This window comes from Triturus cristatus, chromosome 2_2, assembly GCF_964204655.1.
Source record: "Triturus cristatus chromosome 2_2, aTriCri1.1, whole genome shotgun sequence".
Classification (NCBI taxonomy): domain Eukaryota; kingdom Metazoa; phylum Chordata; class Amphibia; order Caudata; family Salamandridae; genus Triturus; species Triturus cristatus.
Window position 1 is genome coordinate 900,519,209 of NC_140582.1, and position 288,358 is coordinate 900,807,566.

Consider the following 288,358-nt stretch of genomic DNA (forward strand, 5'->3'; position numbering starts at 1 on the left):
CCAGGAGGGCGAGGAAGCTCTCATACAGATTGTGCAAGATTTGATCGCAGTAGGCGTAGTGGAAGAAGTTCCTTACAATATCTGTAACAGCCCGATTCTCCCTATTCTGAAAAAGGACACGGATGCAAAGGTTTATCGGTTCATAATTGATTTGAGGGAGGTGAACAAGATCGTGATACCTCAGTACCCGGTGGTTTCCGATATCACGACGTTGCTCACCCTGGTCCCGCCTACGGCGACCGTGTTCTCAGTGATTGATTTGAAAAATGCCTTCTTTTCTATTCCCATCCACCCTGATAGCCGATTTCTTTTTGGGTTCACATTAAACAATAGATCTTATCGCTTTTGTAGAATTCCCCAGGGCTACACAGAAAGCCCTAGTATTTACAGTCAGGCTTTGAAGCGACAGTTGGATTCCTTTGCTTTACTCGAGGGGGTCGCCCTCATTCAATATGTCGATGACATCTTGCTGGCGGCTGACACCCTGGAGTTGTGCGAGAAAAGCACACTATCCTTACTTTCCTTTTTAGCCTCCCATAATCATAAGGTCTCTAGGAAGAAATTGCAATTCTGTAGACCAAAGGTGACTTATCTAGGTCACCTTTTGTCTAAGGAGGGGCGTGCACTCACACCAGACCGTATCCAAGTGATCTTGGACACACCGAGACCATCCACGCAGAAGGATGTGCGTGCATTTTTGGGTCTCGTTTCTTTTTGTAGACAGTGGATATTGGGGTTTTCACATACGGCTAAGCCATTACTAGCTCTCCTGACAAAAGATACGCCCATCCCAATCCCTTGGTCAGATGAGTGTGAGGCTGCTTTTCAGCAATTGCGACAGGCCCTTTGTTCCGCACCAGTGTTAGGGACCCCTGATTATGCAAAACCCTTTTCATTATATGTGCATGAGAAAGATGGATGTGCATTATCAGTTTTAGTGCAAATGCATGGTGATAAGCAGCGCCCTTGTGCATACTTTTCGGCTGTACTTGATCCTGTCGCCCGCGCATTGCCGGGGTGTTTTCGCTCGGTTGCGGCGACAGCTGTGTCAATACGGCAGAGTGAAGGAATTGTGTTGTCCCATAAACTGTTGGTGTTAGTTCCCCATGCTGTTGATGCCCTGCTTAACCAAACAAAGACGCAGCATTTGACCAGTGCCCGTTTAACGGGATATGAGTTGACGCTTTTGGCTCCTCATATTACGTTGAAAAGGTGCGTGACATTAAACCCGGCCACATTGTTGCCATACCCCGAGACCCAGCCGGAGGCGCAGAAAGCGCATGATTGTATTCTTGTGACTGAGGAACAGACAAAGGGTCGTATCGATCTCCAGGATACGCCCTTTTCAGAGGTAGATGGAGAACTATGGGTAGATGGGTCATGTCTGAAGCTACCAGATGGTACGACTTCAGCAGCGTATGCAATTACCACGTTACAAACGATAGTGGAGACAGCACGCATACCACAGAAGTCAGCTCAAGCAGCAGAACTAATAGCGTTAACACGAGCGTGTGAGCTCAGTACAGGATTGTGTGTAAATGTGTACACAGACAGCCGCTATGCCTTCGGAGTAGCACATGACTTCGGTCTACTCTGGAAGGAGAGAGGGTTTCTAACGTCACATGGGGTACAGATAATGCATGGAGAGTTAGTTCACAATCTTTTAACTGCATTGACGTACCCGAAGAAAATTGCTATTGTTAAATGTAGCGCCCATAGGAAAGTAGTTGATAAAGTTGGAGAAGGGAATGCGTTAGCAGACCGAGTGGCACGGGAGACTGCGATGCAGCCTGGTGCTACTGCCATGTATGTAGTGAAATCACAGATGGAGAGATGGCGTGATGCAAAGGAAGAAGTGCGAGAAATACAAAGGACCGCTTCTGAAAAGGAGCGGGAGCAATGGGCTAGCGAGGGAGAGTTGGATGACGAGGGTTGTTGGAGAAATAAACAGATGGATAGATGGAAGTTACCCACGGCTTTCGTACAACCTATGGTTCAAATGGCACATGGGCTAGCACATGTTGGAGCTTCCGCAATTGTGAAATTGCTTACCCAAGTCTGGGAGCATCCAGAGATTGCTAGCACAGCAAAGAGGGTGGTACAGACCTGTATGATCTGTCTGCAGTATAACCCAGGGAAAGGCACGCGAACTCCAGCAGGAGGATTTGCGACGCCCATTGCACCCTTTGAGGTTCTGCAGATGGATTACATCCAGCTTGAGCGCTGTAATAATTTGAAGTATGTTCTAGTAGTGGTGTGCGCCTTTAGTAAATGGGTTGAGGCATACCCTGCGAAAGACAATACTGCAATGACTACAGCGAAGCTATTGCTGAAAGAGTTTTTCCCTCGATACGGCGTCTGTAGGCTTCTGTGGAGTGACAATGGCCCTCACTTTGTAGCGGATGTTATAAAGTATGTCTTGAAGGGCCTAGGCATCACCCAGAAGTTCCACACCGTGTTCCACCCCCAGTCTGCCGGACTAGTCGAGAAGTACAATGGTACACTGAAGCTTAAAATTGCCAAAATCCAAGCTTCGACATCTTTGACTTGGCCAGACGCCTTACCACTGGCATTATTGTCAATTAGGTCGGTGCCACACTCTCGAACCGGCCTTACGCCCTACGAGATTGTATTTGGACGACCAATGAACATTTGGGGTCCACCAAGGCCTAAGGCTGTGTATGATGTACCTTGTGTGATGATGAGTGATTATCTGGCACAGTTAACGGATAACTTGGTTTCTATTCATCAACAGGTCCGAGAGGCGCTCCCTGATCGGTCTACTGGCGAAGGGCATGGTCTCCGGCCCGGAGATCAGGTGATGATCAAGGTCTTCGACAGGTCGAACAGTCTGGAGCCCAGATGGACCGGACCTGAGCAAGTCCTTCTTGCGACGAGGACGGCAGTGCGAGTCTCGAACAGGAAGAACTGGATCCATTCCTTGCACTGTCGGAAGGTGCCGCCCGGGTTGGTGGAGTCTGCCGTGCTGACCGATCAGCGAGAAGTCCTGGCAGCAGAGACAGGCCGTGCTGCAAAGCCAAACGACACTGAGGAGCTCTTTTCGGACCACACGACTTCTGGAGGAAGGCGATATCATCTGCGACCAAGGAAGTGAGGTTTCCAGTACCGGGACATACTGTCAGAACGGCCCTTGGGTTAGTGAAACGGAGAGCCGCTGTGGCAAGGGGGGGGGATCAGCCCTGCATTAGTGTAGTGACACCCGTCTTGGCCCGTTGGTGAAGAAATCAACCGCTGCCCAAGGGGAAGAGTTCTGACAGACTTTTAGTTTCAGGAAGTTATTAGGGTATTGTTCCCTTTGACATGGAGAAGAAGAAAATACTTTGTGCGTTGGGGTTCATGCTAACAATAGCTGTTGTTGGCATAACAACATGGTTTGTGGAGGAGGCCACTCCAGCCCGAGAGACACTTGTGTTGACGACTCCAGTGCCTGCGGAGCACTACTTTTACACATTGCCATATCAGGAGTTGAAGCATCGACAATCTTATTTGAATAACACTTTTATCCAGATGCTGCATCATACCCACGTTGCTACAAATGCTACGAACTGTTGGATATGTGGGATGATGCCAGCTCATCAGAAGAAAGGAGGTACGCCATTCATACCACTTCCTTTCTCTCACAATGGCTCTTGTAGAGCATGGTACACTTTGTTGTTTGCTACTCGGAAACCAACAGTGGGACGATTGCTGTTCAGACTTAATAAAGAATGTCACCAGGACAGAAATGGATATCCACAAGCAAACGGAACAATTTGGGAATGGGAAGAGTACCGACCGGACAATGAATCCATTCCCTATATCTTTACGAACACTAGAGACACTATGGGGAAGGATAAGTTTGTGATCCAAGTGGCACAAGCCCAAGCGGATCTGTGTGTCCAGAGTGTGGGTTTTATCCCTGTTGGTGTCAGTGATTGTATAAAAGTATTAAATATTGACGGGCTGAACAACAGCACCTTCCTAGCATCCCATAATACCTACTTTGTGTGCGGGAATAAAGGTTATTACCGTTTGCCAGCTGGGTGGTCTGGGGTATGTTATGTATCATTCCTATTACCCCCTGTATTCCTAGCACCTGCATCGTATCACAAAGATCTGAAATTGCTGAATAATGTGACTGTAAATAGATATAAACGTACTTTATCGATTAATGAAGTAGATCAGACGGACACTAGCTTGCAACAGTATATTGATTTCAACTTGGGACTGTTTTTCTTTGTTGGAGCTGCTCTGAACAGTAGGATAATCCGAAGATTAACGAGAGTAGTAGAGGCTGTGACTAATCAGACTGCTGCTGCTCTTGGGAATCTTACGGAAGAACTGCAAATCACCAGAATAGTTGCATTACAGAATCGTATGGTATTGGATGTGATGTTAGCTGATCGAGGAGGAGCTTGTAAAATTATTGGAAGTAGCTGCTGTGTGTTTATCCCTGATCATACGCCATCTGTTTATAGTGCCATTAATAAGTTGCATAAAATAGCCGCCGAAATCCACACGGAAAACGGCACATGGTCCTTTTCTGGATGGTTTTGGGCGTTGGTTACTGCCTGGGGTTGGAAGGTTCTAACTGGCCTCTGTATTATCATAGCAATTCTGTTTTTTCTCTGTATGTGTATTCAATGTGGACCATTATGCTGTTCTGTATGCATTTCATTCTGCATTCCAGATAAGAAAGCTATTGCTGAAGTTGCTCGCCAGAAGGGTCTAGCTAAAGAGGTTAAAGGAATGATGATAATTGATATATACGATGATTATTCCTGGAAGCCGGATGTCTTCAGTAAATGCTGAAAGGGTCGTCTGTTGTAAATTAAGGCAGATCGTGATTAAGCATTCACTGAAAACATTAATGTTTCCCTTTATCGTGTTCTCTTCAGTATGTTGGCCGAAGTCTGGACTCCATTTTGTATTGACGTGCTGCCACGTGTTCGCCATGAGGAGAGTCCGACCTCTGTGTTAGTTGCTCTTGTAATCTGCCTAGCAACAGTTTATAAATAGTCTTCTTGTTCATTTGGCGCATGCCCAGAACTGACTACGTCTGTTATAATTAGTTCTGCTTGACCATGTGTTTTCGCGGGCTCAAGGAGTGTGTTAGCTCCGCCCATGTATTGATTTAGAATCGAGAATGACCCTAAATGGTAATGTTCTTCGACTTTATGTGCTATCCACCCACTCATGAGCCCCTCTGTTGTGTATATAAGGGGACTGTGTATGTAAGTTCTTTGTGCTACTCCTTGCAATACTGAAGAGTGTTGTGTGGATTGTAGGACCACCCTTAAGGGTTAATAAACGTTGTCTTTGTACTTTGCAGTTTCCGTGCCAACTTCCTTGTAGATTGCGTTACAGAAGAGCGAACCCTTGTCTCTTGCAGGCCTAGCTGGGGCTTGTATTCAACAGGGGGAAATCTGTAAAAGAAAAACACAAAATTACAGGCACACGCGGTATTACGTGTGCAAATACATTGTTTATAATATAGGTAATACTTGATGTGTTCCCAGGGGAATGCAACAGAAGCATACAAAACCAAGAGAGAAATCTTCGGTTATTCAGTAATAAAACCAATAGCCTCACTCGCTACTGGAAACCTGATCATAAAGTGATCATGAAAATTGCAAGTGCTTGTCAAAACGATAACGGAATGCAAAACGTTTGAGTTACATCACATGAATTAATTAACCCCTTCCATGCTGCGCAGATTCCGCCGCTGTGCTGACGGAATCTTTCGCGGGCGTGGTCATGACGGAACGGTTCCGTCATGAGCACAGCTCAACCGTGGCTCATGACGGAACCGTTCCGTCATGAGCACCGAAGGGGTTAAAACCAATGGAAAACTCAAAGCACCCAATCTTTCATTCATCGTTCGAAACAGGTAAATTAACCATCAAGCAAAATCATAAGTGCGTGCCTAGTTCAAAGCATGCAAGCTCTTAATGGTAGCGTTATGAAGTGTACATAGACACAGGGGGGGAATGTCAGACAAAGCTTACACTAAGACGCGTACTAGCGGGCCTCATGGAAGCCAGGGTCGTGGTGGCAGCTCAATCACACACAATCTGCAAAAAAGAAGTAACGCGGTAAAATAGAGTCAGAAAAACCTCATACATCAGGGAAAATTGGCGAAAGAATCTATGAGGTTCCAAAGTATGAAAAAGAGGTACGCTTACTCTGTGGAGCTAGACACCGGCAATTCCGCCTACCCTAACAACCCGAACCGACTCCCCGAGGAAAGCGTAGGTGCTTAGACTGGGTGATAGAAGTACTTCCTGGTGACGGTGCTTAGGGGGCGTGGTGACGTAGGTCACGTGATCGGCGTGCTTCGTGATCATCATTCGTTGCCATGGTGAAGTGTCAACAACAGTCGTATTTTATTGAGAGTTTAAACGTACAAGCACATAGCGTATAGAAAGGATAACCTAGAAACAGAGCTCTGAGAGCATAGTGACACCAGACAGATAATCGGCGTGCATAAAAGTAAAAGTCGATCGCCCTTTGTAAAGTGTCAGCTGAGATCGTGCATTATTGGAAGGCTAACGGGCACTAAATAAATATTGTGTGAAGAAAGGTGACGCCAGTGAGGTCTGGTCAGAGCGGTAGTGACCCAATTCTGTGAAAAAATGCGGAGCTTAAACGCACCAAAGGCACATTTATTACGGATGTGAAAAAGGTGCTTAACCATGTGATGGTCTTCTCACTAATCTGACGTCATCCATCAAGTGAAGAATATTGTTCAAAATGCAACCAAATAATTGGAGAAGATGGGTTTTTTCAACAGTTATTGTCATCCACATTCGTGTCTTTAAGCTTAGAACAACAATTTTTTTCAAACACACAAAAAAAGGGTACAGGACATCTTACTAACAAGTATTCATCAAGGCACTGAGAGCGACATCCATGAAATAAAGGATGAGAGAAATCCATTGTTCACATACAGCCAAATATTTGGAAAAGGTCATTCCCATCAAGGTGACACAGTCATCGTCAATCACAATAGTGTCTCAAAACTAATAACACAATTTAGGACACACAGCATACTAGACACCCTAGTGAAGAATATTGGCAAGACTATGGGAGGGACCGCCAGGTCAATGGGAAAGATAGATTTTGTCACCACACTCAATATTACTCGCAATGGTTTCTCCAAAACTTACAATATAAATCCTCCAAAGTATCAGATAAATACTGTAGCGGTTATCATAAAGAAGGAAGGAATAAACACAAATACAGTAAAATCATCTGGATAGGACACTGTTCCACGGGATGTTATCGTTCAGCCCATTTTTATGGGTGGATAATCTGTAGACCCATCTCTGTTCTTTCTCGAATAAACGTTCATGGATTTTTTCACCAGCTTGAATCTGTTCAATGACAGTCCATTTCATATCATTGGTGGTATGATTGAAATCAAGAAAATGCTCAGTTAGTTTTGTTGTGATTCTTTTGCACCTTATAGTACTGCGGTGTTCACATATTCGTTGCTTCACCTTTCTACTTGTCATCCCAATGTACTTCAGACTACACGGGCATTCTATAAGGTAGAACACGTTGGTGCTATTACAGTTTGTATGGGTCCTCTGGTGCCACGTTTTTCCTGATTCTAGAGCTAGAGTCTTTGTGTTTCAAGTCAGGTGGCATACACTGCAATTACCACATTGATAGTGGCCCACCACATTTGGTAGACCCCAGGCATTGGTTACCGTAGGGGTGTCTCCTTGAGGGCAGGTCTTAGGGCGTGTGTTCACTAGGGCATCCTTCAGGCTCCTTGCTTTCTTAAAGGAAAAAAGAGGTTTTTCCCAGTGTAAATAGCCAGTATTGATAATAGACCAATGCTTATTGATTGATTTTGTCATGAGGTTAGACGCTGTGTTATAAGTGGTTACGCAGGTTAGTGGTGTTTCGTCATTCCTCTGTATTTTGGCCTCAAGGAGGGCTTCCGTAGGTTGGTTGCGTGCTCTCTTTTTGCACTTTTCAAGTATATTTTTCGGGTAACCTCTGTCGGAAAGTTTTTCTGTCAGGGTCTTTGCTTGGGCACGATAGTCTGTAACTTTGCTGCAATTGCGGCGTAGTCTCAAATACTGGCCATAAGGGAGGTTTTCCTTCAGGGGTCTTGGGTGAAAGCTTTCAAACCTGAGGAGGTCGTTTTTCGCAGTAGGGTTTTGGTAAGTGCTGGTTTCCAGATGGTCATTTTCTTTGGTAATTACCAAATCCAAAAAAACAAGGGTGTTAGGATTAGTCGTATGGGTAAATCTCAAATTATGATCGCACGTGTTTATCCATACACAGAAGTCAATCAATGACTCAGGGGAGCCTTGCCAGATGACAAAGACGTCGTCGATGTATCTCCTTCAGAACCTGATGTTAGAAGAAAAAGGGTTCTGAGTGTCCAATATAAATCGTTTTTCAAAATTGAAGACATAGAGCCCTGCCACACTAGGCGCAAAGGTACTACCCATTGAAGTACCTCCAATTTGAAGAAAGAGGGTTCCCTCATACTCAAAATAGTTCCTCTTCAAAGCCAGTCTCGCACAATCCAGGATGAAAGATTTTGGTGTTCTATAGGTCCATGAGGTCTCATCCATCGCTGTTTTTAGTACCCTCAGAGTATCGTCCTGCGGGATGTTTGTATAGAGGCTTTCAATGTCTAGGGATACTAGAACGGTATTCTCATCCACTATGATGTCTTCTATTAGTTTGAGTAGATTTTTTGTGTCCTGCAGATAAGTGAAGGTTTCTTGAACCAGAGTTTTAAAAAAGAAATCACAGAACCGTGATAAAGGTTCTACCAGTGATGTGATGTGACGATGCTGAAATTAGGGGCTTTATTTCCAAACAAGAAGCTGCCTTCCTGTGCTCCAATGAGGGTAAGATCCCGTATTTTTATATCCTGCCTAAAATGCATAAGAACAAGACTCCACCACCTGGGAGACCCATTGTATCGGGTATAGGCTCTCTTTTGGAACATTTATCACGGTTCTGTGATTTCTTTTTTAAAACTCTGGTTCAAGAAACCTCCACTTATCTGCAGGACACAAAAAATCTACTCAAACTAATAGAAGACATCATAGTGGATGAGAATACCATTCTAGTATCCCTAGACATTGAAAGCCTCTATACAAACATCCCGCAGGACGATACTCTGAGGGTACTAAAAACAGTGATGGATGAGACCTCAAGGACCTATAGAACACCAAAATCTTTCATCCTGGATTGTGCAAGACTGGCTTTGAAAAGGAACTATTTTGAGTATGAGGGAACCCTCTTTCTTCAAATTGGAGGTACTTCAATTGGTAGTACCTTTGCGCCTAGTGTGGCAGGGCTCTATGTCTTCAATTTTGAAAAACGATTTATATTTTGACACTCAGAACCCTTTTTCTTCTAACATCAGGTTCTGGAGGAGATACATCGACGACGTCTTTGTCATCTGGCAAGGCTCCCCTGAGTCACTGATTGACTCCTGTGTATGGATAAACACGTGCGATCATAATTTGAGATTTACCCATACGACTAATCCTAACACCCTTGTTTTTTTGGATTTGGTAATTACCAAAGAAAATGACCATCTGGAAACCAGCACTTACCAAAAACCTACTGCGAAAAACGACCTCCTCAGGTTTGAAAGCTTTCACCCAAGACCCCTGAAGGAAAACCTCCCTTATGGCCAGTATTTGAGACTACGCCACAATTGCAGCAAAGTTACAGACTATCGTGCCCAAGCAAAGACCCTGACAGAAAAACTTTCCGACAGAGGTTACCCGAAAAATATACTTGAAAAGTGCAAAAAGAGAGCACGCAACCAACCTAGGGAAGCCCTCCTTGAGGCTAAAATACAGAGGAATGACGAAACACCACTAACCTGCGTAACCACTTATAACACAGGGTCTAACCTCATGACAAAATCAATCAATAAGCATTGGTCTATTATCACTACTGGCCATTTACACTGGGAAAAACCTCTTTTTTCCTTTAAGAAAGCAAGGAGCCTGAAGGATGCCCTAGTGAACACACGCCCTAAGACCTGCCCTCAAGGAGACAACCCTACGGTAACCAATGCCTGGGGTCTACCAAATGTGGTGGGCCACTATCAATGCGGTAATTGCAGTGTATGCCACCTGACTCGAAACACAAAGACTCTAGCTCTAGAATCAGGAAAAACGTGGCACCAGAGGACCCATACAAACTGTAATAGCACCAACGTGGTCTACCTTATAGAATGCCCGTGTAGTCTGAAGTACATTGGGATGACTAGTAGAAAGGTGAAGCAACGAATATGTGAACACCGCAGTACTATAAGGTGCAAAAGAATCACAACAAAACTAACTGAGCATTTTCTTGATTTCAATCATACCACCAATGATATGAAATGGACTGTCATTGAACAGATTCAAGCTGGTGAAAAAATCCATGAACGTTTATTCGAGAAAGAACAGAGATGGGTCTACAGATTATCCCCCCATAAAAATGGGCTGAACGATAACATCCCGTGGAACAGTGTCCTATCCAGATGATTTTACTGTATTTGTGTTTATTCCTTCCTTCTTTATGATAACCGCTACAGTATTTATCTGATACTTTGGAGGATTTATATTGTAAGTTTTGGAGAAACCATTGCGAGTAATATTGAGTGTGGTGACAAAATCTATCTTTCCCATTGACCTGGCGGTCCCTCCCATAGTCTTGCCAATATTCTTCACTAGGGTGTCTAGTATGCTGTGTGTCCTAAATTGTGTTATTAGTTTTGAGACACTATTGTGATTGACGATGACTGAGTCACCTTGATGGGAATGACCTTTTCCAAATATTTGGCTGTATGTGAACAATGGATTTCTCTCATCCTTTATTTCATGGATGTCGCTCTCAGTGCCTTGATGAATACTCGTTAGTAAGATGTCCTGTACCCTTTTTTTGTGTGTTTGAAAAAAATTGTTGTTCTAAGCTTAAAGACACGAATGTGGATGACAATAACTGTTGAAAAAAAACATCTTCTCCAATTATTTGGTTGCATTTTGAACAATATTCTTCACTTGATGGATGACGTCAGCTTAGTGAGAAGACCATCACGGGGTTAAGCACCTTTTTCACATCCGTAATAAATGTGCCTTTGGTGCGTTTAAGCTCCGCATTTTTTCACAGAATTGGGTCACTACCGCTCTGACCAGACCTCACTGGCGTCACCTTTCTTCACACAATATTTATTGAGTGCCCGTTAGCCTTCCAATAATGCACGATCTCAGCTGACACTTTACAAAGGGCGATCGACTTTTACTTTCATGCACGCCGATTATCTGTCTGGTATCACTATGCTCTCAGAGCTCTGTTTCTAGGTTATCCTTTCTACGCTATGTGATTGTATGTTTAAACTCTCAATAAAGTACGACTGTTGTTGACACTTCACCATAGCAACGAATGATGATCACAAAGCACGCCGATCACGTGACCTATGTCACCACGCCCCCTAAGCACCGTCACCAGGAAGTACTTCTATCACCCAGTCTAAGCACCTACGCTTTCCTCGGGGAGTCGGTTCGGGTTGTTTAGGGTAGGCGGAATTGCCGGTGTCTAGCTCCACAGAGTAAGCGTACCTCTTTTTCATACTTTGGAACCTCATAGATTCTTTCGGCAATTTTCCCTGATGTATGCGTTTTTTCTGACTCTATTTTACCGCGTTACTTCTTTTTTGCAGATTGTGTGTGATTGAGCTGCCACCACGACCCTGGCTTCCATGAGGCCCGCTAGTACGCGTCTTAGTGTAAGCTTTGTCTGACATTCCCCCCTTATGTCTATGTACACTTCATAACGCCACCATTAAGAGCTTGCATGCTTTGAACTAGGCACGCACTTATGATTTTGCTTGATGGTTAATTTACCTGTTTCGAACGATGAATGAAAGATTGGGTGCTTTGAGTTTTCCATTGGTTTTAATTAATTCATGTGATGTAACTCAAACGTTTTGCATTCCGTTATCGTTTTGACAAGCACTTGCAATTTTCATGATCACTTTATGATCAGGTTTCCAGTAGCGAGTGAGGCTATTGGTTTTATTACTGAATAACCGAAGATTTCTCTCTTGGTTTTGTATGCTTCTGTTGCATACCCCTGGGAACACATCAAGTATTACCTATATTATAAACAATGTATTTGCACACGTAATACCGCGTGTGCCTGTAATTTTGTGTTTTTCTTTTACAGATTTCCCCCTGTCAACGAATTGGATGACAGGCTACCTGACCGTGAGTACATGGTTAGGACCTGGTGATCAAGAGTAGGGTACATCTTAGCGTATGTACACCGCTCGGGTCACTACACTTGGTCCTGACGAAAACGTAAGTAATAACAACACATAGGTTGAAACATGTAGACCGTTTTTCTTACTTTTTTCACATTATTCCACCGTTAGATACCATTGGTCAATTTAACCAATACAGGTATCGCATTATTGCTTTTAATATGGATCAGTGACTCCAGAATAAAATTATTTTTTGGCGAGTACATTTGGCCCATTTTTAATCCACTATTCACTCACATTGCACTACGAAGAACTACCAGCTCCACTGTAATCAGGTGTCACAGCACACCTGGACGGCATTCGGCTGTTCAGGTGGGACCCCTATGATGAAGCATGTCACCAACTAGGTTGGTGAGTGAGGGGTCTTCTAAATAGAAACTATTTTTCTTCGTATGGTGTGAGTGTTCCCAGGCTCTTTTGGAAACTCTGACGAGTCTCCAGGATTTACTCCTTTTTTTGTTTGTTTCATACTCTTCAAGGGGACTAGGAGTATATCCTTCCTTTTCTAGGAATTTTCCCTTTTCTCTCCTAATTGTTTTGCACATGCTGTAAAGTACTCCCATTTCTCGACTTCGCTTGAGCTGACGTTTGGTTTGAAGTGCTGTCTTGTGTTTTCCATCATGCTAATGTCGGCTCCTGCTGCAAACTTCATTCTTTTAAAATTGTTGGTAAAATGTGATTCCTGAGGAGCCAACGATCGCTCAAATTTGGGCATGCTTATTTTAAGCACAATTTCTTGGGGCCGGTGATCACTGTCAGCTTTATCGCCCATCTGAAATGAAATGATGTGTTGAAATAGAGGTAGGGAGAGGAAGGTGCAATCTATTATTGCACTAACTTTTGTCGAATAATATGTTGTTGTGGGGGTGGTTATCTCCAGCAGATCGTAAATTTATTGCTCTGAGGTTTAAATGTTCAAATTCCTCCAGTATTTTCTTCCCAGTTTTGGTTTGTATAATTGTTCACGGTTTCCCTTGCAATGGGATGTTCCATATTGAATTTTGCAATAGAACTTCTTCATTTGATGAAGTACCCATTAGATTGAGGTTAAAGTCCCCGATAAGCATAAGATCTGTTGTTAAACTTTCTCCTATACACACCTCCAGAAAATCACATAATTCCGTGGCTGCCTTTATTTTCCGTTTTGGATGGACGTAAGCATTGATTAAATTAAGATCAATGCCCCCTTTATCTCATGTTGAGGGCAAAGTGAGAAGGTTTACTGCCATTGTTGCTGAAGACGTTGGTCCAATTTCCCTAGCTATAAGTATACTTGTGACTGAAACATAAGTTACTCTTCACACATTGGAGGTGCCCATATTTTGCCCTCTGAAGTGCACAGGTAAAGAAGCGCAAGAATCCCTGAAGGTGCGGAGGGTCTATTTGCCATGTTATCTGTAATGCTACAATGTCAAAGACCTTATGTAGATAACAAAATCTAGATCAGCCATTTTGTTAGCTAGACCGTTTTTATTCCATGAACATATTCGTAAATGTCCATAATTGCTGGTTCATCGTTGTGGACTGGTGTATTGTCAATTTGTTTGGTTCTTTATTGTTCTTGTGTTGCATCTTAGATCTGTTTGCCAGCTTGGTGACATTGTAGAGTCCTGGTCCCTTCTGATGTTCCCAGGAGGTGGCCTTTGCTCGTTCTGCAGTGCCCCACTGCTCCTCTCAGCAGCGATGTTCCAGATCTTTTCAAAGTAGCCTGAGCCCCCACCATTCTCCCCGGGTTTAGCAAACTAGGGTATCCTGGCTTACTGTAAGGTGTGATTGTTATCCCCCAGTTTTTAAAAGTGTGGACCTCTAGAAGTCTTTTTTGTACAATTGATGACGTTATCCATGTTGTTTTAGTTTTTTCTCCTTCCATGGCATCCTTACATTTGATAAATTCAATTGAAACCAAGTCCAAAGTTGTCACTTCTTTCAGAAAAGGAATGTGAGATAACAGCCGTGGAATATTTCCTCGAATCAGGATGTCGTGTCTGCCTTTACAGCTATAGTCTGGTCTGAACCATATAGCACTTGTTTCCTTACTTGATTTCTCTAAGTTGGTTGCTCCTTTGTTGTTTGGGAATTAGGGGGTGGGGGTATCTTAGAGCTTCTGATAGTGGCTGTTGTTTGGAGGACTCAGTTTTTTGTTCCGAACTTTGAGGCATTACATGTGTTCTTGGTCCAAGCGGTTATCCTCCACTTCCCTGCCAGGAGGGATCTAACGTAATTCCCGATTGTTCTGCAGGTGCCTGGATTCCCTGTCTCCAAGCGGCCCCTGTGTGTGTAATGGGGGCTGTGTGAATATTGAAGGCGGCTTGGATGTCATTTGCGTCTTTGTACTTGCTTCTCTTTATTCCACCTAGCTTCCTATTCTGTGAGCATTGGTCATACTGACCCCGGGCTTAGTACCACGCTTCGCCCACGTAGTGTACGTAGCACTGCCTGCTTCGCAGTTTTCGAAGTAGGCGTAGCAGGTAGCGCTACGCACACGCCAGGGCGAAGCGGAGCTGCCTGCTGCCCGCATCCCGCCCGCCCTCCTTTTAAAGTAATGTCGTGTATGATAAAAAAAAAATATATAAAGACTTACCTGCAGCGTGGCGTCTCTGAGGCTCCCTCTTCCTCGTTCACAACTTCTTGTCACAAATGCGCATGCGCGGCCACCCGCGCATGCGCATTTCTTGCGAGAAATGCACATGCGTGGGCGTCCGCGCATGCGCATTTGTGACAAGCAGTTGTGAACGAGGAAGATGGAACATTGCAAAGCCTTTTTAATATGTGTACACAAGTCACTCTGCATTAAAGGGAGGGGGGATAATTTGTTGATGATCTGGCCGCATCCACAATTTTGATTGATGTCTTGCAATTGATTGTGCATGTTTTGTAAAAACGTATTCAATGTGCCTAAATTTCCGTCGATAGACACCACAAAGACAGCCAGAGTGTTCACTAGCGTTAATCCATTTTATCAGATTGATATTGGAGAGCCTCTACCAGGAGCTGCGCTGGTTTTAACAGACTTGGCCAGGCACTTCCGTGATCTGTTTGTTTTGAAGCTCCCAATTGGCCTCCTAAGTGTGTTGTACGATTTTGCTCCCTGAAGAGGGGTTTCTAGTGCCACTGTGAGCTAGCTGATAGACAGGGAAACATACCCGGTGGGGGTGTCTGGAATCAGTGTAGACTACTACCCGCAGTCTGTGTTGTCTAAACGTGTAGATCCAATGTAGGTTTATAGATACTACACAACATTGCGCTGCCAACGTTTGTTTGGTACTTATTTAACAGTCAAATCTGAGTAGTTCAGTCGTGCTATTCTCAGAGACCCCTACTCACATTTCCCCAGAGACGTATGGAGAGGTAAGGGAACTATCCGGCACAGCTGAGTAGGCATATCCTATGTATTGGCTGTAGGTTTATCAAGCTTGAAGGACAAATAGTTCCTATTGTGCATAACACCTTATCTCAGTTTCCTTGAAACTTGTTTCCTTCTTCAAAATATTGGCTGACGAAGACGCCGCTGCGCCAGCACAATGTGCGGCTGCAGCAAGAGAGGAAGAACAAGAAGATGAAATAAACATTTCAAAAAATGTCAGAACTGCCCTTACTTTAAAACTAGCAGACTTTGGAGTCCCAGTTAAGGGTGGGACAGTAAAATTCGTGATTGAGGCACACGAATCATACGGAAGAGAGGTATTCTATTCATGGGTTAAATTCCCACAAGCAGATGCACAATCACCTACGTTTCATTCTTATACTGAAGATGAAAAACCAGACAAATACTGTCCGTATGAGGACATTGAAGTTCCACTCACCTACAAGGAGCACATAAACTGGTTTAAAGGGCGCCCTCCCACATTAAAAAGAAAAAGGTCCACTCGGAAGAGATGGAGTGACTTAGCCAGTCCAAACGGCTTACGCACCGCATTCAGACTTTGACACAATGCCAGTAGAAGACTTACGTCCACTTCATAAAGATATAATAAAACTTTACAGAAACCTGACACAGTTCATGATGAGAACATTCACACTTCAGCCTACAAAGGCCACACAAGCCTTTGCAGGCCAGGGATCTACAACTAAAAAACACCACAGCTGCTACACGCAGTTATGGGTAAAATGCCCACTAGACGTGAGCAAATGCCATTCTTGATAGCTCAGAAAATAACACAGCTAGAGGCAGTATTTCCACACACAAGCCCTCAAGAAAGAGGATTGTACCACATGGGGTACAGTTTTAGCTGCCAAATATACCAGAACTCATGTTATCCCTTCTTTAGCAGAAATACCAGATGTATTAAGACAAATACAGAATGAGTATGGAGCAGAGTCTGCTCTGAACCTAGGGATGAAATTATTAGGTAATGTTGCCCAGGTATCAGCTATTATTTTTGTTTTTGTAGATATCGGGTATCAGAGCGCTTTACAAAGCACCAGTTTCGTTACATGAGGACACATTTATTTTTGTTAGGCACAGGGAGATTAAGTGATTTGACCAGAATCATAGGATGTTGAGCGTCGTTGCAAAGACTCAAACCCGGTTCCCCTGCTTCGACGTCGACTGCTCTGACTGTAAGGCTACATCCTCTCCCCCAATTATATTAGCAAATATAAAAGGGAAGCCAGCAGCAGTGGCAATACGCCAATGCATGAGGGACTTCACTCCTTTACAACAGGAACGTGAGTTACCAAAATGATCGAAAACACCTATGCTGAATTGGGTAGAGATAGTTGGGGAGCTAGAGCAACAAAACGTCAACTCAGGGTGGTCCTGAAAAAGAGAACACCAAGCAAGCACGCGATTCTTCCAAGAAGAAATGGGATAATAACAATAAAAAACCAAAGAATAGAGAGAATAGATCACAATCCAGGGGTGGGTTTCCTCAACAGGAGCCCTCCGAAAGGAGGCACAACCTTAAGAATCGTGATAACATTAAAAAACCTGACAGGTATCAGTATACTGATACACGTTTCTGTCGTTCCTTTCAGGGTTCATCAAAAAGCTCAGGGAGGGAAGGTCAGTAAGAACACAGACAAGAAGAGCGTACAAAGTCCAGAGACATGCAATGCGCTTCAGACTATACGTCCAAAACAGCAAAAATGTAAACCTCAATTTAAAAAGAAGAAAGTAGCAGGTCTTAAAGTTAGACATGCCCAGAATTCTGAGGACTCAATTTCTGAATGGGGAATGGGCTCTGACGATGCTAGACAGCGCAGCAGAATTAACAATAGCTCGCCAGAACCTGATGGAATTTCTGTTGACAGCAGAGTTGAATGAGCATATCACAGTGGAAACACCTGATACGAGGGTAAGTGTCCCACATATGTTACATGAAATAACACTCCAAATGGAGGGGGACAAACCCAGAAAAATTAAAGGTCTCTTTTGGGAGAACCTGACTTATGACTATGACATCCTTTTAGCTGAAAAAGATTATCCGCCTGACAATTGTTATTGATTGCCCAAAAGTACAAACGGTCATTTTACAGACTTTTTCCGACCTCGTTCAAATATAGTTAAAACATACATATGCGCAGGAGTGGGTGGTAGCACTTTCTCCAACATTATATCACAACCATGTTGTGTGAGATGCTGAGTCACCTCACCATGTTTTTTTTTTGTGCAGATTTTTATATAGCACGAACTAGACCCGAATCCAATGAGGTATCAGAGTGCTTTACATAGCAAAAGTTACGGTACATGAGGACACACATTCATTTTTTTTTGTTAGGCACAGGGAGATTAAGTGATTTGCCCAGAATCACAGGATGTTCGGCGCCATTACCGAGACTTGAACCCAGTTCCCCAGGTCCAAGGTTGAGCGCCCTAGCCGTTAGGCCAACTCCTCTCCCCATGTAATCCCAGTAAAAACTACTCCAACTCCACAGAGACAATACCCAATAAAACAAGAAGCGAAAAAACAGGTCAGGGAAAACTTAGTTCAACGTGAATACCAGGGTGTAATTGAAACTTGCACCCCCTCCATAAATAATCCTGTGTTTCCTGTAATAAAACCCAATAATTCATCCCATCTAGTTTTAGACTAAAGACATCTGAACACATGCACTAAAACATTTGCAGTACAGAATGTACAGTGCCGCATTAATGAACAACATTTTGCGGAAAAAATACAAAATAACATTAGATACAACACAAACATTTCTGCAATATGAACAAGAATACCCTCTCCCGAATGAGATAATGCCTCTAGATCAGTATAAATACTTATTTACACTGACAGATCTACACATCCAGCTGTAGCAAGTAAACATCAATATAGCGCTGCGTCTGCGGCTGTGAAGGGTCGAATGCAGGAAGGCAAGTTCCATCTTAGCAGTACAAAGACACAGACCTTAGGAGACTGCATGGCACAGCTGGCAGAACTAAAGGCTCTGTTACTGGCACTAATAAATACAGATCGAGAATTCCCCACACTGATAGTGTGAAATTCTTTTTACTGTGTCCAGTCATACAATGAATATCTAAACTACTGTGGTTAGAATTGGTATAAAGACACAAAAGGTGGCACAATTAAGCATAAAATTCTATGGGAACAGGTAGCTGAAAAACAAACTACCGAGAGCTCACGCGATACACACTCAGTCATCAACGTGATGGCATTCACGTAGAAGGGAATTCATTGGCCAATGAAGCTGCAAAGGGGGCAGTACAAACTGCTACAGTAGCTGCAATCACTCGTTCAAAAAAGAGAAAAGACGGAAAGATAATGGTAGCTGTCCTGCTTCACTAAAAAACAGTACAGCCTTACAGAAAGGTTTTCGACTCAAGTACTCATACAAATAGGAGGCAAAACAAATTCTGTATGCTCAAAAATTCAGGATTGGGGGTAGAGTAACACGAAACATGGATCCCAGATTAGGCTGACTACTAGCTGCACACAACGGTCTAGGTTCTGCACATGTAGGAGTTACAGAACAGTTTCTTTATTAAAGCAACACTATTGGTGGCCAGGATTAACTGACCAGACAAACAATTTTGTCTTAAATTGTGACATCTGTCAGCAGATAAAGGGTTCCACTGTGGCACGTCTGGAGCAGACATCATTACTTATATCAGACACGTGTGTATATTCGGATCACTGTGGCCCCCTACAATCGGATGGGGCTTACAAGCACATTTTGGTGGCAGTGGATTTATGTTCTGGATACCTAGGGGAATGGCTTCAGTGCTCGGCTGACGCTCAAACTGTTATAAAAGATTTGTGAGTCTTAATAGGGACACACACAGTTGTCACAGTACATTCTGACGGCAGGCCATGGGAGGTTTGGGTGTTGCGTGTGGTACTCCTCTCTGTACCATCCCGAGGGAAATCTGGTTGTGGAGAGGAAAAACGTAGACATAAAGCAATCTTTAACAGCAAGAGTATTAGGTTTGGGTGGTAGTTGGGTCAATCAGCCAAGAAGTTCCCTAGGAGGTGTCACTCCTTATGAGGTCCTATTTGGGACTAGAATTTGGGTACCTGATTTCGATTGTGATAGCATAGTGGCAGATGAAAAACCATATGACATCAATAAACGTTTGGCTGTTTTACAGGATCTCAATGCATTCCGGGCAATATAAAGAAGCGTGCAAGTAAAACGTACCGCCACTGGGGAAGTCAAATCAGTCACCGCAAGACCTGCCTGTATCCCTAAAGTCAGGGATCTGATCAGAGAAAAGATCGTGGACAAGAAAGAGTGTGGGCCATCATACTGAAAGCCTGTATCGGTCCTGGTTGTCGAAGGAACAAGAACACTACTTCACCACCTCTTTTTGGCAAAAAAGAAAAGAGATTTGTCTCCATCGATCTGATCAAACCACTCTATGTGGCCGATACTGAATAGTAGCCCTGTGGGCTCCTGGGAAGCTCAGAATGACACTCTGCAAAAGACTTCCTGTCTTGGACTAGCCAAGAACAAGGACTTAAACATACCTTGGATTCCCACACCATCACACTTTGAGGGGTGGCAACATTTTACATCACATGGAGGGGATACAATAGATGACATCATGCAATACAATCATCAGACCCCAATTGGAAGGGATGGTTAGTTTGGCCCACAGACGCAAACAGATGTCAAGCAAGATTCAGGGGTACCACCAAAGGGTTTAGCATCCATAGGCTGGACCATCGCTATGTACAAAGATAACATCCAGGGTTGGTGACATCATACAGTGTTGGGAAGTTATGCCTCGATTGGCTAAAAACCTTGATACTTTTTTGTATAAGTATTGTTTGTTTTTTAATAGATATTCAATTTTTAGTAGAAATCTATTTTATTTTAATAACATTTTGCATTTTTAGTTCTGTACGGGTTGTTGGTTTATGAGGGAATAAGGTAGGAAGTAATTTAACTGTAATACATTGATGATTATGTTTTATTTATTAATATTTATTGAATTGAGATTTTTTTAGTGTTAAATGTGTGAAGTAATTTATTATTAATTAATTATTCATTGGTTGTTAATAAATATGAATTAATTAATTGATAATTAATTATGGTAATTGTGTAATTTCTTTTAGGTGCGTTTTTGGGTTTATAGGGGTAAAGGGTGGGGAGTAATTTATTTTTAGTTAATTCATAATTAGTTGTTAATTAACATTAATTAATTGAAAGTTAAATATGTAAACTGTGTAAATAATTTTAGGGGCAGGTTGTGGGGTTTATAGAGAAAAGGGTGGGGAGTAATTTATGTTTAATTAATTAATAATTAGTTCTTAAATAATAATGAATTAATTGAAAATTAAATATGGAAATTAATGTTAGGTGTGGGTTATGGGGTTTATAGGGGTAATTAGTTTATTAATAATATTAATTAATTGATAATTAATTAGGGTAATTTCTGTATGTTTTGTGTGGGTTTTGGATTTATAGGGGTAAAGGGTGGGGAGTAAATTAATGTTACTTACTTTATAATTAGTTCCCAAATACCATTCGTTTTTTTAATTGAAAATAGAATTAAATTGTGAAATTCATTTTTGTAAAGTTAAATTTTAGCTGTGGGTTGTGGGGATCACAAAGGTAAAGGGTGGGGAAGTTAATACATTTTTAAGTGTTTTAATTAGTTTTTTAATTAATAATATTTCTTTCATTGATAATTAATTATGGTAAATATGGAAGTACATTTAATTTAGATGTGTGTTGTGAATTGTGTGGTGTCTTAGGGTAAGAAATGATTTCTAATTAAAAATATTTATTTGTTTGACAGTTAGTTTTTTGTCTTTATTCAGTATAGATTGGTAGGTATTTGTCATATTTATTTAACATTAGAATATGGTTTTTTTTTAAATGTAATACTGAATATATTTGTATTTTAATTTTTAACATATTCATGTATGTTTTATTTATTTTGTTGTTGTTGATATTTTGTCTATCTGGAGTGGGAATACTGGTATTTACCCCTCTGCAATCCAACAATTTTCCCTAATGTTGCAAGGACTGGAGTGGGAATAGTATATTTTATGCATCCACTATTCAACATTTTCCCTACTGTTGAACTCTCTGGAGTGGAATAGTAATTTTTACCCCTCCACCATCAAACACTTTCCCTACTGTTGCACTCATTGGAGTGGCAGTAGTCATTTTTACCCCTCTGCTATCCAACACTTTCCCTACTGTTACACCCAATGGAGTGGGAATAGTAATTTGTAAGCCTTCGCTCTCCAACACTCTCCCAACTGTTGCACTGACTGGAGTGGGAATAGTAATTTTTACCACTCCCCTATCCAACACTTTCCTTACTGTTGCACTCACTGGAGTGTGAATTGTAATTTTTACCCCTCCGCTATCCAGCACTTTCCCTACTGTTGCACTGACTGGAGTGGGAATAGTAATTGTTACCCCTCCGCTATCCAACACTTTCCCTACTGTTGCACTCATTGGAGTGGGAATAGTTATTTTTACACCTCCACTATCCAACACTTTTCCTACTGTTGCACTCATTGGAGTGGGAATAGTAATTTTTCCCATCGCTATCCAACACTTTTCATACTATTGCACTTACTGAAATGAGAAAAGTAATTTTCACCCCTCCGCTATCCAACACTTTCCCTATTGTTGCATCAACTAGAGTGGGAATAGTACATTTTATCCATCCACTATCCAAAACTTTCCCTAGTTTTGCAATCACTGGAGTGGGAATAGTCATTGTTTTACCCCTCCGCTAACCAACACTTTCCCTACTGTTGCACTGACTGGAGTGGGAAATTTAAGTTTGAAGATTTTTAAATAGTTGAATGTTTTAATTCATAAAAGAATGTTTTAAAATAGATGTTATATTATTGATACATGTACACATAGAAGGGCAACCTCCATGAGGGACAAGTTGATGGAAACAAGTCCTGAAATTATTGAAAGCTGCGGCTGGCTAAAGTTTCACAAGGTATTTTATAGATGCAAGACATGCAAAGCATCAGTGAGGTCATCAGTGATGTCATTTGAGATGTCATCAGTGATGTTATCAGTGATGTCACAGACCATGTCATCAGTGATGTAATATGTTATGTCATCACCAGTGCATTGCGGGCGCGCGAGTTATAGTTAGCTCAACTAACTATAACGTGCAAATTTCTCTGGTTTTATATGAGTCAAATGTCCAACTAACTATAACGTCCCTGAAACCTATGGTGTTTTTTGTGAATTTCAAAGGTTTTTTAAATGCTAATTCCTAACTATAACATCTGTAAATCCTATGGTTTTTTCAGTGAATTTCGAAGGTTTTCTAAATGTTAATTTCATATTTTAATATTTATAAAACCTATATTTTTTCTATTTTTTTGTAATATTTTGAGACACTATTATCATTTTTTTTTAATTTAAAAAATGATGGAATATTTTATATCTTAAAAAAAAGTAAGTATATCTTTTTTTTTTTGTTGTTGAAAAAACTGGAGTCTCGTACCGGTAGTGTACCAAGTTCCATCAGTACGTGAATCCTATCTGCCATATTGCTAAACTCATAAATGATGCGCATTTTGTATCCGACGGGTTCGTGGCACCGCGTCCCGCTTAACATCATATACGTATGAGGTCGCGCCAGCTGGTACTTTGGTATGCGACGTGTACGCAGTACCAAACCACGTGTTAAGTCATGTACGTATGGGGTCACGCCCGCTGCGCGTTGCGTATGTGACGAGTGCACGCTGCCAGGCCCTGTGCTACGTCATAGACGTATGGTGTCACGCCGGGTATGACATTCCCTCATTTTTTTTCATGTCTCAAAACTATATCTAAATAAGTTTAAAGTGTATATGAAAGCAAGCGATAATCTAAAATATTTTAATCATTTATATGTAATAAAGTTATATTATGGTAAATATATTTCCTCAAAATCGCGCTCCTTGCGCGCTCGGTGCGCTATTGCCATGTGACCTAAAAAGCTTTTGATTGCTTCATAACATTTCCCATTGTAACAGTTGGAGGACCCCACCCATTTTAGTCATTCTCTCTACAGCATTTGATGAGGGACACCTCTTCTGCTTAGAGAGCTTTTTTGAAAAGTTTTTTGCTGTGTACACATATCTTATACTACACACAACATGCAATGATCATCTTGATCAATATTCATGGTCTATACCGTAGCCTTCCACCTGTGATAGCCATGCACCTAAAAGCTACATAACCAAAGTTTTACCCACTGCCAGAGGTAACATGGTTGCATACGCTGCCTACAGCACAATCTAATGTGGTACGGCCCAGGGGCAGTATCATGCATAGATAATGAACACACGGACACAGATAGATAGTGGAAGTGGGCACGCGCAAGTGCGCTCGACTCCTTTTTATTACCAGGGTCATATATCCAGTGACGTCTGTGCTGAATGCATGTGCGGTGAGTGTAAACCAGCCCTCAGGGAATGGTTGCTGCTAGCATCAACTACAACAGTAATCATTAGATCACACACAGAGATTCAATAATAAAAGGGTCAATAGTTTCTGCTGCGGTAAGGTAGGGACAGTAGATGTGAAATAATACACAAAAGATTCTATCGTAAAAGAACCATAACTTATGATATACTGAGATACAGGCAATAGATCGGAAATAATACACAAAAAGATTGTATCATGAAGGGTCCATCAGCTTTAGTGCACTCAGATAGCCACATCAAAAGCATTCAGCATGTGCACAGCCAGCGATTAACCGTGCTGTAGGCGGGCAGCACTAGGAGCAATGTCTGTTGCCTACAGGACTGCATCATCTGCAACAGCAACTCGATCTGAATTGTGAACACTGCTGTCTGCAGTGTAGGCCAGAGAGAGCGGTCAGCAAGGGCCCACAGCCTTGTGGCGTTGACTTGAGCTGTCCTGTTTGCAGTACACGAAGCAACGAAATGCGTGTGAGGAGCCTGCGATGATGCATATGCGTAGTGCGGACAGAGCGCACTGGAGCATTGTCTTTTGCCTACAGGACTGCGTCATCTACAATAGTGACTCGATCTGAATTGTGAACACTGCTGTCTGCAGTGTAAATTGAAGGCAGTAAGTCAGCACAGACATCCATGAAAACTTTTTCTCACATCCTCTTCACAAAATACAACAACATAATTTACAAAAACTCTGAAATAAATAAATCAAAACAATTCGAATTGTGATCTCTGCTGTCCACAGTGTAGACTGTTATTCAGTGTTCTTTACCACTACCAAGAAGAATTTGGTCATTGTACTAAACCTATAACTCATCTAAAAAAAGTTCTTCAAGCAAGTATACTAAAAGGAGATTGTGTATATTTCAATAGACGTTATAGTTAATTGCCTACTGGATTCCGTAATTTAACAATCACCACTCGATCTGAATTGTGAGCCCTGCAGACCGCAGTGTAGGCCAGAGGCAGTGGTCATTACCGCCTCACAGCCATGTGCCATTGAATTCGGGAGGACAGAGTTGGTTGCACCTGATTGGAGGGGGTACACAGAAATCATCACAGACTTTAACTTCTGACATCCTCAATCATAGAATCAAGACCCCGTTTCACTGTTCGGACCTACTGTACCGCAGTGTTCTCCAGCGACTGCAGTCAACCAAGCCCAATAATCATGTGCAGCAGTTAGCTACGGAAGCATAGAGTGTGATGTACCTCAACGGAGGGAGTTCTGTGAAAACCAAGCAGCAGGTAATATCGGACATCGTTCATTGTGGGATCAAGACACCATTCCACTGTTGGGACCTAGAGTTGGTTGCATCTGGTCGAAGGGAGTACCTTTATCTCCACTCTCAGATGCAGTTCTAACATCATCCATTGTGGGATCAAGATACCGTTTCACTGTTGGTACCTGTTGGACTACTGTGTTAGTAGTATACAGAGCACTCCACGGTGCTAGGCCTCAGGATGGGTGCTGTGTGCCTGTGTTGTGGCAGCCAGCGTTGATCTCAGAAGCCTTCCCAGCTTGCAGACCTCGGCCCAGGAGCTTCCACCGGCATGTGGTGGGCCCTCTTTCACATACTACGGTGTTGAAAGGTGAACTATGGGGCATATGTGCGTTGCAGCGGCCATGACGGTTTCTGGGTACCAGCAGGCTCAGAGCATCATTCACGCACCCACCTTCGCTCATGATGTCAGCCTTGTGGCGGTGTAAGCTGCACAGACCTGGCAGACATGTTCACCATTCCGGAAGACAACCACAACATGAGAAACGTGCCTTTTATTCATACCCCCTACTCTAGCCTTGCATATGCCGAGCCAGCCCACTATGCTAAAGATATGTGGGGGGGTTCGGCACGTACACGCTATGTTTTCATAATCTTCCCTACTGAGTGTACTATCATGGTTGCGTCTACTGTCCACTTCACTCAATAGTCCATCAGTGTATGTTGACATGTGCATGTCTGCGCTCTGCATACTCAAGTCTCTCTGGCACATCCCCTCAACACTTTGCATTGTATACTTTTATAATCGAGAATCACTTGCCACCTTCGCACACACTTTGCTCCTATCTCTCCCCGCATTCTGCATTCTGTGGCAGAGGTGCCATGCCATGTTTGGTTTGTGTACATGGCTAGCCACATTTCCAGCAGTACGTAGTGTTGTTGTGTCTGCTAGGTGTACATGTTGTTTGTCATGTTGTATGTGATTATATAAGGTAGTGTGTTTATTCATGAGCAGTGGTTTCTTCAATATACATATCGCTGTCTTAAAGAGGATACAGAAGTTTTTCTCACAGGTGGAAAGTATGACCACAATGGCAGTCATTCATTATGTCCAAATGCACAATGTTTCTAAGCTTACAGCCCCCAATCTTGCGTGCTTTCTTAAAAGCACGCCAACTCCCACAATCAGACCAAAATTCACACAGCTTTCTAACAGCAGTTATCTGGTTCTTAATAATATAGACTGCTACGGAATATGAGCTGGCATACCGTATGCCTTACTGTTTCAAACCGAGACACTTCCTGTGGCAATGTCTATTCCCACCCACACAAAGTAACTCCCACAGTTCAACTTGGCCTTCAATACCTACTTTGAAAACAGATTTCATTAAACTGAGCAAACTGAAAGCGCTTTTGTTTCAAACAGAAGTGTCCCTCACTTCTGCAAAAGAAATTTATCGACTGCAGATAGCACAAACTTCAAGTAAAATACAGTCCCTTTTAAATACAAACCTCCCAATACACTTTGTGAATTGTTACACAATTTTCAACACATCTGACACTCAAGGTCTGGTAAAATTTTTTAACACTGTCTCCATCCCGCCTTGTCACAGACTTTCAAACTGTTTTTGGTATAATACCAGACTTCGTTCATTCGATCATCTCTGGAATAACAGTGCCCATAATTCTCGCTCTGTTTGGGCCATCCTACTACTATTTTTGCTTGTAAAAAATGGCTGCGCTCCCTGTGGTAACAATCATGTCCGACAGAATACGCCTCTACGCGAAGCTACATCAATACCGTGAAAAAATTGAACAACTTTTCGGCTGCCTGCCTGTATCTATTATCGGAGTCAGCTACAACATGACATTTATTTACACATATGCAATCTGCATGCAGCCATCTTTTTATTGCAAAACTTGCCCATTCAACTGGCGAATGGATCTATGCCTTGCCAACATCCCGACAATCGCTCCCGATATCCAGCAGGTAATGGAGTATCTTGAAAACCATGAACTTGATTGTTCGGGCAGTGGAGCAATGGTGGATGCAACCCAAAAAGGTATCCTGGAGAAATGGGATTTCTGTGCAGCTGCGAAAGATCTCCTGCAACGTGCGACCTTTGACAACATCGCAGATTGCCTGCCAATTCAAATTGCCTCTCCAACATTCGAGGAACATTACTGTCCTTTCAAGGATATGAATTGGATCGCTTCACTTTTCTCACACGATGGCAACAATCGCCTCTTGGAACATTACGCATCTCAAGCCGCTGAAGAACTTCCGGACTGCAATCTCCAAGACTTGTAAGAAATTCACGTTATCCTTGGATTTATTTTTTCCAACTTTTTTGACTTTTTCCTATACATTTTTTTAATTCACTTCAATTGAACTATTTTCATATAATAACTTTCTAAGTATACTCAGGCCTTTGAACTCTGTTTTCATTATTGCCCCTTACGTCTCCAGCCTAACCAGGGGTGGGTGATGTATGGCCTATACAAACACGCTATTTATTTGCTAAATTAGCCTAAACCCGACATCCATTTTGAAACCATGTCTATTCTTTCTGCACACGTCTGTCTGCATGCCTGTTATCCACAAAGCCCTTTCACATAAATTAGCTCATTCTCAGCCTCTGCTCACAAGCTGGCGATCAAGATAAAAAAACACGACATTGTTTAGGAATTAGTTGGCACAGTCTGGTAATCGTATCCTACCTTTATTTTCATTATAGAATTTACTCATTCATGTCTAATAGCTATTGTTTATGTCACAAGTAACTGTAACATGTAATATGCAATTCACTGATGCAGCAGTTTAGGTTTGAATACAGCAGAAGCGATTGGAGTTTGCATCAGCTTGATGTCTTAGCTCTTGCACAAGAATGTTTTTTTGAAATGGCTGAAGACAATAATGTATGGTTTGATGAGAAGGGTACCGAATGTGCTTCTGAGAAGCGCAATGTTTGTGTTCCTCCTCAAAGTTCCAATGTGAGTAGAACTATTACCAATTCTGACACGCACCAGATTGAATCTACTGTAGAAGAGATTGCTGACTGTGCTGCTGTTGATAATTTTGTGTTACAAAAAAGGAGTACCAGGGTACCTGAGAAGTTTGATGATTACATTTTGAAATATATATTTTTTTTTCTTAAAGGATACATGTGGTTATCGTATCCTACCTTTATTTTCATTATAGAATTTAGAGTCATTCATGTCTAATAGGTATTGTTTATGTCACATGGAACTGTAACATGTAATTTGGAGTTAACTGATGCAGGAGCTTAGGTTTGAATACAGCAGAAGCGGTTGGAGTTTGCCTCAGCTGGATGCCTTAGCTCTTGCACCAGTGGGTACATTTATGGCACTTAAATAAAGACACTTTTTATATAACTTGCAGACTCCATCGCTTTATTACACACATCTGCTTTCTTAGACACACCTGATTTCACCATTTGTCTTCTGTGGCATTACAACATTCTACATTATATTCTTCATGATTATTTCTTTATTCATGCTTGCTAAAACACTGCATTTGAGTCTTCACACCGGTAGGGGTGAGTAGTTCACCTCCCACTCCCTGTATAGTATAAATGCATACTAACACTACTTACACAGATATGCTACAGCGGCCAGTATCTTATAGCGCTCACAGCACATCACTTTAAAGCAATCTGCTCACGGCTTAGGCTCACAGTTTGATCCCCGAGTCTTCAGACCAGTAGGAGTGAGTAGTTTGCTTCCCACTCTCACAATAGTCTAAACACATACTAATACCACTTGGTCAGCTATGCTACAGCGCCCAGAGCACATCAGTTTACAGTAATCAGCTCACGGTTTAGGCACACGGTTTCATCCCCGAGTGTACCGGCACCTCACCTCAGCGCCATCTCACTCTGGGCAAAACAGCACATTCACAATGGGAGGGGTGAATACTTCGCTTCGCACTCCCTGTATAGCACACCCTAACTATCCTCCAGAGCTCACAGCACTCCTACTCTCCTCTTTCCTACTTTTTTTGCTCGTTTTTCCTTTTACTCATTTCAACGGAATCACAAAATGGCTGCCAACACTTCCTAGTTGCAAGTGTTCACAGCCAATAACCAGCAAGCTTGTGCTCGTAATGCCTCAGCCAAACAGATGACAGAATTCCCAAATATCGATATCTGTAAATTTCTATATTTCTCCAAAACTACTGAACGGATTTACACCAAATAAACAAACGCGTGCTTTCTAGACCAAGACCCTTCTCCCTGCCAAATTTGAGGTAATTCTGTTCACCCGTTCAACCTGTAGCCTTGTCTAAAGTTTCCTATGGAGAAAACATGTTTTGGGACCCTCCTTTTTTCTCGGCCCCCCTTGACGAATCACCCCCAAACTTTCAACACAGGCGCTGATATGAACAAAGAATGAGTTTCTAAGCAAAACGAAAATGTTCCTCCTATGGAAACTTGGTCCTAACTATAACTACCTACTGGCAACAGTCAGTAGGTAATATATATATATATATATTCACTGAAAAAACCATAGGTTTCACACACGTTATAGTTAGCTGGACATTTCTCTCATAAAAAACATTGAAATTCCCCAGTTATAGTTAGTTCAGCTAACTATAACTCACGCACCCGCAATCCACTGCTGATGACGTCACATATTACATGCTTGTCTCAGTATCTGTATGAGTTCCTGAGTGTTTGTGTGGGAGAGGTGTGTGTGACTCTGTGCATAGAGGAGTGAGTGGGTGATTCTATGAGTGGATGTTTTTAAAAGTGCATCTGTGATGGACTGTATGGTTGAGTGAGTGTATGTATGGCTGTGTTATGGATTGAATGTATATCTCAGTGGTACATTTGTGACTAACTACATATGTGAAAGACAGTATATATGTGTGTAAGAGTATATAAGTGGCTAGATGTGAGATTGTGTGATTGTGACAGTTATTGTATGGATGACTGTGTGCTTGTGTCAATGATTCTAATAGAGCATAAGAATGTGATACTATTTTTGTGAGCAAGGGAACCTGAGTGTGTATAACTGCATAGGTGAGTAAATGGCAGTGTGATTATTTTTATGAATGACTAGATGAAGATAGTTTGATTGCACAGTTAATTAAAAGTTACAATTTCAGGTACACAACTTTTAAAAGAGATACATATCAAAGATAAAAAATTAATTATCAGGAGTTAAAATTGTGAGGTTCATATTAATAGTTTACATTTTTGAATTGTTCATTAGGGCGATGGCCCATAAGTTATAGTCAGAGGCGCTGTTTGGCTTTTACTCAATTTCCTCGTTTTGTTTCTGTTTAATTCTCTCCGCCACTACGTCGAAGTATTTTGTAAATCTGCAGTTTAATTGAGTCTCCTGCGGGTTAAAACATAATTTGACTGCATGCCTACAGGTTCTAATGCCCTTCTGGTTCCATATTGCGCGTAGCAGGGATCTCCTTTTGTCCATTAAGATTGGACAGATACATACTATGTTTACTAGGTCTTCAAGTCCTGTATTGCAGAGACGGCAAGTTTTGTCTTCCTGAATATGTTTCCATGGGGCCGGTGGGGGAGAATTGGTAGTATGCCGAGCCGCAGTTTTAAAAATGTCTCTTTGATCTTCTGTTTGAATCCTTGGTCCATATAAGCTTGAGTCTTTAATGATTTGTAGTCACTTAGGACTGTCCATCCGTGTGCCCTTTTTGCTAGAGTTTCTTTATCCTCTAATAGCGATGTTATTTTTGTCACCTTTGTTACTAGTTTTTTAAAACTTCTATGATCTACTGGGGTGTTCCAGAGGTCTGTCAGTTCAAGTACTTCTAATGATTCCATCAGATACTTCCTTGCGTTTGACCGTTCTCAACATTGCAGCTCAATCCAGAGATAGGCATTTAAGGTGCCTTGCTCGGCATTTCTAATCTTATGCCAGCATTTTATGAAGCTGCCCCTTCTTTCTACTGTCTGTTTTTGAACCCCGAACTCCAGTCGAATTTGGGCAGGAGATACATAGTTGGGTAACCGAAAGATGGACCTGTAAGTTTTACTGATCACTCTATCGAGGGTAAGAGCATCTTTTCCGAGTGTTGATTCGCTCCCGTATGTTAGCGTCGGTTGAAGGCGAGCTCTCAATACTTGTAAGAACGGGTCAAGCGTATAGTCTGGCAATATTTTCTTCAGGGGGATCATCGCGAGACGACTCATGGTGCCTTTCTGTTGTAGCATCCCTAATTGCGGTTCAAATGAGCCTCTGCTGTCTACTAGGACTCCCAGATATTTATAGCACGCTACATGGTCCAGTTTATGTCCGTCCAGGTACCAGCAGTTTTTTCTGGCCTTCTTATAGTTCACAGCCATTGTTTTTGTTTTCTTTAGATTGATTTTTAATCCGTTACGCTGAGAAAATGTGCTGGTAGTGTTTAGAAGGTGCTGAAGACCAATTGGAGTTCGACTTATTAAAACCAGGTCGTCAGCGTAAAGGAGGTTGGACAGAGTGATGTCCCCCAACCGTGGGGCGGGTGATTTGATGCTGTCCAATTCCCCTGGTAGGTCTGCCAGGAAAAGATTAAACAAAGTAGGGGCTAAGACGCACCCTTGCTTCAATCCTTTAGAGGTATTGATTCGCCTGGAGAGGTACGTCCCGTCTCCCAGTTTGATCTTAACCCTGGTGTTGGTGTGAAGTAAGATTAACTGCTTCAAGAGGGGTTGCGGTATCCCCCATTTGTCAAGCTTTTGCCAAAGTTTGCCCCGATCCACATGGTCGAAAGCTGAACTGTAATCAATGAAACATAGAAACAGCGAATTCTTTCCTACTTTGGCCGCGTCTATCAGCAGAGTTAGCGCCATGACATTGGTGGTAGTTCCTTGTCCTTTGCAGAACCCTGTGTGATTACCCGGAATTATGTGCTTTGATGCTGCCCAAGAAGTCAATTCGTCCAGTAGAATGCCAGCATAATACTTTGCTTCTATATCGAGTAGAGCGATCAACCGATAGTTGCAAGGATCGCTCCTGTCTCCTTGCTTATGAATTGGGCTTATTGTTGATACTTGCCAGGATTCCGGGCAGGTTTCTAGTTCTTGTATGCCCACAAAGAGTGGTACCAGTGTGTTGCTCCAGAATTCAATGTCCTGTTTAAATATCATCGGTGGTATCCCATTTGGGCCTGGAGCTCCTTCCATTTTTCCCTTTTTTATTTGAGATTTTATCTGATCCGCTGTTATGTTGATTTTATTCACTGTATTGCTTGGTAATGTGCTGTTGTTCTGTGCCCCGTCAATCTTCTTTTGGTCGTATTTTCCCGTTGTGATTTCTTTGGGGTTTCTAGGCCCTTTTTCATTCTTTCCTGTTTCATTGTCCTTGAGAGTATTGTCTGTTTCTAATGTTGTCAGGGATATGGGGATATCATCATCGGTTTCATTAAAATGATTGTGGAGATAGTCAGCCCAAGTTGCCTCTGAAATGTAGGAGTTTATTCCTTGGTGGCCTGGCCGTTGCAAGCTGTGAATTATTTGCCAAAATTTAGCACTGTTTTTTAGTTTTGAATCGTACTTTATTTTTGCCCAGAGGTCGTCGTTCGCCTGTCTTTTGATTTCCCAAGTTGTCTTTCTTAGGCTTGTTTTTAAACTGCGAAGAACATCTTGCAAGGGTCCTTTTTTAGGCTGTGCGCGGAGTTGGTTTAAAGTTTGCTTTATGTTCCGTTTAATTCTTTTTATTTCTAGCTTGTTTGCCTTGCTTAATCCGGTCTTAGGGATTTTGTTTTTCACTTGCCTTGGTTTTGTTGCATATTTGGTTCCCAGAGTCTTTGTGTACCACTCCCAGGCCTCTATTGGGTTTACACCCAAGTTGCCCTGATGAAAAAGCTCCTTCGCGTTTAAAGACAGTTCTTCGATGTTATTTTGTTTATATCTTATGCGTTTGAAATCTGATGTGTATTCAGATCTAGCGCATACCCTGACTTCCATTGGGTTTTCTCTGATTGTCCTTAGAACGATTTCTTGTGGTAAATGGTCACTTTGATCACTAACACCCAGCTTAAATGATTTAATTATGTCAAAAAGAGGGAGAGTTACAAATGCGTAGTCTAGGTAGGAAGAAGTTGCTGCCGAGTGGTAGGTTGGTGCTGGAGGAGTGTCTTATTTGTACCGGCCATTCAGGGCCCTTAGGTTTAATTGCTCTAATTCTTTTAGTAACTGGTTCGAGCAATTAGTTTGTTTAGTTGGAGGTGGTTGTACTTGAGTTGGTATTCCCCAGGCTCTGTTAAGATCATATAATAAGTCATCGTCTATTGCAGTTCCGAAAAGAAAGAGGTTAAAATCTCCTGCGAGGATTAAGTTTTCAACTTCTCCCTCATCCATAATTCTTGCTGTCTCATTGGCCAGCTCTCTTGCACCTTTCCGTCTGTGCTTCGGATGTATATAAGAGTTAACTTTTACCAGGCGGTAGTCCGGCCTTCTGGTGTTTATTGTTAGCTCAGTCGCTTGTATGACGTTATGAGCTATAGTTTTAATCTTTATTTCCTTAATTGATCGTACTGTGAGGATTGAGGCAAAGATCATTAGTCCGCCTGAGCTGTGGCCAAAGGGTGATGTCCTGGTAGCAGGGACGATTTGCGTCATGTAGCCTTCAAGGGCTATCTCAGCTTCTTCCCAGGTTTCTTGTAGTAATATCAAGTCAAATGTCCTTAGGTATTCTAGCGTTTCGTGATCGTCCAATTTGTCAGTCAAGCCATTGATATTCCAAATGCATACTCTGATGTTATTCGAAATTGTGTGTGATGAGAGCTGCACAGAGGGTCCTTGTCAATGCCCGCCTCTATTTGTTATTGTTCACTGTATTATACCCAAATTTGAAGCTGTAAATTGCGTATTTACCATTAAAATGTGTAAGGACCTTCCTTGGCGGCCTGGTGACTGGCTGAGGGCTCCTTTTAGGATTGATGTAGCTTTGAGCGAGTATTCTTTTCCACTCTCCTTTAAGAACGGTGTTGGGTAGGCTGGCCTTCTACCAGGTTCCAGCCTTATTCCCCATTGAGCGAATGTGTTGAGTTCTCCTAGGATCCGGTCGACCAGGTCGTTTGACGCCCATGTTGTCTTTGTCGTTTCTGGGTGGATCTGGTCGTGTGCAGGTTGGAATTCGATTTGAAGTAAGTCAGTTGTAGTAATGCCTTCCAGACCTTTGATTGATGTAATTAGTTTGATTATGTTTCCTCTATTCAAGGTGTCCATTCTGCCCCTGGATTTATACTCCGGTACGAATATCAGTATATCTGTCTTATTTGTTGAAGTGACTCTGGTTGCTCGAGCTGCAGTTTGTCCAGGGTGGCTAGCCCCGGTGAGGAGTTGGTCATTGATGTTGTCAATTATAGCTGAAGTTGCCCATGTGTTAGGTTGTTCTGATTCTTGTTCCAGGGCCGACTGTTTCGTATTTTGTAGCATGGTCCTTGGCCAGCTATCAATGTGGCTCCTTGCTATGCTGCATGGATCAGACATTATTTCAAGTCTATCCTGCTGATGTGAGCGTTGCTCCTTTAGGACGTCCTCATGTACAGGGTTTTCTGTTGCTGTCTCCAATGGTTCTATTGATCTCAGGATTATGGGTTTGGTGGGGGTCCTTGTAGTTAACAGTTTTTTGCCCAAGGGTGGTGTCTGCTTAGCCTGGTTTAATGGTCCCGCCGTCTCTTCTAGTTCCACTTGGCAGTGGGTTTCAACTGGTTGCCTCTCCTGTTCGTGGGCCATAGTTGTCGTATTCCTATTCCTGCCCTTCCTTTTTTGTTTCCGTCGAGTTCGTGAGTTTGTAGGCGCCTCTGTTGTGTCTGTTTCTTGATATGAGAGGTTTGGGAGTACGTTTTTTGGCAATTGACTGTCAATGGAGGAACAGGTCTTCGTGTTTTGGAGCAGCCCGTTCTCTGCTTTTTCTGGGGCTCCGTGCAATTGGAGGTCCCTTGCAACGATTCCCTCCTTGGCTGCATCTTTAAGGTCTAATGGTGTGATAGGCTTCAGATTGACCAGAAGATTTTCTAGCATGGTTGGTAGTGTCGATAGCTTGTTGATTATAGGGGAGCAGTCGCATTCTGTTCTTGCTATAGCAGAAATTTCTACTGCTGCCTGACCCCTTTTTATCAAGCCGTTTAGGTCGCCTAGTTTCTTCTCAATCCCTGAAGTAAATTCAGCTAGTGTTTGCAATACTGTTAGCTGCATGTCTAGTTTCTCTGATTGATATTGTAAAGCTGCTGCTGATAGCTGTATTGTGTTTAATAGGTTTTCCCAGAAGGTAATGAACGAGCTTTTGCTCTTACTCTCTGGGCTCTTGGTGCTTGAGGATATAGTAGGTTTTAGATTGTATGCCGTCACTAGGTCTTGCCATTCCTGTGTTGCAAGGAAAGACATGTCACTGTCTATAGTGTGTAGATTCTCCTTTTGCCAATTTATTTTTGGCGTACTGGGGCGACCCGTGTTGCTCTGCTCATTTGGGACCATGTGGAGGCCATCTTGTGCGCTCTTCAGCGTCGGTGAAAGGCTGCTATTTTGTCGTGATGTTGCTGTCTTAGCGTCCTGCACGCTACAAGGTTTTTGCCATAGCAGGCCTGTTTGTTGGTCTTCCCAGTCCTGTGGGTCATGTTGTTCTAAAATGTTGGAGGCATCTAATGCTCTATCAGTACTTGACCCATTGAATGTTGTGTCCTTGTCTGGGGAGCTTTCTTTTTTTATCCTCCTGAGCTGAGTCTGGGTTCCTTGAGGGTTTGTCAGTTCAGTGTATGGTTGGTTATTGAGCTCCACTGGTGGGTCTAATAATTCATTTTCTTCATTATTAATTGTTAAACTGCTTTCGGTTAATGACGTGAGGTATTTGGCGGTGTGTATATCCGCTACTGTGACTTTTGCCATTTTTTCTGAGTCCGGTATTTTTTGTTAATATGATGGTGGAAATTCTATCTTGCCAGGCTCCAGTGGAGTTGGTAAGCCTTCTAGGTTTCCATTATTTGTAAAAATTGCTGGTTCTGGATGTTTTAAGAACGCAAATTTTGTATAAATTTTTGGTTGGTAAAAGTGTGAGGTTTTCCTAGCTGGTTCTCCGTCAATGGTTATGAGATCTTCGGTTCTTTCCCTTTTCGCTCCTTTTGTTAGATTGCTTGGTTTTGTTGAATTGCGTGGGTCTGTTGCAGTTTCAGGATTTTTGTCTTTAATGACATCCGTGCCGGTGGACCAAGGGCAGCCCGTGTCGTCACCGATTTCGTTGGTGCAGTTGATGTCGTTTGAGTTGTCCTTCCCCTTAATGGACCTTATTTTGTAGAGGTCTCTATCTGTTGGTGACAGGGAGGCTCCTGCGTCGCTTGTAGCCCCTTTTTTCGTTTTGGTGCTGGTTTTGTGGTGGGCCTTCTCACTTTTCCAGACCTCATGCTGGCCCAGAAGCAGTTTTGGCTGGATAGTTAGGTGGTTAGTGGCTAATAGCTGGTTGCTGATAGTTGGTTTTGACTTGCAGAGCAACACATTTTGGGTAAGTGAGGGTAAGACGGGAGGCTGGGGCCGCTGGTAGCTGGCAGGATCAACGCCGGGTGAGGCGAGAAAAGTTAGCAGCTATCTCGCCCTGCCTCCCAGTCTGCAGTCCCTCTGCTTACTCTGCTTATTCCTCTCAACAAGGTCTCTGAGTCTGTAGTGGCTGGTACTGGGACTGGGACTGGGACTATACTGAGTCTGCGCCGGTCTGCAGCAGATGTGGACGCGGGCACTGCTCCACTCCTAGCTCCCTCGGCTCGCCTACACAAGCCTCGGGCAACAGGAGCTGCTGGGGCCGCGTCTTCTGCAAGTCCTTAGTCTCCGCTAGATATTTTTTTTTTTAAGGTTCCCCACCGGCAAAAAGCATTTTCTGATGGTAGTGTCTCTTTGCCGGTAACCTGGAGGGTGTTGGTCTCCCAGCGCTGAGTTCGGTGCTGAGTGCCAGGTGCTATGCTCTGTGCTAGGCTCAGTGCTCACACCACGCGCAGGTCACTGCCAGTCTCCTCAGACCTCCTCTGCCCCTCTGCCCTTCGCAAACAACTAATGACTAGGTGTGAGAGTACCTCTATGGATGATTGGTAGTGTGTGAGTGACTATATAGGTGTGTGTATAAATTCATATGATACATTTTTATGGAGTGACTGTAACTATGAGTGACTGTACAGGTGAGTGTGTGGAGGTGTATGAAGACCTAAAAGTTAATATGTGGGTATGCAGTTACTGGTATTGCATTATTTATGGATTTGAGAATGGAACTCTGTAATTTTGAGTTGGTATATCAAAGGTTTTATAAGGGTGTGAGAAGATGTCGTAATTTATCACATGGATGACGTCATGAGTGATGTCATCAGTGATGTCATTTGAGATGTCATCAGTGATGTCATGAGTGATGTCACTGACCATGTCATGAGTGATGTAATATGTGACATCATCAGCAGTGGATTGCGGGTCCGCGAGTTATAGTTAGCTGAACTAACTATAACGGGGGAATTTCAATGGTTTTTTATGAGAGAAATGTCCAGCTAACTATAACGTGTGTGAAACCTATGGTTTTTTCAGTGAATTTGCAAGGATTTTTAAATGCTAATTCCTAACTATAACGTGTGTGAAACCTATGGTTTTTTCAGTGAATTTGCAAGGTTTTTTAAATGCTAATTCCTAAATATAACGCGTGTGAAACCTATGGTTTTTTCTGTGAATTTGCATGGTTTCTTAAATCCTAATTCCTAACTATAATGTGTGTGAAACCTATGGTTTTTTCTTTGAATTTGCTTGGTTTTTTACATCTTTTTTTTTAGTTTTTATTTTTTCCTTTAAACACTATGCTAACTATGTATATATTCATGGATTTAATGCATTCTTCAATGTAGAAAGATTCACCTTTTTTAAATAAATGGTTACATATAGTTGTATAACATAGTTAATATCTTCAACAAACCTTTAATTTTTTTTTTTTTTTTTTTTTTACCGTGTGCATACGGTAAGCTTACCGTAAGCGCACGCTTCGCTTTATGTACGGTGAGCGTACGTAATATTTATACTCCATGTGCGCATGCTTACGCAATTTACGGACGCGTCCGTACTTCCTACGCGACGCTTAAGCGCATGCTTCATACGCGCACGCGCGCGCGCACGTTACGCGGAAGCGTACGAGCGTGCCTGTAATGCGCATGCGCGCGTGCGTGTATCTTTTGTACGCGCATGCGTACTTTTACCGTACGCGCTCGGTAAGCTTAACGTGCGCGTACGGTTGGTCATGTGATCTAGAAACAACACTTTTGATTGGTTTAAACTACTTTCAGTTCCAGAATCTTCCTACACCACACCCATTCCCCTAATTACTGCTTGTGACTTCCTAGGAGAAGGAGCTGAATTGTCTTTGGGATACAATGGCAGAGCAGCAGTCCTCTTCTGAGAGTGAGCAGGGCAGCAGCATCATCAGACAGAGAAGGAGGAAACAAAAGAATTCTTTTGTTTGGGAATATTTCACATTTCCAGAGGGGCAGAAAAAGGTGAATGCTCCATTAGTCACATGCACACTTTGTGACCGTGTGTTATCTAGAGGGAATCCAAGGAAGAAGTATTCCTTTGGAAATTTCTCTATGTTGAGACACATTAGGGATGTACATCCCAGGACTTTTGCTCGACATACTGGAGCAAACTCTCCAGTAAGTCACCCAAGCACATCCTCAGAAGCTCAGCCGAGTACATCATCGGCAGCTCAGCTCAGCCCTTCCTCTGTGGTGAGAGCATCACCCTCTTCTGCTCCTGTGGAAAGGAACCCTCGATTTCAGAGGGTACAAATGAGGTGCACCAGATGTTATGGTCTAATTGTTCATGGGGAGACCAGTATTTCCCTAATAAACAATAAGATAGACCAGCACATCTGTGGTCCTTGTTAATATTCCCATTCTTTCTTTCCTCTGTCCCTGTATTAACACAACGGCTCTTTTAAGAGCCAACCTTACCTCACAATTTTTGTAAACATTTTTTAATTTTATTTTTTTATTTTTTTGTTTTTACCGTAAGCGCATTTTTTTTTTATTTTTTTTATTTTTCACCCTACAAGGTCCTTGAGGGACTACAACGGAAATGAGAAAAGCACAGAGAGGAGATGTGAAAAAAAGGGAGCATGAAACTAAATGTGTGATAAATACAGAAATGTCACACTTACCTGACCAACAAAATAAATTATTTATCAATAAATGGTTTATTTAAATTGCTAGAAAAAAGGTTTATTTTTTCCTAAATTTTCTTTCTCAATCTGAAAAAAAAGAAAAAAGTATTAATATTTAATAATACATTTTAGAATACAGTACACATATTTTCATATTTAAAAAACTATTTTTTGCCCTTTTTTTGCTGTTTTCAGAATATATTGCATTTCACTGTAAATCGTGAAAGCAATTGCATTCATCACTTAACAGTGGGCAAAAAAAAATAACAATCTGAAAGATTGTTTAAAAAAAGCCCAGAATCTCTTCTCACTAAAACATACCTTTATAGAAATAACATATTCAATAAAAATATCATCTAAGAACAATAACTATTTCCAATAAATATCGTCTGAAAATTTTGTTGCATAAGCATAATCACCAAAATAATATGTGTCAAAGAAGTCCACAATACAAATTTTTACCTTTCCTTTAGGCCAAATGGTAATTTTTAAATTCTGTTTTGATGAAATTTCCAATGCTAATCCAATAAAATTTCAAAAATGATTTGTACAGATGTTGCATTGTAGTAATGTATGTAAAAGTACATGTGTGGCAAGGGTTAATTGGAGTTTTCTATATGTAGGACCAAGCTCACCCATTGCATGATTAGAAGCAAAATCTACTATATCAATGTCAAATGTGTTAGCATTTGCCTCCCATTTGGGTGTTACTGATTTATGCTGAATGGAAACCATCACATTTACAAAAAAAAAGCTGACCCTTTCCTACAAATGCCATTCTTCCAGAACCGGACCAACACTATTAAAATCTCTGACAACAATTCCTTTGTGCACACAGACTCATGGTTTGATTCTAGGCACAGAACATTATTCCTCAGTGATACCAGTACACCTTAACTTATGGTGAAAACATACTCCATAATATTTTACAAGTTCAAGACAGTTAAATATCTCCCAAACCACAAAATGTAAAACACAACTTTTAAAGAAGAATCACAATTCTATTTTTTATATCAAAATTCACCACATACATCCCCTCTCAAACTCATATCTCACCATTAAAATTAGTTAGTTGAGAAAGAAATGTGGCACTCAAACAGCAGATTATCAGAGTCAGAATCTCAGAGCTGTACACCTCTCTCCTCTCACCAGAACCAGTAAATGGCAATGTTTCCCTCTCTTTTTTCACACATATACATGTTAAGTACAAATCTCAGTGCTTCCCACATTTTTTCAAATGAAATCACACATTTCTATTGGTTGAAAACTTAAACCCTTTTCCAAACGAACCCTTCCCCCAACTTGACTTCTGCCTGCTACCATAGCAACAGCTCATGGAACACTGGTGTGAGCAGAGAGGTCAGAAGTTCAGCACACAATGTTTCTCTTCCAAAGAGCAAGAGTGCTTGACTTTTCAAACCTAACAGCATGTCCAAAGTAATCTTCTGTGGGAACACATTTTTCTGAACCAATGCAAAACATGCTTTTAAAAACTTAAACATACAGCCTAGTTTTTAGTGTAGAATGGTGTGAAACAGCCAATGAGTTCTTTTTATTAAAAAAAAAGTATGTAAGCCTCCATTTTTCAACTTTCTTTCTTTTCATATTGCCATTCTACTGAAAGACACCTCCGGAGTGCATCCAGATCTCCTTGGAAGATGTTCCCAGTGTGGATTGTAGGTCACAGCTATGTCTTCTGGAGTGAAAAGTATGCAGAAAAAAGAGGTATGGTGAGAGACCTTGCTTTGCCAAATGTAGACATTAAATGGATTGGTCAGAGAGGGTTAAAGTGGCACCAATTAATGCCTTTGGTGAAATCTTTTCTACACCTCCAACAGCCTAACCTTATTATTGTGCACTGTGGTGGAAATGACCTAGGCACTTTAACTGGGGTAGGTCTGGAAATGCTTGTTAAGGACACCTTTGTGCAATTGATGTCGCTTTTTCCACAATCTGCCTTTGTATATTCTAAGATATGCCAAAGGTAAAAGTGGAACTGGTCCAACCAATTTTGTCCACAGATTGACAAAGCAAGAAAGCACGTCAACAAATCTATTTCTGCTTTCCTCAGAGACTATGGTATGGGTTCTATATACCACAACAACTTGCGTTACAACATGCAAGGCATTTATAGAGGAGACGGTGTACATTTCACAGATGAAGGCAACAGAGTCTTCCTCTTGAACTTTAGACTCTGCATCGGTACTTACTTGTAGGTACCACAAAAAAACACTTCATAAACACAACGGCTCTTTTTAGAGCCCCCTAATATCTAAACACTTAAATTTGATTTTTAATTCTATTTTTTTTAAGGATTTTTTCTGCCGTGCGCGTACGGTAAGCTTACCGTACGCGCACCCCGCGATTTTTAAAAAAAAATATAAAATGTATTTTTCATACTTTTGGGTCCTTCTTGGACCCCCTGACAAACGCTAGGGGGTCTGCAACTCTCTTCGTTGCCCCCTTTTCACATTCTCCACCTATGTTTATCAGTGTGAGACACACAAAATGGCGGCCCACACTTCCTGATTTCGACCGATTCGAATGTTTACAGTCATGTAACCACCAATCAGAATTAAGCTTGCGCACGGCAGCGTGCGCGTACGGTAAGCTTACCGTACGCGCTCGGAGCGCGCCTATAGATATATATATTGATTTAAATGCTATTTTCTCAGGAAATACTGAACAGATTTACACCAGACCTGCAATAGGCACATCCCTGACCTGAGGACTACCTCTCTGCCAAATTTCAAGCAATTCTGTTCAGCCGTTCGGGCTGTAGCTTGGACTAAAGGTCCTATGGAAAAATGCATGGGGAAAACACGTTTTGGGACCCCCCCTTTTTCTCAGCCCCCGCTTGACGAATCCCCCCAAGACTTTCAGGGGCGGAGCGGAGCGGAGTGCACCACCTATTTTGAAACATTTTCGAGGATCCGTCAGTCGGCGCCAAAGTTATTCAAAATAGAATGTTGCGGATTTCCTCTGGAAACACGGTCCTAACTATAACTATCTACTGGCAACCGCCAGTAGATTATATATATATATATATATATATATATATATATATATATATATATATCCGACTCCAACTGCTCTTGTCGAGACCATGGACCCATGGAGGGTGGTGCATGCACCAAGAGAGCGCCCGGTAAACAAATTCTCAAGTCTGTTTTGCGCTGGGAAAGTAATGCACTTTCAGTAAACAACAGAAATATATTTTAGGAAGTTTATTCTGCTTCCATGCTATGCGTTTCAGCAGTTACTCCTTTCTTACACGATGGAAGTGAGATTTCAGTCAACAATACATACAAAATGACCACCACGTAAAATGTTACAATAGACAAAGGACTTGCAATATAAAGAACCATCAGAGTCATCATATTCAGCGGCCATGTTGGAAGTGGTTGTAATCCACTGATGGGATGCGTGTTACAGGTATTATACATGTGTCCGTTTTTCGTTTGGGTACCACGGTAATATAATACTGTATTCCATAGTTGATGCAAACAGATATGGGTTAAAAGTGAGTAAAAGATTTTGCATCACAAATTGTATGCATAAATTAATAATTGTACCACATTGTTAGTGTGCCCATATGCAGCGCATATATATCAGTGATAGATTCTTATTGTTGCAGTCAATTGGCAACCCGCACTCCCATGTGCTCAAAGTTCATCCATTAATTAGTCTTTTATAGGGTGCAATCCTGGTGTGTGCTCTGTCCCGTAGCACCAAAGAATATACATGAAGCTTTGTACCAGTCCCAGGATGCGACACCGTCATATTAGATGAAAGAATCAGCCTTTAACCATAATTTGTTCATTTTAAACGTTCTTTTTATTAAACTTAATCCACGTTTTTTTATTTCAATGTGTCGAACTGGTAATTTCAATATTCAAATGCATGTATTATGCACACAGGCCTTAATTCCAGCATGTCGAAAATGCCAATACGACAAACAATCATAAAGTTTCTTTGACCCAATGCATTTCGGGCTTGTCGCCCTTCTTCAGGGGTAACTGTGAAGAATGAAAAAACAGCGTATCAAGGACACTTTGAAGGTGCAATACGTGTTGGATAGCTTCTGAACCTATGGCAACGCAAGATATTTAATCACAGAAAACACAGTCATTATAATGTCATACCAAGACTCGAGTGAGAACCAATGCCATCTGTTAATAAACTAGTAATGTCCCCTCCATGATAAAAGTCAATACAATACATTAATAAATAACCAATAGCAGTGAATTCATACCGTGACTCAGATAAAGTCTCACAAAAAATTCAAAGAACCTACAAAATGCTACTTACAGTGTTGACCACCTTCGACTCTTTAACTGATCGTATAAAGCTGTTGCTTAATAAACTCTCCGTATTTAAACAACCAGTATCGTCAGCAGTGTTTAATACGGTGAACACCACACCCATTTAAACCACGTGTTCCTCCGTTCGATGTAAGTATAGAAATAGAAGAAATATCCTAAACGCAACTAAGTGATATAAAACAATGAAAAACAAACCAATACATGTTTTGACAAATATGTGCAAGTCCTATTTACATGTATTTAAATATGATAAAACAAGAATTTCTTATGTTGTCCGCTGATGCAAATATATCATAGGTTTAAGTTGACTTCCTTAAAGCGTCGTTCTAAATAGTCCCTTTCATTTATTCGTTTTCAACGAAGGTCTTTGGGTGCTGGGTGCCGGTGGGCAGAAAGGTAATTTAAATCGCAGTCAATTGGCAACCCGCACTCCCATGTGCTCAAAGTTCATCCATTAATTAGTCTTTTATAGTGTGCAATCCTGGTGTGTGCTCTGTCCCGTAGCACCAAAGAATATACATGATGCTGGTGCATAGCTTTGTACCAGTCCCAGTATGCGACACCGTCATATTAGATGAAAAAATCATCCTTTAACCATAATTTGTTCATTTTAAACGTTCTTTTTATTAAACTTAATCCACGTTTTTCACTTCAATGTGTCGAACTGGTAATTTCAATATTCAAATGCATGTATTATGCTCACAGGCCTTAATTCCAGCATGTCAAAAATGCCAATACGACAAACAATCATAAAGTTTCTTTGACCCAATGCATTTCGGGCTTGTCGCCCTTCTTCAGGGATAACCGTGAAGAATGAAAAAACAGCGTATCTAGGACACTTTGAAGGCACAATACTTGTTGGATAGCTTCTGAACCTATGGCAACGCAAGATATTTAATCACAGAAAACACAGTCATTATAATGTCATACCAAGACTCGAGTGAGAACCAATCCCATCTGTTAATAAACTAGTAATGTCCCCTCCATGATAAAAGTCAATACAATACATTAATAAATAACCAATAGCAGTGAATTCATACCGTGACTCAGATAAAGTCTCAAAAACAATTCAAAAGAACCTACAAAATGCTACTTACAGTGTTGACCACCTTCGACTCTTTAACTGATCGTATAAAGCTGTTGCTTAATAAACTCTCCGTATTTAAACAACCAGTATCGTCAGCAGTGTTTAATACGGTGAACACCACACCCATTTAAACCACGTGTTCCTCCGTTCGATGTAAGTATAGAAATATAAGAAATATCCTAAACGCAACTAAGTGATATAAAACAATGAAAAACAAACCAATACATGTTTTGACAAATATGTGCAAGTCCTATTTACATGTATTTAAATATGATAAAACAAGAATTTCTTATGTTGTCCGCTGATGCAAATATATCATAGGTTTAAGATGACTTCCTTAAAGCGTCGTTCTAAATAGTCCCTTTCATTTATTCGTTTTCAACGAAGGTCTTTGGGTGCTGGGTGCAGGTGGGGCAGAAAGGTAATTTAAATCGCAGTCAATTGGCAACCCGCACTCCCATGTGCTCAAAGTTCATCCATTAATTAGTCTTTTATAGGGTGCAATCCTGGTGTGTGCTCTGTCCCGTAGCACCAAAGAATATACATGATGCTGGTGCATGGCTTTGTACCAGTCCCAGGATGCGACACCGTCATATTAGATGAAAAAATCATCCTTTAACCATAATTTGTTCATTTCAAACGTTCTTTTTATTAAACTTAATCCACGTTTTTCATTTCAATGTGTCAAACTGGTAATTTCAATATTCAAATGCATGTATTATGCTCACAGGCCTCAATTCCAGCATGTCGAAAATGCTAATACGACAAACAATCATAAAGTTTCTTTGACCCAATGCATTTCGGGCTTGTCGCCCTTCTTCAGGGGTAACTGAGAAGAATGAAAAAACAGCGTATCAAGGACACTTTGAAGGTACAATACGTGTTGGATAGTTTCTGAACCTATGGCAACGCAAGATATTTAATCACAGAAAACACAGTCATTATAATGTCATACCAAGACTCGAGTGAGAACCAATGCCATCTGTTAATAAACTAGTAATGTCCCCTCCATGATAAAAGTCAATACAATACATTAATAAATAACCAATAGCAGTGAATTCATACCGTGACTCAGATAAAGTCTCACAAAAAATTCAAAGAACCTACAAAATGCTACTTACAGTGTTGACCACCTTCGACTCTTTAACTGATCGTATAAAGCTGTTGCTTAATAAACTCTCCGTATTTAAACAACCAGTATCGTCAGCAGTGTTTAATACGGTGAACACCACACCCATTTAAAACACGTGTTCCTCCGTTCGATGTAAGTATAGAAATAGAAGAAATATCCTAAACGCAACTAAGTGATATAAAACAATGAAAAACAAACCAATACATGTTTTGACAAATATGTGCAAGTCCTATTTACATGTATTTAAATGTGATAAAACAAGAATTTCTTATGTTGTCCGCTGATGCAATTATATCATAGGTTTAAGTTGACTTCCTTAAAGCGTCGTTCTAAATAGTCCCTTTCATTTATTCATTTTCAACGAAGGTCTTTGGGTGCTGGGTGCCGGTGGGGCAGAAAGGTAATTTAAATCGCAGTCAATTGGCAACCCGCACTCCCATGTGCTCAAAGTTCATCCATTAATTAGTCTTTTATAGGGTGCAATCCTGGTGCACCAGCATCATGTAGATTCTTATTGTTACCATGTGATGTAATACCATTACTAAGTCCCTACGTTTGAAACGTGTAGTTGCCATATTAGTCACTGGGAGCTGGTGGTCACGCGAAATGTGCAAAAGCCCGTGTATCAATAAAGCAAATTGAGAATTGTACAAACACTCCTTTGCCTTACATAAATATTAAGGCTGTACTGCCAAAAGACAACGAAAACAACATAAACCTATGTACTGAAGATTGCCATTGTGGTGATGTACAAACGACAGAGCGTTATGTCAAAGCCTAAATTGGCCCGGACTCTGTTGTCACGGAAGGAGGAAAACAAAGACAAGGAAAGTGTGGTGGAGTAAATACAAGTGATTACCCCGTATTCTATATTGTATAAATACCTGTAAACAATTGTGCGGAATAATATTTTCATAGCCTATGTACAGATTCTGGGCCAGTGCCCGAAAACATGCTTCTCTCATATGATACTATGAACCAGTATTTCATCAGTACCGGGCACGAGCCCTTACCTCTCAGCATAGTCTAAAAGCTAGTACAGCAATGTAAGAAAAGAAAAGAAAAGAAAAGAAAAAGATCAAACCACAGGTGACTAATCTTGACTGACGTGATACAGTGTTGCCATGTGCCTCTGAATAAAGGGTTAGGGAGCCCGTGAGTGTGGAACTACCGGAGAAGTGTGGGTCCCTTCCTTTCCTCCTGTAGTGAAAAGGGAGAACGAAAACAGAAAAAGAAGAAATTAATGAAAATACATGAACCTTGATAAACCTATAATACAAGTCTTGTGTAAGCAAAAACTTTTACGTGCTCCCAAAAGTAGCTCAGGAGGAAAACATGAGAGCTACGAGAAGTAATTATGTTTCATACAAGTGTATTCTCAGTTCTTCGTCAAGGTTCAACCCCCCCGGGGATTTGGTCTGGAGATCAATGATATACATGGATTCCCGTTGTCTGAGTTTTAATGCTCTATTGCTTCCCCTCGGGGTTTGCGGGATGTGTTCCATATCATAATAACTGAGCAGGGCACTGTTGGAAAAGTGGTATTGTTGGAAATGGCGGGTTATTGGATACTGTTGATCCTGGTTGGTGATTGCCTGCAGATGTTCCAACACACGTTTCTTCACTGGATGGACAGTGCTGCCTATGTATTTCAATTTACACGGACACACCAAACAGTAAATCACAAATGGGGTCCCATATGTGAGGAAATTTTGTTTAATGGCTTTCATTCTACCTCCCCCACCTGGGAATACTTTCTTCATGAAGCAGTTTTGCAGGCCTTGCAGTGCCCGGATGGGAAGAAATCTTTGAGTCCCTCATTTTTCATGGTGTTATAGATTGTTATATCACTGTGTACGATTCTGTCTCTGAAGCTGTATCCCTTTCTATATGTGATGCAGGGTTTTTCACCTATGATAGGACCTATGCTGGAGTGACTTTTGAGAATGGCCCAATGTTTGGTAAGGATGATCCTGATGTCTTTGGCATTCCGATTGTATGTCAGTATGATTCTAGTTTTGCTCTCCTGTTCTGTGGTTTCAGGTACATTCTCTGTTCTCGTCTGCTTAGTATCTATTCTCTGTATTTGTTCTACCTTTCGAAGGACTTTATTGAGCACCCAGGTTGGATACCCTCTGGCATTGAACCTTTCTGTCATAATAGCAGACTCTTCCTTAAAGCCTGCTTCTGTACTACAATTACGTTTCGCCCTCAGCAGTTCCCCAAACGGTATGCTCCATTTCAAGGGGTCCGGGTGACTGCTGAGGGCATAAAGTAAGGGGTTCCCTGCTGTGTCTTTTCCAAAACCGACTACCTCAACTCTTGTGTCCAAGAATTCTCCTGACGTTCTGTTCATGGTACTGGTAAGCGTGATGTTATAGTTGTTGTTGTTACATTTTTTGATGAATTCAATGGCTTCCAGTTCATCGCCCCTCCACACCATAAAAATATCATCGATATAGCGGAGCCAAAGTTCCACCTGCTCTACCTCTGGAAAGATGGATGGATCTCCTAGGGTCTCCTCCTCCCATTTACCTAAGAACAGGTTTGCAAAACTTGGGGCAAAACATGTCCCTATTGCGGTACCGGTCACCTGTTTGTATAATGTACAATCAAACATAAAGATGTTGTTTGTGAGGCAAAATTCCATCATATCAAGAACCATGGTGGTATGGGATTTAAATCTAATATGTCTGGTCTGTAAAAGCCGCTTACATGCCTCTACACCATGCTCATGTTTGATTATGGTGTAGAGTGAGCTGACATCTAGTGTGACAAGTAGGAACCCTTCCTCCCAGTGTATGCCCTCCACTTTGCCAAGGAAATCCTTCGTATCTTTGACATGGGACGGGAGTTTTCTGACATATTCCCTTAGAAAGAAATCTATGTACTTCGAGATATTTTCAGTGACACTCCCTTTTGAGGACACTATGGGTCTCCCCGTGGGATTTGTCTGGTCCTTGTGCACCTTCGGTAGGAGGTACAGTACTGGGAGAATGGGATAATCCCATTTGAGATAACAATATTCTTCCCATTCTAGTATCACTAGGTCTTTCCAGTTTTTTTCATTTCTCCCAGATACATTCGACACTGTCAGAGTATGTCTCCCTATTTACCTCTATATAGAATTTGTGGTCTTTCCAGTTGTCTAAGGGCTTCGCAATGTATTTCTCTCTATCCAGGATCACCACATTCCCAGCCTTGTATGCAGGTCGGATGATAATAACCTGATCCTCCGACAGGGAAAGCAAAGTCTTCTTTTTGGGATGGAGTGAGGTTGTGTGCTTGTTGTGTTTTAAACCATTTTCTATGTCTAAATTTCACCAGGTGTGTATTGACTACATCTTGAAACGTATCAATGTTGTCATGCCCCAACGGTGGATAGAATGTAGAGCGTGGTTTGAATTGTGTCATGGCAGTTTTGGTTGTGCATTATATCCAACTCATCTAATATATTATCAATTGCATTGTTATGCATAGTATCTACACCATCTATATTGGATCCAAGTTGGTGCAGCATAACAAGAGTATCAACATCACTTATATTCAAGTCCAAAGTATTTTCTTCATTTCCCCCTCCCGTATGGTCTCGGGATCTACTAGACTTGAGTAAATGCCATTTTTTTTATTTTAATTTCTGGATAAACTTGAATAAATCAAAGCGGGTTTCTGCATAGTTGAAGGTAGTGAGGGGCAGAATGACATAACCAGACAAAGTGTTCCTTTTCTCATTGTCATTGAAGTTTTGTTCACAGTGTCCATATCCATTATTCCGCTGGTGTGGAGCTTTTCGCCTGTTGTCCCATGTGCCCCCTTCCTCTGCCTCTTCTTCCACCTTTGTAGGATTTGTTTTTGTCTTTCCTTGATGCGCCTCTTCCTCTTCCGCGTACTCTTTGTGCCTTGGGCTTCGTTATGGGTGGTCCTCTTGGGGTTTTGCGGCCCCTCCGAAGGTTCCAATCATTTACTCGTCTAAAAAAGTGGCAGGACAGGTGCCCATTCCTCTTTCTACTGATACACTGCTTGATGCAGCAGAGTTGTCCGTCTCGTTGCCACTCATGGATGTTTCTTATGTTGTGGAGCTCTCAGAGATTCTCGTGGCTGTACTTGTGCCAGGCATTCGATTTTTGTAGATATGATCATACTTTCGACTGAATGTAAGAATATGGCCGTGCTCATAGTCCTCACTGTCTCTATGAAGTTTCCACGGTTTCCTGCTCTTTGATGTCTGCTTTGTGCTTTTTGATCCTGATCTTGATTTCATCAATTGCCTTGTTATATGCAGAAGAGTCCATGTTTGTAGCTAAGTCTTCTGTGTATATTTGATCTCCTCCAGTAATCTTTCCCTATCTGACCATGCATACTTTAATAGAATTTCTAAAAGACACACAATTGATGGACGGAATGCAGAACAAATCAAAACATTCACCCCCAGTCAGGAGATCTGGGATAAATCCATTATTCATTTGCTCACATTGCCACCCCAGTTAAGACCTGGCCATATGCAAATTAGTCTTGACCCTGTGACTCTTGGGAACAATCCAGCCCGAACTCTCAAGCCAGGTCCTGCCTGGACCAGAAACAAGCATCCTACGACAGATTTCGGGGTTTCACCCCACTTCAGCCAGGATAGCTTGATTACAGTGGCACAGTGAGCCCAGGACCCACGTCTGGGCATACCTGGCGCACTTAAGCAAGAAAGCAAAAGACACACAATTGATAGACGGAATGTAAAACAAATTAAAACATTCACCCCCATTCAAGAGATCTGGGTAAAATCCATCATTCTTTTGCTCACCATGCCACCCCAGATTAGACCTGGCGATATGAAAATCAGTCTTGACCCTGTGCCTCATGGGAACAGTTTAGCCCGAACTGCCAATACAGGTCATCCCTGGACCAGAAACAAGCATCCTAGGACCGGGTTAGGGGTTTCAAACCTCTTCAGCCAGGATAGCTTGATTACAGTGGCAAAATGGGTCCTGGACCCGTCGCTGGGCATATCTGGCGCACTTAGGGCGAGAAAGCAAAAGACACACAATTGATGGACTGAATGCAGAATAAATCAAAACATTCACCCCCAGTCAAGAGATCTGGGTTAAATCCATCATTCTTTTGCTCACCATGCCACCCCAGATTAGACCTGGCGATATGAAAATCAGTCTTGACCCTGTGCCTCATGGGAACAGTCCAGCCCGAACTGCCAAGCCAGGTCTTCCATTGACTGGAAACAAGCATCCTAGGAACTGTTTTGGGGTTTCACCCCTCTTCAGCCAAGAAAGCTTGATTCCAGTGACACAGTGAGCGCAGGACCCACATCTGGGCATACCTGGCGCACTTAGGGTGTGAAAGCAAAAGACACACAATTGATGGACGGAATACAGAATAAATCAAAACATTCACCCCCAGTCAGGAGATCTGGGTTAAATCAATCATTATTTTGCTCACCGTGCCACCCTGTTTAGACCTGGCCATATGCAAATCAGTCTTGACCCTCTGCCTCATGGGAACAGTCCAGCCCAAACTGCCAAGCCAGGTCCACCCTGGACCAGAAACAAGCATCCTAGCACCGGTTTCGGGGTTTCACCCCTCTTCAGCCAGAATAGCTTGATTCCAGTCGAACAGTGAGCCCAGGACCCACGTCTGGGCATACCTGGCGCACTTAGGGCGAGAAAGCAAAAGACACACAATTGATGGACGGAATGCAGAACAAATCAAAACATTCACCCCCAGTCAGGAGATCCGGGTTAAATCAATCATTCTTTTGCTCACCGTGCCAACCCGTTTGGATCAGGCCATATGCAAATCAGTCTTGACCCGGTGCCTCATGGGAATAGTCCAGCCCGAACTGCCAAGCCAGGCCCTCCCTGGACCAGAAACAAGCATCCTAGGACCGTTTTCGGGGTTTCACCCCTCTTCAGCCAGCATAGCTTGATTCCAGTCAAACAGTAAGCCCAGGACCCACGTCTGGGCATACCTGACGCACTTAGGGTGAGAAAGCAAAAGACACACAATTGATAGACGGAATGCAGAACAAATCAAAAACTTCACCCCCAGTCAAGAGATTTGGGTTAAATCCATCATTCTTTTGCTCACTATGCCACCCCAGTTAAAACCTGGCCATATGCAAATCAGTATTGCTCTGTGCCTAATTGGAACAGTCCAGCCCGAGTTGCCAAGCCAGGTGCTCCCTGGACGGGAAACAAACATCCTAGGACCGGTTTCGGGGTTTTACACCTCTTCAGCCAGGATAGCTTGATTCCAGTGGCACAGTGAGTCCAGGACCATGCCTGGGCATACATGTTGCACTTAGGGCGAGAAAGCAAAAGACACACAATTGATGGATGGAATGCAGAACAGATCAAAACATTCACCCCCAGTCAAGAGATCTGGGTTAAATCCATCATTCTTTTGCTCACCATACCACCCCAGTTTAGACCTGGCCATATGCAAATCAGTCTTGCCCCTGTGATACATGGGAACAGTCCAGCCCGGGCTGCCAATCCAGGTGCTCCCTGGACAAGAAACAAGCATCTTAGGACCAGTTTCGGGGTTTCACCCCTATTCAGCCAGGATAGCATGATTCCAGTAGCACAGTGAGCACAGGGCCCACCTCTGGGCATACCTGGCGCAATTAGGGCAAGAAAGCAAAAGACACACAATTGATGGACGGAATGGAGAAAAAATCAAAACATTCACCCCCACTCAAGAGATCTGGGTTAAATCCATCACTCATTTGGTCACCATGCCACCCCAGTTTAGACCTGGCCATATGCAAATCAGCCTTGACCCTGTGCCTCATGGGAGCAGTCCAGCCCGAGCTGCCAAGCTAGGTCCTCCCTGGACAGGAAACAAGCATCCTAGCACTGGTTTTGGGGTTTCACCCCTCTTGAGCCAGGAAAGCTTGATTCCAGAGGCACAGTGAGCACAGGACCCACGTCTGGGGATACCTGGCGCACTTAAGCGAGAAAGCAAAATACACACAATTGAAGGATGGAATGCAGAAAAAATCAAAACATTCACCCCCATTCAAGAGATCTGGGTTAAATCCATCATTCTTTTGCTCACCATGCCACCACAGTTTAGACATGGCCATATTAAAAACAGTCTTGACCCTGCACCTCATGGGAACAGTCCTGTCCGAACTGCCAAGCCAGTTCCTCCCTGGACCGGAAACAAGCATCCTAAGACCGTTTTTGGGGGTTTTACCCCTCTTCCGCCAGGATAACATGATTCCAGTGGCACAGTGAGCCCAGGACCCACGTCTGGGCATAACTGGCGCACTTAGGGTGAGAAAGCAAAAGACACACAATTGATGGATGGAATGCAGAACAAATCAAAATTCATGCCCAGTCAAGAGATCTGGGTTGAATCCATCATTATTTTGCTCACCATGCCACCCCAGTTTAGACCCAGCCATATGCAAACAGCCTTGACGCTGTGCCTCATGGGACCAGTCCAGCCCGAGCTGCCAAGCCAGGTCGTACCTGGACCAGAAACAAACATCCTAGGACCGGTTTCGGGGTTTCACCCCTCTTCAGCTAGGATAGCTTGATTCCAGTGGCACAGCGAGCCCAGGACCCACGTCTGGGCATACCTTGCGCACTTAGGGCGAGAAAGTAAAAGACACACAATTGATGGACGGAATGCAGAACAAATCAAACCATTCACCCCCAGTCAAGAAATCTGGATTAAATCCATCATTCTTTTGCTCACCATGCCACCCCAGATTAGACCGGGCGATATGAAAATCAGTCTTGACCCTGTGCCTCATGGGAACAGTTTAGCCTGAACTGCCAAGACAGGTCATCCCTGGACCAGAAACAAGCATCCTAGGACCGGGTTTGGGGTTTTACCCCTCTTCAGCCAGGATAGCTTGATTCCAGGGGCACATTGGGTCCAGGACCCGTCACTGGGCATACCTGGCGCACTTAGGGCGAGAAAGCAAAAGACACACAATTGATGGACGGAATGCAGAATAAATCAAAACATTCAGCCCCATTCAAGAGATCTGGGTTAAATCCATCATTCTTTTGCTCACTATACCACCCCAGTTTAGAACTGGCCATATGCAAACCAGTCTTGACCCTGTGCCTCATAGGAACAGTCCAGCTCGAACTGCCAAGCCAGGTCTTCCATTGACTGGAAACAAGCATCCTAGGAACGGTTTTGGGGATTCACCCCTCTTCAGCCAGGAAAGCTTGATTCCAGTGGCACAGTGAGACCAGGACCCACGTCTGGGCATACCTGACGCACTTAGGGTGAAAAAGTAAAAGACACACAATTGATGGATGGAATGCAGAACAAAACAAAACATTCACCCCCAGTCAAGAGATCTGGGTTAAATCCATCATTCTTTTGCTCACTATGCCACCCCAGTTTAGACCTGGCCATATGGAAACCAGTCTTGCCCCTGAGCCTCATGGGAACAATACAGCCCAATCTGCCAAGCCAGGTGCTCCCTGGACTGGAAACAAGCATCCTAGGACTGGTTTCGGAGTTTCACCCCTCTTCAGCCAGGATGGCTTGATTCCAATGGCACAGTGAGCCTAGGACCCACGTCGGGGCATACCTGGCACATTTAGGGCAAGAAAGCAATATACACACAATTGATGGACGGAATGGAGAACAGATCAAAACATTCACCCCCACTCAAGAGATCTGGGTTAAATCCATCATTCTTTTGGTCACCATGCCACCCCAGTTTAGACCTGTCCATATGCAAATCAGCCTTCACCCTGTGCCTCATGGGAATAATCCAACCCGAGCTGCCAAGCCTGGTCCTCCCTGGACCGGGAACAAGCATCCTAGGACCGGATTCAGGGTTACACCCCTCTTCAGCCAGGACAGCTTGACTCCAGTAGCACAGTGAGCCCAGGACCCACGTCTGGGCATACCTGGCGCACTGAAGCGAGAATGCAAAAGACACATAATTGATGGACGGAATGCAGAACAAATCAAAACATTCACCCCTAGTCAAGAGATTTGTGTTAAATCCATCATTCTATTGCTCAAAACACCACCCCAGTTTAGACCTGGCCATATGCAAATCAGTCTTGACACTGTGCCTCATGGGAACAGCCTGAACTGCCAAACCAGGTCCTCCTTGGACCGGAAACAAGCATCCTAGGACCGGTTTCGGGGTTTCACCCCTCTTCAGCCAGGATAGCTTGATTCCAGTGGAACAAGGAGCCGAGGACTTATGTCTGGGGATACCCGGCACACTTAGGGCGAGAAAACAAAAGAAACACAATTGATGGACGGAATGCAGAACAAATAAGTTTAGACCTGGCCATATGCAAATCAGTCTTGACCCTTTGCCTCATTGGAACAGTCCAGCCCGAACTACCAAGCCAGGTGCTCCCTGGAAGGGAAACAAGCATCCTAGGACCGGTTTCGGGGTTTCACCCCTCTTCAGCCAGTATAGCTTGATTCCAATGGCACATTGGGTCCAGGACCCATGGCTGGACATACCTGGCGCACTTAGGGTGAGAAAGCAAAAGACACACAATTGATGGACGGAATGCTGAACAAATCAAAACATTTACCCCCAGTCAAGAGATCTGGGTTAAATCCATCATTCTCTTTCTCACCATGCCACCCCAGTTTAGACCTGGCCATATGCAAATCAGCCTTGATCCTGTGCCTCATGGGAACAGTCCAGCATGGGCTGCCAAGACAGGTCCTCCCTGGACAGGAAACAAGCATCCTAAGACCGGTTTTGGGGTTTCACCCCTCTTCAGCCAGGTTAGCTTGATTCCAGAGGCACAGTGAGCCCAGGACCCACGTCTGTGCATACCTGGCGCACTTAAGTAAGAAAGCAAAAGACACACAATTGAAGGATGAAGTGCAGAACAAATCAAAGCATCACCCCCATTCAAAAGATCTGGGTTAAATCCATCATTTTTTTGCTCACCATGCCACCCCAGTTTAGACATGGCCATATGCAAATCAGTCTTGACCCTGCACCTCATGGGAACACTCCTGTCCGAACTGCCAAGCCAGGTCCTCCGTGGACCGGAAACAAGCATCCTAAGACCGTGTTGGGGGTTTTACCATTCTTCCGCCAGGATAACTTGATTCCAGTGGCACAGTGAGCCCAGGACCCACGTCTGGGAATACCTGGCGCACTTAGGGCGAGAAAGCAAAAGACACACAATTTATGGATGGAATGCAGAACAAATCAAAACATTCAACCCCACTCAAGAGATCTGGGTTAAATCCATTGTTCTTTTAGTCACCATGCCACCCCAGTTTAGACCCGGCCATATGCAAACAGCCTTGACCCTGTGCCTCATGGGAACAGTCCAGCCCGAGCTGCCAAGCCAGGTCCTTCCTGGACCGGAAACAAACATCCTAGGACCGGTTTCGGGGTTTCACCCCTCTTCAGCAAGGATAGCTTGATTCCAGTGGCACAGTGAGCCCAGGACCCACGTCTGGGCATTCCTGGCGCACTTAGGGTGAGAAAGCAAAAGACACACAATTGATGGATGGAATGCTGAACAAATCAAAACATTCACCCCCAGTAAAGAAATCTGGGTTAAATCCATCATTCTTTTGCTCACCATGCCACCTCAGTTTAGACATGGCCATATGCAAATCAGTATCAACCCTGTGCCTCATGGGAACAGACCAGCCTGGGGTGCCAAGCCAGGTGCTCCCTGGACAAGAAACAAGCATCTTAGGACCAGTTTCGGGGTTTCACCCCTATTCAGCCAGGATAGCATGATTCCCGTAGCACAGTGAGCACAGGGCCCACCTCTGGGCATACCTGGCGCAATTAGGGCAAGACAGCAAAAGACACTCAATTGATGGACGGAATGGAGAACAAATCAAAACATTCAACCCCACTCAAGAGATCTGGGTTAAATCCATCACTCTTTTGGTCACCATGCCACCCCAGTTTAGACCTGGCCATATGCAAATCAGCCTTGACCCTGTGCCTCATGGTTGCAGTCCAGCCCGAGCTGCCAAGCTAGGTCCTCCCTGGACAGGAAACAAGCATCCTAGCACTGTGTTTGGGGTTTCACCCCTCTTCAGCCAGGAAAGCTTGATTCCAGAGGCACAGTGAGCCCAGGACCCACATCTGGGGATACCTGGCGCACTTAAGCGAGAAAGCAAAATACACACAATTGAAGGGTGGAATGCAGAACAAAACAAAACATTCACCCCTATTCAAGAGATCTGGGTTAAATCCATCATTCTTTTGCTCACCATGCCACCCCAGTTTAGACATTGCCATGTTAAAATCAGTCTTGACCCTGCACCTCATGGGAACAGTCCTGTCCGAACTGCCAAGCCAGTTCCTCCCTGAACCGGAAACAAGCATCCTAAGACCGTTTTTGGGGGTCTTACCCCTCTTCCGCCAGGATAACATGATTCCAGTGGCACAGTGAGCCCAGGACCCACATCTGGGCATACCTGGCGCACTTAGGGTGAGAAAGCAAAAGACACACAATTGATGGATGGAATGCAGAACAAATCAAAACATTCATGCCCAGTCAAGAGATCTGGGTTAAATCCATCATTATTTTGCTCACCATGCCACCCCAGTTTAGACCCAGCCATATGCAAACAGCCTAGACGCTGTGCCTCATGGGAACAGTCTAGCCCGAGCTGCCAAGCCAGGTCATACCTGGACCAGAAACAAACATCCTAGGACCGGTTTCGGGGTTTCACCCCTCTTCAGCTAGGATAGCTTGATTCCAGTGGCACAGTGAGCCCAGGACCCACGTCTGGGCATACCTTGCGCACTTAGGGCGAGAAAGTAAAAGACACACAATTGATGGACGGAATGCAGAACAAATCAAAACATTCACCCCCAGTCAAGAAATCTAGATTAAATCCATCATTCTTATGCTCACCATGCCACCCCAGATTAGACCGGGCGATATGACAATCAGTCTTGACCCTGTGCCTCTTGGGAACAGTTTAGCCCGAACTGCCAAGACAGGTCATCCCTGGACCAGAAACAAGCATCCTAGGACCGGGTTTGGGGTTTCACCCCTCTTCAGCCAGGATAGCTTGATTCCAGGTGCACATTGGGTCCAGGACCCGTCACTGGGCATACCTGGCGCACTTAGGGCGAGAAAGCAAAAGACACACAATTGATGGACAGAATGCAGAATAAATCAAAACATTCAGCCCCATTCAAGAGATCTGGGTTAAATCCATCATTCTTTTACTCACTATACCACCCCAGTTTAGAACTGGCCATATGCAAACCAGTCTTGCCCCTGAGCCTCATGGGAACAATACAGCCCGATCTGCCAAGCCAGGTCCTCCATTGACTGGAAACAAGCATCCTAGGAACGGTTTTGGGGTTTCCCTCTCTTCAGCCAGGAAAGCTTGATACCAGTGGCATAGTGAGCCCAGGACCCACGTCTGGGCATACCTGACGCACTTAGGGTGAAAAAGTAAAAGACACACAATTGATGGATGGAATGTAGAACAAAACAAAACATTCACCCCCAGTCAAGAGATCTGGGTTAAATCCATCATTCTTTTGCTCACTCTGCCACCCCAGTTTAGACCTGGCCATATGGAAATCAGTCTTGCCCCTGAGCCTCATGGGAACAATACAGCCCGATCTGCCAAGCCAGGTGATCCCTGGACTGGAAACAAGCATCCTAGGACCGGCTTTGGAGTTTCACCCCTCTTCAGCCAGGATGGCTTGATTCCAATGGCACAGTGAGCCGAGGACCCACGTCTGGGCATACCTGGCACATTTAGGGCAAGAAAGCAAAAGACACACAACTGATGGACGGAATGGAGAACAAATCAAAACATTCACCCCCACTCAAGTGATCTGGGTTAAATCCATCATTCTTTTGGTCACCATGCCACCCCAGTTTAGACCTGTCCATATGCAAATCAGCCTTCACCCTATGCCTCATGGGAATAATCCAACCCGAGCTGCCAAGCCTGGTCCTCCCTGGACCGGGAACAAGCATCCTAGGACCGGTTTCAGGGTTACACCCCTCTTCAGCCAGGACAGCTTGACTCCAGTAGCACAGTGAGCCCATGACCAACGTGTGGGCATACCTGGCGCACTGAAGTGAGAATGCAAAAGACACATAATTGATGGACGGAATGAAGAACAAATCAAAACATTCACCCCTAGTCAAGAGATTTGTGTTAAATCCATCATTCTATTGCTCAACACGCCACCCCAGTTTAGACCTGGCCATGTGCAAATCAGTCTTGACACTGTGCCTCATGGGAACAGCCTGAACTGCCAAACCAGGTCCTCCTTGGACCGGAAACAAGCATCCTAGGACCGGTTTCGGGGTTTCACCCCTCTTCAGCCAGGATAGCTTGATTCCAGTGGAACAAGGAGCCGAGGACTTATGTCTGGGGATAGCCGGCGCACTTAGGGCGAGAAAACAAAAGAAACACAACTGATGGACGGAATGCAGAACAAATCAAAACATTCAACCCCAGTCAAGAGGTCTGGGATAAATCCATCATTCTTTTGCTCAACACGCCACCCCAGTTTAGACCTGGCCATATGCAAATCAGTCTTGACACTGTGCCTCATGGGAACAGCCTGAACTGCCAAACCAGGTCCTCCTTGGACCGGAAACAAGCATCCTAGGACCGGTTTTGGGGTTTCACCCCTCTTTAGCCAGGATAGCTTGATTCCAGTGGAACAAGGAGCCGAGGACTTATGTCTGGGGATACCCGGCGCACTTAGGGCGAGAAAACAAAAGAAACACAATTGATGGACGGAATGCAGAACAAATCAGTTTAGACCTGGCCATATGCAAATCAGTCTTGACCCTTTGCCTCATTGGAACAGTCCAGCCCGAACTGCCAAGCCAGGTGCTCCCTGGAAGGGAAACAAGCATCCTAGGACCGGTTTCGGGGTTTCACCCCTCTTCAGCCAGTATAGCTTGATTCCAATGGCACATTGGGTCCAGGACCCATGGCTGGGCATACCTGGCGCACTTAGTTTGAGAAAGCAAAAGACACACAATTGATGGACAGAATGCTGAACAAATCAAAACATTTACCCCCAGTCAAGAGATCTGGGTTAAATCCATCATTCTCTTTGTCACCATGCCACCCCAGTTTAGACCTGGCCATATGCAAATCAGCCTTGATCCTGTGCCTCATGGGGACAGTCCAGCCCGGGCTGCCAAGACAGGTCCTCCCTGGACAGGAAACAAGCATCCTAAGACCGGTTTTGGGGTTTCACCCCTCTTCAGCCAGGATAGCTTGATTCCAGAGGCATAGTGAGCCCAGGACCCACGTCTGTGCATACCTGGCGCACTTAAGTAAGAAAGCAAAAGACACACAATTGAAGGACGAAGTGCAGAACAAATCAAAGCATTCACCCCCATTCAAGAGATCTGGGTTAAATCCATCATTTTTTTGCTCACCATGCCACCCCAGTTTAGACATGGCCATATGCAAATCAGTCTTGACCCTGCACCTCATGGGAACACTCCTGTCCGAACTGCCAAGCCAGGTCCTCCCTGGACCGGAAACAAGCATCCTAAGACCGTGTTGGGGGTTTTACCATTCTTCCGCCAGGATAACTTGATTCCAGTGGCACAGTGAGCCCAGGACCCACGTCTGGGAATACCTGGCGCATTTAGGGCGAGAAAGCAAAAGACACACAATTTATGGATGGAATGCAGAACAAATCAAAACATTCAACCCCACTCAAGAGATCTGGGTTAAATCCATTGTTCTTTTGGTCACAATGCCACCCCAGTTTAGAACCGGCCATATGCAAACAGCCTTGACCCTGTGCCTCATGGGAACAGTCCAGCCCGAGCTGCCAAGCCAGGTCCTACCTGGACCGGAAACAAACATCCTTGGACCGGTTTTTGGGTTTCACCCCTCTTCAGCGAGGATAGCTTGATTCCAGTGGCACAGTGAGCCCAGGACCTACGTCTGGGCATTCCTGGCGCACTTAGGGCGAGAAAGCAAAAGACACACAATTGATGGCTGGAATGCAGAACAAATCAAAACATTCACCCCCAGTAAAGAAATCTGGGTTAAATCCATCATTCTTTTGCTCACCATGCCACCTCAGTTTAGACATGGCCATATGCAAATCAGTCTCAACCCTGTGCCTCATGGGAACAGACAAGCCCGAACTGCCAAGCCAGGTCATCCCTGTACCGGAAACAAACATCCTAGGACCAGTTTAGGGAATTCACCTCTCTTCAGCCAGGATTGCTTGATTCCAGTGGCACAGTGAGCCCAGGACCCACGCCTGGGCATACCTGGCGCACATAGGGCAAGAAAGCAAAAGATACAGAATTGATGGATGGAATGCAGAACAAATCAAAACATTCACCCCCAGTCAAGAGATCTGGGTTAAATCTATCATTCTTTTGCTCACTATGCCACCCCAGTTTAGACCTGGCCATATGCAAATCAGTCTTGACCCTGTGCCTCAGGGGAACAGTCCAACCCGAACTGCCAAGCCAGGTCCTCCCTGGACCGGAAACAAGCAAACTAGGACCCGTTTCTGGGTTAAACCCCTGTTCAGCCAGGATAGCTTGATTCCAGTGGCACAGTGAGCCCAGGACCCACCTCTGGTCATACCTGGCACACTTAGGGCGGGAAATCAAAAGACACACAACTGATGGATGGAATGCAGAATAAATCAAAACATTCACCCCCAGTCAAGAGGTCTGGGATAAATCCATCATTCTTTTGCTCACCATGCCACCCCAGTTTAGAACTGGCCATATGCAAATCAGTCTTGACCCTGTGCCTCATGGGAACAGTCCAGTCCGAACTGCCAAGTGAGGTCATCCCTGGACCAGAAACTAGTATCCTATGACCGGTTTCAGGGTTTCACCCCTCTTCAGCCAGCATAGCTTGATTCCAGTCGAACAGTGAACCCAGGACCCATGTCTGGGCATACCTGGCGCACTTATGGCTAGTAAGCAAAGGACACGCAATTGATGGACGGAATGCAGAACAAATCAAAGCATTCACCCCCATTCAAGAGATTTGGGTTAAATCCATCATTTTTTTGCTCACCATGCCACCCCAGTTTAGAAATGGCCATATGCAAATCAGTATTGACCCTGCACCTCAAGGGAACAGTCCTGTCCGAACTGCCAAGCCAGGTCCTTCCTGTACCAGAAACAAGCATCCTAAGACCGTGTTGGGGGTTATACCATTCTTCCGCCAGGATAACTTGATTTCAGTGGCACAGTGAGCCCAGGACCCACGTCTGGGAATACCTGGCGCACTTAGGGCGAGAAAGCAAAAGACACACATTTTATGGATGGAATGCAGAACAAATCAAAACATTCACCCCCACTCAAGAGATCTGGGTTAAATCCATCGTTCTTTTGGTAACCATGCCACCCCAGTTTAGACCCGGCCATATGCAAACAGCCTTGACCCTGTGCCTCATGGGAACAGTCCAGCCCGAGCTGCCAAGCCAGGTCCTACCTGGACCGGAAACAAACATCCTAGGACCGGTTTCGTGGTTTCACCCCTCTTCAGTGAGGATAGCTTGATTCCAGTGGCACAGTGAGCCCAGGACAAATGTCTGGGCATTCCTGGCGCACATAGGGCGAGAAAGCAAAAGACACACAATTGATGGATGGAATGCAGAACAAAACAAAACATTCACCCCCAGTAAAGAAATCTCGGTTAAATCCATCATTCTTTTGCTCAACATGCCACCTCAGTTTAGACATGGCCATATGCAAATCAGTCTCAACCCTGTGCCTCATGGGAACAGTCCAGCCCGAGCTGCCAAGCCAGGCCCTACCTGGACCGCAAACAAACATCCTAGGACCGGTTTCGTGGTTTCACCCCTCTTCAGCGAGGATAGCTTGATTCCAGTGGCACAGTGAGCCCAGGAAAAATGTCTGGGCATTCCTGGCGCACTTAGTGCGAGAAAGCAAAAGACACACAATTGATGGATGGAATGCTGAGGAAATATGAATTTTGTGATCAGTTATGTCCCCTATCGTAGACCCCAACGGCTCCATGTGCATGCTATAAGTACATGTATGTTCCCTCCTGCTCCAGTTTTGAAGACGCAAATATATGTGCGTCCACCGTCAACATGTCCTCTTTCAGATCCGCCATGAATGGGTCAGATATTCCATTCCTAAGTATGAAAGGCCACCGACTTTATGTGGTTCACTTTCCACATTTTACAGATTCAGGCGAGTAGGCCCTGAAATCTGTCATCAAGCCTTTTCCTGCCTTCTTCCTCTGAAAGCTCCAGTCTGAGCCTGCATCTGTATCCATGAACTTTGTCCTACTCCCTGCGCGGCTATCGGTGCCTGATCCAGCCTGTCGCCTGCCAAAAACTGTATTTCACCTTCAAGATTATCTCCTCCCTCCTCATCCGATGCATTCCTGTCTAGTAGTTTAGGTAAACATTCCTCCAGCTACCATGCAAAGGGGCCAGGCCTCGCTGCCCTCATGCAAGTAATTCATAGCTCCGTTGCCATGGAATATTCCTACCCCCTCGCATCTCATGTAGACACTTAGACGCTTGTACACGCACTAACAGTCAGTATAGAATAGATTCTATCCTAGAGACCTCTTCTTTTGGATAACACAGTTCTTTAAACATAGGATATTAGATATGATTTGGGATTAGGTTGACATAACCCCAGACTTCTGTCTCCACATGTAGAGCTAAATGTCAAGTCTCCTTCACCCTCTAGTTGCACGTCAATCACACGTCATGCGGCTGCGCGCGCATCTCTGCCAAATATTTCTGCTGACATTGCAGGATTCTTCTATGGATCCACCCACTTGTGACATCATGTTTAATGACGTATTTTAGTTACACCCATGTATACGCCTCTATTAGCTACGTATGTACAGTTTATCTGTATTATCAGCTGTTACGCCTCTTGCATCTGTTTCACTGTAATGCATTTTCTATAAAACTGCTTATCTGTCAATAATATATGCCCCTTCCTTCCTGAACTTTCGTGGTGATGGAATAGAAGGCCCACAATTCGAATTGTATTCCTTTGTATAGGAATAAAGCCTTTTAAAACCTCTAATACCACGGATTCTGCCTCTTATTTTTACTGAGTTATTCTCACTAAGACTTTACCGCATAAAAAATAGTACCGGTAACGAAATATTTACCACAATGCAGAACAAAACAAAACATTCACCCCCAGTAAAGAAATCTCGGTTAAATCCATCATTCTTTTGCTCAACATGCCACCTCAGTTTAGACATGGCCATATGCAAATCAGTCTCAACCCTGTGCCTCATGGGAACAGACCAGCCCGAACTGCCAAGCCAGGTCATCCCTGGACCGGAAACAAGCATCCTAGGACCAGTTTAGGGGTTTCACCTCTCTTCAGCCAGGATAGCTTGATTCCAGTGGCACAGTGAGCCCAGGACCTACGCCTGGGGATACCCGGCGCACATAGGTCGAGAAAGCAAGAGACACAGAATTGATGGATGGAATGCAGAACAAATCAAAACATTCACCCCCAATCAAGAGATCTGGGATAAATCTATCATTCTTTTGCTCACCATGCCACCCCAGTTTAGAGTTAGACCTGGCCATATGCAAATCAGTCTTGACCCTGTGCCTCAAGGGAACAGTCCAACCCAAACTGCCAAGCCAGATTCTCCCTGGACAGTAAACAAGCATCCTAAGACCGGTTTTGGGGTTTCACCCCTCTTCAGCTAGGATAGCTTCATTTCAGTGGCACAGTGAGCCCAGGACCCATATCTGGGCATACCTGGCGTACTTAGGGCGAGAAAGCAAAAGACACACAAATGATGGATGGAATGCAGAACAAGTCAAAACATTCACCCCCAGTCAAGAGATCTGGTATAAATCAATCATTCTTTTGCTCACCATGCCACCCCAGTTTAGACCTGGTCATATGCAAATCAGTTTTGACCCTGTGCCTCAAGGGAACAGTCCTGTCCGAACTGCCAAGCCAGGTCCTCCCTGGACCGGAAACAAGCATCCTAAGACCGTGTTGGGGGTTTTACCCTTCTTCCGCCAGGATAACATGATTCCAGTGGCACAGTGAGCCCAGGACCCACGTCTGGGCATACCTGATGCACTTAGGACGCGAAAGCAAAAGACACACAATTTATGGATGGAATGCAGAACAAATCAAAACATTCACCCCCAGTCAAGAGATCTGGGTTAAATCCATCATTATTTTGCTCGCCATGCCACCCCAGTTTAGACCCGGCCATATGCAAACAGCCTTGACCCTGTGCCTCATGGGAACAGACCAGCCCGAGCTGCCAAGCCAGGTCCTACCTGGACCGGAAACAAACATTCTAGGACCGGTTTCGGGGTTTCACCCCTCTTCAGCCAGGATAGCTTGATTCCAGTGGCACAGTGAGCCCAAGACCCACGTCTGGGGATAGCCGGCGCACTTAGGGCGAGAAAACAAAAGAAACACAACTGATGGACGGAATGCAGAACAAATCAAAACATTCAACCCCAGTCAAGAGGTGTGGGATAAATCCATCATTCTTTTGCTCACCATGCCACCCCAGTTTAGACCTGTCCATATGCAAATCAGTCTTGACCCTGTGCCTCATGGGAACAGTCCAGTCCAAACTGCCAAGCCAGGTCATCCCTGGACAAGAAACTAGCAACCTATGACCGGTTTTGGGGTTTCACCTCTCTTCAACCAGGATAGCTTGATTCCAGTGGCACAGTGAGCCGAGGACCCACGCTTGGGGATACCCGGCGCACATAGGGCGAGAAAGCAAAAGACACAGAATTGATGGATGGAGTGCAGAACAAATCAAAACATTCACCCCCAGTCAAGAGATCTGGGTTAAATCTATCATTCTTTTGCTCACCATGCCACCCCAGTTTAGACCTGGCCATATGCAAATCAGTCTTGACCCTGTGCCTCATGGGAACAGTCCAGTCCAAACTGCCAAGCCAGGTCATCCCTGGACCAGAAACTAGCATCCTATGACCGGTTTCGGGGTTTCACCCCTCTTCAGCCAGCATAGCTTGATTCCAGTCAAACAGAAAGCCCAGGACCCATGTCTGGGCATACTTGGCGCACTTAGGGCGAGAAAGCTAAAGACAAACAATTGATGGACGGAATGCAGAACAAATCAAAACAGTCACCCCCAGTCAAGAGATCTGGGTTAAATCCATCATTCTTTTGCTCACCATGCCACCCCAGTTTAGACATGGCCATATGCAAATCAGTCATCACCCTGCGCCTCATGGAACAGTCCTATCCGAAATGCCAAGCTAGGTCCTCCCTGGACCGGAAACAAGCATCTTAAGACCGGTTTTGGGGTTTCTCCCCTCTTCCTCCAGGATAGCGTGATTCCAGTGGCACAGTGAGCCCAGGTCCCACGTCTTGGCATACCTGGCGCACTTAGGGTGAAAAAGCAAAAGACACACAATTCATGGATGGAATGCAGAACAAATCAAAACATTTACCCCCAGTCAAGAGATCTGGGTTAAATCCATCATTCTTTTTCTCACTATGCCTCCCCAGTTTAGACCTGGCCATAAGCAAATCAGTCTTGCCCCTGTGCCTCATGGGAACAATCCAGCCCGAACTGCCAAGCCAGGTGCTTCCTGGACCGGAAACAAGCATCCTAGGAACGGTTTCGAAGTTTCACCCCTCTTCAGGCAGGATGGCTTGATTCCAGTGTCACAGTAAGCCGAGGACCCACGTCTGGGCATACCTGGCACATTTAGGGCAAGAAACAAAAGACACACAATTGATGGACGGAATGCAGAACAAATCAAAACATTCACCCCCAGTCAAAAGATTTGTGTTAAATCCATCATTCTTTTGCTCACCATGCCACCCCAGTTTAGACCTGGCCATTTGCAAATCAGTCTTGACCCTGTGCCTCATGGGAAGAGCCTGAACTGCCAAACCAGGTCCTCCTTGGACCGGAAACAAGCATCCTAGGACCGGTTTCTGGGTTTCACCCCTCTTCAGCCAGGATAGCTTTATCCAGTGGAACAGGGAGCCCAGGACTTACTTCTGGGGATACCCGGCGCACTTAGGGCGAGAAAACAAAAGAAACACAATTGATATACGGAATGCAGAACAAATCAGAACATTCACCCCCAGTCAAGAGATTAGGGCTAAATCCATCATTCTTTTGCACACCTTGCCACCCCAGATTAGACCTGGCCATATGCAAATCAGTCTTGACCCTGTGCCTCATTCGAACAGTCCAGTCCGAACTGCCAAGCCAGTTGCTACCTGGATGGGAAACAAAGATCCTAGGACCGGTTTTGGGGTTTCACCCCTCTTTAGCCAGGATAGCTTGATTCCAGTGGCACAGTGAGTCCAGGACCCATGTCTGGGCATACCTGGTGCACTTAGGGCTAGAAAGCAAAAGACACAAAATTGATGGACGGAATGCAGAACAAATCAAAACATTCACCCCCAGTCAAGTGATTTGGGTTAAATGAATCATTATTTTGCTCACCATGCCCCCCCAGTTTAGACCTGGCCATGTGCAAATCAGTCTCGACCCTGTGCCTCAAGGGAACAGACCAGCCCGAACTGCCAAGCCAGTTTATCCCTAGACCGGAAACAAGCATCCTTGGACAAGTTTCGGGCATTCAGCCAGGATAGCTTGATTGTAGTGGCACAGTGAGCCCAGGACCCACGTCTAGGAATACCTGTTCCAATTAGGGCAAGAAAGCAAAAGAAACACAACTGATCGACAGAATGCAGAACAAATCAAACATTCTCCCCAGTCAAAAGATCTGGGTTAAATCCATCATTCTTTTGCTCACCATGCCACCCCAGTTTAATCCTGGCCATATGCAAATCAGTTTTGACCCTTTGCGTCATGGGAAGAGTCCAGCCCGAACTGCCAAGTCACGTCCTTCCTGGACCAGAAACAAGCGTCCTAGGACTGGTTTCCGGGTTTCACCCCTCTTCAGCCAGGATAGCTTGATTCCAGTGGCATAGTGAGCCCAGGACCCACGTCTGGTCATACCTGGCGCACTATGGGCGAGAAAGCAAAAGACACACAATTGATGGACGGAATGCAGAACAAATCAAAATAATCACCCCCAGTCAAGAGATCTAGGTTAAATCCATCATTCTTTTTCTCACCATGCCACCCCAGTTTAGACCTAGCAAGATGCAAATCAGTCTTGACCCTGTGCCTCATGGGAACAGTCCAACCCGAACTGTCAAGCCAGGTCCTCCATGCACCGGAAACAAGCATCCAAGGACCCGTTTCGGGTTTTCACCCCTCTTCAGCCAGCATAGCTTGATTCCAGTAGCACAGTGAGCCCAGGACGAACGTCTGGGCATACCTGGCGCACTTAGGGCGAGAAAGCAAAAGACACACAAATGATGGACGGAATGCAGAACAAATCAAAACATTCAACCCCAGTCAAGAGATATGGGTTAAAACCATCATTCTTTTGCTCACCATGCCACCCCAGTTTAGACCTGGCCATATGCAAATCAGTCTTGACCCTGTGCCTCATGGGAACAATCCAGCCAGACCTGCCAAGCCATGTCCTCCTTGGACCGGAAACAAGCATCCTACGACCCGTTTCGGAGGTTTCACCCCTCTTCAACCAGGATATCTTGATTCCAGTGGCATAGTGAGCCCAGGACCCACGTCTGGGCATCCCCTGCTGCACTTAGGGCGAGAAAGCAAAAGACACACAATTGATGGACGGAATGCATAACAAATCAAAACTTTCACCCCCAGTCAAGAGATCTGGTTTAAATCCCTCATTCTTCTGCTCACCATGCCACACCATATTAGACCTCGGCATACGCAAATCAGTCTTGACCCTGTGCCTCATGGGAATAGTCCAGCCCGACTGCCAAGCCAGGTCCTCCCTGGACCGGAAACAAGCATACTAGGACCGGTTTCGGGGTTTCAATCCTCTTCAGCCAGGATAGCTTGATTTCAGTGGCACAGTGAGCCCAGGACCCACGTCTGGGGAATCCTGACGCAATTAGGGCAAGAAAGCAAAAGACACACAATTGATGGACGGAACATATCAAATCATTCACACCCAGTCAAGATACCTGGGTTAAATCCATAATTCTCTGTACTGGGGTGAATGTATGACATTGTTCTGCATTCTGTCCATCAACTGTTGTTTTTGCATTTGTCACCCGAGTGGAACGGGTATGCCCAGACGTGGGTCCTGTGCTCTCCATGCCACTGGATTCAAGCTATCATGGCGGAAGAGGGGTGAAATCCCCAAAACGGTCCTAGGATACTTGTTTCCTGTCCAGGGAGGACCTGACTTGGCAGTTCGGGCTGGAGTGTTCCTATTTTTGCAGGGATTCTGCTCATGCACAAAACTATGCGCAGGAAACCAGGACCTCAGTGAATTGTGGTGTACCAAAAAACTCACCTTAGTACCCAGAACCCCTATCCGACTAGCACCAGTGTCTCATTCGTTCTCCGTACTACAGCGAAGCTACCAATGATTAGACAACCCAGAGCAAGCGACTTAGGTTACTGTCAGGAATGGTGGGAATCAAGAACACCTTTTTGTTTTTATTCTCATATCAGTCCATAACTTGAGTAATCAGAGACACGGAAAAGTTTAAAATGTTTATTTTTAATTACGTGCTCTAAGATGCAGTATTTTGGCTAACATAGGCAAACAAATTATTAGAAACAAAACCATCACCATTGTTACAATTCCATAAAACACAAAGGGAGAAATCATATTATAATGACAGTGGAAACAGGTTCTATGTACAACACCCTTCCCTGGCTATAAGCTAGTTTTATAATAATAGAAGGTCTCTAAGTTTGAATGGGGAACCCCATACCTCCAAGATCACCTTAGGTGAATCACATCACATGATCAGCACTGCTCTCTGTGTCTGGAAAGGTTTTCTCTAAAAGTGCCAGCATCATGCATGCAATGCAATATCAAAGGCACCTGAGTTGTAGATATTTGCAGCTGTGTGCTTGTTGTGCCTAGAGTGTGGGCCTATCAACCTGAATTCAACAGCATTCATTGGTATTTGACCTTGACGGTTTCTGCACACAGTGTTCAGACTAAGGTCACAGTGTAAGTCTAGGGATGTGAAAAACAGACCGTTCTCATCGGCAAAGTGGCAAGATGGCGTTTAACTTCTAAAACGCTTATGCTAGCAATGTGTGTAGACAAAACACTGTCCTCACTACACCCTCCCTTGATCGGACCACAAACAAAATGAGTAAGCAATGTAGGAACGCAGAGTTCAAGTTCGAATGAGTCAGAACCAAGTTAATATTTTGCCAAGCCTGATAATAGGTAGTGAAAAGTTTGAAATTGTGTGTTGGAAAAAAATGAAAAAACAAGAAGATCAGTCAGGGGCGGTATACAGCTAGGGGTGGGCGGAATTTGCGGAATTAACCTTCGCAAATTATCGCGAGAATGTTTAAAATTATCGCAAACAAGCAGAAATATCGCGAAGATGCGGAAGTTTTTTTCCGGCATGTTCGCGCGATTTTCTGCATGGTTGCGGGTCGCCAACTTACCCATGTGGCTGCTTGCGGGCGCGGCCATCTTGTTTTGAGTTGTTCTCGCGGTGCATGATCGCGAGAAGAAAGACGTGATCGCGCGACGCATGACGTCACTGCGGGCGCGAACTGTCGCGAGACAGCGCAAATGGCTAAAAACAATACAACATCTCATGGAGAACGCGACCGGATCAAGAAAACTTGTCGGCGAACGCAGGGAATCAGGTAAGGCGATCGCGCGCGCGCGAGAATGTATCATTTTACAGCGCGAGCAAGAAACAAATTATCGCCAAGCTGCGGAAACCGGAATTTTTGACATCTTCGCGCTCTCCGCGGAACGCAAAAATGTCAAATTATCGCAATTTCCGCGAACGGAACGAAATTTTTGCCCAGGCCTATATACAGCCCATTCAGGAGTAAAAAAATAAAAAGTAAAAAAATATTGAGTTAGTATGTGCGGCAGATGGACGACTGCCAATTTAATCCATCAACGTATAGACACAGTATGTTGCAATAGCCTCCAAGAGGAAGTCATTGTAATCTTCAGTAAAGGATTCAGCCATCCAATCCAATAAAGTAAATGAACATACATGTTCCTTGATAGATGGAGCCTCAACACCTTCAGAGGCAAACTTGCGTGTTCTTCGAGATAACTTCGAGCCAGGAAGTCTTGGGCCACTGCACATATATCCCAATTACCCAGGATTCCATGCGCAGCCACATAGGCCATAATCCCGACACCAGAACAGTCCAACTCATGAGCCACTAAGGGACTCATCAGTCGACCATAATCCGGGGCAGGAGATGCCGTGTTTGAGAGGCACAAGACCAGAGCCCATTCAAATTAACAATCTAGGCAATGGAAAAAAGGTTGCACGCAAGTAAAGTACGAGAACCGGAAGGACAATCCATAGGCTACACTCAACGTTGCCATGGGTAGCGTTCCATAGTATTCAAGCATCCGGTTATGAAGCTGGTACAGCCGGGGCAGGCTGTCACGTTACATAGATTTTGCAGCCATTGCGGAGCAAACAAATCAACAGCAGCACACCAGCAGCCAAGGCGAGGATTAATGGAAGCCCGCCGAAGATGCTGGAAAAAATAGAATAAAAAAATGCCGGTATCACACCAAATATTGTTTGGAACGAGGTCACAAGGCCGGAGCCCACAACTTTGACAAAATGCGCCAAGCCAGTTGTTGACAAGGCATTGAATATAGTGTGAATCAGAGCACCAAAATGAAGTGGGAGATCAGTATTTAAAAGCGCATGCACCTCAGTGCGGGTGTTAGCTACCTGAAGGACAAATGTTTCACGAGAAGAAGTTAGGGCGACTTCATTTTGAGACAATAGAGCCCTTATTCTGCTCATCTTGTTGAACTCTGCTTTCAAGGTTGGTATGGAAGGCCAGATGGATACATCGAGTCTCCCATGCGGGTGTGGGAAAGGCACATTCTTACAACAGACTACTCGTTGGGAGACAGTTACAATGTACAGAATCCCTGCTAGCATCCCACAACATGCCTCATTATTTAAAAGCAAATAGCTACCGTTAGCTAATAACGTGAAAGTCAATGTAATCGCTGGCACAGGATTTCCCTTCAAAATGCAAGATAAATGCGGAGCGTGAACATTGCAAGCACCATGCAATCGGATGTTCCTGCAAACTACTGAGTGATCAGGTGTGGAAGAGCACTCCTCTCCTTTTAAATAAACCCCTTTACCCTCTCTCAGGCACCTGTATGTAAATGGGAGTGACCAAACTTCATGGAGAAAAGCGGTACCTAATGGTTCATATCTGCATAAGGCATAGTGTTTCTTAAATGAACTGAACTCAAGCAATGGAAAAAGTAGTGTGATCAACCCATGGATAAGCCACACAGCTGAGACTGATTCGGCCACAGAGAAGGGTAAAGGTTCCAAATTTTCAATACGCAATAGTGAATATGTCGCATCCTTCATGGACATGAATTGTTGTTTATCAGTCAGGTTAAACGGCAAGAATAAAGATGATGTATTCATGTAGTTCCAGGGAAATTTCCCAGCCTTCAATGTTTATAAAATCCATGCAAACTGCATTATAACACTCAATTGATTTTGACCATGGTATAAGACAGACATGTCATCCTGTACAATATCCACAACAGATTAAACAATATTATCTAATGTGTAAATTCTGGAAGAAAGAGTGTTAATGCTATTATCAATGACAGCAGGCACTTTTTCCAATTTTGCTTGATCCATAGCTCTCAATCTAGAAGCAGCTTCAATTTGAGATAATTTCGAAACTTCGTTGTAAATAACATATGCCCATCTTTTGGACCTGCCACCCACAGGGCCCTAAACAAAGTCATTCAAATCAACATTGTTGTTTAACTGGGACAAATGAAGTTTAGCTGACGCCAAGGTGAAATGTTTAAGCCAGTTTTTACACAATTTACCTACCGAAAAGGTAGTTACAGATTGGGAGGTTTCAAACCGGGAATCAACTCTAACCTGTGTATAGCCAGATCTCAGACCCAGAAAACGCTGTTGGCATGAATCTGAAGTTTTTTGCCACAATAACCATCCATGGGGATACAAGTTGGAAATATTGAAGGAATTATTAGTAATTAGTGATTGCAATTCATCAAGGGACATATCCGTGTGATTGGCCCAGTTAGGATAAGCACCTAGGTCAGGCATTGTAGGCGCATTCATTTTGTTAGAAGTAGCCAATCCAAAGCAAGTGGTCTGAAAAATAGTAGAATTCAGAAATAACATATAGGTCGGGATAAGACACGCACGATGCAAAGCCTTGGTGCCTTTCACCTGCCAGGTTTTAGAACCCCAAACAGATTTAAGATCAATGGTATTTTTCCACAGCTCATAGCCCCTATAGCCAATTCATCCATAAATGAAGTTTAGCTGACGCCAAGGTGAAATGTTTAAGCCAGTTTTGTCACAATTTACCTACCAAATAGGTAGTTACAGATTGGGAGGTTTCAAACCGGGAATCAACCCTAACCTGTGTATAGCCAGATCTCAGACCCAGAAAACGCTGTTGGCATGAATCTGAAGTTTTTTGCCACAATAACCATCCATGGGGATCCAAGATGGAAATATTGAAGGATGTATTAGTAATTAGTGACTGCAATCCATCAAGGGACATATCCGTGTGATTGGCCCAGTTAGGATAAGCACCTAGGTCAGGAATTGTAGGCGCATTCATTTTTTTAGAAGTAGCCAATCCAAAGCAAGTGGTCTGTAAAATAATAGAATTCAGAAATAACATATAGGTCGGGATAAGACACGCACGATGCAAAGCCTCGGTGCCTTGCACCTGCCAGGTTTTAGAACCCCAAACAGATTTAAGATCAATGGTATTTTTCCACAGCTCATAGCCCCTATAGCCAATTCATCCCTAAATGACTTTGAATACAATAATTTAGTGTGTGTGAGCCTCACTTTGGAAGTTGATTTAGCAGGTATTTTAAAATAAAAGGCTTCAGGTTTAGATACACTGAAATCTGTAAAATATGTAAATCTTTTCAATAGAGTTTTGGAACTGCCTTCAATGGGAGCTGGACAATGTTCCCATTGTGTATAATTAACAACATTCCTAAATGTATTTGCTTTATGCAGGAAATGATTGCCATAGTGTTGGTAGCAAAACAACTCTCCATAATTCGCTGAGTCCAAATACAAATCTTCAGCATCAAAAGCAGCATAATGTTTCAAATCAGAAAAAAAAGCCTCAACGGTTTGGACATCCCAATCATCAGAGCGTATGATTTGTTTCACAACATCCCCCATGGAAACACGAAGTACATTGAGTACATTAATCACCTCTGTAGGGCCATGAATTTGAAATGTTACAGCATCCCACACAATCCCATCTAGCACAGGCCAGGCAGTAATGTTAAAAAAAGTCTGGTCCCTCCTCATGATGTGCGATGAGGAGTGGGGTGCCAAAGTTCCATCAATTAATCTAATTGCAGATCTTTCTGTAAGATAATGTCCATTCACTAGACAAAAAAAGACAACCACAAAGCCAATCGACATAAACAAAAAAATAGATATGAGCACCAGCCAAATGTAAGTTCAAGGGGGAATTAAAAAATGTCTTTTAAACCAAACAACAAAAATGGAAATTTTCGATGGGGCACTCAATGTTGTAGAGTTAGTGTCAAAAGAATAATGTGACTGGTGAACTGCACTTGTTTGCAAACCAGGCAACAACACATCTGTGGGATAGGTATACTCAGTTTCTTCATGGGGACCACCAGCCGGTGGAGTCAATAAAGGATTAGTAACTGTATGCATCTCGATGGCAATGTCAGGCCTTTTTGAATTTGCCGGAGCCAAAACAGAATTTCTCAGCATTGCTGGACAAGAGACCGCTGGAGTCATACTAAGAAGAATCAGCCACTCGTTTTAGTTTGACATTGTCAATGGAGATGTAGCTGTTATCCTTGTGACCAGGAAGTGGAGGTAAAATGACTTTTCTTGTACCCTGCACGCCAAGCACTGGTACAGGTGCACGATAATGGGAGCCAAACCCCTTCTTGTTCTCCACCTTCTCCCGGAACAGGTCACCAACTCGAGGTAGCCAGCCAACTACCGGAATCTGAAGTGCAGCATCAGTTGTGGAGGGCAAGTTTTCCTTTGCAAGACTGTCTCGAGCCTCTTGTAGATTCTGTAACACAGCAGAATGATCATCTACATCAAAGAGTGCAGCCAACGCCGCCATGTCTAGACCATCAAGGTCCGGGACAAAAAATGTTGTGCCAAAGAGCATTTCGTATGGGGTCCGCCCACCCAGAAACCTTCTAGGGAGATTATTAACGCCTTCGATGCTCATGACGGAGCGGTTCCGTCATGAGCATCGGTTGGGCTGTGCTCATGACGGAACCGCTCCGTCATGAGCACAGCCCCTGGGGGAAGCGCTTGCGCTCCCCCCCGGGGCATCGATCGTGCCCCCACAGAGGGGGATGGCAGCGGAAAAGTTTCCGCTGCCACCCCCAAGCCCCCCCACGCTTCCCCATGACGTCAGCGCGCACAGCGCGCGCCGACGTCATCAGGAAGCGTTGGACGCGCTGGAATTCATTTCTTCCAGCGCATCCAAGGGAGCAGCAGGTACGTTTCCTTCTCCGGTGGGGGCCGCGGGGGTGATTTCTTCAGTATTGAGGCATCGGGGGAGAGGAAAGAGTATTTCCTCTCCCCTGATGTCTCAATACAGGGCATTCCTGCTCCACGATCGCGCACAGCGTCGCGATCGTGGAGCAGGGAAGCCCCACTAGACACCAGGGATGTGTTTTTTTTTATTTAGGAAGCGACCCCTTAGGCAAGGGTCGCTTCCTGGGGGTGATAAATATTTATAAGACTTTTCTGCCCCCCCTGGGAGCAGATCGGTCTTATAATTTGCCGTTTCTGCTCCCAGGGGGGGCAGAAAAGCCCACTAGACACCAGGGATGTGTTTTTTTAGTATTAGGAAGCGACCCCTTAGGCAAGGGTCGCTTCCTGGTGGTGATAATTATTTATAAGACTTTTCTGCCCCCCCTGGGGGCAGATCGGTCTTATAATTTGCCGTTTCTGCTCTCAGGGGGGGGGCAGAAAAGCCCACTAGACACCAGGGATGTTTTTTTCAGTATTAGGAAGCGACCCCTTAGGCAAGGGTCGCTTCCTGGGGGTGATTTATTTTTATAAGACTTCTCTGCCCCCCCTGGGGGCAGATCGGTCTTATAATTAGCCGTTTCTGCTCCCAGTGGGGGCAGAAAAGCCCACTAGACACCAGGGATGTCTTTTTTAGTATTAGGAAGCGACCCCTTAGGCAAGGGTCGCTTCCTGGGCGTGGTTTTTTTTTATAAGACTTTTCTGTCCCCCCTGGGGGCAGATCGGTCTTATAATTTGCCGTTTCTGCTCCCAGGGGGGGCAGAAAAGCCCACTAGACACCAGGGATGTCTTTTTTAGTATTAGGAAGCGACCCCTTGGGCAAGGGTCGCTTCCTGAGCCCCCATTTTTTTGGTGAGACTTTTCTGCCCCCAATGGGGGCAGATCGGTTTCATTTTGATGCCGTATCCGCTCCCAGGGGGGTCAGAAAAGCCCACTAGACACCAGGGATGTGTGTGTTGTTGTAGGAAGCGACCCCTTGGGCAAGGGTCGCTTCCTGGGCCCCCATTTTTTTTGTAAGACTTTTCTGCCCCCTCTGGGGGCAGATCGGTCGTTTATGTAGCCGTTTCTGCTCCCAGGGTGGGCAGAAAAGCCCACTAGACACCAGGGATGTGTTTTTTTGAGTAAAGGAAGCGGCCCCTTGGGCAAGGGTCGCTTCCTGGGGCCCCAAATATTTCTCAAGACTTTTCTGCCCCCCCCCAGGGGCATATCGTTTTTTGTGTAGCCGTTTCTGGCCCCGGGGGGGGGGGCAGAAAAGCCTACTTGACACCGGGGAATTAGTGTAAATAAAAATAGAAGTGACCCCTTTGGCAAGTGTCGCTTCCAGGGTGCAATTTTTATAATATGTATTTGGCCCACCCGCCCCGGGACAGAGTAGCCTTTTTTTTTTCCTGCTGTTTTCTGCCCCACCTGGCACGCAACCCGATTGACCATTTGGGTAGTAACATCACATGTTATAATGTTATTGTTATATTTTTTGTGAATTGCAATTGTAATGTTTTTTTTTTTTTACTTATTTGTTCTAGGTGAAGGCTTTTGCTCTTTTCAGTTTGCCATGTTGTTACTGGTGGTTCTGCTGTTTGTGTAGTTTGGTAAAAGACTTTTTTTTGTACATTGTAAATGTGTTTCATTTCTCTGCATGAATTTTTTTTGCACATGGTGTAATAATAGCAGTATTTTTGTTTTTTGAGTGTCAAAAACTTTTTGCATTGGTGCTCGATGTGTATTTTGTTGTCTTGTGAGTAATTTGTTTTTTTTCTTCTTTCTAGTTGGATATCGTTGGTTTTTGCTGTGTCACTGCAGAGTTGGTTTCTGGTGAGTGCAGCTGTCTCTTGTAATTGAATTGTATAGTTTTTGAGTACATTGATCTTTGTGATAAAGGTACACATTTCTTTACTTACTTGGTTTGCACATTGTTGGTTGTTGTTGACTTGTTTGTGCAGTCTTCTATCTTAGTAAGTATAATGGCTGGCCGCAGGATTACTGCTCAGCAGGTTGTTGGTTTGCTGTTTGAGTCTTCTTCTGACCATGGTTCAGAGACTGACTCTGCATCTGAGGGAGAGGAGGCAAGGGACGATTCTGGCAGTGAGTTTTCTCTCCGTATGGAGTCATCGGATGATGAAGATACCCTTAGTGCGGATGTAGTGCCTGTGTTAGAGGAGGAGACTGATGTGCCGCTAGTGCGGCAAGAGGCATCTGGGCTGCAGCCTGGGGCTGCAAGGCTTCCCGTTGGTGTAGTGCGGCAAGAGGCTTCTTGGCTGCAGCCTGCGGCTGCAAGGCTTCCCGTTGGTGTAGGGCGGCAAGAGGCATCTGGGCTGCAGGCTGGGGCAGCAAGGCTTCCCTTTGAAAGTGATGACCTCTGGGTTGCCCCTGGCATGGTGCAGCCGGCATTGCCAGAGTTTACTGGTGTTCCAGGGTCTAGAGTGAATACTGAAAACTTTTTGCCGGTAAATTTTTTTCAGTTGTTTATGGACGATGTGTTTTTGGCAGAGATTGTTGAGCAGACTAATTTGTATGCCGAACAGTTTTTGAGGGACAACAGTGCCAGTCTTAAGCCACACTCTAGAGCTACCCGGTGGACTCCCACAAATGTTGAAGAGATGAAGAAGTTTTTGGGTTTAACTTTTTTGATGGGCTTGCTAAGGAAGCCATCAATGTCTTCATATTGGTCTAGCAGTCCCTTGATGGCAACGTCTATTTTTCCGGCAGTCATGAGTCGTGACAGGTATTTGCTTCTGCTTCGGATGATGCATTTTGTTGATAATGGTTTAGCGTTGCCACGAGATCACCCTGACTGTGACAGTCTTTTTAAGATTAGGCCTGTCCTTAATCACTTTGTTGATCGATTTTCTGAGATTTATGCCCCTGGGAAAGAAATTGCAGTGGATGAGTCTTTGGTGTTGTTCAAGGGCCGCTTGGTGTTTAGGCAATACATTCCTAGTAAGAGGGCACACTATGGAATAAAGCTGTATATGCTGTGTGACAGTAGGACTGGATATGTCTCTAATTTCAGGGTGTACACCGGTAAGGAATCTAGGATTAACCTCCATAGTTGTCCGTCCACTTTTGGAGTGACTGAGAAAATTGTTTGGGAACTTGGTAGAGGATTTTTTAACAAAGGCCACCATTTATATGTAGATAACTTCTACACTGGTGTGCGGTTGTTCAGGGAATTGGCCAAAGTGGACACTGTTGCTTGTGGCACAATCCGCTCTAACCGTAAATGTTTCCCGAAAGAACTTGTTTGTCAAAAGCTTGTGCGGGGACAGTGCAGTGCGTTGCATTGCCAGGAACTTCTAGTTGTGAAGTTTTCAGACAGGAGAGATGTCTACATGCTGACTACCATCCATGATGAAAGCACTGCACCTGTGACTGTTTGGGGTCAGGTCGCTGAAGCGCGCAAACCTGTGTGCATTTTAGACTATAATAGGCACATGGGTGGTGTTGACAGAGTAGATCAGAGGTTGGAACCTTACACTGCTCTTCGTAAACAAGAAGTTGGCTATCCATCTCTTCCACTTGGCAATGTTTAATGCTTTTGTTGTGTTCCAGGATTCTTGCCCTGAGTCAAAGATGACTTTTGCTAAGTTTCAGGAGTCTGTAATAGGCAGCCTTGTTGTAGTGGAACAGGCAAGTGTTCCTAGAGTTGGAGTGGTGGAGGATGTTGCTAGATTGAAAGATCGCCACTTTCCAGATCACATTCCTCCCACACCCTCAAAAGATTTTCCCAGTAGGAGATGTAGAGTCTGTTGGCGAAGAGGTACACGGAGGGAGAGTCGTATGTACTGCCCCGACTGTCCTTCTCATCCTGCACTGTGTGTCCCTGCTTGTTTTAGAGTGTACCACACGCGAAATAATTTTTGGGAGCATTCATGAGTGGTAAAGTGAACTGCCTGGTCTGTATTCTTTGGGTGATTTGATTCTGTTTCAAGGTTGGTGTTAGTGCAATGTATTTAGTTGCTGATTTTCTGTTAGAAGATTTGTATCTATTTGCGATTTGTTTGTGTTTTTAATTTTTTCTAAAAAAATCCTAAATGTGATGGCGGTGTGTGTAGGCTTGCGCTTGGCTGTTGGTGTGTGTGGACTGGCACTTGGTTGGTGGTGTGCATGGAATGGTGCTTGGCTGGCGGTGTGTGTGGACTGGCGGTGTGCATGGACTGGCGGTGTGCGTGGACTGGTGCATGGCTGGTGGTGTGCGTGGACTGGAGCTTGGCTGGCGGTGTGCGTGGAATGGTGCTTGGCTGGCAGTGTGTGTGGACTGGTACTTGGCTGGCGGTGTGCGTGGACTGGTGGTGTGTGCGGACTGGTGCTTGGCTGGTGGTGTCCGTGGACTGGAGCTTGGCTGGCGGTGTGCGTGGATTGGCGATTGGCTGCCGGTGTGCCTGGACTGGCGATTGGCTGGCGGTGTGCCTGGACTGGCGCTTGGCTAGCGGTGTGCGTGGACTGGTGTTTGGCTAGCGGTGTGTGTGGACTGGCGCTCTGCTAGCGGTGTGTGTGGACTGGTGCTCGGCTGGCTGTGTGTGAGTAGTGACTTTCTGCTGGTCACTACATACACTGCTAGCTGAGTGCCACTCCACACAATCCATCAGCCTGTGTAGTTGCTGTGTCTGGATTGTGGGCGTGTGAAAGTGATGGGCCCTTGAATGGCGCTGTGTGCTGGTGTGAGTTTTGTTATGTGATGGCCCCGCGGCTGGCGGTGTGAATGGTTTTGTATGTCTCACACGTGTGAAAGGTGTATGAATGGCCTGTAAAGAGGTTGGTGCCTTGTCGTGGCTTTACAGCTCACGAGCCGTGAGTCAATGGTTCAGCTTCTCGCCCTTTCAATTATTACCAGTGCATTTCATTTCTGTGAAATCACTTGCTAATACAATTGTATCTACTGAACCATCACTCACCCTCGTGCTAAATCCAACCAGTATGTGTGTGTGCTTGCGGATTAGATGGCTGTGCAGTAATATTTGTCTTTCTGAAGCAGGGTGTACCTTGTCCCTTTTTGGTGAATTTTGTAATGTGTTGCTTTTGTGCCTGGTGGTGCGAATGGTCTTGTTTGTATCACGTATGAAAGGTGTGTGAATGGCCTGTAAAGTGGTTGGTGCATTGACGTGGCTTTACAGCTCACGAGCTGCGAGTCATTGGTTTGTTTTTTTGTGAATTTAATTATTGACAGTGCATTTCATTTTTGTGAAATCTCTTGTTAATAAAATTTAATACACTGAACCATGACTCGCCCTCGTGCAAAATCCAACCAGTATGTGTGTGTGTTTGAGGAATAGATGGTTGTGCAGAAATCTTTGTCTTTAGTTTCTCGGCCAAGGTACACTTTCCATGCAAGAATAACCGACCAACTGTAGATATTGTCGAAAACCCATGGGAGTTCATGGTGATGTCTCTCTTGTGAATTCAAAAAGTTTTTTTATCCCCAATGTCCTGCAAACCTCAAAATGTCTGCCACATTTTCTTTGCAATGTTATTCCAAAATTCTCACGCTGTAGGAACAATAGTTGATCTGGTTTTGCAAGGGGGGTCACTTTGGTTTTTGGCCCGGTGCTCGGCGGCCATCTAGGGAAATGTTGGACCCGGCCTCGTGGCGTGGCCCACTCAGACCCGTAGCGACACCAGGCTACCCCCTACACCCCACACTACACTGACTAGCGTAGCCTCCCCGACCCAGAACCCGGGGTTACCCCTGTCCTACCCTCCATCTTCCCGACGCCAGGCACCCGTCCCATTCCCCCGGCCTCGCGGCCTCCAGTACCCGGCCCCGCACCCCCGCTGGCCGCCTCGACCCAAGAGCAACCCCGGCCTAGTCGCGCCATGCCGGCTGGGGGGAGAGAGAGCTCCTGGTGAGCAGGAGAGGGAGGAGTAGTTTCATTCACACCTGGACTCCTCCCCAGAGATGGTTTCGATCGCCCTCCGGCCACCCTGAGGGCTGGCTCCACGCCTGCTGCGTGTCTGGGGCCCCTCCCGACCCCGCTTTGAAAGGATCAAAGGGCCGCATGGCAGGAACCCCCAACAAACGACCCCCAGGCGCTAAGACCCCTGCCCGTGAGGACTCCGGACATCAAAGAGGAGTCGACCTATAACAACGGGCGCCCTGGGACCCTCAGCAGTTGAATCCTGGAACGAACAAGCCCTGCTGACGTGGTTGCGGCTGAAGAACATCCCCACAATATCCTACGGAACTCTTGGAACCTTGGTGGGCCCTGCAGACAGCGTCGCGGCTCTACCTGGCAGAGACGGACTTCTGCCTAACGACATCCGAGCCCTGCTGACGTGGTCGCGGCTCACCTTGCACCCTAAGAGAACTCTGAGCCCTGCTGAGTGACTCGCGGCTCCTGGAAGATTGTCCGACCTCCGACACCCAGACTCGAGTCCTGCAGAGGGGACACAGCTCAAGAGACATTCCAGTCCGGCTGGGCCCCAAAGATCATCTCGTATCCCCCGGCTCGAGGATTGAGAGCTGTGCGCCGGATACGCTTCCGCATTGACCCAGATCCTAAGACTGTCCCGCTACCCCTACCCCAACCGAGACTTTGTGAGCCCTGGCTCTTCTTGTAAATATTCCTGCGGATCATAAAGATCCTGATATTGCTAGATAAAGCATACGTATTCCAGAAACTACGGTGTGGTGTCTCTGTGTTGCCTGGTACTGAAGCAGCGTGTACGATCCGAAGTGTGAGACCCAGTCCTGAAGGGGTCTCCAACCGGTGCTCGGCTATTACTCCCGGAAGGGTGGGCGCAGGGTGGTCAAGCACATATTCTGTCCTCCCCTGGGGCTAGCCTTCCAACATGAAACCTACAAAACCCACACATTTCTGAAAACTAGACACCCGGCGGCTTCCAGGGAGGTATGGCTTGCGTGGATCCCCCAACGTTTCCTTACCCAGAATCCCCTGCAAACCTCAATTTTAGCTGAAAAAATCACTTTTTTCACACATTTTGGGGTGGGAAAGTTGTGGCATCACCGGGCTCACACAAATTTACCACCACCCAGCGTTCCCCCTGGTCTCCCAGTAAAAATGGTGCCTCACTTGATGCCACAACTTTCCCACCCCAAAATGTGTGAAAAAAGTGATTTTTTCAGCTAAAATTGAGGTTTGCAGGGGATTCTAGGTAAGGAAACATTGGGGGATCCACACAAGCCATACCTCCCTGGAAGCCGCCGGGTGTCTAAATTTCAGAAATGTGTGGGTTTGGTAGGTTTCCCTAGATGGCCGCCGAGCACCGGGCCAAAAACCAAAGTGACCCCCCTTGCAAAACCAGGTGGTTTTGCGATAGACCATTTTGATGTCACCTCACTACGTTTTGGGCCCTTGCCTGCCGCGGGTACTTGGGCCTCCCACACAAGTGAGGCACCATTTTTACCGGGAGACCTGGGGATAAGCTGGGTGGTGGTAAATTTGTGTGAGCCCGGTGATGCCACAACTTTCCCACCCCAAAATGTGTGAAAAAAGTGATTTTTTCAGCTAAAATTGAGGTTTGCAGGGGATTCTGGGTAAGGAAACGTTGGGGGATCCATGCAAGCCATACCTCCCTGGAAGCCGCCGGGTGTCTAGTTTTCAGAAATGTGTGGGTTTGGTAGGTTTCCCTAGATGGCCGCCGAGCACCGGGCCAAAAACAAAAGTGACCCCCCTTGCAAAACCAGGTGGTTTTGCGATAGGCCATTTTGATGTCGCCTCACAACGTTTTGGGCCCTTGCCTGCCGCGGGTACTTGGGCCTCCCACACAAGTGAGGCACCATTTTTACCAGGAGACCTGGGGGAACGCTGGGTGGTGGTAAATTTGTGTGAGCCCAGTGATGCCACAACTTTCCCACCCCAAAATGTGTGAAAAAAGTGATTTTTTCAGCTAAAATTGAGGTTTGCAGGGGATTCTGGGTAAGGAAACGTTGGGGGATCCACGCAAGCTATACCTCCCTGGAAGCCGCCGGGTGTCTAGTTTTCAGAAATGTGTGGGTTTGGTAGGTTTCCCTAGGTGCCGGCAGGGCTAGGGTTCAAAAACTACAGCTAGTCACTTTGCCAAAAAGGGGTCATTTTTCACTGCAAAATTGAGGTGTGACCACGTTGCGTTTTGCGCGATTTCCTGTCGCGGGCACTTGGCCGACCCACACAAGTGAGGTACCATTTTTCTCGTAGGACTTTAGGGAAGGCGGGGTGGGTGGAAATTTGTGGATCCACGCAGATTCCAGAACTTTCCAACACAGAAATGTGGGGAAAATGTGGTTTTTTTTGTCAATTTTTTACGTTTGCAAGGGATTCTGGGTAACAGACCATGGTGGGAGGCAGTCAAGTCACCCCATCCTGGATTGCTCTGGGTGTCTAGTTTTCAAAAATGTATAGGTTTGCTAGGTTTCCCTAGGTGCCGGCAGGGCTAGGGTTCAAAAACTACAGCTAGTCACTTTGCCAAAAAGGGGTCATTTTTCACTGCAAAATTGAGGTGTGACCATGTTGCGTTTTGCGCCGTTTCCTGTCGCGTGCACTAGGCCGACCCGCACAAGTGAGGTACCATTTTTCTCGTAGGACTTTGAGAAATGCGTGGTGGGTGGAAATTTGTGGATCCACGCAGATTCCAGAACTTTCCATCACAGAAATGTGGGGAAAATGTGTTTTTTTGTCAATTTTTTACGTTTGCAAGGTATTCTGGGTAACGGACCATTGTGGGAGGCAGTCAAGTCACCCCATCCTGGATTCCCCTGGGTGTCTAGTTTTCAGAAATGTGTGGGTTTGGTAGGTTTCCCTAGGTGCCGGCAGGGCTAGGGTTCAAAAACTACAGCTAGTCACTTTGCCAAAAAGGGGTCATTTTATACTGCAAAATTGAGGTGTGACCACGTTGCGTTTTGCGCGATTTCCTGTCGCGGGCACTTGGCCGACCCACACAAGTGAGGTACCATTTTTCTCGTAGGACTTTAGGGAAGGCGGGGTGGGTGGAAATTTGTGGATCCACGCAGATTCCAGAACTTTCCAACACAGAAATGTGGGGAAAATGTGTTTTTTATTGTCAATTTTTTACGTTTGCAAGGGATTCTGGGTAACAGACAATGGTGGGAGGCAGTCAAGTCACCCCATCCTGGATTGCTCTGGGTGTCTAGTTTTCAAAAATGTATAGGTTTGCTAGGTTTCCCTAGGTGCCGGCAGGGCTAGGGTTAAAAAACTACAGCTAGTCACTTTGCCAAAAAGGGGTCATTTTTCACAGCAAAATTGAGGTGTGACCACGTTGCGTTTTGCGCCGTTTCCTGTCGCGGGCACTAGGCCGACCCGCACAAGTGAGGTACCATTTTTCTCGTAGGACTTTGAGAAATGCGTGGTGGGTGGAAATTTGTGGATCCACGCAGATTCCAGAACTTTCCATCACAGAAATGTGGGGAAAATGTGTTTTTTTGTCAATTTTTTACGTTTGCAAGGTATTCTGGGTAACGGACCATTGTGGGAGGCAGTCAAGTCACCCCATCCTGGATTCCCCTGGGTGTCTAGTTTTCAAAAATGTATAGGTTTACTAGGTTTCCCTAGGTGCCGGCAGGGCTAGGGTTCAAAAACTACAGCTAGTCACTTTGCCAAAAAGGGGTCATTTTTCACTGCAAAATTGAGGTGTGACCACGTTGCGTTTTGCCCCGTTTCTTGCTGCGGGCACTAGGCCGACCCACACAAGTGAGGTACCATTTTTCTCTTAGGACTTTGGGGAAGGCGGGGTTGGTGGAAATTTGTGGATCCACGCAGATTCCAGAACTTTCCAACACAGAAATGTGGGGAAAATGTGTTTTTTTTGTCAATTTTTTACGTTTGCAAGGGATTCTGGGTAACAGACCATAGTGGGAGGCAGTCAAGTCAACCCATCCTGGATTCCCCTGGGTGTCTAGTTTTCAAAAAGGTATAGGTTTGCTAGTTTTCCCTAGGTGCCGATAGGGCTAGGGTTAAAAAACTACAGCTAGTCACTTTGCCAAAAAAGGGTCATTTTTCACTGCAAAATTGAGGTGTGACCACGTTGCGTTTTGCGCCGTTTCCTGTCGCGGGCACTAGGCCAACCTGCACAAGTGAGGTATCATTTTTCTCGTAGGACTTTGGGGAACATGGGGTGGGTGGAAATTTGTGGATCCACGCAGATTCCAGAACTTTCCATCACAGAAATGTGGGGAAAATGTGTTTTTTTTGTAAATTTTTTATGTTTGCAAGGGATTCTGGGTAACAGACCATGGTGGGAGGCAGTCAAGTCACCCCATCCTGGATTCCCCTGGGTGTCTAGTTTTCAAAAATGTATAGGTTTGCTAGGTTTCCCTAGGTGCCGGCAGGGCTAAGGTTAAAAAACTACAGCTTGTCACTTTGCCAAAAAAGGGTCATTTTTCACTGCAAAATTGAGGTGTGACCACGTTGAGTTTTGCGCCGTTTCCTGTCGCGGGCACTAGGCCGACCCGCACAAGTGAGGTACCATTTTTCTCGTAGGACTTTGGGGAATGTGGGATGGGTGGAAATTTGTGGATCCACGCAGATTCCAGAACTTTCCAACACAGAAATGTGGGGAAAATGTGTTTTTTTTGTCAATTGTTTATGTTTGCAAGGGATTCTGGGTAACAGACCATGGTGGGAGGCAGTCAAGTCACCCCATCCTGGATTCCCCTGGGTGTCTAGATTTCAAAAATGTATAGGTTTGCTAGGTTTCCCTAGGTGCCGGCAGGGCTAGGGTTCAAAAACTACAGCTAGTCACTTTGCCAAAAAGGGGTCATTTTTCACTGCAAAATTGAGGTGTGACCACGTTGCGTTTTGCGCGATTTCCTGTCGCGGGCACTTGGCCGACCCACGCAAGTGAGGTACCATTTTTCTCGTAGGACTTTAGGGAAGGCGGGGTGGGTGGAAATTTGTGGATCCACGCAGATTCCAGAACTTTCCAACACAGAAATGTGGGGAAAATGTGTTTTTTTTGTCAATTGTTTATGTTTGCAAGGGATTCTGGGTAACAGACCATGGTGGGAGGCAGTCAAGTCACCCCATCCTGGATTCCCCTGGGTGTCTTGATTTCAAAAATGTATAGGTTTGCTAGGTTTCCCTAGGTGCCGGCAGGGCTAGGGTTCAAAAACTACAACTAGTCACTTTGCCAAAAAAGGGTCATTTTTCACTGCAAAATTGAGGTGTGACCACGTTGCGTTTTGCGCCGTTTTCTGTCGCGGGCACTAGGCCGACCCGCACAAGTGAGTTACCATTTTTCTCGTATGACTTTGGGGAACGCGGGGTGGGTGGAAATTTGTGGATCCACGCAGATTCCAGAACTTTCCATCACAGAAATATGGGGAAAATTTGTTTTTTGTCAATTTTTTACATTTGCAAGGGATTCTGGGTAACAGACCATGGTGGGAGGCAGTCAAGTCACCCCATCCTGGATTCCCCTGGGTGTCTAGTTTTAAAAAATTTATAGATTTGCTAGGTTTCCCTAGGTGCCGGCAGGGCTAGGGTTCAAAAACTACAGCTAGTCACTTTGCCAAAAAAGGGTCATTTTTCACAGCAAAATTGAGGTGTGACCACATTGCGTTTTGCGCCGTTTCCTGTCACGGGCACTAGGCCAACCCGCACAAGTGAGGTACCATTTCTCTCGTAGGACTTTGGGGAACGCGGGGTGGGTGGAAATTTGGGGATCCACGCAGATTCCAGAACTTTCCATCACAGAAATGTGGAGAAAATGTGTTTTTTTTGTCAACTGTTTACGTTTGCAAGGGATTCTGGGTAACAGATCATGGTGGGAGGCAGTCAAGTCACCCCATCCTAGATTCCCCTGGGTGTCTAGTTTTAAAAAATGTATAGGTTTGCTAGGTTTCCCTAGGTGCCGGCAGGGCTAGGGTTCAAAAACTACAGCTAGTCACTTTGCCAAAAAGGGGTCATTTTTCGCTGCAAAATTGAGGTGTTGTTGAAAACTAAAACAGCGATATGATTAAGCAGTCACTGAAGACATGAATTCTCTACAGTTAAAACGTGTTTCTTGTCTTATGTTGACTAATGTCCGGACTCCATTTTGTATTGTCATGTCTCCACGTGCTTTGCACGAGAAGAGTCCTACCTTTTCGCTAGTTGCTCTTGTAATCTGCCTAGGAACAGTCTATAAATAGCTCCTTTGTCCGTCTGGCTCATGCCCAGGCTTGACCACATCTGTTATCAGTTAGTCCTTGTTTGACAATGTTTTCGCGGGCTCAGGAAATTGTTAACTCCGCCCATATATTGATCCTGTATCGAAAATGTCCATAAATGGTAATGAATTTTGCTCTATGTTGTATCCACCCACTTATGAGCCCCTCTGTTGTGTATAAAAGGGGACCGTGTACGCAAGTTCTTTGTGCTACTCTATGCAATACTGAAGAGTGTTGTGTAGGTTGTAGGACCACCCTTAAGGGTTAATAAACTCTGTTTTTATATTTGCAGTTTCCGTGCCAACTTCCTTCTAGCTTTCGTTACAGGAGGGCGAACCCTTGTATTTTGCGGGCCTAGCTGGGGCCTGTACTCATCAATTGGCGCCCGTCACGTGGGGCTCATCGGCGACTCGGATGCTCGAAGGACTGGTCGTGACGAAGGTGAGGAATTTGGCCGGGGATGTGATCACTGCCAGCGGCGTCTTTTAGTCCTGGCATCCCGAGGTTTTTTCCTTCCCTTCCGAGCTGACCATTTGGGTGGCGCTGGTCCTCGACTGAGACCTCTTCTGTCGGTTTGCCGCGTGATAGCCGTTTGGGCGAATTTTGGAACTTGGCAGTTGGAATCTGGATGCTCTTGATTGGTAAGAACCGTTGTACGGTACTTGCTCTGAGTTTTTGAAGCCTGGGTTGGCTATTTGAGTTTGATTTGTGATGACCGGTCATATTTTGTATTGATTACTGTGGGAATATATGCGTTGCAACACATATAGGCAGGTAATGTGGAGATATTTCTCCGGAGTTGTTTAACTTTGAACGGCGCAACGTTTAAGTGCCATTTTTGATAATACTGGATATTTTGCATTATTTTTGAGCATGCCTGCTTTTAGCGCACTCCGTAAGTGGTGCTGCTGTTTTGGAAACCGGTTAAATCTTGAGGAATCTGCTCCAGCCCCCCCAGAGGGGACTCCTAATAGGGATATGTATGTGAAGCATGGTCTTTCCTCTATAATGTACAGCACAGTGTGGAGGAAATACACCAAAAAGGATCCTGAGTTACGATGGCCTTTGTATGGATCGTTTGATATGCGTAAGATTGAGTTTGTGGAACAGTGTATGTGTAAACGGCGTGCTAGGCAAGACATGTTTGAATGTGTACGGTTATGGGTGAAGGAAGTGCGTGAGCGGGAGAAACGTGAGAACGCGCTGATTGATAAAGAGCAATGGAAAAATTATCATGTGAGAGCGCAGGAAGCGAAGCGTCGGGAGGAAAGAGAACTGGCGGAGAGACAAGAGAAAGAGCGTAGGTTGCAAGTATCGGGTCAATATGCTGTCCGCCAGCCACTTTATCCTGTCCTTAATAATCTTGAAGATGATTTTTATTTATTAGATCGCTCTCCGCCCCCTTATGTTGGCGCGTCTGCCCCGAGGTCACAGGATTCTGGATCGGTTACGGATAAGGTAGACACGCGGTCCATGTTATCAACTGATCGTATGGGTGAGCTTCGGAAAATTTCTTTTCGTGCGCTTTAGGGCAAACTATCTCTTACTGAATTATTGGCATTTTTGGAAAGTTGGCAGGATAGGGAATGATTATATTTTGTTGAAACTTTTTCTGATGAAGTGGTTACTGCCTTTGGGAAATATTCAGACGTTTTTGAGCCTGATGATATAGTATTAGATTCTAAAGCATTACGTAACGGTGTCTTTTCTCCCTCTAAGGTACCCGATGCGGTACGACGGCTGTTTGCATTGCGGGACGCGATGTTTGAACTTAAAGAGAAAGCGCGCCAAAGGACAGGGGAGGAGGAGCAATCGAATCCACATGTCGGCGGGAAACAGTCGTCTACCTCCCATTCAGATAAGAGTGAACTAGTGCATGCTAAACCGATGCGAAAGGCGGCACCTTTGTATTTTCTTCCTAAAGGAGCGGGAACTAGTTCAGACATGTCTTCCCCCGATGCTAGGGGATATTTCGTGTATAATTGGGTTTATACTCCCTGGCATAGGACTGATGTTATGGCATTGAAGAATGCATTGCCTGACCCCCGCAAGAATCCAGCGGCCTTTTATGAAGAGGTCGAAGGGGCCTTGAATTCTTGTACTATGACTTTAGCAGATATAGATTTGTTCTTTGGGCTCATTTTACCGCCGGATATGTGGCGATCTGTGCGGAAGGTGGATGATCAAGCCGTTTTTAAGCCCAAATGGTCTGAGATTGAGGATGAGGATAGGGAGAGAAAGCCCGCGCAAAAACCGCCCCAGCTTATTTTAGATCTTCCTGCTGCTATCTTGACTAAGTTGAAAACGATTATTCCCCCTAAAAAGATTGACTGGAATATGCTAGCCTCGTGTAAACAGAAGGTTGATGAATCAGTTTCAGACTTCTTTACGCGTTTTGAGGAAACATTTCATGATTTCAGTGGTCAGTCACTTACGGATGATACGGGTCGACATCTTTTTGTTGATATATATGTGGCGAATTTATTACCGGGAATAGCAGCTCGATTAAAAGCGAGTGAAAGTTCTTGGTCCACCTCGTCTCCGGCATCCCTCCTGACCATGGCTCAGTATTATGAGCGCCAGGAACAAGAAGCGAAGGGTCATGAGGAGAAGAAATTGAAAGATTTGAAAACTAAGGTGATGTTAGCAAAAGTGTATGGTCCGCCTCGTCGGGGTGTTGAGAGAGGTAGAGGAGGATTTTATGGTTCCCCTTCGGGTCGGTCGGATGTTAATAGAAATCAATGTGCGTATTGCAAACAGTTGGGTCATTGGGCCAGGGATTGTCCGGTATTATATGCACCCCATCAGGGACGTGGTCAGGGACCGCCGAGAGGTAGAGGGGGCTTTTCGAATTTTAGAGGGAATTCCAATTATCGTGCTCGATTTGAGACTAACGTGCAGCAACGAGATAGACCTAATGTGTTTGATCGGCAAAATCAGTATCAAATGTCTGGGAATTACCGCCCTGGGTACCATGATTCGCAGCATGCATAGGATTGCGTTGGGTGGGGGTTGGAATCAGTCGAAGTGCCAGTTGATCAGAAGGGTCCTTATGTTACAGCAAATGTTCTGGGTTCTACTGATCGGTTCCTAGTTGATACAGGAGCTACTCGCAGTGCGCTGTCCAAACAATTGGTTCCGAGGGCTCCCCCATCTGGCTTAATGGTTACATCGGTAGGATTTGATGGTACACTCTCTCGAAGCCCTCTATCCCAACCCCTTGCATTTCATGTTGACCAACTTTCTGCACCCTGTCCGTTTTTGCTTGCCCCGAACACGCCTGACAACATTATGGGTCTTGATATGCTTAAGCACTTCAGAGCTACGATCCGCTGCTCCCCTACTGGAGTACGTGTGATCTTAAACGATAATCACCCCATGACAGAACGGATGTGTGTGGTTGCAGAGGATACTGTATTAGCTTCTCTCCCTCGTACTTTGTGGGCCACTTCGGATACTGATGTGGGACAGATGGTGATTCCGCCTGTCCACATTAGTGTCAAGGAGGGTGTTGTGTTACCACGCCTTCCTCAATATCGTATTTCCCAGGAGGGGGAGGAGGCACTCATACAGATTGTGCAGGATTTGATCAAGGTGGGAGTAGTGGAGGAAGTTCCATACAATGTCTGCAACAGTCCTATTTTACCCATTTTGAAGAAAGATACCGATACTAGGGTTTATCGTTTTATTATTGACTTAAGGGAGGTGAATAAGATAGTGATACCTCAGTATCCAGTGGTTTCTGATATTACGACGTTGCTTACTTTGGTCCCGCCAACGGCGACCACATTCTCGGTTATCGATTTGAAAAATGCTTTCTTCTCTATTCCTATTCATCCTGATAGCCGGTACCTTTTCGGCTTTACTTTGAATAATCGGTCTTATAGATTTTGTAGAGTCCCTCGGGGTTATACAGAGAGTCCTAGCATTTACAGTCAAGCATTGAAAAGACAATTGGATTCCTTTGATCTGCCTGATGGTGTAGCCCTTATACAATATGTCGACGACATCTTGTTGGCGGCCGACACTCCTGAGCTCTGTGAGAAATGCACGTTATCTTTGCTTTCCTTTTTGGCATCTCACAATCACAAAGTGTCGAAGAAGAAATTGCAATTCTGTAGACCAAAGGTGACTTACTTGGGTCACCTTTTGTCTAAGGAGGGGCGTGCACTCACACCAGATCGTATTCAAGCAATTTTGGACACGCCAGTACCTTCCACACAGAAGGACGTGTGTGCATTTTTGGGTCTTGCTTCTTTTTGTAGGCAATGGATATTGGGGTTTTCATATATAGTTAAGCCATTGCTAGCACTTTTGACAAAAGATACCCCAATTCCTTTTCCCTGGTCAAATGAGTGTGAAATTGCCTTTCAGCAATTGCGACAAGCCCTTTGTTCAGCACCAGTGTTAGGTACCCCTGATTATACGAGGCCCTTTACATTGTATGTACATGAGAGAGATGGATGTGCATTATCAGTTTTAGTGCAGATGCACGGCGACAAGCAGCGCCCTTGTGCATATTTTTCGTCCGTATTTGATCCTGTTGCCCGAGCATTGCCTGGTTGTTTTCGCTCGGTCGCGGCGACAGCTGTATCAATACGCCAAAGCGAGGGAATTGTGTTATCTCATAAGCTTTTGGTATTAGTTCCCCATGCTGTTGATGCCCTGCTTAATCAGACAAAGACACAGCATTTGACCAGTGCTCGTTTAACGGGATATGAATTGACGCTTTTGGCTCCTCATATTACGTTGAAGAGGTGTGCAACATTAAATCCAGCCACATTGTTGCCGTTCCCGGAAACTCAGTCTGAAGCACGAAAAGCACATGACTGTATTCTTGTGACTGAGGAACAGACAAAGGGTCGTATTGATCTCCAGTATACGCCCTTTACAGAGGTAGATGGAGAACTATGGGTGGACGGATCATGCCTGAAGCTACCAGATGGTACGACTTCAGCAGCGTATGCAATTACCACATTACAAACAATAGTGGAGACAGCACGCATACCGCAGAAATCAGCTCAAGCAGCGGAACTGATAGCATTAACACGAGCATGTGAGCTCAGTGCAGGATTGTGTGTGAATGTTTATACAGATAGCCGCTATGCCTTCGGAGTAGCGCACGATTTTGGCCTACTCTGGAAGGAGAGAGGGTTTCTAACGTCACATGGAGCACAGATAATGTATGGAGAGTTAGTTCACAACCTTTTGACTGCATTAACATATCCAAAGAAGATTGCTATAGTTAAATGTAGTGCCCATAAAAAGGTGGTTGATAAAGTTGGAGAAGGGAATGCTTTGGCAGACCGGGTGGCACGAGAGACTGGATGCAGCCTGACTCTACTGCAATGTATGTTGTGAAGTCACAGGCAGAAAGATGGCACAATGCTAGGAGAGAAGTGCTAGAGATACAGAGGACCGCTTCCGATAAGGAACGGGAGCAATGGTCCAATGATGGAGAATTAGATGATGAAGGGTGTTGGAGAAATAAGCAGATGGATAAATGGAAGTTACCCACAGCTTTCGTACAACCGATGGTTCAGATGGCACATGGACTAGCACATGTTGGAGCTTCCGCAATTGTAAAATTACTCACACGAGTTTGGGAGCATCCGGAGATCGCTAGCACGGCAAAGAGGGTAGTGCAGACTTGTATGATTTGCCTGCAGTATAACCCAGGAAAGGGTACACGAACTCCAGCAGGAGGATTTGCAACACCTACTGCACCCTTTGAGGTTTTGCAGATGGATTATATTCAGCTTGAACGCTGTAACAACCTGAAGTATGTTCTAGTAGTGGTTTGTGCCTTCAGTAAGTGGGTTGAGGCATACCATACGAAAGACAATACTGCAATGACTACAGCCAAGATGCTATTGAAGGAGTTCTTCCCTCGATATGGTGTTTGTAGATTGTTGTGGAGTAATAACGGACCTCATTTTATAGCAGACGTTATCAAGTATGTCCTGAAAGGACTGGGAATTACCCAGAAATTTCATGCAGTGTTTCACCCTCAGTCTGCGGGATTGGTTGAGGAATATAACGGTACTTTGAAGCTTAAGATCGCTAAGATCCAAGCTTCGACTTCTTTGACTTGTCCAGACGCTTTACTGCTGGCATTATTGTCAATTAGATCGATACCGCATTCTCGGACCGGTCTCACGCCATATGAGATCGTGTTCGGACGCCCAATGAATATTTGGGGTCCACCGAAACCGAAGTCAGTGTATGATGTACCTTGTGTAATGATGAATGATTATCTGGCACAGTTAACGGATAATTTGGTTTCTATTCATCAACAGGTTCGAGAAGCACTCCCGGATTGGTCCACAGGTGAAGGACATAACCTCCGGCCTGGAGACTATGTTATGATCAAGGTGTTTGAAAGGACGAACAGTCTGGAGCCGAGATGGGTTGGTCCTGAGCAAGTCTTGCTCGCGACGAGGACAGCTGTGCGGGTCTCCAATCAGAAGAACTGGATCCATTCCTTGCACTGTTGTAAAGTGCCACCTGGATTAGTGGAGCCTGCTGTATCGACCGACCATCGAGAAATCCTGACTGCGGAGAAAGGCCGTGCTGTGGAACCGAACCACACTGAGGAGCTCTTCCCGGACCAAGCGATTCCTGGAGGTAGAAGATATCATCTCAGACCGAGGAAGTGATTTCTTTCTGTATCAGGACACATTGTCAGAACGGCCCTTAGGTTAGTGAAACGGAGAGCCAATGAGGCAAGGGGGGGGGATCAGCCCTTGATTAGTATAGTGACACCCGTCTTGGCCCGCTGGTGAAGAAATCAACGGCTGCCTAAGGGGAAGAGTTCTGACAACCTTTTAGTTTCAGGAAGATATTGACTTTTACTACAAAATGGAGAAGAAGAAGATTTTTTGTGCGACAAGTTTTATTATCATTGTAGCTATTGTTGGTATAACCACGTGGTTTGTTGAGGATGTGATTCCTGCCCGTGAGTTGCTTGTTTCGACTACTCCAGTGCCTGAGGAGCACTACTTTTACACCCTTCCGTATCAAGAATTGAAGCATCGTCAGTCTTATTTGAATAATACTTTTATCCAGATGTTGCATCATACCCATGTTGCTACAAATGCTACGAACTGTTGGATATGTGGTATGATGCCAGCTCATCAGAAGAAAGGAGGAACGCCATTCATACCTCTTCCTTTCTCTCATAATGGCTCTTGTAGAGCATGGTACACTTTGCTTTTTGCCACACGGAAACCTACAGTGGGACGACTACTTTTTAGACTTAATAAGGAATGTCATCAAGATAAAGAAGGCTATCCACAAGCAAATGGGACAATATGGGAGTGGGAAGAATATCGACCAGATAATGAATCAATCCCCTACATCTTCACGAACACCAGAGACACTGTCGGAAATGAGAAATTTGTAATTCAAGTGGCACAAGCTCAAGCGGACCTGTGTGTCCAGAGTGTGGGTCATATTCCTGTTGGTGTTAGTGACTGTATTATTGTCTTGAACATAGATGGATTAAATAATAGTACTTTCTTAGCTTCCCATAATACGTACTTTGTATGTGGGATTAAAGGCTATTATCGCTTACCAGCCGGCTGGTCCGGAGTATGTTATGTAGCGTTCCTATTACCCCTTGTATTCTTAGCGCCTGCATCCTATCATAAAGACTTGAAGTTATTGAATAATGTAACTGTAAATAGGTATAAACGTACTTTATCTATTGATGATGTTGACCAAACCGACACTAGCTTACAGCAGTATGTTGATTTTAACTTAGGATTGTTTTTCTTTGTTGGAGCTGCCCTAAATAGTAGGAAGGTTCGGCGATTAACAAGAGTTGTAGAGGCTGTAACGAATCAAGCAGCTGCTGCTCTTGGGAATCTTACTGAAGAATTGCAAATCACTAGAATTGTTGCGTTACAGAATCGTTTGGTATTAGATGTTATGTTAGCAGACAGAGGAGGAGCATGTAGAATTATTGGAAGTAGTTGTTGTGTATTTATTCCTGACCACACGCCATCAGTCTATAACGCTATTAATAAATTGCATAAAATTGCAGCTGAGATTCATACAGAAAATGGCACTTGGACCTTTTCTGGATGGTTTTGGGCATTGATCACTACATGGGGATGGAAAGTCTTAACTGGTCTCTGTATTATTGTAGCAGTTCTGTTTTCCTGCTGCATCTGTGTTCAGTGTGGTCCTTTACTCTGTTCTTTGTGTGTGTCATTTTGTATTCCTGATAATAAAGCTATTGCCAATGTCACATATCAGAAACACTTGAACAAAGAGATGGAAGAGATGATGAAAATTGACATATATGATGATTATCCTAATAAGCCGAATGTCTTCAGTAAATGCTGAAAGGGTCGTCTGTTGAAAACTAAAACAGCGATATGATTAAGCATTCACTGAAGACATGAATTCTCTACAGTTAAAACGTGTTTCTTGTCTTATGTTGACTAATGTCCGGACTCCATTTTGTATTGTCATGTCTCCACGTGCTTTGCACGAGAAGAGTCCTACCTTTTCGCTAGTTGCTCTTGTAATCTGCCTAGTAACAGTCTATAAATAGCTCCTTTGTCCGTCTGGCGCATGCCCAGGCTTGACCACATCTGTTATCAGTTAGTCCTTGTTTGACCATGTTTTCGCGGGCTCAGAAAATTGTTAACTCTGCCCATATATTGATCCTGTATCGAAAATGTCCATAAATGGTAATGAATTTTGCTCTATGTTGTATCCACCCACTTATGAGCCCCTCTGTTGTGTATAAAATGGGACCGTGTACGCAAGTTCTTTGTGCTACTCTATGCAATACTGAAGAGTGTTGTGTGAGTTGTAGGACCACCCTTAAGTGTTAATAAACTCTGTTTTTATATTTGCAGTTTCCGTGCTAACTTCCTTCTAGCTTTTGTTACAGGAGGGCGAACCCTTGTATTTTGCGGGCCTAGCTGGGGCCTGTACTCATGGGTGTCTAGTTTTCAAAAATGTATAGGTTTGCTAGGTTTCCCTAGGTGCCGGCAGGGCTAGGGTTCAAAAACTACAGCTAGTCACTTTGCCAAAAAGGGGTCATTTTTCACTGCAAAATTGAGGTGTGACCACGTTGCGTTTTGCGCCGTTTCCTGTCGCGGCCACTAGGCCGACCCGCACAAGTGAGGTACCATTTTTCTCGTAGGACTTTGGGGAATGCGGGGTGGGTGGAAATTTGTGGACCCACACAGATTCCAGAACTTTCCATCACAGAAATGTGGGGAAAATGTGTTTTTTTTGTCAATTTTTTACGTTTGCAAGGGATTCTGGGTAACAGACCATGGTGGGAGGCAGTCAAGTCACCCCATCCTGAATTCCCCTGGGTGTATAGTTTTCAAAAATGTATAGGTTTGCTAGGTTTTCCTAGGTGCCGGCAGGGCTAGGGTTCAAAAACTACAGCTAGACTCTTTGCAAAAAAAGTGTAAATTTTCAGTGTGAAAATGTGGTGTGTGCACCTTAGGTTTTGAGCCACTTCCTGTCGTGGGCACTATGCCTACCCACACAACTGAGGTATCATTTTTATTGGGAGACTTAGGGTAGTTCAGATTTGTAAAGCAACTGTTATTACCTATTGATTTTTGATGCATTTCTCCCTTCCAAATGAAAGACATTGTGTAAAAAAAAAGTCATTTTGAAAAATGACCAATAATTGTCATGCAAGTATGAGTATTCCCAACTTCGAAAATGTGCAAATATGCACTGTTTCTAAATTCTGTAATTTGTTCCCATTTCAGAAATACATAGGTGTCTTTCATACCGATTTCCCCATGTATACATTTTCCCACAATAATTGCTATATACCCGGAACAAAAAAAAAACATTACAAAATGCTGCTCAGTTTTTTACTCTGGGTTTGTTGGGCTCTTAGTGAACCTACAAGTCCTATATATTCCCATAACCAGGAATGTCCACCGGATGTAACGGTATATTGCTTTCAAAGAGATGTCATAATTAGAAGAAGTTACAGGTGAAAACGTTGACTCAAAAGGCTGCTTTTTTCAACAAATTTTTAATTTTTCCTATATTTAACTGTTAGTTTCTATAAATAAACCTTGATGGATCTACACAAATGACCCCTTGCTGAATTCAGAATTTTGTCTACTTTTTAAAAATGTATAGCTTTCCACGATCCATTATTGCTTTTCTACCCATTTCTACCGTTATCTGGAAGGAGGTTGAAAGCACAAAAAATAGCAAAAATTGTGTATGTCCCAGAAAAATGTCAAAACTGTGTAAAAAATGTTGAATTTCTGACAAAAATCTGCCATTCCCTAAAATCTGGAGAAATGGTGATTTCAGCCCCACAAACCCTTTTTTGATATCATTTGCAGAGAAAAACCCAGACGCTTTCATTTGCAGCCACTTTTCCCCATTTTTCACAAAAAAAACAAAATTTTGATGTATTTTGACTAATTTCTGGGAGAATCCACAAACCCTGGGTACCTTTAGAATCCCCTTGATGTTGGAAGAAAAGGACGCAAATTTGGCGTGGATACCTAATGTGGTCAAAAAGTTACAGGGGCCTAAGCACGCACTACCCCAAATAGCCCAAAAAAGGCTTAGCACAGGAGGGGAAAAGGCCTAGCAGTGAAGGGGTTAAGTGCACGTTGAACGCTATACAAATGGGCCAACCAGTTCCTGCCAGTACCTAAAACCCTAACTGTCAAGGATTGCTTTAAGTCACGGTTCATTTGTCCCACAACAGAATTGCCCTCAGGCCGGTATGGAGATGAAAATTTGACTTAGACCCCCAAAGACCTCATTGCATCCTTGTACGCCTTAGAGGCGAACGCCGAACCTTGGTCCTAATGGAAAGTACTACTTGCAAAAATTCCCACAAAAACTCCCACAAAGACACGCAAATCCCTGATGACAGTTCGAGCATCAGCACTCCTTTGTGGCCAGACCCACAGAAAACTTGTGCACGAATACACTGCAACTAACATGAACTTATACGCAGTATCAGAGGCGAAAGGACCGCAGTGATCTAAATAAATACACCCAAGTGGTTTATTAGATATGTACAACTGTGTTTGAGGTGGACGCGCAGCAGTTGAAGGTTTAATCTGCTGGCAAATGTCACAGGTAAGGACATAATCATGAGTCTGCCTATACAATCCGCGCCACCAGTAACGTTGTTGTAAGATAGTGACAGTCGCTGAGACGCCTGCATGGGCTGAAGCCATACCTTCGTGAGCGGCTGTTATCAAGGAAAGTCTGCGGTCCGTGTTGGGAATCAACCTGTCACCAACGTCGTTAATTCTCACATAGAGAGCTTTATCAGGACTTAAATGATAAGAGTATTTAGAAGGGAAACCTCCAGGGTAATTAACCCTTCCCTGTTGCAGCAATAGCTGCCAAGATGTCATCATCAATTTTACTTTGGATCTCGTAACTGCTGCTACTAGACATGTTGCCACTGCAGTTTATGCTGCTTCATCAGATAAACTGTTGCCAACAGCGTGTACCCCTATGCGCTGGTGACCAAGAGTATGAATTACATTCACGTGCGGCAGACGTTGTTTAAGTTCTGCGACTCGAACCCAAAGCATTTTATGTTTGATTGTGCTACCTTTGGAATCACAATATTCATTTCGAGACCAAAAGAATAAATTGTCGATGAAAGACTGAACACAGTAGTATGAGTCACTTACAATAAGAGTAGTTACACGAGGATCAGCAAACTCCAGTGCAAGCACCAGAGCACGTAGCTCTGCCAATTGGTCGGTACAGTCTCCCAATTTCTGCGTATGCACCACATAAGACTTGAATTCTCCATTCACAATGGTACCATCCACTATTGCGCAGTCCGCTGGGTCAGTGGCTAAATATCGAGGGACATAATATAGAATGCCCAAAATATCGACTCCAAAATATAGAAGTACAGAATATAGAATCCCTATCTACAAACAGGTAAGTACTAAAATATTGATTCTTAAATATAGAGGTGCCGATTCCGATCCGTTAAAAAATTTACCAACCGACTGGTATCCGTATTTATTTACGTACAAATCGTACAAGTCCTGTACAAACGGCGAAGTACGATTCGTATGTGAAAAATACATATGAATAGCGTCGGGAAAAGTGTACGAGAGGGAGCCGGACATTTTTACGTGCAAAACGCAAAACAGAAGTCCGAGCGCGCAAGTATGATCCGTACCGCCCGTCCGAATACACAACCGCATGTAAAAGGCCCCGTACGGACCAAACGCTGTAGCACACATGTACACGGATAAACTTGTGCCCGGATACGAGTCGTACAGCCCCCACTCCCCCGCATATGTCAGCACCGTACTCCTGTATGTCAGCACCGTACCCCCCCTCCGCACCGTACCCCAGGACCATACCCCAGCCCCGCACCTGTACACACCGTACCCCAGGTCCGTCTCCCAGCCCCGCACCTGTACGCACCGTACCACAGGCCTGTTCCCCAGCCCCCCACCTGTACGCGCCGCACCCCAGGCGCGTACCCCAGCCACGTACCTGTACGCACCGTACCCCAGGACCATAGTGTCTGCATGCGCCGCACCCCAGGCCCGTACCCCAGCCCCATACCTGTATGCACTGTACCCCAACACCGTACCCCAGCCCCCTACCTGTACGCGCTGCACCCCAGGCCCGTACCCCAGCCCCGTACATGTACGCACCGTACACCAAAACCGTACCCCAGCCCCACACCTGTACATGCCATACCCCAACACCGTACCCCAACCCCTTACCTGTACACACCGTACCACAACACCAGACCCCAGCCCCCCACATGTACGCACCACACCCCAGGCCCTTACCCCAGCCCCGTATCTGTACGCACCGTACACCAACACCGTACCCCAGCCCCGCACCTGTACGCACCGTACCCCAGGACCATAGTGCCTGTACACGCCGCACCCCAGGCCCGTACCCCAGCCCCCCACCTGTACGCGCCACACCCCAGGCACCTATCCCAGCCTCGTACCTGTATGCACCGTACCCCAGGAACATAATGCCTGTACGTGCCGCACCCCAGGCCCGTACCCCAGCCCCGTACCTGTACACACCGTACCCCAACACCATACCCCAGCCCCCCACCTGTACGCGCCACACCCCAGGCTTGTACCCCATCCCCGTACCTGTACACACCGTACCCCAACACCGTACCCCAGCCCCCCACCTGTACGCGCCGCACCCCAGGCCCGTACCCCAGCCCCGTACCTGTATGCACCGTACCCCAGCACCGTACCCCAACACCCTCACCCAGCATCGCGTATGTATGGACCGTACCTACACGAAAAAGACTCGTACAGAACCAGGACACTGTAAAACAGCACAAGGAGGGTCAATTCGACTCGCACAACACCACAAAACACGTCTACATGACAAAATACATCTCAATGACTGACCTGGCACATCCAAACAGCAAACAGAGGCCCTAAATCATAACCACCTCTTATAACACACCCACCACAAATTCGAACCCAGCCACACCCACAAATGGACCAATAAAAAACCCATGAGCCTTTGCAACAGACCCACTGCTGCTAGACCCCACAGACAAACAACTGCACCTTACTTACACCTTAACTACACCTTAACTTACACACCTTCACACAATCTCCTTCATAAACACCCCCTCTTCACATTCACACACACACCGTCACATTCACACCCACACACCCACAACCATCCACACCCACACCCCACACCATGCCCACAGACAAGAATCCAAAGTTCACAAGGGTGGAGCTGGACCTCCTTGTCAACGAAGTCATCAGATTTGAGCCACAGCTGTTTGGAACATTGGTCAGACAGACCAGCATAATTCACTTAGCAAGGCCATGCCATGTCCCAGGCTACACGAACCACAAACCCAAGACTGGATGTCCGGGATGCTGGGAGGATGGGCCTCACAAAACACATTGTGACACTCAGAAGCACACACCAATGCCCTCAGCCCATATGGCCTAGGTACATACCCATGCACCATGCCCAAGGCACAGGGACTGGCAAAGTACTGACAAGGTAGCTGACACTTGGCCCCACTGTATGCAGCACAAGGCCCTCCTGTGACCACTGTACACTCAAACACCAACTCTACTAACTCAGATATCTAGCACAGGAACTCACACTCACTGTCATGCCAGCATGCACCATGAGGGGACAGACACATCACCTGGGAGACCCAATGACAAATCACACTACACACAACAGCAGGCCCGGTCACAACCCCCCCCCCCCCTTACACAAGCACACACCCCTGGGGCAGGCAACGGATTCATCCACTCTCACAATGGACATGTGACACAACAAGATCAATCCATAGCCAAATAAGCATTCTAGCCACAATTCTACAGGTCAAACACTCAGGAGAACATATAAATCTGTACCTCGCAACATACCCATCCACAAGTGGACATTGAGAGGAATGCTAGGCACATCCAACTACCTGGAGGAACTGTGCCAACTTGAATATGTCTGAAACATGGATGTCGCATGAAACAGCATTGACATTGTCTCTCTCTCACACACAGGGCAACGTCATGGATCTCCCCCCAACAATGGGGGGGAACAATCACAGTCCCAGGCTCGGCGTGAAGATGATCCCACCGGCAGCGACGACTCTCACCACTCCGTGGATGACCCCGACCAACCTGGCCCCTCTGGTGCCCAAGCCCCTGCAGCACCTACAGTACATCTGTGCCAACCACCACCCCCATTCCTGCCACATCCCAGGAGACACACAGGAGCCCTGCTCGCACTGAACAACACAGCCAGTCTGACCAGGAGGGACAAGGTTCTCCGGGCACCCAGGAAGAGGCAGGCAACCCCGCAAATGCCATCCCTCAGGGGTCCCGTAGACCCGATGTGCCCACAACGGCAGGCCAGGCTCGTGTGGGCAGGGGTGGTGGGAGTGGAGGCAGGCGGAGGCGCGAACCTGACAGCCAGCTCAGGGAACCGGTACGTCACACATACACCACATCCTGGACACATACCGGCGTGACACCAGGGGCATCAGCCAGGTAGTGGGGAGCCTCACAGAGATGAAGGGGACCCTCGACGAGATGAAGAACCTGCAGGCCGAGCAACACGCCAGTCAACAACAACACCAAGGACGGATGGAGGTAAGACTGGGTGAGCTCCTAGCGGTGCAAAGGAACATAAGCCATTCACTCCGTCGGATCGCCGATAACATGGGCAACCCTCCCTGTGACACCAGGCGCAGACCAGCACCAGCCACAGGGAGGGAGGAGGAGGAGAAGGATTCATCCGACGGAGCGTCCCAAACATCGTCAAGGCCTGCATCTGAGGGTTCCCGGAGGAAGGTGGGTCATCCACGGAAAAGACTGTGAGAGGCAGCGGACCATCCACATCTCCCAGGTCACCTGGCCTGGCACCTGGCCCTCTGGTGCAACAGCAGCACCACATCCAATGACATTCTCTGCCACATGGACTTGCTGGTCACAGTCTGACCAATGATGACCAACACTGTGGTCTGGACTCTGATGACTTCTAATGCCAAGGATAGCATCTCCCCCTGTGAACTTTGGATTCCATGCACCCGGTAGAGCACCTAATTTTATCTACCATAACACGTACCCCACCGCAAATAAAAATATATTTTTTTGTATCATGAGATGTTGCAGTCATTTTGCATTAATCCACAACATATGTGTGTGTAAATGTCTAACTATGCCTCAGTGTTGAACTAACTCCACCCATCCATACCCTCGGATCTGAGTCTGGTACAGGACACACATGGGTCACAATGTATCATTCAATGCAGACATGGAGCACAATACTCACCTGTGATGGCCTCAAGCTGCTGAGGGGGGGCTTGCAATACTGTGCGGACAGACCTATTTGGAAGAGTATCATTAAGGCGTAGAGGTCATGCCTCATTTGGAGGTTCCCGGGGAGGGAGTCCCAGGTATGTTTTCCCAGGTGGGAGAACTATGTCCTGCATGCTGGAGTACGGTGGATGTGAAGAATGGTGGTCAGGGCAAGGTTGGATGCACGGATATGGCACAACGGGGTCTCGGATGACAGTGGTACAAGGTTGGTTTTGGGTCGGGGTTGTGGCCTGCCTCCTGAGTGTGGGTGGGGAGTCTGAAGGTCATCCTGCAGCACACAGTGATCCATTGCAGCTATCTCTGCTGGACGTTGATGTGGCTGGGGCGCCGGATGTTGAAGCAGAGGTGTGCAGATGCACCCTGGATGTGTACTAGTTTCCAGGGAGTGTGGATGTACTAGCTCCGTAGAGGGCAGGGCAGTATTTGACACGGATGTTTTCGTGGACCTGGGGGATGGTCTGTCTTTCCTTGGAGTGGATCTATCTGTGGATCATGTGCATAATGCAGAGGGTGTTGCAGCCTGAGGTACAGATGTTGGTGATTACCATGGCAAATGTGAGCGAGCAATACATGATGCACACCATCTTGTGTGCATGCCCACTGGTTGCCTGTGCAGGGCTCTTGCGGGTGGGACACAAGCAGTTGACCCAGCTGTAACGGGACAATCCACAGATGATTACCTCAGTCCTGTACAAGTCCAGCCGCAGGTGGCTGATGTTCAGCCATCCATCAATGGATCTCATGCATTCTTGATTATTTGAACTGGCAATGTCGGCGTCTTTGGAGAGGGTGAGGAGCACCTGGCCAGTCAATGGCATACGAGCTGATGATGAGGTGCTGTGCGCATGTGAAGGTTGTGAGGGGGTCCTGGACACATTGTAGATTGACACGCTGAGAGATGATACCTGTGCCATGTGCCAGATGACAACACTATACTACATGCAAAAGACTTGAGTCCCATGCACATGGCCTTGCTGGGGTACAGAGCTGGTGGGGAGTAGGAGGGACATGACCTGGTTGGTGTAACAGGGCCTGGAAGGCATGGCAGCGCTGTGTAGGCAGTCGGAGTTGCACACTCATCATGCAAAGGTGTTGTGTGTGTGCTTAGTGTATGCCTGAGAGCAGCCGGTAGATAGGCGGATGGACATTGCATGGAGGGTGGCTGCAGCATCAGACTGTAGTGTGATGTGGGTCATGCAAGGATATGAGGGTCGTGCAATGTGCACGTTGCATGTGCAGACGGTCCAGCCTTTGGCACCGCGTGGCCGCAACAGTGGCACAGACAAGCTGATGCCAGCCAAATTAATGGGTGGAGGGAGGAAGGGAGGAGCATGTTTGAGGCGTGTGTGTTGCCACATCCGGAAACTCTGTGTGCCCTTGTTGCAGTAGCTGCAGCAGCAGGAGACATGTCCTGGAAAATATGCCACAAGTTGCACACAAACACAAGGATGTCAGAAAGTCCAACTGCAACAGGTGTATGTAAAGGAAGGAGTGTCCGTTATTCAATGGCACACCCAGAGACAAAGGATGCACAATCACCAAAGATGACTGACACCAGATCATAAAACTGAAGGCCGAGCTGCGCACAGGAAACTCACCCTCAGCAGGTGTTGAGGGCCCGTTGTGTGGACCAACATGGCCAAATACATACACAACCATGGACTTCATGCACAATAGAGATTCAAATCCATGAAGAACACCATGCATGTTGCTCATCTACACATAGACTCATTTGCACAATCTTTGACAACTATGCCAGAGATGCCGAATGCACAGTGGCAAGAGACCTGCATTGACAGAGATGAGGCACCTTGGAGGGTGAGGAAGACCTTTATTACTCAGGCCAACAGTAAGGGAAATGCATCAATATGAACAGACTCACAGGTCATTTGGCTGAACATGTGGGACCTACACTGGACACCCCCTTCACACCACAGATGCTGTAAATCCATTGAACTGGCACACAAGTGAAGGGGGTGAGCCAAACAACCCCTGCTGCACACGGAGAGGCTGCAATTCCCCATTGAGCCTCTTATGAGGATGTCCCACAGTATGTCCACCCATAGCCTCCCGTATGTTTCAGAGGGAAGTTTCACACACATTGGTGCCTTCCTCTCAATCCACAATCCCATTACAGATGACTGCCACGTAGGGTGACTATCAAGTCATGGGAGTCATGCTACATGTCAGGTGCCCCATGGTGAGTCGACATGTATGCATAGTAACAAAACATGCACAGGAGCAGTGCCCACACATTCCAAACAACTACCACACCCAAAATGCCTTGTTGCAATCCTACCCAAAGGAGAATTTTCACCATGTCCGTGCATGTAACGCTGATTCAGCACACGTTGCAATACTCATGAGGAATAGCAGGAGCCCAACGATGCCACGAGCAGACAGCATGCGCAAATACCTGGGGATGACAGACACAAAAGAAGTCACTGAAAAGATACTCAACCGCATGCATGGTAATTGACTCTACAGGAATAAGGTTGTCACCATGCTAGTTTTAAATTTACTGTCTCAGCCACAATGTGTGGAATGACATCATCACTTGAGTGACACATCAGAACACACCTCTAAGTAACTTAGCATACAGTCATCTGGACACACACATCGCAACACATGCCACACAAGGCTAAAAGCGTGCACACTCAGACCCAGGGACTCACCATTATGAGAAGAAGTTGCGTATGAGATGACTTCGGATGTCCTCCTCCTCATCCTCTTCCTCCTCACTTGCCTTGTGACCAAGCCCTTCATCCTCCATGGGTGGATGTTCCTGCTCATCCGGATCCAGGATGAGTGGCACAGCTTTCTCCACTGCCATGTTGTGCAGCATGCAGCACACAATGAAGATTTTGCAGACCTTGACCGATGCATATGGGAGGGATCCGCCTGTCTTATGAAGGCACCGGAATCGGCTCTTCAGGAGGCCAAACGTCCTCTCAATCACTAGCCCGGTCTGCCCATGGGTGTTGTTGTAACGGTGATCTGCAGCTGTTCTGGGGTTGCAGAGAGGTGTCATCAGCCATGGCATGTTGGGATAGCCAGAGTCCCCTACATGAAAACATCATGTACAGAAGTGGGTCAGGAGATGCTGTAAGATACAAAGATACCGGTAAATACAGGACTAACAGAGTATACCCACCAACAAGACATGCTCGTTCGTTGTGCAGCCGCAGCATCATTTCTGGCACCCGGCTAAGCCTCATGGTGTAGGCATCGTGTGCTGACCCTGGAAAACGTGCACAGACATGGGAAATCTGCATGTTAGCAAGACACACCACAAGGGCATTAATAGAGTGATAATGTTTTCGGCTTCCATAGGCTACCTCCTGTGCCTGTGGTGGCACCAAAGCCACATGTGTCCCATCAATGGACCCAATTACATGGGGCATCCCTCCCAGGGCATAGAACTCACCCTTGACACCTGTCAACTGCTCACGAGTCGGAAAATGGATGAATTCATCCAGGTGCTTCAACATGGCTTCTAAAAAATCATGCAGGACACGGCTGAACATGGTCTGGGACATACCACCCACATCAGCTATGGTGAATTGAAAAGTACCGGTGGCAAAAAGATGTAGGGCTGCCATCACCTTCATCTTGGGGGTCAGCGCAGTAGGATAACTGTGTCGCAGTTGGAGGTGTGGTGCCAGCCTGTTTGTCAGGTCCTCAATTAACTGTTGGGTGAATCTGTAATGGCGTATGCAGTCACGTTCCCTCATGGCACCCAAGTCTGGCATTGGAGAGGCGGTGCCCTGCAGAAATTTGAAAGGAATAACGAAGAGTGAGTACATCACAACACCAATGTCAATAAACTGAGCACATGTTCAACTGCTAATACACATCTGCTAAATACAGAGTCTGGTCTGTGCAATATATCCAGGACACGTATGCCAGCCAGATGAGACTCCTACGAAGAGCCAGCTACAACCGTTGATTGTCAAGTTCTACACTACATGCCCTGAAACAAGCTGTGGGCCAGTGTAAGTGAACAGCCAGAGACATCACAGGAGTGACATACATCCCCATATCTGCATTTGAAGGATTCATCTCATACAGACAGCTGGTGGCAAGCTAGATGCACAGGGCACATGTCATTAAAAATTAGCAGCTCACACACATTGCGATGAAGGGGTACACGCGAAAAAAGAAAACACAGACATGGAGACGACGCAGATATGTCCTCATGTCAAAAGAACATGTTCGAAGCATCCAGACACACGTAACGTGTGAATCCACATGTGGCATGGTGTGCGTATATGTGTGCCATGGCCATCTACGCACAGACACATGTTGGATGCAGCAACAGCAGATGCAGTTGACAGAACACCAACAGCAAGCTCATGGGACCACATGACACACACGACATAGTCACATCGGGCCACGCTGGTAGTGAGATGTCAGGTGTCAGTGTCCCTGTCCCTGGCATCAGGGGACAGTTGCGGGTGTTGGTGACTGTGCCATACCAGTGATGAAGTGCTTGACACGTTTGTACTACATGCTCACATGTGCAAAATGTGAAGGGGAAGTGTGCCACATAGTGCCCCCTCACACATGCCATCTGTACACAGCTCATCACACATCTATTGTGCAAAAACATGAGGAGAAAAGTGCCATATCACTGCCTGACACACATAGGCCCTGCACAAGAAGGACTGCACTGACAATGACTTGTTCAGCCTTGTGCGAGTGTGAGACCTCCATTCCTGTCCTGTGCACCTCTTATCACCAGTGGAAGATGTGAAATGCACCGTACACACGCTCTGAGGGCGTGTGTACGGTACGTATCACTATATTGGTGTTGGCGTAGGAATACGCGTGTGTGTAAGGACCGTACACATGTACATGTACGACCAGTGTGTACACGTACGTGTACTACGGTAGTACACGTCCGTGTACACACTGGTCGTACACGTACGTGTACACACTCGTCATACACGTTCGTGTACACACTGGTCGTGCACGTACGTGTACTGGTCGTACACGTCCATGTACACACTGGTCGTACATGTACGTGTACGACCAGTGTGTACACTGACGTGTACGACTAGTCTGTACACGTACATGTACGACCAGTGTGTACACGGACGTGTACGACCAGTGTGTACACGGACGTGTACGACGAGTGTGTACACATATGTGTACGACCAGTGTGTATACGGACGTGTACGACCAGTGTTTACACGGACGTGTAAGACCAGTGTGTACACGGACGTGTACTACGGTAGTACACGTACGTGTACACACTGGTCATACACGTACGTGTACGACCAGTGTGTACATGTATGTGTCAAACGCACTGTGCAACTGGTGCCGTAGTAGGGGTACGTGTGAAACGCACAGTACCTGTGTGTGGATTGTCAAATTACATAGGGGACACATGAGGGACAAGTATAATGGCCTAAATGCATTCTGGTTGTCATGGACACCGAGTTTCCAGTTAAAATTTTTTCATCAGGTGGCCAGCCAAAGTCGGTTGGAGACAATATACAATGTTGCAAAGTGGTTGTTGACTTGACATGATGCTCAAATTTTGAACCATGCAAAGGCACTCACTGGTGTATGTTTAAATGGATTTGAGGAAATGTAGGATGCTGATGAGTCTGACCAATCACTCTGTACTCCTGTAAATGAAACAGCCCAGCAAGGCAGATATAAGGCAGCCAGAACCCATGAGACGGCACTTGCCTGCACAACACTTCATTGGACACCACTGCTGCTGTCATTGCTTCCTCTGTCACCATGTCCAGGTCTGTGAAGAGGGCCCAGCCATTCACCCAGGAGGAGAATGAGGCGTTGCTGGACGTCATCCTCCCACAGTACCCCAGCCTGTATGGGAGACCAGGGGAGCAGGTGAGTGCTGACTCCACTAGCTTTGACTGTGCCCCTTTTTTGTGACTGTCACTTCTGGCATTGTGTCCAGGTGTGATAGACATGCAATATTGTTTAGAGTGGGTCCCAGGGGGGGAATACCTTATGTCTCCCATGCAGAGCATGATGTAGTTCATGTCTGCACTCCTCATTTGCATTGTGCTTACTGTGACAATCACTGCATGGTGCATGGCACATTTAGCCTGACTAATCCTCTTGGGCATTTTTGTTCTATAGTTCTGATGTGATTCTGTGGTCCCCCCGGTGTGACAGGTGACTGTACCCACAGATGTGTGTGAGTTGAGTGGAGCTGTGGTGACAGTGTCCAAATGATGTGTACGCCCCCTGGACATTGATGTGTTTGTGAGTGTTCTCTGTCATGTGGGTGAGTGTCTATGTGGAGTGTTGCACCACAGCTGCATGGAGGAGGCATATGCTCTACCCATCTGATGTGAGAAGGAAGCAGTGCTGTGTGTCTGACATGCTGAGCTAGCCCCACACCTGTGACACCCCCCAGTCAAGTGGCACATGTGCAGAGTGAGGTTTGTATCCGCTGTTGCCAATGACAGGTGATTGATCTGTGCCTGTGTGTGTCTGTCTACTCTGCTGAGGTTGCATCAGTGGCCTGGGCATGTGACTGCTTTGAGGTGCTGTCCATCATCCTTGTGTTGCTTCTGATGCACAGTCATGATCAGTGAGTGTGTCGCACCCCTCATGCCAACTGTGTACTTTCAATGCCATGTAGTGCATTTGGCCTTCCCCAGAGGCTAATGTCCCTATGACAAAGGTGCTATTAGTTGGCTGCATACTATGCCCTGTTCAAAAAAGCAAAGATGTTCAAATGTGTGTCTCTGTGACATGGAGCAGGTGTAGTGATGTTGTCTCACTTTGTCATCCTCACAGGTAACCGCCTACGAGAAGGGGAGAATTTGGAAGCAGGCCGTCAGGGCCGTGATGTCGGTGGAGGGTCGGCATCGGCACCTACCCCAAGTGAGGAAACACTGGCAGGACATCCGGTGCTAGACCAGGAGGATCGCCCAGGTCCTGCTGGGGGACTCACCTCCACGCCCCCACGGAGGGCGTCGACGACTGACCCACCAAATTAGATGCTGCACCAGGCCCTATGACAACATTTGTGGCGTGTGTATGCCTTGTATCACTGATGTACTGGTGCTCTAGGGGTTCATATGTCTGGGCACTGCTGGGAGTGATATGCACCCACCCCTCATATGTCTGGGCACTGCTGGGAGTGATATGCACCCACCCGTCATATGTCTCTGTCCACTGCAGGTATTCCTCTGCACCCACCCCCATGTCTCTGTCCACTGCTGGGAGTGATATGCACCCACCCCTCATATGTCTGGGCACTGCTGGGAGTGATAGGCACCCACCCCTCATATGTCTGGGCACTGCTGGGAGTGATAGGCACCCACCCCTCACATGTCTGGGCACTGCTGGGAGTGATATGAACCCACCCCTCATGTGTCTCTGTCCACTGCAGGTATTCCTCTGCACCGACCCCCATGTCTCTGTCCACTGCTGGGAGTGATATGCACCCACCCCTCATATGTCTGGGCACTGCTGGGAGTGATAGGCACCCACCCCTCATATGTCTGGGCACTGCTGGGAGTGATAGGCACCCCCCATCATATGTCTCTGTCCACTGCAGTTATTCCTCTGCACCCACCCCCATGTCTCTGTCCACTGCTGGGAGTGATATGCACCCACCCCTCATATGTCTGGGCACTGCTGGGAGTGATAGGCACCCACCCCTCATATGTCTGGGCACTGCTGGGAGTGATAGGCACCCAACACTCACATATCTGGGCACTGCTGGGAGTGATATGAACCCACCCCTCATATGTCTGGGCACTGCTGGGAGTGATATGCACCCACCCCTCATATGCCTCTGTCCACTGCAGGAATTCCTCTGCACTCACCCCATGTCTCTGTCCACTGCTGGGAGTGATATGCACCCACCCCTCATATGTCTGGGCACTGCTGGGAGTGATAGGCACCCACCCCTCATATGTCTGGGCACTTCTGGGAGTGATAGGCACCCACCCTTCATATGTCTGGGCACTGCTGGAAGTGATAGGCACCCACCCCTCATATGTCTGGGCACTGCTGGGAGTGATATGCACCCACCCCTCATATGTCTCTGTCCACTGCAGGTATTCCTCTGCACCCACCCCCATGTCTCTGTCCACTGCTGGGAGTGATAAGCACCCACCCCTCATATGTCTCTGTCCACTGCAGGTATTCCTCTGCACCCACCCCCATGTCTCTGTCCACTGATGTGAATCCTAGGCAGACACCCACCCACCCGCCTGCACCCTTAGTGCAGTACACTGCTCTCCTAGGCATACCCCCCCCCAATATACTGGTTAGATGCTGCACCAGGCCCTATGACAACATTTGTGGCGTGTGTATGCCTTGTATCACTGATGTACTGGTGCTCTAGGGGTTCGCGTGATGCGGTCCGTACCCACGCTCTGAGAGCGTGTGTACGGACCGTACACCTACATCACCACAACTATGGTAGTACAGGCCGTACCCACGCTCTGAGGGTGTGCGTATGGCCCGTACCACTATTGTTGGGGTGACGTAGGGGTACAGCCCATACCCACGCTCTGAGAGCGTGTGTACGGTCCGTACCCCTACATCACCACAACTATGGTGGTACTGGCCGTACCCACGCTCTGAGGGCGTGTGTACAGCCTGTACCACTATTGTTGGGGTGACGTAGGGGTACGGCCCGTACCCATGCTCTGAGGGCATGTGTACGGCCCGTACCACTATTGTTGGGTTGACGTAGGGGTATGGTCTGTACCCACGCCCTCGGAGCGTGGGTACGGGTCGTACCATGCATACCCCTACGTCACCCCAACAATGGTGTTTTGGCCCGTACCCACGCTCTGGGGGCGTGTGTATGGGCTGTACCACCATTGGTGGGGTGACGTAGGGGTACTGCCCGTACCCACGCTCTGAGGGCGTGGGTACAGGTCGTACCACATGTACCCCTACGCCACCCCAACAATGGTGATACGGCCTGTACCCACGCCCTCAGAGCGTGGGTACGGGCCGTACCACCATTGTTGGGGTGACGTAGGCATACGGGCCGTACCCACGCTCTAAGGGCGTGTGTACGGGCCGTAACACCATTGTTGGTGTGACGTAGGGGTACGGCCCGTACCCACGCTCTGAGGGAGTGGGTATGGGCCGTACCACCATTGTTGGGGTGACGTAGGGGTGCGGCCCGTACCCACGCTCTGAAGGCGTGGGTACGGCTCGTACCACTATTGTTGTGGCATACAGTGTTGGGACGTTATGCCTAGATTGGCTAAAAACCTCAACACTGTCCCAGGTGAAACAGCATTTATCCTTACTCTCAGATGAGGTGGATCTAAGGGATTTTTTATTAGGTCCCCGAAAGTCACGTCAGAAACTTTTCTTATACGCTGTTTATAATGAAATCTGGAAAATCTCTCAACAAGGAGCCCCAGAGAGACTCTATGAAATTAATAGAATAACCTAGAAAAGGCGTTAGCTGTAGTCAATAATAGTATGACTACATTAACATCCAGGATTTATTCACTGGGCACATTGTATCTTCAGCTATAGATAGACTAGAACATGATTTGTCCATACTACAGCACGGACAAACTCAGCTATGTTCTATTGTGTTGTTAAACTGGACACTACAATCATTGCGAGCCAGTTATGTGCCTTGGTGATTTATCAACAGTATGTCCCTTATTTCTGCGTATAATCTAACTAAGAAGCAGACACAAATGGCACAAAGGGGAGTAAAATATACAATGCTGTGTATTGAAAAACTATATCAATTACCTATTACTGTGGCAGAGTCACCATCCACAGAATGGTTAATCCATGGCCATATAACATTACCGGTCACAACTTCCAGTTTCAGTATTGCCTAGAACAACAACAGACAGGAAGATATGAAGCGATGGGTAGGGAATTCATCAAGGAATCTTGGCAATTACAGATTTAGATGCAGGAGTGGGGACATGGAAGTGTTTCTAAGTGGTACAAACTGCGAGAACTCTTTAAGTGGATCTCTCATATGACAGGATATCATACTTCACGGGGGCTGTAACAGTACAGTTGCAAACTTATCCTGTCATTTGAAAGGGTCCCCAGCTGCTGTGATTAATCCGGTATTCAGGTTGCTCTCGAATGGGAGTTACTTGATGCTGTATTATCAAGGTTGTTGTGGGATGCTTCATGGCATCACATATCTTGTCACTGTAGACTTCAGGGTTACTTGTTGTAGGCAAGTATTGTTTCCACCAACCCACACAGTCACGGAGGTGCCGTTATGGCCTTCGTTGAATGTTTCCTGTTAGAAATGGGATCTCTGGTTGGCTAGGGCTTGTGCCAAAGCCAGGCAGAAACCACCACTGTAAGTCAGGGCTGGGGAGTCACACGCCAAAGATAACCCCTGCTCACCCCCTTGGTAGCTTGGCACGAGCAGTCAGGCTTATCCCGGAGGCAATGTGTAAATCGTTTGTGCGTGCACCCAGCAACAACACCCAAGGCCCACCACAAAAGAAACTCCACACAAGGTTATATATAAAAATAGCCTTTGTATTATAACAAACACATTAGATAATATTCACACAATTTACACTGTGCCAACTGGCACTGGGCGGAATTTACAGGGGACTATTTACACAAGACAGGGCCACATGGACCACTGTCAGAATCATCACAAATCACCAAATTGTAAATGTAGAACAAATAATAAATGTAGTGCACAACCAGTAACCACTGGTAAAAGGTAAGTACACCCTACGCAATCCTAAACACCTTAGGCATATATCACGCAGGGCACCATGAATACACTAGCATAACCTATACTAGGAAAAACCCTCTCCTACGCATAGGCACAGTTAGAAATAAAAAAATAGCATCAAGGCAATACACATGGCGCAAAAGTACACATGTAGGAATAATCATGTACCCTAGGTGAGGGCACCACATAGAAAACTATCCCTAGGCCAACTTGGCCTCTCAGGGGCTCAAACGCCCTTTGTCCACAGAGTCAGGGCTGGGCTGCCAACGCAGCGTAAGCAACAGGGCATAGGGGCACAACCTAAATGTTGCAGCTGCCCACTAAGTGCTGGGCAGCTGGGAAAAGGAGCCTGGGCACCACTGTGCCTTTAAATCAAATATGCAGCGCGTAGGGGGCCACCTAGGCTCTGGGAATTAGTATGCCACACGTTGGCGCGCACTGGTGCTCTAGATTAGCAATGCCCCCTTCGTTGGAGTCCCGCTCGGGGGACTCGTGAGCCCTCAAATACAATGGGCCCGCGACGTAGGAGTCCCGCTCGGGGGACTCATGAGCTTTCAAAAGTTCAACGTGCCCCAAACATTGGAGTCCCGCTCGGGGGCTCTACAGCAGGAAAAGCGCTGTGCGAAGCGGAGGAGGGACCCGCGGGGATGCCCGCACTCACCGTCTGTTTGGGAGGCGGTGTCTCCTCTCTCGGGTGTATCCTTTCTGCGGCGCGGACCTCTCTTCACCCGGGCCCCCTCCTGGGACCTGGGACTTGAATGCAGAGCCTGCCGAGCTCTGGACCCTCAAGGCAGCCTGTCCCAGTGCGGGGTGGGCTCCCGCTTGGGTACTGGGACGTGGCGCTTCTCCTTGCCGGCGGGGTAGGCTCCCGCCCACCGTCCGGACTTCTCGCTTCCTCTCCTCTTCCACCACCGGAGCGCGGGGTACGCTCCCGTCTGCTTCCTGGTTTCAGGACGAGGCCCCGCCCACGTCTCTGCAAGGACTGCCTGACTTCCTGTTGAAGCCTGGCTGCGGCGGTGATTTCTTCACGGGGTGGGCTCCCGTTTGAAGATAGAACACATGCGGGGTGGGCACCCTCTGAAATTACGTTATAAGTGGGGTGGGCACCCGCCAACGAGCACCACAATGCGGGGTGGGCACCCGCTTGAAATCAGGGCAAACAGCGGGGGAATCCCTACGTCGGCATTCCCTCTGAACGATCGCAGCACAGCGCTGCTGCTCCCAACGAGGGTGCTCCTCAGCAAGTAAAAATAAAGCGCTCCTCAGCCAGGGAAGACACAGCGCTCCTCCCAGGCAAGGCTCAGGAACAAAGTCTTCTTAGGAGGCAGGGGGGCAAGGGCTGGGCCCAGGGCCCAGCTCACAGGGCCCTCCAGGCAGGGAGGCAGTCCCCAGTGGCGGTCTCTCCTGGCGCCCAGCAGCCGCAGGCCCCACAGTTAGGATCAGCAGAGAACATTTTACATGGGGTCACAGCCCCTTTTTATACACAGGTTTCCTTTGTCTCAAGGTGCAGGGAAGGGCCGAACCAGATGCAACTGGTTTCTGAGCACTTTGTTTTGCTCAGCCCCTCTCCCTATTCACAGGACAGGCCAGGGACATCAGTCGCACCACAGGGGGCAGAGCCAGCATTGTGTGGGGAAAGCCCAGCCCTATTCAGGTCCCAGGTGTACCCCTCCCACTCATCAACATGCAGATCTCTCCACTCACCACTGGGGCAGACCCATCTGGACTCCTGGAGCCAGGCCCACCAGCCTATCCCCAGTTCATACTTACTACACAGACATGCCAGCTTCCAGAAGTGGCACTTCTATACTAGACACGCTAATGCCACACATATCATCTCGCAGCATTCATTCTCACGAGTTCGCACATACCAAACTCGACCCTGCACTCCCCACGCATCAGGAACTACCATGGACACACACATTCCCCATGCATTCCTATGGGAGGGCAGGTCAGTCTCACTAACTGTAACCGAGAGCGCACGCACTTTCCACTGGGACACAGTGTAAAAGCACCTAGAGGCTTAAAACCCCTCCCACAACATAGGGAAAAAGCTAGGATAATTGCAAAAAGTTTTGGGGGTGAACCTGTCAGAAGGGCCAAGTCCAACATTTCCTTTATATGGTTTGATACTCTGAGCCGAATGAAGGCCATGCTTTTTACAGAAATCCATGCCCTCAACCTCTGCCTGAGAAACGTATGATCTTCAGGTCACAAGGTCCTCGGCTGAGTTACAGGCACTAGTACAACCGAACTGCCCTTTCCATTTTACAGATATGGTGCAACATATTTTTAACATGTCTGCTATGATGGGTATGGTAAACCTATTTAAGACCATAGGTTCTGGACTGTTAAGCACCTTTCAGAAATTCTTCGGTGTTATTCCTAACTTCATACACTCCGTATTTGGAAGCATTTTTAGAGGGCTTCTGCTGATCCTGTTCCTAATAGCAGGTATCCTAATTGTCATTTTTCTGCTACGCAATGGACATCCCAGTCACCAAGGAGATGGAAAAACACTCTTGGAGCACCAGTACCGTGATTGCATGGTAATCCATCAGGGCACACCTCGCCTCCACAAACTGAGCGAGTCTTGGTTCCTGTCATTTAGACCAGTGTGGATTGGCTGTGTTATCCTCCAAGGCCTGTTCTGTGGACAAGAATGCGTGTTGGGTCTCTGTCTAACACTTTCATTGGTTGCGCCACCGGACATTGATGCTTTACTGGACCCGATAACGGCACAATTTCTGTTGTGCCCTCAGCGTATTCCCATGTTGATATCTGCATTCTTAGAGCCAGCATAGGATACTTCAGCTCCTGTTGGAATGGATACCGGCTCTTCAACAAGTACTCAGGCCTTGGATGTCACACAGGCTTCCCCAACATTGACAGTGGATAATACAGAAGATCATCTGTGCTCGATTGACCTAATCTGTGAGGTATTGCAGGGACCGTTGTCTGCGATGGCAAGCAACAGTGATGTTGCTTCTCCCAGCCAGGACACATAAACATTTGGCTCATAGTGTGCTGGGAAAAATGTTGCCTTTTTTCAAAAACAACCAAATCTGGAATTTTAAACAATAGACACTTTGTGCTGAACTGCATGGCTTTCTGTCACTCACAGTTGTTTGAACTATATATATGAACATATTTTAGTAAGACTTTTGTCTCTGAAAATACAATTTTACCATTTTTAAAAAAACAAATTTTGTTCTTTACGCACTATTTTATAGACTACCTAGTTGTTTGCGTACAATGCCTAGAATTTCATTAGAATTTTTTGTATGTCGTCCAGTCGGATGAGGAGTGGGTGTTATGTTAGATATGTGTACCCCAATATAGGCTCTGGGAACCACCTAACCTTTCACATATATTCTACCCTACCATTACACTACATAATGGTTCTTGGGACTGGCCATTTACCTACTTACGGTACTGCTTTCAGGACGTGGGTTTTTCCCTGAAAACTAGCTTCATCCATTATGTATGAGGATTCTTGGAAACTCAGTGGGACTACCATCTTCTGCATAAGAACTATATATAAGGTTCATTCCTTCCGTCATCCTACGACTGACATGACACAGCAAGGTAGAACCCCTAAAGGGTACCACTTTTGGTATATATACACAATATCTTTGCTGAGGCAGGGAGAGGAGAAAAAGTACTTCCATGCTGACACACTGACGTAAGATGCTGAGGTTCCTGCACGCAGACACTACAGATCGCAGTGGTCTGACATCCCTCGTGGGGTGTGCATCTTGAGACCAAGACGGGGTCCCACAGTCGCTCACTTCAGGTAATGGGGTTGACGTTATACTAGAGGAATTCTTGGCTTTACACCTACATACATGCTAGGTACACTTAGGTACATCTAGTGAGGGTCGCATCGTAGGAGTACGCCTTTTACTGTCATGTATTTTAAATACTTGCCTGTATTCATTGTTTTAACACTATGGTAGAAATCTACCATCCGTTTACTCTGTTGGTACTTATAATCATTTATATCTGCTTCTGTCTAATGGTTGTTTCAGGACACCTATTTTACACTGGAATGAAACTGGTTCAATAAATGCTTATTAAAAATGTCCCCACCGTTTATTCTGTGCAACTCTCTGAGACAAAGTGAGCAAGAGTGACTGAACGAAAAGAATCGCACTGTTTCCTTAATCCGTGATGGGACAGAGTTGTCATGTTCGATAGTTGCCAAGAACTATTCTCTCCTTGGTAAGAGGGGTTTTTAGTGGAACTGTGAGCTAGCTGGTATACAGGGAAACATACCCCGTGGGGGTGTCTGTAATCAGTCTGGACACCAGTCCCACAGTCTAAGTTGTCTAAAAGCACAGATCCTATATAGGTTTAGAGGAACTCCACGACAATAGACAATAATCTAGGATTGAAGTTCTGTGCAGGCTATATACATGTAATAGCCAATAATCTTGGAGCATATATTACACAGTTTATCATTCCTTGATAAGTGCCAATGTACTATTATTTTGTGTTTGGATGCAATAATGTTCATAATTTCTTCTGTCTCAGACTGATCCACTTTCTCAATCTGAACTGTTGATGAAAATGTCAGTAGTAAACATTGTTTTGTACCAGATATAAATTTGCTTCTTTAGCTTCGGGAACATCTACTAACTCCTGCCAAATCCTTTTGTTCTTGGTAGGCACACCATATTTCAACAATTACTAGTCCTTCCTCTAAAACTCTATCTGCTCCTACCGTTTCAATGTTTTTCTTGATGCCTTTTCGTGATTCTCTAATGCCAAATACACTATTCTAACTTTTACACCTTTTTGCCGCTCTGTTGGGGGTAACTTGCGTGTCTTTGGCTCGATACAGGGAGACATCCATTATAACGCTGTCTTTACACTGCGATACGTTTACAAAGTGATCATTACAATGCAAGTCGTTACAACAACTTGCTCTGGATGGCGCTATACATTAAGGAATAGTATGATTTACTATTCTAACACCTTTCCCACTGTTACGTAGGCTGAAGTTGGAATAGTAAATCATAATATTCCTAAGTCCAGCACTTCTAGCGCAAGTCTTTGTAACAACTTGCTTTGTAATGACCGCATTGTAAACGTAACGCGGTGTAAAGACTGTGTTGTAACATCATACATTCACCACACACACTATAGCCGGAAATGGATGTACAGTTTGGATAGAATGTACTCATTGATTTTGAAACCTTGTAGTGCTTCTAGAATGGGAACCAGTTCTAACTTGTTATGCACAGCTCCAGCAGGCATTTTATTATCCTCTAATTTATTGTAGCAGTATTTACACATAACTTGTCATGTGGACAAGTCCAATCTTTCTTCTACAAATAAGTACAGTGCAAGGTTTTACCAGTCATCATTATTCTCTATTTCACTTTGTAAATATAAGTCAACAGTCAGCGTTTGATTCTTGTAGTGAGTGTGTCAACAGCATATACAAACATACTGTGGTTTTTCAGCAAGTACTGTCTTAAATGTTTTAATCTCATCTTCAAAATTATTGACTCTAGTACCTGTGTCATGTTCTACAACTCCACCTGTTATCAACTCTTCAATTTTTTTACAATCCTGTTGTGGACAAAGAAACAAAACTGCACATCATCACAAACCTTTTCTACCTCTGCCACAGTACCATGTAAAAGTGCCCTATTAATTTTTCCTAAACATAAAGCAAGAGTTTTCACAAGGTACAGCCTCCTAACTAAAGTTTGCATTGTTGAGTGGTGTACAGCTAACATCCTAAAATGATGACCGGTGCTTTGACACACTTTCTTTGATAAACAAGCTAGTCAGTGTCCCTGACATATATATGCTTTCTCAGCTTGAAAAGATCCAAAACTTGTAAAGCACTTATTTTGTGTTTTGAACTTCACCGTACGTAGCAATTCCCGTAATATATCAATGGATTGCTGTCTAATACTACAAACACTACTACAATTTCATTTAGATACAGTGGCCTGACATGGGGTCCCTTGTACCTCTTCTACAATAACTTCTACATTCCTAGGTACCATCACCTCGTTTGCTATAGCACTACCATTCTTCATTTGATAACATCGTCTGCTTTCACCAATAGCATGAACTAATCTGTTATTCTGGAGATTTTCTTAATTTTGTAATCTTTGCAAATGTGCACATATATTTTTAAGAAAAGACTTTGTCTTGTTATCAGTGGCTCTTTTTTCTATCACCTTTTTTTCGCCCCTTTAGTAGCGCCTTTGTTCAAACATACTGTAGTTTCTTCTATTGATTTTTTTTGATTGATTTTTCATCCAAGCTTTTGTAGGCATTGTAACTGGGGGTAGCCATGTATGTATTGTTCTGTAACAAAAAGTATATATTTATTTTTACCCTAGGCATTCTACCAACTACTATTGACTTACACCTAATACAAAAACATGTTTAATGTTATGTTGCAGTTTCAAATGTACAGATTAACCTAGATATATTACTACATGCACATACTTCGATGTAACAAAACCAGAGCACAACGCAAACATTTATTTATTAGTTACCTTTTAACATTTTAGCACCATCATGTCTAACACAGCTACAGAATAACTCACTTCTCACTTATAGATGGTGAAAGAACAGTTTATCCCTTCTGTAGTAAATTTTAAACTGAACATCAAGGCAAGGAGGAATATTCACAAGCCCCATGCACTTTATGGAGCATCACATTTTTTTACACACGGGCGCCGTAATGTGATGCTCCATATGTACAAAGCCATGTAAAGCCACTCTTCATAGCTTATGACCTTCTAAATACAGGCACTTTTCAGGCAGCACTTTGCATGAAAGAAGGAATGCCATGGGTGTTGATGTTGGTGATCCCACGCAACACCCATGAATTCTGCCACATATCCAAATTTACAGCAATTTGTAAACCTAGCAATCCATCAAAATCCTACATGTCCCCAGGGAAGGTGTAGGGAGATGCGACGAGGAGAAATATTTTTCTTTCTTCTCCTTTATTCCTGTTTCTCTGCATGCTGCATTCTGTGGCAGACATACAAAGAGGAAAATACCTCTCATAATTGTTTTTTTTTTACAGAAAGGTGTCCCTTCCTGCTCAAAAACAATCTTCCCCTTTACACAGTCACCCTTGCACCATGGTGCAAGGGTGCTTCCATTGGTGCATGGCACCCTCTTGTGCAGCTGCACAAGAGATAAGATTGGGATCATAGGGATCCATCATCTTGTTGCAAATATTACGCATTCATGTGCTTTGAAAGTAATGCAGCTTGGTGCAGCCAAATGGCTCGCAACTCTGCTCTGCATTACTTTCTTCCAAATGTATCCACAAGTGTACAAGTACATACATTGTCTCAACACTATAAATACAAGAACACAACTTAAGAGCTATTGGATGCCTCTCTGCCACTAAGTTAGTGGTCTGTGTACTATCTCAGTACTGTTCTACTTTAATGTATAAGGTTTACATTTTTGGAAACTGCATATACAATCTGCACGTTAATGTCTATCAAAGCATATACCTCACTAATTCTTTCCAACTACATTGAAAGAGTATGTCACGGCTTACATGTATAATTTCCCAGATTGTTCTAAAAGACTACATATTCCTCAGTAAAACTTGAATACGTTCTGGGTGATTGAATTGGAACATAGATAGCACCTAGGTGATTCTTTGAGGATTCTGGTAGTGCCTAACTGAATGACTGAGTATATCAGAACTCTGTGTGTCGTTCCATATATGCAAGTTACTGACTGCATGAGTATATCACTACTATCTGGGTGTTTGGATGAGTGCATGAGTAGAGCCTGAATGATTAGATATGTGCATTACTATTGGCTCACTAATTCAATATGTGCGTAGATACTGGTTGGATGATTAAACAAGTGCAACTTCAGTGCCTGGGTGATTGCAGGAGTGCATAGATACTATATAGGTGGTTTATAGAGTGTATGGCTAGTGCCTGCATGATAGTCTAAGTAAATGCATAGTACCTAGCAGATTGGATGCGTAGTGTTTCAGTGAGTCCATGACTACTTGGCTGCTGCCCATCTATTTTTGGTTAAGAGAACAGGTAGTGCCTGGGTGTTTATATAACTACATGGGTAGTGCCTGGATAATTGTATAAGTGTATCAGTAGTGCCTGGCTGATTACATGAGCACATGACTAGTGTCTGAGTGATTCCATGACTCCATTGTTAAACCTTGAGAGACTGGGTGAAAATAAGTGTACTGCTGGGGTGATTGATTGTATTAGTGCAAGAGAATTCCGTCTCTAATTAAAAGAGTACACAGCTACTGGATGAATAACAGGTTTACTCCAGTGGTACTCTCTATGTAATTAGATGAGTTCATGAGTAGATCCTGAGAGTTTGCATGAGTTGATGCGTGTGCCTCAGTATTTTAAAGACTGCATGGGTTGTAAGTGTATGCTTAGATGACATCATATTTTCTGAGCAAGTGTTACAATGACTGCATAGTAACAACCTTGTAAAATGCATAAGTAAATTGTTTCTGTCTGGATGATTAGATCAATGTATAAGTAGTGTCTCTATAGTTAAATGACTACATAATTTCTGCCTGCCTGATTCAAAGAGTACCTGTATATTTATAAATGTTATGCTATGTTATAAAATTTGTAAAGCCCATAGCTATCGTGGCAATGAGGCGTCCCAGCGCTGGCAGCAGAGAGAGGAGGGTGGTGGAAGAAAATAACAGTGAGAAAGGTCTTCACCACCCCTCTGAAGGTCAGGTGGTTAGAGATGCTTCTGATGAAAAGAGGCAGGGAATTCCAGAGTGCCTGCGCGAGCACCTTAAATGAATGTTCTCCAGCTCTGGTTTGACAAACCCAAGGGATCTGCGCCAGATGGAGATTGGCCAAGCATAAATCATGCCTCGGGTGTAAGGAAGGCATAGATCACTTGAAATCACTGGGCCCGAGCCGGAGAGAATCTTGTGGGTGAAGCAAAGCATCTTAAATTGGATTCTCTGCTCTAAAGACAGCCTGTGAAGTTGGCGCAGAAGACCGGAGACCGAACAGTGCCTGGGGAGGGCAAATAGCATGCAGGCTGCGGCATTCTGAGTGCACTGTGGTCTTTGGTCACAGACTTATTGTAGCCCAGGAGCAGCACATCGCAATAGTCCAGCCTGGCTAGGACAGTGGCTTGAACAATCAGCTGGGTAATTGAATAACTCCATGGATACTGAATCACTGATTTCATGACTGCTTCACTAGTGGCTGCGTGATTACATGAGTACCTGAATACTGCCTGACTGACTGTGAAAGTATCTTCATTACTGTTAGATACATGGCAGTTGGGACTATATATCTGTATCATTTGTTATCTCCTCTGTCAGTATCAAACTACCTGTTTTACTGTATATATACTTTCCTACTAAGCTATGTGCGAGTGAAGCCTAGATATCACACTTGGCATATAATTGCATACATGGCTCTCTAGGAGCATACATTGATTTGTTACTGAATATGCACATGTATCAGTAAGTTTCTAAAATGGAAAACAACATTTAAAAAAAATTCAAAACACAAAACCTTTTGTGAATGACATAGCTACATCATTTCTAAAAGATATATTCATCATTTTCCAAACAAAAGTTACACTCCAAATGAAGATAACACAAGAACTCGCAAGGCATGGGGAATTTTTACACGGGAAAACATGGCGGCCGCAGGCTAGTGCGGTACGCACGTCTCCCCCGGAGCTCCTGCTCCTGCTTTACTGTTTTTCTGTCTTCGTGAACATGGTGAGCCGGTGTGAGTTAACCTGAACCTGAGCGAGCCTTATATTTCAAGTCTTGGATCTCCGGACCCCCGGAGCTTTTCAATACCACGAAGACTTACGAAGACTTACGAAATTTAAAATAACGCATTTTTTGGTGACAGCAGTGGCGCTCTCAGCGGTTCGGCCTCTCGTACGTTTCTTACAAGCGGGGACGCGGCAGAGAAAAGTTACCATTACGAAGGGGTTCAGCATCTGGAGTCTGGCGGTTCGGTACCGGCACCAGGGCTCGGACTTTGGTTGTTCTTGTGGAGGTTTTTCCCTCAGCGGACCTCGAGGCAGGAGCTGATGGGCTTGGCACCGGTGGAGAGACTCCACCCCCCCGCCTGCCTTCCGAAGTGGAGACTAGCAGCCATGGAGCTGAGGAGAGGTCGGAAAGCGGCGGCTCGTGGGCTCCTGCAGAGAGGTTTGGCGGGGGTGCGGGAAGTGGGGGGGAGACCGCCACGGTGGATGCCCAAGGCAACGCAGGGGGCCCCATAGTTCCTGCTCAAGAGGTGCATGACTCGAGAAAAGAGAGTGGGAGTGGGGGAAGCCCGAGGAGGTGGGGGCAAGCACTAGGAATAATAAACAACGGAAAATACTCGGGGAGTCTCCTGTAAAAGGCAAAGGGAAAAGACAGGGAAAAGGGAGAAGCACACGAGGCTCAAAAACTGGCGCAAAGGCAGGCCTGAGAAATTCAGAGGTGGAGAACCCTCCCAAAATATCCAGCTCAGTGAAAGATCAGGCTGAAGGAGGTTGGAGCTCAGATTATTCCAGTGAGAAGGACAAGGAGGAATATCTGAGTAAGGAGCCTGGAAAAAAAAGAAAGGGCAAGGATAAGAGCAGATTGAACAGTGTGGTGCGGGTTACCCCCTCCCTTCGCTCTTTCTTCAAAGTGCTCCCCCAGGTCCTGGTTATTAATCCTGAATGATCTGGTAACCCAATAAAAAGGGCAAGTATGGCTGAAATTAATCTGCCTGAACTAAGTGGTGCCCCAAACAAGGGGGGACACATAAGTAAGTCTCTTCCCCCGTAATGTCCTCGCTCCCACAGGCTCTACAGGCACCCACTTTAGGGAGTTCAGTACCCCCCCTCTCTCCCCCTGTCCTTCCCACCTCCATCCCTACCCTCACCTTTACCTCTACCGTTGCTCCTACCGGCAGTATTGATTCAAATCAAGCTTATGTACAGGACAAGGGGGCAGTAGGCTTTATGTCGGATACTTGCATGGAGCGTGAAGGCGGGAGAGGGGAAGGGGAGTTAAATAACTCTATTGAAACTATTTTGACTGCCATGTCAGCCATGAGGGAGGAGATTAGGAGTGATTTCGCAATATCTAAGGCAAATCAGATTGAAATAAGAGCGGCTTGCGAAATACTGGAAAGGAAAGTGGACGTACTGTGTGACAGAACAGAGTGTTTGGAGGGAGAGGTGGGGAATAATCTGCGGATTTTGAAAGTCCCTGAGGGTAGAGAGGGGGAGAACTTAAAAGCGTTCGTGGTGTCACTTTTGAGGGACTCTCTAAATTTGGATGAAACAGCAGAGGTATTGGATAGTGACATACAGCGGATCCATCACGACCCCTTCCGCCTCAATGCTGGGAGAACTAAACCACGCAAGATTCTGGTAAATTTCCAAACATACTCTTTGAAAGAAAACATTTTGAATCTTGCTTTAAAATCAAAGACACTCAAGGGCCCCAACTTTTTGTGTGAAATCAGGTCTGACCTCTCTAAAGTGACATCAGATCGGCAATGGGAACTAGGCCAGAGGATGGAAAAACTCAGGGCGGCAGGGGCCACAGTCCAGATGCGATTTCTCGCCTTTTTGCGGGTAATGTATAATAATAAGATGTACAACCTTCGATCCCCCTTCGAAGTGGACGAATTCTTAGGAAAAATGGGGGAGAGCTCAAGTGGGGGAAGTTAAAGGATTGGGCCAGCTGGATTTTTCTGCTTCTCGCTTTTGTCGTTTCCTTTTTTTCCTTTCTATAGTCATGGGGTAATGCACCGGGTTGAATGAGCGGGGTAAGAGGTTTAAGTACCACTCTAAAAAACCCAAAAGAAACAAATAATAAAAAACAATAAAAAAAATATATATATATATACATATGAAACCGAAACACAGCGCGAACGCCGTAAATAGCCTTCCCCCTACTCACTTGCGATGGTGGTCCGCAGCGAGGTGGCTATCCTCCTTAAATCAACACGAACGCTGTACTCCGTCAACTCCTTTGACAAACAGCAGCCACGGACACCAGTAAGCTTCAATACAATCCTTTATTTGTGCAATGTAGCAACGACAACTCAACGCGTTTCGGGATGACCCTTGCTCACGAGTGAAATGCCAGCCATCAAAGAAGTGTTTTTAAACATATCATGTGACAACACTATCAATAAACATAGAAGACATACTTAGCGGTTTTCGTTCCCTCACGATACCGCTGTTTTTTTCTTTTAAATAACTTTAACCAAACTGTCAACATTGCTGTAAATACAAATATGTATATGAGTCACAGACCTCTTAATCGAATGGTTTAAGAAACGTTACTGAAAGCAATTTTCAATTATTGACATTTACGGTTTAGCCCCAGTGGGCAATTAACAAATGATCTACAAATTGTAATCTAAATTTCATACTAATTAATCAGCAACAAACTTAAAGAAAATTGATTCCTGCCCCAGTGGGCATAACGACCCAATCATATTCATCACAAATTAAAACAGTGACAATGGTTCATCAAATTGAACGTAATCTGAAGCCTTTGGTTCTTCTGCACTTCTTTAGTTCATCATGGCCATGATTATCTAGCAAGTGAAAAAAACATGTCTGTGAAATCTTATTCTGTAGTGTTTGTTTCACAATTACACTTCCTGGTTTCTTGGCATTTGAATAAATCAATTTAAAAACAACTGTTATATAAAACATACAAAAGGTTGCCTGTAAAAACAGTTTGACAACGTCAAAACAGCTCGACGACAATAAGATATTGTGCACACATCTTATTAACCCAAATGAGCGGCCAATTCTTCATCACAGTTGTGGCCCAAAGGGGTCAGAGTTCTGTATTGAATTATGAGTTTGGATTCTAGACGCCTAAGATCCTGAACTCTATTGCCTCCTCTTTCATTCAATCTGACTGAGTCCAGGACACAAAAGCTGAGTAGATCGCTGTTTTGACTGTGATGACTTGTGAAATGGCGTGCTATGGGATACTGTTTGTCGCCATGTTTTATTGCCCGTAAATGCTCAAGGATCCTGATCTTGGCCTTGTGGATAGTACTCCCTATGTATGCCTTTTTGCATGGACAAAATAAAGCATAAACTGCAAACTCTGTGTTGCATGTAGTGTGCTTCAAAATTTTGTAAGGCTTAGCTTCAGGAGAGAGTATACAATCTTTGTGATTTTTGCTGTGTTTACATGCTTTGCATCTTCTACATGTGTAAAAGCCTTGTACTCCTAGGGTGTTAACTTTACTGGGTTCAATCGCTCTACAGAGTGTGTCCTTCAATGATTTGGCCTTCCTAAAGGTTATCTGTGGAATAGCTTCTACACTGTTTGTTAGGTCTTTATCTGTGTGTAGTACTGGCCAAAATTTAGTTAGGCTTTTTCGGACCTCTTGAGCTTGATTATGGTAGGTGGTAATGAACCTAATTTTGTCAATCTCCTTAGCTTTATCATTGGCTTTATCAAATAACAGTGACTCTCTTGATCTCTTAGCTACTTCTATTTTAGCTTTATTGATCACCGTCTCAGTGTATCCTCTTTCCAAAAATCTTTTTGTCATTACCTCTTCTTCTATTTTGAAACTCTCAACTGAGCTGCAATTGCGTTTTGCTCGCAAAAGTTCACCTAGGGGAATACTGCCAAGTAACGATTTTGGGTGGCAGCTGCGGGCATGGAGAAGACTATTTCCTGCAGTTTTTTTCCTATAGAGGGAACTTTTTAAGCCCTCATTGTGGATGGTAAGGGCAAGGTCAAGAAATTCAATGTTCGTCTTTGACCATTGACTAATGAAATGGAGATTGAAAGTGTTAACATTAAGGCTTTTAACGAACTCATTAGCTTCAATCTCATTACCATTCCAGATGCAAAAAATATCGTCAATATATCTTCTCCACTTTATCACCTTGTCTTTAAACATCTCATGTTCTCTGACCACTTTCTCCTCCCAGTACCCCAAATAGAGACCCGCAAAGCAAGGAGCAAAGCAGGTCCCCATTGAAGTACCGAGGGACTGTTTAAAAATTTTGCCATCAAATGTGAAAAAGTTCTGTTTCAGACAGGAAGACATCATATCTACTAACATTTCGGTGTGATGAAAGTAAGAGATAGATCTTTCGTTAAGGTAGTGTCTGCATGCTAAAAGTCCCATTTCATGCGGTATGCATGTGTAGAGACTTGTGACATCCAATGAAAGGAGGGAATATCCATCCTTCCATTCGGTATTTTCTAGCTCTCTCAGAAAATGACTCGTGTCCTTAAGGCCCATGCAAAAAGGCATACATAGGGAGTACTATCCACAAGGCCAAGATCAGGATCCTTGAGCATTTACGGGCAATAAAACATGGCGACAAACAGTATCCCATAGCACGCCATTTCACAAGTCATCACAGTCAAAACAGCGATCTACTCAGCTTTTGTGTCCTGGACTCAGTCAGATTGAATGAAAGAGGAGGCAATAGAGTTCAGGATCTTAGGCGTCTAGAATCCAAACTCATAATTCAATACAGAACTCTGACCCCTTTGGGCCACAACTGTGATGAAGAATTGGCCGCTCATTTGGGTTAATAAGATGTGTGCACAATATCTTATTGTCGTCGAGCTGTTTTGACGTTGTCAAACTGTTTTTACAGGCAACCTTTTGTATGTTTTATATAACAGTTGTTTTTAAATTGATTTATTCAAATGCCAAGAAACCAGGAAGTGTAATTGTGAAACAAACACTACAGAATAAGATTTCACAGACATGTTTTTTTCACTTGCTAGCTAATCAAGGGCATGATGAACTAAAGAAGTGCAGAAGAACCAAAGGCTTCAGATTACGTTCAATTTGATGAACCATTGTCACTGTTTTAATTTGTGATGAATATGATAGGGTCGTTATGCCCACTGGGGCAGGAATCAATTTTCTTTAAGTTTGTTGCTGATTAATTAGTATGAAATTTAGATTACAATTTGTAGATCATTTGTTAATTGCCCACTGGGGCTAAACCGTAAATGTCAATAATTGAAAATTGCTTTCAGTAACGTTTCTTAAACCATTCCATTAAGAGGTCTGTGACTCATATACATATTTGTATTTACAGCAATGTTGACAGTTTGGTTAAAGTTATTTAAAAGAAAAAAACAGCGGTATCGTGAGGGAACGAAAACCGCTAAGTATGTCTTCTATGTTTATTGATAGTGTGGTCACATGATATGTTTAAAAACACTTCCTTGATGGCTGGCATTTCACTCGTGAGCAAGGGTCATCCCGAAACGCGTTGAGTTGTCGTTGCTACATTGCACAAATAAAGGATTGTATTGAAGCTTACTGGTGTCCGTGGCTGCTGTTTGTCAAAGGAGTTGACGGAGTACAGCGTTCGTGTTGATATATATACATATAGGGAAAAAAATATATATATATACATATATATGTACGTAACATATAAAAATATCGTCTTTAAGACTTAGGGTAACTAGATACCTATCGGAAAGTTAGCTTGAGCATTAAAAAGAGGCTATAACCCATAAAAGAATCTTTATACTTTACAGTCTAAATGCTATTAACTCATGTTTTTTTATTTGGTGGGGGTATCTCGTAGGTAATTTCTTATGTTTTTGTTTTCTTTAAGTAGTCTTTGAAGTAAGAGGGGGGTCCATGAGAGAAGAACTTGGACCCGCAGAAATCATTTTCTACAAGTCACCATTAGTTTAGTGAAAGGGAGTAGGACGGGGAGGGGAGACGTAAACCTTGCCACACATCTGGCAAGAGTTAAGAAGGAGGGGTTTTCCAGGGGAGAGGGGAGGGTAGTAGGGGGGCACAGGGGGTAGGGGGGAAAAGCAATAAAATTCCTCAGGAGTCAGACCTCAAAAAGGTTAGAAATTCAGTCTGTCTTATAATCTTTCTATCAGTAGAGAATGGGTTTATCCTAGCTTGTGGCAATATTATCTCCATGGCAGTGGAAAATAGTGCAAGGAGACGGCCTAAAATGAGAAAGGAAGGAGAAAGAGAGGGAGGAATAAGAGAAGAGGAGGGAAAGAAAAAAAACGAAAAAACCCTATATAGATGACCTCTATTAGGTTTTTATCCTGGAATGTCAATGGCCTGCGTGTAAAGAGCCGAAGGCATAAAATTCTACAATATTTGAGAGATTCTCCTGCGCAGGCCATCATCATTCAGGAGACCCATTTACTAAAAGCAGAGGTCTCTGAGATGTTAAGGAAACAAAGTTGGGTAGATACGTTCCTATGTACGGACCAAACCGCTAATATAAGAGCGATACTAATAATCTTTAAAAAACAAGTAACAATTCAAATCATGGATTGTAAGGAAGACCGCAGTGGGAGATGGCTAATTTCGAGAATTGTATTGGAAGGTATACCTTTAATATTGGTAGGATACTACGGGCCGAACCAAGATGACTCCTCCCATCTGAAAGTAATTCAGAACCATCTCATACTCTCACAGGATCCAGCTATTTGGGTCGGTGATTTTAATATTGTGCTCGATCCTTTGTAAGATAAGTCTTCCAAGTCAAGAGCACTCGTTCCATCTAAATCAAGGTTGGCTTTGCTGGACATAATGGAAAAACTTGGTTTAGCTGATGTATGGAGGGAAAGGTCAGGTAATAATTTGGGGGTTTCTTTTCAAAATTTCAAATATAAACATAAATCAAGAATTGATTATGCCCTTTTCAGCTATACCTTAAAAGATTCTTTAAAAGGGCTGACTTACCTTCCCTCACATATGTCAGATCATATGGCTATCATATTTGATCTCCAAGGGACCACCTACAAGAAAGATTCCCCCTGGTCTTTCGACCGTACGATATTATTAGAAGAGGAGGAGATTAATTTTTTGTTATCAGAGATAAAGTCTTTCTTAGAACTAAATTTGGACTCGGTAAACATTAACAAAGTTTGGGATGCCATGAAGGCATATATAAGGGGCTGCATAACTAATAGAGCTACCTATAGAAGGAAAGTTTATCGGGAGAAAATACTAAATATTGAGTTGGAGTTGGCTAAAATAGACCTGCAGCTAGGTTCCAACATGGCATCTTCGGGAGCGGCAGAAAAACAGGCTAACTTAAGACATCAGCTTGAAAGCATATTACAAGAAAGGTTAACTAAAAGATGGGAGGCAAGCAAAATTTCCCATTTTGAATTTGGGGCAGCGGCGGGAAAAGTCCTGGCATGGAAAGTTAAAACAGAACAGGCGAGAAAGTATATTAAAGAGATCAAACGAGTAGGAGAGAATATCATTAGGACTTCGGATCGGGAAATAGGGACTGCTTTCCAAGAATTATTTCAAGAAATATATAAGGAAGAGGTCAGGGATGACCCGGAAGTCAGGGAGAGGCGGCTAAATAATATTGCTTTACCTTCTTTGCCAACATCACAAAGGGTCTACCTAGAGAGGGAGATTTCAGAGGAGGAGGGGGGAAAAGCGATCGGTCATTTGAAGAAGGGGAAAGCGGCGGGTCCGGACGGTTTACCCGGAGAACTATATCGAGGGATAGGCCCTGTCATAATTCCAGCATTGATGACCCTTCTCAATGGCATTTTTTTGAGAGGGGAGAATCCCCCTGACTCTTGGAATGATGCCACGATAGTTATTATCCCAAAGCCAGGGAAAAACCTTTTGGAGTGTGGGTCTTACAGGCCGATCTCGCTTCTAAACAATGACTACAACATTTTTACATCTATTTTGGCGCTAAAATTGTGGGAGGTAATTGGATCGGTAATCCACCAAGACCACAGGGGTTTTATAAGGGGACGCCAGCTGGCCGACGACACTCGATATCTGGTAGGGGCGATTGACATCGCAACCACATTTTCTCTTCCACTGGCTACCTTGACCTTAGACGCCACAAAAGACTTCGATAGAGTCAATTGGCCCTATCTGGTGGAGGTGATGAGAAGGTTCGGGTTGGGGGAGGTCTTTTGTCGGGTTATTGAGAAATTGTACAGGGCCCCTACAGCTAGATTGCTAGTCAATGGCATTTTACCAGACCCGATAAAAATTACCAGAGGCACTAGACAGGGCTGCCCGCTCTCGCCGCTTTTATTTAATCTTTACATAGAGCTGTTTGCTCAAGTGTTAAGAGAGAAAGTGGAGATTCCTCCTTTTGTATTCGGGGAATGGGAAAAGCGGACAGCGCTTTATGCCGATGATATTTTGGTTTACACGTCAGACCCGCAGAGAGCTTTCCCGATGGTAATTAAAAAGGCAGGAGAATTTGGGCAAATCTCTGGCTATGATATCAACGCCAGCAAAACAGAGATTATGTGTTGGAACGTCCCAAATCTACAGTTAACAGTTGTAACATCCATGAGATGCCTGGGAATACGTATTACCCAAGAAATAGGAAAGCTGGCACAGACCAACTTAGATCGTGTTGCCACGGAATGCAGGAAACTTTTGAAAACTTGGTCGTTCCTGCCACTCTCGATTTTTGAGAACAAATTTAGTTAAAATGTCCATTCTTCCAAAGTTTACTTTTATTTTTAATTCTATTCCCTTGTCTTTTGAACGAAAAAAACTGGAAAAAAGTCAGCGAGAAATAAATTCGTTTATTTGGAACTTTAAAACAGCTAGGCTGACCTGAAAGAAGTTGAGAAGGAGGAGGGAAAAGGGAGGGCTGGCTTTGCCAGATCTGTTATATTATGCATGGGCATTTCAGCTGACTTACTCCAGGATGCTTCTTAAAACTCCCGCACTGTCATCTTTGGGGGCTATGTTCAGGGCTATGTTGGAGGAGTAGATATCCCATCGGATGGATTTCTATTTAAGTTTGGAGACATGAAATATTTCAAAAAAGTCAGATTAAAGACCTTGCAGTCAGTCATATCAAACTGGGTCCAGATTATAAAAAAGTCGGGTTACACTATTACTCCAACTTCGCCCCGGTGTGGGAGTCTCCTGGGCTGCCACCTTGTATGCGGGACAGTTTAGCAACCCCGTTAAAAGAGGCTGGGATTCTTAGATGGGGAGAGTTATTGGTGGATGGAAGGGTACAAGATTGGGAGGTGTTGAGGGACAAGGTGGGTACGGCCTTCTCTAGGTTTAAATACATACAGTTGGACAGTTGGGCACGAGCAGTAAATAGGAAAGGACCTCAATCGGGGAAATATAGCCAGTTCGAACAACAACTGGTAGAAAAGCAAGAAGGGGGTAAAGAGGTGGCAATCTGGTACTGGTCTATGGTGGAGGAGGCGTATGGGGATTTCGCCTTGCCAGACAAGTTATGGGGAAATGAGTTGGCCCTTCAGTGTGAGGACTTATGGATGAGATCCTTTTCTTTTCTCTATAAAACAGTGAAACCAGTTTGGTTAAGACGTAATCATCTGTTCACTTTGCATCGGGCCTACCTCTCACCCCTAAGGCTTTCCAAGTTTCTTTCAGGGAAGAAATGTAATAAGTGTAATTTGGTGGCAGCTTCAGATACGCCAGGACGCCCCTTTGCTGGGGCAGCTGTGCGCGGTATAAAAACCATTAACATAACATAACATACACACATGTTTATGGACTGCCCTGCCATTAGGCTGTTTTGGGAAGAAGTAAAGGTTACCTTGGATTCGATTTTAAGTATATCGTTGAACATCACTCTTCCGCTAATAATTTTTGGATTGGAGGAAAATGTAAACGGACAGGCAAAGTCTTTTCTTTTTTATTCCATCATCCTGGCAAGGCGACAAATATGTAAATTTTGGGTGGAAGCTAAAGCTCCATCACACGCAGCTTGGTTAATGTCACTGTACGAAACCTCAAAGACTGACTTGGCCAGATCATGTCATAAAAGAAATCTGTCCTTTTGGGACCTGTTAATAAACTGGAGATAGGATGACCGTTTTTTTTTTTTTTTTATCCCGGGTCCGATGATTATGTCAATTAGTCTCCAGAAGACCTTGGGAAGTGGTCTCTCCCTCTCCCGTACGTAATCCCGGGTCTGTCAGGTTGAACACCATTGACTGGAGCTTCTCCGTTTCCCACTTAAGAGGTTGGTCTCCCACCTATCAAATAAATCGTGCCAGGAAAAGGCCATGAAGGAGGATAGATCGCTAAATTACTTCAAGGCAGACACGTGTGGTGGTTGGTGTCTCTTGTGGATGGAGGTAATGGCAAATGAGGACAAAAAAAAAAAACTCTCAAGGCATTCTGCACTATGAATCTTTTTCAATTTTAAACAAACCATGTTTAAAGAAAAAACACCACCCTCACCATATACATGAAATGTTCATCAGCCTTACTGAACATTTATAACCATGTAAACATATATACGATTTCATAATAAATGTACATCTTCAAGCCATCTTTCCAAAAATATATACCTCTCTGCATCTTTAACTAAACTCAAAACGTCCCACCATATATATATATAGCTACCTGCAAGAACACGAACCACATCTCACCATTAAAGCATATGCTAAGGGATCATATAAGTTAAAACCCACATTGATAAACACTTCCCAATATATACCTAACAAGTAATACTTCTTTCTAATCCATATACAGGCAGACAACATGTTCTCATCTTTTATTTGTGACTACACAACTCCTATTTAATAATGTTACTAAAATTACTTCAGATGTAAATGATACATGTGTCTCTTCTGCACATGATATTTAAACTTTTGTGTACACAATGCAGCACACAGAAGTAACACATCACCATTATTGATTATTGATGGTGTCCCTTCTTGCAAATAAACAACAATTCCCTGCAACGCATGCACCCTTGCACTATGGTGCAAGGGTGCCTGTGTTGGCACTAGGCAGCTCATTTTAGTGCCAGCGCTAGGGAAAACACAGCGGTGCATCTCACTGCATTTTGGAAATGTCGGAGTTTTGGAAATATTGGAGTGTTGTGCTGCCAAATTTTACGCAGCTCCGCGCTCTGACATTTCTTTGTACATATGCCCTTCTATGCTGTGTTATTAGCGCAGATGATCGAACTGTGCAAGTACCTTTTTCAGCCTACATATAACCCACTTGACAGTATGCAAGATACCATGCAAACATATCCCAAGGCAACCCCCATTGTATTGACAGTTTGGGGAACTGAAAATATGCCGTTTCGGTTACTTAATGAAAATAGTATTGCATTATCTTTTATACAGTATACAAATCACATTTCTCTCAGCAGAGACTCCCCGTGTCAGAGCTCGTAAGGGAAGCTATGTCCATGAAGTTTCCAATAAGGTCATTGCAAGAAGCCTCTGTAGAATGGATATTTTGCTGACATATTTCACCTGTATATGTGAAAAGTACCTCTCTACAAATCTTTGTTTTTTTAAGATAAAATAGTCAAATATTCAATAATCTCAAGCCACGGTCCATTCATTTAATTTTCTTTTTGTAATTTTCTTTTTTTAATTAAAAGTCCAATGATTAAAGCAAACTCAGATCTGTATTAGAATGGCACAAACGACCATAATCACCATGCATACACTGTAGACGAAACACACTCCAATGACAGTCTCATACCTATCATAATGTTCCATTTTCTAAAAGCATAGCATCTGGCCAGTTTACGTTCTTTCTTTTCCAAACAGTTTCCAACCCAGTTAAATGTTCTCATTTTTATCTCCATCCGATAAATTAACCTTCAATAAAGACGTTGTCAAATGCTTCCTGGAACAAGTGCATTTATGATGTGTACTCCATTCCATGTGTCTCTCCTGGCAGTTTCATCTTCACTTCCATCCAGAAATATCCAGCATATCCTTTGTTTTTGAAATTATCTTGGCAAGGGAATGTTCCATCAAGCTGTTCTTTTCTAAGAGCTCTCTGCCTAATCACTTAAAATTGGTTCTAATGCATTCTGTACCACTGAGGTTAAAAAACAAATTGAGCCTTAATTTCTTTACAGCATCCCAAGGCATTTTCTCAAATAGTAGCATTATGCATGCCACTTTCCATTATTCATCCAGTGGAACTGAACATTGGATTTCCGATATGGTTTTCCGTAATTTAATTCTAATAGTTACATTTTGCATTGTTCTATTTTATGTTCAGCAGGGTTGCATCTCACAACTCAATGCAAAACCAAAGCTTAATGTGGCTTCTTAAGTAGGCATTGTTGAATATCCCTATAATGGTAACATGTTTTGATTATTTTACAGTTGATGTAACACTGGAGAGCCGTTCATTTACGAAGATCTAATTAAATTGCATGTGGAGTGTTACAGTCTATTGTTTATTCTGTGCTCCTTCTGTTCTGCATTCCCATTACATACTGTCCAGTAAGGGCAGCTATTGCCTCATACCTTTGTAGTGTCTCCTCTTAAAATGCCCTTTACAGCAAATTGGTTTCAGCGTTTCACTGTTATCAGTGCAAGAAACCATGGGTAGATTAGGTAAGATACTTTTTAAAGAGATACGACTAGCAGAATGGCATGCAATGTCTGGAGCAGTTTCCCACTTCACACAGAAGAGGGTTTTAGCACCAGTGTATGTTAGTATTGAGCGTAGGATCAATAGACACAAGAATGGAAGGGCACAAAAGACTGCGTATTTGCTTCCAGGCAGTCCAGAATGCTGATTGCCTGTTCCATAGTTATTCTCCATATGCCAGCATCAGTTTCTGCACCTGCGTTGTGAGATGTATGTCACTACAATTTAGTGCAAAGTGCTTTTCAAGTTTGTACATATTCTGAAAGTGACAATTGCTGTACAGCAAACACAGCTTCCTCATTGACATGCCAGTTTCACATTTCCATTTGGGTATTCACATTGCCCCTATTCAGTGTTACTTGACCGGTCATTTCCTACATTTCTGAAGATTTGTTTGCTTGTTTGTGCATTATTTGGCTAGTGTCCATAATACAATGGCAATTTCACATTGGTTTAAAAAAAAAAAAATTACCGTGTCAGATTTCCTGTTACCCATAGAAAATCAACTTCCAAGCTAAAAAAATAATAATCGTACTTTGCCAAAGTCGCATCACTACAAAAACGTTTGTCATTCAAGTAGTCACTTTGCCTCTGTTAGGCACATATTGCCAGCCGCCGCCCGTGAAGGGAGTTCCGTGGGGCGGTAAGGCGGGATGGGGGAGGGGCAGGGTGGGGGGTTCTAAAAACCGGAATATGGATAATTACAGGTAAGTAAACAATTAAATAAATAAAACGAATTTCGTAGCGCGCGCTGCATCGCATTTTGCGATGCAGCGCGCGCTACGATATTCGTTTTATTTATTTAATAACTGCTGCTCATGCTCAAAAATTACCCAATCTGTACGTTATGCATTGCAATTTTTCCCTGAATAGGAGTACCATTGTGCAATGTGGAGTTATAGAGTAATTTTGGTCATTTGGCATACGTTTTGTTACATGAAATGACCAAACATATGCCAATCATGCCAGCGTAATTAATAATTCCCCCAGTCCTACAATTTAGATGTATTAAATAATCACAATTAGCAAATGCTTACAAAAATTTCATTTTGCATAGACAGTTTCCCATCAAGTTGAATTCAGTCGTGGGTGGCATGGCCTGACCGAGCTCCAAGATGGTGGCTTGTTCGAGGATCTCCCGAACAGCCGTGATCATTGAACTGCCTTGTGGCTTCCCAAGCTGGCAGTCTAAGCTCCAGAACACTACAGCGTTCATCTAAGACCTCGGGGCACCGGTGTAGTGGGGTGCCGTTGACGGAGATGCCCCTGCCTTCCACAAACGGCGCTGCCAAGGTAGCAGCCTGACGTGGCCCTCAGAGGCCCCGCAACGACAGACGTTATGGCGCGCCTGAGGGCGGGGACGCCGCTGTGGAGGACGGCTGACGGAAAAATCTAGGCTGGGGCTCTACGGCCTGGAGAGACAGAGCGGCAGCATGGTTAGGCTCCTGCGGGGCTGAATATCAGGGGCAGTGGTGATCACACAGTCAGCCACGAACCCCCCTGGACACTGGGACCCCCCTTCACTTAGATTCTAGCACTGGGGACGCTGATGCCCCGCAGATGGAAGGCCCTATGTAGGGCCATTTTGTAGCAGATACAGGCACTTGAATCCTGGGGCTAAATTACCATAGTTGCTGAGACTACCAACACAGGCTCCATGGAGACATACATGGAATGATTGCTTTCTGAAATGATTGACAGAGACGGTTTCTCTGCCACATTTGCTGTGCAATGAGCACATAGGTCCATGGCCCCCAGATCGGCCCCTGGCTCTCCCCTTGCCTTATTATAGCGCGATTGCTCAGTTATCGAGATCCGGACGTCGCTCCACACAAGGCCATAAATATAGAAAATCTGCAGTTTAATGTAATGTCGTTGTCACTTTACCCGGACCTTACACCAGTAGTACACGAGGCCAGACGCAAATTCCAGGATATCAAACGAACTCTGGAGGGTGAAAATAGTTGTTACGCCATGCTGTACTTGGCTCGCCTCAGGATCCAGATTAATAGAAAGACTTATTTTTTTTATACACCTGCGGAAGCTGCTGACTTTTGGAACACCACAAATCGGACAGAGGCTCTTCACCTGGGAAATGATCCTTCGCTGCTCGCGGCTACATGATTACCAAAAAGTCAAACTTCAGGCGTATGGTGTGGACTCATTTGGCACGGATCCATGAACAGCTCAAGGACAATGAGACACGATCTTTTTTTCTTCCTTATCATTATTGGTGAAATATTTGCTGTCCTGGTCCTATATGAACGCAGTTCCATATAAATGCACAAACTATTGTTGTCACTCTAAGTGGCCCGCTCGGGGCGTTGATGCACCCCTAGGAGTTCTACTACTCTTTGCAGTTTCTTTTCCTTTTCTTCTAAGTTGAAATGTGTTGGGATTCACAGGACACAGATTGGGTAGTTATCCGATGTGGGAGGGGGAGGTGGGTTGGGATCCTGGGTTGATTGAGTTTGAATTTGTTTGCATTTTGCGGGGCATTATTTTATGCATTGGCGAGCTGTGCAGAACTGTACACAGAGACACATCGGGCTACATACTGCTGCGTTTACTGTAAGGGGGGTTGGAGGGGTGGTGGGAGGGCTAGAGCTCAGATGCACGACATGGAATGTGAGAGGCCTGTCGAATCCCCGCAAGGGACAGCAGGTACTAGCCTATTTGGCAAGACATGAAATTCATATTGCCCTACTGCAGGAGACTCGCTCTGCCCCAAGCTCAGACAACCGGTTTGCTGCTGCCTGGGGTGGCAACAGATTATTTGCTAGATATAGCACCTACTCCTGTGTAGTATATGTGCGGATTCACAAAGCGCTCCCTTTTGCAACTCAGATGGTGATTAGGGATCCCGAGGGACGGTATTTGCAGGTGGAGGGGAGTTTAAGCACAAAACCAATACTTCTAATTAATGTGTATGCCCCTAACGCAGATTTTTTGCTAGTATCTCCACACATATTTCAGGCCTACCGATTGACACTTTCATATTCGAGGGGGACTTCATCTCACATTACAGCCTGATGCTGACACTAAGGGCGCGAGACACATCACAAAGCTGTGCTCTATGGAGGAGCTTGAGGCTCTATTGCACACACATTTACTTGCCGATGCATGGTGGCATTGGCAACCGATGGACAAGGGATTTTCGTTCTATTCTGCGCCACATGGCACTTGGTCCCATATAGAAAGATGGTGCGCAACTCCGGTTCTCCTGTTTACAATGCATGAGGTGGATCATTTGTCCCGAACACTCCCAGACCACTCACTAGTACTGCTATCATTTAATCAGTCTCACATTGCGCGCTTCCCAACTGACGCTCTATTGGACACTGTTTTTAAAAGCAAAGTTCAAGACGCGATCGTAGAATATTTCTGGATTAATACAGGATCTGCCCAATGCTATGCCACCTTATGGGAGGCTTCAAAGGTCTATATCAGTGGCCTTTGTATAGCTAAACTGGCTGGTGTCTTGCGTACAATTTGCTGGGACCTTGACGCTGCTTAGCGGGCGTTGCAGGACTCAGGTGCCCAGATGCTGGCGGGCGTGACCCTTCCTCTGTTGCAGCAACGTGCAAAACTCTTGGATGACTTCCAGGAGCTTGCATTACGTGAGACCGCTTACCTGGGGAAATATGTACTCGCCCGCGTGTACAGGGATCAGGAGAGGCCGGGCCGCACTCCGGCCCGTCTGCTCACCCCTTTGCAACACATCACATACATTACTCAACTTCAAACAGCGGACGGTGCCTGTGTCACGTGTGGTGCAAATATCCTCTTGAACTTTCTGTCTTACTATACTCGGCTATACACTACATGCTCCACGCCGACTGGTACAGCCCTATCTGATTACTTGAAGGAAATAGCAATGTTATGGCTTGAGAGTGGACAGCAACTGTTTTTGCAAACAACATTCTAAAAGCCATCAACAGCCTAGATGGCTCCCATGCCTCCAGCACGGATGGCCTTACTGGCATGTTCTACAAAACTTACAAAATGCTGCTGGTCCCACACCTTTTGGAGGTCTATGCAGAAGCGCTGGATTTGGGTGAGCTGCCTCCTACTATGCGTGAGGCAATTTTAATACTACTTCTCAAACAGGACAAACAGGACAAACCGCCTGATAGTTTTGCCTCATATAGGCCTCTCACTATTAAATCAAGACTATAAACTATTAGAAAAGGTTCTCGCAACGCACATATCACTTTTAATCGGCCACATCATTTCCCCACTTAATTCTGGTTTTGTCCCGAACCACTCGACTTCGGTAAATTTACGCAGGCAATTCACGGTTATTCATCAAATAGATCCTGCTCTTCTGGCGGCGGTGATACTGCTTGACACTGAAAAATCATTTGACTCCCTGGAGTGGGACTTCCTTTAGGAAGCGCTCAGTAAACTTGGCTTCCCGCAGAATTTTTGTTCCTTAGTCCGCCTGTTGTACACTAACCCCGTCTCATAGCTTATATTAATGTGGTACTCTCGGATAAATTCTCATTATCATTCGGCAGCAGGCAGTGATGTATATTCATCATAGCGATAGACCCGCTGGTGTGACATCTACAGGAGTGGCACCTTCAACAAGGTATAGGGTTCCAGAGGGCCCCCTCCTGGACTCCTTATATGCAGATGATATTCTTTTATTTGTCCTAGGAACCTGCTACAAAAATCTCACCCCGATCATACAGGAAGTGGTGCGGTTTGGCGTATTTTCCAGACAAGTCATCAACAGGACCAAGTCAGAGGTTTTTACCTTAACAGATGCCACTCTCCCATTTACATGGGACTTCCCCTTGTGCTGGTGTGATGATCCCCCAGATATCTTGGCGTGATTCTGCACCGCACGGCTTCGGAAGTTATCCCTCTTAATTATGGCCTGGCCATGGATCGACTCGCGGGGCAGATTGATCATTGGATAGCACTTCCAGTACTATCATTGGCTGGCCGAATTGCAATCATTAAGATGGTGGTTTTACCCCGGTTTTCATATTTGTTCTTAAACATTCCAATCCCGCTCACGGTCACCTTTTTTAATACTCTTCATGCATGCTAACACGGTTGGTCTGGACGGGTGGACAGGCACCGGTGGGATGGCAGACACTTACCCAGCCCTTTGTGCGGGGTGGCTTTGGATTACCTGACTTTTATCTATACAATTTGGTGGCTCAAGCATATTATGCTTATTTTTGATACCATCCAGATGCGCGACTGAAATTTCTGAAGCGTGAATATACTCAGACCATCCCTTATTTCCTTTCCACTGTTCTCCCGCTTGGGCTGGCTAGGACTCCGGCCGAGATTCATACACTACAAACCACATGCTGGGCTTGGGGGTGTCTCCACAAATATTTAAAGACTGATCATTGGTACTCTCCACACCTGCAAATCCTGGATAATCCATGGCTGCCTCCTACCCTTGAAGCTCTAACACAACACGCACTCAGCCGCTGTCAGCTCTGAACTGTGGGTGTTATGTTCGGGAACGAACAGATGCGTAGCAGACCTGACAGAGGGTCGCGATGTACCCACACTAGATCATTTCCTTGTGAACAGAACACAAGTTTTGCTGGCTGCTGCACTTTGCACCTTGGCTGTAGAGCCCCAGTGGTTCCCACCCCTCACCACAATCCTTACATCACCCAACAGCACACATCTAGTTTCCCAACTGTATCATCTCGCACAGACACTCTGACCAGCGGTGTGCGGGCAGTGCAGGCGGCCTGGGAGGGGAATCTGGCACACCCTTTTCCAGACAAGATGTGGACCTATTGCTGTGAGCAAACGCGCTATGTATCTAATAACTATAAACATAAACTTTTACATTTCAAGTATATACATAGAGCTTATTTCACCCCCATGCTGCTTGCAAAGATGGACTGCACTAAGTCGGATAATTGCCAGAGATGTGCAGCGGCGCATGCTGATTTTATCCATCTGGTGTGGAACTGCCCAGCTGTTTTGGCATTTTGGGAGGCGGATGTCAGACATTTTGAACTAATGGTTGAGGCCAAACTTGCACCCTCACCATTGCTAGCGCTGCTGGGGTATGTTCTCCCTCTGAGTGTTGGGATTAGATGCTTTACCGCAATTGTGCTGTTGCTGGCCAAAAGACAGGTCTCCCTGCACGGGGGCGGAACAGCACCACATTGGTGAAAGTTTGTTTGAAAGACCTGATGTATCACGACACCACAGCGACCTCGATGCATCCTTGCTGCCCCTTACCTTCCGCCCTAAAAATATTTGTCAGCCACTCCGCTCTTATCTGCTGCTCCACCCTGAGCTCACTGATTGATATATCTCCCATTGTAAAGAAACAAACCAAAAACAAAACTACCTTGACAGCTAGCCAATTGTAACAAATTGATTCATCAAGATACATTATTGTATTTACCTGCAATGCTGTTTTATTTATTTAATTTTATTATTAGCCATTGTCAATCTACACATCATTTGCATGTTTATAATCTTGTTAACATGCTGCAGACTGTGCATGCAGTGGCTTATGTTTATCTTGTGAAAATTGCAATAATAACAGTAAAAAAAAGTAGAATCCAGTTGTAATTAGGAACAACCTATATAAATTGCCACCGACTGCACCACTGTGTTCCACAATTGGCATCTTTATATGCAATGTGGAGGAGGATGTGGATACAGGCTGGACAGCAGAAGAGGAGAAACTCACAAGATTGCCATTCAGGTTTCTAACATTTCACAGATGTCTGCAATTAAAATATGTAGTTCCTCCTCACATTTTACACTTGGAACCACATTAGCCTCACCCTGGCGCTGGACAGGGTTTACTTAAGAGCAGTGGTCACAGAAAACTCTACCAGAGCTTAATGCAGTGACTGAAACCAGTACCCCCTTCTATTTTTCCCAGCTGCTGTGGTGGAAGATGTCATGATCTTGCCAGGTTAGGAGATGGCCACATTGTAGGTGACAGGGAGCAATAGAAAGAGGCGAGTACAATCTAAGCTGAGTGAATAAGACATGTTAGCCGTGTTACTTTACAAGTATGTTTAGACTCCTGTGGCAGTGTAGGTGAACTACAGGGCCAGCTTTAGGATGGTGTGAGCTGTGCGGCCACACTGGATGCTAAATTGAAAGGGAGGCACTGATCTCAGGGAAGGCGCTGTGTGTAGCAATAACATATAATTGAAACCACCTGCTGCAGAGTTCCTTGTGCGTCCAGCTTTCAGGCAGCACAAATATGTAATGATAACGCTTGTAATTATTGTTCATCCTAGAGAGAGAGAGATCAAAGTTTTGCCAAGGGGCAGTTTTGACTCACCATAAAGTAGCACAGAAAGTTAATATCACTGCTGCAAAGAACAGATCTGTATTTTATGTGGATAGCTGAGAGGATTAGTAAAACCAGCATTTAATACCGCTTTAAAACAAATGAAATGTTTTTGTGATAGTTGCAATGGAGAGATGAGGGGCACTTTTGCCAGGTGGTAGTGAGGGAATTTGAGGAGGAGGTCACATGGGGGAGGATCACTGGAGTGCCAAAAAAGATTGTCGCACTGTACGCCATCAGTGCTAAAGCTAGCCCTGGTGGGCTCTTTGTAGGTGGTGGGGAGTTACAGACAAAGGCGAGCACAACCTCAAGATGTTGGTGAAACTCAGTCACATGTGTGTCTGCTCCTGTGCAAGCAGCACAGAGGGGAAATCACAGTGATGTGAACCCTAACTTCTACTCATACACCTTCAATTGCAAGGCTGTGTGTGTCTTGGAGCAATATTTTGATAAAGAGAAGGGATGGAAAGAGCTGAGTACCACCTCAATAGAGTGCATCCAAGATGATGACACTGGGAGTCACTTCAGTATGCCGGCTCCTGTGCCGGTCCTCAGCAATGACCTCCTCTTCTGCTTGTGCTAGCCTTCAAACAGCACTGAGGACAAATATGGAAATGAGAACTGTGGTGACCAGGTTTAAGTGCTGAACTAGGGCAGATAGAAAGCCCTGTGGCCCTTCTATTTCCCCATAGGATCATTACTGTTTGGACACAGGTGACAATTACATGGAGAGTAAACCTTTGCAACGAGGAACTCATGGTGGATTTGATACTGACAATATTTACTGAACACAGAGGTTTATGATGACCATCCAAATATACCAATACATTGCATGTCTTTGCAGATGGCTTAAAAACCCCATTAAGTATAATTATTACCACATACTCAATATATTGCTCCACAGTTTCATGGACAGTAGTCAGAATTGCCATCGTTCACAGGAACACCATCAGAATTTTGATCAACATCGAAGACTCCCTCAACATGGCTGAACACCTACACTTCCAGATCCATGCAGATCACAACACCACCCTCAGAGGAACGCTTGTCTACACAACGCCGGGACCCCAACAACAGTTCCGTGACTCCATCGCCGACCTCATCAGCATGCACGCCCTTGCCTCCACAGACTACATCCTCCTCGGAGACCCTAACTTCCACCTCGAGAACGCCAACGACAGCAACTCCACAACCCTGATCGACAACCTCACCAACCTCAGACTCAAACAGCTCGTCACGACACCCACCCACTCTGCCAGACACACGCTCGACCCCATCTTCTCCGCCAGCAACCACGTCACCTTCAGCCACACCACCGAACTCCACTGGACCAACCACCACTGCATCCACTTCTCCTTCGGGAAACACACTGCACACATCCAACCACAACAAATCCCACCCCGCAGCTGGAGCAAAGTCACCGAAGACGAGCTCCTCACCACCCTCGCACAAGACCCTCCATCCGAGCCCTTTGACACCAATGCAGCGGCCCACAACATCTGACAATGGATCGACGACTGCGCCAACACCCTCGCCCGATCAGGAAACCCTCTAACAGGCACACAGACACGAGAGCCATCTGGTTCAATGCCGACCTCCAGACTTCCAAGCAAACCTGCCGAAGACTTAAAAAATAGTGGCGGCAAGACCGGACACCAGACAACCACGCAGCCCTCAAGAATGCAAGACGCAAGCACCACCAACTCATCTGATCCACCAAAAGGACCTCCTTCAAGGAACGCATCGACAACAACGCACACAACAGCAAAGAGCTCTTCAAGATCGTGAAAGAACTTGCGTCCCACAGCTCCAGCACGAATGACCTCCCGCTGTCACAAAAACTCTGCGACTCCCTGGCCACTTTCTTCCACCGCAAGATCGCTGACATCCACGAGAGCTTCGATACCCAGACACTGATGACAGACGCCGACACCCCCGATTCAACACCCACCAAACACACCGACCTCCTACTCTCCTGGAAGCACATCAACGACGAAGACACCATCAAAATCATGAACATCATCCACTCCGGCTCTCCTTCCGACCCCTGCCCCACATCTTTAACAAAGCAAGTGCCATCATCGCACCCCATCTCTGAAAGTTCATCAACAGCTCCTTCGAGACAGCCACCTTCCCGGAGAGCTGGAAACACGCTGAGATCAACGCCCTTCTCAAGAAACCTAAGGCGGACCCAAAGGACCTCAAGAACTTTCAACCCATCTCCCTGCTCCCGTTCCCGGCGAAAGTCATTGAGAAGACTGCCAACAGACAACTAACCCACTTCCTGGAGGAGAACAACATCCTGGACTCCTCCCAATCTGGCTTCCGCAGCAATCACAGCACCGAAACCGCCCTCATCGCCGCCACCGATGACCACAGGACCCTGCTGGACAACGGCAAAACCACAGACCTCGTTCTCCTGGACCTCTCGGCCGCCTTCGACACCGTCTGCCACCACACCCTACACACAGGCCTCCATGACGCAGGGATCCATGACAAAACCCTGAATCGGCTTTAGTCCATCCCACACACACAAGACATAACATGGAACACAGCTGCCCTTCTGACTTTCTGGCTGCTTTTAATATTGCACGGGAGGCAAGTTAACAACACTTGGAGAAAACCTTTCCAGAGGAAGAGCTGTGCTTGTCCGGAGATGTAAATCCTATCCTCTAAGACTTGAGGTAGAGGGTTCTGCTGTCCAAGCCCAGAGGTCTTCCACTGATATACTAAACATAGCTTGTAGCACGGGGAGGGTGGTAAAGCGCTATAAGGCTTAATCCACTGTCATTATAATGTGCTACCCCCGTTCGTATTATATGGAATTGTAACCATGCTGATTATATTGTTTTCATGCATTTCTCTGCTAGCGTTAGCACATGTACTGCATTACAGAGCATGTTAGTTGAAATAAACATTTTAAACTATACAGTGTCTCTGGTTACTCACATTGTGAACAGGTATGAGTATCTAAGCAAAAGAGTGTCTTGTTCCCACGAATTCTGAGAGGCCCTGAGTTGCATGTTCTAGGATATGCAATCATTGGTAGCTCCGCTGTAGTACGGAGAATGAATGGCATACTATAGCTAGCCGGATAGGGGTTCTGGGCACTGAGGTGTGTTTTTGGTACATCACAATACACCAAAGTCCTGGTTTCCAGTGCAAAGTTCTGTATATTTGCAGTAACCCTACAACAGGACTCAACACTCTCCATGACCCAACAAGTCAATGCTGTCTCCTCCTCCTGCTTCAACACCCTCTGCATGCTCCGCAAGATCTACAGATCGATCCACACCAAAACCAGAAGGACGGTCACCCAAACCCTTGTCAGCAGCAGGCTAGACTACGGCAACGACCTCTATGCGGGAAGCCCGGCCAGACTCCAGAAAAGACTCTAACGCATACCAAATGGCTCCGCACGCCTCATCCAAGGAACCCCTCGCCACAGCCACATCACCGCCTACCTGAGAGACCTGCACTGGCTCCCGGTCAACAAGAGGATCACCTTCAAGCTCCTCACCCACGCCCACAAAGCACTCCACAACGCTGGACCAGCATACCTCAACAAACGACTCACCTTCTACACCCCAAACCGCCAGCTTCGCTCCGCTGACCTCGCCCTCGCCACCATCCCACACATCTGCCGAATGACCACCGGCGGCAGATCATTCTCCCACCTCGCTGCCAAGACATGGAACACCCTTCCCATCCACCTGCAACAGACCCAGGACCTGCTGACCTTCAGGAGACTTCTTAAGACCTGGCTGTTCGATCAGGTGCTGCTACATTATACCCCCAGCACCTTGAGACCCTCGTGGGTGATTAGCGCGCTCTATAAATGTTCTGATTGATTGATTGATTGAGTGATGTACCCCCTTATTGATATTTGAACCCCTTTGGCCTCTCACAGATACTATCTATTTTTTCTGTTCAGTCGCTTAGTAAAAGTGTTTGTGTTTCATTCTGATCTCTGTCATAGCAAGATCTCCTCCCTTAAGAAAGAGGGGAACCATGAAGATCACTGGCTACTGTTCAAGGTATTTATGTGCCAAGAATATGTGCACCAAGCACCGACCAGTGTCTCTCGGTAATTATACTGTAGGAACCGATAATACGGCAAATATATAAAACACTTATCATCCTCAGCTTCCACCTCAGTCTCTGCTGGGTACAAGCCTCTCTATGCCATTGCAAGACACATACAGTGCTTGCAGAAGGCATAGTTTTCCCACCTCATAGTAATAACTGAAGCTCCATCACAGGTATGAGGTCAACAACAATAGTCTTTGCTACTTTTCCACATATTCTGAGCACAATTAGCTTTTGTTTTTTAAAAGTAAGTACTGCATCTACTGATTATTTAAGTAACTTTAACAATCTGACTAAGTGTTGGAATGTAATTTATTAGTAGGGGTAAGTAGATACCTACCACTAGTAAAAATGCCACAAGTGCAATATAAGGCCCAGCCAAGGTCTCAGTAAATTATTCCTGTGCTCAACCCTTGGTAGCTGGATGCTGGCAGGCAGGCTTACCTTTGGAGAAAGGTATGTATGTAAAGCATTTAAAAGCACCAATACATTAAATAAGTAAGACTCAACACACAATAAAAATAAAGCACCAATTTTTAAAAAGAGGAAATATTTTGATAATTAAAATGACACCAAGACAACAAAATTCCAATTCAAGGTAACTAAAGGTATGAATTTTTAAAGGTTGAAAGTAAAACTAGATGACAAGTCAAGAGTTCAGGCAACCCACAATGTATCACATTTACACTCACTTCCAGACGTGTTTCTTGATGCCGAAAGTTTTTCAGAAGCTCTTGTTTGACGAGGGGTCTAGGTCTACCACTCCCACAATGTACCTCGTCAATCCAAGTAAAATACAGATGAGTTGTCCTCATTGTTGATGTTGCAGATAGCACTTCCAGCACTTTTCTATCTGTTGCTGAGCAGGGAGTCCACTCCTTATCGTTAAAGACTGGCAAAGTCCTTTTGCTATGGAGCCTTGTGAGTGCAGCAGATTTAGTTATTTTCAGGGCAGCCCTCGTTTGTGCAGGCCCAGTGTCCAGCAGGGCAGTCTTTCTCTAGAAGTTTATTTTCAGGTCATTGAGGGTCTACAATGCCAATCCATGGTTCCATAATCTTTGAATTGGGAAGTCTTGACTACAAACCCCACAATGCACCTGGCCAAATCCGTAAAAGTCTACTGTACGCTGTCCAACTGAGTTCTTCTTTTTGTTGCAGATGATGCAGGTGAAACTTTTTTAACCTGTTGCATTCAAGGAGTCCTCTCCTTCACTTTTCACAGCATGGAAAAGTCCTCAGGGCTGTAGTTCCAAAGTGTGTAGCAGGTGCAGTCATTCAGAGTGCCATTCTTTTGGTGCAGGCCAGGGTTCCTGCGGGGCGGTCCTTCTTCTTTTTCTTTATTCAGGCAGGGATCTGAGTTGCTGGGTGGCTCTCCCTTATTTATACATGCTTCTAGGGTGACAAGCGGGGGGGTCACCCTGACCAGCAGGGTGCAGGGTGTCACCCTCAGGTATGACAACACAACATCCTCCAAAATGTGGCATATTCTTGATCCAGAAAGCGCTATTCTTTAAAATCCAAAATAGTGAAAATCTCTCCTGGAGGTTAAGATCTGGCAAAGTCATCCCACTGGCTTGACTAACTTTCCGTAACATTCCTCTTCCAGCCCCTCTGCCAGTTCAATTACTAGGACTCCTCTCTCGCTTGGAGTGCAGAATGTGGGGGTGAACCTGTGTCCTGTCCTAACTGTCATTCTCTTTTTGAAGACCAGTTTGGCTACTACACTGCACCCTGCCTTTTGCTTTGCAGCTGCAGATCTCCTCCCACCAGATATATTTTGTCTCCATGCTGGCCACTTCACACCTCATCAGAGCAGTTTGGTTCAGCCTGTTAAAGGCTTGCCGAGCAGGGGAGGCTGCTGGTAGGCTTGATTTTAGTAAGTCAGAAAAGCACGTTCTTTAACTTCTTTCTGTAATAGTTATAGTAAATTCAACCTTGGCAAGCTGTTGGGTTTATTCTAATTGTCATTTTAATACTTTGAAGTCAATAGTTATACTTCACATGTTAGCCTATGGAGCCAATGTGCTACAATGGGGAAATACAAACGTGACAATTTTTCTCTCACCACGACATATGAAACATTTTTTAAAATGTCACTACTTATTTTTACATTTCATTGAGGTCTAAATTTGTCACTCACACAGCTGGACATGGTTTGCACTGTAGAGACCTTGTTATCTAAAGACAAGATTAAGCGTTTTGTGATTTTATTGCTGACTCCAAAGCCTATTTCCTAATGTTATACGTATAAAATATATATTTTAACAATGTCTGCATCTCCTACTCCCTATACTCTGCAGAAACTCTGGGCCAGATTCCTAACATTTTACGTCATGGTCGCACCACTTTTGTGGCGCATCCATGATGCAAAATACTAGTAGATATATACAAAGCCACACCAGGGGCAATTTGTGCAACCTTGCGTTGCTTTGTAAAAAAAAAAGTAACACAATGCAGTGGCTTGTGCTGTATTACATTACATTTCATTCTGGGAGGCGTTTCATGGGTTGAACATGGGAGGTCCTATGAATCCACCCATAGATTTCACAGAATCCCAGATTTACAAAGGTTTGTAAACCTACGATTGTGTGAGATTGCAACACTTTCTATAGGACTGCGTATCAAGGAGAAACATTTATTTTGCTCCTACTTATTTCCTCTTTTTATGGATTTTGCAATGTGCAGCACACATAGTAGTGCATTACTTCCTTCTAATGCAGGTACTTGCATTGGCGCTAGGCTTCATGCAGTGCGGGAATGAAAGGAACAGACAGGAATGCACTGTACGATGTTAAATATGGTGCATTCCTGCCCTTTCACGCAGCACAGCAAGGTGGCTTGCTGTGTTGCTCTGTGTGAAAGTTAGTTAATACCCCTGCGTGTCTTTGTAGAGCTAAAACACAAGTTGAATCTGTGTAACATATAGAAAAAGTAGTTTATAGATATAATGCGTTCCTTGCTTTAGACAACTACCTTTAAAGTTATACAAAAATGTTTTGTGGTTTGAATTACTTTTAGAATCGCATGTTCAGAAATCAGAACATAGTAGATGCACATTAGTATAGCATGATGATTCTATTGCATAATATCGACATCAAAATAATTGTGATACAAAAAAATTGCTGTAAAAATAATAAATTAATATAATGAGCCTAAGGGCCTTATTACATTTTGGCGGTCCTCCTGTCGGCCTGCCACCGCCGTGCCAACAGGATTGCCAAGCCTGTCATGCACCTGCATGCCTGATTACCTCATAGGATAGCCTTAACAGCAGACCGCCACCATGGCAGTGCCTTTCCAGGGGTGCACAACATCTGCCCCCTTGCAACCACCCCCAGGCCCAGAAATTGCCTTTCTGCCACCATTTTCATGGCGGGCTCCCCGTCATGAAATTGGCGGTGGAAAGACAACTCGTAATATACTCTGCTGTGCCCGCATCCACAGTGCCAGCATATTTGGGCAGGTTGCAGACCACCAGTGCTGCAGGATCCTCAATCTCTTAGGAGCTGGCAGTCAGCCCGGCACACTCAGAATACTGCAGGCTTACCCACATTGGTGGCAGTGGTTGGACCGCAAGTACGGTGGTCCTGAAGACTGCTGTACTCGTAATAAGGCCCTAAATATTGATTCTCAAGTTACAATGTAATGTACAAAAAAATGTTTCTACCAAATATAAAAAAATATATATGGATATTTTGTTACTAAATATTGAGTATAAAAGTATATGAAAGTGAGATCACTTTAACATTTATGTACATAAAACACGTACAAATAAAGCTAATGCATTCACAAAATATAATAAATTATAATTAACTTGAATACACATAAAATATAAAATGTAAATTTAGGACATACTTTAAAAAAAAATGAAAACATACTAATTGAAAAAAGCATTTTAATAAATATTTAAAATTACACTTTATCAAAGCTCATATTGCTCAAAAAGCTTAAATACCTAATTTTACTCTCGGACCTCCTTTTGTGATGGCTTTGTTTTTGCTTCCTTGCACTCATAATCAAGCCAGTTGAGCTTCTAAATGTAATGCATACATTATTTTGTGACTAAGTCCCTCATGATTATTTAAATTGCAGAAAAGGATTTAAAATAGTTTTTGTGGTACATCTAAATATATTCTTGTTGCATTCTCCCATATATTAACATGATTTATCAAGTAGGGGTGTCAGTTACATGTGCATAATCTGTAAATATTTAGGATTACATCCTTTTTATAATTCTTTCAGATATTCGCATTCACATGAATATAAAAATGTAAGGCCAAATGGGATGTTCTGAAAAAATTGAATCAAAATCATGGACACTCAATTATGCTAATGTGATTGATTTTCGACTCATTCAAATAATGTAAATGGCTAAGCACTGTACCACAGACATCACACAGTGATACCATCAACATGGAATTGCCAGCCAACAATGAAACATAATTGATTCTTAAACGATTGCAATGAACAACCGTGAGGAGAGCAGCTTCAGATAAAATGTCCGAAATATTCTTTCTAAGCCTCTTGCTATCTTAATTTAAAAATTATTTTATCTTTAATTATGTGACTTAGTAAACCATGCTTCAGATAACATGAATACAAACTCTCTTGAGAAAAAAAATGTATGACTGCATCGGTTAGCTATTTTACTGGTGACGGAATAAGACCAGTTACAGGAAGCAAACTGCTCCTGCCAAAAAAGCATAGTAAACAACAGCATCTGAAAATCAAAAGTATTTTCCAGTCACGGCCGGTGCAGGTAAGCGTGGTGGGGTGGGGCAGGGGGAGTCGGCAGACAATGGGTTTATTTATTTAATTTTCCCTAATCTGCTGTCTGTCGCCTTCACCCCCACTCCCCGCCCTGCATCCACCGCGCTGACCTGCACTGGCCGCGACTGGTATTTGCAAGGTAAGCATGGAAATTCTTCTACCTGAAATCAACAAGGGTGCACCCTGCTTTTAGAGTTGTACAACAAATGCACAATCTGAATCAATAATGCTAAGGGTATTATTGGACTAGCACATGGGAAAAGTTTTTTTTAACTATAAAGGGACATATTATCAAGCACGGCGTTACAATTATCGCCGCTTTAGCGGCAGAAAACTGCCGCTAAAGCGGCGATAATGATCTTGATAATATGCCCTGGAGAATTCCAATAGAAGCCCATGTTCACACCAGACAATGGGCTTCTATTGGAATTATATTATCAAGCCCATTATCGCCGCTTTAGCGGCAGTTTTCTGCCGCTAAAGCGGCGATAATTGTAACGCTGTTTCTTGATAATATGCCCCAAAGCTCGTACAGGGCATTATGAGAACATTGGAAAGCGACTACCTCTTTCATAAATAAACAAGCAATGTCAAAGTTTTGTTTTTTTAACGCATGCGTTCTTAACCTGTTACAAGATGGCCTTTGAGTCAAACAGAAATGCTTACTATAGCAGGCAGCAGTACCTTCAGAGACATTCATAAATTCTTCACTTTGGGCCAGTTGTTTGAAGCCTATTTGCATTCACAAATGGCCTTGTTAGACCTGGCATGCTTGATGTGGTTTTCCTCCTAACCTTTTGCCTTCAGACCTCCGGTCTTGCTGACTTTGTTTTTCATGGCCATAGGACCGTGCACATCTTACCACTGCTAACCAGTGCTAAATTATTGTCTTAGTAGAATTAACTTATACCCAATTAGCATATTTCATTTACTTGTATGTCCCTAGTCCAGTGGTTCTCCATGTGTTCAGGTTCTGTAAATTAAAAGCTATGAGGGGCCTGCAGTACTGATTGTGCCACCTACTTAAGTGCACTTTAAGAATCTCCCCAGGCCTGCCATTGCAGCTTGTATGTTTTGTTTTAAAGTGCCATGTCGACCTGGCACAATACACCTTTTGCCAGACCCACATCTTCCTTTTTAATAAATATAAGCCACCCCTAAGGTAGACCCCGAACAGCCCAGAGGACAGGGTGCAATGCATTTATAAAGTATGACATTCTTTCATGTGTACTGGCAGTGAAACTTACTGAAGACAGGGTTTTCTTTTGGGTCCACATCCAGTGAAAAATAAAGGAATTGTATCCACTTTTATATATGCTACTATAAAGGAAGAGCAGGTATGTTCTGACAAAGAAGGTGCAGAAAGAAGTAGCTGACAAAGAAATACAGCAGATTACATTTAAAGTTGCTGTCAATGGCTCTCAAACACTTTCAAATCAAGTATCCATGATTTTGACAGCTTTGACGAAGTTGGATCGTACAAACTCTGAAGGCGAATAAAGTGCCCTTGCAGCTTATCAATGAGTCTGCAGTGTTTATCTACTAATCTGACCACAAGCCAAATAATGGACACAAAACAGAAGCAATATAAACGGGAACTCTCTTTCTGCGCACAGGCGGTAGAGAGTACCTAATTTCAGGAGAAGTAGACCGACACTTTGGGGCATATTATCAAGCCAGGCGATAAAATTATCGCCGCTTTAGCGGCAGAAAACTGCCACTAAAACGGCGATAATGGGCTTGATAATATGCTCTATGTTATTCCAATTGAAGCCCATGTTAGACGTCCTTCACATCTAACATTTGACTGATTGAGGATGTCATCTGCATCTCTTGTTTCGAATCACCGGGGTGAAGATCAGTACAAGCCGTTTTTGAGTATCTTTGTTCTACAGTCCCCATCCGGGTATTACCCGCTTTTTGCCCCTCTTGTGTAGTTTCATCTGTTATAGCACTGGTATGGCAATTGACCATCTGTACATATTGGGGGGATGTCGTCGCTGGTGCTGATGCCATTTGCGATGAGGCTATATTCAAGCCTTCGCATTTTGGTTCTATGAGCGATGTTTGTGGCATTTCTATGCCAATTGACCGTTTTGATGCGGGGGCCACAGCACCGGTGGTGCACATAGAGGCGTGACTTCAGGCCTATGAGCAGTCACATCCACTGTAGCACTTTTACTGACCTTTGGAAATCCCTTTGGTTGTTCTAGAGGTTCCAGACATACTGCTCCTTTTAGTGCGCTATTACTAGTGGAATTTACGGCCTCTGAATAGAGTTTTGCCTGAGGGTTAGTGTCGGAAAGTAAGGAAAGGGGCGTTAGACTCGCATTATTTCTACTGTCAGTGTGTAATGGATGAAAGCTGTAAGGTTTAATTGATTCCTTGTGGTTTATCCAACTTCATCCAAAGTTTTGGGGTTTGTTTGAAAGATTGGATAGTTTGCTGGGCCCCTAGAGGTACACTCTACTCCGATCGTTGTGGGGTTGTAGGCTGCATTTAGAGGTTTTTCTGGCTTGTTTTGTGCCAGTGACAGGCCCTTATTCCTTTTGCCTGTTTTCTGCAATTTCCGTAGTTTTTTTTGGGGGGTCTGGAGAGCTCGCCTGCGGTTTCCTTTTGGCCGGTTGTTCAGCTGGGGTGCTCGTCATCCATGCTGGTTTTGGGACTGCAGCCAGCATCTGGGAGCATGGTACCAATGGGACCTATAGTGTTAACTGTATCATTAGGCTCACATAGATCTGCTGGGGCAGTTATTGCCCCAATGGGCAGTTCCATGTTTGCAAAGAACTCCCTCTTTTGTTTGTCATTTGTCCATGCTTTCCTACATTGCTTTATTAGGGTGGATAGCAAATCTTGCAGCGTCGTCAATTTTTCGACTATTGCTTCACTCAGATGTTTTTTCTGGCCTTGCGGTGGCCCGGGACCTTTTTCTCTTTGGGCCCACAGGTCGAATTGAGCATACCCACTGTTTTATTGATCATGAGTACGCTTTGAGCCAGCATATGGATAAGTTCCACTTGAATCTCCAGTTTGTGAGATTGCCACGTGAGTGCGCTTACTGCTGCCAGAAGGGAGGAGTTTATTGTGTTCCATATGGGTGTTGGACCGTCCTTGTCAATGAACTTTGCGTTTAGTGAGATATTTCCGGCTAGTTGGTCCATTAGTGCTCCTTTACCTGTTTCTGTTCTTTTAGAGGTGTTGCTGTCTGTGACCGAGAGTGAGTTTTCAATGAGTCGAAGCCCAGATAGTGGAGCCATTCCTCGGTCATGCAATGTTGTGTGTGAGGTGTTTGGGTCGCCAAAGTCCCTGAATTGTTGTAGCGAATGTGCTCCTCCTGATTTGCTTGCAGGGGTAGAGCATGTCTGGGTGGTTCCCTGGATACTTGGATTGGTAAGGTTATCAGGATTAACTGGAATGTCCAGGGTGTCAAGTTCCTGGTTGTTAATGCGGTGGACAAGGGCTTCTATTTCAAACACGTTCCTTTTTTGGATGGTGCCCATGGGTTTTTATCCTGGATTTCAGCTGAGATGTTGCCGTCATTTATTGTTGATGATATCTCAATGAGATCGATTGAGTCTGATAGCACTATTGCAGTTTCCGGCGTGCAGTGGTTAAGTTGATTATTACTAATGCTTTGGGCGCTGGAGCCGGAACTGTCCACGGGCATACCTGCCCTATCTGCCATGTCTGTGAGTCTTGTCATCTCGGTGGATCATGATTCTTCTAGGCTGCTAAAGGCAGCGTTCGCAGGGGTAATGGTGGACACTTTTCCGTGTGGTGTAGAGGCATGGCCGGCTATTGCTGGTCCGGGGCCAGGACTTGGAACTGCCGTGGGTCTCTCCCCCTGAGCAACCTCCTGTTGTCTCTCCTCTCAATCTTGTGAAGTATTGATGGATCAGGATACTTGTTAAAGTTGGGTTGGGGTTAAGGGGCTCGCGACCTCTTGTGGGGCTCAGTTTGTCCCCTCTGTCCGCTGCTCTGCACTTGTAATGCGCCTTGAGGTCCGTCATGGTCCACCCGGGTTCGCTTCCTTGTCCACTCTGTGTTTCACCATGGGATCAAGCACATGAAACCCCCTGTTCCTGGTTCTATTCCTGTTGCTGTTGGACACACATGGGCACCTGCCCTCCTCACTGCTCTCGCTTTCACTTTTCTGATGGTAATACTTTTCCTACGGCCCTCGAATGCCCTGTGTGAGTGCTTCCAATTAGTGTGAAATGCGGAGGCCTCCTGTCTCAGACTGTAAGCTCGCTCTGTTGACTGTTGGCTGTTGGCTTTAGCTGCCCAGTAAGGCTATGCTGAATGTACTGGTTGGGTATGTGGGTTGTAGATAGAGGTGCAGGCACTGGTCCAGGCGCAAGCTGTTCAGCCACGGATCTCCACCTGATTGATAGGTGGATGGGTGAATCCCCTTAGTGCACTTAAATTTAGTGTGCTGTGCCTCGTGGCTAGATGGCTGGAGTAAGGTGACGGAGTGACTGAGTGATAGTAGGCCGCTCACAGACTGCTTGCAGGCAACTGGATGTCTATTACTGGATATCTTCCGGGCTATTTTTCGGGATGTTTCCCATGTGGCCTGGGGGTGATAAGATGCAATATCACTTAGGGAAGGCAAGAGGTCTAGGGGGTTGCTGACTACCACCCTGGCGGGAGCTCACCAAGACCCCCGCAAGCCGTTCCCAGACCTAGCTGGACCACTGCTGCTGGGACCTGGGCTTACACTCTGCAGCAACCTACTAGTAGCTGCAGAACTCAGGGTGTGTGGTGCACTTCTCAAGCCACTCAGGTCCACAAGAGCGTGTGAGGCCGTGTTTTCCTGGCCATCGAGTCACTGTAGCACAGTATACAGAAAGATAAGATGCCACAGAGATACCCCCAATCTTTTCCAAACCAACTCCTCTGCTGCTCCGCTCTCTGTAGTGCCGCTCCCCACCGTGCCCATGCCCACAGGATCACTTGCTTGCTTGCCAACTTGCCCACTGACTGTGTTTTATTCTGCAGCTGCTCCTTGATTCTCGGGTCCTCAGTCCTACCTCCTTACTCCAGTCTTTGCCCCTTACCCTCCAATGGGACCGATGGGCCCACCAAACGGTCAGGGGGCACAACCAACTTAACAGCAGCGGGTGTATGGCTCGCAGCAAGTAAATAGCAGAGGACCACGAGGCACTGTGGTGGCAGCAGAAGCGGATGTAGTGCAGTGTTGTTAAGCTCAGCTTTCTATATTTTAAGAGGGATAGCACAGCCTTTGCCCAGTAGAGAATGCTTTACTGAGAGCCCACTCCCTCCAGATACCTAGACCGCTTCAATGATCAAACCCATACTACACACAGCCTTCACAACTCTTCATGGAGACCCCACTCCCTACAGACACCCAAGCCCCATTAGATGGTCAATACTCTACCACTCACAGCTTCGTCCTGTAGAAACTCTTCACGGAGAGCCCACTAACTTCATACTCTCAAGTGTGCTAAGCGGCGAAGCTCCTACTAAGCTTAAACTTCACCCTGTAATGAATTTTTTGTGGATATAGCTGGACTCTTGTGTACAATCAGTGAGAAGTAGTTGCTCAAGTCCCTACTATGTAAAGCATTCACTTTTTATAGAACTATTTACAAAAAGCCCACTCTCTCCAGACATGTATGCCCCATTAGGGCTCCACATTCATTCTACACACAGTATTTGCCCTGTACTAAAACCTTTGCAGGTAGCTGACCGCTTGTGGACAATCAACCAGATATGAGTAGGAAGCTTGATCCTGTGTCCTTTGCTCTGTATATAATCACGTATGGACAGGCCAGTTTCTTTAGACAGCGAGGCTCACTAAACCTCACTGAAACTCCCTTAACAGTGAAACCCTCACTGTGCAATTTCCTATGATTTATCACATGTCCGTTTGAGGAGGAGGTCTTCTTTTTTTTTAAAAGAGTGATTGGTTCCTCTGATCACCTGAGGTATTGGTTAAACACTCTTAAAAATAGGGGAGCTAGAGGGTGCCTGCTCCTTCAAACACCAACAGTGCAGCCTGAAACTGAGAACCACTACGGACGCACTCGAGACGGAGCTCTGCGGCTCCCCTAACCAGACATGGGAGCCCGGCTGCCTGATACACTGCTGACTGCCTGCCTGACGAACCTGTGTGCGCGGCGACGTTGCTGCTTGGCCTCTGCCACCGTAGACAACTCCACCTCCTGGAGCCTTATTCCCGCTGCATGAGCAGCGCAACCATCCAGTGAGTGGGGGCTGCCCGGGGCTGTGAGGCTGCCACAAGAGACTATGGCACATCTGCCTCCTTCCCACTCTGCCCCCCTGCGGTCTCCACGAGCAGCGCCGAGTTGCACTCACTGCGGACCGTCGCCCCCCAAGGAGCTTCCACCACTGACCCCTGCTTTTGGCTCCTACCTGAGGACCGGCTCTGGAGTGCACCACATGGGGCCCGCGCACTCTCCTCAGTCCTGCTCTGATCACTCCGCCCTCTGTCACGAACACCGCTGGGACAGCGCCGCTGTTTTCTGCAGAAACCCACAATGCCACAAACCAAGTGTTACGCTTGTCCCGGTGAGCTGCTCCGACCTGTGGCACACGTCCTCTCTGCAAAGAAATCGCATCACAACCAAATAGCCTCACTCCGGCCTACATTACTCCTGATCATGAGGAAATACGCACATGTCACTGCTGCCACCTTTGAACCTTCTCATCGCCTGCGCCTTATACTGCATCTCTTTCCCGCTACCTCCAAGACTCGAAGCACATGCCAGCACATCAGGCACTTGGCCCCAGCTGCTTTCACACCCTGCAGTGTCCACTTCACATCTGTCCACAGAGAAAATCGCCATCCTCATTGCCTGGACTGCTGCTACGCTGCTTGGGCACCACTTTACTTGTTGCTGTGGTCTACCATAACGCAGTAGGCTCTTGCCTATACACCCGATTCCAACGATGCCTGTCAACCTCCACTCGCTACAACTACCCCACTGCATTAAACTGTACCCACAAAGCACACGCCATTGGGAAGGTGGAAGGCAGACAATCAAAACTGACATTTGATGCCTGCAAATCAGCCAGAATGCAGCGTGAAGCCGATGATGGCGTGACTGACACCCCCACCACAGGCGCACCCACATCCACTGAGGATCTGAAAGATCTCCTCCTCACAATGAAATCCAGCCTCACCTTCATAGAGGCCAAGATGGACTCCATGTGCACCTGCTTTGACAGCGTCACACACAAACTCGACCAACACGAGGAGCATATTAAAGATACTTAGCAATGCATCTCTGAGATTGAAAATACCTCCTCCGTGTGCACAGAGAAATTACTCAATATGGAAAAGGTCCTCAAAGTCATCACTGCCAAGAAAGAGGACCTGGAATCTAGGTCACGGAGAAACATCCTCCGCATTTCGGAGTTTCAGAATCCACCAACACGGGGAAAATGGAAGAGTTTGTTGAACATCTACTTACTACGCTATTTGGCAAAGAAGACTTCTCCACGGTGCTGGTGGTCAAACGTGCACACAGATCACTTGCCACCCGCCCTCCCCCAGGAGCCCACCCGCGACCAATCATCGCGAGGATCTTGAATGACCGCGACGTCGCTTTGCGACTGGCAAGACAAAAGCAGCCTCTATCCTTTAAGGGCGTAACAACAGCCATATACCTGGACTTTACCATGGCCGTCCAGGAGGCCCGAAAAAAGTTTCTGCCCATCAAGAAGAAGCTTAAACAGGCAAACATTGCGTACACCATGCTGTTCCCAGCACGCTTGAAAGTCAAGCCAAACATCATTTTTTTACTCAACCTCAACTTTAAATGACTTTCTGAAATCCCTACCCAAGAGACATCCTGGCCAAGTGTCACCTGGAGCTTCCCGCACCTCCGCCACTGATCTATCTGACGCGGAGTAACATGGGCATCAACATACTTCTGTGCGCAATCGGTGACGTGCAGTGACATTCAGCGCAGGTCTTATTCGCCATTTCCTTACTTCGCACACCTGAAGAGGCACAGTAATCTTCACTACTTCGGCCACAGCACGAACGATGATGATCCCACACCAGCATGATGCAACATTTTGCCATCTGAGACAGTATTCTTATACCTGAGCACCCTCGTACCATCGAGGAGGCCCTGTGTCCCCATTTAGTCTAAACCCAATAGGACATCCCTACTGTGGTTTGGAGTACTGCATTGGGGTTTGCCGGGAGGGGAGGGGGGACTACATACTGCAGCAGGATTGGGCTGCTGATGTGGGAGGGGGAAAAGGGGACTTCACTCAAATGCCACTGCACGTCTCACCTGAGACAGACAACTACATCCACTCAACTCAACCACGAGGTGCACCTATGATGCCCATAGCCCAGAATAAAGCAAAAACTCACAATAAACCGGCCAAGCCCCCCTAGGTACAATCTCCTGACATGGAATGTGCATGGACTAGGGAACCCCCACAAGCGCAGACATATCTTAGCATACTTAACCAGGCACAACATACATTGTGCCATGTTACAAGAAACCCATCTTGGCCCTGACTCCTCACCCACATTTGCAGCCAGTTGGGCTACACACCGCTGCTTCTTCTCATATTCCACTTATGCACAAGGCACCACAATACTGATTAGAAACACTCTCCCATACACCGCTAAAGGTTCCTACATGGATCCATCAGGCCCTACTGCCTGCTGTGGGGGAGACTGGAATCCCACTCCATCACTTTCGTCAGCTGCTACTGTCCCAAATCCCAAATTCTTTTGTGTCCTCTGTGGGAAAATCCTAGCCATTGACTCAGAACATATGGTCTGGGGGGGGACTTTAATGTTACAGTAGACCCACCCATGGACAGATCGCACCCTCAGCCCCATCACTATTCTAACACCCAGCGTAGCCTCCAAGGCATCATGGCAGATCATGGCCTGATTGATGCTTGGCGATATCTCCACCCCACGGATAGAGAAGGCGCCTGTTGCTCTACGGCGCATTCCTCATGGTCCTGCATAGATGCATGACTCCTATCCAGAGGACTGACGCCTTGGCTCACCCAGGCCATTCATTTGCCATGCATCTTCTCGGACCACTCACCGGTCTTGATGACTCTCGTTCCTCCTTGTGTAGACCCCACGTACAGATCTTGGCGTTTGCTCACCCATGCACTATTAGACCCCATCTTTAAAGCTGAGCTGGAAAGCAAGATAGAAGACTACTTCGTCCGAAACGTACAGTCAGTGCCACAATACACCACGGCACGGGAGGCATTCTAAGTAACCATTCGGGGAACATGTATCGCTAAAAGCGAAGGGATTTAAAAAGATATACGGACCACTCTCCATAATTTAGAGAAAGACCTCAAGCATCTAGACACCCAAATGCAGCGAGCGCCCTCCCCAGACTTGCAGGCTAAAATGAGAGACATTGTTGAGTATCAGGAAACTGTTGAGAGGGAGTGCAAATTCAGAGGGAAATATTTTCAGGCCTGACGGTATGGGGAAGGGGAGCGACCTGGTAAAGCCCTAGCAGCGCTAACCTGAGCCCCAGATTCTCGAACACTACCCTCAAAATACTAGATGAGGAAGCCCAGCTACACAGAAGCACCCCAGTTATCCTAGCCGTCTTTCATGAATTGTACCACACACTACACAAGTCCCATAGAGCGCAGCTGATTGACTTCACGCCCTTCTTCGAAGACACAGCAATAGGCTGGCTAGGTGACACCAAACAAGACTTTCTCCTGGCGGACTTTGAGGATGATGAGATCAGAGCTGCGATCATGCAGCTGCAATCGTGCCGAGCCCTTGGACCGGATGAGCTTACAGCTGAATTCTATAAAACATTCTGCTCTGCCCTCATCCCCATTCTTCGACAGGTCTACGAAGAAGCCAGAGAGACAGGATCCCTCCCCCAGACAATGTGTGCAGTGCTCATCATCTCCCTCCTAAAACCGGGTAAACGAGCAGACCAATGCAACTCATACAGGCTGCTCTCCCTCATTATTGTTGATGCAAAAATTCTGGCCAAGATAATAGCCCCCTGATGACTGCTCTGGTGTTGCCAAACCTGTTGGGGTTTGTCCCCGGCCGGGGGACATCGTATAACCTCTGGATTTTTTTTGCTGTCCTCCAGACATAGACCCTACGGAAAATGCAGTGGCCGTCTTTCTTGACGCGACCAAGTCATTTGACTCCTTGGAATGGGATTACCTGGCCTTTGTCCTGAGACGGATGGGTTTTCCCATCCCATTCTTAGCTTGGATTCAACTCCTATATACTGATCTACAAGCCAGCATCCTCATTAATGGCTCCCAATCTTTGGCCTTCAATATTGCAAGGGGAACAAGACAGGGGTGCCCTTTGTTACCCCTCCTCTTCGCTCTCACTAGAGAGCCCCTAGCAGCAGAGTTACACCAACACCATCGAGACTCTGCCCTCATTTATCCCGAACGACAACTCCTAATTTCCTCATACGCGGATGATCTCACCCTCTATATGTGCAATCCAGAAGACAGTTTAGATCTGATCCTTCGTGTTCTCATTCACGTCGGGAGGTTGTCTGGGATCAACATAAATTGGAGTAAATCTCAAATATTTCTTCGCACTACCGCAACTACATGCTTTGATCCAGATTTCCCCCTTGTCTGGTGCGCAGACACAGTTACTTACTTAGGTATTGGAATCACTAGGAACAGAGACAAACTAATGTTGAGCTAACTACGGGTAAGCCCTAGATCTCCTTACGGACAAAATCACTCGATGATAGCCATTCCACTCTCTATGGCAGGCAGGGCATCACTCATAAAGATGGTGATCCTCCCTAAACTATTGTACCTCTTCCTTAATATTCCATATGCCCCTAACGGATATTTATTCAAATCCCTTAAATTTCAGCTAATCCACCTCACATGTGGAGGGAAACAACCGCGACTTAGATGGGACACTCTCACTCGCCCATTTGTTGCTGGAGGATTCGAGATTCCAGACATGAAGCGCTACTTCGATTAGGCACAAGCCCATTATGCTGTGTACTGGCTGAACCCCCACCGTACATGCGCCATCTAGCTGTGGAAGACGTGTATATGACTCCTACCCCTTGCTTGACCTATCTTAGCTTGCCTCCCTCCCATACCCGCACTGCTTTGACCACGGTAGACTGCACAAACAAAGCCTGGGGAGATCTTGCCCGCCAGCTTAAACGTGACATATCATACTCCCCTTTTTTGCCCCTTGCAGGCAAACCTTCCTGTCACACAAGAAGGAGGATGTCGGCAGCTACTCCGGAAAGTCTCGGCTCTGACTTGGGGAGACTCATACAAAAATGCAAAATTTTGCACCCGCTAGGAGTTTTTCGGCGACTGCATGCCTAAACCTCTAGAATTTTTTTTGTATATCAGATTACGACACGATTGCAAATTTCTTACCCCCGACTTCACAAGCGAGCCCCACACCATGGGCCCACTACACTCCCTGCTGTAGAAGGACAACCCCACACATGTTGACTCTATGCTCTATCGCACCACCCAGACTGACTCACACGCAGCCCCAGCTGCACTGAAGCATTGGGAGGGAGAGCTAGGCTTCCCTTTAACAGATGACCAATGGACATACTGCTGCCAGCAGACAGGGAACATATCTGCTAGTAGCAAATTGCAAATTATCCTCTACAAATATTTGCACCACCTCTACTATTAACCCGCGAAACTATTGCGTGATAGATGTGGGAGGGGGCAGACTTTCAACACCTGGCCTGGGGCTGTGCCCCTGTTCGACAATACTGGACAGAAATACTAGAGGGGCTCAACCAGATACTGGCCTGCACATCCCAGACACCCCGCTCGTCACAATATTAGGCTACACCAAGGAGATAGACTTCCGCTACAGCAAGTATATATCATTGGTGCTCCTGATAGCTAAACGCAGGGTGGCATGCAGATGGGGGAGAGGAGAAGCACCCAAATCTAAAGAATGGTTGCAGGACCTCTCATTTTGCCAAGAACAACTGAACACATATGCTGAGCTTATGCCGCCATCGTCTCGCCCCCGAGACATCTGGAGCCCCTTACAACAATAAATACTGGCGCAATCAGAAGCTGTTGAGGCAGAGACAACCAAAACTGGTAGGAATTGATTGCGGGACCCTAAGGGAGGCGACCATAGTCCCTGGGCAATTTCAGTTTATCGGGAGCCCAGTACTGTATTAACTCATTGTGATTGGGTTCTCGAAATGGACTGGTCAACAGCTGGTAATTTCTCGTGTAATATTCTGCATATGTGGCATGGGGTTGTTTTACAATGTTATATGAAGACTTATCACACGATGTGTTTCTTTGTATCTGTAAACCAATAAAAACAGATTTAAAAAAACTACTCTTAAAAATGGGGAGGCAGATTTCTTTCACCCAGCGCAACGCAGCAAGCCACCTTGCATTGCATGAAAGGGAAAGAGCAGGAATGCTCCATATTTATCATTATAAGGCGCATTCCTGTCACTACTTAGCGCTGACTGGCTACCTAACTCCTACTCAAGCACCCTGGCATCATGGTGCAAGGGTGCTTGTATGGTAGACAGGATTTTTTTTGAGCAGGTAGTGACACCTTCCTGCACAACAACAATTCTGAGGGGTATGTTCCTCTTTCTATGTGTGCTGCAGAATGCAGTACACATAGAAAGAAGTACAAACAAGGAGAAACATATTTCTTCTTGTTACTCCTTGCCTGGGGAGGTGTAGACTTTTGAGGCATTTTCCCGTCTACCACTAATGATAAATCTGTGAATGTGACAAAATCCATGGGTGTATGCATGGGAAAACCCATGGTGGACCTCTGGAACACCTCCCTTGGACAGAGTACTGCAAGAATGACTTTGATAAAAATGGGCCTGAATATTTATAGGGACAGTATCTCAGGAAAAGTGTGGTACTAAGAAATATTTCAAAAAGAGTTTATTTCAATAAATGTGTGTAATTGAGAGAGGGGTTGGCCCAAGGAAGACACTGGGCAGCAAATGTAGCTGTGTTGTGTTTCATAAACTGGTGAGACAACAACTGTGTTAGATGTAAAAACAAGTATCACCATGCTGGTCTCTCCCTAGGCTAGCATACTTTCTGCAGCCATGTACCAACACATACACAACTGTGCCATAGTTCATGAGTGGTTATTTTGTGATCAGGGTAGTTTTTGTGCAGGAAGGGGTACTGTCCTGCTGAAAACCTATTCTGCCAGGTAATTTCCTCTTTCTAAGAGGAAAAAACAAAGTGAAATAAATATATTTCTCCATGTTACAGCGGCCTCAGGGTGGGTTAGGATTTTGGTGAAATCCATATCTATAATATTGTAGATATGGAAAATCATCATAATTTATGGGTGGATGACCATACCCCAGACATGGACCACTCCACACAAATCGTGGCGTGTGTTGTCTGTAAATACCAACCTGAATTTTGTGCCGGGTGTGTCGACAAAATATCGCAAACCAAAGTTAACTCTTTGTAAATCTGGCGCAGATCAATTGTTATACTTTCTTTACTTTCACTCATCCGAATAAATTAACCCTTTATTAGTATGTTAAGACTGCTATTGTGGATAATATTACGATGCACTATCATAAAGAGAAACACAAGACAAAGGTATGCATATTAATAAAGTAAAAAGGGCATCTGAACTTGGAGGTTTAACACAAAAACCCCACTGCCTTTTTCTGCACTGTTGCGCTAAGACCAACTTGTCTTTAACCTGCCTACCTTGCTGCACTTTCCACAGTAAATGATCATGTGCTGGTAAGCACGGTTGGTGTCAGTATGTCCCAGGCAGACCAGAGATAGGACAGTGTACCCTGGTGCTTTGGAGGGTCCAGAGGTGGATGTAAATGCCTCCTCAGCATCTAGTTGCCACTCTGCTCTGTTGAGTTGTTAGGGGGTGGCAGGACCTCGTGTGCTTCTACATGCCTGATAGTCTTTGGCATTGCTTCTGCAATGCACCCTGGGAGAAGTCCTTGTCACTAAGTAAGCAAGTGACAATTTTCGCTGACACGTTTTTGTCGAATAGAGATATTGAGATGAACTGCCAGACAAGCGACTCCCTGCTTATTGTTGGATTTTCTTTATCCTCTTCTTCCATCTCTTCAATCTCTACTACAGATGCCATTGTCAGAGTTGAATTATTCCACAAAAAAATGCCAAAAAAAGCCAGTGGGCCAATCAGAAGATGTAATCCCACTTACGTGCAACTCCCAAAGGAGGCTGAAGGGGCTGGAACTTCTTGTAAATGAAGGAAGACTAACCAAACAGATGTTGTTTCTATTTGTCATAGGTCCTGCGGTACCAAATTGAGGTACAAAAACACAGAAAATCAAGGAATCTTCACAAAAAGACACAATACGTCCTCATTCATTGTGCATATGAGAAAACCTTGGGTTCAAACTTAAATAAAAATCACTTTCATACTAGGACCTTCACCCCAGCCATGCACTGTTTGTGACTTCACACATTACACATCTCATGACATGTTCAATTACATCATTGATAACATCACGGATGACATCCGAAATGGCATCATTTATTACATCACTGTGCTTGTTATAGTTACTTCAGGAAACTATAACAGGTGAAGCAATATATTACCATACCATACTATAATGTCACTTCAACCTTAGTAGTTTTTTTATTGGTTTAATGGTTTCTCAAACGTAAAGTAAAATAACTAACTATGGTAAACCCCAAGTCGTATATTGCAGCGCCCTGTGCACACTCCCATGAGCAGCAAACCTCCCCCCAAAAGAAGAGAAACACCCTACTTTAGCTTTTTTACTTTTCATTTTTTGTGCTGTGGGAATCCTCTAGACTCCCTCTGGACTCCAGCAGGAGTCCTGCGAGATACGAACAACCCAAAACTTTTTTTTTACTTTGTGTCCCCATGGAGCGTACCTCTGGGGCACTCACCAGGGCTAGTGGTCAGGGTATCCCTACCCCGCCCCCTTGTACTTTAATGTTCCTGCAGTTTCAGGACTAGGGGACAGAGTTCCCATGACCTCTCATGGTGGTGGCAACATTTTTCTTCATGTCGCAGCCATCCATCCACTCACCGCCGTAGGTCTCGTGGGACTGGTCGCGGTCCGGCAGGTTCATCCACTCAAAATCTTTCATTACCCTTTTTGTCCCAGAGGACTCCCTCTGGACTCCCTCAGGCATCCGGCGGCAGTAGAGCTTTCCTATTTTTGTAACGTTAATGTCTCTCTGAAACCGTTTAGCAGATTTACATATATTCACAAAAGCATGATTTTTGAGAAAAGATCTAGCTGTCTGTCAAATTTGGCGCAATTCAGTTCCGCCCCAATGGAAAGTGCATGGGAAATTGCATTTTGAAAACTCTCTTTTTACTCGGCCACCACGTGATGGAGCCTCTGGAAACATTCCAGTAAAGAGCTGAGGTGAAAGATGTTTCCAGTTGTTACGCCATCCTCTGAGAGGTGAACCAATATGATGCAATCCCAGGTTTACAAACCTTGGTAAATTCTGGAATTGCGCTAAATCAATGAGTGAACAGATAAAAACGCTGATGTGCTGCCCTTGGAATGCCTGCCAGCTCAAAATGTAACATAAAGCAGCACAAGTCTCTGCATTACATTACATTTCTTTAGAAGGCGGGGCAATGTGGCACAAATAGCCCCTTCCTTGGCTTTGTATATCGCCATGCAAGGACAATGCAAAGGCTTTAATTGATCCAAATATCTATAACTGTTCATCTTTTTAACAAATATCCTTGCACAGGAATCCCCATTCTTGGCCCCTATGACAGATCTGCTCATACATACATGTATAACATTCATTTTGCTACTACTTGTACATTCACATACACAAATATAAAACAAATTATTGGTGCTGCTAAATCCAACTTAAGTGTCCGAAGGTCTTTGGGAATCGGTCCCACCACACTCACCTTTGATTAAATATTAAGTAATATACTTATATTGCGGCATTATTACGAACGCCTACCATGCAGGATTTTCTAACAAGCATGATAAGAGATTTCAAATGTTTTTTTTGTACCATGAACATATTTTGGAATGCAGAAAAACAACTTTTCTAAAGGCAAGCTAAAATTCAAAATATTTACATAATACATATAATTACATTAAAATATTGTGATATGGCCCACTGTGAAAGAAAGGTTGCATTTAATAACTGACAAACCAAAAGGTTTTTGCATCTTGGATTTGTATGTTTTCCCTTCAAAGCTGCCATTCAAAATCCTTTTTAATTTTAAAACTCACTGTGGGAAGCCAATTTTCGGCAGAGACTTGTAGAAATAGCAACGTTTTTGCAGACTTTTTAATGATGGATTGAATGCCCGGTAAGAAGCGGAATATTGTGGAAATCAGGCCGGATTTATATTTTGAATGGCTCATTTGCAGATGGTTGACACTAACGCAGAACGGTTCAAAGAAGGTCTTCTTGAGCTAAAACGCAGCCATCTATTTACGATTGACAGTGAAATGCTCCTACTATTCCTATCGCCACCAAAAACCCGCTGAGAGGTCACATTATGTAGACAAATAATTGATTTTTTCGGACCACGGGATTCTTTGTGAAATTACAATTGAATGCAAATATTTGTGACTGCCCATAAGCTTTTATGATATTGTTATATAATATTTCGACAAACATTGCATTCTCGTTCATCCCCTTTCTTCGTGTGCAATTTTCCGATAATATTCTGAAATCAACACTTCTAGCGATGGAGAAACCAAACTTGTTTTTTCTTCAACGTAAAGATCCAGTTCGGATAATGCTACATATATCAACAAAAACAGGTTCAAGTACTACGATTCTCTGTCATAACTTAGCATATTTAGATTAGAGGAAAATAAGATTTCCTTCATTCCTCCCTGATGCCCCTTCCTTAAGCTGTCACTACTCAAAGTTTGATTACAAGTGCAATATGTAATACTTTTCAAAAGGTTTTTTAGCAGTGTAATAATGAGATAAATCATTCTATTGACATCGAGGATCTTGACAAGGAGGCAATCTGCTCTTTACCCGATATTAACGGAAAACACCATGATTCAAATGTTTTCCCTTAATTAACCACTACAGATCTATTTGTTCATTGTTTAATAGGAAAGACTTGGGGGCATATTATCAAGGACGGCGTTAAAAATTATCGCCGGTTTAAGCGGCAATAATGGGCTTGATAATATGCCCTTGAGTATTCCAATAGAAGTCCATGTTCTGGTGTGAAAGTTTCGGGGTGATTTGCCAAGCGGGGGCTGAGAAAAAAGGGGGGTCCAAAAATGCGTTTTCTCCATATTATTTCCCATAGGAAACTTTAGACACGACTACAGCCTGAACTGCTGAAAGGAATTACACCAAATTTTGGAAAAAGGTATCCCTTGGTTCAGAAAGAGACCTTTTTTTCAAATGGTGTGAATCCGTTTAGTAGTTGCTGAGAAATTCAAAAAATAAGAGTCAAAAAATCAATTTCCCATTGGAAACTTTTATGCAAGGATACGGCCGAAACTACTGAACGGATTTACCCCAAATTTGGCAAAAAGATACTGCTTGGCTCAGAAAGCGACCTTTTAAAAAATGGTGTAAATCCGTTCAGTAGTTGCTGAGAAAATCAAAAATAAAAGTTTTGATATTTAGAGGCACGGAGGATCCACGCACCCTCCCAATCACAAGATGCATTCTAATTGGCTGTCAACACTTCAAACCAGGAAGTGTTGGCAGCCATTTTGTGTCTCGGTAGAACCGAGGCACAAGAAAAGAGAAAAACAAAGGCGCAAAACAAGAAAAGGGGGCAGGGTAGAAACACCCTGACCCCCTATGCCTGCTTAGGGGGTTCCGCAAGGACCCCCAGGGCCAAAAAAGCATTTTCTTTATTGAAAAAATTGCGGGATGTGCGGAGGATCAGGCAGCAAAAAAAAACATACAACGAAGTGCGGACGCCCGCGCTTCGTTATTATTTAGCCCCCGGGTGGGCCAAGTTCCGGGTGCATCTCAAAAATATAGTTGTGGGGGCCTAGGGGGACCCCCGCAGCCCCAGGGACTGCCACACCCCAAAGTTTTCTAAAAATATTTGAGGGGGCACACACCCCCGGGGGCTTGATTTTTAAATGGGTGGGGGGCCTCAAAGGTCCCCCAACCCCCAGGGACTGCCACACCCGGGGCTTTCTAAAAACTATTTGCGGGGGTGATTCACCAAACAGGGGCCTAGAAAAAGGAGGGTCCCAAAACGTGTTTTCTCCATGTTATTTCCCAACGGAATCTTTAGACACGACTACAGCCCGAACTGCTGAACGGAATTACACCAAATTTGGCAAACAGGTAGCCCTTGGTTCAGAAAGAGATCTTTTTTTTAAATGGTGTAAATCCATTCAGTAGTTCCTGAGAAAATAAAAAAATAGAGGTCAAAAATATATTTCCAATTGGAAATTTTAGACACGGTTACAGCTGAAACTGCTGAACGGAATTACACCAAATTTGGCAAAAAGGTAGTGCTTGGTTCATAAAGCAAACTTTTTTTTAAATGGTGTAAATCCGTTCAGTATTTTTTGAGATATTAAAGTAAAAACATCTTGATATAACTGGGTGGGACCTAACTACACAAGCACAAACTTGGCTCTAATTGGCTGAAAACACTTAAATCCAGGAAGTGTTGGCAGCCATCTTGGTGCAATGCTTTTTAGGTCTCACCTAGCGATGCAGCACATACGCTACCCACTACACAAAAACCATTGCACTGTCCTAAACCATAAAACACTACCCCAGCACGACCCCCTACTCTGCACAAGCACTACTGCACTGCCCTAAATCCTGAAACACTACCCCAGCACGACCCCCTACACTGCCCGAACACCAATGCAATGCCCTAAACCCTGAAACACCACCCCCAGCACGACCCCCTACACTGCCCAAACACCACTGCACTGCCCTAAACCCTGAAACACCACCCACAGCACGACCCCCTACACTGCCCGAACACCACTGCACTGCCCTAAACCCTGAAACACCACCCCCAGCATGACCCCCTACACTGCCTAAACACCACTGCACTGCCCTAAACCCTGAAACACTACCCCAGCATGACCCCCTACACTACCTGAACACCACTACACTGCCCTAAACCCTGAAACACCACCCCAGCATGACCCCCTACACTGCCGAACACCACTGCACTGCCCTAAACCCTGAAACACTACCCCCAGCAAGACCCCCTACATTGCCCGAACACCACTGCACTGCCCTAAACCCTGAAACATCACCCCCAGCAAAAACCCCTACACTGCCCGAACACCACTGCACTAAACCCTGAAACACCACTCCCAGCAAGAACTCTATACAGCCCGAACACCACTGCACTGCCATAAACCCTGAAACACCACCCCAGCACGACCCCCTACAGTGCCCGATCACCACTGCACTGCCCAAAACCCTAAAATACCAGCCCCAGCACAACCCCCTACACTGCGCGAACAACCCGGCACTGCGCTAAACCCTAAAACACCACCCCCAGAACGCCCCTACACTGCCCGAACACCACTGCTCATCCTTAAACCCTAAGGGCCCGATTCACAGAAGTAACTTAAGACAAAATCCTAAACTTACTACCATTTTGGTATTCACAGAAGGAACGTACTCATTTTGGTATTCACAGATGGCACTTACTCATTTCGGTATTCACAGAAGTTAGGAGTCCTAACCTTAGGACTCCTAAATGCCTTCTGTGAATACCGAAAGTCTTAAAATTAGGATTTTTTTCAGTTTAGTAGTAGTATAGTTAGGACTCCTAACTTTAGGACTCCTAAATGCCTTCTGTGAATACCGAAAGTCTTAAAATTAGGATTTTTCTCAATTTAGTAGTAGTAAAGTTAGGACTCTTAACTTTAGGACTCCTAAATGCCTTCTGTGAATACCGAAAGCCTTAAAATTAGGATTTTTCTCAGTTTAGTAGTAGTATAGTTAGGACTCCTAACTTTAGGACTCCTAAATACCTTCTCTGAATACCGAAAGTCTTAAAATTAGGATTTTTCTCAATTTAGTAGTAGTAAACTTAGGACTCCTAACTTTAGGACTCCTAAATGCCTTCTGTGAATACGGAAAGCCTTAAAATTAGGATTTTTCTCAGTTTAGTAGTAGTAAAGTTAGGAGTCCTAACTTTAGGACTCCTAAACTGAGAAAAATTCTAATTTTAAGACTTTCGGTATTCACAGAAGGCATTTAGGAGTCCTAAAGTTAGGACTCCTAACTTCTGTGAATACCGAAATGAGTAAGTGTCTTCTGTGAATACCAAAATGAGTAAGTGCCTTCTGTGAATACGAAAATAGTAGTACGTTTAGGATTTTGTCTTAAGTTAGTTCTGTGAATCGGGCCCTAAAACACCACCCCAGCACAACCCCTACACTGCCCGAAAACCAATGCACTGCCCTAAACCTTGAAACACCACCCCCAGCACAACCCCCTACACTGCCCGAACACCACTGCATTGCCCTAAACCCTGAAACACCAGCCCCAGCACGATCCCCTACACTGCCCGAACACCACTGCACTGCCCTAAACCCTGAAACACCAGCCCCAGCATGACCCCCTACACTGCCCGAACACCACTGCACTGTCCTAAACCCTGAAACACCAGCCCCAGCATGACCCCCTACACTGCCCGAACACCACTGCACTGCCCTAAACCCTGAAACACCACCCCCAGCACGACCTCCTACACTGCCCAAACACCACTGCACTGCCCTAAACCCTGAAACACCACCCCCAGCATGACCCCCTGCACTGCCTGAACACGACTGCACAGCCCTAAACCCTGAAACACCACCCCCCTGCACGACCCCCTGCACTGCCCGAACACGACTGCGCTGCCCTAAACCCTGAAACACCACGCTGAATGACCTCCTACACTGCCCGAACACCACTGACTTGCCCAAACTCTGAAACACCACCCCGTACCACCCCCTACACTGCCCGAACACCACTGCACTGCCCTAAACCCTGAAACACCACCCCCCCACACAACCCTCTACACTGCCCGAAAACCACTGCACTGCCCTAAACCCTGAAACACCGTCCCCGAACAACCCCCTACACTGCCCGAACACCACTGCACTGCCCTAAACCCTGAAACACCACCCCCAGCATGACCCCCTACACTGCCCGAACACCACTGCACTGCCCTAAACCCTGAAACATCACCCCCAGCAAGACCCCCAACACTGCCCAAACATCACTGCACTGCCCTAAACCATGAAACACCACCCCCAGCAAGACCCCCTACACTGCCCAAACACCACTGCACTAAACCTTGAAACACCACCCCCAGCAAGACCCCCTACACTGCCCGAACACCACTGCACTGCCCTCAACCCTGAAACACCACCCCCAGCACGACCCCCTACACTGCCCAAACATCACTGCACTGCCCTCAACCCTGAAACACCACCCCCAGTACGACCCCCTACCCTACCCAAAGACCACTGCACTACCCTAAACCATAAAACACTAGCCACCGCATGACCCCCTACACTAACCAAAGACCACTGCACTACCCTAAACCCTAAAACACGACACCCTACACTACACAAACACAGCTGCACTACCCTAAACCCTAAAACACTAACCCGCACGACCCCCTACACTACACAAACACCACTGCACTACCCTAAACCTTAAAACACTACCCACTACACTAAACAATACCACTGCACTACCCTGAACCCTAAAACACCACCCCCAGCAAGACCCCCTACACTGCCCAAACACCAGTGCACTAAATCCTGAAACACCACCCCCAGCAAGACCCCCTACACTGCCCGAACACCACTGCACTGCCCTAAACCCTGAAACACCACCCCTGCATGATCCCCTACACTTCCCGAACACCACTGCACTGCCCTCAACCCTGAAACACCCCCCCCAGCACAACCCCCTACACTGCCCGAACATCACTGCACTGCCCTCAACCCTGAAACACCACCCCCAGTACGACCCCCTACCCTACCCAAAGACCACTGCACTACCCTAAACCATAAAACACTAGCCCCCGCATGACCCCCTACACTAACCAAAGACCACTGCACTACCCTAAACCCTAAAACACTACCCACTACACTAAACAATACCACTGCACTACCCTAAACCCTAAAACACTACCCCCAGCATGACCCCCTATACTACACAAACACCACTGCACTACCCTAAACCTTATATCTACCACAAGCATGACCCCCTACAGTACCCAAACACCACTGCACTACCCTAAACCAAAGAAAAGTAACCCCCACCCCATGCCCAATCCCCTTACCTCTCACTCCTCGTGGTTCCTCTCTCCTCGTGGTTCCTTCTTCATGTCGTCTCTGAGGGGCAGTGCACGTTGTTGTGAGGAAACGGAACAGCCTCTGTTTCCTTACAACGACGTGGATCGTCTACATTTTTTTAGAACTCATGGTCATTTACCATACATACCTTTACAACAAAATTTGTTGTAAAGGCATGCGTGGTAAATGGCCATGCGTTGTAAAAAACATGCGTAGTAATGACATCGCAATGTACATCGCATGCGTGGTAATGCATGCATTGTAATGGTATCGAAAGTAAAAAAGTCGTTGTAACGGCTGTTTACCGATCAAAGCTGACCCCTGTTCTTCAGTGAGTCATTTATTTGAGAAATTAGGAGGAAGGAAGGAATGTGTTTTTTTTACCGAAAGTGCATTCCCGGCTGTTGTATTGTGAAAGTGTCTGCGTGGTCTGGTTTCACTTCCAGTGAGAGAGTGGAATAGTCTGTTTGGATCTAAAGGGGTTCTGCTGTTGGACTGGGCCGGCGCGACACGTCATCAGAAAACACAGCTAATGGAAAGCGTTGTCCCCAAAGTGTGGAGCAGTGCCATGAGAGGTCAACGAGTGTGCTTCCCACATCAGTATGACCGTACCGCATGACCCATGTGCCGCCTCCAGTGTACGGAAGGCAGAATCGGCATCCATTGCATGTCCTCTTGAAGACCGTTGTAGCACTAATTCTACATTTTGGAACTTTGGCATTTTAACCTTGTTGTTCCTGCCACATACAAAGAGAAGATCCTGTGTTATTCAGTGCCCTCATTACCTTTTCTGTGGGTAGTGGTGCTTGTCACTTCGCTGCCCCGCCAGTGCACACGACTGGGCTCCCCACCTCGTGTGCCATCTGCAGGGCCTCTGCCCTCGGATCACTGGTTTCGGTTTCTGGAGTGGCAACATAAACAGTTGCTCCAAAAGGACTAGCCTGAACACTTAGGTGAATATCCCCTGCACCAGCATTCCGTGGAAATTCTTTCGTAGGTCTCCCACGTTGACGACGATCTCATAATAGCACGGCTCTGCTCGCGACACCGTATGACGTTGTAGGAGCCATAAGAGGACCTCGTCGGCGTGCTGACGTCAGTTCCACCCATTTTTTCCGTGCCACCGAAGTAAACAGGTGGACCGACACATTTTCACATGTATACATAGTATATAAAATATATATTTATAAATATATATATATATTATCTACTGGCGGTCGCCAGTAGATAGTTATAGTTAGGACCGTGTTTCCATAGGAAATCCGCAACATATTATTTGGAATAACTTTGGCGCCGATTGACGAATCCTCGCGAAATTTTTAAAATAGGTGGGGCGCTCCGCTAAGCTCCTTCCCTGAAAGTCTCGGGGGGATTCGTCAAGCGGGGGCTGAGAAAAACGGGGGGTCCCAAAACGCGTTTTCCCCATGCATTTTTCCATAGGACCTTTAGTCCAAGCTACAGCCCGAACGGCTGAACCGAATTACGTGAAATTTGGTAGAGAGGTAGTCCTCAGGTCAGGGATGTGCCTTTTGCAGGTCTGGTGTAAATCTGTTCAGTATTTCCTGAGAAAATAGCATTTAAAAGCATATATATATCTGTAAGCGCGCTCCGTGCGCGCACGGTAAAACTTACCGTACGCGCACGCTGTCGTGCGCGAGCGCGATTCTGATTGGTTGTTAGATCTTAGTAAACATTCGAATCGGTCGAAACCAGGAAGTGTCGGCCACCATTTTGTCTCTCGCAGTCTGAGGGGATGAAAAACAAAGGTGGAGAATGTGAAAAGGGGGCAGGGTGGACAGTTCCTGACCCCCTAGCCTTAGTCAGGGGGTCCCAGAAGGACCCCCAAGGGCCAAAAATTTCCTTTAATTTTTTTGCGAAAAATCGCGGAGTACGTGTAGCGTGCGCGTACGGTAGAAACGGAAAAATTCCGCGAACTGCGTAATGTGGGCGCGCGGTGCGCAAAGCGCACCGCGCGCCCACAGCGCGCGCACAGTGTCCGAAGCGCACCGTGCGCGTACGGTACGCGCACGGTGAAAAACCTTAAAAAAAAAAATAAATTAATACATAACTTAGCATTTAAAAAAACGTACAAATTCACTGAAAAAACTATAGGTTTCACACACATTATAGTTAGGAATTAGCATTTAAAAAACCTTGCAAATTCATTTAAAAAACCATAGGTTTCACACATGTTATAGTTAGCTGGACATTTCCCTCGTAAAAAACCAATGAAATTCCCCCGTTATAGTTACTGCAGGCAACTATAACTCACGCGACCGCAATCCTCTGCTGATGACGTCAGATATTACATCACTGATGACATATGTGTCTTTCTGAAAAATAAATATTTGTAATATATGTATAGCTAAAGGTTAATGGAAGAAGACATGGGTAAATAAGTGTCTAAATACAGTGATGTAATATCTGACGTCATCAGCAGAGGATTGCGGTTGCGTGAGTTATAGTTGCCTGCACTAACTATAAAGGGGGAATTTCATTGGTTTTTTACGAGGGAAATGTCCAGCTAACTATAACATGTGTGAAACCTATGGTTTTTTAAGTGAATATATATATATATATATATATCTTACCTACTGGCGGTCGCCAGTAGGTAGTTATAGTTAGGACCTATTTTCCATAGGAAATCCGCAACATTCTATTACCAATAAGTCTGGTGCCGGTTGATGAATCTTCGTGAAAATTTCCAAACTTTTGGCCAGCTCCTATCCTGAAAGTTTCGTGGTGATTCGTCAAGCGGAGGCTGAGAAAAAAGGGGGGTCCCAAAATGCGTTTTCCCCATGCAATTTCCCATAGGACCTGTTGACGCAGCTACAGCCCGAACGGCTGAACGGAATTACACCAAATTTGGCAAAGAGGTAGTCCTCAGTTCAGACTCGTGCCTTTTGCATAAATGGTGTAAATCCGTTCAGTAATTCCTGAGAAAATTAGAGTAAAAAAGATAGATATATCTATGGCCTCGGAGGATCCGCGCACCCTAAGCGCACCCTCCCCGAACCGAGCGCGCACCCTCCCGATCACGCACTGAATGCTAATTGGCTGTCAAGTGTCTGTCTACATTCGAAACCAGGAACTGTTGGCAGCCATTTTGTGCCTCTGTAGAAGCGAGGCTGAAGAAGTAAGGGGAATAAGAGTTTAAAACATATAAATGGGGCAGGGTAGAAATACTCTGACCCTCTAGTGTTGCTTAGGGGGTCCCAGAAGGACCCCCTGGGACCCCCCTTTTTTTTTTTTAAACGGCGAAATGCGCGCAGAGTGCGCGGATCCCCCAAAAAATGGAGAAAAAAAAATTACGTTTTGAAAATATAGTTTAAAAAAATTTAAAAAAATATAAAACTATATTTTAAAACTTTAACAATTTTTTTTAAAGCGGCGAAATGTGCGCAGGGTGAGCGGTTCCTAACGTGTTGGGTGCGTGGATCCCAAAATAATGGAGAAAAAATCAATAAAAAATAAAGTTTTGAAAATATAGTTTAAAAAATATTTAAAAAAATATAAAACTATATTTTAAAACATTAGCAATTCTTTTTTTAAAAACCCAATAAAAAAAAATATTTTTTAATTTTTAAAAGAATTAATTGAAAAAATAATTTAAAAAAAAGGTGATAAAAATGTATCTTAAAAAACATAATTAAAGGAATTGACACACTGAAATTGAATTGAAATCATTAAACATCAGTGATTTCAATAGAAGGTTTTAAGACTTTAGTTACATTATAAATCATTTGTTGATGGTACCATACTCATTTTAGGAATTGTGGTATGTTCTAAGGTGATTTCACCATGTGAAAAAGCCTTCTGCTGGGATATCATGATTGAGAGAAAAATATTTTCTCATGCTTTTCCCACAGAGGTTTGGAAGATGATCTATAAGCTAAACTGAGAGCTTATTTTCTGTAAATTCACATTATCTTTCTCAGTCATGTAAGAATGAAGTCTGACATTCTCAGTAAAACATGTACATCCAACAAGGGCAGAGACTGTCAGTTGATTCCTTTGTGTTCTACTGTAGCTTCCCAGAGTGTTCCAAAGAACAACTAGAGCGCTAACAGTCCTACTTATGATAAACGTATGGCACACCTGAAGCCATCTTGTTTGGATTACAGTGGTAACTCTTAAAACATTTATTTTAAAAAGGAACAAAATGAGGGGTTCATTTTTCCATAAAAAGTATGATTAGTGCTGCAGAAAGAAAAATTAGGGCACATTTTGAGTGACTTCTCAAATCCTCTTCTATTTCATAAAAGAATTCTGACATGCAGACTGAAACATGCACTTTCAATACCAGCAGCAGTTTTCCCTGGTGAGCAGTAGCTTTACTACAGTGATCTAATGAGCAAAAAGAGTGCTAACATTCTGAATTTATGGTAAATGTGTGACACATCTGAATGCCTTCTTGATGGAATCAAAGTAAAAAACTGAAAGTATTTCCTACTGAGGAGACTGCAGTAAATGAGGAAATTAGGAAACTTCATAACAAATAAGTCTCCCAAGATGGCCACCAGAGACAAAAGAGCCCAAATGTAGCCCAAATATCACCCAGATGTAGCCCAAGTATAGCCCAATGACAGAATGTCCCAGAGTGTTCTTAAAAACAACTAGAGCGCTTACTGACTTCATTATGACAAAGGTATGGCACACCTGAAGCCATCTTGATTGGAATAAACTGGTAACACTTAAAACATTTAATTTAAAAAGGAACACAATGAGGGGGTTCATTTTGCCATAGAAATTATGATTAATGCTGAAGAAAGAAAATGAGGGCACATTTTGAGTGACTTCTCAAATCCTCTTCTATTTCATTAAAACATTCAGGAGCAGACTTCCATGGTGAACAGTAGTTTTACTACAGTGATCTAATGAGCAACTAGAGTGCTAACATTCAGAATTTATGGCAAATGTGTGACATATCTGAATACCTTCATGATGGAATCAAAGTAAAAAACTGAAAGCATTTCTTACTGAGGAGACTGCAGTACATGAGGAAATTAGGAAACTTCATAACAAATAAATCTCCCAAGATGGCCACCAGAGACAAAAGAGCCCAAATGTAGCCCAAAATCACCCAGATGTAGCCCAAATATAGCCCAATGACAGAAGTGTGCAAAACACTTATTATTTTGTGTTTTTGCAGTGTTATATAGTGCAGACTTGTCAGGTATTGGAGTGCTTTACATGAGCATTGGTTACATCACACAAGAACAAATTCATTTTGGTTGTAGACATGGGGAGACTAAGTGGTTTGACCAGAATCACAGAATGTCGAGCTGAAGCAGAACCTCCAACCTGGTTCCCCAGTTGCAAAGTCTGCAGTTCTGGAAGTAACACCACATCCTCTCCCCTAAGTGCAACATTTAATCAAGTGGTCAACTGGATAAAAAAACATAAAGGTAATAAATAATTTAAAAGTGCTTTGTCGCTATTTGAAAAATCATAAAATATGTCCTTATTTTAGTCTTTTAGAGCACTAACCATAATTTTGATGGCAATAAGACCCTCTCATATATGTAATTTCTAAAGGAAATGCTCTAGGTATTACAGTTTTTATTACATTAAGATGACGTCAGGCGTTCCACACTTTCATAATAAATATAGAATGTTAGCAATCTAGTTGTTCATTAGGATACTGTTGAGAGGCAGAGGCCAGGGGCACGGACTCTGAAAATTGAAGGCAGGTAGGAGGGTGCAAAGGCAACAATTTAACCACACTGAGCAGGCAGGAAGGGCCTTTGCAGCACAACAGACTATGGAGGGCAGTGGAAAGGGGGGCAGGGGCAACACACCAACAATACAGGACTTGCAAGAGAGGCTGTGGCAATGTAATAGACCACTGTGGGCAGAAGGAAGAGGCAATGGTAGTACAACCATACATGCCAACAGACCCGATTCAGCCAGGAAACGTCCAATGTTTTTAAGCTCAAATGGGCTTTATTTGATCTGTCTCCTGTCTACAATCTCCTCTTTTTCAGTCTACCTCAAAGGGGAAAATCAATACCCCAGTTTTTTTTCAAAATCTCCCTCTTATCAAGTTCAAAATGTTCGCAAGTATGGTACATTGGATCATGGAAGGAAATGGAGTAGGGACATGGACTTGGATAACAGAGGACAGGAGGGACATGGAGAGGTGCACCAAACTGACCCTGCAGGGCAGGCATCAGGGTTTGCAGCAGCACAATACACCACACAGGGCATGCGGGACGGGAGTGCAGCACAACAATCCATAGAAAGCAAGAGGGAGGGGACAGCACCATGCACATGGACAACAGAGAACAGGGGGGCAAGAGGCAATGGTAGCTAGCTGACCATAATGGACAGACAGGAGAGAAAGCTGCAGCATAACAGACCATAAAGGGCAGGAGGGACGGATCAGGGGCATTGCAATGGAACAGACAAGACAGGAGGGAGGGAGTAGGGGTCTGCACATGTAAACAGAGGGCTGGGGGCAAGGGGGCAGGAGCAGCAAGATAGCCATGGAGGTCAGGCAAGATGGGCACTAGAAGCAAGACACACCATGAAGAGCAACAGTGAGACTGTGATGGCATACACACAGACAATGGAGGGAAGGTGGGAGGGGTTCAGGGGCAGCTAACTGACCACACAGGGAAGGTGGGAGGGGCCATGACCTCACCGAAGACCATGCATGGCAAGTGGGAGGGTTAGTGGCAGCACAATGGCTATGATGGGCAAGAAGGAGGGTGCAGGGGCAATGGACGATGGAGGATAGAAGGGAGGGTCAGGACCTGTGCACAGACAAAAAAGTTCAGGGGAAGGGGCCTCACAACAGACTGCAAGGGCAGGCAGGAGGAGCAGTTGCAGCACAACAGACCAGGGAGGGCAGAAGGGTGTGGCAGTACAATGGACCATGTAGGACAGGAGGAAGAGGATAGGGGCATGGCATGTGGACAGGCAGGGTGGAGGTGGCAGGGACAGGTTACAGTCATCTGACAATGCTAGGCAGGTGGGAGGGGAGTGGCAGCTCAACAGAACACTCAGAGTAGATAGGAGTGGCAGGTCCATGGAACATGGTGGGCAAAAAGGATGGAGCAGGGGCATGCACAAAGACATCGGAGGGCAGGGGGAAGGAGAATAGGGGCAGCAAGCTAAGCACAGAGTTTAAGCAGGAGGTCAATGATGGGGCATAGAATTGGGCAATGGAGGGCAGGAGGAGTGGACTGGTACATCATACTAAATTGAGGGCAGTGGCAGCACATCAGACCATGCATGGCAGGAGGGAGGAGGCTAGTCCATGGATTCACACAACAGAGGATAGGGAGAAGGGGGATGGGGCAGCAAGCTAACTGTTCAGAGAAGGCGGGTATTAGGAACTTTATTGTTTTTAAAACGTGTGTCTGTGCGAACTACTAATAATCTCACTTTTATTCAGGAAGAAGAGGACGTTTGTGACTGTGACTCCGGGCTCACTTGACAGAAACACCCCCTGACCCTCCACCCCCTATCGCAAAATGTAATGCCCGTGAAAAGGGTAGGTGAACACAGTGTTATATAGAACATAGTCCTGAGAGCACGATTGAAAATGAAAACTAGATATAGTGTATGGTATAAACTATGCACCAAAAAGGGTGATATAAGATGAACCGGGCATGAAATATAATATGCAATACATTGTGCGCAATGACAGATTCATTGGAGAGCGCGAGATAGCACAGGCACTAGCGCGTGCTATGCGATATGCGCCTTGGAGTGTAATATGCACAGGGCAGTGTTGTGTAACCTAACGAGTCTCTAAAGTTGTAATATAAAATATGTGCTGGGGAGTGTAACGTTGCATATGCACTGTGACAAAGATATGGATCCCAGATTGTAAAATGTATGGCATAGCACTGTGCGTTATAACATAGGCATCGAGGAAGGCACGTTAGATGGGGCAATATAACCTGTGCGAAGACAAGTGTGGCATGACATATTCACGGGGTGGTGTTACAGTGCACATGGGCTAGAGAGTGTCATAGCATATGCACTAGCTAGTGGAATACAACACAGAGGTGTGTGGCACTCAGCAGGCAATGGTGGGTGTAACACAGCATTGGGCTCTGCCAGGAGCGCGCTGTGACTCTCAAGTGATGTTCGTCTCCTTTCCAGAGAGTAAAATAAAAAGTATTACACATCCGGCAGTGGATGTGTGTTTTATTAACTGTGAGGGGGGTTTCTTGCATAGATTTGGTCGAATTTTTGTCGAAATCCCTTTGAATGGCTTGGTGTGCATGTGTATTAAATGTGCCCGTCAATAGCTACCCATGTTTGTATAAATAAACGACAAGGGTGTCTACCGGGATTAGGCACGGTAGGGCATCAGACATGTCAGAGCTTCACTAGTGGTGTAAATACCTTCCACGTGGATTCATTGTATGCATAGTCGCTTTTAATGAATATCACGCAAATCGTCATGGTGATAGGTACATACGGTTTGTCCAGCATGTCCTAGGTGTGTCTATAAATATATATTTTATAAAAATAATAAAAAACAGTGGCCGGCCCTGGGGATTGGGGTCAAAAAAATTTAATTAGGAGACAGGCCCTGGGGGATGGGGTCATCAGGGCCGATAAATTAGAATAAGAAGGGGAACCACACAGCCCCTGTTCTTAAAAAAATTAAAAAATTAAAGACTGGCATCGTGCTGGAGGCCACGCCCCCTCCTTGCAGCACTCTGCAAACGCGCCCCCTGGTGAGTTATAAGTTGGGGAATTAATTCCTCTTCAATACTGAAGGTCCCTGAGGGCCAACTAGCCCAACAGGCATCTCCAGTATGCGCCAGGGAGCTGCGCTGCAGACAGGTGTTCTGAGGCCAAGCCCCTTTTTACACCTCTCTGCAACGCAGCTCTGTGGCGCTTACTGGAGGTACCTAGTGGTCTAGCTTGACCCTAGGGACCCTTAGGATTCAAGGGGACTTAATCTCTCAACTTAGAACAGCCACAGGGCGCGTTTACACATTGGTGAAGGGAGGGGACGGGGCCTGAGGTGACGTGTGCAAACACGCACTGTGACACGTTTTAAATTGGGGATATAATTTTCCTTCAATACTGAGGGCCCCTGGGGGCTAACTAGCCCACCAAGTGCTTCCAGTAAGCGCCACTGAGCTGCATTGCAGAGAGGTGGTCCAGACCGTGCCACTTTTTACACCTCTCTGCAACGCAGCTCTGTGGCACTTACTGGAGGTACCTAGTGGGCTAGGTGGACCCTAGGGACCCTCAGGATTCAAATGAACTTAATCTCCCAACTAAAAACGGACACAGGGCGTGTTTACACAGTGGTGAAGGGAGGGGACAGGGCCTGAGTTAACGTGTGCAAAAACGCCCTGTGGCCTGTTTTAAGAGGTAGTTTTAGTCCCCCTGCCCTATTATATACTAGGGGCTTACAGAGGAGGTCATGCTAATCACAGGGGGACCCCAACGCATAATGTTCCCTAGTGTATGTAGGTGTTTTCACTGTATTCTAAGTGTCTTTTAACATAGCACTGGCTCTAGGACTGGTTAGTTGGACTCAGTTACCACCAGTATCCGTCTGAAAAAGTTGAGGGTACAGGATGATTTTGCAACAAGGCTTCTTTCTGCTCTTCTTTTTGTTCTTTCTGCACGTTATCCTTCTTCCTGCACTTTTCTTCGTCTTTGAGGACTTCTGTTGCTTCTTTCTGCACTTCTTTTTTTTCTTTCTGTGCATTTTTTCTTCTTTCTTCACATGTCCTATCTCTGTAGGCACAGTTAGAAATTAGCATTTAAAAAACCTTTGAAATTCACAGAAAAAACCATAGGTTTCAGGCACGTTATAGTTAGGAAATAGCATTTCAAAAACCTCAAAAATTCACTGAAAAAAACATAGGTTTCAGGGGAGTTATAGTTAGCTGGACTTTTCACTTGTACAAAACCATTGAAATTCCCCCGTTATAGTCAGTTCAGCTAACTATAACTCGCGCGCCCGCAATGCACTGCTGATGACGTCACATATTACATCACTCATGACATGGTCAGTGACATCACTCATGACATCACTGATGACATCTCAAATGACATCACTGATTACATCATCCTTGTGATAGAGTGGCAGACCTCCTCTCACCCTAATATAACCTTTGATACACACATTCAAAAATAGAGACTAACATTTTCAAAACAATGGACATACCAATACCAGTTACAACAACCTCTTCAGTAATTCTAAGATCCACATACACATCCACTCATTCACCAACAGTCCTATACAGTCACTCATACATGTACTCACTCATCATATGTACTCATACACCTATACATTCTGTTACACAATGCCACTCATCCATAGAGTTACTCACACACATAGTCACTCATGCTAATAAAGAATCAAACATACATTTACTTGCATATACAGTTATACACACACGACCACACTTACTTCTACGGAAACTTACACATACTTTTAAACAATCACTTATAGAAACACATACTTATTCATACAGGAACTCTTTCAATCTCTCGCTCTCACATATACTCACTTATATACACCAATAGTCACATATACTAGTTTAAAACATATGTAGTTACTCATAAAGACACTATTGAGACAGTCATTCACTCACTAACACACCCATACACACACTCATCCACCCATACAGTCCTGCACACATGCTGTCTTCAACACATACAAACAGTGAGTCACTCATTTATGCACCTATGCACTACATAATACCCCCCACCGAACCATGCAGACACTCAGACTGATACTCAAAAAACCAACTAATAACCTATATAGACACCCATGTAGCTACTCACCAACCCATGCAGCCACTTATACACAAAGTGAGAGACTGATACAGATATTTACATATTTAAACATTACTCACTAAGCCATGTATTCACTATGATACGCTTAATCAGTCAGTTACACAATCAATTTTTCAAAAACAAATCATCCATTTAGACACTTATATACCCATTTAATCTTCCATCGACCTTGAGATATACATATATAAAACATATTTAATTTTCAGAAAAACAGACATTCACTGGATGATGTCATCAGTGATGTCATTTGAGATGTCATCAGTGATGTCATGAGTGATGTCACTGACCATGTCATCAGTGATGTAATATGTGACGTCATCAGCAGTGCATTGCGGGCGCGCGAGTTATAGTTAGCTGAACTAACTATAACGGGGGAATTTCAATGGTTTTGTACAAGTGAAAAGTCCAGCTAACTATAACACCCCTGAAACCTATGTTTTTTTCAGTGAATATAATATATATATATAATATATTATATAATATATATATATATATTTATGCTGCTCGGAACCTCCAGCTCATTAGAATGCTCATTAGAATGCTCATGTACACACCCCCCCACACCCACCCACACATATATATATATATGTATATGTATATGTATAGATATATGTATATATATACATACATATATATATATATGAACCGAGCAAGATGCCTGCTGTAGAAAGACCCCACAACAGGTAAGTATCAGCAAACACTTATTTAATGGAGGGAACAGCATAGGTGAAGACTTGCAGCATCAAAGGTACTGTCCAAAATGCCTGACGTGTTTTGTGGAAGAACCACTTCTTCAGAGACAACAGACTTCGTATTACAGAGACACAGAATTTTCAGACACCACCGGTTAAATCCGTTATCATGCCTCTGTGGGCGTGGCCACTCCCGTGGCCCGATGGTACTTGTAGTGTCTTTGTATTAGTACCGTGAGCTGACGTGTACTTGCAATCACAATGTTCCAAATAAATCCACAGTGGGTAATGATGAAAGGTTCCAACTCACTGCTGACACTTTGTTTCTCCAATAAACTGGCACCTGTCCCTTCGCCAGCGGCATCATTTGGCGTCGTTGTAGGAGTGCTGTAAACAATACCGGGGCTCTTTCCGCGGCTCAGGCGGGGCCGCTAAAACATGAACCAAACAAGGTGCCTGCTGTAGAAAGACCCCACGACAGGTAAGTATCAGCAAACACTTATTTATTGGAGGAAACAGCATAGGTGAAGACTTGTAGCATCAAGGGTACTGTCCAAAATGCCTGACGCGTTTCGTGGAAGAACCACTTCTTCAGAGGCAACGGACTTCGTATTACAGAGGCATGGCATTTTCAGACACCACCGGTTAAATCCGTTTTCCCGCCTCTGTGGGCGTGCCCACTCCCGTAGCCCGATGGTACTTGTAGTGTCTTTGTATTACTACCGTGAGCTGATGTGCCTTCGCAATCACAATGTTCCAAATAAATCCACAGTGGGAAATGATAAAAGGCTCCAACTCACTGCTGACACTTTGTTTCTCCAATAACTGGCACCTGTCCCTTCGGCAGCTACATCATTTGGCGTTGTTGCGGGAGTGCTGTAAACAACACCGGGGCTCTTTCCGCGGCTCAGGCGGAGCCGCTAAAACATGGACCAAACAAGGTGCCTGCTGTAAAAAGACCCCACGGCAGCTAATTACTCCATCCTCGTCTACGACTCTGAGGAAGAGGATTTTAAGCTTCGAAATGCGTCCGGCGGACAGGACGTTGTTGGACTGCCTATGCTATCGGTGTGGGGCCATCCTCTCATACTAATAAAGTTTTGATACTCGTGACAGCATCAGAATGCTTTCCTACAGAAGGGCAACCTGGAAGCTATCATATTTGGCGGTGAGCCTAGCCGCCGGGAGAGCACCACCCCATGGTGGGGGGGCCGGGTGATCTGGTAACCACTGGGTCACCTTTGGGGATGCTGTGACTGGATTTAGAGAGGAATGCCAAACACTGAGGCCCATCTGGGGGCTGTGTATCCTGCGTCAGCTAATTACTCCATCCACGTCTACGCCTCTGAGGAAGAGGATTTTAAGCTTCGAAACATGTCAGGCCGACAGGACGTTGTTGGCCTGCCTATGTTATCGGTGTGGGGCCATCCTCTCATACTATATATATATACATGCACACACTTACCTTATATATACTTACCATTTCATTTTAAAGGCAAGCGTGGTAAAGGCATAAGTGTATTAAAAACACGTGTCGTAAAGGAATTGTGTTCTAATGCCTGCATGGTAAAAGTTGTTTCCCCTAAGCTTTATTGGATAGGATACCCCATCCTATATTGTCATAGACATGGTGCAGCTCGTGTCCTGCCCTCTGCTGTCGGCAGCAGACACACCACACATAGCATGATTGACTTCATGTATTGCTCACCCTGCATTAAAGTCAACAACAAAAATCAACTAATTGATGAAGGCTGTTAAAGAGTGTTCACCAAGGTGAAGCAACCCGAAGTTTACATCAGTTCAAAAGTATGGTTGGCAAGATGAGGTTTGAATTTTGAACCAAGCACATTGGCAAGAAGCACTGGTAAAGCCAATCAGTCTAGCTTTGGCAATGCTTGCTTTCTGCTGCTATTCGCTTTGCCATTGCTTGATAAATTGAGCCTGTACTAGCAAAGAAAATAGCAGTGGCTGGCACTCATAGAAGTGAAATTTCTATGCTCCAAACATAAGTGTCATATTACCTGTAGGGGAAACAGCCTTTACAATGCAGTTGGAACCAGGCATGCATTAACAACACAGGCTTTATAACGCATTTGTGTCTTTACCACGCAGGCTTTTACCACACAAATGTATTTTGCAGGGACGTTTTAAACCATTTTATTTATTTGTATTATATATATATATCTATCGAGAGTGCGATGGAAATGACTGCTGCCTTTTCTCCAGATAAGCCGTGTCCAGTGACAAAGGACGTGACTACGTCCGAAACGCGTTTGGTAATATTGGCAGAACTGAAGCTGAAACAGGCGATGCTGTTGCCCTGCTTGTCCTGCAAAATAAAAGGAAGAAAAACACGACTGTGTGTGGCGCCTTCAATTGTGGGTGCTTTTCGTTTGGATATATATATATATATATTCACTTAAAAAACCATAGGTTTCACACATGTTATAGTTAGGTGGATATTTCACTGGTAAAAACCAATGAAATTCCCCGGTTATAGTTAGTTCAGATAACTATAACTCGTGCGCCCGCAATCCTGCTCATGACGTCACATATTACATCACTCATGACATTGTCAGTGGCATCACTCATGACATCACTGATTACATCATCCTTGTGATAGAGTGGCGGTCGCGCGAGTTATAGTTATCTGAACTAAGTATAACGGGGGAATTTCATTGTTTTTTTACGAGTGAAATATCCACCTAACTATAACATGTGTGAAACCTATGGTTTTTTAAGTGAATATATATATATATCCTTCTCAGTTCGTGCAATCAGGCACCAACCAGACGTGCTTCAGTTCAGAATTCTTTATTCATGGCAGATCTCAAAGCATTACGCATTTCGACTTAGAAACAGTCTTAATCATATGCAGCCAAGAAATGCGAGTCCGTCCGTTTGTTCTTTTAAACGTGATTTAGACAGCAATGAAGAACTACAATGTACCAGCATTACATGTTGAGTATTCCTTAAAGTTGCAGTGGACACATCATTAATATTATTAAACTTATCACCAAGTAAATTAGAGCGGAATTACTTCTCTACATGTGGAAGTTCAATATCAATCCTTTCAATAAAGTTTGTCAGTTGATTCCTTTTCAGTTGTTATCCATCGATGTTTTAAACCACAGCAACCACAATGCTTTGCGAGTGTCTTTTTCTCTCAAAGGTACGTATCCTTAAATGCTAAGTTCTTGAGTTTACCCCATGATTTATTACATTCACCAACATTCCTTTTACGCCTTTAAACATATGAGGGCAATTACTAATAAGGACCAACAGTACCCCATTGCCCGGCATTTTGAAACAAAGCATTTTTCGGATTACACCAAATTGTCCTATTATGCCATAGAGAGGGTAGTACCCAGTAAAAGAGGAGGCGACAGTACCCTAAGACTAAGGCAACGTGAATCTCGACACATCATTGGGATGGGGACACGTTATCCAAATGGCCATAACATGGATGAGGAGATGGCCATACACCTATATGGTGATTAATACAGTACCATGACTTCTCTCTGGCATTCAAGATTGACGTTTGACCACAATCTAGATAAGGGTGGGAAATGCTAATGTGAATCTGTACAGAGGGTATATGTGCTTTCATGTATCTGGCAAGCCACGATAGGACATGGCCTAGAAGTGTGTCTTTGAACCTGTTATTTAACTGAATAATTGACAATTTTGACTTTTCAATTTTAGTAGGTTAATTGCAACATAATAAAACGTATTTTGTTTTATCTTTACAGGAAGAAAGGAAGGGACTATGTCTCGGGCTCGCGACACAGGATCCCTACCCTTTTCTTCCCATGCTGCTCTCCAGTGAGCCGATAAGATCAATTTCAATTTTAATCTATTTTCATTTCATATTATTCAAGCACATATTTGACTTTGATTTTGGGCAAAAGGATGTACCATTAGACCAGTTTTGTATTGTTGAGCTGTACATCGGAGACAAAAATGTATGGACTTTCTAAGCAGATAAACGGGGTGGAAAATAGCACCCGGCCATTTGGCCTTTAATCATTGTATGTTAAATTCAAGATACACTGTTAATGATGTTAAACGGGAGGACAGATCAACAGTAGATAATAATGCTTGACAATAACAAACAAGTAACAGTAATCAATGAAATAGATCAGAGGTATAATTGTTATTTGTAGAAACGGTGTGGCGACATTATCTCTAACTGAGGTTGTACCCACTATGGGAGTACATCATGACAGGCCAGGTTGCAATATAGAATAGGTACGGGATAACTAAGTTGCGGCTTTTTGTGATTCAAGATTGATATACAAGTGATTGACACGGTTAATAGGTATGGGATAATCAAGTTTATGGCCCGATGTGAACCTCAATGAAAATAATGAATGACATTGCTAATATACAATCTTATTTGTTAACCATCAAATAATATTAATGTTCGCCGTTTTTTCCCCGTTTGTCTGCACCACTCTAAAATGGCGCCCACACAATATCGCCATGAGATGTAACTACACCTTTCTAATATGGCGCTTATAGACAAAACGTGACAGTCTTCTTTTAATGTCCATGATGTTACCGGCAATGTATGTAAACGATGGTCTAGGAACATAACGGTGTGTGAGCAAGCCCCAGGAGGGTGAAACGCGTCACGTTTGGTTTATGAAGACAATAAACCCCCTTTGAAGTATCCTTGGAGCTGGGTGATGTCTTTTCTTTTGACCTAAGTGCACAAATGGAACTCAGTTTTTCGACATAAAACTAATTACCGGCATACTCCACCGACTTTGTGCCACCCCTCAAAGGGCTACGCTTTCCGACAGGAGTGCCTTTCTATTTTGGATATATATATATATATATATATATATATATATAATCGCCAAACGCCCTTGAGCTTAAGAGGTCACTCAACGATGTTCCTCCCATTCGGTTTCTGGCCTCTCAGCAGCTCAACAACCTGTTCCCCATTTTATCACAGCCGTGCCCGACGCGTTTCAAGGCCAATACGCCTCTTCCTCATGGGCTCTCAAACAGAAGCATCAATGACTCACCTCGACATTCAATTCATCTTTATTGAATTATCCGCCCTTAGTGGGCGTGGCTTACTTGGGTCACAAGCATGCTGGTATGCGTAGTCCACAGAGGTGAGTATTAATTTAATCCTTAAGTAGGTTCAATGCTTCCGTTTTCATTTCGAGTTCATTGTGTCTCCTTTAGTAGGAAAGGGAATCACGGCCGGTGAGCTTTCATTTGCATACAGGAACATCGTGCCACATGAAAGGAAAAGTTCCCATCACAGCCTTTCTGTCGTGTAGAAATGGTGCTCCTCTCCACGGCCAGGGCAGCCGTGTCAACATTTAATCGCCAAACGCCCTTGAGCTTAAGAGGTCACTCAACGATGTTCCTCCCATTCGGTTTCTGGCCTCTCAGCAGCTCAACAACCTGTTCCCCATTTTATCACAGCCATGCCCGACGCGTTTCAAGGCCAATACGCCTCTTCCTCATGGGCTCTCAAACAGAAGCATCAATGACTCACCTCGACATTCAATTCATCTTTATTGAATTATCCGCCCTTAGTGGGCGTGGCTTACTTGGGTCACAAGCATGCTGGTATGCGTAGTCCACAGAGGTGAGTATTAATTTAATCCTTAAGTAGGTTCAATGCTTCCGTTTTCATTTCGAGTTCATTGTGTCTCCTTTAGTAGGAAAGGGAATCACGGCCGGTGAGCTTTCATTTGCATACAGGAACATCGTGCCACATGAAAGGAAAAGTTCCCATCACAGCCTTTCTGTCGTGTAGAAATGGTGCTCCTCTCCACGGCCAGGGCAGCCGTGTCAACATTTAATCGCCAAACGCCCTTGAGCTTAAGAGGTCACTCAACGATGTTCCTCCCATTCGGTTTCTGGCCTCTCAGCAGCTCAACAACCTGTTCCCCATTTTATCACAGCCATGCCCGACGCGTTTCAAGGCCAATACGCCTCTTCCTCATGGGCTCTCAAACAGAAGCATCAATGACTCACCTCGACATTCAATTCATCTTTATTGAATTATCCGCCCTTAGTGGGCGTGGCTTACTTGGGTCACAAGCATGCTGGTATGCGTAGTCCACAGAGGTGAGTATTAATTTAATCCTTAAGTAGGTTCAATGCTTCCGTTTTCATTTCGAGTTCATTGTGTCTCCTTTAGTAGGAAAGGGAATCACGGCCGGTGAGCTTTCATTTGCATACAGGAACATCGTGCCACATGAAAGGAAAAGTTCCCATCACAGCCTTTCTGTCGTGTAGAAATGGTGCTCCTCTCCACGGCCAGGGCAGCCGTGTCAACATTTAATCGCCAAACGCCCTTGAGCTTAAGAGGTCACTCAACGATGTTCCTCCCATTCGGTTTCTGGCCTCTCAGCAGCTCAACAACCTGTTCCCCATTTTATCACAGCCATGCCCGACGCGTTTCAAGGCCAATACGCCTCTTCCTCATGGGCTCTCAAACAGAAGCATCAATGACTCACCTCGACATTCAATTCATCTTTATTGAATTATCCGCCCTTAGTGGGCGTGGCTTACTTGGGTCACAAGCATGCTGGTATGCGTAGTCCACAGAGGTGAGTATTAATTTAATCCTTAAGTAGGTTCAATGCTTCCGTTTTCATTTCGAGTTCATTGTGTCTCCTTTAGTAGGAAAGGGAATCACGGCCGGTGAGCTTTCATTTGCATACAGGAACATCGTGCCACATGAAAGGAAAAGTTCCCATCACAGCCTTTCTGTCGTGTAGAAATGGTGCTCCTCTCCACGGCCAGGGCAGCCGTGTCAACATTTAATCGCCAAACGCCCTTGAGCTTAAGAGGTCACTCAACGATGTTCCTCCCATTCGGTTTCTGGCCTCTCAGCAGCTCAACAACCTGTTCCCCATTTTATCACAGCCATGCCCGACGCGTTTCAAGGCCAATACGCCTCTTCCTCATGGGCTCTCAAACAGAAGCATCAATGACTCACCTCGACATTCAATTCATCTTTATTGAATTATCCGCCCTTAGTGGGCGTGGCTTACTTGGGTCACAAGCATGCTGGTATGCGTAGTCCACAGAGGTGAGTATTAATTTAATCCTTAAGTAGGTTCAATGCTTCCGTTTTCATTTCGAGTTCATTGTGTCTCCTTTAGTAGGAAAGGGAATCACGGCCGGTGAGCTTTCATTTGCATACAGGAACATCGTGCCACATGAAAGGAAAAGTTCCCATCACAGCCTTTCTGTCGTGTAGAAATGGTGCTCCTCTCCACGGCCAGGGCAGCCGTGTCAACATTTAATCGCCAAACGCCCTTGAGCTTAAGAGGTCACTCAACGATGTTCCTCCCATTCGGTTTCTGGCCTCTCAGCAGCTCAACAACCTGTTCCCCATTTTATCACAGCCATGCCCGACGCGTTTCAAGGCCAATACGCCTCTTCCTCATGGGCTCTCAAACAGAAGCATCAATGACTCACCTCGACATTCAATTCATCTTTATTGAATTATCCGCCCTTAGTGGGCGTGGCTTACTTGGGTCACAAGCATGCTGGTATGCGTAGTCCACAGAGGTGAGTATTAATTTAATCCTTAAGTAGGTTCAATGCTTCCGTTTTCATTTCGAGTTCATTGTGTCTCCTTTAGTAGGAAAGGGAATCACGGCCGGTGAGCTTTCATTTGCATACAGGAACATCGTGCCACATGAAAGGAAAAGTTCCCATCACAGCCTTTCTGTCGTGTAGAAATGGTGCTCCTCTCCACGGCCAGGGCAGCCGTGTCAACATTTAATCGCCAAACGCCCTTGAGCTTAAGAGGTCACTCAACGATGTTCCTCCCATTCGGTTTCTGGCCTCTCAGCAGCTCAACAACCTGTTCCCCATTTTATCACAGCCATGCCCGACGCGTTTCAAGGCCAATACGCCTCTTCCTCATGGGCTCTCAAACAGAAGCATCAATGACTCACCTCGACATTCAATTCATCTTTATTGAATTATCCGCCCTTAGTGGGCGTGGCTTACTTGGGTCACAAGCATGCTGGTATGCGTAGTCCACAGAGGTGAGTATTAATTTAATCCTTAAGTAGGTTCAATGCTTCCGTTTTCATTTCGAGTTCATTGTGTCTCCTTTAGTAGGAAAGGGAATCACGGCCGGTGAGCTTTCATTTGCATACAGGAACATCGTGCCACATGAAAGGAAAAGTTCCCATCACAGCCTTTCTGTCGTGTAGAAATGGTGCTCCTCTCCACGGCCAGGGCAGCCGTGTCAACATTTAATCGCCAAACGCCCTTGAGCTTAAGAGGTCACTCAACGATGTTCCTCCCATTCGGTTTCTGGCCTCTCAGCAGCTCAACAACCTGTTCCCCATTTTATCACAGCCATGCCCGACGCGTTTCAAGGCCAATACGCCTCTTCCTCATGGGCTCTCAAACAGAAGCATCAATGACTCACCTCGACATTCAATTCATCTTTATTGAATTATCCGCCCTTAGTGGGCGTGGCTTACTTGGGTCACAAGCATGCTGGTATGCGTAGTCCACAGAGGTGAGTATTAATTTAATCCTTAAGTAGGTTCAATGCTTCCGTTTTCATTTCGAGTTCATTGTGTCTCCTTTAGTAGGAAAGGGAATCACGGCCGGTGAGCTTTCATTTGCATACAGGAACATCGTGCCACATGAAAGGAAAAGTTCCCATCACAGCCTTTCTGTCGTGTAGAAATGGTGCTCCTCTCCACGGCCAGGGCAGCCGTGTCAACATTTAATCGCCAAACGCCCTTGAGCTTAAGAGGTCACTCAACGATGTTCCTCCCATTCGGTTTCTGGCCTCTCAGCAGCTCAACAACCTGTTCCCCATTTTATCACAGCCATGCCCGACGCGTTTCAAGGCCAATACGCCTCTTCCTCATGGGCTCTCAAACAGAAGCATCAATGACTCACCTCGACATTCAATTCATCTTTATTGAATTATCCGCCCTTAGTGGGCGTGGCTTACTTGGGTCACAAGCATGCTGGTATGCGTAGTCCACAGAGGTGAGTATTAATTTAATCCTTAAGTAGGTTCAATGCTTCCGTTTTCATTTCGAGTTCATTGTGTCTCCTTTAGTAGGAAAGGGAATCACGGCCGGTGAGCTTTCATTTGCATACAGGAACATCGTGCCACATGAAAGGAAAAGTTCCCATCACAGCCTTTCTGTCGTGTAGAAATGGTGCTCCTCTCCACGGCCAGGGCAGCCGTGTCAACATTTAATCGCCAAACGCCCTTGAGCTTAAGAGGTCACTCAACGATGTTCCTCCCATTCGGTTTCTGGCCTCTCAGCAGCTCAACAACCTGTTCCCCATTTTATCACAGCCATGCCCGACGCGTTTCAAGGCCAATACGCCTCTTCCTCATGGGCTCTCAAACAGAAGCATCAATGACTCACCTCGACATTCAATTCATCTTTATTGAATTATCCGCCCTTAGTGGGCGTGGCTTACTTGGGTCACAAGCATGCTGGTATGCGTAGTCCACAGAGGTGAGTATTAATTTAATCCTTAAGTAGGTTCAATGCTTCCGTTTTCATTTCGAGTTCATTGTGTCTCCTTTAGTAGGAAAGGGAATCACGGCCGGTGAGCTTTCATTTGCATACAGGAACATTATGAATGGACATCGCACCTACTATAGGTAAAAATGAAATTACTCACGTTGGCGACTACATATCCCACAATGCATCCTGAAGAAACTGCACTGAGTCAAGCTTCTGGGAGGGGTTTGTAGAAATAAAAGATGCCCAAAATCGAAGTTACGTGAGTTTGTGATGCCATTTGTTCAAGCAAGCCCCATGAGGAAGAGGCGTGGTAGCCTTGAAACGCGTTGGGGAAATTAATTCATGGCTGAAATACGAGGAGAGCAGCAATTTAAGGCCGGCTGGTGCGAGTGACGTCGAGTGACCTTTCGAATGCTTGGGGCACTTTGGAGATTCATTTTTTGCAGGGCGGTCCGGTCCTGGAAGGGGCACCATCTCGAACTCACCTGAGAGGCTGTGGGGTGAAACTGCTTCACTCCGTATCAGCACGTCGCTCCATTTGCAACAGAGTGCTCTCCTACAATGTTTCAGATCCTACTAAGGACATTAATAAGCGGCAATATTATGAATGGACATCGCACCTACTATAGGTAAAAATGAAATTACTCACGTTGGCGACTACATATCCCACAATGCATCCTGAAGAAACTGCACTGAGTCAAGCTTCTGGGAGGGGTTTGTAGAAATAAAAGATGCCCAAAATCGAAGTTACGTGAGTTTGTGATGCCATTTGTTCAAGCAAGCCCCATGAGGAAGAGGCGTGGTAGCCTTGAAACGCGTTGGGGAAATTAATTCATGGCTGAAATACGAGGAGAGCAGCAATTTAAGGCCGGCTGGTGCGAGTGACGTCGAGTGACCTTTCGAATGCTTGGGGCACTTTGGAGATTCATTTTTTGCAGGGCGGTCCGGTCCTGGAAGGGGCACCATCTCGAACTCACCTGAGAGGCTGTGGGGTGAAACTGCTTCACTCCGTATCAGCACGTCGCTCCATTTGCAACAGAGTGCTCTCCTACAATGTTTCAGATCCTACTAAGGACATTAATAAGCGGCAATATTATGAATGGACATCGCACCTACTATAGGTAAAAATGAAATTACTCACGTTGGCGACTACATATCCCACAATGCATCCTGAAGAAACTGCACTGAGTCAAGCTTCTGGGAGGGGTTTGTAGAAATAAAAGATGCCCAAAATCGAAGTTACGTGAGTTTGTGATGCCATTTGTTCAAGCAAGCCCCATGAGGAAGAGGCGTGGTAGCCTTGAAACGCGTTGGGGAAATTAATTCATGGCTGAAATACGAGGAGAGCAGCAATTTAAGGCCGGCTGGTGCGAGTGACGTCGAGTGACCTTTCGAATGCTTGGGGCACTTTGGAGATTCATTTTTTGCAGGGCGGTCCGGTCCTGGAAGGGGCACCATCTCGAACTCACCTGAGAGGCTGTGGGGTGAAACTGCTTCACTCCGTATCAGCACGTCGCTCCATTTGCAACAGAGTGCTCTCCTACAATGTTTCAGATCCTACTAAGGACATTAATAAGCGGCAATATTATGAATGGACATCGCACCTACTATAGGTAAAAATGAAATTACTCACGTTGGCGACTACATATCCCACAATGCATCCTGAAGAAACTGCACTGAGTCAAGCTTCTGGGAGGGGTTTGTAGAAATAAAAGATGCCCAAAATCGAAGTTACGTGAGTTTGTGATGCCATTTGTTCAAGCAAGCCCCATGAGGAAGAGGCGTGGTAGCCTTGAAACGCGTTGGGGAAATTAATTCATGGCTGAAATACGAGGAGAGCAGCAATTTAAGGCCGGCTGGTGCGAGTGACGTCGAGTGACCTTTCGAATGCTTGGGGCACTTTGGAGATTCATTTTTTGCAGGGCGGTCCGGTCCTGGAAGGGGCACCATCTCGAACTCACCTGAGAGGCTGTGGGGTGAAACTGCTTCACTCCGTATCAGCACGTCGCTCCATTTGCAACAGAGTGCTCTCCTACAATGTTTCAGATCCTACTAAGGACATTAATAAGCGGCAATATTATGAATGGACATCGCACCTACTATAGGTAAAAATGAAATTACTCACGTTGGCGACTACATATCCCACAATGCATCCTGAAGAAACTGCACTGAGTCAAGCTTCTGGGAGGGGTTTGTAGAAATAAAAGATGCCCAAAATCGAAGTTACGTGAGTTTGTGATGCCATTTGTTCAAGCAAGCCCCATGAGGAAGAGGCGTGGTAGCCTTGAAACGCGTTGGGGAAATTAATTCATGGCTGAAATACGAGGAGAGCAGCAATTTAAGGCCGGCTGGTGCGAGTGACGTCGAGTGACCTTTCGAATGCTTGGGGCACTTTGGAGATTCATTTTTTGCAGGGCGGTCCGGTCCTGGAAGGGGCACCATCTCGAACTCACCTGAGAGGCTGTGGGGTGAAACTGCTTCACTCCGTATCAGCACGTCGCTCCATTTGCAACAGAGTGCTCTCCTACAATGTTTCAGATCCTACTAAGGACATTAATAAGCGGCAATATTATGAATGGACATCGCACCTACTATAGGTAAAAATGAAATTACTCACGTTGGCGACTACATATCCCACAATGCATCCTGAAGAAACTGCACTGAGTTAAGCTTCTGGGAGGGGTTTGTAGAAATAAAAGATGCCCAAAATCGTAGTTACGTGAGTTTGTGATGCCATTTGTTCAAGCAAGCCCCATGAGGAAGAGGCGTGGTAGCCTTGAAACGCGTTGGGGAAATTAATTCATGGCTGAAATACGAGGAGAGCAGCAATTTAAGGCCGGCTGGTGCGAGTGACGTCGAGTGACCTTTCGAATGCTTGGGGCACTTTGGAGATTCATTTTTTGCAGGGCGGTCCGGTCCTGGAAGGGGCACCATCTCGAACTCACCTGAGAGGCTGTGGGGTGAAACTGCTTCACTCCGTATCAGCACGTCGCTCCATTTGCAACAGAGTGCTCTCCTACAATGTTTCAGATCCTACTAAGGACATTAATAAGCGGCAATATTATGAATGGACATCGCACCTACTATAGGTAAAAATGAAATTACTCACGTTGGCGACTACATATCCCACAATGCATCCTGAAGAAACTGCACTGAGTCAAGCTTCTGGGAGGGGTTTGTAGAAATAAAAGATGCCCAAAATCGAAGTTACGTGAGTTTGTGATGCCATTTGTTCAAGCAAGCCCCATGAGGAAGAGGCGTGGTAGCCTTGAAACGCGTTGGGGAAATTAATTCATGGCTGAAATACGAGGAGAGCAGCAATTTAATGCCGGCTGGTGCGAGTGACGTCGAGTGACCTTTCGAATGCTTGGGGCACTTTGGAGATTCATTTTTTGCAGGGCGGTCCGGTCCTGGAAGGGGCACCATCTCGAACTCACCTGAGAGGCTGTGGGGTGAAACTGCTTCACTCCGTATCAGCACGTCGCTCCATTTGCAACAGAGTGCTCTCCTACAATGTTTCAGATCCTACTAAGGACATTAATAAGCGGCAATATTATGAATGGACATCGCACCTACTATAGGTAAAAATGAAATTACTCACGTTGGCGACTACATATCCCACAATGCATCCTGAAGAAACTGCACTGAGTCAAGCTTCTGGGAGGGGTTTGTAGAAATAAAAGATGCCCAAAATCGAAGTTACGTGAGTTTGTGATGCCATTTGTTCAAGCAAGCCCCATGAGGAAGAGGCGTGGTAGCCTTGAAACGCGTTGGGGAAATTAATTCATGGCTGAAATACGAGGAGAGCAGCAATTTAAGGCCGGCTGGTGCGAGTGACGTCGAGTGACCTTTCGAATGCTTGGGGCACTTTGGAGATTCATATATATATATATATATATATATATATATATATATATTACCTACTGGCGGCCGCCAGTAGGTAGTTATAGTTAGGACTAGGGGTGGGCGGAATTTGCGGAATTAACCTTCGCAAATTATCGCGAGAATGTTTAAAATTATCGCAAACAAGCAGAAATATCGCGAAGATGCGGAAGTTTTTTTCCGGCATGTTCGCGCGATTTTCTGCATGGTTGCGGGTCGCCAACTTACCCATGTGGCTGCTTGCGGGCGCGGCCATCTTGTTTTGAGTTGTTCTCGCGGTGCATGATCGCGAGAAGAAAGACGTGATCGCGCGACGCATGACGTCACTGCGGGCGCGAACTGTCGCGAGACAGCGCAAATGGCTAAAAACAATACAACATCTCATGGAGAACGCGACCGGATCAAGAAAACTTGTCGGCGAACGCAGGGATTCAGGTAAGGCGATCGCGCGCGCGCGAGAATGTATCATTTTACAGCGCGAGCAAGAAACAAATTATCGCCAAGCTGCGGAAACCGGAATTTTTGACATTTTCGCGCTCTCCGCGGAACGCAAAAATGTCAAATTATCGCAATTTCCGCGAACGGAACGAAATTTTTGCCCAGGCCTAGTTAGGACCCCTTTTCCATAGGAAAACCTCAACATTCTATTTTGAATAACTTTGGCGCCGGTCGATGAATCCTCGCGAATTTCTCAAAATAGGTGGGGCGCTACGCTCCGCTCCTACCCTGAAAGTCTCGGGGGGATTCGTCAAGCGGGGGCTGAGATAAAAGGGGGGTCCCAAAACGCGTTTTTCCCATGCATTTTTCCATAGGACCTTTAGAACGAGCTACAGCCCGAACGGCTTAACAGAATTACTAGAAATTTGGCAGAGAGGTAGTCCCTAGGTCAAGGAAGTGCCTTTTGTAGGTTTGGTGTAAATCTGTTCAGTAGATTCTGAGAAAATAGCCTTTAAATCAATATATATATCTGAGCCCGCTTACGGTACGCTTACCGTACGCTTACCGTAAGCGTACGGTGGCGTGCGCGAGCGCGATTCTGATTGGCTCTTAGATCTTAGTAAACATTCGAATCGGCCGAAACCAGGAAGCGGCGGCCACCATTTTGTCTCTCGCACTGAGTGTTGTTTATCAAACAAGATGGCCAAAAACATGTTACGGGGCTGTTTTGACAACTCCCTCCCACATAGTCATGTTGAGGGAGTCCCCAAACATCCCCCAAGAGCAAAAACGGTTTTATTTTTTTTCGTCAATTTCGCCGAGTACGCTTACCGTACGCTTACCGTAAGCGTACGGTAAAAAAAAAAAAAAAAAAAAACACTATCCACACTTACCCCACCCCCTGTGCTTTTGGTGGCCGTAGGCCACCAAATGTACAGGGCTTATTAATAGGTAAAAAAAACTAAATTTTGGCAACATGAAATTATAAAATCGAAATAAAAAAAACACTATCCACATTGACCCCACCCCCTGTGCTTTTGGTGGCCGAAGGCCACCAAATGTACAGGGCTTATTAAAGTTGATAAAAACCGTGCACGGAACGAACTGCGTTAAGTGGGCGCGCACGCCTCGAATGGCGTAAAGTAACTTAGCATTTAAAAAACCGTACAAATCACTGAAAAAACCATAGGTTTCACACACGTTATAGTTAGGAATTAGCATTTAAAAAACCTTGCAAATTCACTGAAAAAACCATAGGTTTCACACATGTTATAGTTAGCGGAAATTTTACTGATAAAAAACCAGTGAAATTGCCCCATTATAGTTAGTGCTGGCAACTATAACTCACGCGACCGCAATCTTCTGCTGATGACATATGTGTCTTTATGAAAAAAAAATATTTGTAATATATGTATAGCAAAAAATGTATGGAAGAAGACATGGGCAAATAAGTGTCTAAATACAGTATTAGCATCAGCAGAGGATTGCGGTCGCGTGAGTTATAGTTGCCAGCACTAACTATAACGGGGCAATTTCACTGGTTTTTTATCAGTAAAATTTCCGCTAACTATAACATGTGTGAAACCTATGGTTTTTTCAGTGATATATATATATATATATATATATATATATATATATATATATATTAATATTCACAGAAAAAACCATAGGTTTCAGGCACGTTATAGTTAGGAATTAGCATTTAAAAAACCTCAGAAATTCACTGAAAAAACCATAGGTTTCAGGGGTGTTATAGTTAGCTGGACTTTTCACTTGTACAAAACCATTGAAATTCCCCCGTTATAGTTAGTTCAGCTAACTATAACTCGCGCGCCCGCAATGCACTGCTGATGACGTCACATATTACATCACTCATGACATGGTCAGTGACATCACTCATGACATCACTGATGACATCTCAAATGACATCACTGATGACATCACTGATGACATCATCCAGTGAATGTGTGTTTTTCTGAAAATTAAATATGTTTTATATATGTATATCTCAAGGTCGATGGAATAATAAATGGGTATATAAGTGTCTAAATGGATGATTTGTTTTTGAAAAATTGATTGTGTAACTGACTGATTAAGTGTATCATAGTGAATACATGGCTTAGTGAGTAATGTTTAAATATGTAAATATCTGTATCAGTCTCTCACTTTGTGTATAAGTGGCTGCATGGGTTGGTGAGTAGCTACATGGGTGTCTATATAGGTTATTAGTTGGTTTTTTGAGTATCAGTCTGAGTGTCTGCATGGTTCGGTGGGGGGTATTACGTAGTGCATAGGTGCATGAATGAGTGACTCACTGTTTGTATGTGTTGAACACAGCATGTGTGCAGGACTGTATGGGTGGATGAGTGTGTGTATGGGTGTGTTAGTGAGTGAATGACTGTCTCAATAGTGTCTTTATGAGTAACTACATATGTTTTAAACTAGTATATGTGACTATTGTTGTATATAAGTGAGTATATGTGAGAGTGAGAGATTGAAAGAGTTCCTGTATGAATAAGTATGTGTTTCTATAAGTGATTGTTTAAAAGACTAAGTATGTGTAAGTTTCTGTAGAAGTAAGTGTGGTGGTGTGTGTATAACTGTATATGCAAGTAAATGGATGTTTGATTCTTTATTAGCATGAGCGACTATGTGTGTGAGTAACTCTATGGATGAGTGGCATTGTGTAACAGGATGTATAGGTGTATGAGTACATATGATGAGTGAGTACATGTATGAGTGACTGTATAGGACTGTTGGTGAATGAGTGGATGTGTATGTGGATCTTAGAATTACTGAAGAGGTTGTTGTAACTGGTATTGGTATGTCCATTGTTTTGAAAATTTTAGTCTCTATTTTTGAATGTGTGTATCAAAGGTTATATTAGGGTGAGAGGAGGTCTGCCACTCTATCACAAGGATGATGTCATCAGTGATGTCATCAGTGATGTCATTTGAGATGTCATCAGTGATGTCATGAGTGATGTCACTGACCATGTCATGAGTGATGTAATATGTGACGTCATCAGCAGTGCATTGCGGGCGCGCGAGTTATAGTTAGCTGAACTAACTATAACGGGGGAATTTCAATGGTTTTGTACAAGTGAAAAGTCCAGCTAACTATAACACCCCTGAAACCTATGGTTTTTTCAGTGAATTTCTGAGGTTTTTTAAATGCTAATTCCTAACTATAACGTGCCTGAAACCTATGGTTTTTTCTGTGAATTTCAAAGGTTTTTTAAATGCTAATTTCTAACTATGCCTACAGAGATAGGACATGTGAAGAAAGAAGAAAAAATGCACAGAAAGAAACAAAAGAAGTGCAGAAAGAAGCAACAGAAGTCCTCAAATACGAAGATAAGTGCAGGAAGAAGGATAACGTGCAGAAAGAACAAAAAGAAGAGCAGAAAGAAGCCTTGTTGCAAAATCATCCTGTACCCTCAACTTTTTCAGACGGATACTGGTGGTAACTGAGTCTGACTAACCAGTCCTAGAGCCAGTGCTATGTTAAAAGACACTTAGAATACAGTGAAAACACCTACATACACTAGGGAACATTATGCGTTGGGGTCCCCCTGTGATTAGCATGACCTCCTCTGTAAGCCCCTAGTATATAATAGGGCATGGGGATTAAAACTACCTCTTAAAACAGGCCACAGGGCGTTTTTGCACACGTTAACTCAGGCCCCGTCCCCTCCATTCACCACTGTGTAAACACGCCCTGTGTCCATTTTTAGTTGGGAGATTAAGTTCATTTGAATCCTGAGGGTCCCTAGGGTCCAACTAGCCCACTAGGTACCTCCAGTAAGTGCCACAGAGCTGCGTTGCAGAGAGGTGTAAAAAGTGGCACGGCCTGGACCACCTCTCTGCAATGCAGCTCAGTGGCGCTTACTGGAAGCACTTGGTGGGCTAGTTAGCCCCCAGGGGCCCTCAGTATTGAAGGGAAATTATATCCCCAATTTAAAACGTGCCATAGTGCGTGTTTGCACACGTCACCTCAGGCCCCGTCCCCTCCCTTCACCACTGTGTAAACGCGCCCTGTGGCTGTTCTAAGTTGAGAGATTAAGTCCCCTTGAATCCTAAGGGTCCCTAGAGTCAAACTAGACCACTAGGTACCTCCAGTAAGGGCCACAGAGCTGCGTTGCAGAGAGGTGTAAAAAGGGGCTTGGCCTCAGAACACCTGGCTGCAGCGCAGCTCCCTGGCGCATACTGGAGATGCCTGTTGGGGGCGCGTTTGCAGAGTGCTGCACGGAGGGGGCATGGCCTCCGGCACGATGCCAGTCTTTTATTTATTTTAGTTTTTTAAGAAGGGGGGCTGTTTGGTTCCCCTTCTTATTCTAATTTATTGGCCCTGATGACCCCATCCCCCAGGGCCAGTCTCCTAATTATATTTTTTTGACCCCAATCCCCAGGGCCGGCCACTGTTTTTTATTATTTTTAAAAAATATATATTTATAGACACACCTAGGACATGCTGGACAAACCGTACGCACCTATCACCATGACGATTTGCGTGATATTCATTAAAAGGCGACTATGCATGCAATGAATCCACGTGGAATGTATTTACACCACTAGTGAAGCTCTGACATGTCTGATGCCCTACCGTGCCTAATCCTGGTAGACACCCTTGTCGTTTATTTAAACAAACATGGGTAGCTATTGACGGGCACATTTAATACACATGCACACCAAGCCATTCAAAGGGGATTCGACAAAAATTCGACCAAAACTATGCAAGAAACCCCCCTCACGGTTAATAAAACACACATCCACTGCCGGATGTGTAATACTTTTTATTTTACTCTCTGGAAAGGGGACGAACATCACTTGAGATTCACGGCGTGCTCCTGACAGAGCCCAATGCTGTGTTACACCCACCATTGCCTGCCGAGTGCCACACACCTCTGTGTTGTATTCCACTAGCTAGTGCATATGCTATGACACTCTCTAGCCCATGTGCACTGTAACACCACCCCGTGAATATGTCATGCCACACTTGTCTTCGCACGGGTTATATTGCCCCATCTAACGTGCCTTTCTCGATGCCTATGTTATAACGCACAGTGCTATGCCATACATATTACAATCTGGGATCCATATCTTTGTCACAGTGCATATGCAACGTTACACTCCCCAGCACATATTTTATATTACAACTTTAGAGACTAGTTAGGTTACACAACACTGCCCTGTGCATATTACACTCCAAGGCGCATATCGCATAGCACGCGCTAGTGCCTGTGCTATCTCGCGCTCTCCAATGAATCTGTCATTGCGCACAATGTATTGCATATTATATTTCACGCCCGGTTCATCTTATATCACACTTTTTGGTGCATAGTTTATACCATACACTATATCTAGTTTTCATTTTCAATCGTGCTCTCAGGACTATGTTCTATATAACACTGTGTTCACCTACCCTTTTCACGGGCATTACATTTTGCGATAGGGGGTGGAGGGTCAGGGGGTGTTTCTGCCAAGTGAGCCCGGAGTCACAGTCACAAACGTCCTCTTCTTCCTGAATAAAAGTGAGATTATGCTGCATACTTGTTCATATTTTAAGTAGTTCGCACAGACACAATGTTTTAAAAACAATAAAGTTCCTATTACCCGCCTTCTCTGAACAGTTAGCTTGCTGCCCCATCCCCTTCCTCCCTATCCTCTGTTGTGTGAATCCATGGACTAGCCTCCTCCCTCCTGCCATGCATGGTCTGATGTGCTGCCACTGCCCTCAATTTAGTATGATGTACCAGTCCACTCCTCCTGCCCTCCATTGCCCAATTCTATGCCCCATCATTGACCTCCTGCTTAAACTCTGTGCTTAGCTTGCTGCCCCTATTCTCCTTCCCCCTGCCCTCCGATGTCTTTGTGCATGCCCCTGCTCCATCCTTTTTGCCCACCATGTCCCATGGACCTGCCACTCCTATCTACTCTGAGTGTTCTGTTGAGCTGCCACTCCCCTCCCACCTGCCTAGCATTGTCAGATGACTGTAACCTGTCCCTGCCACCTCCACCCTGCCTGTCCACATGCCATGCCCCTATCCTCTTCCTCCTGTCCTACATGGTCCATTGTACTGCCACACCCTTCTGCCCTCCCTGGTCTGTTGTGCTGCAACTGCTCCTCCTGCCTGCCCCGTGTGGTCTGTTGTGAGGTCCCTTCCCCTGAACTTTCTTGTCTGTGCACAGGTCCTGACCCTCCCTTCTATCCTCCATCGTCCTTTGTGCATGCCCCTCCACCCTCCTTCTTGCCCATCATAGCCATTGTGCTGCCACCAACCCTCCCACTTGCCATGCATGGTCTTCTGTGCTGCCATGGCCCCTCCCACCTTCCCTGTGTGGTCAGTTAGCTGTCCCTGACCCCCTCCCACCTTCCCTCCATGGTCTGTGTGTATGCCATCACAGTCTCACTGTTGCTCTTCATGGTGTGTCTTGCTTCTAGTTCCCATCCTGCCTGACCTCCATGGCTATCTTGCTGCTCCTGCCCTGCCCCCTTGCCCCCAGCCCTACTCCCTCCCTCCTGGCTTGTCTGTTCCATTGTAATGCCCCTGATCCGTCCCTCCTGCCCTTTATGGTCTGTTATGCTGCAGCTTTCTCTCCTGTCTGTCCATTATGGTCAGCTAGCTACCATTGCCTCTTGCCCCTCTGTTCTCTGTTGTCCATGTGCATGGTCCTGTCCCCTCCCTCTTGCTTTCTATGGATTGTTGTGCTGCACTCCCGTCCTGCATGCCCTGTGTGGTGTATTGTGCTGCTGCAAACCCTGATGCCTGCCCTGCAGGGTCAGTTTGGTGCACCTCTCCATGTCCCTCCTGTCCTCTGTTATCCAAGTCCATGTCCCTATCCCATTTCCTTCCATGATCCAATGTACCATACTTGCGAACATTTTGAACTTGGTAAGAGGGAGATTTTGAAAAAAACTGGGGTATTGATTTTCCCCTTTGAGTTACATTGAAAAAGAGGATATTGTAGACAGGAGACAGATCAAATAAAGCCCATTTGAGCTTAAAAATATTGGACGTTTCCTAGCTGAATCGGGTCTGTTGGCATGTATGGTTGTACTACCATTGCCTCTTCCTTCTGCCCACAATGGTCTATTACATTGCCACAGCCTTGAAGGAGGGTAGATTTTGTATCACAGGGGGCCCCTGGCCCGTTCTGTCCACACCTGAAGTATGAGACCCTTGTCCTTGCCCTGCCAGCTGCATTTGTAGGCCGTATTAAATTGACCAGCGGGTCCTGTGTTGCTATATATTTATCCTGAGACATCCTTACCACTCAGCCAGCATAAAACCCCTGTGTAGGCCCTTCTGTTCAATATGTAGGCCTCTTTGTTAAATTGACCATAGCTCTGCAATTTTAGTGTATAGCAGTCTGAAGGCAGGTCTGCGAGGCCTTCTTATCCAAACTAGTAGCCCCCACCCTACCCGAGTGCTCCGTGCTCGGTATCAAAGTTCAACATCCCCCTGAAGCTGTCGACATACAGTAGGCTGCATCCTGGACTGGTACTTGCTTCCTGGGCAGGTTTCCCGTTTTTAAGGAAGAGGCAACCGCAGAGCGTCAAGTTAGGAGAACTGAGGAGATTTTATACATGAATATATTGAATTCCCGTACAATACCCATTATTTTCTGCTTGCTCTATGGAACTTACGATAAGCGATTGGCCTGAGAGACTGACCTTTTCACCCAGTCCATTGTCAGCATTAAGTGGGTAAATGACGAAATGTCTGGTAAAATCTGCAGACGAAGCTTTTGGGTAGCATACGTAGGTAGATGTAGCGAGCAAAGGAGCCCACAAAATGATATAAAAAGGGAGCACCCACAGATATCAACGGACTACCTCGCCGTCTGTATGTAGGTTAACAGGCAGTGCAGGTTTTCCCCAAGAGCTGGGAGCTCTTGTCTTCCTTTGCTTAAAATGTCTTGCTCTGCTTTGCTTGAAGTATCTTATTCTATTTTACCTATATGAAATGTCATGTTATGTTTAACCATTGTTCTCTTTACTTTTGCATTTAAAAGATTTTGTATTGTAATTGCAGGAATGCTTGCTCTAAGAGTAAACGTGAGTGTTCCTAGGTAACATTTTCCTTGGTGTAACTTGTTTCTCATGATGCATTTATAGATGTGTTTTCTCTCTCTCTCTGTCAGTACATTAATTGAGATACAGAGAATATTATGACAGCTGTATGATTATCTGGATTCTGTATTTTGTACTTTATGTCTCTATTCTGCGGTTTCTTTGAAGTTGCATCTTCTCATTAAACTGCCATTGTATTCTGCCTCCAATTCCATGTCTCATATGTCTGTTTTCTTCATTTTTGGAGCAAGCGTTCCTAGGCACCCCGGCTCAAATTAAGGTGCCCCTTTTGTCCCTGACTCACTCTCCTGCTCAGTTCTGTGGTGGCTCCCGGGGATCTGGGGACCGCCCCTAGCTTCCTTGACCCGTAATAGATCTTCCCTCCAACAGCCTCTCTTGCAAGTCCTGTATTGTTGGTTTGTTGCCCCTGCCCCCCTTTCCACTGCCCTCCATAGTCTGTTGTGCTTCCACGGCCCTTCCTGCCTGCTCAGTGTGGTTAAATTGTTGCCTTTGCACCCCCCTACCTGCCTTCAATTTTCAGAGTCCGTGCCCCTGGCCTCTGCCTCTCAACAGTATCCTAATGAACAACTAGATTGCTAACATTCTATATTTATTACAAAAGTGTGGAACGCCTGACATCATCTTGATGTAAACAAAACTGTAATACCTAGAGCATTTCCTTTAGAAATTACATATATGAGAGGGTCTTATTGGCATCAAAATTATGGTTAGTGCTCTAAAAGGCTAAAATAAGGACATATTTTCAGAGTTTTCAAATAGCGGCAAAGCACTTTTAAATTATTTGTTATCTTTATGTTTTTTTATCCAGTTGACCACTTGATTAAATGTTGCACTTAGGGGAGAGGATGTGGTGTTACTTCCAGAACTGCAGACTTTGCAACTGGGGAACCAGGTTGAAGTTTCTGCTTCAGCTCGACATTCTGTGATTCTGGTCAAATCACTTAGTCTCCCCATGTCTACAACCAAAATGAATTTGTTCTTGTGTGATGTAACCAATGCTCATGTAAAGCACTCCAATACCTGACAAGTCTGCACTATATAACACTACAAAAACACAAAATAATAAGTGTTTTGCACACTTCTGTCATTGGGCTATATTTGGGCTACATCTGGGTGATTTTGGGCTACATTTGGGCTCTTTTGTCTCCGGTGGCCATCTTGGGAGATTTATTTGTTATGAAGTTTCCTAATTTCCTCATGTACTGCAGTCTCCTCAGTAGGAAATGCTTTCAGTTTTTTACTTTGATTCCATCATGAAGGTATTCAGATATGTCACACATTTGCCATAAATTCTGAATGTTAACACTCTAGTTGCTCATTAGATCACTGTAGTAAAACTACTGCACCATGGAAGTCTGCTCCTGGTATTAAAAGTGCATGTTTCAGTCTGCATGTCAGAATTTTTTAATGAAATAGAAGAGGATTTGAGAAGTCACTCAAAATGTGCCCTCATTTTCTTTCTTCAGCATTAATCATAATTTCTATGGCAAAATGAACCTCCTCATTGTGTTCCTTTTTAAATTAAATGTTTTAAGTGTTACCAGTTTATTCCAATCAAGATGGCTTTAGGTGTGCCATACGTTTGTCATAATGAAGACAGTAAGCGCTCTAGTTGTTTTTAAGAACATTCTGGGACATTCTGTCATTGGGCTATACTTGGGCTACATCTGGGTGATATTTGGGCTACATTTGGGCTCTTTTGTCTCTGGTGGCCATCTTGGGAGACTTATTTGTTATGAAGTTTCCTAATTTCCTCATTTACTGCAGTCTCCTCAGTAGGAAATACTTTCAGTTTTTTACTTTGATTCCATCAAGAAGGCATTCAGATGTGTCACACATTTGCCATAAATTCAGAATGTTAGCACTCTTTTTGCTCATTAGATCACTGTAGTAAAGCTACTGCTCACCAGGGAAAACTGCTGCTGGTATTGAAAGTGCATGTTTCAGTCTGCATGTCAGAATTTTTTAATGAAATAGAAGAGGATTTGAGAAGTCACTCAAAATGTGCCCTAATTTTTCTTTCTGCAGCACTATTCATACTTTTTATGGAAAAATGAACCCCCTCATTTTGTTCCTTTTTAAATTAAATGTTTTAAGAGTTACCACTTTAATCCAAGCAAGATGGCTTCAGGTGTGCCATACGTTTATCATAAGTAGGACTGTTAGCGCTCTAGTAGTTCTTTGGAACACTCTGGGAAGCTGCAGTAGAACACAAAGGAATCAACTGACAGTCTCTGCCCTTGTTGGATGTACATGTTTTACTGAGAATGTCAGACTTCATTCTCACATGACTGAGAAAGATAATGTGAATTTACAGAAAATAAGCTCTCAGTTTAGCCTATAGATCACCTTCCAAACCTCTGTGGTAAAAGCATGAGAAAATATTTTTCTCTCAATCATGATATCCCAGCAGAAGGCTTTTTCACATGGTGAAATCACCTTAGAACATACCACAATTCCTAAAATGAGTATTGTACCATCAACAAATGATTTATAATGTAACTAAAGTCTTAAAACCTTCTATTAACTGCAATGCTTTTTAATGAGGTGCTATCATGTATATTGGTCCCAAGATGGCTGCCAACACTTCTTGGATGAAGTGCTGACAGCCAATCAGATCTCAGGATGAGATGTGTGGTTAGGCTCCGCCCACATATATATATGCTTTTAAATGCTATTTTCTCAGGAAATACTGAACAGATTTACACCAGACCTGCAAAAGGCACTTCCTTGACCTTATGGCTACCTCTCTGCCAAATTTCAAGTAATTCTGTTCAGCCGTTCGGGCTGTAGCTGTGTCTAAAGGTCCTATGGAAAAATGCATGGGGAAAACGCGTTTTGGGACCCCCCTTTTTTCTCGGCCCCTGCTTGACGAATCCCCCCGAGACTTTCAGGGTAGGAGCGGAGCGTAGTGCCCCACCTATTTTGAAAAGTTCGCGAGGATTCGTCGACCGGCGCCAAAGTTATTCCAAATAGAATGTTGCGGATTTCCTATGGAAACAGGGTCCTAACTATAACTACCTACTGGCGACCGCCAGTAGGTAATATATATATATATATATATATATATATATATATATATATATATATTTCAGAAATGATGACGACGCCGTGTGTGGTTTCTTAAGCGTTTATTCTTCTGCCGCTACCAAACGCGTTTCGACTGCCAAGCAGTCTTGCTCACTGGTACGAGTTAAACAAACGCGGCCATATTTTAAAGTGCAACACGTGCAAATCAATACTAAATCTCCAAATGACATAAAAAACAGACTCGTAGTTTTTTTAGTAAAACGCTCGTACGTGATGTTAACTTAGGCATTGTTCTTAATTATTTAAATGATTTCTTTCAATTCATACATTTGCAATATTGTCAATGTAGTCTTTTATGTTATCGTAAATTATTGATACTTTAGTTACTAATGCGTGTTTTTAAAACGTTTTTGGTAATGCGTTTTTTTTAATCTAGTTCAAGTGAACTTTATTAATACTACATGTGGAACAAACATATACCATTTAACTAAAAAAGCATGTGTTAGCTTCTTTTTAAGTTATCTCAAATATATCACATGTTGATCCTCTAGTGTGCATACTCAATACCAGCACATTATTTGCATACAAATGAACTCTACTTGTATCTTGGTTCCACAATTTGAATACACGTTACACGCTATACATATTATATACAATCATGCCCATGTGGGCTGGTATCATAATTATAACCATCACGCCCAAGTGGGCTTAGACCAACCTATGACAGTTGCTTCACCTAAACATATCTGGCTGTTATTTCGAGTCTGTTAAATTTCTATACTTCATTTCTAATTAAAAACATTTCTATCGGACAGCACTTGACTATTACCAGCTACAAATGAGTATGTAGGTCTTCTTCCATATTCAGGCCTTCTGGTTGTTTACAATTTAATTCTATGATGTATCGAGACTCGAGTCTGCGCAATTTTTTGACTCTGTTGCCTCTTCTTACATCTGCTTTTACTGAATCAATTACATAGTATGTTAGTCCTTTTATGTCTTGGTTGTGGACTTTCTCAAAGTGCTGAGCTACTGGGTATAACCTGTCTCCATTTTTTATCGCCCTTAGATGTTGTAGCACACGCTTGTGTACTTCCAGAATTGTGCTACCCACGTAGCGCAGGCCACAAGGGCACTGCAGTACGTAAATTGCATAGTCTGTCTTGCATGTATACCGGCCTTTGATCTTCCTCATCTCTTTTGTGAGCCCTACTTTGTATTGTGACGTGTTTATTCCATGTAAACAAGCCTTACATTTAGCGCACTTAGTGAAACCTTGTTTCTTATTTAACCAGGTCGTCTTTGCTGGTTGTTTTTTCATAACATTGCTCACTAGTGCCTGTTTGAAAGATTTTGCCTTACGAAAAGTAATCTGTGGTCTCCTAGCAACCTGTTTTCCAAGCACTGGGTCATTTTTAATTATGTGCCAGTGTTTATTCAGAATTTTTCTCACTTCATCATGCTGCTTGCTAAAATTAGTAATGAACCTGCACTGGTTCCCATCACTTTTAGCTGATTTATTATTTGAATCAAACAAAATCTCCTCTCTTTTCGTTTTTGATGATTTATTTATTCCATTGTCTATCCAAGTCTCAGGGTAACCCCTAATTTTGAATCTCTTGGTCAGGGTGTTCAATTCTCTTATACATTCATCGGGTGCACTGCAATTACGCCTCACTCTTAGACTTTCTCCATAAGGAATGCTTCTCTTTAGATTTACAGGATGGAAGCTGTGGGCATGTAATAGAGTGTTACCGGAGGTCGGTTTTCTAAACAGTTTTGTTTCCATTTTACCATTTGAAATATAGATTGTTAGATCAAGGAAATTGACACTTACTTTGCTAATTTCAATTGTGAATTTCAAATTAAGTTTGTTATTTTGAATCTGAGCTAAAAACAGTTTAATTTCTTCTTCAGAGCCTCTCCATACTAGAAAAAGATCATCAATGAATCGACTCCAATGCATTATGTGGTTGTCCCATTCATTGTGATATTGGACTCGGATCACCTGCTCCTCCCACCAGCCCATATGCAAATTAGCATAGCTGGGGGCGAAGCAGGTGCCCATTGCGGTACCGCATATTTGATGGTACAGTTGCCCTTCAAAAAGAAAGAAATTGCTGATCAGACATTTTTCGACCATCCTGATTAACATCTGGGTATGAGCCCAGTGTTTGATAGATCTGGTGTTAAGAAAGTGCCCCACTGCTCTTAGGCCATCTTTGTGTCTAATACTTGTGTATAATGTTGACACATCTATGGTTACTAGGAAATAATCATCTTCCCAGGGAAGATCATAGATTCTCCTCAGGAAATCTCCAGTGTCTTGTATGTATGAAGGGAGTGTTCTGGCCAAAGGGTTAAGGAATGAATCAACAAACTTGGATGTATTTTCTAGTGCACTGCCCATAGCTGATATTATCGGGCGGCCTGGAGGGTTTTTCAGATCTTTGTGTACTTTCGGAATTAAATAAAGTACCGGAGTAACTGGGTGATCTATTTTCAAAAACATCAGCTCGTCATGATTTATGAGGGTTTGATCATACCAATTCTTTAGCTCGTCGTTAAAATGATCGTTACTACACAACATAGCTTGCTCCTCAACCTTCACATAGCAACTTTTGTTATTTAACTGTTTATATGCTTCTGCGAGGTATTGTTTCTTCCCCCATAGAACAATATTGCCCCCTTTATCTGCATTGCGTATTATGCAATTGTCAGATGAAGACAATTTCTTAATTAATACATGATAGGCTTTCTGTTTCTTGTTTGATTTATTCATATTATGATGTGAGTGTTTACCCAGGTTCTTCAATTCATTCAAAACCAAATCGCTATATACATCAGTTACATCTCTTGGAGTCATTGGGGTGAATTTCGAGCTCTTTTTGAATCCTGTTGGTGCATCTTGATAAATGTCAATGTTCTCTTCTTGAGCAATTTGTGACACACTGCACACAGATTCATTGTCGTTTTCTGCCTCCAAGGCTCTCATTTCCATAAGCAGGTTCATGCCTCCTACTGCTAGACTGCTCGTGTGTTCTGGTGATTGTTCCACTGGTTTGTATTTTAGTGATGGGTTCGATGAGAAATGTTTCTTTAATTTTAGCATTCTGATGAATTTGAATAGGTCAATGCGTGTTTGTACATAATTCAACTCTGCTTCTGGACAGAAAGATAGTCCCAATTTCAGAATTTCCTGCTCATCTTTGGTGAGAATAGTGTCTGTCAAATTGATGATCGTTGTTTCTTTGCTATCATCCATTACTTCATTGATTGCTTTTTCGGCTCTCTGCCTCCTGCATGCTGCCCCCTTGCGCCTCTGCGACCTCTGCCTCTTCCTCTTTGCATTGTTGTACCCTGTGTTGGTGGCCTTAGACGCAGATTGTACTTCCTCTCGTCGCGTAAAAAATCAAACTCATCGATTATTGTGGGTACTGCTCTTTGGGCATTGGCTTCTTCTTCTAGGTCTGTGTCGACTTCAGAACTTTGGAGACTACTTTGCTCGGACTGTGGTTCTGGGCCCGTCTTGCTTGCTTTTCCTAGTTTTTGTTTCCTTATGCTGTCGAATTTTCTTGCGAAAGTGTAAATTTGGCCTCGATCATAGTCCTGTTTATCTCGCAGAAACTTCTGCGCTTTGCGTTCCTTTATTGAAATTTCTAATTTTCTTTATCTCTGCCCACCTCTAAGCTCTTAAATTATCCTTACCTCCCTTTCATTCCACCTAGCACTAAAACTCGTGTGCCCCCTTACCTCCACCAAAAGTTGCCTTAAGTACCCCATTTCCCAGGGCTTCTCATTATTTTATGAGGGGGGCGAGCAAACCCTCCCCGATGGATGGATGGGTTCCCTAGGGCTGAATTTGGCTTAGGCAAGGGGTTTGTGCAGCCCCTCACATTCATTTAAATTTTGGCCCCTGTGGATGAGGTCCCTGGGGCCTTAACAGGATTTGGCAGGGGGCCGGTGCCCCCTCACCTTCATTGAAATGTCAGCCCGAGGGGATGTGCACCCTGGTGCCTCCCAGAGACTCAAGGAGGTGGCCACATATACCCCCTCCCCTATATAATAAATAATGCCACTCTATCCGAGCCCTGGCCCACCCCAGTGGGAATTATTCTTGTAGCAATCCCAGACCTAGGGGGGCAAAGTATCCCTACGTTACTCCCTTTTATCGATGTTTGTGCTTTTTTCAGAACTTGGAACTCAGTCCTGAGTCCTAAGATAGCTGCCTCCACAAAGTGGTTGATGTGATGGTAGCCAATCACATTTCAGCTTCAGATCTGTCAGCTCCACGGATCCTCCATTGCATAAAATATGCAACGTTTTTCAGCCTTAATTGTTCAAAACCTACTAAATGTATTTACATCAAATCACAAAAAGTATGCTTTGAGGGCCAAGATCTAGGCTTCTGCCAAATTTGGTGTCAATCCGGTCAGTCTTTCCAGGAAAAAGCGTAGGTGAAAGAACATTTCTTTTTTGGGAAATATCTATCAAGATTTGTAAGATGGAGCCAAAGTTATTAGGCTACTGTGTAATGGCCTTATGGTAATAAAATAATATTGTATGCTAAACTAAAAATGTAGAAATTCACTGAAAAAGAAAGCATTGGTTAAAGTGGCATTATAGTTATAATTTCAAATGCAGAGCACTGCATGTCTATAAGTCAAAACTGCAAACCTGCAGTTGGAAATGTATTATTCAACATAGAACGGTCCATATAACATAGTCCTGATAATAACTGGATTGATTTGACAAATTGTTGACACGTAGATATAAGAACCAAACAGCCTGATTTGACAAATTGTTGACACGTAGATATGAGAACCAAACAGCCGACACGTGTTTCGTTGCTTAAAGTGACTTTTTCAAGGCTCAAACACTAGAAGTCAGATGACATTCAAAAACTCCACTTGATCCAAACAGTTGTAGCAGAAACCGTAATGTGTATCCACAAATTACTCCGTATTTTCCAACAGTAATAGAAAAACGAAAAAACGCTCAGAACTTTATCACTGAGTCCGGGCCCAAGTAAACGCCCTCCGGGAGTCTGATGACCTAAGGCAGGGGTCTTCAAACAGGGGGGCCGTGGAGTGATGCAAAGGGGGTCGCGCCTTCCCAGTCACACTTCTGCCCAGGCCCAAGGGCTTCAGCCCCCCCACCTCTTCCCCCGTCCTGTGTCTCAGCCCGGGCTGCTGCAGAGAAACTTGAGCTGCTGGGAGCTCAGCTGGGCAGTGTCTGGAGTCTTATCTCCGGCACCCCCGTGTTTTTCAAAGGTCTTTAAAGACCATTTGCATTTTTACATGCCTTTGCAAACTGGTTGCAGAGGCTTAGGTTTTTTTCCTGGTTCCAGTACCCCCTGGGTCCCCACTCAGCCTATTCCTTACATTTGTATTTTACATTTACTGCTGTAGTGTGAGAATGCATTTCAAGGAAAGGAATACAAAGTAGGCTTGCCTAAAGAAAAATGCCTGCCGTGTTTTGTTTAAAGAGCCTGCAAAGATCTCCTCTTGGTACTAAATAGACTTAGAAATAAAAAAGTATGTATGCATTCGTTATGTGGTAATCACTAGAAGGCACTGTTCCAGGGTCGGTATGGTTGAGAGTCAACCGAGACCAAACCACAACAAGGAGAAAAAAAAAAGAAACAAGGTAGATCTATGGGTCTATGGTCAAGGGTGAGGTACTTCGGATGGGGGGAGACAGCAAGGGTGTCTCTTGTTGCCCTCACACACCCCGAGGGATGTCATGCTTCATCATCGGGCTGTGCTCCTCGTCGGGCCGGCGGTGCAATGCCCTACGGGTCCCCCGAAGGGTCTCTTTAGCGGAGATCTTTTAGAGAGCTGCCGATGGGTGCATGCGGGTATGTGGAGGGAGAGTACCAAGTTCTGTGGTGAGGGAAGTGTGTGCAAGGATAAAAATACCTAAGGGTTACCTAGGAGGGTATTTTAATAAAGAGGTACCCTTGGTACAATAAAAACGTGAATAGATTGTTACTTTCCAAGACGTAATGTGTCTGCGGTAACTAGAGAGAAAGGTCAAATGGTCATTTTAAACTGGTTTCTTTTAAACTCTACGCCGCCGTCAATAACATGCTGAGTTACTTCATGGGCCTGGGAATGCACCCTGCATTCAGACAACTCATTCCTCATTCTCGCCCTTCATTTTCAAGCTCACCCTGCACTCACAGCGATCACAATGCACTCACACTGATCACCGTGCACTCACACCATTCACCCGCTCACCCTGCACTCACAGTGATCACTCTGCACTCACAATGCACTTGTGCTGCTCACCCTATATCTCAACCTGCAGTCACACAAGTACACTACTCATCCTGCACTCATGTGACACTTCACTCACCTGTCCCCCTCACTACTCAATATGCGACTCACTCAAACAAGCCCATCAGTAATCATACATTAATTCATCCCATTCTGAACTTGCATCCGCACCGAAATTCATACGCCACCTCACTCACCCTGCAGTCACTCCTCTTGTCCTACTCTCACTGTTGCATCGCTCACCGTGCACTCACATGGGCACTCTTGTCACCCACACAGTGCAAAGGGTTCATGTGCCTGCTACAAAGAATATGTACCATGCAGATCCCAGAAATGAGTGTGAGTAAACTATGAGTAGTGCTATAAAAAATGAAATGTTTGTCAGAAAGGTGCTATAGAGAGATGCGGTGCATTGTTGGTGAGTGGCAGTGAAGGAATTCATGGAGAAGGAGGAAACGGGGGTGGGGCATCAAAAAAGACTGATGCACCGGGTGCGACCAGCGTTAGGACCAGCCCTGACTGGGAGTGTTAGCCCCCACCTCTGAAGTTATGGTCTAGTGGCTCCCCTGCTTCTGCCTATTATTATTTACATTTGTAGTGCACTACTGTTACAAAAAGATGTCCTGGGGCTAATAACAAGCTACTGCCTGAAGGCAAATGAGAAACACATAGAAGGAGAAGGAGAACCAGCCAAATGGGGTATTCCACAGAGCATAGAGAAAGGTTTTTATATCTTCCTAATGGATAATAGATTCTTGGTGGAGCGAAGCAAAGGAGGGTGCACGTTCCATAACTGCGCAGCCTGCACCAAAACAGCGTGACAGACAATTCATGCCTTCTTGAATTAGGGAACAATAAGCAGAGTGGCACCTGCCGAGAGGAGCATACGGGTCCAACCCGTATGCTTGGTGATGAGAGGATGAGAGAGGACAGCAAGGGAGTGAGAGAATTTGATTGAAGAGGTCAGGGATGAGTAGAAGTGTGAATTGCCGAAGAGAAGTGTGGACACACAAGAAGTGAGTGTGAGCCAAAGGTGAGGGCTTCTGTTAGAACAAAGGGGAGATGTGAAAGAGGAATGGGGGGACTGGAGAGGTGTAAGATACAAATAGTCAACAATTTGAATGGAGAGACGAGGTGAATGAGAAGTGCTGAGTGGCATGGGAGGTGACAGGGCCAGAGAGGCCATGAGATAAATGCGAGAGACTGTTAGAGATGAGGGCAGTGAAAATACAGACTGGTAAGAGGTGATTTAAGGTGAAGTGAGAGGTTGAATGGGGAGAGTTCAGAAGTTGTAAAAAGGGGTGAAAGAAAATGGCCTGCAAAGTGAGAGAGGGATCCGGGGTTAGGAGAGGAGAGAGGGATGGAAGGGAGGGGGTGAGAGGAAAGCTGCATGGGTAAGCTACCTAACTCTGCACAAAACCACCAGGGTTTTAAGGGACCCCTGCTACTCCCGGCCCGGGCCAGGTGGGCTTCTAATGTGGCAGCACGTATTCCTGCAGAGTGGAAGGCCCTTCACAAAGGTTGACTTGAAATCTTTCTGATGATAATTGCTGTATTTTGGTTATAAATGGGTACTGATTGGGTGAAATCTTTCCTCAGTGTTACTGTGTGTAACAAATGTCAAAATAATGAAGCAATACTATCCCAAAATACGCGGCATCACATAACCTCATTTACATTTTCATCCCACCCGATTTAGTCAACAGGTTTAAACATTTTTGTCAGGAGGGGGTCCTTACGCCTCAAAATGTTGACAGGGGGGTCTCGGCATCCAAAAATTTGAAGACCTCTGACCTAAGGTCTTACTTACGGACCGTATTTTATATTTTTTTAAGTGCTAACAGATGTTATCAGACTCCCGGAGGGCGTTTACTTGGGCCCGGACTCAGTGATAAAGTTCTGAGCGTTTTTTCGTTTTTCTATTACTGTCGGGAAATACGGAGTCTAGACAGTCACAAACACATAAAGGATAAGTGTGACATCTGTGACATTTGCATTCATCTGCATTCTGAGAGTTCTCTGATAGTTCTCCCTGGGCAGGAAGCGGGGTATTTGGCACTCACACCTGAATAGGCAGTGTCCTGTTTTCCAAACAAACAGTTGATTACCCTCTACTGATAGTTGAGAACCAGGTCTGAGAAGAAAGGGTCTGTGTGCAATTCAAAGACCCTTCTTTGAAGTCACCTCCACTTTAAACGCACAACTGGGTATAAGTAAAGACTGCAGCATGACAAGGATTTCCACTCTGCCTGACTGCTGTTCTAGAAGAACTGCATTTCGGCACTGCTGTGCTCACATGCTGCCTGCTGATCTCTGCCCCACTAAGGACAAGGACTGGACCCATCTCAATTGTACCCAGAGTGAGTCCAAGGGTTTGCTGACGTGCCCGCTATTCGGAAGTCTTCGGACCATCAAAGACGTCCTTTAACTCTGCATCTGCACCTCAACTCTGCATGCTGTGAGTCTGCCCTGCCAAGTGGTGCCACCCTAGTCCTAAACTTGTGACTTTGTCCTGGTCCGGCGTGACCAGATAACCACATTTAGGTGCCGATTCCGATCCTGTAAAACCCGGGTACAAATGGTCGTACGGAGCGTTTTCTCCGTACGACTCGTACCCGGGAATTCCACCGTACAAACCAGCAAGTACGATTCGTCAGAAATACCATTTCCGTACGAATTGTAAAAAACCCCGTTACGGCTAAAAAATACACACAATTCTGATCCTGGACAGCACGTACGCGACGTCCGCATGGAGTCAGGCAGCGTTTTACGGACCAGCAAGTATGATTCGTACCTACAGCACTTCGCACGGCTATATTTTTACGGGAACCAAAAAGTGCCGGAAAAGCTAAGTATGCTGCAATGCATGAGGAAAAGGGGGCCCGCTACGCAACGTACACGCCATCACCCATATCGTAGGTGTCATCATGTACGGTGCGTACCCCAACATTGCATATGTACGGACTGTGCCCCCCCACCCCCCATATGTACGGACCGTACCCCCCAACCCCGTATGTCCACACTGTACCCCAGGCGTACCCCAATCCTTGCGTATGTACGGTCCGTACATACGCGAGGATTTGGTACGCCTAGGGTACGGTGCGGACATACGCGGGTGGGGGGTACGCCTCGGGTACGGTGCGGACATACGCGGGTGGGGGGTACGGTCCGTACATACGGGGGTGGGGTGTACGGTCTGTACATACGGGGCGTGGGGGGTACGGTCCGTACATACGGGGGTGAGGGATATGGTCCGTACATACGGGGGTGGGGGGTACGGTGCGGATGTACGCGGGAGGGGTGGGAGGCTGGGGGGGGCGTACGACTCATACCCCGGGCACACGTGTACTTGGGGTAGGGGTCGTACAAAGTTCGCTCCGTACGGGGCCTTTTCCATACGCTTGTGTTTTCGGACGGGCGGTACGGATCGTACTTGCGCGCTCAGACTTCAGTTTTACGAGTTGTAAGTAAACCTGTCCGGGGACGTCTCGTAGACTTTTCCCGAGGCGAGTCGTATGTATTTTCCACATACGAATCGTACTTCGCTGTTTGTACAGGACTTGTACGATTCGTACGTAAAAAAATACGGATACGAGTCGTACGGGAAAAAAAAATCCAGGATCGGAATTGACCCCTTAGTGTGTTGCACTTTTATACACTATTATCTTCTAAATCTTTAAAATTGCATTTCCCAGGATCTACTTATTGGATGTTTGTCATTTTGGTCTTCTTTTATTTATAAAATCTAAATTTATTTTTCTAACCCCGTGTCGAGTATTTTTGTGTTGTTTTCATTGTGGTATTGTGTATTGTGATGTACAAATACTTTACGCATTGCCTCCTTAGATTGCTCTGTGCCAACCTGCCAGAGGGTAAGCACAGGTTATATTTTAGTGTGCATCTAGATTACCCTGACACGAGTGGTGGTTCCTGCTTGAACAGGGTACATATCTCTGCCAAACAGAAACCTCAGTTCTAACAGTCAATATTGTGGAGTCATGGCCGGGTAAGCTTCATGATGGATAAGGTTCACGTGCCGGTGCAAAGTCTGATGCAGTCATGTGAGATTAACTGAGAAGTAAGAACAATCTCTTTGTAACTGGCTGAATAATCCTATAAATGTCAGTGCCATTTTGCTGTGTGCGTCCATCATGTGATGGCATGTGTTTAGTGACAGTCGCCCCCAGACAACAGCCTCTTACTAGAGTTTGACATTTGAGCCACTCTGCATTTTTCTAATCAATGCACCTTTCTCCTGTCCACATGAATCGAGTTGACCTCTTAGTCTTTGTCATGTTGTTTCCCATTGAAGAAGGTAGCAATTGTTCCCAAATTCCTTTTTCTAGTTGTTGTTGTGGTCCAGCCTAGACTACCATGCTGAGTCTGACCCAAATGAGATAGATCTGTAATGTTGTTCAAAAAGAAAAGCAAAAGAATTTGAACATTTTGAGTAGTTTTGGTAATTAGACTGAATGAAGTATACTAAAAAACCTTGTAAGTTAATACACGGAATGAGGAATCAAGGCAATCATTCAAGCAGATGCATCCATGGGCCCCACGTATTACAAATCAGGTTCACGAATGTGTTACAACATTCTTCCAGCCACAACATGAATCATCAATCACTCAACATGTCACTCATTGAAGCAATAGTTACCCGTTCCAAACGTGGTGCACATTTGGCTTTTGTAGCTCTACTCTCATGGAAGCGATACTCAATGGCAGTATTTTATAATTAATTATGATCTTTAATGGCAGCCCAGCTAGGGAATGCAGAAACAAAGGATAGAGATGGGAGGCCTTGTTGTCTTCATGTCATTTAAGTGAATTGAGGCTTCCCATGTGTGCACTGGTCCACTCCAAACATGTGATGTGACTAAATGGGGCATCATAAGCCAGACACCAAAATGCATAAATGTTCTTATCTCTTCCTCAATATGTTTTTTTTCCAAAGCAGTTTATCTATATAAATACAAGTTCAGTTGTGGGCTACTTAGTCAGGGAACTAGCGTTCATCGTCAACTGAAGGGGTTCACCCAGAAGTTCATCAGCAAAAACACTTGAGTCTGACCAATTGCCCTCATCCTCCTCTTGTGCTGCTTCAGGAACCGTAAATTCTTGTGGTATGATGTTTTGGTTAATTTTATTAACCAATTATGGGGAAAAAAGAACTATAAGGCCCTGTGCTCTTTACCCACTCTGTCAGTAACTCCTCTGGCACACAAATGACTAGTATAACTGCTAGATTGTTAACTAATAACAAAATAAACTGAAAAGTTGAATTCAAATGTAATTTGCTTATATCCAAATGATTCAGTGATTGAAGAAGGATTGTAATAATTAAATACTACATGCTCTACAATAAATCATGATCCAAAGACACTTTACAAATTTAACTTTTAAGCTCTTTTATATCTAAAGCCTGAAAACTGTAAGCAAAAAGGAAAAGGTTCAGCAGGTGTTTTGTCTGTTTTCATTTAGAATTGATCGTCCTCCAACCAAATAACACTCACCTACTAAGCCAGCAGGTCAATACTTACATCATGTACTCAACTAAACTTACTCCATACTAGAAAATCATAATAAAGAAATGATGACAAAGTAGTAAAAGTAGAATGTTGTTTATATATAACACACATCTAAACTAACTACACCTATCAAGCATAAACTAACTGACACTATATTAACTTACCGTAAACTATCTTAACTACTATGCAAAAATGACAAGTAAAACGTCTACCCCACTCACATTTATACACAGACATCAGCACAATACAGTAAACAGCCTATCCCAAACATCCACACACTACCATTTAAACATTTAAACAAATATCCTAACTCCCGACTAGGCCTTGACATAAAACTCCGCTCTGCTCCCAGAGTTGGTAGTCTATGTTCCATAGAGAAACTAGAGTTTCTGAATTCTGCTTTTCGTCTCGAAGATGGGTTTTTTTCCTTTCATGTCCTCAAGTTTTGTTTTGGCTCTCGACCACAAGCGCCAAGAGTTTTGGATTGCATGCAAGTGCTCACAAATCTTCTTGCATCACTAGCAAGCTCCTGTGAGATTTTGCCCTCACCTGCATGGCTTCCAGCTATGACAGGGCCAATCTAGTGCTGATCGCACACAGAGCAGTCAAGCAGCTTTACTACTGGAGAGGCATTTGGAGTGGATTTTCTTCTCAAACTGGCTTTTAGAGTTGTTCTTTGTTTGTGCAAGAATCCTTCTTTTAAAAAGTTTTTAAACAGAAAGGAAGTCCCTCAGAGACTCTAACTACCTATTCCTGTCCAGCAGGCTCCTCCCAGTGCATTCTTCCTTGCCTGGTCAAGATCACTCTCCTTGTCTTCTCCATTCATATAATTTGATTTAAGGACTTTGCATTTGAGATGAACAACTGAAATAAAAGAGTGTTGTTTGCTTGATTGGGGTCATGAAACTGGATTAATTTGTACTTTTAATCCATTTTCTAAATGTATTCTGATAGATGGCCTGCAGTTTCAGTAGGGGTATAGTCATTTTTTTGCATGTAATTTTTCTTCTTTTAAAAAGGAAAAATGTGGCACCGTGCACTACATTTTCTCCATGTTTGAAACAACAGTCCATCAATTTTTTTTAACATTTCTCTATTTGTTTTATTAATTTTCCATGCGTTACAGCGTTTATGAGCAATTGAAATGGCATATTCGTAACTCGCTCAGTTGTATCTTGCAACAAGTGATACACATCTTTACAACATATCGGTTACCTGTTAGCGAGAAGTGTGTACAACAATTTCTGAAACAGCATATCATCACTCTAACTAATGTCCAACAAGAAGTGCTCTCAGTGCCGTTTATAATAACATGCTAACTCTTAGGGGAGGAACAATAGGATGGGGAATAAGGATGGGAAAATACATCTCTCATTTTTGATGTATTGGGCACAAATATCTTTACTAATACAGTGTTTGCCACACATATCCCAGCACATCTCTGCACCTGCATATTTCCTATTTGTTCCTCATATTTTTCTGTTTATATTGTTACAATCTATGCCAACCTTTACTTCGTGGTTTTGCGTGCCGCCACCTTTCAACCTTGTATACTTTAGTGAGTTTCATCTTGGGTATATGTCAGGGTTGTTGCTCGTACTATGCCTATGCCCCACTTTTGAGATGGTGTCTTCTGGGGTGAACACTAGCCCCGAATGGGTGCTATCAGTTTGTACTTGTGCTATGTCTGTCGCTTAGGAATTTACCTGTATCTCCAATTGCTCCTGCCAGGTGCCTCGAAGGTCTGTGAGTATTGTGTCCCATGCTGCAGCTAAATGTACCTTATGTAGGCCAGTGGCATCTTCTTGCCAGAGTGCAACACTTTCCACCTTTGCCCAGCCTACAATGGAGTGAAACCAGGCCTTCACTGACGGGGGGTCAGGAGACTTCCAGCTCTTAGTAATGAGGTGCTTTGCTACTATAAGTCCCAGGTCTATAAAGCGGGATGTCACCTTGTGCTTCTTGGACCTCTGGTATAGCCCCAGTAGGCACACCTCTCAGTTGCATTCCATTGTGCGGTCAGTGCAGTGTGTCAGATGTATTTGTTGCGGGGATTCTGCTCATGCACAGAGCTATGCGCAGGAAACCAGGACCTCAGTGAATTGTAATGTCCCAAAAAACTCACCTCAGTACCCAGAACCCCTATCCGACTAGCATCAGTGTCTCATTCGTTCTCTGTACTACAGCAAAGCTACCAATGATTAGACAACCCAGAACAAGCGACTTAGGTTACTCTCAGGAATGGTGGGAATCAAGAACACTCTTTCGTTATTATTCTCATATTAGTCCACACGGAAACATATAAAATGTTTATTTTTAACTACATGCTCTAATATGCAGTATTTTGGCTAACATAAACAGGTAAATGTACAGAAATAAAACAATCAGCATTGTTACAATTCCATAAATCACAAAGGGAGAAATCATATTATAATGATAGTGGAAACAGGTCTTATCGCGCCTTGTATACCACCCTCCCCTAGCTAGAAGCTAGTTTTATAATAATAAAAGGTCTCTAAGTTTGAACGGGCAACCCCATACCGCCAAGATCAGCTTAAGTGAATCACATCACAGGATCAGCAACACTCTCTGTAGATGGAAAGGTTTTCACCAAGTGCCAGTATCATGCATGCAATGCAATATTAAAGGCACCTGAGTTTCAGATATTTTCAGCTGTGTGCTTGTTGTGTCTGGAGCGTGGGCCGATCAACCTGAATTCAACAGCATACATTGTTATTTGACCTTGAAGGCTTCTACACACAGTGTTCAGACTAAGGTCATGGTGTTAGTCTATGGATGTGAAAAACAGACCGTTCTCATGTGAAGAAAAAGCAAGCAAGCAGTTTTACTTATAATAACAGTTACGTGCAGGGTCGTGTGCAAAAGCGGCAAAGTGGCAAGATGGCGTTTAACTTCTAAAACGCTTATGCTAACATAGAAATGTGTGCAGCCAGAACCCTGTCTTCACTACATGTTGTGATAGTCTCCCAGTATGTGGCTAGCTTGGTGCAGGCCTATAGCATGTGTATGAGGTCACCCCCTAACAATCCACATCTAGGGCACTGAGCATCTTCATGTTTAAAAATTCTACTTATTTTGGCCGGCGTCATATAAGCTCTTTGCGTTATGTAATATTGTATAAGCCGGAATCTGGCATTACTTGGTATGTAAGTAGGGCCTTCTAGTATTTTTGCCCATTCCCGGTCTGTACTTTGTCTCTGTAGGTCTGCATCCCAGAGCTCTTTGAGTTTTGCTAGTGGGGTTGCCGCGTGTATACATAGTGACTCTGCCAACCATCTAGTGAGATCTCTGCCTGTGCCCATTATGTGCAGATACGGCAGCGGTAGGTGTGTTTTTGGTTCTTCTGCCATTTCTCCCCAGATTGACCTCAATGTTCTAATGAGCGCGGCATTAAGCAGAAATTGGCCCTGTGTCAAATGGAAGCAAGTGCCCGTCTCGATATTAGTCCCCTGCTTTCTGGATACCTGCGTCATCCCATGTATGAAGCTCCGTTGCTGTAATTCCTTGCTGTTGCCTCGGTGAGCCCAGTAGAGGGAGAGAGGGTGCATATCTGGTGACCGCTTTGGTGAGTTGCATAACGCGCAGAAAGCAGGCGTATGCCACCTTCACAAGCTGTTGGGTGAGACCCACCCTACCCACCCCCTTCTACCAGGATTAAACAAAGTCATTATTTGCACATGGGTGTGGCCCGGTTGTTGCAGGTAGTATTAGTGAGCTGCCTTCCACTGAGTCAGCGGGCCACCCATTGCAGCTGTGCTGCCAAATAATAGTGTTCCATGTTGGGGACTGCCACTCTGCCGAAATCTACAGGCAAGTAAAGTTTGGCCAATGATACTCTGTTTCGGCAGCCATGCCCAATGAATTGTCTCATATCTACTTCAAATGTTTGGAACACTGCCGATTTAATGTAAACAGGAAGGTTTGCAAAATGGTACAACAGCCTTGGAAGTACCACCATTTTTAATAGTGCTACTCTGCCAATCGTGGCAAGAGGCAGTGTGCGCCAAAATGCCATTTGCGATCTGGTCGCTGTTACTGCTCTAGCGTAATTGCCCTCCAGGAGATCCAGCGGTTCTCGGTATATTTCGGATCCCCTAGGTACCGAAATGCTGTCTGCTGCCAATGTACTTGCGTGCCATTCACTGAAGGCTCAGGATCTGGAGTTGACTCATTAAAGGGGTAGAGGCATGACTTGCCCCTATTCACTCGCACATCGGACAGAGTGGCGAAATTCAAGAGCGCTTCTTCTATTGCGCCACATGGTTGCTGGAGATTCTGCAAGAATATCAATCAATCAATCAATCAATCAATCAATCAATCAGGGAACTGTAAGTGCGCTACTCAACCGTGAGGGTCTCAGGGCGCTGAGGGGGGTCCGTGGATCTGTTTAGCCAAAGAGCCAGATCTTGAGGGTCTTCCTGAAGGTGTTCAGGGAGGGGGCATGTCTGATGTTTGCCGGTAGCATGGTCCAGGCCTTGGCTGCAATGTGAGAGAAGGACCTTCTGCTTTCTCTGGCTCTGTGGATGCGCAGGGTTTCGGCCAGTGGAAATTCAGAGGTTTCTTTTGGGTACGTGGAAGTTGATTCTGCCGTTGAGGTATTTGGGTCTGTTGTTGTGTAGGCATTTGTAGGCGTGAGTGAGGATTTTGAAAGTGACTCTTCTCTCCACGGGGAGCCAGTGGAAACTTCGTAGGTGTTGGCTGATGTGTTTGTGTTGGGGGATGCCGAGAACGAGTCTGGCGGCGGTGTTCTGTATTGTCTGGAATTTGCAGAGTAGGGAATTGTTGATGCCGTCGTAGAGTGCGTTTCCATAGTCCAGTCTGCTGGTGATGAGTGTGTGGGTGACTGTCTTCCTTGACACAGGGCAGATCCACTTGAAGGTCTTGCTGGGATGCGGAGGGTGTTGAAGCAGCTGGAGGTGACGTGTTGACCTGTCGGTTCATGTTGAGTGATGGGTCAAGTACGATGCCGAGGTTCTTGGCATGGTCTGAAGGGGTAGATGGGCTTCCGAGGGCGGTCGGCCACCAGGCGCTGTCCCATGCAGAAGGGGTCATACTGAGGACGAGGACTTCTCTCTTCTCGACATTGAGCTTCAGGCAGCTGTTGGTCATCCAGACTGCACTGTTTTGCATTCCTTTCTGAAAGTTGAGTTTGGCAGTGGTGGGGTCTTTGGTGAGGGAGAGGATGAGCTGGGTGTCGTTGGCATAGGATACGATGCTGAGGCCGTGTTGTCAGACAATGGATGCGAGGGGGGCCATGTAGATGTTGAAGAGGTTTGGGCTCAGTGATGAACCCTGTGGGACTCCACAGTTGATATTCGTGGGGTCAGAGAGGAAGGGTGGGAGTCTGATCCTTTGGCTTCTTCCAGTGAGAAATGATTGGATCCAGTTCAGGGCTGTTCCTTGTATGCCTGTGTCGTGTAGTCTGGTGACTAGTGTGCAGTGGGAGACGGTGTCGAAGGCTGCTGATAAGTCGAGTAGGATGAGAACTGTGAAGTGGACTTGGACCAGGAGGGTTTGGATGTCGTCTGTGGTGGCGAGTAGGGCGGTCTCTGTGCTGTGGTTGCTTCGGACTCCGGATTGGGACGGGTCGAGGACGGCAATGAATTGTGTCAGTTTCCTGTTGACTGTTTTCTCTGCAACTTTGGCTGTGAAGGGTAGGAGCGAGATGGGCCGATAGTTCTTTAGATCGGTGGGGTCAGCTCTGTGCTTCTTGAGCAGTGGTCTGAATTCTGCGCGCTTCCAGTCATCTGGGAAGGTGCCTGTTTTGAAGGTGGTGTTGATGGTGCATTGTAGTTCGGGTGCGATGGCGGCCGCGGATCTATGGTTGATGTGAGGGTGGTAGGGGTTGGTAGGGGTTCCTGAGTGGATGCTTTCCATGGTTGAGGTGGTGTCTTCGGCCGTGATCGGTGTCCAGTTGGAGATGGTGTCTGGCTGGTGTTTCTGGGGGGCGGTGGGCAGTGCCTGGTGGTTGGTCGATAAAATTGTCATAGAGGTTTTTGATCTTGAGGTGGAAATAGGTTCCAAGCTTGTCGCAGAGGTCTTGGGATGGGCTGATATCTGTGGTTTCACTGCGTGGGTTGGTGAATTATTGAATGACACTGAAAAAATCCTTGGAGTTGGTGGAGCTGGCCTGGATTTTGTTGTGGATGAAGTTCCTCTTGGTGGCTCTGATCTGGTTGTGGTAGTGTGTCACGATATCCTTGTAGGCGGTGTGGTTTTTAGTTGTCTTGGTGTTTCTCCAGTTCTTCTCCAGGCGTCTGCAGGTGCATCTGGCTTCTTGGAGAACGTTGGTGAACCAGTCGGCTTTCCTGGGGCGTTGTCTGTCAGAGTTGCGTAGCGGGGCGAGCTCGTCTGCGCAGTTTGCGATTCAGGTGTGGAGTTCTCTGGCACGTCGTCTGCGTCGTTTGCGTTGGGTGCCCAGGTGTGGTTGTCTCGGGTGAGGGTTGAGTTAAGTTGCTCTTTGGTAACCTTGCTCCAGTTCCTTCGTGGTGGGCGTGGGGCTGGTTTGGGTGCCTTGGGTTTGTTGATGGCGAAGTGTACGCAGTAGTGGTCGGTCCATGACGGTTGCATTGTATGGCTGTATTGGACGCTGTTTCCTGCTGCGAAGATGGAGTCGGGGTGTGTCCTGCTCTGTGGATCGGTGTGTTGTCGAGTTGGTTAAGTCCGATGCTGGCGAGGTTGTCTTGAAGGATAGTGGTGTTGGGGTCGCTGGGGTTGTCGAGGTGGAAGTTCAGGTCCCCAATGAGTATGTAGCTTATTGAAGCAATGGCGTGGGGTGCTGTGAAGTTGGTGATGGTGGTGTTGAAGGGTGTTCGGGGGCCGGAGGGTCTGTAGACGAGGGTTCCTCAGATTGTGGCTTTGGGGTGGTCAGGATCTGAGAGTGCAGGTGTTCAGCAGATGAGAAGTTTTTGCTGGAGGTGGTGAGGCAGAGGGTGCTCTTGTGGGTGATGGCGAGGCCCCCTCCTGGGTGGTTGGGGCTATCTTTTTTCTGGATCTTGTATCCATCTGGGATGGCGGTGCTGATGTTGGGGCGGAGGATGCGTTGGTCCAGGTCTCTGTGAGGAAGGTGATGTCGGGTGAGAGAGAGTCGAGTAGGCTCTAGATTTCCATGGCGTGTTTGTGTACGGAGCGTATGTTGAGGAGGATGCATTTTAGGGTTTCGCTGGTGCTGGCGTCGGCGGTGTTGGAGGCCGGGGTGGCGGTGAGGGTCTGGTGGCAGTGGAGGCAGGAGAACTGGTTTGGGTCGTGTTCAGCGAGGCCTGTTGGCATTCTCTAAGTCTTCCAGGATTGAGTGCGAGGAGGGTGGTGGTGTCGTAGTGATGGGTAGTGGGAGGTCCCGGGTTCCTGGCGCGGGCCACGGTCTTGTCTTGGATGGGTGCAGACGGGCTTGCCTTTGGCGTGCCTTCGGCACGCCAGCAGCATGAACTTGCAACGGTCGCCATTAAGTAGGGGAGGTGGGAGGGAGGAGAGGCTGGGAGGCGGGTGCGGAGAAATTCCGGGGGGGAATTCCAGGGGGAATTCAAGGGGTAGGGGCTGCAGGGGCAGCAGTGGCGAAAGGAACAGGAGGCACAAAAAAAGAAAAAAAAACTGTGGTGGAATTAGAGCAAGACACAGATGGGCACAATAACAGTGGCACAACAGGGAAAACGTAAGAAAAAAACAGCTGAGAAAGGTTACGGTGGTTGCAGGCAGCCTGGTCCCATTTGGAGTGGGCAGCAGGCGCAGGAGCGGGAAGCAGCCTCGAACCTCCCAAGGAGGAGCTTGGGGTCCAGAGGCAAGAGACAGCAAAGCGGAGCTGTGGGGAGAGAGTGGACCTAGACCAGGGGTCGGAGGTCTTACTCGCACTCCCCAGCAGCAGCCGCATTAAGCAGGGGAAGTGGGAGGGAGGGGAGGCACAGCGGCAGGAACGAGGGAATTCTGGGGGGGGATTCCGGGGGAGGGACCGCAGAGACAGCAGAAGGCGAAAGGAAGAGGTAGGCACGAGAAAATAGAAACAGTGGTGGAATTAGAGAAAGACACAGATGGGCACAATAACAGTGGCACAACAGGGAAAAAGGTTACGGTGGTTGCTAGCAGTCTGGTCCCAGTTGGAGCGGGCAGCAGGTGCAGGAGCGGGCAGCACCATCGAACCTCCCAAGGAGGAGGTCGGTGTCTGGAGGCAAGAGACAGCACAGCGGAGCTGTGGGGAGAGAGTGGACCTAGACCGAGGGTATATCAGCAAATCTGCATATATAGATACCGCATGCACCCTATCTCCCAGGGGGATTCCCCAATCTTTCTTTATACCATGTAGGGCAACTGTCAACGGCTCAATGGCCAGCACGAATAATAGCAGGGAAAGAGAGCAGCCTTGTCACATTCCTCGGCCTATAGGAATAGGTTTGGATTTATACGGCCCTGTCTTGACCTTCGCTGTGGGTCATGTGTAGAGAAGTTTAACTAGCCCTAAATAGTCAGCACCCAAGCCATACTTGGTTAGGGTGGCAAATAAAAAGTCCCATTCGAGTGTGTCAAACACCTTTTCCAGGTCTAACACTATGCACCCCGAGAATGGTCAGCGCTCTCTATAGTAATGGGCGACTCTGAAAAATCTCCTCAAGTTAAAGGATGTGCTGCGGGCTGGCACAAACCCATTTTGATCCCCATGTACTAGTTGCGGGACTAATGGAGCCAGTCTGCTTGCCACCAGTTTGGCTAATAATTTATAATTCGAGTTTAACAGTGCCAATGGGCAATATAAAGCCAGGAGTTCTGTATCCCTGTCCGGCTTGGGAAGTGATACAAGTAGGGACTTGCATAGTGACCGAGGTAGGGTAGAGGTCTCCTGCGCACTAGCATATAGTGTGAGCAGTTTCAGGGCAAGTGTTTCTTGGTACGCCTTGTAAAATTCTGCTGGCAGCCCATCTGGTCCTGGTGTCTTGCCCATGGCCAGCACCCAAATCGCTAGCTGCACCTCTAATAGCATTATCAGCTGAGAGTCAGTCACCGTCGGCAGAGGCAGCTGGGACAAATATGCTTACAGCTTCTCCAGAGTCATCTGTACCACTGGCTTGTATATGGCAGTGTAGTGGGGGCTAAACTCACTATGTATGTCGCATTGTCGTGTTAGTAGTTGACCCGTTCTGAACGGCAAGTGTAGTGTCGGTTGTTGCCCGTGGTCTTGTTTGATTATTCGTGCCAGAAGTCGTCCGGCTTTGTCATCCGAGGCATTAGTGCGGGCCACGTGCGCGGCATAATTCAGACAGCACAGTCTCTCCATTACCTCTGTATTCTTTTGCCTCTGATTGTCAAGAGCTTGCTGCGTGCCAGCGCCCCTGCTAAGTCTGTTTCAAATTTGTTTAGCTTCACGGTCCAACTGTCGACGTATTCTCCAGGTCAGGCTTAGGCATTGTCTCCTTATCACTGTCTTGCATGCGTCCTATAATACCCCATGGTCTGTCACTGATCCTTCGTTTGTGTCAAAATATATTGCTATGGCCTTGCCCACTGAGTCTCTAAAGGGGAGTCCTCCCACAAAGCTGTCTGCAATCTCCATATTCTAGTGGTATGTGTCATATCTTCCCTACATAACTGGAGCATATGCAGATTGTGGTCAGAGTGTGTGCGGCCAAGGTAGTCCGCATTCGCACATTCATCTAGCAGCGTCATGCTCCCCACGAATCTGTCTATGCGCACACACTAGTGCTCCCCTTGGATATGAGGATTATCCTGTGGCAAATATCTGCCCCTCCAATCAGGTTGCGATATATGTGTTTCGTGTAAAAATACTATATGGGCTGCATGCCTCTTCAAGTACACGTAAGAACTATACTTGCGCAGTGTCGTATGCATAGCCCTGACATTCCAAGTAATTATGATAGTCGGCGGTATCTATTAAGTACATGGTTTATGTGTATGGGCAGTTGGCCTACTACTTTATAAGGGGGACACTCGGCATACACATATATTCTTGGCCTACTCTGCAACATGTATGGGCAGTTGGCTTACTACTTTATAAGGGGGAAGCTCGGAATACACATATATTCTTGGCCTACTCTGCAACCTCTCTATGTATAAATTCCAAACGCTGTGCTTGTGAGATGTGATGTGGGGGAATAGACATTGTGTTGTTTAACTGGGACAGGGCAGAGGGACAACGTGCGCCTGCCCAAACCTTGAACTGCGCCTCTCGGAAACTGCCAGTCGTACATGCCGTGTTACTTTGTGTATAGAGAGGGGTAGCTGTAGTCAAATTTATAGTGAGCTGACTGGAGCTCAGGCCCTATAACTATGGTTCATTATGCTCACTGCGCCTTGTCTGGTATATATTTTGGTGCCCCCAGAACAGCGGCGGGAGAGAAGGCAGCGGGGGGGGGGGGGGGGGGGGAGATAGAAAGTGCGCCTATGTATAATTTCACAATTCGAATCGATGGGCCTCCACCCCACTGACCTACGCTAGCCACTCCGGGACAACAAAACCTACTGGGCTCTATATGAAAATTACTGTGACACTTTTCCCCTGTATTACACGATGTCATCAGCTGTTTGGGGCGTCATTTCTGATAATGTCTGTGCGTCTCCGCCCAGCGGCCACAATGCAGACGTGCTGTCTACGCTCATGGAACGTTCCGATGAAGCATCGGTGTCTCTATTTTCTTGGCTTCTTCGAATGCTCGGTGCTGTCTGCAAAACAGCATGACGTTTCCATATGCTCTGCTCTAAGTTGGGAGCCGCCTCGAGTTGCATCAGGATGTTCTTGGCTGGTCTGCGAGGCCTCTGCCGATTTCTGTGATTGCTTTGTTGAGAGTTCATGACAGTATATCATTGCCTTGGTGATACGCAGTGTCCCTCAGCTTCAAGCCAGTCCCATGCCTCCTCCGCGTCAGTGAAAAAAAAATGAGTGGAGCCGTCTTTTACTGCTCGTAGTTGAGCCAAGAAGAGGAGTGAGCAATTTATATCTAATTCTCGCATTTTCTTTTTGACTGCCATAAATGTGCTTCTCTGTTTCTGCACTCAAAGGGAGTAGTCTGGAAAGAACAGCACTTTGGAGTTATCAACTCTGATCTCTTCCAGTTTGCGCAGCTCATGAAGTATCGCATCCCGGTCTTTGTAATTAAGGAGTCGGATTAGAAATGGACGGTGCCAAGCACCTGGGTGCAATTGGCCCGATGGGACTCTATGTGCCATTTCCACCACAAAAAAGGGGTAGAGAGAGTTTGGAGGCATCAAGGCCCGCAGCCAGGTCTATCCTGTGCTCCAGTATGCGCACCTTTTCCGCCAGTGTCCGTATTTCAGTACCGAGGCTTTGGTGGTGGGGAGGATCTCTTCCATTTCCTCTTCTACCTCATCCACTCTCCCTGCGAGTTTGCAGTGGTCTGCTTCCAATATTGTGAAATCTGATGTGATCTTATCGATTCGTCCCTCTAGAGAGATGCAGGTTTGCACCAGGGATACACTAAGCTGCGTCCCCGCCTGAAGTACAGTGTCTAGTTTAGATTCTCTGCAATCTCTTCAGTCTCCTTTTCATGTTCTGGCTGCTTGAGTGGCGCTGTGGGTTGTGTAGGCTGCATGTTTGTTCCTGCACGCTGTCTACCCATTATCGTTGTAAATCGGGTATGGACTAGGCATGAGTATTACAGTCGTGATGGATCCGCCACTAAAGCGCTAAGCACGTTATGTTATAATTGTATAATTTTTTTTTTTTAAGTTTAATTATAGGTGCAGGTTGTGGGGATTATCATGGTAAAGGGTGAGAAGTTAATTACGTTTAAGGATTATAATTTGGTTTCTAATTATTAATATTTATTTAATTGATAATTAATTTTTTTAATTGTGCAACTAATTTTAAAATGTTAGATATGGGTAGTGGGTTTTGTGGGGTATAGAGTGGGAAGTAAATTAATGATAAGCAATTAATATGTTTCCCAATAATATTAAATATTAATAAATAATTATGTTAATTGTGTAAATAATGTTTTGTTACATGATAAGTGTGTGTTGTGTGCTTTGTGGGGATTTATTGTGATAGGTACATTAATTAAAACTAAATAATAAGGAATATTTATTTAATGAAAATTAGTCCGGCAACCATTGGACTCTCTCTTTCTCACACATAAAATCGGCATGTAAGTAGTTGAGTCATTGCTTATTAACATAACTGCCTGAGCATGGTCCACCCATAGAGGCTATTAATAACCTTAATGTTGTTGGGCGTGGCTTGAGCGCCGAGCGTGATGGACGCACGTCGGTGAAGCTTTCACCTTCCGCGGCCTAAACCTGCTAAAACATCTGTCACACTATCTGTAAATTACCCCAGAAGCGTGGCAGAGGAACAGCGCAACCTCCGCTACACGGCGATAAACAACTGAGGCGCCAGAGGAAGATAGTAGCAGAATAGCTCTGCGCCTCCACTAGGCCTGAGAAGCCCCGGGCTTGAGTTTGACGCTGGCTGCGAGATACCTCCGAGACAGCCGCTCGCGGTCCGGGAGGCACCGCAGCTCCTCCCAAATGTAAGTACGCAGCAAAACGAGAGGAACCCCAGGTGAATCCTGAAGCGAGCCACCTCCCCCACTAGGTGCGGGAGGTGGAAGGAGTGAAAAGGGGGCTATCAGTCATGAGGGAATTCTGGGTAAAGCGGAGCAGCTCAATGGACTTCGCTGGTGGGAAGCACGAAAATGGTCCGTATCAGCCTGGAAACTGGGCTCACTAATTGCCCCGACTGGCTGCCCAGTAAGTGAAGCCGTGTTGGAGTGAGTGGTGTGTGGCCCGAGTAGTGGCCTCCCCAGCTGGAATAATCATAGTGAGGGGCCCTGAGTGCGATAAACCACAGCCTTGACACTGAAATGCGCAGAGTGGTTAGCGCACTATAGAGGTGTGAGGCCACACAGAAGCACCAAAGGAAACCATTGCCTGTGAACACACGCAGTGGGCCCCTCCTGGGTGCACATTGGGAGCCAGTCAGGGATCATTAACTTGGGGCAGAGTTTCAACCGACGTGGACCTAGGATGTCCGATACCATATCCCTTGTGCAATAAAGTGTGGAGTGTTTGGGGGAACGGAGCAAGGATAAGATATGCTTGGGAATAATTAAACCACGCAACTGTGGGGGTGCAGAGCCCTCCCCCCAAAAAGTGATCCCCCAACCACCACTGAGGTACGGGAGACATCATTTGGGTCTGGCCCTGGGAGTGTTGGATTTCTGGATCCCTGGAGGAGCCCCAACCGATCATCAAGGAGGAGGGATCCCAAGACCAGGATGGGGGCTGCTTCCATAGGAGCGTCCCTTTGGGCACACACAGGTGCCGAAATGTCGGGGGTCAAGTGACTGAAAAATATGCACCAAACCAAGTTAGAGAAGTATGCAACATAGGAACAGGGTAAGGTGTATGCTGTAAATAAGGGTGAATCTGACCTAATGCCGAACCCAACCACAGGAGAGCCAACCCTTAAAGATGTTATGACAGCAATAGCGGGGATACGCACTTCGCTAGAACAAAGAATGGATATCATTACCATGGAGATGACATTGATGAGAGCAAATCTTCAGAAAACAAGTGAAAAAGTGAAATCCATGGAGATGGTTACCACCAAGATCAGTAGCGAAACCCATCAGCTGAGAACAGAGATTAGGGAACTGCAGGCAGCCCAGAAATGAACAGAACACCAACTGGATGACTACGAAGGTAGATCACACCGCAACAACATAAGGATCATTGGAACTCCTAGAGGGCGGAGGGACCAGCTGTGGACTGATTCATAGAGGTTTTAATACTGAAACACCTCCGGCCAAAAACCCTATCAAACTATTTCACAGTGGAGAGGGCACACAGGGTACCAGGGGGGTAGGCCTAAGCCAGGTGCTCCCCCTCGTCCAATTCTTAAGCTCCTGAATTTCAGAGACCAAGACACCATATTGCAAACAGCCAGAATGAATCCTCCCCTCAAATTCGAAAACAGTGAACTGTCCTTTTTTCCAGGATTTTACTATTGCGGTCCAGAGGCAGAGAAGAGCCTTCCTGAACATTAAGAAACAGCTGAGGGACAAAGAAACTTAGTACTCAATGCTGTTTCCTGCTAAACTGCATATAGAGGTGGACAGCTAAGCCTGGCTCTATGACCCCGGGGGCAGCACAGGAGTGGGTAGAGGGTGGGAGGCTGGCCAAAGATCATAATGCGTGATAAGAGGGGGCCAGCCCCACACTAGACACTGCCTTTAGACAATCGAGACGCAATGTGTGCTGGCTGGAATAATTTGGTGGGCATTTGGCTTTTTTAGACGATGCTTTGGTGAATGCCACAAATTGATCAAGAGGAAATTGCCTACGCTAAGTGACTCATTTTGAACTTAACTATGTTCTGGTGCACGGAATGGGGAACCCATAGTAGCGGGCGGACGGCCGTGGGGGAAGTGTAGCCAACCCCCCCCAGAATTAAGAGTTTGTTGACTAGAATAGGGTGACAGGCACTCTGCACTTTTGGGTATGGGCAGTTATTAGGCCCAGAGTGCGGGGAGGCCGGGTGGAGGGATGTTGGGAACCTCGTGTTAAACCTGTTCAATTAAGGGACAAGAGAGTACAGGTTGACACAGGGTTTGTGAGAAATTATGTTTGTGTGGCAATGACACAGGGTCACTTTATGCTAATGATCAGTGATGTTAATAATCGCACGCACCAAGGGGCGGAGGGTAGGAGGGGTGGCGAAACTGGATTCAATGGGTGAGGCAAAACTCAAACTCCTATCCTGGAATGTAAACGGCTTGGGGGATAAATTAAAGTAGGGAATAGTTTTACGGTATATTAAAAGTCATGCCCCAGGTGTGGTCCTGCTCCAGGAGACACATCTGATAGGAAATTCATGCAAAGTGCTTGATAGATGGGAATACCATCTCGTTGCACACTTGGGATTTACCTCGGGCTCCCGGGGGGTTGGTATTATGATGCGCAAATCCTGCCCGATGTCTACAGACCATACCTGGACTGATGAAATGGGTAGATATGCAGCAGTGTTAGGTAGGTGGAAAGGGAAGACATTGACCCTGGTTTCCATCTATGTTCCAGGGCTACTGCAATAGCAATTTGAGACTTGGGAAGCAAATTGGTGGAGTTTCCAGAGGGGAGGCTGATGCTGGGGATGATTTCAATTCTGTGGTATGTGGAAGGCATGATCGCTGTCCCCCCAGAGACCTGAGACCTGCACAAATGGTTCTGCCCACCTTTCTAGACGCCATCGAACTGGCGGACGCATGGCAAATCCGTCACCACACGAGTTCCCAGTTTACATTTCACTCTGGGGCACACAATAGTCTCTCCTGTATTGACTATATCCTCATGCCGGCAGACCAGGTGCGAAATATCACAGAAATTAGGCACATGGCACAGGGCATATCTGACCACTTCCCTATATGTGTACAGATGGGTAGGGGAGGGAGCCAGGTGGGTAGAATAGCTCCCATTAACCAGTGGCACCTGCGTAATCCCAAAATAAGACAAAATATTGCCTCATCGATGGAGCGCTACTTCCAAGAAAATATAGGATCCATGGGCTCAGTGCGAACACTCTGGGAGGCAATCAAAACAGTGGTCGAAGGTGAGACAATCTTACAGATAGCTGGGTCCAAAAAAAGGAAAAGAACGCAGAGTTAACACAGTTGGAATAAGAGATCTTAGCACTTGAAGGGGAGCTGCTAGTGGCTGGGGGACCGAGCACAACACAGAAACTTAACCTCAAGAAGGAAGAATACAAAAGTGTGGTCACAGATAGAGCCAAAAAGATTACAAAGGGACAAACTAGGTAGGGTGTATGAGCTAGGGGACAGAGCAGGCAAACTATTGGCGGGGCTAGACCAGTGGAAACACTCCAATCAACTGGTCGCTGAGCTAACAACTGAGGTGGGAGGGACATTTTCAGACACGCAATTGTTAGCAGATGAATTCACCAAATATTACACTAGGGTATATAAATCAATAGATGAGTCAAGAGCCCTCTTGACAGACATTCGGCTACCAATGCTATCGGAGACAGACCGTGTGTTTCTTGACAGCAAACTCACGAATGATGAAATAGCATGGTCCATCAGGGACCTGCAATCCGGGAAAGCCATTGGCCCCATTGGTCCCCTGATAGAACTCTATAAATTAAAGCCTGACAAAATAGCCCTGTACCTCAAAGCTATGCACAATGAAAGCTGAGAAGCCGGCCAGCTCCCCCAGAATCAGCGGATTGCCACAGTGGTAGTCATACACAAGGAAGGTAAGCCTAGGGTCCATTGCTCCTCATATCGGCATATCTCGCTGTTGAACGCCGAAGTGGAGATCTTAGCCAAACTGTTGGCTACAAGATTGGTTGGTTTTTTTTCTGACCTGGTCCATCCGGATCAATCTGGATTCATGCTATCCAGAAATACTTCCCTGAATCTTCGTCAACTCCATGGTGCTCTTGGGAGAGTTGCTACACTCAGAGAGGATGTGGTGGTGATGTCTTTAGATTCTGCTATGGCATTTGACACGATCTAATGGCCCTATCGCTTCACGGTGCTGGAGAAGATGGGGTTTGGCCCGGGGTTTATTGGGTGGGTGAGGCTGCTGTTCTCGGAACCATTAGCACAGGTGGTTGTGAACAACAGAAAGTCTGTCATCTTCACTCTTGGAAGGGAGGCGAGGCAGGGATGCCCTCTGTCCCTGCTGCTTTTTACCCTGACACTTGAGTCTTTGGCAAGCTAGATTCATAGGGACCCGGTCGTTATGGGTATGAAACGGTCAGAGGAGTGGGAGGATCATATCTCCCTATATGCCGATGACATCTTCTTGTACTTGGTGTTACCATGGGCCTCGATAGACAGAGTCCTGGACATTTTCACCACCTTCGGCAGATACTCCGGGTATACTATCAACTTGGACAAAATCAGTGATCTACGTGCTTAGAGGGGGGTTTCCGCACCTGTCCGTGGGATGTAGAGTGACAGAGGTAGTAGACGGTTTCAAATATCTCGGCATATACATCACTGTAGATCCCAGGTTGTATCACAAGCACAACCTTTTGCCGCCTTTGCAAAGTGATGTGGAACACTTGAGAACTCTCCAGCTGTCCATGCAGGACAGCTCTTTTTAAAATGATGTCCCTGCCCCGCTTTTTGCACACTCTACAAAATCCGCCTGCTCCCGTTCCTGCATCATATTGCGCAGAAATAGAAAGTGAGCAGAGAGCTCTTCTTTGGATTGGGTGGACGCCTCAAATAGCATTTTTCCTAAATTGTAAAGGGCTTTTTACAATGGGATAATTGGACTTCCAGGTATTAAGAGATACTATTGGGCAGTGTAACTGGCGGCAATTAACCAGGGTATATATCGGCCGCATAATGATCTGGGATATCTGATGGAGAGATGGCTTCTTCCAGGGGGCTCCTACACCAGGGCGCTCTACTCTAGACCTGCCAAGTTGAGTCTTTCTGGGCCCACAGCGCACTCAGTCAAGGTCTGGCACTCAACACACAAAAGTCTTGGCTGGGATAAGAAAATTACGAAGGCAAACCCCCTATGGGATTCCCATTTGTTGGGTACCCTTAGGAACTCCAGGGATTTTGATAGGTGGGACCTTATTGGAATATACAAGGTAGGTGATATATGGAAGGAGAGTAAAGTGGTAGAGTTTTCTACACTGCAACGTGAATATGATTTGGCAGGCTCTGGGATATTCAGATACTCTCAAGTGAGGCATGCCCTGAATGCATGTATCCCGTTGGGGGAGACCCTCCCAGAGGCAACACCACTGGAGGATAGGCAAGACTTCATGCCTACTAAATCAATATCCCTCACCTATCACAAACTAATCAACCATGTAGCGGATCCCCTTATACAGCTATGGTAGAAATGCATGGCTGACATGTCAGAGTTAGATGATGTGGACTGGGCGGAGGCACTTGCCTCTCCAAGGGAAGTTGCAATCTCCTCGATACTTAAACTTATACAATAAAAAATTTAGCACAGAATGTATTACTCGAGGGCGGCTCTAGTCCGAATAGGATATTGGGAGGACTCGGGTTGAAGGCGAGGCTGTGCGAAGGAGGGCATGTTCCTCCATATTTTGTGGGAGTGTGACATAATTAGCAAATATTTCACGAGTTAGCTGATATGTGTGATGGAGATTCTGGGTCAGGAGTTGAGCTTTGAGGCCAGCAAGTGTTTGCTCGATGTATCGGGGCCAACATATTTGAGGACTAAAAAGAGATTGTGGACTGCCTTGCGGCACATGATAGCAAAACGTAACATAGCCAGACTGTGGGGAGCGAGCGAGGCCCCTGAGTTAACATCATGGAAGCGAGACATGGATTGGTGCATGTTTGGAGAAAAAACAGTATATGTCTCAAGAGGGTGCCCATGGAAATGGTCTCAGATGTGGTCTAAACGGAATACGTATCGCTGAGACATACATACTCACCCTTTTCTCCCTGCCCACCACTTCCCCGATGAACAAGTGCTGGATGATTAATGTACAACCTGTGTATGCCATTATACACGTGAATGGTATGCTGTGTAAAACCTGCTTTTATATGACACTGTTGGTACTAATGTATCAGTAAGATGTACTCATGCAATCGCATTGCTGTTCTTCAATAAAAAGAGTTATAAAAAAAATATATATATAATTTTAGATATTTATGGAAAAAAAAATACCCTTACTGTTGGTGTCTCGAAATTCAACAACTCATGTAGTCCGGCACGCTACAGACATCCTTGCATGCTTGATTAGTGATCCAATACCCACTACCTGTGACAACATCTCTTTTCTTTATAGTATAGACGTTAGTACGTTACACTATTGAAGTTACAATACATAAGGTATCTAGGTCCTGGCGTCTTTTCTATACTTACTGCGTGCTCCTTCGCCCAATAGCAAAATATATAAGCCAGTGCCGGTGGACAGTTTTTCAGGCCAGACTACCTTTGTCTGATTTTTCCCTGAAGTCCATTACAAAAATCTGGTAATTATAACATCTTCAGGCTAGCTCCCAACATATTATATGGTTACTGATCCATCGTATACTTCCTCATGTTGCAAATATCTTTGTTGTTTATTGCTCCAAGCATTTAGGACATTGGCTCCCACCAAGCGGTGCCCCTTCACGGACCATAGCACTGACTGAGGCCCCTCACTCTTTTACCTCCATCATAGTCCCATGGCACTGTTCCTGCGAATTTTGGTAATTTTTTAGCTCTTTCATGCATGACATCTAAAAAACGACCTCATGATTAATAACACAATCCGGAAATCCTAGGTCACTATTATAATTGGTATTGTGCCATGCATGACACCCCCTGGACATGGTTCTTTCATTACGGTTTGCATGTACCATTACATAAATCTTCATGGCACTTAGCATCTTTCTGCGACTCAAGCACTGAAACCCTATTGCGAGCACTTCTTGTATATAAACTTTTTATCATTCACAATCACCAGTGGTGTCTCTCCTTCATCTTTTCTTTTAGTTTTTGGGATTTTCACGATATCTGGGTATTTTATCCTGATATCGACAAAGGACTTTTAGGGTACTATCATAGGTCACTTTGGTCTCAATTACCCTGCTGATTTTCATGATACTGTAAATAACTTGATTGCTAACCATATACCAGTTGCGTGCATACATATCATGTAGTCTTTACTTTATTTGTGATCTTTTCAGTGCATGATGTGATGGCTGCCTGATGAAGGCAGTCCCGCCAAAACTCGCTTAGATAAAATCAAAGCCATTCATACTATGAACTATGGTGCCGATCACGATCCTGTAAAAACCGGGTACGAACCGTCGGACGGAGCAAATTCTCCGTCTGACGCGTACCCGGTCGTCAAAATGTACAAACATGGAATTACGATTCGCACGGAAACACCATTTCCGTACGAATCGTACAAAACCCTGACCGACGAAAATAAACATACAAATGCGATCCGGGAAAGCGCCGACGTGACGTCGGGACGCACGCAGCCTGCCATTCACGAACCAGGAATTACGATTCGCACCGACGTCATCCCGCACGGTGAATATTTTCCGGCTGCCAAAAACTGCCGGGAAATCAGGACGACGCGAACAAGGAGTACCTGTACGCGACGGACAGACATGGACCCGAACCTACGTGTCATCCCGGCCCTCATAGCAGTCGACCTCCTCTACAGGTTACGCCGCAGACGCCGCAGAAGGTCAGAACAACTAAGGGAGGGGGGGAAAGGGGGGGAAAGGGGAGGGGGGGCAGGACCAGGGGCAGGCCACAAAACCACCACCAATGTCACACAGCACACATGCCCTGGACATACCTGACCCCCATGCCCTGGTCACCACGAGGGGGTGGGGGCGTGTCCAGCAAAGCCAGCGTCCGCCACAAAGGAAGTGCCTCACGACGCGAACCGGCAACACAACTATACAGGTACGTCCCGTACCCACGCCTTAAGAGCGTGGGTACGAGTTGTACCACGCCCACACCTACGTCACCCCAACAATGGCGGGACGGCTGTACCCACATGGCAAAGGCCTGGGTACGGGTCGCACAAGCATCACATAGCGTGGTTACGGATATGTACGTACCGTACCCCCACCACCGTATGCATGGAGCGTACCCCCAACTCCAACAGTGTAAGTACGACCCGTACCCTCACCCGCGTACGTATACATCCCACCCCAACAGTGTAAGTACGACCCGTACCCACACACGCGTACGTATGGAGCGTACCCACCACCCCAAAAGTGTAAGTACGACCCGTACCCTCACCTGCGTATGTATGGAGCGTACCCCCACCCGAACAGTGTAAGTACGACCCGTACCCTCACACGCGTACGTATGGAGCGTACCCCCACCCCAACAGTGTAAGTACGACCCGTACCCTCACCCGCGTATGTTTGGAGCGTACCCCCCACCCCAACAGTGTAAGTACGACCCGTACCCCCACCCGCGTACGTATGGAGCGTACCTCCACCCCAACAGTGTAAGTACGACCCGTACCCTCACCCGCATACGTATGGAGCGTACCCCCACCCCAACCGTGTATGTACGACCGGTCCCCCCACCCCAACTGTGTAAGTACGACCCGTACCCCCACCCGCGTACGTAGGGAGCGTACCTCCACCCCAACAGTGTAAGTACGACCCGTACCCTCACCCGCGTATGTATGGAGCGTACCCCCACCCCAACCGTGTATGTACGACCGGTCCCCCCACCCCAACCGTGTAAGTACGACCCGTACCCCCACCCGCGGACGTATGGAGCGTACCCCCACCCCAACAGTGTAAGTACGACCCGTACCCCCACCCGCGTACGTATGGAGCGTACGTCCACCCCAACAGTGTAAGTACGACCCGTACCCTTACCCGCGTACATATGGAGCGTACCCCCCACCCCAACAGTGTAAGTATGACCCGTACCCTCACCCGCGTACGTATGGAGCATACCCCCACCCCAACAGTGTAAGTACGACCCGTACCCTCACCCGCGTACGTATGGAGCGTACCTCCCACCCCAACAGTGTAAGTATGACCCATACCCCCATGGAGCGAACCCACACATGTGTATGGACTAAGCATACATATTGTTAAATAGGAGGGGTGTGTGCCTATCACTCCCAGCAGTGCCCAGAGACAGGAGGGGTGGGTGCAGAGTCCTCCCAGCAGTGCCCAGAGGCAGGAGGGGTGTGTGCCTATCACTCCCAGCAGTGCCCAGAGTCAGGAGGGTTGTGTGCCTATCTCTCCCAGCCGTGCCCAGACACAGGAGGGGTGTGTGCCTATCACTCCCAGCAGTCCCCAGAGTCAGGAGGGGTGTGTGCCTATCACTCCCAGCAGTGCCCAGACACAGGAGGGGTGTGTGAAGAGTCCTCCCAGCAGTGCCCAGAGTCAGGAGGGTGTGTGCCTATCACTCCCAGCAGTGCCCAGAGTCAGGAGGGGTGTGTGCAGAGTCCTCCCAGCAGTGCCCAGAGTCAGGAGGGGTGTGTGCCTATCACTCCCAGCAGTGCCCAGACACAGGAGGGGTGGGTGCAGAGTCCTCCCAGCAGTGCCCAGTCACAGGAGGGGTGTGTGTAGAGTCCTCCCAGCAGTGCCCAGACACAGGAGGGGTGTGTGCAGAGTCCTCCCAGCAGTGCCCAGACACAGGAGGGGTGTGTGCAGAGTCCTCCCAGCAGTGCCCAGAGTCAGGAGGGGTGGGTGCCTATCACTCCCAGCAGTGCCCAGAGACAGGAGGGGTGTGTGCAGAGTCCTCCCAGCAGTGCCCAGAGACAGGAGGGGTGGGTGCCTATCACTCCCAGCAGTGCCCAGACACACGAGGGGTGTGTGCCTATCACTCCCAGCAGTGCCCAGACACAGGAGGGGTGGGTGCAGAGTCCTCCCAGCAGTGCCCAGACACAGGAGGGGTGTGTGCAGAGTCCTCCCAGCAGTGCCCAGAGTCAGGAGGGGTGGGTGCCTATCACTCCCAGCAGTGCCCAGAGACAGGAGGGGTGTGTGCAGAGTCCTCCCAGCAGTGCCCAGAGACAGGAGGGGTGGGTGCCTATCACACCCAGCAGTGCCCAGACACAGGAGGGGTGTGTGCCTATCACTCCCAGCAGTGCCCAGAGACAGGAGTGGTGGGTGCCTATCACACCCAGCAGTGCCCAGACACAGGAGGGGTGGGTGCAGAGTCCTCCCAGCAGTGCCCAGACACAGGAGGGGTGTGTGCAGAGTCCTCCCAGCAGTGCCCAGAGTCAGGAGGGGTGTGTGCCTATCACTTCCAGCAGTGCCCAGAGTCAGGAGGGGTGTGTGCCTATCACTCCCAGCAGTGCCCAGAGTCAGGAGGGGTGTGTGCCTATCACTCCCAGCAGTGGCCAGACACAGGAGGGGTGTGTGCAGAGTCCTCTCAGCAGTGCCCAGAGTCAGGAGGGGTGTGTGCAGAGTCCTCCCAGCAGTGCACAGAGGCAGGAGGGGTGTGTGCAGAGTCCTCCCAGCAGTGCACAGAGGCAGGAGGGGTGTGTGCCTATCACTCCCAGCAGTGCCCAGAGTCAGGAGGGGTGGGTGCAGAGTCCTCCCAGCAGTGCCCAGACACAGGAGGGGTGTGTGCAGAGTCCTCCCAGCAGTGCCCAGAGTCAGGAGGGGTGGGTGCCTATCGCTCCCAGCAGTGCCCAGAGACAGGAGGGGTGTGTGCAGAGTCCTCCCAGCAGTGCCCAGAGACAGGAGGGGTGGGTGCCTATCACACCCAGCAGTGCCCAGACACAGGAGGGGTGTGTGCCTATCACTCCCAGCAGTGCCCAGACACAGGAGGGGTGGGTGCAGAGTCCTCCCAGCAGTGCCCAGACACAGGAGGGGTGTGTGCAGAGTCCTCCCAGCAGTGCCAAGAGTCAGGAGGGGTGTGTGCCTATCACTCCCAGCAGTGCCCAGAGTCAGGAGGGGTGTGTGCCTATCACTCCCAGCAGTGCCCAGAGTCAGGAGGGGTGTGTGCCTATCACTCCCAGCAGTGCCCATACACAGGAGGGGTGTGTGCAGAGTCCTCCCAGCAGTGCCCAGAGTCAGGAGGGGTGTGTGCCTATCACTCCCAGCAGTGCCCAGACACAGGAGGGGTGGGTGCAGAGTCCTCCCAGCAGTGCCCAGACACAGGAGGGGTGTGTGCAGAGTCCTCCCAGCAGTGCCCAGAGTCAGGAGGGGTGTGTGCAGAGTCCTCCCAGCAGTGCCCAGAGGCAGGAGGGGTGTGTGCCTATCACTCCCAGCAGTGCCCAGAGTCAGGAGGGGTGTGTGCCTATCACTCCCAGCAGTGCCCAGAGTCAGGAGGGGTGTGTGCCTATCACTCCCAGCAGTGCCCAGACACAGGAGGGGTGTGTGCAGAGTCCTCCCAGCAGTGCCCAGAGTCAGGAGGGGTGTGTGCCTATCACTCCCAGCAGTGCCCAGACACAGGAGGGGTGGGTGCAGAGTCCTCCCAGCAGTGCCCAGACACAGGAGGGGTGTGTGCAGAGTCCTCCCAGCAGTGCCCAGAGTCAGGAGGGGTGTGTGCAGAGTCCTCCCAGCAGTGCCCAGAGGCAGGAGGGGTGGGTGCCTATCACTCCCAGCAGTGACCAGAGTCAGGAGGGGTGTGTGCCTATCACTCCCAGCAGTGCCCAGAGTCAGGAGGGGTGGGTGCCTATCATACCCAGCAGTGCCCAGAGACAGGAGGGGTGTGTGCAGAGTCCTCCCAGCAGTGCCCAGACGCAGGAGGGGTGTGTGCCTAACACTTAAAGCAGTTCCCATGTAACGCAAAGGGTGGAGTAGCCACAGATACCATGCCCACAAATTTCAGTCAGGTGCACAAAGACCCTGCAGTACATGTACCACATGTGTGCGAGGCTGGGAGTATACGCATGCATAGCGCAGAAAAGAAAACATGTACACATGAAGTCATGTCAATAGTCCACATACACAAGTACAATGACTATCAAGAATTCCACGAATGATGCAGGTGGAGACATCGCTCAGCATGCATGTGCAAAGTAGAAGGAGTCCGTCACACACCCAGGTAATGTACATACAGCTCTGCGCTAAATATTGGGAACACCCTGCAGGGAAGATGTCATGGTACACAGAGGAAGGAATACACCTTTGGACTATTTCACCATGCAGCAACTGCTTACATGAACACAGAAACCTAGCTAACACCGTGTGATGGCACACAGATCCCAGGGTCCCCCCTATGACTAGCACACTACTACATTTCCCACACAACCAACACATGATCACCACCCAAAATCATGTAGCAGCCCCACCAACAGCAATATCAGAAAAGCAGTAGTGTTCAAAGGAAACAAAAATGGCTTTAATCAGCATGATCAAAAATTGTATGTTCGTAGAAAGTTCAATATTTACAAAGCCCATAGGGCAGTCCAGAAGTCACAGCTGGATGGGGGACACAGTGGGATGCGTGTCCCCTAGCTTGCCTGCACAGTTACATTCCGTCGTCTTCCACAGGGGTGAGGGCATCATGTGGGGGGAAGAAACAGGCACCGCAGGGACAGGAGGGTGAAGGGTAGGCGTCGTGGGTGCAGGGATGGAGGACTCCACCACAGGGGGTGGGGCAGGGCCAAAGGCGGAGGCCAGGAGCTCGCTGCACACCTTAGCAAGGTCCTCCAGGGAATCCCCTGCACCCGAAGGAACCACAGGCCCCAAGGAGGGGGGGGGTCAGAGGGATGGGTCGCAGCGCCACTGGGGGAGGGTGTAGACAGGGGGGGGGAATCAACCACCCTGACCGAGGACTTCCTTGACCGCTTGCGTGGTGGCGTCACTGTGTGGCTCAGGGACAGAGCGGCCATGAAGGAGTCTTTGGGGGAGATGTGGCCAGGAGAGCTGAGGGGAGGGGATTTGGAGGGAGTGGATTGGGTGGAATGCGGACTCCCACTCTGGCTGCGTGTCACTTGTTTGCCCCCCGACCCAGTGGGTGTGCCTACTTCACCCTGTGTGTGCGTGTCAGGAGGTGTGCGGTGGACCTTCCCTGCTGGTTTGGTGCCTGTGTGTGTTGTGGTGGGTGCATGCTGACGTCTGGGTGTACGTGGGACAGGCATGGGAGTGGGAAGTGTGGATGGGGCAGGGGTAGGGGGTTGGACGTAGCGCTGCAGGAGACCCACTGCTGCAGTCAGTGTCAACTCTATCGACCTCAGCAAGCTGCGTTGGTCAGCCTGCGATGAATGAATGCCCTCCAAGTATGCCTCCATGTTGTGCAGCACTTGGCTGTGGCCATGGAGGACATTAAGGATCGCAGCCTGACCAACCTGCAACTGCCGCTGGATGTCCACAGACTCGGCATTGGCGGCAGCAGTGGAGACAGGGGCAGGGGGTGCGGTGCCTGTCAGGAAGGAGACATGTGGTGACCGGGCACGTTGGGAAGGGACACGAGCAAGTGGGAGGCGGCTGATGGCAATGAAGGGGGGGGTCGAGATGTAGTGCCGCTGTCAGCTGCTGGTGCAGCCGCCGCACACTCGGAGAGATCATCCTCGGACCCGTCAGCTTCATACTCTGTTGTGCCAGTCGACAGGTCCCCGGCTTCACTCTCCTCCACCTCAGTCCCACTTGATGTGCCAGCCCCGATGTCACCGCTGGCACTGGTGCTCGGTCCCTCTGCTCCGTCTGTGCCCATGGCTCCCTCCGTGTCCCCCGACGATGCTGTTGGCATGGTGAAGAGACAGAAATTAATCATACACCTGTATACATATGTCACATGAGTCCAATCTACATAGGTCACAAAACAAGGTACATATGTAGGGCATGCAAGACACAGTTGTTTGACCCACCATGCCACCGAAGAACTATGGAGAGCATGACACAATAGCAAATGAGATGGAATGGAATTTTGACTGAGGAGCAAGGCCCTGGGGACAATCCAGCACTGCATCTGCACCACACAGCGTGGCAGGAAATAGGGATGAGCAGGGACCATATCCAGGAACAAGAGGCACATGCAGCATAGGTTATACTGAAAACATGCCCACCATGACTGGCCCACTGCACCTTGAGTGCATGTCCAGACAAACATCACACACTGGCCAGTCCTAGCAAGGAGATATCAGGTTGTGACATGAAAGCCATGCCCGCACCACCCACCCCCTACATGAGACTATTATTTGGAGACACAGGAAGCACTTACATCCCTTAGTCTGGGTGAAATACACATGGGATGCAACAAATCAAGGTTGCACACAAAATACCCAAGGTGCGCCTGTCCAAATAATCATGTACAAATGGGCATCATCAGATGATTGTAACAAGACACACAGGCAATGTCCACCGTGAGTATGAACAAGGAAAATCAGGTCAGGCTGTACAGTGGACACTTGTACTACATTTCACGTCAATATACATTTGGCCAGGGGACAATGGCACAGAGCACAACCTATGCTGTAGACACAGAGATTGTCAACATATTCGGATTACACACATGATACCTAGGAAAATATGCCCCTGGGGACAGTAGTGGCCACACAACTCCATGCTCCTGAATGGGAATGACTGCAACACACGCTACCATCCCCGCACTATGCGTACCGCATACTCATGCACATCATGTCACAGGCCACCACATAGGACATGTGTGCTGTAAGGCCTCACACTTGAGAGACTAACTCCCATGTCTGGACTCAGCATTAGTGCCAACTGACATGGAACCCACAAGACCAGAACTGGACAGGGCACAGGCAAGGTCCCAAAACCTGTTACACACCACCCCCACACATGATGCTGCAGGCATTGTACACGTGGAGAAGGTGCCAGGCTACATAACCTTGTGACGGAGTGACTTCACACAGACCAGGGAACACATTGCAAGGAGGGGAAGGGAGGCAGGAGAGCACTGCAATACTGTGGGTAACAGGATCTGCACAGCACCATTAAACCCTGGCAGTGCATCCATGGAACAGTGCACTTACAAATGCTGGTGAAACACAACAAACACACATGTACCTACCCCCTTCCTGCTGCTGCATCTCCTGTAAGCGCCTGTCCAAGTCTGGAAATACCACCGCGAGCACACGCTTGTGGAGGTGGGAGAGACGGCGGCGCCCGCGGTTCTTATGGCTCTCAGGTGAGTCCCCCAGCAGGACCCGTGCGATCCTCCGCGTCCAGCACCGGATATCCTGCCAGCGTTTCCTCACCTGGGACAGGCGCCGCTTCCGACCATCCGCACTCCTCACGGCACTGACGGCGGTCAGCCAGATCTGCTCCTTGGCAGAGGCGCCTACCTGTAAGGATGAACAAGTGACACTACATCAATACACCTGCAACATGTCACAGAGATACATATGAGAACAAATTAGCTGGTTACAACAAGGCATGTCATGCAGCCAACGCATTGCACCTTTGCCATAGGGACATACTCCTCTGGGGAAGGGCAAAAGCAGTATGTGCCAGTGAAAGTACACAGGTGGAATGAGGCTAAAGACACAATCAATTATAAAGGCTCACACTGTGCATCACACCCACCCCTCCTGACTCTGGGCACTGCTGGGAGGACTCTGCACCCACCCCTCCTGTCTCTGGGAACTGCTGGGAGGACTCTGCACACACCCCTCCTGTCTCTGGGCACTGCTGGGAGTGATAGGCACCCACCCCTCCTGCCTCTGGGCACTGCTGGGAGGACTCTGCACACACCCCTCCTGTGTCTGGGCACTGCTGGGAGTGATAGGCACACACCCCTCCTGACTCTGGGCACTGCTGGGAGGACTCTGCACACACCCCTCCTGACTCTGGGCAGTGCTGGGAGGACTCTGCACAAACCCCTCCTGTCTCTGGGCACTGCTGGGAGGACTCTGCACCCACCCCTCCTGTCTCTGGGCACTGCTGGGAGGACTCTGCACACACCCCTCCTGTCTCTGGGCACTGCTGGGAGTGATAGGCACCCACCCCTCCTGCCTCTGGGCACTGCTGGGAGGACTCTGCACACACCCCTCCTGTCTCTGGGCACTGCTGGGAGTGATAGGCACCCACCCCTCCTGCCTCTGGGCACTGCTGGGAGGACTCTGCACACACCCCTCCTGTCTCTGGGCACTGCTGGGAGGACTCTGCACACACCCCTCCTGTCTCTGGGCACTGCTGGGAGTGATAGGTACCCACCCCTCCTGTCTCTAGGCACTTCTGGGAGTGATAGGCACACACCCCTCCTGCCTCTGGGCACTGCTGGGAGGACTCTGCACCCACCCCTCCTGTCTCTGGGCACTGCTGGGAGGACTCTGCACACACCCCTCCTGTCTCTGGGCACTGCTGGGAGTGATAGGCACCCACCCCTCCTGTCTCTGGGCACTGCTGGGAGTGATAGGCACCCACCCCTCCTGTCTCTGGGCACTGCTGGGAGGACTCTGCACACACCCCTCCTGTCTCTGGGCACTGCTGGGAGTGATAGGCACCCACCCCTCCTGTCTCTGGGCACTGCTGGGAGGACTCTGCACCCACCCCTCCTGTCTCTGGGCACTGCTGGGAGGACTCTGCACACACCCCTCCTGTCTCTGGGCACTGCTGGGAGTGATAGGCACCCACCCCTCCTGCCTCTGGGCACTGCTGGGAGACATCAGGCATCCCCCCCCTGGGACCCCCCCTACAGTACATAGCATGTGTGTCACACATGGACACAATGGCAGAAGTCACAGTCACAAAAAAAGGGACACAGTCTGTGCTAGTAGCTCTGCACTCACCTGATACCCTGGTCGCCCATACAGCAGGGGGTACTGTGGGAGGATCACATCCAGCAATGCCAGGTTCTCCTCCATGGTGAATGGCTGAGACCTCTCCACAGACCTTGACATGGTTCCAGGGAATCAGGAGCAGCAGCAGTGTGGTAGAATCGAAATATGTGCAGGCAAGTGCTCCCTCATGGGACCTGGCTGCTTTATATCTGCCTTGCTGGCCTGTTTCATGCACAGGAGTACAGAGTGATTGGTCACTCACCTTTGCATCCTATGTTTCCTCCAATCCCTTCAAACCTAGCACAGTCAGTGGGTTCTTATTGTGTTTTTTTCTTCAGCATGATGTAAACCCCACAAACACATTGCAACAAAGTAGATTCATTCCAACTGACTTCTGCTGTGCACCTTCCAGAACAAATTCAAACTTTAAACTTGGTCTCCATGACAACCTGCATGCATGTAGGCCTTAATACTTGTCCCTCATGTGTCCCCTATGTAAAATTGAGTGCGTACGTTCACTATCACTATGGGTGTCCTCGCGTATGAGTACTCGTACTGGTACGGACCGTACACACGCCTGTATGTTCACTATCACTACGAGTACGCATACGCGAGAACACCCATGGTGATAGTGAACGTACAGGCGGGTGTACGGTCCGTACCACTATGGGTGTTCTCGCGTATGCGTACTCGTAGTGATAGTGAACGTACAGGCGTGTGTACGGTCCGTACCACTATGGGTGTTCTCGCGTATGCATACTCGTAGTGATAGTGAACGTACAGGCGTGTGTACGGTCCGTACCAGTACGAGTACTCATACGCGAGGACACCCATAGTGATAGTGAGCGTACAGGCGTGTGTACGGGCCGTACCACTGCGAGTACGCATACGCGAGGACACCCATAGTGATAGTGAGCGTACAGGCGTGTGTACGGGCCGTACCACTGCGAGTACGCATACACGAGGACACCCATAGTGATAGTGAACGTACGCACATGTGTACGGGCCGTACCACTATGGGTGTTCTTGCGTATGCGTACTTACTGACCGTACACATGCCTGTACGCTCACCATCACTATGGGTACACATATGGCAGCACTCCCATAGTGATATGGGAACGCACACAGGCCCTCTTCGCAGCAGTACGGTGGTATTCACACATCACAGTGGTGACAGGCAGCACACAGGAAGGAATAGGGCTGACATACTTGTCCATGGATGGACATCAAGGCATTGTCTGGGCAGTACTACATGTGTGGGGCACAGGTGTGACAGGCTGTGATGTGGCACATTACTCCTGAGTCGAGAAGGCACCAGATGTATGATGAGATGTGTACAGATGTAATGTGTGACGGTGCAATGTGTGCCAGGCATGCCCTTGACTCATTTGACATGTGTGCATGTCGTACTGCACACTTGAGATGAGCGTCACTGGCATGGCACGGACACCAACACACGGAAGTGTCCCCTGATGCCCGGTACAGGGGTTACCACACCTGACATGTCACTACCCACGGTGCACGATGTGACTATGTCATGTATGTGTGGGGGGTTCCCATTAGGTTGATGTTGGAGCACCCTCAAAAGCTGCAGCTGTTGCAGCAACCAACATGTGTCTGTGTGTAGATTGACATTGCACACTGTTCCGCACACCATGCCACATGTGGTATCGGATGTGAAATGCATATGTATGCATGGGACACGGAGTAGCGTAACAAGGACATGTCTGCATCCTCTCTATGAATGTGTGGTGAGTCATCACATGTACACCTTCATGGCAAGGTGTGTGGGCTGTCCTAGTTTAATATCATGTGACGTGTGGCTCTAATGTTCCGCTACCAGTCTCTGCAATCGACATCCTACTTCTGCTGATGTGTGGATGTATGTCACTCCTGTGTTGCGTCTGGCTGTTCACTTGCACTGGGACACAGCTAATCCCATGCCATGGCATGTGGAGGTTCAGAATCTCCATGTGTAGCTGGGTCTTGGTAGGAGTGTCACCTGGCAGCCATACGTGTCCAGGGCATGTGGCACATACCTGACTCCGTATATAGCATATGTGTATAGACAGATTAACATGTGCTCAGTACATACAAATTGTTGTTGTGGTGCACTCACTCTTCCTTGTCACTTCCAAAGTACTGCAGAGCGCCGCCTCTTCCCCGAGCAATTCCGGACTTGGCTGCCATGCGGGAGAATGACTGTATCCGGTGCTACCGCTTCTCCCAACGGTTGATTCTGGATTTGACGGCGAGACTGGCACCACACCTGCAACCGCTGCACAGGTATCCTACGGCACTGACACCCAAGATGAAGGTAATGGCAGCCCTACATTTTCTAGCCACGGGTACCTTTAAAAATACCATAGCTCATGTTGGTGGCATGTCCCAGAGCATGTTCTGCCGTGTGCTGCATGATTTCTTAGAGGCCATGTTGATTCACCTGGATGACTTCATCCATTTTCCTACCCCTGAACAGTTTACTGTGGTCAAGCGTGGATTCTATGCCCTGGGAGGGATGCCCCATGTCATTGGGTCCATAGATGGGACACATGTTGCTTTGGTACCACCACAGGCACAGGAGGTAGCGTACCGGAATCGCAAGCACTACCACTCCATCAATGCCCTTGTGGTGTGTCTGTCCAACATGGTGATTTCACATGTCTGTGCTCGTTTTCCAGGATCAGCACACGATGCCTACATCATGAGGCGTAGCAGGGTGCCTGAAATGATGACGCAGCTGCGCAACAAACGAGCATGTGTTGTTGGTGGGTACACTCTGGCAGTCCTGTATTTTGCTTACACTTCCAGCACGACCGCTTCTCCCGTTCTGCTTATGTCCATGTGCTTTCCATTTAGGGGACGCTGGCTATCCCAACATGCCATGGCTGATCACACCTCTCCGCAACCCCATCACGCCGGCCCAGCTCCGCTACAACACCGCCCATGGCCGGACAAGGCGAGTGATAGGGAGGACGTTTGGCCTCCTGAAGAGCCGATTCAGGTGCCTACACAAGACCGGCGGCGCCCTCCCATATGCCCCGGCGAAGGTCTGCAAAATCTTCATGGTCTGCTGCATGCTGCACAACATGGCAGTTGAGAAAGCTGTGCCACTCATCCTGGATCAAGATGACGAGGACCATCCACCCGTGGAGGACGTAGGTCTTGGCAATGGGGCTAGTGATGTGGAGGATGTGGAGCCGCAAGAGGACATCCGGACTCGGCTCATACGCGACTTCTTTGCTTAGTGGTGAGTACCAGTGTCTGAGTGTGCACGCATTGGTCCCCGTGTGGCATGTGTTGTGATGTGCGTCTCCACATGCATGTATGGCACGTGAGTCAGAGGTGTGTGTGGGTGTGTCACTGGAGTGATGGTGCCAGTGATGGTTGTATTTCCCCAGTCATAATTGTGACCTAGCATGTTGTCATCCATACATGTGTCGAGTAAATGCACATGCAAGTGGCTGTGCTTTTTGTGGCTGACTTCTTGTGTGTCTCTCTTCCCCAGGTACTTGCGCATGCCGTCTGCTGCTTGCATTGTTGTGGCACTGCTATTCCTCATGGACATGTCATCGTGTGCTGACTCAGCGTTACAGGCACGGACACGTTTGGAAGTCTCCTTAGGGTAAGGGATGCATCAGGGGTGTATTGGGTGTGGCAGTTGTTCACGATGTATGCACACTGCCCCTGTCGATATTTGGTTCCTCTGCAGACATGTTGCATCACCATGGTACATATGACATGCAGCTGGGTACACCTGAATAGATGGTCAAACTAGTTGACAGTCATCTGTGATGGGATAGTGGATTGTGATGATGGCATCAATGTGTGTAACACTGCCCTCGGACACATACGGTTTGCATTGGCTTGACATGGTGTGGGACTTCCACATCAGAGGATCAATGGTGTATGGCAGCCTCTCCGTGAGCAGCAGGGGGTGTTTAGCTGATAGCCGACACTTGTGTGCCAGTTCCATGGCTATCACGCATTTGTGCCTCAGAAGGGGGGTGCCAGTGTTGGACCCACATGTTACTCCACATGACCTGTGTATGTGTACTCCGAGCTGCCTCTGCATTCCCGAATACATGACTAATAAAGGTGTCCCTATGCCTCCAAGGTGCCTCTTCTCAGTCAATGCTGGTGTGTTGCCACGGTGCATCCGGCATGTATGGCATGGTTTTCCCTGATAGTGGCTATGTGTCTATGTGTCGAGTAGCAAGATGCAAGCTGTGTGTGTGGGATGAGACTGTGTATTGTGCATGATGTCCATGACTGTGTGGGTATTGTGACATGTGCCATCCCCATGCATCCAACGTTGGCCAGGCCCCCATTATCTGCATCCACCGGACTCAAGCTTGCAGGACATGGTTCTGCCACCTGTCTATACATACCTGGGTGCCCCCCAGGACACTGGACATGATCCCTGACCTCTGCGCATGACTGTTGCTGTACTCAATATGTCTGTCGCCACGGTTGTGCGGCCACCCCCTCAGCTGGTTGGGCCCATCACGGGTGTGTATGGTGCTCCATGTCTGTCTTGCCTAATACACTGTGACCCGTGTGTCCTGTGCCAGGCTCAGGCCCCAGGGTGTGGATGGTTGAAGTCAAAAGAGAACTCAGGCATGTTTAGACTTTACAAGACACATGTAAGGTAATAATGCAACCAGCAGGCATCTTCTCTTCATGGTGATTTTAGTGGGGGGGGGTATGACGTGAGGGGCTTTCCGGGAGTTTGGAATCCAAAGTTCAGTAGGGGAGTTGGTGTCCTTGCCATTGGAAATCCTCAGAGTCCATGCCACAGTCTTTGTCAACATTGGTCAGACAGTGACCAGCAAGGCCATGTGGCAGAGAATGTCTTTTGATGCTGTGATGCTGTTGCTCCAGTGGGCCAGGTGCCAGGCCAGGTGTCCTGGGAGATGGTGATGTAGCGCCGACCCTCACGGTCTTTTCCGTGGACGACCCGCCCTCCTGCGGGGACCCTCAGAAGCAGGCCGTGACGATGTTTGGGATGCTCCATCGGATGTTTCTTCCTCCTCCTCCTGATCCCTCCCTGTGGGTGGTGATGTTCTACGCCTTCTGGCACAGGGAGGGTTGCCCATGTTGTCGGCCATCTGACGGAGTGTAGTGTGAATTCCCGTGAACACCGTCACGAGCTCAGCCTGTCTGTCCTCCATCCTCCGTTGGTGTTGCAGTAGACAGGCATGTAGCTCCGCATGTTGCTGGGCCTGCTGGGTCTTGATCCCCTCGAGGACGGACACAACCTGGGCCATGCCCGTGGTGTCCTGCCGGTATGTGTCCAGAATGTTACGGACATGGAAAAATACCGGATCCCCAGCCAACTGGTCAGGCTGGCGCCTCCGCCGTCCTCCACTCCCACCACCCCTGCCCACTTGCACCTGGCCTGCCCTTGTGGGCACATCGGGTCTCCGGGACCCCTGAGGGGTGGCATTGACATTGTCGCCTGCCTCCTCCTGGGTGCCCGGGACACCGTGTCCCTCCTGGCCAGCCTGGCTGCTTTGTGGTGGTGGGGCAGGGATCCTGGGTGTCTCCTGGGATGTGGCAGGAGTGGGGGTGGTGGTTGGCCCCGTTGTACCTGACGCAGGTGCTGCAGGTCGTTGGACACCAGAGGGGCCAGGTTGGTCGGGGTCGTCCACAGAGTGGTGAGAGTCGTCGCTGCCGGTGGGATCGGCCTCCCGCAGAGCCGGGTCCTGTGAGTCTTTCCCCCCAGTGTTGGGGGTGAACCACGAGGTTGACCTGTGTGTGAGAGAGACAATGTTAAATTTTGTTCCATGCAACATCCATGTTTCATTAGTTTCAAAGTTGGAACATTTCCTCTGGGAATTTGGATCTGTCTTGCATTCCACTCACAGTGCACTTGTGCATGGGTGTGTCCCTTGGGCACAGCTTTGGCGACTTTAACTATGTGTGGCACAGTCGTACTTGCTGCGTCAAGTGTGACTGCAGTCAGCAGTGGAGTGGGCAGGTGTGGAGAGCCATGCATTTGCGCCTTCCGTGTTGCACTGTACGCGGGCACATGGAGTGGTTCCACACACTTAGATAATGCAGGTAGCTGTCGTTGTGCTCGTGCACAGGTTGTGACATGGCCCTGTGTTTAGCCATGGAGAAGAGGGGGGGTTCAGGCACTGGCCACCCTTGTCTACATGCACGCAGTCCACCTGCTGACGAGCAGACATTCCCACACCCCACAAGGCTGATTTGCTCTCCCTGTGTGTCCCTTTCTCGCTCCCTCTCTGTCCCCCTCTCCCTCCCTCTGTGTGTCAGCTTCCTCCCTCTGTCCGTCTCCCTGTGTCTCCCTTTCTCCCTCCCTCTGTCACCCTCCTCCCTCTGTCTGTCTCCCTCTGTCAGCCTCCTCCCTCTGTCCGTCTCCCTGTGTCTCCCTTTCTCCCTCCCTCTGTCAGCCTCCTCCCTCTGTCCGTCTCCCTATGTCAACCTCCTCCCTCAGTCCGTCTCCCTCTGTCTCCCTTTCTCCCTCCCTCTGTCACCCTCCTCCCTCCCTCTGTCTGTCTCCCTGTGTCCACCTCTGTCTCCCTCCCTCTCTGTCCCCCTCTTCCTCCCTCCGTGTGTCAGCCTCCTCCCTCTGTCCGTCTCCCTGTGTCTCCCTTTCTCCCTCCCTCTGTCACCTTCCTCCCTCTGTCTGTCTCCCTCTGTCAGCCTCCTCCCTCTGTCCATCTCCCTGTGTCTCCCTTTCTCCCTCCCTCAGTCAGCCTCCTCCCTCTGTCCGTCTCCCTCTGTCAACCTCCTCCCTCAGTCCGTCTCCCTCTGTCTCCCTTTCTCCCTCCCTCTGTCACCCTCCTCCCTCCCTCTGTCTGTCTCCCTGTGTCCACCTCTGTCTCCCTCCCTCTCTGTCCCCCTCTCCCTCCCTCCGTGTGTCAGCCTCCTCCCTCTGTCCGTCTCCCTGTGTCTCCCTCCCTCTCTGTCCCCCTCTCCCTCCCTCTGTGTGTCAGCCTCCTCCCTCTGTCCGTCTCCCTGTGTCTCCCTCCCTCTCTGTCCCCCTCTCCCTCCCTCCGTGTGTCAGCCTCCTCCCTCTGTCTGTCTCCCTGTGTCTCACTCCCTCTCTGTCCCCCTCTCCCTCCCTCTGTGTGTCAGCCTCCTCCCTCTGTCTGTCTCCCTGTGTCTCCCTCCCTCTCTGTCCCCCTCTCCCTCCCTCCGTGTGTCAGCCTCCTCCCTCTGTCCGTCTCCCTGTGTCTCAGTCCCTCTCTGTCCCCCTCTCCCTCCCTCTGTGTGTCAGCCTCCTCCCTCTGTCCATCTCCCTGTGTCTCCCTCCCTCTCTCTCCCCCTCTCCCTCCCTCTCTGTCCCCCTCTCCCTCCCTCTGTGTGTCAGCCTCCTCCCTCTGTCAGTCTCCCTGTGTCTCCCTCCCTCTCTGTCCCCCTCTCCCTCCCTCTATGTCCCCCTCTCCCTCCCTCTGTGTGTCAGCCTCCTCCCTCTGTCCGTCTCCCTGTGTCTCCCTCCCTCTCTGTCCCACTCTCCCTCCCTCTCTGTCCCCCTCTCCCTCCCTCTGTGTGTCAGCCTCCTCCCTCTGTCCGTCTTCCCGTGTCTCCCTCCCTCTCTGTCCCCCTCTCCCTCTGTGTGTCACCCTCTGTCACCTCAGCCCAGCTTCCTGGGCACACACTGTTAGCAGATCTTTGAATGGCCCTTGGCTTGTTGATGTGAGTTTGTTTCTGATCTCCAGGCACCCATTGGGTGTAGTGTCTGCGCTGCTGCTGTGGTGGTGTGTGCTGCCACTCTTTCACAGTGTTGGCTGTTCATTAGCTGCTGTCATGTGCAAAACAGTGCCTTCACCCCCATGTGTTAATGCAAGGCGTCCGCCATTTGCTGGCGAGTCTTTCCTGTGTGGGGACACACTGTTTGTCTGGCTGTGACCTAGGCCATATGGGCAGAGGGCATTGTTGTCTGCTTCTGAGTTGCACTATGTGATTTTTGGGGCCCACCCTCCCGCCATCCGGCTTATCGTGTCATGTGTTGGTGTCTTCTGTGGCCTGTGACTTGACATTGTCCAGCTGGGTGCATGGGGCATGGTGGCACCAGTGGCATGTGCGTGTTCATGGAGTGTGGTTGAGTCATGCGATAACTTGGGGTGGTTGCGTGCCTGTTTGTGAGTTTGGTTGTGGATGACGTTCCCCCATGTGAGGTGCGTTGTTTGTGTACTCACCCGGGTCTCGGAGTCCTCCTAATCCTTCGACTGCCTCCACCGGCAGTATGGCCATCACCCTCTCCTCCCAGGGATGGTAGTGTACGGGTCTGCGGGACGGCCCTCCTCCAGTGACGTTGGCCTGGTTGTGTTCATCCGTCATCTTGGCTCGGACCCTCCTCCGCAGATCGTACCACCTGGCTTGGCATTCCTGCTTGTTCCTTCTGGTGTCCGCAACAGCATTCACAGCATCGACGATGGTCTGCCACATGGCTGTTTTTGCTGAAATGCTGGTCTGTCTGACCAATGTTCCAAAGAGGTGTGGCTCGACTCTGAGGATTTCATCGACAAGGACCTCCAACTCTCGGTTACTGAACTTTGGATTCTTGTTAGTGGGCATGGTGAGGGTTGTGGGTGTGGATGGGGGGGTGTGTGGATGGTTGTGGGTGTGTGGGTGTGGTTGTGCAGGTGTGTGTGTGAATGTGATGAGGGGGTGTTTGTGAAGGTGGTTGTGTGAAGGTGTGCAAGTGTAAGGTGTGGTAAAGCTTCCAGTATGGTGCTGTAGGTTGTCTGTGGGGTCTGGCAGCAGTGAGTCTGTTGCAAAGGCTCATGGTTTGTGTGTGTGGGCCCTTTTTATTGGTCCATTGGTGGGTGTGGCTGTGTTTGAAGTTTGGGTGGGTGTGTTATAAGGAGTGGTGGTGTTTTGGGCCTCTGTTTGTTTTTGGCAGTTGCAGGTCAGTGAATGTGTTGTTTTAGTGGTTGTTGGACATGTTTAGTGGCTTTGTGCCATTCGAATGGAGTATTCTTGTGTTGTTTTGGTTTATCCTGGTTGTGTACGTGCGTTTTTAGCGTGTGTACGGGGTGTACATGGGCCATTTTGTTGTACAGTGCTGTCCTTGTGTGTGGCTTGGTACGACTCGTACATGCGGTTGTGATGTTGGGGCCTGGGGTGCGCTCCGTACTTAGGATGTTGTGGTGGGGGTACGACTCTGACGTACACGGGTGTACATACACGGGTGGGGGTACGACTCTAACGTACACGGGTGTACATACACGGGTGGGGGTACGACTCTAATGTACACGGGTGTACATACACGGGGGGGTACGACACGTACAGGGGTGTACATACACGGGGGTACGACACGTACAGGGGTGTACATACACGGGGGGTACGACACGTACAGGGGTGTACATACACGGGGGTATGACACGTACAGGGGTGTACATACACGGGGGGTACGACACGTACAGGGGTGTACATACACGGGGGTACGACACGTACACAGGTGTACATACACGGGGGTTCGACACGTACACGGGTGTACATACACGGAGGGGTACGACACGTACATGGGTGTACATACACGGGGGTACGACACGTACAGGGGTGTACATACACGGGGGGTACGACACGTACAGGGGTGTACATACACGGGGGTACGACACGTACACGGGTGTATATACACGGGGGTTCGACACGTACACGGGTGTACATACACGGAGGGGTACGACACGTACACGGGTGTACATACACAGGGGGGTACGACACGCACAGGGGTGTACATACACGGAGGGGTACGACACGTACAGGGGTGTACATACACGGGGGTACGACACGTACAGGGGTGTACATACACGGGGGGTACGACATGTACAGGGGTGTACATACACGGAGGGGTACGACACGTACACGGGTGTACATACACGGGGGTACGACATGTTCAGGGGTGTACATACACGGGGTAGGACACGTACACGGGTGTACATACACGGGGGTAGGACACATACACGGGTGTACATACACGGGGGTACGACACGTACAGGGGTGTACATACACGGAGGGGTACGACACGTACAGGGGTGTACATACACGGGGGGTACGACACGTACACGGGTGTACATACATGGGTGGGGGTACGACTCTAATGTACACGGGTGTACATACACGGGGGGTAGGACACGTACACGGGTGTACATACACGGGGGGTTTGACACGTACGTACGGGGGCTGGGGGGGGTCGGCGCGTACGTACAGGGGCTGGGGGGGTGGGCGCATACGTACAAGGCGGGGGGGGTCAGCACGTACGTACGGGGACCAGGGGGGTCGGCGCGTATGCGGGCGCATGTCTCCATGGTTGCTATGGGTGTTCAGTGCGGACGGTGTTTTTTCCATACGGTTGTAACTTCTGACGCACGGGATGGATCGTGATTCCGCGGTCGGACTTCACTTTTCACATTTGTACGGTGATTCGTCCGAGGACGTGTCGGACACTTTTTCCGACCCGAGGACGTGTGGGGAATGATTCCCAATGCGATTCGTATGGTCTTTTTCCCATGCGAATCGTAATTGGCAGTTTGTACGGCACTTGTACGATTCGTATGGTAAAAAGACCGGATACGAGTCGTACGGGGAAATTTTTACCGGATCGTAATTGGCACCAATATTGTTAATGAATTATGTATCAATGAATTAATGTTTCGTTATTGGACCGTAAGCAGAAACAAAAACTGGTCCATTAAATGAATTCATCATTTACTTTACAATTGAATTCTGTTTAGGACATTACTTATGTGAATAATATATTATGATGTTTGTATTGTATATTTCTAAATATTGTATTGGAAAATTTAAAAAAATAATATATATTTTGTGACGCAGAATTATTAGAAGTCTTTTCAATCATTAGATGAACTGTAATTGGGGGGCGTGGCTGACTGGCCAAGATGGCGGACGCACCGCAGACTTGGGGAGGGACCCGGGCTGCCCAGAGCGCGTTCAGGCTAGCAGCCATCTTGTCGCCCACAGAGAAGACTGCACTCTGCTGCCGCGCCCAACGGCCCGGGGCAGCGCCGGGCAGTGTTATCGGAAGCAAGAATCCAACACTACCCATCCATGCGGAGTGGTGGTAGCAGACAGTGAAGGCATGGATGAGGGAAAGGAGCGCTGGGTAAGCCTGGATGCGCTAGGCCCCAAGCGCTGATCCTGCAGGCATGCAACTGGTCCTACAGAGCTGCCGGCAAGCGTGTGTCTGCAGTGAAATTTGTGCGGCTGGGTGCCAGGGGCTATTTCGAGCCTAGCCCCAGCAGCAGGGAGTGTGCAGAACGATCTCAAAGGCAAACAGAGGGCATACAGGAGGAGGCCTTCCAAGGGACTCAGCACACAGCGACCGATTGGACGGCTGGCACCCTTATTGATAAAGAGGTGAAGAGTAGACGCACTACTGGAGCCACGGCCGGGGAGCGCAACGCTACTGGGAGAGCACGGCAGCTGAGAGAGATGCATGAGGGTGGCCTAGTGGCGGCACTGGACCGGACCGGACCCCATCTTAAACTATGGTGAGGTGGCCCACGCAAGAGGCAATGGCGGACGGCAGGTGTAGCTGCAAAACCTTTCAAGCCAGAGACCCCCTTAGGCGTTCGAGCACAGTCATGCTGGGGTAATGAACCAAGACTGGACACTGTGAACACGGCCTCACCACATATGTATTAACGATCTACACCGGCGAAAAACGAATTGCAGAGGGCGGCCTTCTTGCCATTATCAGCGGGGACCACATGGTGCCTGACAGTCCGGTCATCAACAGATAGAAGTCTTGACAGTGAGAGTTCTATAGACAGTGGCAGCTGTTACCGGCAAGGGTACCAATGCATTGGAGGACGATCAAAGCAATGGTGAGAAGGGGCGACACGCGAAGTAGATGAGGAACACTGTGCAGAAGTAAGAGTGAGAGAGGTTGTGTGGGGAGACCATATCAGTAGTCATCGGAGTCTAGTAGTGACTGTGGCCGGTAGGAGCAGAGGGAGCTGTGACCTGGGGTGAAAGCTGCGTGGTCAGGAACAGCACACACAGATACAGTGGAACAGCAAGTGGGAAATAGCTCTACCGCTGACACCAATTTACTAACATAACTAATACTATGTAACAACTAATTATAAATTATTTAAAAATAATTTACTCCCCACACTTTACCCCTATTAACCCTCAGCCCAAACCTAAAAAATTTAAATAAACAATTAACATAATTATCAATTAATTAATTAATTAATGTTAATTATCAACTAATTAATAATTAATTCAAAAGAAATTACTTCTGAACCATTACCCCTATTACCCCAAAACCTGCACCTAAACAAAATTACACAATGAATATAATTAATGATCAAGTAATTATAAATATTAATTAACAACTAATTATTAATTAATTAAACATATGTTACTTCCCACCTTTTACCCCTATAAACCTCACAACCCACAAAAAATTAAAAGCACAAATAATACAATTAAATATCAATTTAATAAAAATTATTACATTAAAAAAAGATTAATTTATTATAAATAAGTTACTTCCCACCCTATTCTCCTGTAAACCCACAACCCACTACGAAGCTTAAAACAATTACATTTAATTAAATTAAACTGCTAAAAAATGTAACACATTTATTAAAAACTTAAACAACACTTATACAAAAATTACATCACATACATTTAAAATAAATGCTAAAAAACAAAACACTAATTAATAAACGATATTTTAAACAACTATATTTTTGCAAACAATGTTAATGTTAGTAGAAATTTGTAGAGCGCACGTACGCCAATTGGCTTCATGGCGCTAAGGCTCAGAAGGCTGACAGAAGAGACAGAAGCTAACCCTGTGTAAATAGCCATGTTTTCAGGGATTTCCTAAACTGGAAGAGGTCTGTGCAGGAACGAATTTCTAGCGTAAAAGAATTCCACAATTTGGGGGCGAGAATGGCAAATCTGCGACCTCCTTGGCGTACCCGTTTGAAGCCCGGGATAGAAAGAAGTGAAAGATGGGCAGACCTTAAATTGCATGTGGGAGTGTGCCTGAGTATCATGCTGTTAACGAACTCAGGACTGGTGCCATGTAAGGATTTGAAAATGAGGCACCCTGTTTTGAAGGCACAACGCTGTAATATTGGGAGCCAATGTAGTTTCTTCAACAGAGGGGTCGCTGTATGCCATTTAAGTTGACGATATATCAGTCGTGCTGCCTGGTTCTGGACTATCTGTAGACGCTTAAGCAAGTAGTGTGGCATGCCCAAGTATACAGAATTGGAGTAGTCCAGGTGGGATAGAACCGTAGATATCATGACCTAATTCAAGGCGTCATGGCTGAGGAAACGATGTATTTTCATGATTTTACGCATTTGAAAGAAGCACACCACAGCTCCAACCTGAGTTTTCAGGGAAAGATCACTATCCAGAAAGACTCCTTAAGTTTTGGCTGACGTGGACGGAGCAGGAGGAAAGCCAAGCTCTGAGGGCCAATAGTGGGGGCCCCAGTACTTATGGCTGTCCCCAGTGAGAACTATCTCTGTCTTGCCAGGGTTTAGTTTGAGATGATTAAGACCCATCCAACTTTGGATGTATAACATGGTGCCCTGGAATTCAGTGATAGAGTTATGTGAACTGTCGACCCTGAGGATGAGCTGAAGATCATCTGCGTAGTTGAGGACCAGCACATTCATGTCTTTAAGAGACTGGATCAGGGGCGCCATATAGATGTTAAATAGATGGGGAGAAAGGGCCGAACCCTGTGGGATCCCACAGGTGGTATTACTTGGGGGTGCTAGAAACTGACCCTGACGGACAGCCTGAGAACGATCCTCCAGGAAGCAGGTAAGCCAGCGAGCTGCAGTCCCCTGGACGCCAGCCCTCCTGACACGGTCGTCCAGTATAATATGGTCGACCGTGTCAAAGGCTGCGGAAAGATCCAGCAAGACCAGGGCCCGGGAACAGCCTCTGTCAGCGTTATCCCGCAAGGTATCCACAACCGTCAGGATCACAGATTCGGTAGAATGGGCTGGCCGAAAGCCAGCCTGATGAGGGTCCAAGTATTTTGATGCCTCTAAAAAATTAGAGAGGCATTTAGCTACGTGGCCCTCTAGAACCTTGGCCAGAGAGGGTAGCAGAGAGATCGGGCGGTAATTGGATAGGAGCACGGGATCAGCTCCAGTTTTTTTTAAGAGGGGGACCACTACTGCTTTTGTAAAAGCCCGGGGGACTATGCCAGATGAAAGGGATTCATTCAGTAATGTAAGTGCGGGGCCACAATTGATTGCGAGGCAGTCTTTCAATATGTGAGGGGGGCAGCAGTCAGATGGAGCGCCTGATTTGATTTCCACTAACAGGTCTTGAAAAGTCTTGTTACTAATAGTGGGAAAACAGCAAAGGGTCCTATGGTTACAATGTACCACAGGGGGGTCTGATGAGGAAGGGTGGGTAGGGATGCTGGCCTTTATTGAAATAATCTTATCAATAAAGTAATCATTTAGCGAGTTACATAAAACTTGAGAGGGCATGGCCTTCAAAAGAATACTCTTAGGATTAGATAGTTCATCAATTATGGAGAATATTTCTTTAGAATCTTTATTGGATTTGAGAATACGAGTAGAGAAATGGGCAGCTTTGGCGGTTAGGATGCTTTCCTTATAGTCTTTCCGGGCAGAGGTGTATAATATTTTTTTTTCCGGAGAGTACTTCAAACGCCACTGTCTTTCTAATTGGCGTAAGGCCAATTTCTGGGCCTTGAGGTTATTAGAGAACCATCTTTGTGCCTCCGCACGGCGTGCTAATTTGACTTTTTTTAATGGAGCGTACTTATTGCTAGCATCAAGTAACCATTTGGATACCTTCATTTCCGAGGTATTAACATCATAGCCAGGGGGTGGGGCTGTGTCAGCTAATTTGTTAAGAAAGTCGTCCTTATTAATGAAGTTCCACCTCCTGGCAAGGCCTCCTTCGGCTGCATTGAATTTCTTACTGGAAAATCGTATCAGCGTAAATTTTAGCAGATGGTGATCGGACCAGATGCAGGGTGTGGCTATAGGGGTAGAAGTAGTCAGGCCACTTGCCCATATTTGATCCAATATCCAACCCTTCAAATGTGTGGGGAATGAAACTTTCTCAGTGAAGTTTAGATTTCTGAGCAAGTCTGACATCCGATTGTGGCCCTTCCTGAGGGTCACCATACCAATAATTAAAGTCACCCACAAGGAGGACCTTGGCATGCTCAATCACAAGTTTAGCTATCTGTTCACTAAGTGATAGCGGAAAATGAGACATCTGCTTGGGTGGTCTGTATAATAAAACACAGACAAAAGAGTTGTGAACCGATTCCAATTGTATAACTATGTTCTCGGTGTCTGTAAGAGAGAGACACGTCAAAGAGCAGAACCTGAGGTTAGTATGAATGATGGCAGCAACTCCCCCTCCTGACTTGCCCGAACACCGATTGGCATAGATGATGTATTAGTCAGGGGGAAGTGCTGCCAGCATATCTGGGGCAGAGTCAACAGTGAGCCATGTTTCGGGCAGCAGCAGGATGTCAGGTTTGTCGGTAAGCAAAAGAAGAAAGATATCCAACTGATGCTTAACCATGGAGCGCGTATTAAGATAATAAATTGGTATAGGCGCAACCCTAGGTTTAACCTGATTTCGGGGACTATGATTGTGGACAGTTGCGGTCTGTAGTTCAGGGAACCTGCTCCGTTTGAGGAAGAGGTTATGAGCGACTAAAGGAGGCAAGGCCTCTTGTGAAAGGCACCAATTTAAAGTGTGCATCTTTTTCAGGGTAACAGGTGAGTACGTAAGGAATTGGGCATGGCAACTGGCCCCTGGGCCCGGAAGGGCGCGGACAGGCGCAGAAGGGCGCAGACGGGCTTGCCTTTAGTGCGCCTTCGGCGCGCCGCCGGCGCGCACGGGCTATCATCCGCTTTTATCCCCACGAAGGGAGAATGTCTGATGCGCTGCCCGAGCCCCCATCCAATATGTCCAACCGCTCCTGCCTGCTCCGCGTGTGGGATAGAAGCGAAGCAGGTTCCGGATGGCCAGTAAACATTAAAGTCAGGTGAGCCCTGGGTGCTGATCTGGTTAGGGGGAGAAGGATTAGCGGCGCAAATTAGGAAAATAACTAATAAAAGAAATACCAGTGACTTTTAAAAAGGCTCCCGTCTTCCGCCTCAGGAGTCAACCTTCAGTGCTGCGCGCACGCGCTATCATCCGCTTTTATCCCCACAGAGGGAGAACGTCTGGTGGGCTGCCCGAGCCCCCACCCAATATGTCTGCCCGCTCCTGCCTGCTCCGCGTGTAGGATAGAAGCGAAGCAGGTTCCGGATGGCCAGTACACATTAAAGGCAGGTGAGCCCTGGGTGGTGATCTGGTTAGGGGGAGAAGGATTAGCGGCGCAAATTAGGAAAATAACTAATAAAATAAATACCAGTGACTTTTAAAAAGGCTCCCGGCTTCCGCCTCAGGAGTCAACCTTCTAAACAATATTAATGACTTCTATATATTTAAAAAATCAATATCACTTCAAATCGATATTCTTGACATCGATATTTCCATGTCACGATATTTTAAACCGAATATTCTTGTCTGTTGATATTTGCAACTCGATATTTTGTCTAAACACCATTGACAATTATCTATTTTTTATTCTAATGGCCCTGCTCTTCCATAGATGCCTTTTTCTTTCAACCCTGACCATGAAATGCATATGTTACTATTACCTGTCTGCTTCGAGTAGACGCTGGGGAAAATTAATCTGATGTACTGCACTACTGGGAAAGGAATGGACTATACTGATTTTATTTGCCACATTCATCAATGAGTATCCCATATGCCAAACTTAGCATAAAATCATGCATTTTCTTTCACTTTGATCTGTAGCCTCGCCCACCAACACATATTTCCAACAAATTTATTCGCTGAGCAGTAAGCAAGTATAGGTAACTTGATGATTTACTCTACTGTAGGGGGTAGGGTGGAGGGATTAGAGTGGTAGAGTAGAGTTTTTAAATATAGAATAGAGGGGCCACTACAGTGATCACTGATTCCTCATCGTTGGCTTCTTTAGTCACTGTGCAATTCAAAGTGATTTTTTAACAAGTGTAAAATACATTTTTTATGGGAAACCATGAAATATATACTTCATATAGTTTTAAAGAAAAGTGGCACATGCCAAGAATGGATTTTACAATTTGGTGGGCTGGGACAGAAGATCTTAGGAAAAAATAAAGGAGTTAAGTGCTATGGGCCAGATTCCTGTTAGTAAGGTCTTCAGACGGGTTCCAGAACGCGCAAATCCGATTTGGAGCCTATGTTTCAGACCGAATCGTCCTCCATTGCGAACGACCAAGTACGAGGCGAAGATCTCGTCGGCATTGACTGAATCCTTTCCAAACCTGCTCCTGACAGTCGGAGTCGTTCGCAGCCGAATCGTGACATGCAATGGAGCTGGCTTAAGAACAAGCAAAAAAGATATCCTTGCCTTCATTATCATGTCACACAATATTCTGAATATCACAATATTTTCCTGCAAAGTTATTTACTAACGTTAAGTTGATATTAAGGTGGAACACAATGGAGGGCAACAGCAAATATGTGACCCCGGGCATTTGGGGAAAAGTATGACTGAAAGGATACAGAAAGCATAAGGTGTATAGTTGGGCATACAGCATCTGGACAGGACATGTGAAGGAAATGGGTCATTTGTAAGGAATGTGCCAGAGTGGTGATCGGCCCCATGACACTGATCAAATTGTAGAGTGGGTCCATGTTGGAACTCACCAAGTGTCTCCAAAATGTTAATGAAGGAGTATAGGGTGATTGAAAGTTGAGGCTCAACTGGCATGTATTGTTGGCTGTGCATTGTGTCAGGGAGGGGGCGAAGTTTTAATTGGGCCATGGTGTCAAGAGGGACAAAGGGCACCAAACCAAGGTTCAGTATGGGGCTTACCTTCATTATCATTCCATTGTGGAACCAAGAAGTGGTAAATATTGTTACACATGTTGTACATGAGCAGCTCTAATGTTAGGTATTGAGTCTATTTGTCTAGGAGGAAAATGTCTTTCATATTGTTCCCTTTTAGGTGTCATGTTAAATACATCATAACTAAGGTAACTGTAAAAACATGTATTTACAGTTGGGGAGGAAATTAGTCCTTTCCAAATTATAAGTCTGAAACCCTGTCAGGGCCAACACATTTGCTCAATAAATATTCCTAGTCTCAACCTCCCAGGTTCATGGCACAAAGCAGACAGACTTAATTAAGGAAATGTGTTAAGAGTTTAGTAGTACCAATACAAGAAAAAAAAACAACACAATCAAAATTCCTGAGTACATTTCATTGAATGAAGGAAACATTAATAGGAAAAATGAAGCAAAAGAGAGTCATGTCTAATCAGGTGAACTAGTAACATTTATTTTAAGTTTTAAGGTTACATACTGGAAAAAAAAACAGTATAATGTGTATGGTTGCAGTATACTGGACCCTAGGCGCAAGTAGAGGCTGACCACAATGCACTCAAGTGCAAAAAGTCCAATTGATAGACAGAATGCAGAAAAATGTCATACATTCACCCCAGTACAGAGGTCTGAGGATAAATCCATCTTTGTTTGCTCCCCATGCCATTCCAGTTTGAACCCAGCCATATGCAAATCAGTCTTGACCCTGCACCCAATGGGAACAGTCCAGCCCAAACTGCTAGGCCAGGTCCTTCCTGGACTGAAAACAAGCATCCTAGGACAGGTTTCAGGTTTTGATTCCTCATCAGCTAGAATAGCTTGACTCCAGTGGCATGGAGAGCACAGGATCCATGTCTGGGCATACTCGTACCACTCGGGGTGACAAATGCAAAAAGAACAATTGATGGACAGAATGCAGAACATTGTCATACATTCACCCCAGTACAGAGATCTGGGCCTAAATCCATAATTTGTTTGCTCCCCATGCCGTTCCAGATGGAACCCAGCCATAAGCAAATCAGTATTGATCCTGCGCCCAATGGGAACAGTCCAGCCCGAACTGTCAGGGCAGGTCCTCCCTGAACTGGAAACAAGCATTCTTGGACTGGTTTGGAGGTTTCACCCCTCATATGCCAGGATAGCTTGACTTTAGTGGCATTGGAGAGCACCATACCCACGTCAGGGCTTACCCGTCTCACTCTGGGTAACAAACGCAAAAAGAACAATTGATGGACAGTTGTCTCAAGACCCCTCTTTTCCAAGCCTTACCTTACTCTTTCTTTAAATGGGAATTAATAACCCCTGCCAACTTTCAAGTTCATGACATTCCTGAAACCTCCTGAGCTGGGATGAGTCCGGTATCCCACACCCAGTGCCTGCCAACAAGCTATTGCCTTTGCTCAGGGAGCAGTTTCCATACCTCATCAAGGGGAAAGCATTGACAGGGAGGGCAGCTGCATGCAGGCTTATTTTACCTACCCTATTGGAGCTTCAGGATGGAAAGGTATAACTTTATAAAAGTTATTTTTCCAGTAGATTTATCAGAAATACAACTATTGAACTGAATATTTGATAACATGTGATGCACTATCTAAGTGTCAAATTTATAAGGAGAGACAGAAATTCTCTATGTGAGGACCCATGGTAAGATTGGTAGGATATATGCCTGAGTCATATATCCTACCAATCCTACCATGGGTAATTTCAAGTGACAGAGCAGCCTTACACTGTGCGCAGTGTGTCAATTGAAGCTCCACCTCCACTGTCGTTTCCTACCCCCTCTTTTTCCCACTTTTACCCTGTTCTTTGTCAACTTCTATTGCCCTTGAGTGGCGTTCTGATGCGAAGTGACACACATCTACTTTGCCGCATTTGAATCTTGGTTATTTATTTCTCCAGGTTGATATATGGACGCTCATTGATTTTGGGAGCACCCACAGTTCATGATATTCCCAATCGCCTATTGGCCATTGTGAGTGGGTACATTCCAGTCTTCACTTTCATTGGTAAGGAACTCAACGCTACCTCTTTCACCACTTTTTGCCCTCCAGTGATTATCCTGGATTCTCTGACTACCCAGTTTATCCACCTGTACGTCCATAAATACATAACACCACCCACACGCTTTCTGTATTACAACTAGGGGGGTGTCACAATTTGCAACTATATTCGTCATAAGTATATGTCGTAGATACGCCTTGAGTCCTAGACAATGTTTCACATCACTGCCATGTCTATTTGAACACTTTGCACACTCTGAATTTATTATGTACAAATTGTTTTTCGATTTTTTGTGTCCCCTTTTTTGTCCTGGTGGTTTAAATTAAAAGTTTATATATGTTATGTGGTGACTTATATATTTTATGTCATGTGGTGACTTATGTGCTTGTGAAAAATTTATTTTTGTGTTGTTAATATATCAGTATGAGTGTATGTTCCATTTTAGTCCTGTGTCCTAGTACCTAAATGTAAAATTTGTGTTGTTTGTCATCTTTTCAGCCCGGATGAAGTGCCCAGTATGGAAATGAAATGCGTAGGCTGAGTGTCTCAGTTTGCTGATTTTAAGAATTTGGAATAAAGAAATTGATTTTTTTACATCACTACTTGACTATTTGACTTTATGATCTGTACACCCCCATTTCTCAAAAAGTATTTTTTTGATCTGGAGCACAGTAGCGTCAATAAACGACTGGCGTTGGGGGAGGCTGTGCAGTCAAATCACATATTGGAACAGCTGTGAGTTGCGGAACCATAGGTCCGCCATTGCTGCACTGGACAATTAACTCGTAGATGAGTTAGATGTTGGTAATAGTCAAAACACATTCCCAAATAATGAAGAGCACATCCTCACGTCGCATTAAAAATGACCAGCAGTTCAAATTACTGGCACCTGTGCAGTACAATTCCCGGGTCGGGGAAGGCCATGTTGAGACATAAATGATTCAAGCTTCACAGTCATCACCGTTAAGCATCGGCTTAACAATATAAAAAACGTAATAAAAAAAAGTAAAAGACACATAAATAATAATTTATGTATATATATTACCTACTGGCGGTCGCCAGTAGGTAGTTATAGTTAGGACCCTGTTTCCATAGGAAAACCGCAACATTCTATTTTGAATAACTTTGGCACCGGTCGACGAATCCTCGCGAAATTTTCAAAATAGGTGGGGCGCTGCGCTCCGCTCCTACCCTGAAAGTCTCGGGGGGATTCGTCATGCGGGGGCTGAGATAAAAGGGGGGTCCCAAAACGCGTTTTTCCCATGCATTTTTCCATAGGACCTTTAGACACAGCTACAGCCCGAACGGCTGAACAGAGTTCCTTGAAATTTGGCAGAGAGGTAGTCTACAGGTCAAGGAAGTGCCTTTTGTAGGTTTGGTGTTAATCTGTTCAGTAGATTCTGAGAAAATAGCCTTTAAATCAATATATATATCTGAGCCAGCTTACGGTGCGCTTACGGTGCGCTTACCGTACGCGTACGGTGACGTGCGCGAGCGTGATTCTGATTGGCTGTTCGATCTAAGTAAACATTCGAATCGGTCGAAACCAGGAAGCGGCGGCCGCCATTTTCTCTCTCCCACTCTGAGGGGGGCAGCAAAAACAAAGACAAAAACCATCTAAAGGGGCAGTATATTCAGTTCTTAACCACCCAGCATCGATATAGGTGTCCCCAAACAACCCCCAAGGCCAAAAAAACAATTTTATATTTTTTTCGAAAAATCGCCGATTACGCTTACCGTACGCGTACGGTTAAAATTATAAAAAAAAAAAAAATTATCCACACTCTCCACACCCCGTGTGCAAACGTTGCCCGAAGGGCACCATTTGTGCATGGCTTATATTATCACGAAATAGTACAAATGAATACCTTTTCACAACGAAGCGCATAATATGTCCCCCATGTGCGCACGGTGCGCGAAGCGCATCGTGCGTACATGGCCCATCCCGCATAACGTGGGCACGCGGTGCGCGCAGCGCACCGCGTGACCACCGTGCGTGCATGGCACTTACTGCGTAAAGTGGGCGCGCGGAACGAACTGCGTTAACTGGGCGCGCACGCCACGAATGGCGTAAAGTAACTTAGCATTTAAAAAACCGTACAAATTCACTGAAAAAACCATAGGTTTCACACAAGTTATAGTTAGCTGTACATTTCACTCGTAAAAAACCAATGAAATTCCCCCGTTATAGTTAGTGCAGGCAACTATAACTCACGCGACCGCAATCCTCTGCTGATGACATATGTGTCTTTATGAAAAAAATATATTTGTAATATATGTATAGCTAAAATTTAATGGAAGAAGACATGGGCAAATAAGTGTCTAAATACAGTATTAGCATCAGCAGAGGATTGCGGTCGCGTGAGTTATAGTTGCCTGCACTAACTATAACGGGGGAATTTCATTGGTTTTTTACGAGTGAAATGTACAGCTAACTATAACTTGTGTGAAACCTATGGTTTTTTCAGTGAATATATATATATATATATATATCTATAGCTATAGCTATATCTTGTCATCTATATAATTGAGTGTCCCTGCAAATTAAAATATGTGGGGAGCACTGTGTGCGAATTAAAAAAAACAAATATTGGAACAAGTAAGGGCAACAGTGAACAAGGATCGGAGTTACGCTGTTGCAGAACACATGGAGGAATTCCACGAAAGTGACTGGAAGAAATTGAGGTTCTATGCTGTGGAGATGGTCGATCGCCATGTGAGAGGTGGCAATTGGGAAAAAACTTTGAGACAAAAAGAATCTCGTCATATACTGTCATTCAGAACCCTTGTACCTTATGGCCCCAACAAGGATGAGGAGATGTACTCACACCTATAATGTAAACTGTTATCAAAAAAACTTGAACCTGATATCTTACACAAGTGTACAGTTTACCTTAGTCAGTAATAGTTGTAAACTAACCTCTTTCTTTATATGGGAATCTGGTAGTTATACACAAGAAACCAGGATGTATTTTTTGAAATGTAACTATTTTTCAAAGCACAACATGTCACACTAATGTCATTAGAGTTCACCTAACTGATCTTGAGCGAATATAATATAGGGTCCCTAATTGTTACAAGATAACCCACTTGAGGGCAAACACTATAAGGACAATAACCGTACAACCATAACCACCACACTGTAACCGAATAACTAGAATTACCAAGAAATATGACCCAATAGAGTGTGGATGGTGCTAGGTAAAATGCAGGGGAACCTGGTAAGGAAATAGGTTACTGTGAATGAAGCCCAACCAAAAGGGCCATAACGGTGATAATAAATATAAACTAAACCCAAGGAGAGTCATCCCTGTAGAATTGTAACACATAACTAGAGACCCATAGAAGGAGGAATGCACAACAGAATATGGAGATACACTTAAATGGTGAAAATCCCTCCCTCCCCTTTCTTTTCATTTTTAGCAATATTGACAATGCGTGAGGTGAACTTCAAGTAATCACACCATACAATCACGGCGCAAACTGTAAAGTCACTATTGTCACTGTTGTTATTTGGACACAAATGATCACTGCACTACAAATACCAAAATGCAAAGCGAGTCCAACCAGGATGTGATGTAACATCATGTGATGTATTTAAAGTCAAAATGCGAAGTGGGTCGCACACCGCTCGTCATACTAGCAAATAGCCCCATAGGATTCTGGAGAATGTAGTGACAGCGGCGGGTACACCTATGCCACGAGTAAAAAGTTTAAAATGCCATCCCTGGACACGTGTTTCGAGGTAATTGCCTCTCGTCAGCAGGGAGCAGGTACGTATGCGGGGTGCTGTAGACTGCCAAAAATTATCAGGTATAGTACCTCTCACGGCGCGCGGGTGCGGGATCCGGGCTCGTCAACCCATAGCTCAGGGAGCTTTAAATACAAAATGCGAAGTGGGTCGCACACCGCTCGTCATACTAGCAAATAGCCCCATAGGATTCTGGAGAATGTAGTGACAGCGGCGGGTACACCTATGCCACGAGTAAAAAGTTTAAAATGCCATCCCTGGACACGTGTTTCGAGGTAATTGCCTCTCGTCAGCAGGGAGCAGGTACGTATGCGGGGTGCTGTAGACTGCCAAAAATTATCAGGTATAATACCTCTCACGGCGCGCGGGTGCGGGATCCGGGCTCGTCAACCCATAGCTCAGGGAGCTTTAAATACAAAATGCGAAGTGGGTCGCACACCGCTCGTCATACTAGCAAATAGCCCCATAGGATTCTGGAGAATGTAGTGACAGCGGCGGGTACACCTATGCCACGAGTAAAAAGTTTAAAATGCCATCCCTGGACATGTGTTTCGAGGTAATTGCCTCTCGTCAGCAGGGAGCAGGTACGTATGCGGGGTGCTGTAGACTGCCAAAAATTATCAGGTATAGTACCTCTCACGGCGCGCGGGTGCGGGATCCGGGCTCGTCAACCCATAGCTCAGGGAGCTTTAAATACAAAATGCGAAGTGGGTCGCACACCGCTCGTCATACTAGCAAATAGCCCCATAGGATTCTGGAGAATGTAGTGACAGCGGCGGGTACACCTATGCCACGAGTAAAAAGTTTAAAATGCCATCCCTGGACACGTGTTTCGAGGTAATTGCCTCTCGTCAGCAGGGAGCAGGTACGTATGCGGGGTGCTGTAGACTGCCAAAAATTATCAGGTATAGTACCTCTCACGGCGCGCGGGTGCGGGATCCGGGCTCGTCAACCCATAGCTCAGGGAGCTTTAAATACAAAATGCGAAGTGGGTCGCACACCGCTCGTCATACTAGCAAATAGCCCCATAGGATTCTGGAGAATGTAGTGACAGCGGCGGGTACACCTATGCCACGAGTAAAAAGTTTAAAATGCCATCCCTGGACACGTGTTTCGAGGTAATTGCCTCTCGTCAGCAGGGAGCAGGTACGTATGCGGGGTGCTGTAGACTGCCAAAAATTATCAGGTATAGTACCTCTCACGGCGCGCGGGTGCGGGATCCGGGCTCGTCAACCCATAGCTCAGGGAGCTTTAAATACAAAATGCGAAGTGGGTCGCACACCGCTCGTCATACTAGCAAATAGCCCCATAGGATTCTGGAGAATGTAGTGACAGCGGCGGGTACACCTATGCCACGAGTAAAAAGTTTAAAATGCCATCCCTGGACACGTGTTTCGAGGTAATTGCCTCTCGTCAGCAGGGAGCAGGTACGTATGCGGGGTGCTGTAGACTGCCAAAAATTATCAGGTATAGTACCTCTCACGGCGCGCGGGTGCGGGATCCGGGCTCGTCAACCCATAGCTCAGGGAGCTTTAAATACAAAATGCGAAGTGGGTCGCACACCGCTCGTCATACTAGCAAATAGCCCCATAGGATTCTGGAGAATGTAGTGACAGCGGCGGGTACACCTATGCCACGAGTAAAAAGTTTAAAATGCCATCCCTGGACACGTGTTTCGAGGTAATTGCCTCTCGTCAGCAGGGAGCAGGTACGTATGCGGGGTGCTGTAGACTGCCAAAAATTATCAGGTATAGTACCTCTCACGGCGCGCGGGTGCGGGATCCGGGCTCGTCAACCCATAGCTCAGGGAGCTTTAAATACAAAATGCGAAGTGGGTCGCACACCGCTCGTCATACTAGCAAATAGCCCCATAGGATTCTGGAGAATGTAGTGACAGCGGCGGGTACACCTATGCCACGAGTAAAAAGTTTAAAATGCCATCCCTGGACACGTGTTTCGAGGTAATTGCCTCTCGTCAGCAGGGAGCAGGTACGTATGCGGGGTGCTGTAGACTGCCAAAAATGATCAGGTATAGTACCTCTCACGGCGCGCGGGTGCGGGATCCGGGCTCGTCAACCCATAGCTCAGGGAGCTTTAAATACAAAATGCGAAGTGGGTCGCACACCGCTCGTCATACTAGCAAATAGCCCCATAGGATTCTGGAGAATGTAGTGACAGCGGCGGGTACACCTATGCCACGAGTAAAAAGTTTAAAATGCCATCCCTGGACACGTGTTTCGAGGTAATTGCCTCTCGTCAGCAGGGAGCAGGTACGTATGCGGGGTGCTGTAGACTGCCAAAAATTATCAGGTATAGTACCTCTCACGGCGCGCGGGTGCGGGATCCGGGCTCGTCAACCCATAGCTCAGGGAGCTTTAAATACAAAATGCGAAGTGGGTCGCACACCGCTCGTCATACTAGCAAATAGCCCCATAGGATTCTGGAGAATGTAGTGACAGCGGCGGGTACACCTATGCCACGAGTAAAAAGTTTAAAATGCCATCCCTGGACACGTGTTTCGAGGTAATTGCCTCTCGTCAGCAGGGAGCAGGTACGTATGCGGGGTGCTGTAGACTGCCAAAAATTATCAGGTATAGTACCTCTCACGGCGCGCGGGTGCGGGATCCGGGCTCGTCAACCCATAGCTCAGGGAGCTTTAAATACAAAATGCGAAGTGGGTCGCACACCGCTCGTCATACTAGCAAATAGCCCCATAGGATTCTGGAGAATGTAGTGACAGCGGCGGGTACACCTATGCCACGAGTAAAAAGTTTAAAATGCCATCCCTGGACACGTGTTTCGAGGTAATTGCCTCTCGTCAGCAGGGAGCAGGTACGTATGCGGGGTGCTGTAGACTGCCAAAAATTATCAGGTATAGTACCTCTCACGGCGCGCGGGTGCGGGATCCGGGCTCGTCAACCCATAGCTCAGGGAGCTTTAAATACAAAATGCGAAGTGGGTCGCACACCGCTCGTCATACTAGCAAATAGCCCCATAGGATTCTGGAGAATGTAGTGACAGCGGCGGGTACACCTATGCCACGAGTAAAAAGTTTAAAATGCCATCCCTGGACACGTGTTTCGAGGTAATTGCCTCTCGTCAGCAGGGAGCAGGTACGTATGCGGGGTGCTGTAGACTGCCAAAAATTATCAGGTATAGTACCTCTCACGGCGCGCGGGTGCGGGATCCGGGCTCGTCAACCCATAGCTCAGGGAGCTTTAAATACAAAATGCGAAGTGGGTCGCACACCGCTCGTCATACTAGCAAATAGCCCCATAGGATTCTGGAGAATGTAGTGACAGCGGCGGGTACACCTATGCCACGAGTAAAAAGTTTAAAATGCCATCCCTGGACACGTGTTTCGAGGTAATTGCCTCTCGTCAGCAGGGAGCAGGTACGTATGCGGGGTGCTGTAGACTGCCAAAAATTATCAGGTATAGTACCTCTCACGGCGCGCGGGTGCGGGATCCGGGCTCGTCAACCCATAGCTCAGGGAGCTTTAAATACAAAATGCGAAGTGGGTCGCACACCGCTCGTCATACTAGCAAATAGCCCCATAGGATTCTGGAGAATGTAGTGACAGCGGCGGGTACACCTATGCCACGAGTAAAAAGTTTAAAATGCCATCCCTGGACACGTGTTTCGAGGTAATTGCCTCTCGTCAGCAGGGAGCAGGTACGTATGCGGGGTGCTGTAGACTGCCAAAAATTATCAGGTATAGTACCTCTCACGGCGCGCGGGTGCGGGATCCGGGCTCGTCAACCCATAGCTCAGGGAGCTTTAAATACAAAATGCGAAGTGGGTCGCACACCGCTCGTCATACTAGCAAATAGCCCCATAGGATTCTGGAGAATGTAGTGACAGCGGCGGGTACACCTATGCCACGAGTAAAAAGTTTAAAATGCCATCCCTGGACACGTGTTTCGAGGTAATTGCCTCTCGTCAGCAGGGAGCAGGTACGTATGCGGGGTGCTGTAGACTGCCAAAAATTATCAGGTATAGTACCTCTCACGGCGCGCGGGTGCGGGATCCGGGCTCGTCAACCCATAGCTCAGGGAGCTTTAAATACAAAATGCGAAGTGGGTCGCACACCGCTCGTCATACTAGCAAATAGCCCCATAGGATTCTGGAGAATCAGTGATGTCATTTGAGATGTCATCAGTGATGTCATGAGTGATTTCAGTGACCATGTCATGAGTGATGTAATATGTGACGTCATCAGCAGTGCATTGCGGGCGCGCGAGTTATAGTTAGCTGAACTAACTATAACGGGGAAATTTCATTGGTTTTTTACGAGTGAAATGTCCAGCTAACTTTAACATGTGTGAAACCTTTGGTTTTTTCATTGAATTTCTAAGGTTTTTTAAATGCTAATTCCTAACTATAACGTGTGTGAAACCCATGGTTTTTTCAGTGAATTTGCAAGGTTTTTTAAATGCTAATTTTTTTTTTTTCATTTTTTTTTTTACATATTTTTATTATAATTTTCTATCCTTTTTTAAAGACTATGGTTACATTTTATAAATTCTACAATATGTTTTTTTTTTACCATTTTTATAAAATAAACAGGTAAGATTTATTAGTATAACATATTGGTTTTTTTTTTCTTTTTTTTTTTTTTCTTTTTTTTTTTAACGTGCGCGTACGGTAAGCGCACGTCTTGCTTTCATTACGTTAGATTTCTACGCTGTTTGCGTTCATTTACGCAATTTGCGTAGACGTACGTCGCGCGTACGCGGCGCGTAACGCGTACGCAGCACGCGCTTTTTACGCGGAAGTGAAGGGGCGTGCCTGTTTTGCGCATGCGCGCGTGCGCGTGTCTTTTTTACGCGCATGCGTACTTTTGCCGTAAGCGCTCCGTAAGCGCACCGTAAGCGTAACGTACGCGCACGTTGGGTCATGCGATCAAGAAACACGACTTTTGATTGGTTTTTACTACTTTCAGTTCTAGAACTCTCCTACACCACACCCATTCCCCTCATTTCTGCTTGTGATCCCTTAGGAGAAGGAGCTGGGTTATCTTTGTGATACGATGGCAGAACAGCAGAGCTCTTCTGAGAGTGAGGCTAGCAGCACTACCTTGAGGCAGAGAAGGAGGAAACAAAAGAGCTCTTTCATAATGGAGTATTTTTCTTTTCCAGAGGACAAGAAAAAGGTAAATGCACCCTTAGTGACTTGTAAGCTTTGTGGCCGTGTACTTTCAAGAGGGAATCCCAACAAGAAGTATTCCTTCGGGAATCACACCATGTTGAGACACCTTCAAGATGTACACGGTAGAACATTTGCTCGACATACTGAAGGTAACCCTTCAGTAAGTCAACCAAGCACATCCACAGCAGCTCAGCCTGGTCCATCATCTGCAGTGCCGAGTCCATCTTCGGCAGGTCAGCTGAGCCCTTCATCTTGGGGGGAGCATCTCCTTTTTCTCGTCCTCTGGAAATCAACCATCGGTTTTCGAGGGTTTTAGTTCGGTGCGCCACTTGTCATGATCTAATTGCTCATAGGGAGACCAGTGTTGCCCTAGTGAACAATTTAATAGATCAGCACATTTGTCGTAGAGACTAATATTCCCACTCTTTCTTTCCTCTGTCCCTGCATGAACACAACGGCTCTTTTAAGAGCCAACCTTACCTTTTAACTTTTTTTTATATATTTTTTAAAACTTTTTTGTATTTTTTTTTACCGTACGCGTAAGGTACACGTAATTTTTTTTTTTTTTTTTAAAAACACTAAAAATCAATTATCACATTACAAGGTCCTTGAGAGACTACAATGATAAACTGAAAATGTGATTGTTGAGAAGTGGAAAAAAGGGAACATGAAATTGTTGACTTACCATACCCACTCAAAAAATTATTTATTAATTAAAATTTAATTTTTATTGCTTTAAAAATGGTTCAAGTTTTCGAAAATTTTCTATCTCAATCTGAAAAAAAAGAAAAAAGTATTAATATTTAATAAAACATTTTATAATACAGTACACATATTTACATATCTTCCAAAAAACAGCACATGTCCAAACAGCTTTTTCAGACCAGAAACATGTGTAACCTGGGTGAATGACTACACTCCAGCAAGGGCAACCAGCCTTAGTGATGCTGAATGTATTTGCATTACTGACTGCAACCTCAAACCCCACTCGGTTGTCAATACTGTACATGATTCCACAGGATAAGCAGCTGGCTGTGTGCTAAGAGTCTGCTTCTGCAGAAAAAAATGGCTCCCCCTTTCCTACTAATGCAACTGTAAAATTACCAGAGCAATACGCAATAAATCTCTGCCTGTAATTCCTCTTTGCACACAGAGTCATGTTTTCATATTAGTCACAAAACGAAATTTCTTTGCCAATTTGAAAGCACACTTACTACTCTTTTTTTTTGGCAAGTGATAAGTACTTTTACAGTCTGACACATTTTGAATCCACTATTCAGATTCTTAAAAACGCACATGTCCAAACAGCTTTTTGAGACCAGCAACATGTGTAACCTGGGTGACTGACTACACTCCAGCAAGGGCAACCAGCCTTAGTGATGCTGAATGTATTTGCATTACTGACTGAAACCTCAAACCCCACTCGGTTGTGAATAGTGTGCATGATTCCACAAGATAAGCAGCTGGCTGTGTGCTAAGAGTCTGCTTCTGCATACAAAAAAATGGCTCCCCCTTTCCATCTAATGCAAATGTAAAATCACCAGAGCAATACGCAATAAATCTCTGCCTGTAATTCCTATTTGCACACAGAGTCATGTTTTCACATTAGTCACAAAACGAAATTTCTTTGCCAATTTGAAAGCATACTTACTACTCTTTTTTTTGGCAAGTGATAAACACTTTTACAGACTGACACATTATGAATCCACTTTTCAGATTCTGATAAAAGCACATGTCCAAACTGCTTTTTTCAGACCAGCACCATGTGTAACCTGGGTGACTGACTACACTCCAGCAAGGGCAACCAGCCTTAGTGATGCTGAATGTATTTGCATTACTGACTGAAACCTCAAACCCCACTCGGTTGTAAATACTGTGCATGATTCCACAGGATAAGCCGCTGGCTGTGTGCTAAGAGTCTGCTTTTGCATTCAAAAAAAAGGCTCCCCCTTTACATCTAATGCAAATGTAAAATCACCAGAGCAATACGCAATAAATCTCTGCCTGTAATTCCTATTTGCACACAGAGTCCTGTTTTCACAATAGTCACAAAACGAAATTTCTTTGCCAATTTGAAAGCACACTTACTACTCTTTTTTTTGGCAAGTGATAAACACTTTTACAGACTGACACATTATGAATCCACTTTTCAGATTCTGATAAAAGCACATGTCCAAACTGCTTTTTCAGACCAGCACCATGAGTAACCTGGGTGACTGACTACACTCCAGCAAGGGCAACCAGCCTTAGTGATGCTGAATGTATTTGCATTACTGACTGAAACCTCAAACCCCACTCGGTTGTGAATACTATGCATGATTCCACAGGATAAGCAGCTGGCTGTGTGCTAAGAGTCTGCTTCTGCATAAAAAAAAACCTCCCCCTTTCCATCTAATGCAAATGTAAAATCACCAGAGCAATACCAAACAGCTTTCTGAGACCAGCAACATGTGTAACCTGGGTGACTCACTACACTCCAGCAAGGGCAACCAGCCTCACTGATGCTGAATGTATTTGCCTTACTGAGTGCAACCTCAAACCCTTAAAGTATTCCTTATTTTTACCAGTACACCTTAAATTTTCGTGAAAACTTAATCCATATTATTTTACATGTTCCTCACATTTAAATTTCTCCCAAAACAGAAAATAATAAACACAACTTCAACAAAAGGAATTCCAATTCTATTATTCATTTCTTAATTTACCATATACATCCCCTCTCAAACTCTAAACTCACCTTTAAAATTAGTTAGTTGTGAAATAAATGTGGCACTCAAACAGCAGATTATCAGAGCCAGGATCTCTCTTCTGTACACCTCTCTCCTCTAAGCAGAACCAGATAATGGCAAACTTTCCCTCTCTTTTTCCACACATATACATGTTAATTTCAAATCTCAGTGCTTCCCCCTTTTTTTCAAATGTAATCACACATTTCTATTGGTTGAAAACCAACCCTTTTCCAAAAGTACCCTTCCCCCAACTTGACTTCTGCCTAGTACCCTTCCCCCAACTTGACTTCTGCCTGCTACCATAGCAACAGCTCTTGAAACACTGCTGTGCAGAGTTAGGTCAGAAGTTCACCAAACAATGTTTCAATTCCAAAGAGCAGGAATGCTTGACTTTTCAAACCTAACAGCAAATCCATAGTACTGTTCTTTAGTAACACATTTTTCTGTACCAATACAAAACATGCTTCTATAAATTTACACATACAGCCTAGTTTTTATTCTAGAATGGTATGAAACAGCCAATCAGTTCTTTTTTTTATAAAAAAAAAATATGTATGCCTCCATTTCCAAACTGTCTTTCATTTCTTTTTACCATTCTACTGAATTACACCTCCTGAGTGCATCCAGTTCTCCTTTGAAGATGTTCACAGTGTGGATTGTAGGGCACAGCTATGTCTTCTGGAGTGAAAAGTATGCAGAGAAAACAGATATGGTGAGAGACCTTGCTTTGCCAAATGTAGACATTAAATGGATTGGTCAGAGAGGGTTAAAGTGGCACCAATTGATGCCATTGGTGAAATCCTTCATGCAAATCCAACACCCTGACCTCATAATAGTGCACTGTGGTGGCAATGACCTAGGCACTTTGACTGGGGTAGGTCTGGAAATGCTTATGAAGGACACCTTTGCACAACTGTTTTCACTTTTCCCTAAAACTGCCTTTGTGTTTTCTAACATATGCCAAAGGCAAAAATGGAACTGGTCCAATCATTTTTGTCCGCAGATTGACAAAGCAAGAAAGCACGTCAACAAATCTGTTTCTGCTTTCCTCCGTGACTATGGTATGGGTTCCATTTACCACAACAACTTGCGTTACGACATGCAAGACATTTATAGAGGAGATGGTGTACACTTCACTGATGAAGGGAACAGAGTCTTCCTCTTGAACCTTAGACTCTGCATCGGTACTTACTTGTAGGTACCAATAAAAAATCACTTCATAAACACAACGGCTCTTTTTAGAGCCCCCTAATATCTAAACACTTAAATCTGCATTTCATTTCTTTTTTTTAATTTTTTTACCGTACGCGTACGGTGAGCTTACCGTACGCGTACCCCACAATTTTTTTTAAAATCAATAAATGTTTTCTTTGTACTTTTCTGTCCTTCTTTGACCCCCTTACAAATGTTAGGGGGTCTGTAACTCTCTTCCTTGCCCCCTTTTCAAGATATCACCCTTTTTTACCGGAGTGAAATACACAAAATGGCGGCCGCCGCTTCCTGGTTTCGACCGATTCGAATGTTTACTAAGATCTAAGAGCCAATCAGAATCGCGCTCGCGCACGTCACCGTACGCGTACGGTAAGCGCACCGTAAGCGCACCGTAAGCTGGCTCAGATATATATATTGATTTAAAGGCTATTTTCTCAGAATCTACTGAACAGATTTACACCTAACCTACAAAAGGCACTTCCTTGACCTGAGGACTACCTCTCTGCCAAATTTCATTAAATTCTGTTCAGCGGTTCGGGCTGTAGCTGTGTCTAAAGGTCCTATGGAAAAATGCATGGGAAAAACGCGTTTTGGGACCCCCCTTTTATCTCAGCCCCCGCTTGACGAATCCCCCCGAGACTTTCAGGGTAGGAGCGGAGCGTAGCGCCCCACCTATTTTGAAAAATTCGCGAGGATTCGTCGACCGGCGCCAAAGTTATTCAAAATAGAATGTTGCGGATTTCCTATGGAAACGTGGTCCTAACTATAACTACCTACTGGCGACCGCCAGTAGGTAATATATATATATATATATATATATTCACTGGAAAAAAACCATAGGTTTCAGGCACGTTATAGTTAGGAATTAGCATTTAAAAAACCTTAGAAATTCACTGAAAAAACCATAGGTTTCAGGGGCGTTCTAGTTAGCTGGACTTTTCACTCGTACAAAATCATTGAAATTCCTCCGTTATAGTTAGTTCAGCTAACTATAACTCGCGCGTCCGCAATGCACTGCTGATGACGTCACATATTCCATCACTTGTGATAGAGTGGCAGACCTCCTCTCACCCTAATATAACCTTTAATACACACATTCAAAAATAGAAACCAAAATTTTCAAAACAATGGACATACCAATACCAGTTACAACAACCTATTCAGTAATTCTAAGATCCACATACACATCCACTCATTCACCAACGGTCCTATGCTGTCACTCATACATGTACTCACTCATCATATGTACTCATACACCTATACATCCTGTTACACAACGCCACTCATCCATAGAGTTACTCACACACATAGTCACTCATGCTAATAAAGAATCAAACATCCGTTTACTTGCATATACAGTTATACACACACCACCACACTTACTTCCACAGAAACTTCCACATACTTAGTCTTTTAAACAATCACTTATAGAAACACATACTTATTCATACAGGAACTCTTCCAATCTCTCACTCTCACATATACTCACTTATATACACCAATAGTCACATATACTAGTTTAAAACGCCTGTAGTTACTCATAAAGACACTATTGAGACAGTCATTCACTCACTAACACACCCATGCAAACACTCATCCACCCAGTCATGCACACATGCTGTCTTCAACATATACAAACAGTGAGTCACTTATTCATGCACCTATGCACTACGTAATACCCCCCACGGATCCATACAGACACTCATACTGATACTCAAAAAACCAACTAATAACCTATATAGACACTCATGTAGCTACTCACTAACCCATACAGCCACTTATACACAAGGTGAGAGACGGATACAGATATTTACATATTTAAACATTACTCACTGAGCCATGTATTCACTAAGATTCACTTAATCAGTCAGTTATACAATCAATTTTTCAAAAACAAATCCTCCATTTAGACACTTATATACCCATTTATTCTTCCATCAACCTTGAGATATACATATATAAAACATATTTAATTTTCAGAAAAACACACATTCACTGGATGATGTCATGAGTGATGTCATGAGTGATGTCATTTGAGATGTCATCAGTGATGTCATCAGTGATGTCACGGACCATGTCATGAGTGATGTAATATGTGACGTCATCAGCAGTGCATTGCGGGCGCGCGAGTTATAGTTAGCTGAACTAATTATAACGGGGGAATTTCAATGGTTTTGTACGAGTGCAAGTCTCGCCACAACGCATTTCAGCCCACCACAGGCCTTGATCACATGACAAGAGGAACGCATTACCGCAATGTTTTTAAAGTGAAATGTGCTCTGAATAAAAATCACATGTGCAAAAACAAGCCATAGAGATAGAAGAAATATTACATTCTGAATCCACTTTTGGTAGAACACTTCTTCTTAATCATCCGATATTCGGGGATTAAATACACTCACTGCATCTGTCAGTGACAATATTCACTGCATCTATACATGACAAATCCACTATCTGGTGATTAGCAATCAAAATATAAATATAACTTTAAAAGTTAAGAGTTCATAATTAGACAAATTTCAAAGACAAGTCTTTTCATATTAAAGTCATCAACCACGTTAATTGTAATGTCACATATAACGTGCCCAGATAGTATTGTATAAATATACATATGGCTATGTCATTTTGTCGTGTACATGCCAGGAACAATGCCTCTATGTGTTCTGAATTAATTGTACATACCTTTCTGGCCCGTCAAAGTGCTAGAAAAGTGCAGTAAAATAAAAAGTGCAGATATAATGCTAGTAACATTTTCATGAAAAAAGTGCATAATGTAAATTAGTGACTCGATGGCCCCTGATATATTGAGCCAATTTCTCAAAATAGATATGTGTGTTCTAACAGGATTAACAGGTACATGCATCAAAGAAGAATTTTGCGAGTCCTTAATTGCGATTATTAAGGAATCGCAATTAAGGACTCGCAAAAGCATATGCATGTAGGAATCGCTATATAGCGATTCCTAAACATTCCTTAATTGCGACTCGCAAATTGCGAGTCGCAAATAAGGAATGGCTTCCCATTCATTCCTATGGGCCTATAGGAATGAACGAAAAAATTG